This window comes from Tiliqua scincoides, chromosome 7 (genome assembly GCF_035046505.1).
Source record: "Tiliqua scincoides isolate rTilSci1 chromosome 7, rTilSci1.hap2, whole genome shotgun sequence".
Lineage (NCBI taxonomy): Eukaryota > Metazoa > Chordata > Lepidosauria > Squamata > Scincidae > Tiliqua > Tiliqua scincoides.
The window spans coordinates 32270064-32526852 of NC_089827.1; the positions used below are offsets into that span (position 1 = coordinate 32270064).

The 256789-nt window shown below is 43.9% G+C and overlaps 1 protein-coding gene across 3 annotated transcripts; it reads left to right on the forward strand.

Moving 5' to 3' along the window:
* The first annotated feature begins 13572 nt into the window (after window positions 1-13572).
* TAF3 (TATA-box binding protein associated factor 3) lies at window positions 13573-209627 on the forward strand. Of its 3 annotated transcripts, none has more exons than XM_066634193.1 (7): window positions 13573-13879; window positions 18080-18322; window positions 154739-156540; window positions 158934-159019; window positions 198267-198528; window positions 204287-204393; window positions 207438-209627. In XM_066634193.1, exons 1-7 carry the CDS (start codon window positions 13714-13716, stop codon window positions 207550-207552), a joined length of 2781 nt encoding a protein of 926 aa, XP_066490290.1. In that variant the 5' UTR covers window positions 13573-13713; the 3' UTR covers window positions 207553-209627. The 3 variants fall into 3 exon arrangements, with proteins under 3 accessions (XP_066490290.1, XP_066490291.1, XP_066490292.1); XM_066634194.1 differs by having other exon boundaries at window positions 158937-159019; XM_066634195.1 differs by lacking the exons at window positions 158934-159019; window positions 198267-198528; window positions 204287-204393; window positions 207438-209627 and adding an exon at window positions 156817-156916.
* The last annotated feature ends 47162 nt before the right edge of the window (window positions 209628-256789 follow it).

A 256789-nucleotide genomic window follows, 5' to 3' on the forward strand; every position in this document is an offset into this window, starting at 1 on the left:
TGAAGGGAAACAGAACTGGCTCCGAACTTCTCTGGAGGGCTTTCTGAAGGCTGCCAAAGCCCTGGCCCTCCTAATGCCTTTTAAAGGCATTAAAACGTTCCAGTTTTTTGGTGAAAACTAGAAGACCTTTTTGCACTACAGGAGCATTCTGCAGGCCATAGGTGAATGCGTGTGGCCTCTGCAGCCTTCAGAAAGCCCTCTGAAGGGAATGGGAGTGCAGCTCTGGTCCCCTTTGGTGAGCTTTTAAGTGGACAAAAATCATGGATTTCCTTATCCGCAATTTTTTGTATCTGTGGGGCATCCAAGAATGAATCCCCTGTGGATACAGAGGCCCTCCAGAGAAGTTTAACCAAGACTAACTTTATTGAGATGCAACTTTGGATGAAAAGGCTTGCATGAAAGAATAATAGATTCGAGCACCTGAGATGTAAGATCACATCATGGGGAAGTTATGTAGAACTTGTTCACACATATTCTACTTTGCCCTTCACACCCTTTTTAGGTAGGTTACCATTTCAGTTAACATGCCTAAGGCTGGATACGAAGTGATGGAAACATTTGAACCCATGACTTCCACTTTGAACATTCTGTCCTCTCCATCCTGTTGGCTCAGTGCATACATGTGTAATCACCTGCTAGTGACACAGCAGAAAGGTATCTTCAAAAAAGCAAAGAAAACATAAGCTGAAAATGCATTACATAGGGGAAATGGGCTGAATGTGTACTGCTTGGATTCAGAAAAACCATGAAGCCACTCAGCAAAGCTTGTTCAGAAAACAATGCTGCTGGGGCTCTTTAGGGCATTTGATGGATTTGCATCTCTCATTTCACTCTTAAACAATTTTCTTACTTGAGAATAAGTTGGAATTTTCTGACCCTAAAAGCAGGATGATAGAATTTCCAAGGACAGATTCTGAATGGGTTCAGTCACTTGGGAGTTTTAAATGAGTTGGTGTATGTGCATGCATGTGTACGTTTGGATTCTTTTTTGACTACCTCAACCCCCTAGAGTCAGCTGCAGGAAACCGAGCAAGATTCTCACTTTAGCAACAGTGCAGTAGGCAACTTTCTATAAGCCACCTTTCTATGCCAGCTTGGGTGTTTTTAAAGAATTGATAAACAAAACAACAACAGAAATTGAGAGATCAGCAGATGCAGATGTTATCCATCAACAGCCTTGCACAAGGACATAAAACCACCCAGTTCTGCTGGAGCTAACAATTAAGGGGCCCAGGCAGGCTTCCTAGGGAAGAAAGTCTGATGTCCTGGGTCCCCATTAGCTGTACCTCAGCTGGTAAAAGGAGCTACAATACGTTTTTAAATCCTGTAGTGATTGCTAGAACAATGCAGGTCAATAGGGTGGTGGTTCTTATTTTCTCAGGCTGCAAGGAATGCTGGAGTGTCTTTCATTTGGAGGCCTGCGGAGGATCATGTCACACATGTACAGGTTATCCCAGTTTGCGATCGACTACTGCGGTGGTACTCAAACTTTTCCGGCCCATGGCTCCCTTGACCGCCATGGCTGTTGGCTATTGGCTATGAGTCCCCATCATGTTCCTGAGGGCTGGAAGTGACATCATTAAACAGGAAGTGGCCAGAAATATTAATCATATCAAATATAATATATTTATTATAATATAATAATATATGTAAACTATATTAATATTAATTGTATTATGTAGCAGCGCAAGATGCTGCTTTGGGGAGCACCCAAGGCTTTTGGGGGCCTTGGTGCTTGGTGAGAGACACACAAGACTGTTTCTTGTTGCCTGAAGGAGAGTGTTAAAGCAGAAGCACTCTGAGGGTTTGAAAGTTAGAACTTGAGGCAGCAAAGAGTTATAGCAATGAATAAAACAACAGACTTGTATAGAAGTGAGATGCAGAAGGAAGGCCTGATGCAGAAGGAAAAGCTTCTGGGATTCAGCCTTCTCTGACTTTTATTCCCTCTCAAACAATACACAACAGGCTGGGGTTTTCCATTCTCTGATCTTGTTTACAATACTAAGCTATGAATCAGAAGTTTGTGTAATAGGGAAATTACAAAAGAATGCTGAGATTCACACTGGCTATAACTAGCCGGCTCTCTAGCTTAACTGCAATCCACATTCCTAGATATGATTCTCTATTACATCTTCTTGTTGACAGGCTACAGAGCTTCAGACTCAGCACGTCACCAAGGCCGCACAAGTTTGCTCTGCGCAAGTGCAAAGTGTGCTTTGCTTTATTGCCAACATACTAAGGCTAAGGCTAGTGCCTCTACATAAACACTACAGTATTAATCATATCATTAATTAAATGCAGATCTTAAAACTTATTAATACACAGCAATATACATGCTTTACAAATGATCAGCTGCTGATCACTGTTGGAGACAGGATGCTGGAGTAGGTAGATTTTGTCTGGTCCGGGAGGACTCATTTTTTTAAACTTTGTAAGCATACCAATAGAATTGTTTTATCAAATAATAATAATAATATAATAATATACAGTATTTATATACCGCCTTTCTTGGTCTTTATTCAAGACTTTATTCAAGGCGGTTTACACAGGCAGGCTTATTAAATCCACGCAGGGATTTTTACAAATTGAAAGAAGGTTCTCTCTTTCAAGAACCACCACATTCAAGCTGTTACGCTCCGATCTGGTTTAACATTCTGGCCTCCATCCTCCCACGCTCCGAGCAGATGGAACAGCTCAGCTGCAGCTTGCCAGCTGCTTCAAGGTCGCACGGTGCCGGTGGCCTCGAACTGGCGACCTTGTGGATGTTAATCTTCAGGCAAATGGAGGCTCTACCCTCTAGACCAGACCTCCTGCCCATGAACTTGAAAATGAACTTTGTGAACAACCAGTCTGACCAACATTACACACAAGCACCCCAATCCAACCCCAATCCACCTAGTTAGGACCCCAATCCAACTAGTCATTTCTCCCATTCTCCTTGGATAGGATCGAACCCTTTATTAATTTAATGAAATTAAATTTTTCCAGCAGCTGGTGGGGAAAACAAAAATAGACCATGAAAATAGATCTGATAAGGGTTTGGTTAGGAAGCTGATTTGTCTCCTATACTAGGAGATGCACAGCTCAAGCCTAGGTATGCCTACTCAGAAGTAAGTCCCATTAGAGTCAGTGGGGCTTACTCCCAGGAAAGTGTGGCTAGGATTGGGCTGGCAATCACTTCATCAATGGCTGATAAGTATTCCCTTCAAATAGCAAGATTCATCACTTTAAAAATACAGCCTTTCCTTTTCAGTCAAACAACAAGATTAATAGATTACTTTAAAAACAATACCCTTTTTCTGCTCCTGGCCAAGTAAAGTGTGTGCTTGTCTCTCCCCTCCCCCTTTGCCAACTGCATGGAAACAACTTTAAGGGGAGGGGGAGGAAAGTGGGAAGGTTTGGATATTGAAAGGGGGGAGTGGGAGGGGGTTGAAAAGAGAGATTTCACTTTGATGAGAAGAGATCCGAGGCTGGGAAGTAGGAACCTACCAGACAAGGATCAGCGAGGGTTAAGGACTGCAACAACATGCAGGGAACACAGAAGGGAGCAGCCTTGGAGTGGAGGGAGAAGAGGGCAGGGTGGCAGCAGCCACTCTTGCAGCTGAGCAACTCCCATTTCTTCTGCTTTAAAAAAAAGTGCAGAAGAAGGGCTGTATTCTGCCCAGGGTGTGACTGTATGGCTGCAAGAGGACATCCCTCCCCTTTGAGTTCCTGGTGCAGCCCTAAAGAGCTGAGCCTCACAGTTGGAATAACACTGAACTATTGTATTGCTAATGATGTTCCACCTGTATAGGACACATTTGTGACATGCTATGTATTTAGACTCCCACCCAACAAATGGAAGAAATGACCCAGGGCCTCTTGTGATCGAATAGGGGTTGTCTCTCTGAAGCATATATTTGACACTTTTTGAAGGCAGATTCCTATGTCATTATGTTCTGGCTAAATGCCTCTCCACTACAGCCAAGCTGTCATTGAGATGATAAAGCTATCCTGGAGGGGAGGCTTTATCGGTAGGAGTATTCTATAGGGGAGATTTCAAGTCTGCAAACTGAAGTGGTACAGGTCAGCACCTTGTGAATTTTTGTCCTCTGTTAGTCATAGGTAGAGGTGTTTGAAAATGCATTATTATTTGCAGATTTTGTGTTTTGAAAAAACACCACTTTCTGCCTTTGCAGCCACAGTATTATTTCTAACTGGGAAAGTAATCTATTTTAATTTCTTAGATGTCTTAAAACACCAAAATGTGGTATTTTGTGTTTTTACCAACAAAAATAAACACTTCTAGTCATAGGAGTGGCTGAAATCAGGCTAACCAAGAAGGGACTAGTGGCCTGTTCAACATAAGAACATAAGAACAGCCCCACTGGATCAGGCCATAGGCCCATCTAGTCCAGCTTCCTGTATCTCACAGCGGCCCACCAAATGCCCCAGGGAGCACACCAGATAACAGGAAACCTCATCCTGGTGCCCTCCCTTGCATCTGGCATTCTGACATGATATGTTGGCATCCTTCAGTCTCGGTAGACTATGGTGTCACGCTCTGAATGGTGGTTCTGGAACAGAGTGTCCTCTCCAGTGCGCGAAGCCTGGGTAAAGTAGGTATGGAGGATAGGCTGTTACCCATGCAGCAAGTCCCCCCTCTCCACGTCGCTGAAATGGTCCAATGGAAAGGCAGAGGCCAATACGGTTGGATCCAGCGGCGTCGCAGGAGTTGCCAGAACGTGACTGTGTTCAGCCATGAACTGCCTAAGGGACTCCGGCTCTGGATTTTGCCTTGAGGTTGACTCCTGAAGCCTTTTCCACAACTGGATGTAGCCACAAGGCAGTGGAGGTTTGGGATCAGAGTTTTCCTTCTCCCAGATGAGCTGCCTTCCCAGGCTGACGAGTCCCATCTACCCGGTGGCTGTTTAGTCGCCTCTTACGACAAGTACAACCAAACTGAGGGCCTATTCTTATCCCCCAGCCAATAATGGATTTTTCCTCCAGAAACTTGTCCAATCCCCTTTTAAAGGCGTCTAGGCTAGATGCCAGCACCACATCATGTGGCAAGGAGTTCCACAGACCGACCACACACTGAGTAAAGAAATATTTTCTTTTGTCTGTCCTAACCCGCCCAACACTCAATTTTAGTGGATGTCCCCTGGTTCTTAGTGGATTTCCCCTGTCCCCATATCTAGTTGCTTCCTCTGTCATCAATTAAAACCAATTACAAGAACTGACTTTTTCAGGTTTGCCTGAAACTTGGATTCAAAGCAAAATTCAGACTAAAATGGAATTGTTCCAGCTCAGGCATGCTCTGAACTGGGCCAAATGCCCAGCTTCTGAGTTGGCTGGGGGAGGGAGAGAATTGTTGGCAGATGCTGGTAGCTAATGCAAGGGTGGTTTTTTTTGGCTAACATCTGCCCCTTTTCAAATATTAGGAAAAAATATATAATCCTTCACGGAAAATTAAGACTGTGTCTTGAAGAGAAGGAATTGGATCCTTATAAAGCAAAAGCTGTCCAATATTTTTCTTGCTGCTGGTTCTGCATGAACATGAATGCTATAATTCTGTTCTTGTAATTAAAGTTTTCTTGAGCTAGGTTAATGTTTCTTTTAGCTCGAGGTTACAAAAAAAACTCCTTCATCTCTAGCATTTATTTGCATATTATGCAATCTGGACTAGTACAGAAAAGTGAAGGAACCAGTATGGAATAATGAACCTAGCATTAAAGTGAGGCAGTCCAGGTTTGACTCCCTGCTCCGTCAGGAAGCTCACTGGATCACCTTGGGTCAATCAGACCAATCGCATGTATTTGTAAGAATAAAACAGAGAGGAGTTCTGCATGCTAGCCAGGGCTCTTGGATGGAAGATGATAAAAATGTAATACTGTACTTTCATCTGCATTTCATAGATTAGGGTTTCTAAAATGATGTGGTTACAATTCTCCTTGCACTTTCAGTTCAATAAATGTAAGCACCAACTATGTATGTGATGTATTACAAAGTAACCAGTTCCTTCCCTAAAGATGTTACAATATAAATGTTAGTAAAGGAGAAACTAGCCTAAGACCAGATAAATGGGGATTGGACAAGTTTCTGGAGGAAAAATCCATTACTGGTTACAAGCCATGATGTGTATGTGCAACCTCCTGATTTTAGAAATGGCTATGTCAGAATGCCAGATGCAAGGGAGAGCACCAGAATGAGGTCTCTTGTTATCTGGTGTGCTCCATGGGGCATTTGGTGGGCTGGTTCTTATGTTCTTATAGTTGTGCTATAGTTACCCAGGCTTTGCGCACTGGAGAGGACACTCCAACTTCGCTATAGTTCTTATAGTTGTGCTATAACTATATAGTCGTATATATAACTATGGGCATGAGGACTGAAGGGTTAGGCACTGATGTCTTACGGTTCAAGAATGGTGCCTTAGCAATTTTGTGTGGGTCCAAGATACCAGTGTTGGAAGCATGTAATCTACTAAAAACTTATTAAATATAGCTGGGGCATCTGGAACAAGACCTTGTTTGTGCCATAAGGACTGGGACTTTATCACTTACTTGGGGCCTTCCACCCCATGGGGTTTTACAATTCGCAAGGAATAGACAAATCCTTTCTCCACCCCACAAGCTTTCAAACTACGTGTATGTTCAGTCTGTGGCCTTTAAAAAACATTTCAGATCAGATTTGTATCCTCCACTTTCTAACAGGGGACCTTTTGTTTAATCTGAACTTTGTGGATGTGAAAGAATAAGAACCCGGATAAACAGTGGAAACAATTCATGATGAGTCAATCTGTGACTCCAGTTGCGCATAATGCCAGAGAAAAATGAAACTTCACTGACTTTTGATACATTAAACCTTAAGGAAAAGTCTACTAGAGGTGAACTCTAGCATGCCCTCCCATGCATATACTGTTTCTGATCCTCTGTAGGGAAAGTACATCTAGAGTTTCATAACTCCATTAATCTTCAGGGCCTTTGTATTGGCAACCTTCAGTCTCGAAAGACTATGGCATCGCGCTCTGAAAGGTGGTTCTGGCACAGCGTCTAGTGTGGCTGAAAAGGCCAATCCGGGAGTGACAATCCCTTCCACACCGGGAGCAAGTTCAGTCTGTCCCTGGTCTGTCTCCCTGGCTATGGGCCTTCCTTCTTTGCCTCTTAGCCTCAGACTGTTGGCAAAGTGTCTCTTCAAACTGGGAAAGGCCATGCTGCACAGCCTACCTCCAAGCGGGCCGCTCAGAGGCCAGGGTTTCCCACTTGTTGAGGTCCATCCCTAAGGCCTTCAGATCCCTCTTGCAGATGTCCTTGTATCGCAGCTGTGGTCTACCTGTAGGGCACTTTCCTTGCACGAGTTCTCCATAGAGGAGATCCTTTGGGATCCGCCCATCATCCATTCTCACGACATGACCAAGCCAACGCAGGCGTCTCTGTTTCAGCAGTGCATACATGCTAGGGATTCCAGCACGTTCCAGGACTGTGTTGCTTGGAACTTTGTCCTGCCAGGTGATGCCGAGGATGCGTCGGAGGCAGCGCATGTGGAAAGCGCTCAGTTTCCTCTCCTGTTGTGAGCGAAGAGTCCATGACTCGCTGCAGTACAGAAGTGTACTCAGGACGCAAGCTCTGTAGACCTGGATCTTGGTATGTTCCGTCAGCTTCTTGTTGGACCAGACTCTCTTTGTGAGTCTGGAAAACGTGGTAGCTGCTTTACCGATGCGCTTGTTTAGCTCGGTATCGAGAGAAAGAGTGTCGGAGATCGTTGAGCCAAGGTACACAAAGTCATGGACAACCTCCAGTTCATGCTCAGAGATTGTAATGCAGGGAAGTGAGTCCACATCCTGAACCATGACCTGTGTTTTCTTCAGGCTGATTGTCAGTCCAAAATCTTGGCAGGCCTTGCTAAAACGATCCATGAGCTGCTGGAGATCTTTGGCAGAGTGGGTAGTGACAGCTGCATCGTCGGCAAAGAGGAAGTCACGCAGACATTTCAGCTGGACTTTGGATTTTGCTCTCAGTCTGGAGAGGTTGAAGAGCTTTCCGTCTGATCTGGTCCGGAGATAGATGCCTTCTGTTGCAGTTCCAAAGGCCTGCTTCAGCAGGACAGTGAAGAAAATCCCAAACAAGGTTGGTGCAAGAACACAGCCCTGCTTCACTCCGCTTCGGATGTCAAAAGGGTCTGATGTGGAGCCATCGAAGACAACAGTGCCCTTCATGTCCTTGTGGAAAGATCTGATGATGCTGAGGAGCCTGGGTGGACATCCAATCTTGGGGAGAATCTTGAAGAGGCCGTCTCTGCTGACCAGGTCGAAAGCCTTTGTGAGATCTATGAAGGCTATAAAGAGTGGCTGTCGTTGTTCCCTGCATTTCTCCTGCAGTTGTCTAAGGGAGAATACCATATCAGTGGTGGACCTGTTGGCTTGGAATCCATACTGCGATTCTGGATAGACGTTCTCTGCAAGTACCTGGAGCCTCTTTAGTATAACTCTGGCAAACAGCTTTCCTACAACGCTAAGGAGAGAGATGCCGCGGTAGTTGTTGCAGTCACCCCTGTCACCTTTGTTCTTGTACAGCGTGATGATGTTTGCATCCCTCATGTCTTGAGGTACTCCACCTTCTCTCCAGCAGAGACAGAGGATTTCATGCAGCTCAGTGACGATGATCTCTTTGCAGCATTTTAGGACTTCAGCAGGGATGCTGTCTTTTCCAGGTGCCTTGCCAAAGGCAAGGGAGTCCAGGGCCACGTGAAGTTCTTCTAGGGTTGGTTCACTGTCAAGCTCTTCCAGCACAGGCAGGCACTCAATGTTGTTCAGTGCTTCTTCGGTGACTACATTTTCTCTGGAATATAGCTCAGAGTAGTGCTGCACCCAGCGTTCCATCTGCTGCGCCCGATCCTGGATGACCTCGCCTGTGGCAGACTTCAGAGGGGCAATTTTCCTCTGTGTTGGACCTAGGGCCTGCTTGATACCGTCATACATCCCCTTGATGTTGTCCATGTCAGCTGCTATCTGTATCTCGGAACAGAGCTGGAGCCAGTAGTCGTTAGCACATCTCCTGGCAGTCTGTTGGACTTTGCTGCGAGCAGTTCGGAGGACCTGCAGGTTGCGCTCACTGGGACAGGCTTTGTATGCTGCTTGAGCTCTCCTCTTTTCCTCAATGACTGGTGTCAACTCCTCAAAGTGGGCTTCAAACCAGTCTGCCGCCTTGTTGGTCTTCTTGCTGAATATGGACAAGGCGGTGTTGTAAATGGTATTCTTGGAATGTTCCCATCTGTTGGATGCGTTTGCGTCGGCCGGGCCTGGAAGAGATTCCTCAAGCGCTTGTGCAAATTCCTCCACTTTTCTCTGATCCCGGGTCTTGCTGGTATCAATGCGAGGTCTTCCTTCCTTTTTCGTGTGATACAGTCGCTTTGTTTGCAGTTTCACTCTGCTGCACACCAGGGAGTGGTCAGTGTCGCAGGCAGCACCATGATAACTGCGTGTGATCTTGATGCTGGGAAGGCTGGAGCGTCTGGTGAGGATCAGGTCAAGCTGGTGCCAGTGCTTTGATCTTGGATGTCTCCAAGAGACTCTATGTTGGGGCTTTGTGTTGAAGAACGTGTTGCTGACACAGAGACCGTGATGACAGCAAAACTCTAGCAGGCGTTGGCCATTTTCGTTCATCCTCCCAGTGCCAAACTGACCTAAGCAAGTGGGCCATGAACTGTTATCAGCACCAACTCTAGCATTGAAATCGCCGAGGATGAACAATGGCTCTTTTACAGGGATTTTCTTGACAGTGGTGGCCAGGTCATCATAGAATTTGTCTTTGGCTTCTGCTGGAGACGACAGAGTCGGTGTATCAGCACTGATGAGAGTGACAGGTCCTGCTGATGACTGGAGCTGCAGGGACAAAATTCTTTCATTTCCCACAGTAGGTGGGATGATGGATTCCAGCAGGGTATTTTTGACCGCAAAGCCAACGCCATGTTCCCTGGTTTCGTTTGGTGGTTTTTCCTGCCAGAAAAATGAGAAATTTCTCTCCTTGACAGATCCGGAATCTGGCAGCCTAGTCTCTTGAAGGGCGACGATGTCCATCTGCAGTCTGCTCAGCTCCATGTCGATGACAGCTGTTTTGCGTGCGTCGTCTATTTCTTGCAGGTCATCAGAGAAGCCAGGTGTCATTGTCCTAACGTTCCAGGTGCCCAGCTTTAGTGCATTAGTTTTCTGTTGCATGGTGCAGAGTTGTCGATCCGCTTGTCGGTTTTCACCCTAAACCCCACGCACCCCATGAGGTTAACGGACCGTGGCGAGGCAACACCTTACTGGCTGGGGACTGCCCAGCTTAAGGCGGGCGGTAGCTGCCCAATGAGATGCAATGATCTCTCGCACCGTCGGAAGCAGCCCCTGGCGTCATGCTCTACGCCAATCGAGCAAAGACTTATAACCGGTAAACTGCTGCTTCCCGTGTTGTGCCGACGCCGTATGGCGAAGTTGGAGTGTCCTCTCCAGTGCGCGAAGCCTGGGTAAAGAAGGTATGGAGGATAGGCTGTTACCCATGCAGCAAATCCCCCCTCTCCATGTCGCTGGAATGGTCCAATGGAAAGGCAGAAGCCAATACGGTTGGTTCCAGCAGCGTTGCAGGAGTTGCCAGAATGTGACTGTGTTCAGCCATGAACTGCCTAAGGGACTCCGGCTCCTGATTTTGCCTCGAGGTTGACTCCTGAAGCCTTTTCCACAACTGGATGTAGCCACAAGGCAGTGGAGAATCTTCAGGGCCACAGTGACATTTATAGTATTGGTATGTGGGAGCCTCACATAAGGCTTCAATGTAGTCATTAAGTTTGCCACAAGACTCTTGCATGTGTGATTCTGCTGGTGTTACCACAATCTTCCTAGTTTTGCTGTGCTTGTTTAACACCTAGAATGAAAAAAAAATTGTGCCAGATTGTAATCCTGAGAACAGGGGCCTATGTCCTTTTATTTTAAAATATTTCTGTCTTGCTTTTGCTTCTCACACAAAGTGGTTCACAATCAATTAGAAACAACAGTCTACAAGCAATATTGTAAATAAAATTAACTATGGCAGAGAAAGAGAGATGGCAAAATTAAACATATAAAACAAAGCTGGCTTGGGGGTTTGTCAGATGCAGAAACATGGGTTATATGCCACTAAATAAATTTTAAAAACCCATAAAAGCTGGGAAATTACAGCAGAGTAAAAACTACTTTAAAAGTTTCCAGCCCCCATTCCAGTGTGAGCATAGTTGAGGCAAGACACATGTCTCAGGCCAAGGCCCCCTGTTATCTGCATACCTACAATACCTCTGAGGGTGCTGGGACATGCAAGAGGGTCCCAGCACAATGTCAGTAAGTGTAAAGTCATGCACAAAATCAAAACTTTAGATATAGGCTGATGGGTTCTGAGCTGTCTGTGACAGATCAGGAGAGAGATCTTGGGGTGGTGGTGGACAGGTCAATGAAAGTATCGACCCAATGTGCGGCGGCAGTGAAGAAGGCCAATTCTATGCTTGGGATCATTAGGAAGGGTATTGAGAACAAAATGGCTAGTATTATAATGCCGTTGTACAAATCTATGGTAAGGCCACACCTGGAGTATTGTGTCCAGTTCTGGTCGCCGCATCTCAAAAAAGACATAGTGGAAATGGAAAAGGTGCAAAAGAGAGCGACTAAGATGATTACGGGGCTGGGGCTCCTTCCTTATGAGGAAAGGCTACGGCGTTTGGGCCTCTTCAGCCTAGAAAAGAGACGCCTGAGGGGGGACATGATTGAGACATACAAAATTATGCAGGGGATGGACAGAGTGGATAGGGAGATGCTCTTTACACTCTCACATAATACCAGAACCAGGGGACATCCACTAAAGTTGAGTGTTGGGCGGGTTAGGACAGATAAAAGAAAATATTTCTTTACTCAGTGTGTGGTCAGTCTGTGGAACTCCTTGCCACAGGATGTGGTGTTTGCGTCTAGCCTAGACGCCTTTAAAAGGGGATTGGACAAGTTTCTGGAGAAAAAATCCATTATGGGGTACAAGCCATGATGTGTATGCGCAACCTCCTGATTTTAGGAATGGGTTATGTCAGAATGCCAGATGCAAGGGAGGGCACCAGGAAGAGGTCTCTTGTTATCTGGTGTGCTCCCTGGGGCATTTGGTGGGCCGCTGTGAGATACAGGAAGCTGGACTAGATGGGCCTATGGCCTGATCCAGTGGGGCTGTTCTTATGTCTCTCTAGATTAAGACCACAGAGGATGGGCAGGCTCATTTGGGGTGTGGGGGGGGGGGAAGGAGAGGGAGAGGGAGACAGTACAATGTACTCGACCTACCTTTATCACATTGAGGGCTGAATCCTAACCAACTTTCCAGCACCGAGGTAAGGGCAATGCAACTCTAAGGTACGGGAACAATCTTACCTTACTTTGTGGAGGCCTCCATGACTGCCACCCAACTGCAGGATGCAGCACATGCCCCATAGGCACAGCTATGTCAGTGCTGGAAAGTTGGTTAGGATTTTGGTCTAAGTTTAAAGGAAATAACTGGCACCAAGAATTGAGCTCAGAAACATATATGTACATATGGTTCAAAGGATCAATGTAGCATGGACTCCAGCAGTTGTCTTCAGGTGACTAGGGGATGTGTTATTACAGCCACATCTACCATCTCAACAAAGGGGCACAGGAGGCACACCATGCTAAGCCAGGCAAGGCATTTCTTGACAGAACAATCTCCAGGGCAACCAGCTACAACTCTGACTTGAGAAACAGCTTCAAGCTGCGCCTCTAGGTTTCTCAGAGGGAGGGCAGCAGGACAGGGACATGTGGTGGGTGGGGAGGCAGGTGAGGCAGAGCCTCCCCACCATAGTCCTTTGAAAAGCACCACCGCTGTGTGAGGTGTGCGAGCACACACAAACCAAGCATGTGATATCATGTGAGTGTGATACAGGGACAGGTGGTGGGTGGGGAGGCAGGTGAGCCAGAGCTTCCCCACTGGAGTCCTTCGAAAAGCGCTGCTGCCGTGTGAAGTGCCCAACCCATGTGCTGCCTGCAAGCGCGTGGGTTGAGTGTGCTTGAGCACCTCACGCGGCAGTGGCGCTGTTTTTCAAAGGACTCCAGTGGAGGAGTAGGTAGGAAGGCTCTGCCTCACCTGCCTCCCCACCCACTGCATGTCCCTGATTTGCACCCACTTTGTCCGTTTCAGGGCCTCCCAAAGAAACAGGCCTAGGCCTGCGCTGGTCTAGGCACAGAGCCTGGCTTAGACCCCAATCCTATGCATGTCTGCTCAGAAGTAAGTCCCTTGATAGTCAATGGGGCTTACTCCCAGGAAAGTGTGGCTAGGACTGCAGCCTCACAGGGCTGAGCAAGAGAGACGAAGAGCAAGAACACCAGTGTGGCAACAGTCATCATCTACCTTAAAGTAAGGTGAAGATGCAACAGGACTAGCACTAGCGTGACGTACTCAGTGACGTCACTCAAAACCGCGCCAGAAAACTTTTGCATCTGTCCCTGTTCTGCCTGGATAGCAGCTGCCAGAGCAATCGATTGGGGGCGGGCCCGCGATTGCCCATCGACGCGCTCTGGGCTCGGCGGCTGCCAGGGCGACCCCAAGATGGCGGCGGCGGCTGAGGGGTCTCCGGCGTGAACGGCCAGTGCCGGCTGGCTCCCCTCCCCCGCCTCGGCCATGGCCGCCCGGTGGGTCTCTCGGGGCGCGGCGCCGGTGCCGGCTCCGCAGTGAGGCGAGGATGTGCGAGAGCTACTCGCGGTGCCTGCTGCGCGTGTCGGTGGCGCAGGTGTGCCAGGCGCTGGGCTGGGACTCAGTGCAGCTCTCCGCCTGCGACCTCCTCACCGACGTGCTGCAGCGCTACCTGCACAGCCTGGGCCGCGGCTGCCGGCGCTACTGCGAGCTCTGTGAGTGCTGCCGGGGCTTGGCTACCTGCGGAGGGCAGGGCAGGGGGCTGTGGGGCAGCCACGGTGCCAGCCTGGTGGGCAGGGGAGTGGAGCCATGGGGTCGCTGCAGGGGTGGATAGGGGGAGAGCTGTGTGCTTGTCTTGATGACAGGGTGCTAAGGGGGAGGTGGAGCCCTGGGGTGATGGGGGGAGGTGGAGGAGAAGACAACAACAAACCTTGGTGTGTGTGATAGAAGCATGTGATATCATATGAGTGTGATACAGTGACATGCGGCAGCTGGGGAGGCAGATGGGGCAGAGCCTCCCCACTCGAGTCCTTTGAAAAGTGCTGCCACCGTGTGAGATCTGCCACTCTGCGTGTGGGTTGTGGGTGCTTGGGCACCTCACACAGCGGTGGTGCTTTTCGAAGGACTCCAGTGGGGAGGCTCTACCTCCCCACCCACCACACATCCCTGGAGTGTGATACCACACCTTGACAGTGTGATAGAAGCATGCATGGGAGCAGGCCCATCATGGAGGGAAACAAACTTCTGGGCTAAGGAAAGCTGATAAGTGGTTGGGAAGTGGATACGAGGGGGAAAAGATAGCAACAGGGGCAAGGAATATCGGGTTGAGAGACCAGCTGCGAGGAGGAGGTTGTCACAAAGTGAAGGATGTGGATTGGCCTGAGCACCAAATGTGCAGTGGTAATATTTTTTTATTATATGCAACAGATAGTGCTTTTGATAGAGCATGTAGTGTGCATCATATGTATTTTGTTATAGCATTTAGAGCAGATCTGTAGGGGAAGTATTATTATCCCAGTACTGTAGTTGGAGAGCTGAGGCTGGTAGGGAATGGTTTGCAGAAGACCACCTAGTGAGTTCACGGCAGACATGGGATTCAAACCAGGGTAGTTTGGATGTGCAGCTCATCTCTTAGCTGCTATGCTACATCAGGTCTCCTGTTATATAAATAGTAATGGTAATGGAAGAAAAGAGAGATTGTCAAGGAGATAAGGGAAAACTGTAGATGTGTGTTCTAATAATACTGTTTATATAAGACGAGGGGTCTCCAGACTTTTTGGCTCAATCAATCAATATATAAGAGGCAGAAGTGTGAATGGATTTTGAAAAATTCCTCCTCCTTCCAACTCTGCTCCTGAGCATAGTCTGAACCTCACTCAGCTTCCTCACCCCCCTTCTCTCTCACACACACACACACACACAGATGTGCTCTCAAAGTGCCTTCATTTACTTGCTTACCCCCCTCCCCATGCAAAGCAACTAAGCACCCAGCAGCTACTGCAACCTTTTTTTTCTCAGTCTAAGTCATCCAGCGCTCCATAAGCCAGTAAGCCTCCTCTCCAGCTGGCCCCTCCTACTTCCAGCTCCACACTGGAGCATAGTTTGAACCCCACTTGGCTTCCCCCCCCCCCATTCACACCAAGTTCCTTCAAACAGTGCTACTGTTTTGTTTTTTTCCCCCTTACCTGGAGCTAGAAGTCACTCAACAAATCTCCTCTCCAGCAGGCTGGCCGGCCCATTTGAGGCCTGCATGGGCCTGTGCTGGCTGCTGAAGCCTCACCCCCTCTTGCTGTCCTTATCACTCCTGCCTCCTGCGAGATTGAGGGCCAGTGCGAGCCTGGCAGCATGTTCTTCGCCACGTTGAATGTGGGGCAAAGGAGGCAAAGGTGTGTGTGAGACTTTGAAACCCCCCCCCCCAGCATTTTCGGTGAGATAAATCCACAAATAAAAAATCCGTGTATAAAAAGGTTGCACCTGTAGGGTTGGGGAAAGTAGGGTTGGGGAAAGAAAACCATCTTGACTGTGGGGAAGTTTAATTGACTTGCCATGACAAGGAGATGTAGCATTTGTGAATAAATATATGCATTATAGACATAAAGAACATAGAAACTTTGCTGAGTTGTTTCAGAGGATAAATATGAGGACAATCAGAGAACCCCTTCCAAGAAGTTTCTTCCCAGCATCTAGCAATTCTCACAGCAATTTTGAAAATGGTTTGTCTTTCTCCATGGTATCTGTGAAGTGCTGTTGGAATATTTCCCATATTAGTTACAGTGGATATTGTGTGGTTTGGTCTGGGAATGGGTAGCAAGGAGATTTATGCAGAAGGTTCTGAAATCTAGCAGTGCTTGTCTGATCTGTTAGCTTGGAGGGTTCCCCCAGGGTATCGCAACAAATGCACATGTATTGCAGGGCCCTTGCCACTCAGCAGTGAGACCACAGCATGACACTGAAGACTGTGGAGCAAAGGCTTGGTGGGTGGGCTCCATGTGCAAGGTTTTCATTGCTGGAAGGACCCACCCGCTGATCCTGAGACTCTTACTGCCATTTTCAGAGTTGCTCTGTGGTTTTCCACCCGGAGTAACTGAGCAATGGCATTATGCATCACCACCACTTATTTTTGGTTTTCGAGTACTGTGTCTGGAGCGTGGAGAGCCTTGCAACAGAGACAAGTTTGGGAAGCGCTGTGTTAGTTGATTCAGATCAGTGTGGAGCAGATAACCTGTCTTAATTAACAGAGGTAAACAGTTGATAGTTATACCATTTTATAATAGTCTTCAAACTATTGAATGCTGAAAAACAAGGGTATGGAAGCTATGTGTTTTTTTTTAAACAGTTGCCATTTTTGTGTGTTACCTTAACAGTGTTCCTATAGTTGAACTGGTTTTGAATTTCTGGAATGCGGGCTTTCTGTCTGGATTCAAGGTGACTGAAGGTTGGTGGTGATTCGCATAAGCCACCATACCACAGACACTCGCCTATAAGTCTACCTCACAGATAAGTTGGGCAGGTTTTTGAGCCAAAATCATGGAATTTTCTATGACCCTTGGATAAGTCGGAGGTTAAACTTAGGGGGGTGTCTGACTGTAGTTTTGTCTGATTTTACCTGAGGCCAGATCCTGAAAACTAACCTGCTAGTAATTGTTACCTAAGAACTGTAGTCTCTAATTTATTAAAAATATAGTAAAAGATCATAAGATACATTTTTATTCTTTAATTTTTTTAATTCTGCTCTTCACAAGCTTTTTGTCAACACCATCAGAGTAAGTGCACTGTAAACAGCATACCAGTAGAACAGTGGTTCCCAACCTGGGGTATATACACCCTCAGGGGCACTCGACAGACCTTTAGGAGTACTTGAAAAAGATAGCTCCACTTTCACTTTTTAACTGCGGGGAGCCTTGCAGACACTTGTGCAGGGCTCCCCACATCCCCAACAGGCTGCTGCAGGGACTGGTGAGTACATGCCAGTCTCTACAGCCCCCTTAGCAACGCAATCCTAGGGATCGCGTTGTTGCCTCCCCCCTGTCCCTGCCCCTTAAGGGGAAAGTGGCCAGGGCTCTCTGGCTGGGGTGTTGTGGCGCCCCAGTTTGAAAAGCCCTGGCTTATTAGTTTGTAGCATTTTGCGTCTCACCGTGTAGCCCAAATATCATGCATCTCACCATGTTGTAAGATATGTTACTATAACTAAAGTATGTCTTCCAGAGGGGATGTATTGGTGGAGAATTAGGGTGAAATTGGTTGGAAGTTGATGAGAAGGATAGAGAGTTTACTTTGTCTCTACATGGCCTCCTCTACTTACCACAAATTATTGTGGGTTTCCACTTATGATTAGATACAGATACAGGTATGCTGATCTGATTCTGGGTTTCTTAGTATGCCTGAGTTTGGCTTATGAGCACAGAAGTTCTGATTCTTTATGAGCCTTGTAAATACATATTGCATAGTCACTGCAATCCAATTTTTGGACACTCGGGCAACAAGATATGAGATTTTTCATTATAGTAATTTTTAAAATAGTGATTTCTTGATTTCCACATTGCCATTTTAGGGAAATGTTTAAGATGGTTTATGATAATGAACCAATAAGATAAAAATGAATTTGTAACCAATCTTAAAACAGATCTCATGAAAATAGTAGACTAAAAGCAGCTACAATAGCAGTAAATTCCAAAGTCTGAGAAACCTTACTGAAATAAAATGGCGTTTACTTCCCATCTTAAAGCAGGCAATGATGTGGCTATGTGTACTTCTTGGGAGGCCATTCCAAAGCATGTGTTGCTTTACTTTATTAAACCTGCTAAATGAACAGGTTGAAATAAATGATTTCTTGCATATTGGTTGAATTTGTGTTGGTCATCTAAAAAAAATCTTTTCTTACAATTGTTTCCTATTAAAACTTCCTTTTGTTACAGATGGCCGGACAGATCCAATTTTGGAGGATGTAAGTGAAGCTTTCAAGCTTATGGGGGTCAGCCTGCATGAACTGGAAGATTACATTCTCAATATTGAACCAGTCACTTTTGCACATCAAATCCCCTCGTTCCCCGTCAGCAAGAATAATGTCCTACAGTTTCCTCAGCCTGGGAGCAATGATGCTGAAGAGAAGAAAGAGTATATTCCTGATTACATGCCACCCATTGTCTCTTCTCAAGAAGGTGAGAAATTAATCATTCTTCTATTTTTGTTTGGTTTTGAGTAGTAATACCTGTTTGCATTTATTTCAGGCAGCCCAGACTCTGCAGCCTACAATGGCAGTTTCATTCATTGCTCAACAGGGTATAATTGACCAAGTATAATTGGCGTATAACTTCCTAGTAGCACACCAGAATGGAACTAAGTGTTGTATTTGTACTTTGAAGAGGCATATTCTGTTGCCCATGTCCTCTAAAGTAGCTCCACTGGCTTCAGTAGTACTGCATTGGTGTAAGTACTTGAAGGGACCAGCAGAATATCAGGGTCATTTGGCACCTGGGGTCCATAAATTTTTGGCTCTCCCCTCAACAAAATTATTTTCAGTAATAGTCATGATATGAAATGAATAATAATGACCAGAGAAGAAGTGCAGATGGTGAACATTTTTTATTGAACTTTGTGTTTGTACGCACACACATGCAAATTTTGTAAGTTTGTATATTTATATTTGTAAACTGGAAGTGGGGTGTAAAGGCCCTTCAAAGACCCCTGGGCTGCAGGGGGGTGTTGCTTGGCAGGCGGGGGTGGCACCCTGTGTTTCTGGCCCCTCGTGACGCAGGGACCAGAATCGCCAGTGAATCATATCAAATAGCTTGCTTCTCTTGCTGGCAGCTGCAGATAGCGCTAGCCAAATGGTAGCTGCAGCTAGGGTCACCCCTGCTGCTACTGCCATCTTAGGGTAGTCTCTTGGACATCCCCCTGCAGCCTGGCACCCAGTGTCGCCACCCCTGGCTATTCTCTTCATACTCCACTGCAAGGGACTAGCGTTTTAGAATAAGCCCTTGATTTGTATCCCTATTCAACCCTTGGTGTACCAGTTGACTGTGAGCACATCATTGTGGTATGTTCAATTTCCCCACTGCAAAATGGGTTGTTGTGAGGTTAAGCACGACAAGGATTGTGACAAATGTTTCTTAGATGCTATAGTGTTAAAATTGTCTCTGTGTTTCTGATAAAACTCAGCATGAGAGCATGTTAAAGCTGTGTTGTTTTTAGTGAACCAACCTGGTAAGCAGCCACTCACCTGGTGACCTGGTTACTGTGGCAAGTAAGAATATCGTCAAAGAAAAGCCTCAAAGGCAGGGAAGATTTTGTGCATTGCAAAAGTGTAGATCCAGGATATTGGTGTGCTAGAAATAACTACCATAGTTATTCACAGGCATGTGGGCTACTAATGTCTGTGGATTTGTCGGAAAGATTATGAATCCACTTCCATAGATGAATGGTGATAATATCAGCAAGGATAAATTGATACTAGGAAGCCTTGCATCAGGGAGTTATGAAGGTCATCAGACTTTGCATCTACTGCTTTAATCATAGGACTTTTTTTTTAAACCCCTTAGCTACTGTTGTGTAGGAAAACCATTTTCAACTAATCTCCGAAATTGAATTAGTTTTTCAGGTTGGACATTTGCTCTTCTTCCAAGTGTTGTAGATAGTGTCATTTTTAAAAGTGGGTCCCAGTGCTAAAAAGTTTGGGAACTGCTGTCATAGGGTTCCCTAGACTCTCCTATCCCCCATGTTTGTGATGTTATTAGCGAATAAAGCTTGTTTTCAGAAGTGTCATATGATTTTGGGTATCTTTATTCTCAAGGAGTTTTGAAAATATGTTGATCTTCATAAAGTTCCGAAATCCCACTTTGGAAAATCATTGCATGGGTGAGTGGCCAGTATGCAGTAGTAGAGCATCTTGCTTTGTGTGTTGAATGGAAGATTCAATTGTTGGCATTTCTATTTAAAAGGATCTTGAATAGCAGGGCTGGGAAGTACCTCTGCTATATGAACACCTCAGGAAGGTCAGTACCATACAGTACAAGGCTAGATAAGCCAGTGGTCTGACAGTATGAGCTCTCTGTGTCTAGCCATTTTAAAGTGTCTTTGATTTTTTTCTTTCCAAAGCCTAACTTCAGGAATGTTTTAGTCCAGACTAAGTGATGAAGCTTCAGATTAATTGGGACCACGGAAGACAGAATCCCCAAATATTCAGGCCATAAACAAGAGGAACCTTGTTTTTATTAATGTGGCATATATTTTTACTAGCGTGATACCCAGGCTTCGCTATGGTATTTAACGACTTTAAATCCATTTTTATTCCAATAAACTTTCTTTTGAGTGCAACGAACAATTGAAATTTAGCACAACTACCCCTGTAATTATTGAAAGTCATGGTTCCATCAATTTTTTTTGTTTATTAAATTGTTATTTTTGTATTTTGAATTGGTTTTGTGCTATAATAGTATAGTACCTGTGCTTCGCAAATGTATTTACAAAAGTAAAGGAAAACAAATTAAGAAAAAGTATATACAGGTGGAGCCTATTTATGTGCGTGAGTTCCGTTCCGTGACCCTCCACGATTAAGAAAAAACGTGTTGTGCTAAATTGCATAGAGTTACACAAATACGCTGCAGCCTGACACTTGGGGCTGGAAGGAAACTAAGGCAGAGGTTCTCAATTGCCTCCCCCGCTCCGTACTCAGTCCTCCCCACTTCTTTCACAGGTGGGTTGCTGAGCTTTTAAGAGTCCAGTCCTGTGCATTTCTACTCAGAGGTAAGCCCCACTGTAGTCAATAGGGCTTACTCCCAGGAAAGTGTGGATTGGATTGTAGCCTGAAAGCCCAGTCCTATGCCTACCTACTGAGAAGTAAGCCCCATTCTAGTCAATGGGGCTTACTCCCAGGAAAGCGTGGATGGGATTGTAGCCTAAATCTCATGCTTTGCTTTCTGGGAAGACTTGCTTACTGGGCTGTTTTGTTTGTGTAGGCTGGAGCATGGAGAGCCTGCACCATCTCAGTCTGAAGGGGGGGGGGATTCAGCAAACACTCCCTGGGTTTTTTAAAGCTATCCCCTCTTTTTCTACAGCACCTGTCTGTGTGTATGTGTGTGAGAGAGAGAGAGAGAGAGAGAGCGCGCACGCGAGAGCACCCCACCTTGCTGCACATGTTCTGGCTACAGAGGTTTTCTGCCCCCCTTCCCCTCTTCAGCCTCTTTGCTGGCTCAGGGGCTCCTGGAGTGTTACTGTTCCTTCGAAAGGGGAACCTCTTCCATGGCTCCAGGGCTATTTCCCTGCCTGGGCGAGGCAGAGCCTTTTTGCAGTGTTTTGGGCTGCCTCAGGAGAGAGACTCCAGTGCAGGGCAAAGGAGGCAAAGGTGTGTATTACTTTCAATTCCCCCCACCTGATTTTCACTGAGATAAATCAGCAGATAAAAAATTAATGGATAAATAGGTTGCACCTGTAAATGAATGAATGAAGCGAAGTGGATGCAGAAAAATGATGAAGTGAAATTTGAAATATAATATTTGATGAAAAATAACAAGGAGATAGCAAAGCAGACCTTGAAGGAGAACTGCAGTTTCTTGAAGGGGTACTCTGATGGTATGAGTGGTATGCATGGTATGAACACCAACTTCACCCCAGCACAGCCGGTGGCCTTGATGATGTTCCTGTGGAGGGCCTTCACTCGAAGCCTGGTGCTGTTCAAGTGGGTTGAGGTTCCAAAGCAGCATTACTGAAGCACTTTGAGGAGAAGCTTGTGGGATGGGAAGCCAGGAAGGTTGAGGACCTCCACAGGGTAATGGACTGCATCATCAGTTTATACTACCGAGTCCACAGACCTGTACTGCATTTCTGCCCCTTCGAACGACTTAAGTAGAATATCATTAATGATGGCAGCTTTATCATTTTTGGGGCTCAAAATGGCACGGTTGCACATCCATTCCATGGTCTTCTCTTCGATATCAGTGATATCAGGGTATATCCTAGTTGTGCTGTCTGCTAGTGTCATCACTACTAAGCCCAGGCTTGTAGGGATGGTAACCTTTCCCTCAGACTTGGGATATTCTCCATCCTCTCTTTTGAGTAGAAGTTCGGAGAATTGCCCAGTGGAGACATTGCCTCTCAGGTGGACCCTCATGTTCTTCCTGACAGAGTTTCCAGATGATGGGCCATAGATATGATCCCTTGATGCCTTAAGCTAATCAACTCAAGTTCCCCTTGACTCTACTGGCCGAGTCTAGTCATGGGGTGCTCTTCAGTGCTGAGACTCCCATAGAGCTCCCCATTGCATTAAAACTCGATGATGAACTTGAACAGTTGCCCAGTCACCATCAGCTTGCATAAACCACCATAAGTAAAGGATTGGGACATGTGATTAAGGTACTCAGCAGAGCTGGTGTAGTTATCCCCCTCGCTGTCATGGGACTAATGGAGAACTCTGCCCAGCTGTCCACCACGTGCCTCACGATGAACTTCCCTAGCCATTAGCTGAGTGTCATACATACAATAGGAGAAAGACCAGAAGAGGCAGGCTCAGTCTCCTGTGATGAGGAGAATAGTGTGAGGCACCATCTCCCCACTGGCATTTAAATACTCAATTGCCATACTGACTTAATTTGAGGGACCCTCCACTATTATTTACAGCAACTATAGTCAAGAGAAAATGCCTGCTGTAAGGCAAGCTAGACTGTACCACAGAACTCTTGAGCCAGTGCTGTTCCCTAACTCTCTTCTCACTGGAACATAGGGGAAAGCAGAGCAGTGCCTCCTGTGAGGCAATCTAGACTGTGCCACACAACTCTTGAGCCAGTGCTTCCCCTAACTCTCCTCTCACTGGTACACAGGAATAAACAGAGCGAGGGCTGGTGATAGCACAAGTTCTCAGAATAAAGGCTTGTCAAAATCTTGGGGTAGCAGAACTTTGCATTAAGAAATACACTTAATGCATAGAAATACACTTCATTTCACTGTTCAAAGTGAACACTAAAATGGCTGTTACTTTTCTGTTATCTTACTGTTACTATTCCTTGCCATACTGACTTAAAAAGGGTTAAGTTAAAAGGGCCAGCATGGCCTCAGTTGCCATGTATGCCACAGGCCTCTCTCAGGCAGTAGCACAGGGGAAAAAATCAGCCTGGCCTAAGTCATAATTCACCCTAGAATTTAGATTTGCCCCTTTAGGGGTTGATTAGGGTGAAATTCTGAATTATGTTTTTAAGCATTTGTAAAGCATTCCAAATTTGACTGAGTAGAGAATAGTTTTTCATGTACAAGCAGAAGTACAATTTAGTAGCAACTGCTCGTTCATAAATCCTACTGAAATGAAGAGGAGCTACTGAAATGGAGAGCCGCTTCTCTTCAGTGATGTCCATACTGGAATCATTGATATATTGTACCTCATCAAGATTGGAGCTTGATTAATTTCAGTAGAAAATGGTTGCTAGAGCAATTTCTGCATACAGAATGAAGTTTTACTGCCTCTTATACATTGCCCAGAAAGATGGAAAAGCATAAATGGAAAAGTACCTGCTTTGCATCCAGAACGTTCTAGATTCAACTCCCAGCATTTCCAGGAGGAACAAAGGAAAATTCTTATCTGAAACCTTGAAAAGGTCATTCAGTACTGTATGGTTAATCCTGTGCTGGATGGACCAATGGTCTGAGTTAGTATAAGACAGCTTTCTGTGTTTCAGAACAAACTCTTGTGCACAAGAACCATCTAAGACATTAAAGCAGTGGTTTCCAGATCCAAGATTGCGACCCAAATGAGGGTCATGTGGCTGTTCTGAGGGTCGTGGGAAGGTGTGGTGCCATTCAAGCTGTATACTGCAATGGTGAGCATGGACCTCCTGAGATTGGCTGGGCTGGTGCCAGCTGACCCACATGCCATGGTGATGAGCCAGGCAGGGCTGCTCTTACAAGACTGATCACGGAAGGGTGATATTAGCTCTCACAATTGGTCCTGGGAAGGAGTATGGCAAGAGAGGTTGAAGAAGAGAGAAGGGAGGGAAGGAAGCAGGTATAAAAGGTGGACCAGGGAACCAGGAGAAGAAGGAAGACAAGAAGACTGAGGGCTGACAGAGAGAGAGAGAGAGAGAGAGAGAGAGATGGGAGAACAAACTGTGGGAGAGGAGAAAGAGTGCAGGCACAGCAGAGGCAGAGAAAGGGGAAGATGGAGGAGAAACAAAAAGGCTCAGTCCTTGACACCCAGGTTAGGGTAGTGGGGAGAAAAAAAAAGCTCAGAGAGATTGGTCAGGGTCCAGAAGAGAGGGAAGGACAGATACAGGAAAAGGAAACCTGGGCAGTGGAAGAGGTGAGGAAGAGAACCTGGGAGAGTGGGCTGGTGGGAGCTGAGAGAGGAAAAAGAGAAGGAAGAATGAAGGGGTTGCCACGGGATGAAGATGGGGAACGGCAAAGAAAGCAAGAAGGGCCGTTGGAAGTGTGAGGACACTTTAGCGAAGGGTTAAGATCTTCTGGGAGGGGCAGACTACATGGGCGGTCAGTGGAGACCATAAGGAGGTTAGGGAGAGTCCTCCTGGCCAGAATAGGGTTTCAAGGAGAACCCCTAGTGACGATTGACCCCCGCAGACTGTTTAATTAGAAAATATGTTCAAGCGCAAGTTATAGCATAAATGCGAATTTTTGAAATATGGTTTCACTGAGCTGAGTTAACCTTCTGGTATGTCTGACCCCAGCCTGTTAACATTAACTAAAGTTATTGTTATTATTATATACCAACTCCATGGGTCGCTGAATTGAGAGAAAAAATGCATTTAGGGTTGTGGTCAGAAATGTTGGGAAGCACTGCATTAAGGGCTTGATAGAACCAAAGTAAAGTATGTTTAAACCAAGTTTGTTTCAGTAGGGAAGAATTAAGCGCATGAGGAACTCAAGGCCCTTTTATTTTAAAGTGGGAAGTGCTTAATTTTTTACTGTATTTATGATATAAGGGTTGTTCCGATGTTTTGTAATAATCTTTCTTCCTGAAACTGATATCCAGAGAAGTAAGATTATAGAAGTAAGAAATATTTCCAGCACCCAAAGCAAGACTTCCTGTTTTTGAAGCAGGACATGACCCAGGAAAGATGCTAATATGAGACTAAAATACAAGAGGAACCTAAACCCAAAATAACTTCTAAACAAATGAAGAACAACACAAATATAGACATATATTGCTCATTACAAATCTATTTTGTAACCTGCTTATGTACCGCCCCTAAAAACAGCTTAGGCATCTTCTTAATATAATGTGTTTTATTTTCCAAGTGCAGGACCTGTATTCTAAGAGAGAGCCTGAACTGGTGAGGTTTTGAAATAAATTCAGGGCTGGTGGAGAATTTTATTCACCTTAGGCCAATATGTCTGGCGGAGAGATAGGAAGAGATAGGTACTTCATCTTTCACTAGATATCCTCCTTTTGCATGACTAGGATTGGCACAGAAGACTTTTCAGTTGTGCCCCAAGTGTTTAAATTATCACTTATTTTCTAGAGAAGTATTCCAGGGTCCATTTCTAGGTACTATTTCTAGGCTTGAGATTCACTATCTACCTACTTTCCCTTGTCACCTAAGTTTATCTATTTTCAGAGGCAGCTTGGGAAATCTCATAGGTCATTTATTTGTTTCTATACAACGATGCTAGCAGATTAAAGCACTTTGTGCGTAGATTTGCAGAAAGTAGTGGTTTTGCCAGTTTGTTCCAGAAATCAAATAAACTTCACACAACAATAAAACACTTAAGGCAGTGTTTCCCAAACTGTGAGTCGTTGTTCCCTGGGGAGCCTCAGAAACCAGCCAGGGGAGCCATGGAATCCTCACAAAAAACCTGCCACCCTATACAATGTGGCAGTGTGGCAATGTGGCACCCTATACATTGGCTGTGGCTCTCCACTAGGGTGACAACCTATAGGGTTGTCACCCTAGTGGAGAGCCACAGCCAATGGCCCAATAGGTCAAGGGAAACACTGGTCAAAAAAGTTTCAGCCACTGAAAACAGGCTGCTGTATTAAAACCACCATCACTATTGGCTCTCAGAGCTTTAGTTTTTGTATACTAAAATGAAATACTTCTAACCACTGGCTCATCTGGTGAGATGTTATGGGATGTTTGTGTGAGTGGTGCATGGGGAGGATGGTTCAGATGTAATGTTTCAGGCATGAGCCCTGTACCTTGTTCCCCTTCTTCTCCTATATGCTTAATTAGTAACTTTCTGGTTTTTGGGATACTGTGATTTGTTGTTAACTTCAAACATGGAAACCCACCAGGTTTGAAAGACTTGTTTATCAGTTTGTTTCCATTGTTCACTAATTTGGAGTTGCGTGTGAATGGGGGTGCAAGTAGTATACAGTATGTATTTGAAACTAGTGAGAATGAAGAGTAGATTCAGAAAAAATCTTGCAAATAGAAACATGATCTGTGAACTTCTGCAGGTGTTCCTTTTTAGGTTCATAGCCAAACCTGAAGTTCTTTCTCTCAAATGGAGCTGACTTGATTTAAGGTTATGGTTCTGTGTGAGCAAGGCTTGAGAATGAAATAAGGCTTTTTTTTTGCCTTTTTGCTTGTATGGGGCTTGGGAGTCCATGATCACTTGAATCGTTACCTAGGAATATATTCTTAAAAGTTATTCAGAAATTGATGTTTTGCAAGTTTGCAAGCTTGCAGAATATTTTTTATATGGTCAGCAGGTGTCGCTGTTCTACCTTATAAGATTGGATTTTGAGCTCCTGACCTCTGTCTGCTAGTTATTATGAACTGAAATATGCATCCAAGTAACAAATTACTATGGTCAGGATACAGAACTAGTTTATTCTGCTTGCTGTTTCACATAGATGTAGAGATTATCAGCTCCATATCTAGAGAGAGGTGATTCTTTAGAGAGAACAGTATTTTGTGTAACTGTAGCAAATCAAGGGTATATGCACTCGAGGGTTCAGCACTCAGGGCCACGGTTAAACTGCTTAGATTGTACAATTAATATCAGTTGTATATAATTGCAGAGGTATTTATTTCTAAAATATAGTTGTTGGTTATATTTCTAATGGATTGTGTTTTAGGCTGCTAGGCCTGGTTGTAGGCATGAATGAGACATCATTCAAATCAAATGAAAGCACAGAACATCTAGACCTGTCAAAAATTTTATTTTAGCTACTTTGTGGAGAAGGGTCACAGAACCTTAAAACAAAACACACCACCATCACAACATCCTTAGATAAACATTAGCTAGCTGTTGCCTATCTTTCCCTCTTCAATCATTGGGTGACCTCCTGTGATGTCACAGAAACCTGGATTGGGTGAATGTGAAAGTGGCAGATGGAGAGAGGCGGTATCAAGCAGAAGGAAATAGAGTGTGGGTTTGAATGTGATAGATATGAGAATAAAAAGGGATATTCCTCGATGAAAGAGATGACAAGATTACCTACAACTCTTTAGAAGTTGCTACTTTGGTGAAATAATCCTGGTGAAGGCTGGGGAAATTCTACATTAGTCAGAGTGACAGAAGAGTATGCGGCATCTGGCTCAAGACTCCAGCGTTGTGAGAAAGTTCTCACCCGTCCCCCTTATTCATCACGTTTGGTTTTGGCAAGTGGTGGAGAAGTACTTTAAGATTTATAGAAGCTGTTTTGACATTCAAGATAAGATTACTACTTAAAGGAACTTGAAATAATCTGAAAGTTTTACGGAAAGGGATGGAATGCAGGGGAGTATGTGCAACAAGCATAGTGACGAAGAGATTTATTTCAAAAGTTTTTCACGGCCGAATGGTCTCCAAGTACTTTATTGTGATGCTTTTCTGTTGACACTTTGACTTTTTATTGACTAACAATTTCAGTTTCAATGTCTGGGATGTTTATATTTCATTCTTGTGGGATACGTCACAGTTCACAAATCATGAGAAACTGCACTTAGAAGGGAAGTACAACCCACTATAAGAACATAGATCTATGGAAGTCTAGACTCAAAACTCATTTTAAGAACATAGCTCTTTGGAAATCTAGAGTCAAATCGTTGCCTACAGTTTGACTGACAGTGACATCTGCTGGTGTAAACTGAAATTACATTATGTATTCTTTTTCTTTTGAGAGATATAGGGAATTTTACTGATATTTTAACAAGCCCTTATAAGTGTGAGAATAACAATATGACAATGTGGAGAAGAGTTAATACTATGGAGCAAGCAAAAGAACAACTAAAATTGCAGTCATGGACTTCAATGGTAGTTACACACAGGAACTTATTCCATACATTTCAAGTTAAAATAGAATCAAAAATAGACTCGGTTCAACAACAGCTTAAAAACCTGAAATTGAAATTGAGACAAGAATTGACTCAGGTAGAAAAAACTGTTAAGCACATCAAACAAGAAGCACAGGAGATGCAGAATAGAGTTAATGTGTTGAACAGTCAAATGGAAGTTTTGTGTTAGAACAAGAGATTGGATATGACAGGGGTCGGCAACCTGCGGCTCTAGAGCCGCATGCGGCTCTTTCAGCTGTCTGCTGCGGCTCCTCCTGGTGAAAGTGGCAAAGGGGGTAACAGGAGGCACCTGTGTTGCGAGGGCAGGCTGCTTCCCTCCGCCCCCTGAGCTCACTGCCCTCCTCCCTTCACCCCCACCTGCTCCACATTGGTTTCCCTTTTCAATTTTGCCTGCTCTGCAGGCTTAAGCTCCCTGTTTTTCCCTTCCTCAACTCTCCAGCAGGCTCAGCCAATCAGCATCCAGCAGGCTCCTGGCTTTTTCAGTTGGAATGGCTCAGGGCCCTTCACTGGCAGACAGACCAGCCAATCCTGAGCCTCCCTCCTTCTCAGCCATTGCGAGCCCTTGCAGCCTGCCTTTCCCTGAGCAGGTCCCCACTCAATGCAAGGAGAAGCTTTTCCTCCACAGCTGAGGAGACATCCTGTGTGTCTACTCAGTTGTAAGCCCCATTACAGCAGATGAAGCTTACTCCCAGGAAAGGGTGCCTGGGATGGCAGCCTTGGAGCCAGTGGGAGCCCGAGCAGGTCTGTTCGAGAGTAAGCCCTGATGTACTCCCTGGGCTACACCCAGGGAGGTGTGGAGGGCTGTAGCCTCAGCAGCCTCCTGTACAGGTCTACTCACAAGTAAGCTGTAGTCAGTGGGGCTTCCTCCCAGGAAGGTGTGGAGGGCTGCAGCCTCAGCCCCCTCCTATGCAGGTCTACTCACAAGTAGTCAGTGAGGCTTCCTCCCAGGAAAGTGTGGAGAGGACTGCAACCTGAGAGCTCCAACCAACTTGTCTGCTCAGAAGTCCCATTTTAGTCAATGGGGCTTACTCCCAGGATAGTGTGGAGAGGGTTGCAGCCTGAGTGAGGGAGGGCAGGCAGGCTGGCAGGGCAGAAGCTGGCCTGTGGCTGCCCCCCCTTCTTCTCTTCCCCACCTCTGGAGTCTGTGTCCTTTTTTCCTTCCAGCAGGGTGCCTCTGGAAGGTGGGGGGAGTTCTTTAGTATCCATGTAAGATAAGCAGATGTTATAACCGCCATATGTATTGGAATCCTGGAAGATCTGGTGAGGAGGTAGCATGTGGTGTCAGCAGTGGCCCCTTTAAGGGTAAGGCCTGGGCATCCAGCAGAGTGTGCTGCACAGCTGCAGCCACCTGAAGGCAATAGGGCCCTCAGGGATAAAAGGAGCACCTGAGGAAGGGGGTGTGGGTTGTAGAAGGAGTGCAGGTTGGAGAGGAGACTGACTGGGCTTATTGACTTTGACTTGGATACTCTGACTGATTTGACTGACTTACTTTGGAATCTGACCTTGGACTGTGACTAGGCTTATTGACTTTGGACTCTGCCCTGGATACTCTGACTTTGTGACTAAGGGACTGCTGGAGACACTGGAGTTTGAAGTGTGGCTGCTGTGCCCAAGACCTGCTGAGGACCAAGGGTCTGCTGTAGTGGCGGGAGGCTGCTGGCAGGAGAGAGGACCTCTGCAGTTTGAACAGGCGAGCTACCCTGGAGGTGGGGTCCAGCAGGAGTGCAGGGCAAGACCAGGGTCATTTGTTGGGGGAAAGAAGGGGAGCTAATTTGCTTAAAGTGGGCATAATTATCCAGGCAGAAAATGGCCTTGGAATCAGGCAAAACACCATAGAGGACAAGGCGTCTGAAAACACAGGACAATAATGTATGACAAAACTAACTAAAAGCTACAAGAGGGGGCTACATTATAAAAACGGGACCTATAAGAGCATAAAGGTAAAAAAAAAACCTATATATGCAGTATTATCTTCATTTTAGATGTCAAAAGGGTTTTGTGGCTCCTGAGGTTTTTTTTCCCTCCGGAAAACAGGTCCAAATGGCTCTTTGAGTGTTTAAGGTTGCCGACCCCTGGGATATGATGTCTCTGATGGAACAAGTAAATAAATAGAGAATCCTGAGATTTAGAGCTGTACCAGAGAATCCTGGAGAAGATCTGAGATAGCAAATGCTGCAAATTTTAGCTCGCCATCTGGGAATAAATGGACAACTCTTCGACTTGGAATTGGACCAGGAATTATTATTATCAACAGTATTTATATACTACTTTCCAATGAGAAGTTCACAAAGCGGTTTACAGAAAAGATAAAATAACTAATGGCCCCCTGTTCCAAAAGGCTCACAATCTAAAGAGATGCAGAAGAACACCAGCAGACAGCCGCTAGAAAAGACATTGCTGGGGTGAGGAGGGCCAGTTACTCTCCCCCTGCTGAATGAAAGGAGCACCCACTTGAAAAAGTGCCTCTTACCCAGTTAGCAGAGTATATAGAGTTAATACAAGATTTGCTATGTTACATAAGGCCTCCAGATATATTCTGATCCATTTTACCAGGAAGAAAACGAGATATATTGTTCTATAGCAAAACTCAAAAACAGGTCTCCAAATTGAAGAAATATGTATTATAATCTTCAAGGAAATTCCTCTCAGAATCCTATGGAAAAGGAAAGACTATGTAGTCCTGGTAGAAGAGTTGGAAAAGAGGAAGATTATGTGGGGAAGGCTGGAGGGTGTTATTTTCAGATTTCAACAAAGAACCTACAGACTTTTGGATACGGTTCCAAAAGCAAGAGATTTCATGCTGAAATTCCAAGAATAAGGGGAAGATGAAGGAGGACAAGAGGAAAAGCCAGAAGAAATACAACAGGTCCAATGTCTTCAGGATGAGGAGGTTTGATGGACAGTACTTCTACATCACAAGAACATTTATATGGATTATAAATTTTTATCACAGAATATTAATGGAGCAAATGCTCCAAAGACACAGAATTTTCCACTATTTCAAAAAACTAGAACTGGATATAATCTGTCTTCAAGAAACCCATACCAGAAGAGTGGATACAAAATATTTAATTCGTAAAGCCTTGGGAGAAGAATTTTTCTCAGCAAATGAGAGGAAGAAAAAAAGTGTTATATATTAAGGCCCATTTGAAACCTGAATTTTTACAGATGAAAATAGTAGGTGGATAATGGTGTAAGTGACTTTATTGGGAATCTAAACTTTAGTACTGGGAGTCCATGCACCACATGAGGGAGGGCCAAATTTTTCAAAAAATTGCTGGACAAAACATTGAATTACTCATATAGTTCTTACTGCTTGATGGGGTATTGGAACAGAGTAGTATCTCCATTGGAAGATAAAGCATCTGATAAAGGGATAAAAATTACTCAAGGAAAATCACCCAAAACCTTCTTTGATTTGGTTGAATCCTTAGTGGACATTTGGAGACAGTAAATGGGAATGCAAAGGAATTTACATATTTTTCTGAAAGGCACAAATCATTTTTGCAAATTGATAGGTACTGGATATCTAAGAACTTAGAGCCCAGTCCTGAACAATGCGCACCAGCTTACAGAACATTTTGATAAATTTACAGATAGACATTTGGCGTTAGATGCACAAAAAGCCTTTGATAATTGGAGTTGGAGTTTTTTATTTGAAATTTTGGAGAACGCGAAGTTTGGGGATAACTTTCTGAAATTGATAAAATCAATTTACACTCTACAATTGGCGCGTGTAGTAGAATATGGAGAGTTAACTACAACTTTTGAGATACGAAAAGGAACAAGATAAAGATTTCCACTATCACTACTTTTATTTATATTGGTATTGGAAGTGCTGAATAGAGATCTCAGACAAGATGAAAGGATCCAAGGGATGAAGATGAAAAATGAAGCCTTTGAATTGAGAGCTTTGCAGATGGTGTGGTAATTTCATTAGAAAATTCCATGAGAGAGATTGAATTATTGATGATTAACTGAAAGAGTTTGGAGCTCTAGCGGGTTTCAAAATTAATAAACAAATTTTTTAAACAAAAAATATGAGTATGCAAGATCAGCTAGAGTTGATAAATAAGACAGGTTTCAAGGTCGAGAAGAAGGTTAATTACTTAGGTCAGCAGTTTTCAAACTCTCAGGAAGAATTTGAGCGACTCTAAGTTCTTGCGGGGGTGGAGGGGGCAGTGGGGGCGGGGGAAGGCATTGGTGCGATCCCCAGGATCGCGCTGCTCGGGGGGCTGCAGGGACTTGAGTCCACTTACCCAAGAAGTGAAAGTGGAGTGATCTCGCTCCACTTCCGCTTTAGCAGAGGCGGGACACGATTGCTCCGCTTTTGTTTTCAAAGCTGCATGGAGTCCTGCAGAAGGTTGCGCAGGGCTCCCCTCCCCCGGGAGGCTGCAGGATTGTGTTGCTAAGTGGGAGGGGAGGGGGGGTGCTTTCCACTTTTAAGTAGATAGGGCTGCTAGAGTCTGCAGGAGGTGTGGGGAACCCTGCACAGCCCTCTTCAGGGCTCCCTGAGGTTTAGAATGTGCAAATGGAGCAATTGCAAAACACTCTCTATTTTTAGGAGCTGCATTGCAATCTCTGTTAGAATATTCCAAACCTTGGGGAGCCCTGCGGAGGGCTGTGCAGGGCTCCCCGCAACTCCTGCAGCCTCCAGCAGCCCTACCTACTTAAAAGTGGAAAGCACCCCCCCTTCCGCCCCACTTAGCAACACAATCCTGCAGCCTCCCGGGGGTGCAGGGAGCTCACCTTTCCACTTAAAAGTAAGTGGAAAGCCCCCCCTTGCCCCCACTTAGCAACGCGATCCTGGGGATTACGTTGCTGCCCTAGCCCCTGCCCTGCAAAGACTTACTGAGGCAGTAAAACTCCCTCAAAGTTTGAGAACCACTGGGTTATATTATTTGATGGCCCATGTAATCAATGTGAGAGAGACATTTCAAAATATATATGGTACGGGAAAAAACCAAAAGTCAAATTTAAGATTCTGCAGGATGCGAAAGAGAGAAGAGGATTAGGTGTACCAGACCTGAAACTATATTATTCAACATGTACCTTTATTTGGGTAAAAGAATGGTGGTTGTTACGAAATAAGAGACTTGGGTCTAGAACAGTGGTTCTCAACCTTTTGGATCCTGTACCACTAAGGCAAAAAATCGAATCTGCATGAGCCACATGTAACTAGGCCTCCAAGAAAATTTTTTATCAAGGGGTACAAAATTTCTTTTCAGCCCCTTCTCAAAGGGGGAGGGGATGAAACAAAGTGGGGGAAGGTGACAGGTGGGCAGAACAGAAGTGGGGAGGGGCAAAACAGGGCAGGGGGAGGATGGAAACTGCAAGAAGAGTCTTTGGAGCCCAGAGCTACCCACATTGTGTCAGCAGCTAGGTACAGTAATCTAGATAAACAAACACACTCCTAAGTTTCTCTAAAATATTGTAAATATAGAAAATCATTGCAGAAAATTAGCATCATCATATTTAGGCTCCCACTAGAATGGAAAGTGTCCTGTGTCTACCAAAAGATTTCTGCAGCTGTAGTCCCACAGCTGTGTCCCTGAGCACCTATACGCTCCTTCTAGGTAAGCGAATTCACAAACCAAAGAGCTACTGTAGCAGGCCAGGTTCCTCCTAGATTTGGCACTGTGTTGTGCAAATGCATTCCTCAGTCCAGCACATATGGCCTGTGGCAGCTACCACTACCCTGCACCCAGCATCCCACATGAGCAGTGAGTCCAGGTGAGATAGGAAAATAGAAGATCCTAGGGAGTTTCTGGCCCCCCTCCTTTGGCTCCTGGGTCCCGTTTTGACCCTGGGCCTAGGCACAAATTATTCCCTGTATCTCCTCTCATGGGCCTCATCCCTTCACACAAAAAATAAAATTGTAATAATTAGAGAAGATTTGTTAGAGATTTATTAGATTTATTATTTAAAAGAAGTGTGGTTGCTGCTTTTGTTGCTGGCTGCAGCTGTAGGTAGACCATTCTCCACCCTTTCTGGTGGTCTGTGGGGGAGCATGCTGGAAGTGAACAAAGGCAATCTTTTTCTTTTTTTTCCCTGAGAGTTTGTGGACCACTTCCCAGAGTTTTGCGGACTACTGGTGGACCACAGCTTGGGAGAAAGTTCAGGCATAAAGTTTGGATGGCATGTATTTCTATGGTATGATAAAGTAAATGCAAATTCAGAATTTAGAAATCATTGTGTTAGACATGTGTTGTAGTTTGGAATAAATATAAACATAGGTTTTATAGAAAAATACCATTATGGGTCTCTCCACAAGCAGCTTTTTTTTGGTTGACTTATAGGTTCCATAGAAACTTGGCTATTATACAGAAATTTAATAATTTTTATACAAACTGAATATAGGATGAAGAGAGGAGCTATTAGAGGAAGGATTTAGGGCCCTATCCTATCCAACTTTCCAGCACTGGTGCAGCTGCAATGCAGTCCTGAGGTAAGGAAACAAACATTCCCTTACCTTGAAGAGGCTTCTGTGACTGCCTCCCCACCATAAGATGCAGCACATGCCCCATTGGCATGGCTGCACCAGCATTGGAAAATTGGATAGGATTGGGCCTTCAGTTGTCAATGGTTTCAGGATATATAACTTTTGGAGAGATTCAAAATGGATAAGAAAATGTATGGTTTTGAAGACTGCATGTCTTTATTAGAGAGTCAACTCTGTCTAGAACAGGGGTCGGCAACCTTAAACATTCAAAGAGCCATTTGGACCCGTTTTCCGGAGAAAAGAAAACCTTGGGAGCCACAAAACCCTTTTGACATCTAAAATGAAGATAACACTGCATATATAGTTTTTTTTACCTTTATGCTATGTATAAAAAAACTATAGTGTGTTGCATTTTTGAAATGAATGAACAGCTACAGAGAAAACAATATGTAACATATTTTAATGTTACAAGATCACCATAATCTTAAATTTAGAATTACATATAAAAAATGAAAGAGCTAAAATAAAATACATTTAAATTAAATACTAATTTATTTTCCCAGGGCCTGTCCTAGCCAATTTGGTGCTATAGGCAAGACTTGGGCTGGTGCCCTCCCTAGCAGAAAATCCTGACCAACAGTAAATAGTCATCTTTGTGTCTTTTCCACAGTAATGTAAAAGAGGTACAATGAAATACAAAATCTAATGACTAGTATTTTTCAATACAATCAAGAGATTTATAGTTATTACTCCCCCTTGTATGTCCCAATTTATAATGCACTCCCCTCTTGTATATGCAACTTTTATAATGCGTTCCCCTCTTACAGGTCCCATTTTTATAATGTAGCCCCTTCTTGTAGGTCCCTTGTAGGTGCTGGGGCACCTTCCTGATGAGGAAAGGCTACAGCGTTTGGTCCTCTTCATCCTAGAAAAGAGATGCCTGAGGGGGGACATGATTGAGACATACAAAATTATGCAGGGGATGGACAGAGTGGATAGGGAGATGCTCTTTACACTCTCACATAACACCAGAACCAGGGGACATCCTCTCTCTGTCTACTCAGAAGTCAGCCCCAGTAGAGTCAACGGGGCTTCCTCCCAGGGAAGTGTGGACAGGAGTGCAGCTCACCTCACTCCTTCCTGCCCATTGCCTCAGCAGCACTGCGTCTCCCACGCTTCTCCGACCAGCCTCGCCTCTTCCGTTCAGCCCCCTGCCCGCTGCAGGGCAAAGGAAGGAAGAGCATAGGGAAGAGGTACCCGGCTGCCCCCCGCACCTGCTCGCAGTGGGGCGCCTGCGGGTGCCTGCTCACAGTGGGGCGCGGAGAGCAGGTCCAGGAGAGCAACAGGAGAAACAAGCAAAATGAAAATGGCAGCCCAACCTGAGAAGCAGACAGGGGATGCTGTTGGAGAAGAGCCAGTGAGAAATATAGATTTCCAGGATGGGAAAGAGATGTAGGAAAAAAGGGGTGGGTGACGTTTGCTCGGTGTTGGGCATTAATGTTTTTACTACAAAATGCAGTCCTTTTGAAAACACTGGCATGATTTATTGTTCATTCTTTTTAATGTGATTGAAGTAAAATGCTGCAAGGAAATTGATTAAATGTGTTCACCTTAAATACAACCTAAATTATGTGCTGTTACCTTAAATGTTGACTAAGTTCTTCCTTTTAAAGAAAATTCAGCCTGCCAGTCATTGTTTGGGACAGCCATTTTCAACCACTGTGCCGTGGCCATGGTGCCATGGATGGTCTGTAGTTGTGCCACGGGAGCTTGGGGGAGGGTCATTTGTTAGTAGGGCCACTGGGGAATGCAAGCCTTGTCAATTGTCAAAAGCCTGATGGTGTGCCTTGACAATTTTAGTGCCTTGTTAGTGTGCCGTGAGATGAGAAAGGTTGAAAATCACTGGTTTGGAATATGCCTGTAGCAAAGCATAGGTCAAGAATACATCTTGTTGAATGTGAGCTCAAAATTGTAATAGTATTATAAGGAAGCTAGTAAGTGAAGTAGGTGTTGTGTTGAAAATTGGATTGAAAGTGGGAATGGTAAATGGCGTTTGTATCTATATATTGTGTAAATAAACTTCAGGCAAGTTTTTTTCTTAATTTTAAGATGAAATCACCCTCTTTATGCTTCTAGTTGAGTTGCCTGCTGAAATAACATCTTTTTTTTTACCAGTCTTTACCAGGATGATATAGTGGTTTGGGTGTTGGACTTAAACTGGAAGATCCAGGTTCAAAATCCCTGCTCAGCTTATGAAACTTCTTGGGTGATCTTGGGCCAGTCACTATCTCTCAGCTTCACCTACCTCACAGGGTTGTTGTAAGGACAAAAGGAGTGGAGGAAGGGCAGTATTAAAACAAGAAAAATAAATTTTATGGTATATACTGCTATTAATTAAAATCCTAAATTTTTTACATTGAAAGGGAAATCACATTATTTAGGTAGGAAATGCAGTTTTCGTAATCAAGGGAGCAAGAGAGAAGGAGAGCAAACCAACCAAAAAAGAAAAGGAACCTGTGTATTTGGAAATAATGATTTTAATTTCCTAGCCTGATTATTTCAGGAGAACTACTTTTTGATACCTTTTCTTTTCATATTATTTTTTCACTCTTCTCTTGATAGTGTTTGGCTTTAATTGTTGGTCAGTTTGCTTCCTGCACTGTGTACAACTTGAGGATCTTATTACATCTATAGCATCAGGAGTTTTTCTGCCCCAAAAGGCATATGTTTCAAATTAGGCTAATGAACATAGTCCATGGGGAACTCCTTGTTCATTTCAGTGAAGATTGTATAGGAGAAGTTCTAGATGGATTGTGCCCATTGCATGGTGTCTGCATTTCTGGCTCACGCTCCTGACCTTGCAAACCAGAAGGCAGAAAGAGATGTATAGGGAAAGTGAGGACAAGGCCATGAGTACAGTCATGATAATCAGACTGTTAACTGCTGGGGAAACATAGTACAAATTCATATTGTTGGTAGTAAGCATGTCTGTTTTCTACTTTTTGCAAGTGGCAGATGGCATGTCTGCCACGGTATCCTTTTGGAAGATTGAAAGATTCCTTTCAAAATATTTTTAATGTACTAGTGAATGGCTTCTCCTCCTTTGCACAGCTATCTGTAGTTCACTGCTGTACATAGTTATTGTGGGGGATGATAGGTGTCATTTCTTTATGACTTATTTCTTACTTCTATGAATGAGGGAAGTGAAATTAGTGAAACCATTGTCACAGTTTGCCTCCCTCTTGGGTGCAGAGGGTGCAGTGCATTTCTTAGTGGAATTTGCATTCAAGGAAGGTGGGTAATTAAGGCACCTTCTGTGGTGATGTAACATTAGAATCCTGTATGTTGGTTGGACAAGTGCATCATATCTTCCGTTTAACTCATGTTGCTTTTTTCAATCCTTGGTTGTTTATCTAGGCCAGATACCATCATCACATCCTGTGGCAAGGAGTGCCACAGACTAACTACATGCTGAGTAAAGAAATATTTTCTTTTGCCTGTCCTAACTCACCCAACACTTAATTTAATTGGTACATATGATGGTATGTATGTAATTATGAGGCCAGGTGGGCTTCCAGAGCATCAGCACCATGATTGAAAAGGCCCTACATGGCTCTAAGCATCGTATCTCAGCAAGGGGAGCCAGGGCCAGACCTTTGATGCAGACCAGAGTGTGTGGTAGGGCATTCCATCACTTTTACCATTGTGATATTCTGTGGATGGTAACTCCCCCTGGACAGTCTGTGTGCACTAATATTGTAAATGGTGTCTAGTTATGTGGCTGAGGTCCTCAGCATAATGAATACTTGCAGTGGAAGGTTGGGAAGATGGGTGGCGACCCGAGATGTTTACTGATTATATTAGCGGTGCTTAGAAACTTTTCTGAGGTACCTCGGATGTAATGATACTTTCAATAAAATGCAGTTTTGGATGTGGGAATTAGACTACTTTCCTTCTTTAACACAGGGGCTCAGGACAGGTTTCAGCATGTTCTTCTCTCTTGTTCAGCTATGTGTGTATGTGAGAGTATACTGTCCAAGACCACCCAATGAGACTACTGAATAATAAGCAGGGATTTGTGCCTGACTGTTGCATGCTGCTTGGCTTCAGGGGATTGGATTGGAGGATCCTAGAGGCCCATTCCAACCTGTGTGACTTTCCCTTTTTTAGAATAAATAAATGACATTTTGGAAACCTGATGGCATCCTCCAAATATATGCCCCTGCCTTTTGGCTTACTGTTAGTGTCAAGCTAGCTTTGTGATTTTAAATATAGAAAAAAACTCATTTTAGGATAATGGTTTACAAGACTACTTGTTTTGTATTCTAAAATCCACATGTGCTTAGTCTTTGCATATTTACACATGAGCAGGTCTTTGTTTTTTCGTTGTATGTGTGCCACTCTAATTCTGTCTGACAGACCCATTTGGGAATAGGAGGAAATAGCTGGTTTTGACTAACCAGCTTTGCTCAGGAACTCTCAGTGCCATACGAGGAGAGAGAAACTCACCTTTCATTTCCTCTTGTGTCCGGCATGTTCAGATTAACTTTAAAGGAGAGTACAGTGCAGCTTGGAGGTTTTGGTCTCCAATAGAGTGTTACCGCTGCATGGAGCCCATCTCAGCAGGTGTCTAGTCCCCGGCCAAAAAAACTTTTAGCTAAGCTGCTGGGTATCCTATTGCAAATTAAATATGAAGTAAAGCAGTGCTTGGTTTTGTATGAGAAACTTGAAAGCATACATTAAAGAGGTTTTATTTCTGTGTCATGTATTTTAAAGCCACGGTACCACTGAAGGTGCAACTTTCCTGGTGTATTCTGTGGGGGGGGGGGGCGAAATGTGTCTAGCAAATGACAGCATTTGCATGAATAACAATTGATGATTTTGATACAGAGGTAAATGTGTTGCACATCGAAAGCACTACAGATAGCGAAGTGTTTCTTAAAATAAAATGAAATAGGTTTTATTTAGGATAGTGAGCCCGGCCACTTATCAGCATTTGGTGACATAGATCATACTACTAAGCTGTAATAATAAATTTTTACTCTACCTTTCAATTTATAAAATGTCCTCAAGGTAGTTTACCCATCCCACCCCACCTCCAATAAACAATACTATAATAAAAACAGTCTAAAACAATAATAAAGCAGAATAATATTACAATAGCCTCTCTATCATACTTCATAAACATTTTGTAAGTAATTTGCAGCACAGCCTTTTAAGTATGATTGAGTGAGACCTAAACCAAGGACTTCTGGCTCATGCTTCCAAGCACTGTCCTATCTCAGATCTCATAAATAATTGTTTTTTTAAACAACTGAAAAACAACATCTGAAAGGGAGAGCAATTATTACTGACTGTAAGTATGTTCATTGTTCTGATTCCAGCAGCAGCTAATCAGTTATGTGAGCGTTCTTACAAGCAGTGCATGAAGGTGATTTCTTTCCCTTGCCACCAACATCTGGAACACAGAGGTATCTTGCCTCTGTACATGGCAGCACCATTCAGTTAGCATGGCTAATCCTCATAGAGCCATCTGCCATGTACTTGTTTCATCTACTGAAGATTAAAAAAGTTTTAATTGTCAGAATATAGATTTAGGTTAAACGTAGTGAAGGATACCTGCAGTTCACTGATCAAGCAACTGTATGTTGGAAATTTCAGAACAGGGTTTCTCAAACTGTGGGTTGCAACCCACTTGGTGGTTGCAACCTGATTTTTTGGTGGGTCGTGAAACTTTAACTGATAAACTCATAGATGAGAAGGCAAATGCATGGAGCCCTATGGAAAGTGAAACTGAGCCACACTGTATGTTTACTTGTGCGTAGATGACTGTTCCTTGATCCATTGCAAAGGGCAGTCCGAGAGGAATCCAACAACACCAGAATGGTCCCGATCTGATGAATGCAACCCCTAAAAACACCTGAGAAGGAAGTCCCTCCCACCAAGCTGACGAATGTATTGAGTCCTATGGAAAGTGAAACTAAGCTACACATTTGTGTTTACAAATGCCTTGGCTTTTGGTCAGGTCAGGCAAAGACCTGGTGGCAATGGTCCCAATCTGATGAAAGTGGACATCAACAAATGCTCCAGAAGGCAGCCCCCCCCCCACTAGAAAGTATAGAAATAGAGGCTTCAGCTGGTAAGGTGAATTCTTTTTTCCTTTTTAGACTCGTAAAGCTAAGTGGGTCCCAATAGTGATATGGTTTTAACATAAGAACTCAGATTGAACTGGGAACTGGGTAAGGCTAAAAATCTTACTTTTTTGGGGCGGGGTGTTATTGCAGGCAAGCTACAGAGAAAATTTACTTGGTGGAACAGGGCTGGTTCCCCATATTTAATTATTTGTTTTAACTTAATTATTTTAATTTGCTTGATGGTGTCACTTCTGACCATGACATCACTTCCAGTGGGTCCCAGACAGATTGTCATTCTAAAAAGTGGGCCCTGGTGCTAAAAGTTTGAGAACCACTGTTCTAGAACATTTATTTATTTAATTAATGTATATCTCAGCTTTTTCCCAATTACATGGGTGCCCAAGGCGGTTAAGAAAAAAATTACTATCATCTAAACTGCAGTTTGTCTTTTAGTTTAGTTTATCATCTAAACTGTTTTTATAAAACAGTATAAAAAAAGACAAACTGCATTGTGCATAAAATCATAATAAGGCAGCACATTAAATCAGCAAATAAAACCCATCATCAAAGCACAGGCAATACATAAAAGCAGAGCAGCTATACACAGCAGACATCCACACAATAACAGTCCCTGGCATTAAAATAGCAAGTAATAGTAGCAATAATAATAGCAATAAGAATAAAGCAGACAAGCGAACACATTTAGACATTAAGCAGCAGCAAAACCAATATTCTACGTAATTACCCAAATCATAATGAAAACACCACATGAAATGAAATTTTAAAACCCCACCAACATGCTTTAAGGGAGGTAGCAGTTCTTGAATCATATGGGAGGATGTTCTGTAACTGCAGTGCCTTTGCAGAGAAGGCTCTATTTCTTGCTCCTAATCTTCATTGGGGTTGGCACACACGACAGGTCCTCTTGGAAGATCTTAGGGGATTGGCTTGTTTTTATGGGAGAAGACAGTACATGAGGTACCCTGACCATAAAGGATGTTGCATACACTTCTCATTGACACATACATGTGTCTTCCTACCTGGGTCATGCCACACACACAGAATAACTCAAATTGGTGATTAGCAATACTTGTAGAACAAGAGGTTATATGTAGTGGTATCTGACTGTTTTAGGATTATTGAACCTCAAAGGACCTCTATGTAGGTTACCAGTAACCATGAGCAGGAGGTCCAGTAACCAGGGGCAGGAGGTCTGGTCTAGAGGGTAGAGCCTCCTTTAGCCTGAAGATAACATCAGAAGGTCGCCAGTTCGAGGACACCTGCAGCTCCCTGAACAGCTGAGAATGGCAAGACCTTGAAGCAGCTGACAAGCCGAGCTGAGTGATTCCACCTGCTCTTTTTGTGAGCAAGAAGCGTCTTGGCTGCCCTCCATGTGAGAGATGGAGCTGCTTGCCAGCCTGCATGGGAGAACTGGAGGCCAGAAGTGAGACCAAACCAGGAAGTTCCATTCTGAAATGCTGTTGGTTCTTGAAAGAGAGAACCTTTATGATTGTAAAAATCCCCTTGAGGGATGCCTCTATGAGGATTAGCCATGATAACTGAATGGAGCTGCCATGTACAGAGGCAAGATACCTCTGTGTTCCAGATGTTGGTGGCAAGGGAAAGACATCACCTTCATGCTCTGCTTGTAAGAACGCTCACAGCAGTTTAGCTGCTGCTGAAATCAGAACAATGATGACCTTGGTTAAGCTGAGAAAAACCCCAAGCCTATGTAGGTCTACTCAGAAGTAAGTCCCATTTGAGTCAAAGGGCTTACTCCCAGGAAAGTGTGGATAGGATTGTAGCCACACCAAGCAAGATTACAACTCACCCCCAAAGTAGATGGGGGCATGATCACACATATACACCCCAACATGCAGATGCCACCCCTGTTCCTCCCAGGCAAGACAGAGGAATGCAGGCTGGGGCATTTGGATACACCCCCCCCCACTAAGAGCAGGCTGGCTCCCTCCTTCCCAAGTGGAAGAAAGTGCTGCGCTGCTCTCTCTAGGTCAGTCTCTCATCCCAGTTTGAAGCCTGCCAGGAGCACGCCCTGTGCTGTTGAGATGCAGCACCTCTGCAACTACCCAGCCAGCCTTCTCTCCCACCTCCCCCCACCATGTTTCACATGCTCTCCCCATCTCACACTGCCCCACCCACATTGTTCAAGACACAAAAAAGCAGGCAGCATGTGCAACTGAGCTGACCTGAGCAGCTACGGCCACCTCTCTCCCTGAGATGCCTCATGATGCTCCTGGAGGCCAACCATGCCTCCCTAGGAGGCACAGATTGAATACCTCAGGTATAGATGGTCATTGCAGCACCATGGATAGTTGTGAAGGATGCGTTTCTCTGACAAGGGTCAGCCCTTAAATAGCACCACATTCAGACTATCCCTTCTGGACTCTGCCTACCTGCCTGGAGAGTGGGGACCTTAAAGGAGCAACCTTCTGGCTTAGAGTCTGTTGGTGGTGCTGAGTGCAGGCATTGCCAAGCATAATGTCCCTGGCATGGGAGGGACCATTTCTTAGGGGGCTCTAGCTCCAAGTGAGCTGTTTCTATTTTGTTTTCTTTTTAGACTTGGGCCTGGTGTCAGAGTCTGGAATTGAGTCTGGTGCTGGTTCTGCCACCTCAGAATCAAGCTCTGAGTCACTTGTCAGAGTGAGGGTCATGAGTGGTAAGAATTCAGAAAAAGGAAGTTGAGTGTGTCACAAGTGCACACATTTTAAATAAGCAAGTGATATTTTATGAAGCTGCTTACGCTTTCTTGGTTCAGAAATTCTCATCATGATACCTGAAGGGTAGCTGGGAACATTTTAACAATGGTTAGCTAAGGAAGGTCATAGAGGCCCTAGGGCAGGGGTGTCAAACATAAGGCCCAGGGGGCCAGATGTGGCCTGTGGAAGCTTTTTATCTGGCCCTCAGGCTCTCCACTGCTGAGCAGTGCTGAGGTGTTACTGCTAAAAGGGCGGCCTGCATGATAATTGGGCTCTCCCATATCTTGAAATATGATCAAGATTTGTGTATTTTCTCTTCTGTCATTTGCAGCTGATGTGTCCCTAAGTAAGAAAAAGGTGCTTATTTCTTGTAACGACCTGTTTAATGGCATCACTTCCTACCTAATGACATAGAATCATAGAGTTGGAAGGGGCCTAATAGGTCATCTAGTCTAACCTCCTGCCTGTGGCAGGAAATCCTCTTAGAGCATCTCCAACAGGTACTTGTCAAGCCTCTGCTTGAATATAGTGAGGGAGAGTCCACTAGCTCTCTCAGCAATCTATTCCACTGCCAAACTGCCCTGACCATCAGAAATTTTTTCCTGATGTCTAATCGAAATCTCCTCTCTTGCATTTTGTACCCAGAAGTTCTAGTTCTGCTTTCAGAGACAGCTGAGAATAAATTATTCCCTTCTTCACTGAAATTATTCACTTCCAGCCCTCAGCAGACTTCATAAATGCTATTCGGCCCACTGTATGAAATGAGTTTGACACCCCTGCCCTAGTGGATCGAGTGATTCTGAGAGAATAGATAATGATTCTCTGTTGGAAGAGTGAGTGTGACGTTCTTTGATCCCATTTATCTCTAAGATTTGATTCTGTGAATGTTCTCTGTAAGGCTTTCCTCTGAGTGCACCTTGCTTAGGTTGGCCGCATCCCTGCCTAGCTATTTTATGGTCAGACTTCTCTTATCATTTTGCTGTGTACAGCTGTAGTTAGAATTGAAATAATTCTGATCCTAAAGACCTTGAGAGCAACATCAACAACACAGAAGTGCCTTTGTCTTGTAAAACTAACTAAAAAAGAAATGCAAACCCTGTTTCAAATTCGAATTGCCAAATTCCATCACTCTCTTAGGTCCCTGGGGTTTTCCGGGTTACTCATGTTTGAAGAAGCCCTCTATTCTGGTCACATTCCTCATCTTCTGTTCATTTCCTTCCTGTCTTTCAGTATCAGTAGGCAAGATGAAGCCTTGGATTTTTTTCTTGCACATTAATTTATTATTAGTGTTTACTTTGTATTCCTTTCTTCCTCCAAAGCACTCAGGATGGTGTTCTGGACCAGGATTGTAAAAAGCTATGTGTGGAATACTCAAGGGTTCAAGTGTCTTAATGGGATGGTTGGCATTCTGTTTGAAGAGCAGGCTCCTGTACTTTGTTGCTGAAATGTAAGACGTTTTTCACACGGAGTTTAGACAGAAGCTAAAGCCCCTTTAGGTGTGTTGGAACTAAATGTGCACATCTGTGGATCTTGCCATGGTTCTCCTAACCTTAGATCAGGTAGTGGTGATGGTGCAGAATAAGGACCACTTCTGGTCCTGGACATTCAACCTCTGCACGTTGGTTACCTACTACTGTCCAAAAATATGTCTGTTTGAAGCAAGGGAAAATATGAATCTCCACCAATTCAGTTGTCTCCTAAATGCTACAGAGCACCTTTTAGGAGAGGGATCCTTGCCTCAGTGGAAGGGCACATGCTCTGCACATAGAAGATCTCAAGTTCATGGTCTCGAGGATCCTGAAGAGCTGTTTTTCCAGGGCTCTGGAGAGTCAGAATAGGCAATACGAGTCTAGGTAGACTGATGCGGCAACTCTGTGGAAGGCCAGCTTCTTAGGTTCGGGAAGGGGCCATAGCAAAGGTTAGCATAGCAGAGCTGGTAAAAGACCTCTGCTTGAGACTTTGGCCTTGCCAGTGAGAGCGCTCCCTCGGAGATAGAGGTGGATCTCCCCCTCCCCCTGCTAAGAAGTCTAAGAAATTGGGGGACCTCAACAGCATGCATTGTCCCTTCTCCATCTCTTCCAAGTTAGCCATGGAGGAGGAGGAGGCCTCCCTAGACTCCTCTTCTGAGGAAGGGGCAATTTCTGATGACAAGGCCCTCATCCTGATCAACAGTACTCTAACCTGTTCTCCTCAGACCTTTTTCCTAAGCTGTTCCAGAGAATGCATCCTCAAACTCCAACCTTCACAGCCCAACCCCTTCCCAAGGCCCAGCCCTCCTCATCCCGCTGAGGTGCTGCCTCCGTTTTCCCTAGTCAGCGGGAGATCCTTCAAGGGTTCCTTATCCGATTGCTTTAAATGGATCATTGACAACGAATGGGCTACCCCAGCCAAGGCCAGGGACTCCAAACCCCCTTCCTGCAGATCTTACAAGATGGTCAAAGATGACCTCCCCAGGTTTAAGTTGCCCCTGTGGATGCGCCTGTGGCAGTGCTAGGTTCTCTGGCCTCGGATAGTGAGAGCCTCCCCAAGGATCCAGTAGATAAGAGGATCAAGATAGATTGCTTCCAGGCGGAGTTTTGAGGCCTCTGCCATTCCGTCAAAGCCTCTGTGGCTTCCTCCCTCAGCACCACAGCCCTCGTGCTCTGGATGCAGCAATTCAGGGAGCATAACCACATTTTGAACAAAGCGCAGATTGACCTTAGGAAGATGGCTGCCACCACCACTGCTTTCATGGCAGATGCTACTGCTGACTCGCTTCGGTTCTCAACTAGGGCCATGGCAGTCGGCGTGTTCATCCGCAGAAGCACCTGGCTCTGTAATTGGGACGTTGATTTGGCCTCCCACTCCAAAGTGGTTGCCCTCCTGTTCTGTGGGGGTAAGCTTTTTGGGGAGGATGTGGAGCACCTCCTAGTTGAAACCAAGGGGAAGCGCAGGGTCCTCCCATCCAGGTTCAGGTCCCTCCAAGCCACTTCTCAAGCAGCACCAGCGCTCCTTTTGTGGTTCCAGAGGCTCCCTGTCCCCATCCAGCTCTACTTCTGGAGGCTTCAACAGAGGGCAGCAACCCATTTGGCAGTCCAGGAAGACCTCTTTCAAGCCACACTCTCAACAGTCATCATCCTTCCCAACCAAGAACAACAACAAGCAGCAATGACTACCCACTGCCTGCAGCTCTCCCAATTGGGGGAAGACTGCAGTTCTTAACCTTAGGTGGGACACCATCCGTCAAGTGGGGCAAAGGACACCATCAGGCTTGGATACTCGCTAGAGTTTTGCACTACCCTGGATGATCTTTTCATCCAGATTTGCAGACCATCCTGTCACCTCAAGCACGCCAAGACTCTTGGAGTCCTCTTTCACCTGCTGCAGATCAGGGCCATTGAGCCTGTCCCAGGACCCGAGCAGGGATTGGGGGTTTACTCCCACCTATTCACGGTCCCCAAGAAGTCTGGGGACACCAGAGCCATCCTCGACCTCAAGTGTCTCAACAGATGGATGCGCCACTAAAAGTTCAAGATGGAGACACTAAGATCCATCCTGATGGCCGTCTGGAGGAACGACTGCCTAGCCTCACTGGACCTCCAGGAAGTTTATTTGTGTGCCCCTATCCTTCCATCTCACAGAAGATTTCTGTGCTTCTGCTAAGATAGTTCTCACTACCTTTTCTGGGTTCTTCCATTCGGCCTGGCCTCCATCCCGAGAGTGTTCTCCAAGGTTCTGGTCATCCTCATAGCCCAATTGAGCATCCAAGGTGAAGCAGCTTTCCCCTTAACAATATCTTCCTGAGAGCCAAGTCAGCTGCACAAGGAAAACAGCATGTCAACCAGACCATCCTCTGCCTGATGCAGCACAGCTTTGTCGTGAACCAGGACAAGGGCCATCTGGTCCTCCCCCAGTCCATTTTCTACCTGGGGGTGATCATAGATATCCTGCATCACAAAGTCTTCCTGTCACAGGAGTGATGGACCAAGATCGCACAGTTGGTCCTACAGCTCCATCAGCCAGGTGTTCTGACTCTTGCATACCTCCTTGGCATGCTGTCATCTTGCCAGAGCATCATCCCATGGGCCAGATTCTGAGCAAGGGCCGTTCAATACCATCTGCTCTCCTTCCAGGACCACATTGCTCTCCAGAAGCACAGGCGTGTTCTCCTGGACCCGCACAGACCTGCTGTGGTGGCTGCGGCCACCCAGACTGAGCCATGGCTTACCTATCCCTGTCTCCAGCCAGAGTGATTCAAACTGATGCCAGCCTCCTCAGATAGGGAGCCCACCTGGAGGAATTCACAGCCCAGAGAAGATGGTCTCCAAGCGAGGCAAATAGAAGCATCAACTACCTGCTCTTCTCTTCACATCTCAGGGCAAGAAAAGTCTTGGTGGACATGGACAACAGCCAGAGCCAGTGTCAATCACCGGGGGGGGGCAGGGCAGGGGGAAGATATAGTGGGGGCAAGGAGAACCATTCTCAGTGGATTCCATGGCAGGGCTAGTCAACCGTCCTTGCAGCCTGATGTGGGGGTTACTCACTCTCAAAAAGAAAAACGGATAGAGAAGAGACCCAACTCTGGAGGCAGGGCACGACAGTCGAGAGGGAGGTCAGGACTTACTAGCTCGGGATCCCACGTACCCCTAGTTGCCTGGAGGGGGTTCTCTTGTGTTCTGCCTTCTCACTCCCTTTCAGAGCGTCCAGCCTACAGCAGTTCTGTACGGTTTCATCGCATCCTGCAGTGTTGGAACAAGTATATTGGACCAGCGATCATTGATCCGGTTAGCAGGTTCTTTCTCTTTGTTTTCTCAGTCTAGGAAGGCAGGGGAAGCCTCTTCTCTCAGGAAGACTTTACCTGATCTGCCTACCTGAGAGGCGGAGCTACCCATCCAGCTAGACTGACCCTGCCTTGGGAGTCCACCGAGAAGGGGAATTCACAGGTAAGCTCAAATCTCCCCCTTTTCCTTCTCATATATAGGTAGAGCTGTGACTCTCTTTTGGTTCTGCAGACAGTTCTTCAGGGGAGCGTACATCTTTCTCTGGAAGTGCTCTTTCAAGTCCTCCGAAGAGTTTGTTTCAAAATGCACTGGGGCCACACATTTATTCTGTAGTAAACCTTTTAGGGCTCAATCCTAATCCCTTATGTCAGTGCTTTCCAGCACTGGCATAACAGTACCAATGGAACATGTGCTGCAGCCTGTAGTTGGGTGTCACTCACAGAGGCCTCCTCAAAGTAAGGGAATGTTGTTTCCTTACCTCAGAGCTGCATTGCCCTTATTGCCCTTATTGCATTGCTGGAAAGCACTGACATAAGGGGTTAGGATTGTGCCCTTAGTTGTTTGATTTTCTCTGTAAACCTCTTTGTGAACTTTTTGATAGAAAAGCAGAATATAAATATTAATAATAATAAACCTCTCTCCTGCACCCATTAGAGTTTTTGCCCTTTGCGATGTGCTGCTGCCTTCTTGGCTTTTACTGCTTTCTAACAGATTCTACTATTGTTTTTTGTCGGTGGGGGGACAAATAACAGAAGCTATAACTGCTTTGCAGTTTTGTATATAAGGTTGTGTAACAGGTGGTGATAATGCTGCATTCCCCAACAAATGAGTTGACCATGCAGAACCTGTGAAATACACAGCTTATTCTGAGGCAGGAGTTGCTGTGTCTTTTTGGCCAGGCTGGCAATTTCTGTTGAACTCTGAATGATTCATTCATTTCAACTGTGTATAGATCACCCTGTGGTCTTAACAGTAGATACGAATGTGATTATAGTCTTGGGAGTGAAAGCATTTGGTATTTTATTTTATTTGAGTGAAGAAACAGCACCAACAGTTGCTGAGACAGCCTGACATTACTATGCCCAGAGAGTGGTCTGTAGGTACATACTAAGCTGAGCTGGTCTGGCCCTATAAGCTGCTTGGATGAAAAGCTTATGGGATTTGACCAACCACTCTGAACACCCAGGAAGAGTCGCATATAAAAGTAATAAATAAAGATGAATTATTTTTCCTATTCTGTATGCTTTTCTGCAAGCTGATTAATTCATCTAAAAAATGAATTAATTTGTAAAGCGCAAACATGCTTTCAGTATGTATTGGATAAATGTTGCTGATTGGCCAGCAATCTGATCAGGGTATTAAATGTATCTGGAACTCCTTCCTCCTCCTTTTCAAAGGGTATGATATTATTTAAGTAGTTGAAAATCAGGCAGAAGTTATTCTTGATGTTTGCCTTTCTCTGTCTGCCTCTCTATCTCTCCCCCCCAACACACACACACCACAGGTGCAGAGCCTTCTGGGGTGACATTCAGGGGAAGCCTCTTCTGTGGAAGCATCTCTTTGCACAAGAATGTGTACCTGGCCCGTCAGCAACAGGTTGCTGTGGGCCAGAATGGTCTAGCTTCCCCACCACATGCAGCGGGTCAGATAAAATCCTATGGTGGGCCGGATGTGGCCCCCGGGTCAGGGTTTGAAGACCCCTGATATAAAGTGTTGAAACCTGGGTCTGTGTGCTCCAAACAAACCTGTTCTGCTACAAATTTTTAAACTTTAATCAACTAAGTAACCTGAGAAAAAGTACTATTTCCACCCTTTCAAGGCAATATGTTGTTGTGCCAGTAGAGGGCACTGTTGTAGCACTGATGGCTACTGGAATTTTCTTCTGTATTTTTTTCTTGTTTCTCTCCCCCCTTTTGGAAAGCTTTTAATGTTCTGTCTGTAATTAAATTCAGTTCCCTGAATAATTAGCAGTGGAGCCTTATTCTTTGTACCATTGCCGTGGATAGTGTTGTTTTTCAGCCTGTTTGTCTTCATGCAATGGAAAAGACTGCTGTTCATCTAAATGTAGAATTTTGGTTATGTACTTTTCTCAAGATATAAAACTTCAGGTTATATAATAATAATAATAACAACAACAACAACAACAGTATTTATATACCGCTTTTCAACTAAAAGTTCACAAAGCGGTTTACAGAGAAAAATCAAATAACTAAATGGTGCCTTGGGTAAAAAACTGATGTGTGAAATTCTTAACGTAGCTACATGAACTTAATATTATCTGTCCTTGCATTCAGAGCAATAATGCGCAGCATTTTTTTTTTTTTTGCATGAAGGTGTACAGTTGGTGTGTGTGTGTGTGACTTTTAACTAAATGAGAAAACAAGAAAGCCCTTTGCTCTTACCTGGCACACTTTCCCTTCTAATTTGCTTCATCTGCATTTTTGCAAAGCAGTTATACAATGTTGCTGGTGGTGCTAAGCATATTGAAATCTAAATTATGCTACACCCAAGCATAATTAACACTTGTTTAATGAACAGTATATACTAAGTAGTTATTATGACTGTAAACTAGTTCACTTTGAGGCAGCCAAATACCCGTAAACAGACTATTGCTGCTGTTAACTTTTTTAATATTGATGCTATTATCACCACTGTGTACTAGAAATAGCGCATATTGCCTCACAGGCATGAAGACTATTTCATTGAGGCAAGAACACACTTAGATGTTGAAATACATCATTGTCACCGTCATGAGGTTCATTTTGGTGGTAGCATTCTTTAAAAAATAGCAAGTCACAGGTTTGTAAATGCTAGTTTTTGCTACAAGTGAATATCTACAGTTTTGTAACCATTGCAGGATTAATGTTCAGAGAATTACCCCGATTGCTTCAAATATCTCCTTGTCTATTTTTTAGCTTTTTGACCTTCTAAAATAGCTGAACTCTGCCCCAGGGAAGTTTTAACACTACCAATTGGTTTCTATAGTGTCCCAATAGCAAACTCTCCTGCATTTCATCTGTGAGCTTTTAATAAATGAGGCCTTCAGGAAGCTGTTTAGATAATTTGAACAGTAAGTTAAGACTGAAACAGTTTCTTCAAAATTTTTGTACAAAAATGCTGATTCCAATACTTAAATAATGGAGACATTCATGTAAATGATAAAAGCTTGCAAGCAAAGGCAGGAGATTCTTCTATGGGAAATTCCCCAACAGAAACATGTTCCAATCAGAATAGTGTGTGTCCTCGGCTCCTGTCCCTTTTCTGAAAGTTAGCAACCATTCTTCTTAGACACCTTGCAAATTGGAACTTGCTTCGTTTGTGTTGTCACAACGCAATCTGAAACTGTGTGTGCAATCTTGTGTTTGAAGTTAAGGAAGGTCAGCAGCAGAAAACAAAGGCTTTTGTTCTTAATTGCTTTCTCTCAGAAAGTGCTGTTTCCTTGGAAAATGATAATGTGACCATTTTCCAATTTAATTAAGCAAACTAAGGGCACAATCCTAACCAGGTCTACTCCAGTCCTATTTTGTTCAATGGGGCTTGCTCTCAAGAAAGTGTGGTTAGGACTGCAGCCTAAGTAGTTTAAGATGCTCATGGTAGTTTTAACAGTCAGGTGGTTATGAAAAAACAGCTTGTATCTTGTTAGATAACCTCTGGTTGGGATTATGTGGGGTCTTTTTTTCTGGGAAGAGAAAAAAAAAATCTGATGTATGGAGTCCCTTGTCTTGAAACGTGAGGTTGGTGATCTTGATGACCTTCCGGTCTCTTGCCTCGCTATGAGTCTATAACTTTCCACATAGGTTCCTGCAGGCTGTTTGAGGGTGTTTAACAAACTTTGCATCGGGTTTTTTTGTCCTGTTCTCTGATTGAGTAATGGTAGCATATTTTACTTTGATGTGTGTGGGAGAGTGAATTCTAAGGTAAATTCCCATTACATCCAAAGCATTAATACTCATGCACTGTTTGGTATCATCTCCGTGTTATCTTTTTCTGTCTTCCCTCCACCATGAGAAGCTATCGTAGGGTTGGGTGCTTCTTTGTGTATAAAGTCCATACTGTTCGTATTTGACAAGGTCAAGATAAGGTTTCTGTCTCTAGATGAATCAAGTATTTTTTGATCAGTACTATTACAGTAAAATACAGTGGCCATGTTTTTTGATAAGACTTGAATGTTTAAGCTTTCAAGAATCTAACTTTGGTAGTTTAGTACCTAGTTTGCAAAAGAGGCTAATGTTGTTCCTGAATAAGTTTTAGCTTATTCTTATATACTTTCTAAAACTAGATTGGTTCCATCCTGTAACAAACCGATACCGGAATTCCTTACAAAGGCTGTCCTAGCCCATGAACTTGCTTTTTTGTTATTGTGAACATCACAATAGGTTTTGAAGAAAATTGTCGTAAGGGAAAACTGTGGGTGCTCCGATCGTTGTGATACTAAGTGGGAATGTCAGAAATGAACTTCTCTTTCCGTTAACAGGGTTTCCCCCCTCTGCTTGTTTGCCTCTCTTTGAAGGTTTATTTAGAAGTTCCCTTAACTATCTACTGCTGTAATCAAATCAATAAGCATTTCATAGTTTTCATTCATATAACTAATAGTACAGTTCTATGCATGTTCACTAACAGATAAATTCCATTGTGTTTAAAGGGGTTTACTCCCAGGAAAGAATTGCAGCCTTAATTCTGCATATATAACTTTGTTGGCAACCTTCAGTCTCGAAAGACTATGGCATCACGCTCTGAAAGGTGGTTCTGGAACAGCGTCTAGTGTGGCTGAAAAGGCCAATTCGGGAGTGACAATCCCTTCCACACTGGGAGCAAGTGTAGTCTGTCCCTGGTCTGTCTTCCTGGCTATGGGCCTTCCTTCTTTGCCTCTTAGCCTCAGACGGTTGGCCAAGTGTCTCTTCAAACTGGGAAAGGCCATGCTGCACAGCCTGCCTCCAAGTGGGCTGCTCAGAGGCCAGGGTTTCCCACTTGTTGAGGTCCACTCCTAATGCCTTCATAACTATATATAACTTAATATTTCAATATGAAATATATTAATATTTCAATATGTAAATAAATATGTGATTCTAAGCATTTCTGCCATGTTAACTGTATAGTGTTTTTCTCTGGAAGCCTTTCACTTTTAACTATTAAATTAATATGGACCATTATATAGGAAATTATAATTTCTGACTGAAACAATTTTCTCCGTAACTTGTGTTGTGTTTAGCCCGTGCTGACTTTTCAAACTCTGTTGCTCTCAAAAGAGCCTCCCACAAGGGCAGGCAGTGGCTTTCCACTCAGAGCTAACTGGTCTTTGTAGTTCAAATAAGGATTTGGTTGACTCTTCATTGTTGGTTGCATTCTCCCTTGTCTACTCCCCCTATCTGTTTTGTGGTTTAATGAACTCACAGCCAAGTAGTTGTTTTATTCCCAGAAATTAAAAATTAGCATTGTTAATATGTTCAAGGTGGAATGCAACTGTGTAGCTTCAGTTCATTTTTACCGCTGAGGTTGCTACCTGACACTTTTAATTTAATTAGAAAGGCAGAACCCCATCTTGGTTGTTCATTAAGGGGATTAATCCTCAAAGTTATTGCTTCCTTGATGGAGAATAACAATATCACTCAAAATGGCTGGTGTTGCTCTCTTAATTATATGATTTTTCTACTATTTTTCTCTCCAGAGCTTTGTACTTAGTCTATTTTTAAATAGCGGGAGACAAACTTCTGGTGTGGCTGATTCACGAGGATGGTGTTGTGTGTCATATGCAGTGAGCCTCCTCCTCTTCATTTTGCTCCTCTGAATGGTTCTTAAGTATTTGCTTTTCTTCTGAACTAAGTGTTACTTGGATTTGGGTCTCAGCTGCCTGTATGTGGTCAAAGTTCTCTGTGGGGTAGACTTGGGGGTAGATTGAATTCTGTTTTGCAGTTCACTTCTTAAAAATAGAATCCCTGAAATCTACCAGCATGTGTTAAATCTATAACATTAGAGTACCCTTAATGTTTAAGCGAAGATAAAACTGTTTTGAGTGATCTGGAGTGCTGTTGCTCCAGGTCATAAGGAGTGCCCTGCTGGGTCAGACCAGTACATTATTTGTTGCAAAAATCCTAGCAACCAATACATATTATGTTGTCCTCCAGCAATTGACCAGTGGTCCACTAGTGTCCCATGATCTATTCACCCACTCCCCAGAAAGACAGATGGAGTGGGTGGGTAGGTACACACACACCTGCATGACCTATTGTTCAAAGCCAAGTTTCTGCTGGGATGAAGTTGAAATTGAATGAGAAGAAGGAAAAACAAATACCACCAGCCTGTTTTGAAGAAGTTATCTTTTTTAAACAAAGCCTTAATCCAATATTCAGAAAACTTGGAGCTTTACAAATGGAACCAGTTGTCCTTTTCAGAATGTAATGAGTTTTCTTAATTTACCCCTAAGTATCTGGTGTCTTTGACTCAGGGAAAAAAAAGGCTGTTATCACTTAAAAGGGTGGGGTGTAGATAACATTGCAGAAAAGGTGACAAGTTTTTTCCCCCCACCTCTTTCCTTTGAGAACATTTTAATTCAACTTTAATCAGCCTGCAACTGAAAACAGGCTTGACTTTCAAGGAGGAAACAAATCAAAATGTACATTTATCACTCCAAAGGCAGAGCTCAGTCATTTCTAATTCATGAACTCTGAAAGGGACAAAAGTAACGTGAGCAAACTGTATTGCTTGTTGGCTTTGTATTATCAAAGAAACCTCCCCCCCCCGTGAGTGTGTGTGTGTGTTTTCGTGCTGTCTTTTCCCATCACACCCACAGTTTGTCTATTGTCCTTAATTATGGTGTGTGTTTAGATTTATATGCTGCTACTATGTTAATAATTGTGGCCTGACAATATCACTAGCTAAGACAAGGAACGCAATAGAGGTTGCTAAGAAACACAGTCGTTGTTACAATATGGAGCCTCTAAAAGGACAAGTCATGGTTCAGTCTTATTAAAATAAACTTTATTTTCCACCAGAATAGGAAGCACTTAGTGCAGTGTTGTCTTTCGCAGGCAGGAACATTTGTTCCTTGCAGATTTCTCTCTTTTGCTTTTGGCTGAGAAAAGAGAACCTAGGTGGGCAAAAGTTGCTTTTGAGGGTATTGTGCTTGAGTTTTCAGTCAAATTTTTACTTACTATTTTTTTTAAGTTTATGAACCTCTCTAAATCCAAAACAGAGTTTTATACTTGACAATTCATTGCCTACTTGATTTGCTATTTAAAAATGTGTTAGGGTACCTGTAGTGGAATATTTCTGATTATTAAAATTGCCTTCTCTTGTTAGGCGGATGTTTCTATGTAAATATTTTGAAGAATTTGGGGGGGGGAGGGTTTTAGCATGGTTTTAGCATGCTCTTCAAAACAAAGAATCCACCACCGTCATTTCTCTGCAAGATGCATAACTGTACTTGCATCTCAATGAGTTCACACCACTTCATTGCATTGTAATGAGGATACCAATTGACTTGTTTCCTGTAATTTCATTGTTGCCATCTTTTTAAGTTAAAAATATTGCATACTTTAATTCTTGTTTGAGTTCCTTAAGCAAGACTGTCTGGTGATGATTGAGACAAGTTCTTTCCCCCCACATTTCTCCACTTTTGGTCCCTCTTGCCCTTTTCAAACCAATTTTTGCCCTCCTGACTTTCTCTTCTTCTCCTATAATTGCTCTTACTTTCAAGCAATTAGTTCATAGGATAAATAAGATGCAAGCCCCTTATTGTCATCCTAAGGATTGAGCGGGTTCTGGTAACATTTGCCTTCTTGGGTTCTGCCACATCAGTTGGGATTTATGCTTTACAGAGAATTGGCATTCTGTGGTCATTTGACTCCGCTGTTTATATGTTTTCTCTCTATACCTGTGAAAAAATACACATGCATGCTTTGTCTATCTGTTGAAGTGGAGTCTAGTCCATGAAAATTGTTGGCATCCTTCAGTCTCGGAAGACTATGGTATCGCACTCTGAATGGTGGTTCTGGAACAGAGTGTCCTCTCCGGTGCTCGATGCCTGGGTAAAGTAGATATGGAGGATAGACTGTTTCCCATGCAGCAAATCCCCCCTCTCCACGTCGCTGAAATGGTCCAGTGGAAAGGCAGAGGCCAATACGGTTGGTTCCAGCGGTGTTGCAGGAGTTGTCAGAATGTGACTGTGTTCAGCCATGAACTGCCTCAGAGACCCCGGCTCTGGATTTTGCCTCGAGGTTGACTCCTGAAGCCTTTTCCATAACTGGATGTAGCCACAAGGCAGTGGAGGTTTGGGATCAGAGTTTTCCTTCTCTCAGATGAGCTACCTTCCCAGGCTAATGTCCCATCTACCCAGTGGCTGTTTAGTCGCCTCTTACGACAAGTACAGCCAAACTGAGGGCCTATTCTTATCCCCAGCCCCCAGGCATGAAAATTATGCCACAATAAATTTGTGGACCTTCAAGGTTGCCCAGGATTCTTTGCTGTACTTGCCTGATGTAATGCTTTGTGGGGGACTAAAATGGCTTTACTAGTGGCTGTCTTGCATCTCTGTTGATTTCTCAAGGATGCCCTTGCCCTGCTTGACTGGTACTTCCCACCAGCTTGTAGCTGCCTGCCACTCTCCAGGCCCCTGTCCCACTCTTTCAGTCTTTCCAGCCTGTTTCCTTGCACCAAAGCAGTGAAAGCCTTTACAGATTATCTGGAATGTAGCATAGTCTATAAACGTAGATTTCACTGTTTGTTTTTCCTTTGTGGTTGGTTTTATGTTTCGATACAAACTTGGCTAGAGTTCAGGCAGGTTGAAAGTGATAAAGTGACTCTATGAGTTTGTTTGTTTGTTTGGCAGTCTTTTCAGCCACAGATGAAGAACTTGTTGTTGCTCAACTGGTTAGAACAGTTTTGAATAATCTCAAAGCTGTTGCAATTAAAACTAAATTGAAAGTCACAGAGCAGAGGAAAACTTTTGTTTTTGGTGGTGATGGTGTGAGTTTAAGTAAGATTAGTATCTGGGCTTGCGCTTTAGTAAAAATGCTGCTCACAGTCTCTTAAAAGGTATCTTAGTAGCAATCCTGTCAGTTTCTGTGGGAGCAAAAATGGAAAAGGACTGTTACTTCGCATCCTTCTAGTGGATGCATCTAGTGGAGGCATCAGGTTGGCAGGATGCTGGATTAGATGGGTCTAATCTAACCCCCTTCAGATACTGTGCCATGATTCAGTGCCAATGTAATTCTAACCATGAATGGCAAGCAGGAGTGGGTTGTAGGGTTGCCTTCTCCTTTTCATCTTGTGCACAAAGTCCTTCCCCCTCCCTCACCTGTAGTCTGGCATCATACCTGACCACTCCTCACCTTGGTTCAGGAGATTCAGAAACCCAATCACTAGACCATGTTTCATGTTATCTCTCTACCAGTCCAGAGGCTTTTGCTCGTGCTGCAGGATTTTTGAAATCTGTGGGGAGCCGTGCCTAAATGTGTAGGAGTCAGCCCTGTACGTAGAGACCTGAAGAAAATGGTTTTTAAAATGTTGATGCTGGTATAAAATACATGGAGGCCATGGCAGCCAGTTCATTAGTAGTCCTGGTCAATAAGGCTACTAATGCCTTGCCTTTTATCTACGAATTCTGTGTCACCCACATGGGAGGTCCACAAAAGGCAAATTGATTTCCTGTAGAAATCAGGAAAGTGAGAGTTAATAAGGACATCTTCAAACCTTTTAAAATATAGAAGAGCACCTTGTTTGCATGTTAGCTTTTTCATACTCAGGATATCTATGAGCTATTGCCATGCTGGGGTACCAGTGTAAATGCTTGATAGGGCGAGAAGACTCTGTGTGTGTGTGTGTGTGTGTGTGTGTGTGTTTTCTTATTATATATGAGATGCTTTCTGCCAAATTCTTTTAAGCAAGTTTTTTGGTTCATTACAGAGCAAACCTGTTCATGCAAATTATGGCAGGTACTTGTGAAAGTCAATGGATAGTTGTGAAACAGTGATTTGTCTTAAAGAGGAAGCCATGCAGGTAGATACCTTCATGCATATTTGGGGGGGGGGGGTGAAAGAAGAAGCAGAGGCAGAAAGAAGTGCTCAACAGGTATACCCAGCCCCCCTTTTTTAAGTTGTCAAGGTTGTTTGAACGAATTTAGGATATTTTTGGAGTGCAGAATCCAAAAATGGCTCTATTTCTGGGGCCTATAGCATAACCATTTTATATGCTGATTCAAGCAACTTCCTTATGAGGCAGCTGATGCCAAGGGTTCCTCACGAAAAAGCTGCTTGAATCAGTATATAAGGTAGCTATGCCATATCCCCAAATCTAGAACAAATTGGGCAAAACCGATGCCATTTTTTGGATTCCACACCCAGATATTCTCAAGAATATGTCTAACTTTTAAGATAGCAAAATGTGTGTAGGCCTGACGATTCTTGTTGCTTATGTAGTTCTTTGGTGTAAAAGGGCTTCCAAGTTCTTAAAAACAATCAAACCCAGGACAGAACGGATCTGTCTAATCCAAAAACCCTCTACTTATGAACTTTATAGTTTAACTTTACAGTAAGAATAAGGGTTAGGCTTTGCTTTGTTGGTCTTTTAACATTAGTTCTGTAGATAGAACTCTGTGAATGAAATTAATCTGGGCTTCTGTTTTCTAAATTGAATGAGGTTTGGAAGGTTACTTACCCACCCACCCTGTTTTTGTCTTGGAAGCCTTGAATTTCAAAAAAGCAGACCACAGCCGTAGCCTGCAGTGTGGCAGTAACCTAGAGGTCAAACGAACTTGAACTTTAGCGTCAGGTCTGTCACTGTGTCTATCAAGCTTTCCTGTCAGATGCCTCTTGCAGTGCTGCTGGCTTGCTGTGAAACTTTAACCGGGCCTCTGCTCTTCCAGTAGCTTTTTTTTTATTGCTATCAACTTCAAACTAGTAAGTGGGCTTCTGTCTTAGAATCAGGAGGGATTGTGGTGGCCTAGCTTAACTTCAACGAATACTTAAATATTGATGCTAGCCACTGTAAAAAGAAATACAAAATGAACTTTGACAATAATATCTTTGGTGTGGCGCCCTGGCTGATGATATGATGGTATACCATTTGTGCTGTTGCATATGTTTTGAATTAATTATATTTACCCTAGCCTAGTCTTCCTCTGGGAAACGATAAGCAGCTCATGTGGAGTTCCCAGGAAGTCTCCCACTCAGCAGGAGACCTGCTTGTATCATTGTATCTGAGACCATTTTAAGGTTTCTGTTTTAATTGGTATATCTTTCACAGATACAATACTGAGCAATAAAGGCAATATTTAATTTGAAATATTTCTCAAGTCTTTAGGTTGCAGATTGTAGGATCTAGTCCCAACGTTTTGCTTTCAGCTGTGGAAAGCATCTTCAGGGGTTACTAATATTTATTATTAGTAATATTACAGTATTATTTATTACTGTACTTATATACTGTCTTTTAATATCCTATGCCTTAAATCTACCCAAAGCAGGGGAAGATTCTAAATTTTCTGAAAAACCAAACCCATTTAAGGGTGGGGTTTTTGTATGTGTGATGTCACATTTTCCTCTAAATATGGTGCCCCCATCATGTATAGAGGCTGCACAGTGACAAGAATAATAAAACCAATTGGGTTGTATTAGAACTTTACGTTGACTGGAAGAGTTTGGAAGCGCGGGATAGAATTAGATATGGTGCAATTAATATAGTCTTAAATTATTTTTTTTTTAAGAAATCTTAAAAGCATTGCATAAACCGAAGTTTTAACTACTGGTATTTTAACATTCTGGGCCAGTTCAGATAAAATGCAAATAGTTTGGGACTATGCAAAGGAACTTTCTGCTTTTACACTCGCCTGAATGTTCTGATTCTGTGTTGATTTAAGGGCAAATCATGGCTTGAAACATTGTTTGCAGTCTTGGTTTTCAGGAAAGCTATATTTTGCCTGGTTCTGATATAGTGGCAGACTACAATTAAATAGAAAGTGAGGGGGGGGGGGTATTAGATTGCTTGAAGAGAGGACAGACAATGCAAGCACAGGATTCGTTGATGCAGCATCAGACCATGACTTGACTTTATAACCAAAACAGCATCAAAACATGATTTGGCTTTACTGCAGTACAGTCACTCATGTACCTAATCCCAAACTAGTTGTATGTCACAACGGTTATTTTGCTTTCTCTTGAAGCAGCATAATAGACCTATGTACTCAGAGACTTGAACAACCTGTGGTAAGATACTTTAGCACAAAAATGCAACAAGTGAATAACGATCTCTAAGGAAGTGATGAAAAGTTGCAAAAGTATGCAAAAATTTGTTGTGATATTTCAGTTGGATTGTTCTCATGTTGTAAGAAGGCAGTAGAAGATGAGAGTGATCCCTTTCAGTTTATGGCCTAAGCTCATTTGAGATGAACTGAGGTTGAACTCCAGAGTTTTCAAGAAGAGTGACATCATGAGCTGCTTCTGGTTGTATGAACTGTTGTGCTGAGCACTTGATTGTGTAGTTGAGATGTATCAGTTATCAGGAGCCCACAAATTGCTCCTGGGCTTGATAACCAGCTGTGAAATTCAGTCCCATCACACTGTACTGTAAGGCAAGCAGGCTACCTCATTCCATTTTGCACTATCCTCTTAAAACAATTTTTTTAACATGTGCTCCTCTCTTCAGCCCTAGAACACTTCTCCTTTTTTCTTTTTCTTATTAAACATGGGAGCACATGGTCAGCAAGAAGCAATCTAGTATGGCTTAAAGAGGACTTCTCCTTCCTGCATGTATCCTGTAATGCCTCTTGCAGAGGTGCAGGAGTACTAGTATAGAGTTAATTTGATATGTGCCTCTGTTTAACTTGGGGAGTAACTAAGCTTAAAGAAAAAACTGCTGGGGTAGCAGTCTGGCCACTTTGGTTACCAGAACTAAATGTGTGCTTACTACTGGTGGCTCCATTTGTGGATCCTTTTCAGGTTACTAAAGGTTTTGATGTTTAATGTGAGTGTTTGGCTGTTAGTAACTAACAACTAGCAGAAGAACTTAGAGAAAGATGCGCCCAGAGAATTGTGGAGAATTTTTTTTTTTGAAGGGGCATTTGGTGTGCCTTTTCTTTTGAAAGAAAAGTTGATTCTTTCTGTTGATTCGTCAAAGGCAGGTGCAGCTGAGTATTTGTAGTCTTATGGTGTAGCTATAACTTTAACCCATTTCTGTCCAGCTTACAGGTGTACAGAAGTGTAAGTGTAAAGTCATGCACATTGGGGCAAAAAATCAAAACTTCACATATAGGCTAATGGATTCTGAGCTGTCTGTGACAGATCAGGAGAGAGATCTTGGGGTGGTGGTGGACAAGTCGATGAAAGTGTCAGCCCAATGTGCGGCGGCAGTAAAGAAGTCCAATTCTATGCTTGGGAACATTAGAAAAGGTATTGAGAACAAAGCAGCTAATATTATAATGCCATTGTACAAATCTATGGTAAGGCCACACCTGGAGTATTGTGTCCAGTTCTGGTCGCCACATCTCAAAAAAGACATAGCGGAAATGGAAAAGGTGCAAAAGAGAGCAACTAAGATGATTGCTGGGCTAGGACACCTTCCTTATGAGGAAAGGCTACAGCATTTGGGCCTCTTCAGCCTAGAAAGGAGGCTGGACAGAACTGGACAGAACTGAGGGGGGACATGATTGAGACATACAAAATTATGCATGGGAAGGATAAAGTGGATAGAGAGATGCTCTTTACACTCTCACATAACACCAGAACCAGGGGAGTGTTGAGAGAGTTAGGACAGACAAAAGATAATATTTCTTTACTCAGCGTGTGGTTGGTCTGTGGAACTCCTTGCCACAGGACGTGATGACGGCATCTGGCCTGGATGCCTTTAAAAGGGGATTGGACAAGTTTCTGGAGGAAAAATCCATTACGGGTTACAAGCCATGATGTGTATGTACAACCTCCTGATTTTAGAAATGGGCTATGTCAGAATGCCAGATGCAAGGGAGGGCACCAGGATGCAGGTCTCTTGTTATCTGGTGTGCTCCCTGGGGCATTTGGTGGGCCGCTGTGAGATACAGGAAGCTGGACTAGATGAGCCTATGGCCTGATCCAGTGGGGCTGTTCTTATGTACACATTTTATCCCTGTTGCATATATGCAACCTTGGAAATGGCTTAAACCAGTCTGAAGCTTGCTTAACTTGCAGGCTACTCCTCTCAAACAATTCTGGGAGCCGCAGTTTTGTGACAGTGCACAGAGGTTTGTTTTAGAAGCCGTAGTCTAGGGGTGTCAAACATAAGGCCCCTGAGCCAAATGCAGCCCATAGAAGCAATTTATCTGGCCCTCATTATAATTGGGTTCTCCCAGTGTGATAATTGGGCTCTCTCATATCTTGAAAATATGAACAAGATTTACACATTTCCTCTTCATTTGCAGCTAATGCATTTCTATGGGAAAACAAAGTACTTAATTCTGGCCATCATCTGCTTAATGATGTCACTTCCAGCTCTTAGCAGGCACCAGGAATGCTAACTTGGGCCCTCTGTATGAAACAAGTTTGACACCCCTGCCATAGTCCTTTCACCTTACTACTGTACAGTGCCCAGGTTTCCTTGACCTTGCAGTTATAGCAGTTAAGGTCTGAAATTGGTAGTATAAACATGACTTGTATACTTAGGCATAGTTACATTATTGTCACCTCTCTTCTGTAGTGGGCTGTAGTGGGCTGCAATCCTATCCACACTTTCCTGTGAGTAAGCCTCATTGAACACAATGGGATTTACTTATGAGTAAATGTGCATAGGATTGTGCTGAAAGTAATATCTGTATTGCAGGCATATGGGACTAGTTTTACATCACTTCAACAGTCATTGCTGCCCCAAGCTTCTTGGAAGTGAAACTTTGCTGAGGTTGCTGAAAACTCTCTGCTAGAAATCCCTCTTGCTTCCTAACAGAATTACGAATGTTAGGCCACTGAACAGTGCAACCAGAGCCTTGAATCAGGTAGTGTTGAATCATATTCCTTCCTTAGGTGTCTAACTGGTATCTTATTCCCCAACAAGAATGGATGAGGCAGAACCAGAAACATGGTGCTGTATGTACTGGTGTTCCTACTACCCTACTGCCTCAGGACCATGACATGAAATGCTGCCCCCCCCCCCCCCGGACCGGAAGTAATTGTGGTGACATCATCACATCAGTGCAATTACTTCCAGTGTTATTGTGCTGCTCTGATAGCCTTCCCCTTCTCCCCCCCCCCACCCTTTTTAAGGGAAGAAGGGGGAGGCCATCAGAGTGATGTCGCCGGGAAGCACATTGTGTCTGTTGTCTGGTGTGCTCCCTGGGGCATTTGGTGGGCCACTGTGAGATACAGGAAACTGGACTAGATGGGCCTTTGACCTTATCCAGCAGGGCTCTTCTTATGTTCTTATGATGTAATCTGGAACCGTGCCAATAGTGACTGCAAACACACAGCCACTATCGGCACAATTCCATGCCGTTCTGTGGGCTGCCCCCTTATTCCCCCTTCTGTTTTTTAAAGGGGAAGAAGGGGGTGGCCTTACATAAAGAAGATAAGAACATAAGAAGGCCTTCAGATTGGCTGCGGTTTTTACTCCCCCCTTTTTAAATGAGAGAGGCAGGTGGCACTCAAAGCAGCAGCCTGCCTCTATCTCTTTTTTAAAAAAGGTGAAAAAGCGGGTGCTGCTCTGTGGGGGGGGGCACTACGATGAGGAAGTGCCATGGTGCCACCTCTCAGCGTGCCGCCTGGGGCATTTGCAACCCTTTGCCCCGCTGAGGTATGCCAGTGGCTGTACATGTGCTGCACACATGTGTCTAAGACTGGTCTCTAGCCTGTGCGGAGCCATTTTAAGGTGTCCTGCCTCCACCACTGTGCTTTAACTGATAAGTTTGTTTCCCAGATTTTGCCCTACCCCTTAAATTATGTCCAAATTTATCTCTGGGAGTCTGCTTTGTTATGGAACTGAATGTACCTCTGAATGTTAAAGATAATACAGGTATTTAATACAGGTATTATTAGGTCCTAATACAGGTACAGATCATGCAGGCAAACTCTTAGTTGGCTTTGTATGTCTTTTCTGAAACAGTTAGAAGCTTATTGGGTGGGGAGCTTCTCAATCAACAAAATTTGGGGCAGGAGGACGTCCCCTACAGCAGGAGGATGCTGTTGGAAATGAGTTTCTAACAGCGTTTCCTCTCCAATTTATGTGAAAATATGCTGAATTTGAAATTTGCTCTTCCCAAATATTGCTTCTTTATCAAATAAATCTATGTTAGTGAAGTGCCAGATGGGCCTGTGTATTCTCCATGTTAATAGAGGTTTCTGTGTCTCAAGAAGTCTTAACTGTGGTTGATTGATTACAGAGGTATGAAAAACATTCCTTCTAAAAATACCATGAAGCAGCCCCCCCTTCCTGCAGGCTTATACCCCTTTGTGGTGTTGATTGAAAAACAAAACTTTTCCCCCCTTCTTAAGATGTTTGATTATGGCGTAATGCAGCTAATTTAAGCATCTGTTTATCACTGCCTGGCTACTCTGAATGTGAAATTTCAATTGAATTACCTCCCAAGAGAGCTTTTGAGCTCGGAGGGTAAAACAAATCATTTTCTCTCTCTTCCCTTGGGAATGGCAGTCAAAAGAATTCATCTAAATAGTTTACATGTGATTTGAAAACATTGCATCAACTGGTCTGGGTCTTTGTTGTTAGTGGAAAATTGCCAGTGTAAATGGCATATCTTGCGCTAACTTGACCGCAACAGTGTTACATGCTTCTACCGTGTGTAAGTAGCATTAGAGTCTTGGAAACCTTTTGCGGTGAAATAATTTGTGTTTGATTAGCTTTTTTCTAATTGCCTGTAGTATTGTAGAACAGAAGGTAGGCTCTAAGACTCTGACCTTGGGACTTTGGCTTGTACTGGGAGGGGCTACATCTCCACTTCCATGGTGATAAGTAGCATTGCAAATTATTGTATGGTGGGGAGCATTGTCTCAGTTTCATGGGTATCCTCTTCTATTTCCCCACTTTCTAATTTTCTGCTTCTGTTGTAACTTTACTAGACTGTATTGAAGCATTGACTCTTTTGAAGCATTTACTGTACACCTGTAGATCTGTATATGCCCGAGAATGAGACAGCAGAATCCTCAGGTGACACAGTGGGCTGCACCTCTTCAATCTACAGATGGAGGATATTATTTTTCAATATTGTCCTGTATGTAAAAGAAACACATTTCGCAACCTCCTAATGCTGTACATCAAGCCAGAGTCTTTAGTTTTATGTTTTTAATCTGGACAGATAAAACAGATAAAACAATAGATATCTAAAACAGCAGATATGCAGAGCATCTAGAGGTATTGCAGCTCATCTGCATACTCCTCCCAGCAAGCTATACAGTGGAAGGGGACGACTGAGTGAAGCCCAAACTGTGAACTGCAAGGACCCTGGCAGCAAGCAAGTCGTCATCGCTTCACCAGCAGTAGGAAGGCACAGTGTCTGGAGAAGGAGCAGCTCATCTGAATACTCTTCCCAGCAAGCTTTGCAGTGGAAGGGGACAACTGAGCAAGGTGCTGACTGGGAGGACCCCGGCAGCAAGCAAACCAGCAGCTCTTCACTGGCGGGAGGAAAGCAGAGCAGCTCATCTGCATACTTCTTCCAGCAAGCTTTGTGACTAAAGGGGATGTCTTAGTGAGGTGCTAGCTGTGAGGACCTTGGCAGCAAGCAGGCACTTAGCTCTTCACCTGATAAAGAGGTCTAAGAAGATAGAAGGTGAGACTATAGTAGTGGTGACATGTAACGTATGTGCTATGTTTCCCTTCTTGCCTGCAGACCCTGTTGGCTTCACATGCAGCAAGTGCAAACTAGTTGCATTGTTGGAAGAGAAGGTGAGAGAACTAGAGGAAGAAGTATCAATGCTTTACCAGATCAAAATATCTGAGGAGTTCCTGGACACAACACACACAGAACTTCTCCAAGGGCAACAACCGAGGATACCACTGTAAACAAATAATATAATAATATAATAATATACAGTATTTATATACCGCCTTTCTTGGTCTTTATTCAAGACTTTATTCAAGGCGGTTTACATAGGCAGGCTTATTAAATCCACGCAGGGATTTTTACAAATTGAAAGAAGGTTCTTTCTTTCAAGAACCACTACATTCAAGGTGTTACACTCCGATCTGGTTTAACATTCTGGCCTCCATCCTCCCACGCTCCGAGCAGATGGAACAGCTCAGCTGCAGCTTGCCAGCTGCTTCAAGGTCGCACGGTGCCGGTGGCCTCGAACTGGTGACCTTGTGGATGTTAATCTTCAGGCAAATGGAGGCTCTACCCTCTAGACCAGACCTCCTGCCCAAAGAGACCTTCACAGTGGAAGACTCTGCATGGAAGCGAGTGACTGTCAGGAGAAGGAAAGACAGAAGGCATGCTGAACTGCTTGACCTACACAACCGATTCCAGTGTCTCTCAGATGCTAGGCTTCTGAAGACCCCGTCCCCTTGCAGACCAATAGCTGGAAGAACCAGGAAGCTTGAGGGAATCTCGACCTGAGGAGGAGGAAGGTGGTGGTTGTTGGGATTTCCTGCTAAGGGGTATTGAACCTGCTGTGTGCCAACCTGACCTACTTGCTCGTGAGGTGCACTGTCTCCCTGGTCCCAGGATCTGGGATGTGACAGAGAGATTACCAAGGCTGGTCAAACTCACAGATTGCTATCCGTTCTTCTTTATCCATGTAGGAATGAATGATACTGCTGGACGCAGCTATGAGCAGATCATTTCAGACTACGAGGTTCTGGGCAGGAGGGTGAATGACCTGGGGGCCTTGGTGGTATTCTCATCTGTTCTCTTGGTAACAGGCAGAGGACTTCAGAGGGAGAGAAGAATACTCCAGGTGAACAACTGGCTATGACAGTGATGTCATTGGCTTCTGGGACCACACACTGGGCTTCCTGGATGAAGGAGTGCTGGCTCAAGATGAACTGCACCTCATGGGGGGAGGGGAAGATAGTTTCAGCAGAAGCATGGCGCACCGGATCAGGAGGGCTTTAACCTGAAGGAGGAATGGATTGGAGACATCTGCCAGAAGCTTATTTAACAGGTAAGTGCTCCAGATGGGAACCCTCGAAACACCGCTGTAACTAGAGAATATTTGGAGAGGCCCAGCCTAACCAAAAATGGGGAAGGGACCTTGGATCATATTTTCTAGGCCTTATGTTGAGTATATACGAATGCACAGAGTATGGGAAATAAACAAGATGAACTTGAACTTCTAGCAAGTGAAGGTAAATTTGACTTGATAGGAATAACTGAAACCTGCTGGAATGACTCTCATGATTTGAATGCACAAATAGAAGGCTATCAGTTGTTTCAGAAGAACAGATGTGGTAAATGGGGAGGGGATGTCAAAAATTTATACACCTGCTCAAAAAAAGGGGCTCTAGCCTAGTTCTCTTCCTGACATGCTCGTTTTATATATGCAGGAAATTTATTTTGTATGGAGGAGCATTCAGTCATCTGTGTCTCCAATTTGAGGTGGAATAGCCATGGTGGGTGCCAGGCTATTTTGCACCCTAGGCAAGGCTAACGTGTCTCCCCCCAAAATTGCCAACTTCAGTTTTCAGAATACTAAAAAATCTAATCTGTATAAAACTGTGCCTCTCAAAGGCCAGTACTGCACCCCCTGAGGTCTATGCCCTAGGTAGCTGCCTAGTTGGCCTAATAATAGCACTGGCTCTGGGTATAGCCCAGGCACAGGTATATCATTTCAGTAGGGACTAGGCCTCTGAAGAGGCCAGCCAGTACAATTTGGTGGGAAACTCCTAGCAATTCACTTCAATCAGTGTAATTGACTTCATAGAAAGTAGGATCTTCAGAGACTTGGCTTCAAGTGGCTACTGAGCAGTTTTTGAGCTCGTAATTTGTATATTGAAGACCTGAATACCCTACTCAGCAAAGCCAAGAACACTAAAATAATAGTTTCCCTCTATTTGCGTGTGAAGGTGCAGAGCTGTAGGTGCTAGCATGTGAGAGTATAGATGGCAATTTTGATGATAAACAGTATATAGCTTAATTCATTCAAAAGTGACAGGAGAGGAGTGGGGCATGGTTTTAAGGTGAATATAAGAAAACAAACAGGGTAGTAGGGTTCGTTTTAGTGTGCATGCAAAGTCAAGGGAGGCCCGTGCTACCTAAAGTCAGGAGTTTCGATTCAGTGAAGCTAATTACCCTCGAGGTGCATATTGGCCACTCTTTAAAATTCTTATGAAAACAAAGAAATTAATTATCCAGTATAAAAATGAGTCGTATGTCTCCTGGCCAACATTCAATTAACTTTTTAGTGCTTGCTACTTCATGTTGTGTTTGACCATCCAGCCGTTGAGAACGACTTTCCTTTGAAACAGGCCTGAGTGGAACACTGTATTGTATTGCAACTGAGTTTTGATGGCCTGTTACTACTGGTCATCAACATTTTTTCCCAGGATCTTTGAGTCAAGTAGTTATATTTTACTCACATTTGTGATTTGTATTGGCAACCTTCAGTCTCGAAAGACTATGGTATCGCGCTCTGAAAGGTGGTTCTGGAACAGCGTCTAGTGTGGCTGAAAAGGCCGATTCGGGAGTGACAGTCCCTTCCACACTGGGAGCAAGTGCAGTCTGTCCCTGGTCTGTCTCCCTGGCTATGGGCCTTCCTTCTTTGCCTCTTAGCCTCAGACTGTTGGCCAAGTGTCTCTTCAAACTGAGAAAGGCCATGCTGCACAGCCTGCCTCCAAGTGGGCCGCTCAGAGGCCAGGGTTTCCCACTTGTTGAGGTCCATCCCTAAGGCCTTCAGATCCCTCTTGCAGATGTCCTTGTATCGCAGCTGTGGTCTACCTGTAGGGCGCTTTCCTTGCACGAGTTCTCCATAGAGGAGATCCTTTGGGATCCGGCCATCATCCATTCTCACGACATGACCGAGCCAACGCAGGCGTCTCTGTTTCAGCAGTGAATACATGCTAGGGATTCCAGCACGTTCCAGGACTGTGTTGTTTGGAACTTTGTCCTGCCAGGTGATGCCGAGGATGCGTCGGAGGCAGCGCATGTGGAAAGCGCTCAGTTTCCTCTCCTGTTGTGAGCAAAGAGTCCATGACTCGCTGCAGTACAGAAGTGTACTCAGGACGCAAGCTCTGTAGACCTGGATCTTGGTATGTTTCGTCAGCTTCTTGTTGGACCAGACTCTCTTTGTGAGTCTGGAAAACGTGGTAGCTGCTTTACCGATGCGCTTGTTTAGCTCGGTATCGAGAGAAAGAGTGTCGGAGATCGTTGAGCCAAGGTACACAAAGTCATGGACAACCTCCAGTTCATGTGCAGAGATTGTAATGCAGGGAGTTGAGTCCACATCCTGAACCATGACCTGTGTTTTCTTCAGGCTGTTTGTCAGTCCAAAATCTTGGCAGGCCTTGCTAAAACGATCCATGAGCTGCTGGAGATCTTTGACAGAGTGGGTAGTGACAGCTGCATCGTCGACAAAGAGGAAGTCACGCAGACATTTCAGCTGGACTTTGGATTTTGCTCTCAGTCTGGAGAGGTTGAAGAGCTTTCCGTCTGATCTGGTCCGGAGATAGATGCCTTCTGTTGCAGTTCCAAAGGCCTGCTTCAGCAGGACAGCGAAGAAAATCCCAAACAAGGTTGGCGCAAGAACACAACCCTGCTTCACTCCGCTTCGGATGTCAAAAGGGTCTGATGTGGAGCCATCGAAGACAACAGTACCCTTCATGTCCTTGTGGAAAGATCTGATGATGCTGAGGAGCCTGGGTGGACATCCAATCTTGGGGAGAATCTTGAAGAGGCCGTCTCTGCTGACCAGGTCGAAAGCCTTTGTGAGATCTATGAAGGCTATAAAGAGTGGCTGTCGTTGTTCCCTGCATTTCTCCTGCAGTTGTCTAAGGGAGAATACCATATCAGTGGTGGACCTGTTGGCTTGGAATCCACACTGCGATTCTGGATAGACGCTCTCTGCAAGTACCTGGAGCCTCTTTAGTGCAACTCGGGCAAACAGCTTTCCTACAATGCTAAGGAGAGAGATGCCACGGTAGTTGTTGCAGTCGCCCCTGTCACCTTTGTTCTTGTACAGTGTGATGATGTTTGCATCCCTCATGTCTTGAGGTACTCCACCTTCTCTCCAGCAGAGACAGAGGATTTCATGCAGATAGTGCTGTTTATTTCTAGAAGTGTTCTGCGGGAGAATGGCACCTTGTTTAGAGGTGGGGTTTTTTGTATGTATCAGCTAGATTTGGTTATCAACTGCTGAAGCTCAAACATTACTAGAACTTAATACTTTAATTCCCATCTTTGTCAGACTGAAAATACGGAGACCACTTTGAGCTGATCTGAATCTGTTCTGAAAAGCTTTGTCTTCACCTTTTAATTTGTATTGTGGAATATATGCAGATTGATTTCTTGCTGTCTTACTGCAGCACTGATTATGGTCCAAGTGGTGCCTTATCGAAAGAATAAACTTAGCCATAAATCCTTACGTTTGGCATCAATATGTGGTGCTTGATATTGTTTAGCGAGTACAGGCAGTACTTAGATGGGGGATTGCCCAGCAATTTCTTGTGCTCTGCTCTGAGTTCCTTGGAGCAGCAGAGGACTGTGAATGAGAGCAGTAGTGGGTTAAGGGTTGGATTTAGGTGTGCAAGACCAAGTCTAGTGGTAGAGCACATAGTATTAGTTTTACTCCTTGGCATCTCCAAATTGGATCAAGTAGGAGGTTCTGGGAAAAGAACTATAGAAGTGCTTTGCACATGAATAGTGCTGATGTAATCATGAATGCAAATAAGATTCATAATTTAATTTGTATAATGTCTTCTGCCTCTTGGCAGTTGACGTTTATATAAAAGTAATAAACTTACCATGAAACACCATTTGAAAAATCAATCAGAAAAATCATTATGAACCAGTCTATTAATGCTCATATGTGCAGAATCTTTAATTGCCTCTAAATGGAGAAGCAAAAAGATGCCATCAGTGTATTAATGACTTTTTAAAACCAGGTTTATAATACAAATAGTTTAATAAACATATTGTGCAGGGTTTATGGGAGGAGAGAGCATCCACCACCAGAAATTGATTCTCTTGAATGTTGTTGGCATTTCTTCTATTTGGGAGTTATTTTCTGTTGGCAACCTTCAGTTTTGGAAGACTATGGTATTGCGCTCTGAATTGTGGTTCTCGTACAGCATCTAGTGTGGCTGTAAAGGCCAATTCAGGAGTGACAATCCCTTCCACACTGGGAGCAAGTGTAGTCTGTCCCTGGTCTGTCTCCCTGGCTATGGGCCTTCTTTGCCTCTTTGCCTCAGTCTGTTGGCCATGTGTCTCTTCAAACTGGGAGAGGCCATGCTGCACAGCCTGGCTCCAAGCAGAAGCCAAGGTTTCCCATCTGTTGAGGTCCATACCTAAGGCCTTCAGATCCCTCTTGCAGATATCCTTGTAACGCAACTGTGGTCTACCTGTAGGGCGCTTTCCCTGCACTAGTTCTCCATAGAGGAGATCCTTTAGGAAATACAAAAAGGGTATGGGAACCTTTGCCCTTTCACAAAACTTGGTTCTTCATTTTTAGTCATTCCTGTCTTCTGTAATGTCTTAGTCCAGCAGTTCCCAAACTGTGGGTTGTGATTTATGGTGGGTTGTGAAGCTGATAGTTGACAAGGAAAACGTAATGAGCCCTATGGAAACTGAAATTGAGCAGCATGTGCCAGTTTATTCATGAGCAGGCAAACACACTTTGACCCACTTTGAAGGACAGGCTGAGGGGAATGCAAAACCGCCAAAATGGCCCCAATCTGATGAATGTGGAGCTCAACAAACACTCCAGAAGATAGTCTCCAGCCACAAATAGAAGCTTGAATGCCTGGTAAAGTGATTTTTCTTTTGGTCTTATAAAGCTAGGTGGATCATGACAGCTTTTAAAAAGTGGGTCCTGGTAAAAAGTATGAGAACCACTATCTTTGTAAGTTCTGTAGCTGCTTATAAACAGAATAAGAAGAAGAATTTTGAGTATGGATAGAATAATAATTTGTTCGCATTTCTATTTAAATGACTTTCAGCCTATTTCCAGCTCCTCTTTTTTAGGGAAGTTGATGAGTGGGTGGTGGCGTCTCAGCTGCAGGGGATCCTGGAGGAAGCTGATCATTTATTCCCTATTCAGTCTAGCTTCAGACCTGACTTTGGGATGGAGAAAGTTTTGGTTGCCCTTTCATCTGTGCCAGTAACTTAGCAGGGGGAGTGAATCCCTGTCGGTCCTTCTGGAAGGCTTCTAAAGGCTTTGACACCTTTGACCATGGTGTCCTCCTGGGCTAATTAACTGAATTGGGCCTTTGAGGCATTGCTTTGTGGTTTTTCTGCTCCTTCTTGGCCAATAAGTCCTAGAAGGTAGTTCTGGGGAACTCTTGTTCAACGCACTGGCCCCGAAGGTGCCTCAGGGTTCTATCTTGCCCCCATGCCTTTCCACATCTAAACAAAACTACTGGGAGAGGTTACCTGGGTGTTTGGAGTGAAGTGGAGTGAAGTACACTGATGACACCCAACCCTATCTCTCCTTATCTGTTTCCAAGGAAGCTGTCATGGACCTAGAACAATGGTACTCAAACTTCTAGGAAGTAAATCTCCTGAGATAAATCTTTGCCAGGGAGGGGGAATCCCCAGGATCATGCCACTGTGGGAAAAGGGGGGCTATTTTTACACTTATGTGCTGCCAGGATCTGGGGAGCCCCATAGAGCACTCTGCGGGGCTCCCTGCTGCTTGTAACAAGTGAAAGTTGTGATTGCAACGAAACTGGAAGTGGGTTGCGATAGCAACTTTCACTTTTTACAAGCTGCAGGGAGCCCTTTGGAGCATTCCACAGAAAACCACATACCCCTCCAGACCCTGGCAGCACATAATTTAAAAATAGGCCCTTTCCCCCATAACTTCGCGATCCTGGGGATTGTATCATTGCTTTCCCCCTGCCACCCACCCCTTAAAGGAAAAGGGGCAGTGTTACATGGGCTGGTGGGTCGCAACCCACTAGTTTGAGTACCACGGACCTAGAGTGCTGCCCTGGAGGCGGTTTCGATCTGGATGAGGGACAGCAATCTGAAATTAAATCCAGGCGCAGCTGAAACCCTCTTGGTTTGGAGACCTTTGACTTGGGTGTTGGTTCATCCGCCTTTCCTGAATAGGTTAGCACTCCCTCAGCATAAATAGGTGTGCAGCTTGGGAGTACTCATGGATAGACAGCTTCACCTGGATAGTCAGTTGGCATATGTGGCTAGAGGTGCTGCATCCTGTGGTTGTGGGGCAGTCATGGAGAACTCAAGGACTGCATTGTGGCTGCATCAGTGCTGGAAAGTTGGGTAGAATTGAACTGTAATGCACTCTGCCCCTGAAAAGCACTTGGAAGTTTCAAGTTTGGTGCAAAATGTGAGCACACTTTGTAGTGAGATTGGTCCATTGCAGAGCTGGGCAAATCCAGCATTGTTTGACTCAAGTCAAGTCACAAGTCTCCACTCCTTTTAACTTGACTAAAGAATGAGTCCTAATGGGTGAACTTTCTAAGTCCCCCAGAGTGTTTTGGGGACTCTGAAAGACTCAAGTTCTGAGTTTGGTAAAAATGTCAACTGCGACTCTGTGCAAACAAAAAAATGGAGCTGCTGCTGGGATATGTGTATGTGTGTGTTGGAGTTCTCATTTAATACTTCCCTGATGTTCCCATCCCATCTGTAAGCAAGGCGGGAGGGGATGGGATGAACTGTGTGAGAGTCGGGACAGAAGCAGTAAGAGGGAGGAGGGTCATGTGCAGAAGCTGGGAGGCTTACCAGTATGACGCAATCCTTTGCAGCTCTATTCTGAAGTTGTCCCATTGTGTCCAGTCATTCAGTGAGTCTGCTGGAGCCATGCCATTCCTCTGGGATGGCTAGAAACCACCTCCCTCCGCCTTCTCCCCTCACTCATCCAGGGGGAAAAACCTTCATCCAATGTTCATCCGTTCCTTCAGAGATGGACAGGAGAGCCCGCTCCCACCTCCTCCTGCGCAATGCAAAACCAAAACATTAACACTTCCCTGCCTTCTGGCTAGAATTTCCCTGCTTCTCCTTCAATCTGAATGATGGCCCCATGAGGTCTTTCATGCTGCAAAGAAAGTAACCAAGCACAGACAGATTCTAGTCTGCATATGTGGGGGCTCATTTCTGAGTCAGTGGCCTCAGGCTCGAGTTAATATTGGAGTCATTGACATGCCTCAAGTGTACACAAGTCAGCAAGAAACACATGTTTTTGCGACTCTGACTCAAGTCACCTGTCTCAGGTTCCCATCCCTGGTCCTTTGAACCATATTGCATCAATCTTGTGTCAGTCGCATCAGCTGCCTGTATGGTTTGGGGCTCAATCCTAGGTGCTTGTTATGACTTTTCAAGCTCTAAGTGATTTAGGCCCAGAGTACTAACTAAAGAACTTCTTCTCCCCATATGAAATTGCCAGTGTCCTGAAGTAATCAGGAAAAGGTCTTGTATGTGTCCTGCAACTTACTGTGATGCAGATAGCAGGCAAGAGAGAATCTTCTTGATGGCTACTCTGACAATGTGGAACTACTTGCCCCAGGAAATTCCTATGGTTCCCTCATCGCCATGTTTTCACCGCTTTTTAAGGACACATGTTGAGGCTGGTTTTTAATTTGAACTGATGGCTCTTGTTTATGTAGCTGTATTCTTCTGTGTTGTAATGGTTTTAATATTTGCTGTAAGCCTCTTTGAACTTAGAAAAGCATGGCAGTTTTTTAAAATAATATAAATACTGTAAAATAAACTAGGACGATGGGCTTTTTCTTAGTAACCCAAGGCTTTATTCTTTTACACTTTGTGAAAACATAACATGTGAAGTGACCCAATGAGATATCTTAGTACATTACCGTGATATCAAAATGCCACAGGACAGTAAGGTCTTCATTGCCTCAGGCATGTTAACATTCTCAAGTCATGAAGGGACAACTTCATTCATACTTTGAGATGTTAAAAAAAATCCACTGCTGAGTCAAATAGTTTGGAGCCACTTTTGTGACTTTAAAATACATAAACTTTAGAATTTAAAATTCTCCATAGTGGCACCAGCTCTGTGGAATTCCTGCTTCATAGTTTATGAACTGCTTTTTCCTCAGAGGCTTTCCAGTGGGGCTGATAAACAATTATTTTTACCCCAGCTTTTTGAAGTTTTTTTTCATGTACTCATGGTTTCTTATCCTTATTTGTCTTAGGAACATTTTAAAATTGTCTGCTACTAATTCTTTCTGATTTTTATTACTGTTGGCTGTTAATCAGATTCTTAAATTTACTAGATTTTAGGAGTTTTTAATGTTTACCTTAAAAACATTATAATATATTTTTATTGTGTTAGGAAGCCTCTTCAAATACCCTGCAGGGAGATAAAGTAGAGTATAAATTTAACAAAAAAAGTTACTCTCAGACTTCCTTGTCGTCAGCACCTGAGGAATTGTCTTTGACAGCCTCTTTTGCATTGAGTATTGACTGTGTTGAGTGTCAAATACTTAGGCAGTTAATAATAATAGTAAGAATAATAGTAGCAATAATCATAATAGAAAGATCTTGTGCTTCCACAATGCAAAGCTGTTGTGTCTGTTCATGTGTTGGAGTGATTACATTGCAAAGAGTAGGAGTCCTCCTGGAAACAGGGCAGGCCATCAGAGTAACAGTTTAGAATGCAAAGGTTGGTCTGTGGAATACAAATAAAGTATTGAGTATGAGGTTCTGCCTCATGGAGCTGGCGCTTTTGGAAATGTGGTGATAAATGCACTGATAAATCCAAGGGAATGAATGCTGTCGCAAGAGCCCTGATGGAGGCCTGAAAGTGTCCAGTAAGGAGGAATCGCACCGCTTGGCCAGGCACAATGAAATTAAATAGAATTTGCTTTAGTGAAATTACATCAAGGTTGATTAAAGGGGCTCCTGGGGAAAGGTGGTGATCACTTTTCTCTGAAGCCACTTAAGTGAATCCCCAGCTTAGTATGCCTCTCTCTCCCTACTCATTTCCTATGTCTTTTTATGCACTCTCCCCTGCCCCCCCTGTCACTCTTCTTCCTTTGTGTCTGTCCTTGCTAGAGGCTCACCTAATTCCCTTTTGGCCTGCTTAGCTTCCTTTAGCATTTTAGTTTAGTTTTGTTCAGCAAACACTGTAAAGCAGTAGAATGAACCCAACTTCGTTTAACTAGTGCAAATTTTACAGCCTCCCCCCCCCCCCCCACCGGTAAATCCTTCAATGAGCATCTGCTATTACCTGCGCCTTAGGAATAAAATACATTGTAGCTTGATAGGTTTCGTTGAGTACTCACTCAGACATATTTTCAGGAGCCTAATCTGATAAAGCATGGCACAAATAGTAATAAGCAAAGTCAAGCAGCCTGTCTGGAAGTAGCCAATCACTGAATATTTTTCTTAAAAGTTGTGTCATGTGGAGCTATTGGGGTGTGTGGGGTGACAGGGTGAGGGGTATTTTGCTGAATCATTAGGGAAAATAATTTTGAACTTGGAAGAGATAAGTAAAATGAAAATTCCATCATTTCTGGCCACCCAAACTTCAGCCAATTGATTCTTCTTCAATATAATTGGGGGTTTTCTTTGTTGGGGATGGAAGAAGGAGAATTAAACCCTGACTTAAATCATTTGCAAACAGGCTTGATGTTCCTGCTAAGAGACTATACTCAAAACAACTTTCCCTGTGTGTGTATCAGTTGTCAAGCTCTCTTGCACTAAATAGTAAAGCCCTACCATTTTCTATTTCATATTTATGTCCCCTAGGCTGCAAACAGTATGCATGGTACCTCTGATATCTTTGTTTACATTGCATGTAATATTGCCTTCCTAGCTTTGCTCTTTCACCTTTTTCTATCCAGAATTGGGTATGTATGATATTGTTGACAACAATTTTAAAAATAATAAAAACAGGTGGTTGGGATAGACACCATCCCACAAGCACCAACAGTTTTCATAATTCAGGGAAATAATAGTAAGGGCTCCCAATGATTTGTATTAGGACTGATACTATTTTACTTGTTTGTAAATGCTGTGGAGTGGGGGATAAAAAGGAGGTAGCAAAGTAACATTCTTTGGGAGGAACAAACTCATAGTATGAGGGTTCTTCTGGATTCAGGCCTCTGGATTTGACTAGGAGTGCTTTTTTTACCAGTTCTGGCATAATCGTGGCCTACTGTGCCACTTCCTGGAGAGTAAGAGTTCAGCTGTTTTGCATGCTCCTTCTGATGCATATAGGTATACACATGCTGATGGACTCCAAATCAAGTGAAGCAACCCAGAAATTTTAAGGGATCATGAAGGAAAACTCACATAAAATGCTAGCTCAGTGTGCTACAGTAGTGAAAAAGACAAATTCTTTGTTTGAAATCAGTAGGAAAGGGATTGACCATGAAGCCCTAATATCATAATGCTGCTGCATAAATCTGTGGTGTCCTGTGCTGCATAAATCTGTGGTGTCCTTACCATACTGTGTATGGTTCTGACCTTCCGATCTGTAGTCAAGTGGTAGGAGCAACTGCCGTATGAAGATTGGTTAAGGTTTTTAGTTTCAAAAAAGCACCATACAGTGCCAACAGTATGTAGATGGAGCAGTAGTTCCCAATCTGTTCTTGAGCTGTGGCTACTGAAGATGCATGGTGTTTATTGGTGCAATCATAACACAATAATTAATGAAAGTCACACTTGTGCCCTGGCAGAATCAACTGTCCTTGGTAGCCTCTCTGACTGCAATTGGTAAACAATGTGTTCCTTAAAGTTTAGAGTAGAGATGGGTGAATGTATTTGGAAATGAAAGGTACCACTCTTTACCTCTGAGAATAAAGGGAAATTCACAGTGCCCCTTGGGGTTTGTATTCTTTCCAAGGAACACTGAGTACCTTGGAAAACCTACAAGTCTCAAGAAACTTTGCAGTTTCCCTCTCTTCCTGAGACCGAGCAGCAACACCAAGATGGCAATGAAGAAGAGGACTCCTCCTAACCACTGCTACACTGCTGTAACTTTCAGAAGAAGAAAAACCTCCACACTCTGCTGCTGTTGCTTTTGCTGCCGCTTTCACCCCTTCCCCAAGGGCCAGGTAAGCAACGGGGGAGGGGGAGAAATATCCATCAAATTTTTCTGGACAGAGGAGAATTTAGGAGGGTTGAAGAGCTTGTTTCTCTCTTTGTGCTAACTTTTCGAACCTCTGAAATTCTACTCGGAACCTACACTTAACACATTGCATTAGCATTTCTACTTTGAAAAGAACCTGCCTTTTATGCTTTCAGCTAGAATTTGGGTTTAGTATAGGATAAACAGAAAGGGACTTAGTGCATAACTAGCTTGCGAAATTCTTTGCTCCAAGAGGAGATAAGAGCAGCTCTTTTGGATGGATTTAAAAGGGTTTCAACAAATGAAGGACCAGACCTGTTAGTGACTGTCAGCCATAACAGTTAAAAATTGAAACTCAAGTTCAGAGGCAGTATCATTGATGACACAACACTGGGAGATGACTAGCTGACCCCCAATGGAAACTGAGTGATGTACTGGATGGCCCTTTGGTCTGATGAATCAAGGTAATTCATATGCACCAATTTCGAAAAGATAACCAAGCAACTAAAATTTTGGTTAAGAGCCAATTGTCAGCACACTTGATCAAAGAGAATCGTTTTTATGTCCCCTGTTCTGTTCGCAGTTGGACATACTTTGTCCTTTCCTGTGATGTATAAGATCCTAGTTTGAAGTGCATAAACAGCACCATTTTTGTCCTACTTTAGCGGGAGCACCATTTTCCACATATCCCTTTAGCCCTTTACCCTTACTGTTGCCTGTTAGCAGTTGTTGAATGAACTAATTATTTTCACAGCTTGAAATGTATTAGAGCTCTCCTTGAAAACTGTTTATTTTATGGGTACCCTTTGATGTCATGACCTAAACTTCAGCTCAGTCCTCCTCTGCTCCCCTCCAATTAAGACACAGAAGGGAAACATAATAAAGAGGGCAAATGGGATGTAGAAGCAGATGAAAGTGGGTGGAGCAGAGTGGATGCTGCTGCTATGGTCTCTGCAGCTCCTGATTTTTCTCTGTGGCAGCATCATGCTGTGAATCTCCTTGAGTTTCTAAGGGCAGTAGAAACCAGGCCAAGGAATAGTTGGTCTCTGCAGTAGCCTGCCTTTCTGTATATGTTGAATAGAAGTTCAACAGGTAGAATTTCTATAGGTAGAATTTATTGCACCTCCTAACAAGATTATCTTCCACTGAGTGCTTGGGCACTCACATTTGTTTGCATTACAAATGTGAAGTTGGGGGAAAGACTCTGTAGGAATGAGGAGACTCACCAGAAAAGCCAGTACACATGCTCCAGATTTCTAGAACTGTTTTTCTTTTTCATATCCCAAGAGTTACTGCAATGCGTTTCTTGAAGAGGTACCTTTTCCTTTTAGCCTTGTCATGCCTGTTAGACTGGCATGAATATTGTCATTAAATTGTGCCCTGTAAGTCTGTGGTGTTTGCTTGCACTCTACAGACCTTGCAGCACATCAGACAGATGCACGCTTTTTGCCCAGAATCAGAATCTTCTGTGAAGGTGGAAGGGAGGCAACCTGAAGGCTTGAACCAGAGCTGAATGGCAGAGTACATGCTTTGTATGTAGAAGGCCTTGAGTTGAACCTTCCCATTTCCAGCCAACAGAATTCAGCAGGTCTGGAAAGACTCCCTCCTGAAATCCTGGGAAGCTTCAGAATTAAATGGATGTGTAGTCTGGCTTGGTGAGGTGAAGGCCAAGATTCTCTCTCCCAAGGGGGCACAGTAGCAGAATCCCCTGGATTGGCTCTCTGATGGTAGCTCCTTCCTTTGGCTGGAACTCTGACCCACTGTCACTGGTTCAGAACCTGTTGCAGGTATACATCCTGTCATCCAGTTTTATCCAAAGGTAAGATAAAGCTGCTCACAGTGTTTTAGAAACTAAAAAATTGTGTCTGGCATTAGAAACTAAAAGTGTGTCATCACTTATTCAGAGGGTTTCCTTTTCTTTGAATCTTTTTAGAAGAATAGCTAAATATGATACTAGAACTTGGGGACATCCAATTAAATGAATTGGTGGTAGATTCAGGACAATAGAAAGTACTTCACACAGCATACATTTGTTTTATGGAATTCACTGGCACACGAGGGCCAGTGACTTTGATGACTTTGAAAAGAAACATACCTCATTCATGGAGGAGATGTGGTCTTTGCATGATGCTTTTGCAGAATCCTGTTTTATTTTGGTGCTACCTTTTGGCTGAAGGTTGCAACTGATATCACTGGTGCAAGTCCTCATTGACCCATGTAGTGGATCAGGCCTGGGAAGGGGGTTTTGATTTGACAGGCACCACCGCTGAACCCGCACCCTCCTGGGCCTGATCCTTTCATTCCCCCATATCCTCCCCATTCTGTGGGCAAGCGCAGGAAGGCCCCTCTGGTGTACTGGCAGCTTGTGCTGCCACAAAGCTCTTTATGGCCACTTTGCGGCATCCTGCGCCTGCAGAACTCACATTATTATTATTAACAGTATTTATATACCGCTTTTCAACTAAAAGTTCACAAAGCGGTTTACAAAGAAAAATCAACTAAATGGCTCCCTGTCCCAAAAGGGCTCACAATCTAAAAAGATGCAAAAGAATACCAGCAGACAGCCACTAGAACAGACAGTGCTGGGGTGAGGTGGGCCAGTTACTCTCCCCCTGCTAAAAAAAGGAGCACCCACGTGAAAACGTGCCTCTTACCCAATTAGCAGGGGTTCCACATTACACCAACCCTAGTCTTATATAGGATTGGGCTTTCAGATGAGGGATAGACATTACCTTAATAATAGTAGCAGCTCTTTGTCATGATGGCTCTGTAGAAGCCCGTGTTCAGGGGCATTGTTCCACTGAATATTGGCTATGGGGAACAGTTGCAGTTGCTATTGCCTTTCTCTCTCCTTGTGGGCTTCCTGGAGGCATCTGGTTGACTACTGATGGAAGCAGGATGCCAGACTAGATGGATCTTTGGGATGTAATCCAGCAGGGCTCTTCTTTTCCATCTTTTTCACTGTATTAAAAAATTAAGTTATCTCAATGATGTGCTTACAAATTTCACCTTTCTCTTTGCCCCAAACAATACTTTTTCATGTATCCAAGTGTATAATTCTAGATCCCTGCCCAGAGGCATCCTAGTGAATACAGCTAGCCCTCAATCTACTGAAATCAGTACCAGCTGTGTTTCAGTGCATGGTCTTATATATATGAGAACACTGAGACCCCGATCAATGCCTTCATTTTACTCTCACTCTGTATGTTCAAACAAACTATGCAGCTTTAAGAATAGGTAATCGTCACAGTTTGTTCTCTTTCTTAAATCTGAGGAAATCCTAAGGAAAAACTGATACTAATATAGCTTTTTGGTTGGGAATTAAACACACACACAGAGAACAGGAAATTAAGTTTCGTAGCTGCTGTTCTTTTGACTACATGGCACATAAAAATGCCTTAGAGGGAAATTCTGTTCTGTGATCATACTATGGCTTCTGACCCTGGTAGTTTGTTCCAGGTATATATTAGAGGGTCATTGATGTCAGTGGAATGAACTGCTCATGAAAAGAAACCAGGATGCCATAGAGTTAATGGGGAAGTGTTTCCCTTGTTAGACATGATTTCTTTCAGAAGGACAGAGTACCCACAAAATGTATTGCAAGCTCACATGTGCTAAGAAATTTAGTCAATGAAGAGAATGTACTGTACATGCACCAGCACGAAGCACTAAGAGGTTTCTGCTGCTGATTTACTTATTTCCATAAACCACATCCATGAATCCATGTAAAGCGGTATATAAATACTGTTAATAATAATAATAATAATAATTAATGAATATAAACTAAATTTGGGTCCCTTCCATGTCTATGATTCTATGAACAGTTTAGACCAAGGGTCTTAATCTTTCTTTCTTCATTTCTTCATTCTTCATTTCAGCCCTTGAAGGTGTTGAAATTCCCATTGCAGGTAGCCATGAGAGATACTAGATGGTGCAACTGAAGACTGTTGTTTTTAAGGCTTCAAGTGAGGCCTTCTGTTGGATCAAAGTAAAGTCTATTAACTATAGTGTGCATATAGGGAGAGGCAACCCCTGCCCCAACATTGCTTGATACTTCCTTTTGGATGACCACTGTCAGTCTGCTCCAATCATATAGCTGCTGTCAAGAGCCCATCTTCATTTTCAGCAAACTGTTCATTTTGACGTTAAGCTCTGCAGTTGCAGTTTTGCAGTGTTGCCGTCCTATTCAGAAAGGGTAGATGGAACATGACAACAAAAAGAGCAAAACTTTTCATGCAGACCAGTGGAACTCTATTTCAGGGTTCTCAAACTGATTGTGGGTGGGTCATGAAACTGCAATTGCAACTGACAAGCTGATAGCAGACAAGCAAAATGCATTGAACCCTGTGGAAAGTGAAACTGAGCGATAGCACGCATTTACCCGCTAACATGGAACATGCCTTGATCCATTACAAAGAGCAGGCTGAGAGGAATTCAATGACACCAGAATAGTCCCAATCCGATGAACACAGCCCCCCAAAAACATTAGAGAAGGAAGTTCCTCTGTCCAAGCTGACAAATGTATTGAGTTCTATGGAAAGCAAAACTAAGCCACATATTTGCATTTACTTATGAGTAAGCAAATGTGCATGTGGAAGATCAGGTGAACGGGAGTGCAATGCTACCAGAATGTTCCTGATCCTATGCATGTAAAACTCAACAAGTGCTCTACAAGGCAGTCGTCGTCCCCCCCCCCCACTATAGTACAGTAAAAAGAGGGTTGTGCTGAGAAGACTTTTTTTTCTTTTTAGTCTTGTATAACGAGGTGGGTCCTGATGGTGTATAATTTTAAAAAGTGGGTTCCGGTGCTAATAGGTTTGGAACCACTGCTTGATTGGAAAGGATTGTTGCCTTTTACAGATTCCCTCCTCCCCCCTCCACACACAGTGGAGTCTCATTTCCTCTCCTTATCATTCTGCTTTGAATCTCAACCCAGCCCCCCCCCCCCCAAAAAAAAACATGTTGGATTTAAAATTTTGTCCCAAATCACACTGAACTGGCCTAAATATAAGAACCTAAATTGAATTGGGCATTGGGTAGAGCTGAAAATCATATGGTGTTTTTTTTTTGGGGGGGGGGGGGGAGGTTTGAGGTTTTTGCAGGCAAGTAACAGAGAATTCACTTGGTGGAGCAGGTGAATTTCCCCATCTCATCTCCCCTTATTTAATTCTTTGTTTTACTTCAATTGCTTCTAATTATTCATTTTAATTAATTAATTATAGCCTGCCTATCTAGAGAAAATGGCACAATTCCAGTGCTTGATGAATTCTCAGAAAGCACTTTCTGCTTGATGATCACTTCTGGCCATGACATCACTTCCAGGTTAATGACATCACTTCTGGTGGGTCCTGGACAGATTGTCATTCTAAAAAGTGGGTCTCAGTGCTAAAAGTTTGAGAAGCACTGCTCTGTTTGATTTGGCTATGTAGAAGCAAGAGAAAAAGGGCCTCATCTCCAGCCAGAGTTGTTCATTCTGGAGACCTGACTTCAAGTTTACCATCCTATCTAGCCAGACTAGGTGAGAAGCCCTTCCCCATTTGGACATTGATGTCTTGGTGTTGGCTGGTGAGACAACAGCAGCAACAAGGGAAATTGAGGAAAAAACATTTTTCCCCATCACTCTTCCTCCAGAACCTTCACTGACTCCACTGAGGGTTCCGAAAGCCAGGAGCTTCTGATTCAATGCCAGATCATTTATTTTTGTATTCTACTCTTCTACTTTTAGAGAAATTCCACATAAAAGTACAACAAAATAATTTCTAAAATAACCTATTAAAACAATGCAATCAGTCTAAAATCAATTTAAAACAGCAGTAGTTTTGCATATTAAAAGCCCACTGAGTAGAAGAATGTACAGTTTTTGTCTAAAAGACAATAATAAAGAAACCAGCTGAATCTTCAGCAAAAGCATATTCCACAGCTGCAGAGCAACCATGGTAAAGGTCCGTCATTTTCACTACCTGTTCAGTGAAGAGTACAGAAGAAATAAGAGTGAAAACTGTTCAGAAAATGATGATTTGTGATGTGTTTATTGTCCAATTTTTTACTATGAAAACCATTTTGAAAACTTATTGAAAAGCACATTCATATAATTCATAAATAAAATATTTCCATAGTCGCATAGGGTATAGGTGAGGCCTGTTCACCTACTTGTGAGTAAACATGCATGTGCAGCTCAGTTATGCTTTCCATAGGACTCTACATTTTTCTTGACAGCTCTCAGCTTGTCAGTTTTGTGACCCACCAAAAATTGGGTTGCAACCCACTGGTGGATCCTGATCCAGCTTGGAAACCACTGTTACTTGTTTGGAAACACCAAGCATTAATTTTTAGCATGTGCAAAGGGTGTTTCAGACTGCATCTTCTTCCTGTTTAAAGATAGGGCACAAATCTAAGCCCAGCTTGCAGTGCTCTCAGACCAATTCCTCAGGCATTGTGCATTTCAGAGCACAATCCTATCATGAACTTGGGCCGACACAAGTCCCTTACACTGGCTTAGGAGTGTCGTACAAGTGCCATAAAGCACTTTAGCGCCACTCTTCTGGGAGATAGGCTAGCACACACATGTGTGCAGGCTTCTCCGTGCCACTGCAGGCCCCAGGAAGAGGTTGTGTTGGCCAACGCAGGGATCGGGGGGGGGGCATAGAGGAGGTGAGAGGGAGGTCTTTTGGTGCAGGGGGTGGGCAGGCAGTGGGTGTTCCGGGGGTGGGCAGACGGGGAGCAAGAGGCAGGGCCAGGACCCAGTGGTTATGCTGGATCCTTACACCATTCCTGTTCCAAAGGTGGTGCAGATCTGAGTAGCCCCATTGTGACTGCAGTGGATCTCCCTGGGGTAAGGGGAAAAATTTCCTGAGCCTCTAGCTGCCTGAAACATGCACTGGGTACAGCGCAGGCACACTGGCCTGCCTGTTTCCAGTGCAAGTTAGGTTTGCGCTCTCAGACTCTAATTTCACCTTTCTAGCAGCACAATCTTAGTAATGTCTACTCAGAAGTAAGATCCACTGAATCTGGTGGACTTTCTCCCAGGAAAGTGTATATAGGATTGCAACCTAAGGAAGGGAAAACTCTTGCTAATTTTTACTCTGTTCTGTACCTGTGGTTTAAGAATGCAATTTCTTTAAAATAACACTAGACTGACTTGGCTGATAGGCCCAGTTATGACAGTTGGGTTCTAACTGAAATACCTTCAAGTACTATATTGGTTTTCATGGTAGGGCAGGAACTGTCTTAACTGCCTTATACTGTCCTGAGCCTACAGCAGCAGTTCTTGTGATTCGCTGTCCGTATTCCAGTAATGGTGGCATGAAAGGTGCACCATGGTTGGATGCTCCAGAGCCACCAGTTCAAACAGCTGGATCCTATCCCCCTTGCCCAGACCTGCCCCCTTCCTTCCTTGGATTTACACCAGTAAGGTAGCTGGCATATGTCCAAGGAGACCTGTTTGCAACCAAGTGGCCTTGGTTAATAATATAAGATAAGTAAGTAAGTAAAGATAAGTAAAAATATTTTTATTTCTCGCTAGCTGTGTGATCACCCCCTCTCCCCACTATATACAGCAGGCACTCCTTCAGTGGTGCTAAATGCTGTGAACTGGCAGGGGATAGGATTGGACTGTAAATGAATGATTAAAAAATTATGTGGAAGCATAACTGCCATGCTACGTAGGTCAGAATCTTTCAGAAGTGTAACCATTTCTGAAAAAGATATTCCTAATGCTTTTACCCAGCAATAGTTTAGCTTAATATATAAATATTTGTTTAATTGATATATTAGTGACTTTGTAAGTTGTAAAATATATATAATATTTTCTATAGCTGTAAAACTTTCCTGTTTGGATTAGTAATCAGTTAGTAGGACAAAGCAGGCATGGGATACTTTTAATTGGGTATTTTGTATTTAGTGTTTGATTTTAAATTCAAACTGCTGCTATCGTCATTGAGCTGCTGGGAATAGGTGAGATAGAATTGAACTAGTAACTACATATTACAAAGAAAAATTGGGTTTTTTCTGTATAATGTTTCCTTTAAATGGAGGATCTTTGTCTAAAGTGGGCCATAGCACAAATTAAATGGTGACAGTAGACAGTGATGGTTTGCATTACAGCCCTAGCTTTGCAGGTTCATTTCCGTTGTATATCTTACTTGAGTTATGCAAACGTGCAGCGGGAGTTCTGCAGGTTTTTTTGTATACTTTTCCAAAGGCTTTTGTTTCTAAAGATGTAGAGCAAAAAGAACGACATTTCCACACAAAGGGAAGAAATGTTTATTTTAAGAACACCCAAGAACCCGGCTACAATATAGCTTGTTGTATTCCAGATTGCCACAGTTTTTTCACTCAGAAGATGAATTGGAATTTTAAAAGGATCCATTCTGTAGAGAGTCATCCAGCCTAAAACTCAGTTTCCCTTAAAGGTTGTAACTTATAGCCCCTTCAGTTCTTCTGGTGGTGTTACTTTTTCTTTTTCAGCTTATGTTACAAATTAATTTTTTTAACTAGTTTTGTGTGCCTGTTTGCATTCTTATGCTTGATGTGCTAAATCATATCTTCATTATTTTATGCATCAGTACTAATCAGAGATCTTGTGGAGCTCTGGCAGGCAGGAGCACATGGAAGTTTGGAAGAGAAAACGATAACTGGAGTCTTGCCTGGGTCTTGTCATGGAGGTACTTGATTGTATTTCAATTTGGGATCCAACTAGAAACCCAGTGGTGGTGGGGGGCACTTATTGCCCATAAGAATAGCTTCCACAGACTCACATTAATGTTTTTCAAGCCAATGTGCCTGAAGTTCTTGCATCACACTAATTAATTGGTGTTAACAGCATCTACCTGACAGCTTGCAAAGAAAGGCACTAAAACAGATCCAAATGTTATGGCCCCTGTATGTTTCAGGTTTGTGCGGGAAACAGGACTGAGTTAACTTGCAGACTTCATATTTCCGGAAATGGGGACTTCAACCATTATTTTGCTTCTTTTGTCTAAACAACCCCAGGTGTGTATTCAAACCACTTCACACTTTCAGAAGCTGATTCAAGTCTGCAAGAAAATCTCTAAACACCATTTTTAGATTTTATAAGCTGCAGGTTGTTGGGTCTTCTACCATTGACTACCCTGGGGGGGCAATGGGGACAAATACCCCAGGCGCTAGACTTGGGGAAGTGATGCCATGACTCTCTCCCTCCCCCGCCAGCAGTTTTGTCAACGTAAACTGCTTCAACAGTGGCTGTTCTCTCGCAGCCACTGTCGGTGCTGTTCTGAACCGATCTGACGACCACCCTCTTCTCCTCCCCTTTCCTTAAAGAGGAGAAGAGGAGGGAGGCCCTTGGATAAGCATGGAACCTGCTTTGGTTTTCTGTAGCTGTTGTTTTGGAAGCCCAGATTATAGTTTTGTTTGTAGTGTGTAGCAAACTCTCATTTAGAGCTGCTTGTCTGCTTTCATTTTCCATCTTCTCAGCATTCTTGTTTCTCTGGTGTAGTGACCTTGAAGTGATGGAGCACCAACTTACTGTTCAATTCAGACCACAACAAACCAAGGTTAGCAAACCATGCATTGCGTTTCTTTGCATTTTAAAAGTGAGGAGTCTTCTTGCAAAGCATGGCCTATCATGTCAGGCATCACTCCAAACCAGCAATTTTCAACCACTGGGCCATGGCACACTGGTGTTCTGCAGATGGTCTGCTGGTGTGCCGCAAGACTTTGGGGAGGGTCATTTATTAATAGAGCAATTGGGGGATTTTAGCTCCTTACCAGCAGCATGGTGTGCCTTGTCAATGGTCAAAAAATGGATGGTGTGCCTTGACAATTAAAGTGCCTTTTCAGTGTGCCATGAGATGAAAAAGGTTGAAAATCGCTGTTTTCTTAACCATGGTTTGATGCAATAAGTTGCCTGTGATGAAGTAAGGCAATATCTCTCTGTTGTACATGGTGGTCCCATATCTGTGGATCCCATATCAGCTGATTCTGTTATCTGCAGATCAGCTCTGGGCCCCCTAGAGTGTGTGCACTCACCTCAAGAGGGGCCTCTGAGCTTAGCAGAGGCTGAGGACCTCCATTCTCTAAAGCTTTTTAAAAAATGCAACTTCTAGTTTCTCTGTGATAGTGGAAGTTGAGTTTTTTGTTTTTTTAAAAGCTTTGGAGCTCAGTTTGAGCTTGGCAGAGGCTAGGAATGCATGTCCAGGACTGTGGAGACGGGTGTTCACCTGTATCTGTGATTTCAGGTGTCTGTGGGGGGGGGGGCTTCCAGAATGTTCTCCTCTACTCACATTGTCGTGTTCTAAATGTGTCAAAGAAATGAAAGGCAGTTTATCTTCATGGTAAACTGTTTGGACAGAGAGAGATACCAGTCCAACTATGGTATCTATGCAACTATGATGGTGAAGAACAACAGCCTCTTTAACACATTTTTGCCTGGCCCACAGGTGTACACATTTGGTCCTTGTTGTGTATATGCAGTGTTGGGCAGAAATGGTTTAAAATTACACATACTTTACTTTTCGCTCTGTTGGATGTTAAGTGGGGCATGGGGATCTAGGCAACCTGCCTTAGGAAATAAAAGTACAACCCTTCACACCACTTATTGATAATTCCCACTCTTCAGGAGTTTTCCCCCTCACATTTTAAATAGTCTTTGTTGCCTAATCTGTCCAAGCTTATCATACCTGTCTCCCCAGTTTCAGTACTTTTCTTAAAAAAAAAATAAAAAAAAATTCCGAACACCCTCAAATGGATGCATTCTTAAAAAAAAAAAAAAAGTGCTAGACAAAGATGGTCTGTATTTTTCCCCACCACCTTCCAAATGCTGAACTCTCTTCCTAGAAGGAACACTCAAATTACATTAACTCGAGACCTATGGGTTTTGGGGGGGTGCATGGAGGGATATTCTCTTTTTCACTAATAAAAAAAACTTCAATGTGTCAATGAAACATTGAGGAAAGTTGAGCCTTCACTTCTGTGAAAAAGGACTTTTGATTTCCCACCCACCCCCCAAAAAACACAGGAGTATCTTCTGTGGGTCCTAAAATCCTAATTTTAGATAATTTGTTGAGGTTTTTAAAACAAGTTTTCAGAAGATTTTGCATCAAATGCTTAGCTTTATACCCAGAGGCACTTGTTGGATGCTCCTTGATCATGTAAAACCACCATTTCACTAAGCTGGTTCCATCTTTTGTAGGACTGCACTATGTGTATTTTCTGTATATACAAAACATGCAGTCTGGAAATAGTGTGTGTGTGTGTGTGTGTGTGTGTGAAGAAATTCCTTGGCATGGTACCTGTTCCAACCTAGCAACTTGTTGGAATGGTGAGATTCCCAGTTTAAATCTCACCTCTGCATTTCCATTCCTTGAATGTCTTTAGACAAGCTAGTATTTATCAACCTTATTTCCAACATGGTGATAAAATGCTAGTCTAACTTGCAAAGTACTTTTAAGGTTTCTGAGCCATAGCTCAGCACTGTATTGGTGAGAGTGATTATTTTTGCCCTTGGTACCACAGCATTGTGAAGTAAACTGCCTGCTGTAGCATGTAGCAGCAGTGGCGTTGCTAGGGAGGTGTGGAGGGTGTGAGCCACACCAGGTGACGCGCACTGGGGGGGTGATGCGCTAAAATCGTGGTGGTTAGGAATACTACTGTTATATACCGTTGGAAGTGGAATTTCCAGCAGAATGTAATGAAAAAAACCGGAGTGAAATATTTCCTTTCTATCAAAAGTTATGGGCAAAAAACCAGAAAACAAAAAAGGCATGGAAAGTGAAACTCAGCCTTATTGCGCGTTTACTTGTGAGTAGGTGAATTTGCCTTAGTCCATTGGAAAGGGAAGGCTGAGAGGAATCCAGTGACACCAGAGTGGTCCTGATCCAATGAACACAGCCCCCCAAAAACACCCGAGAAGGAGGTCCCTCCCTCCAAGCTGGCGAATGTATTGAGCCCTAAGAAAGCTAAACTAAGCCACATGGTTGCTTTTACTTGCGAGTAAGCAACTGTGTCTTGGCTCATGGTCAGGTCAGGTGAAGGGGAAAGTGAGACCACCAGTATGGTCCTGATCTGATGAAAGTGGAACTCAACAAATGCTCCAGAAGGCAGCTCCTCCACTACTAAAAAGGATAAAAACAGAGGCTTCAGCTGATAAGGTGAACTTTTTTTTTTAGACCTGCAAAACCAGGTGGATCCTGACAGTGAAATGGTTTAAGCATAAGAACTTAAACTGAACTGGGCACTGGGTAGGGATGAAAACCTTACTGATTATTTTGGGGCAGTGGAGGTATTGCAAGCAGTCTACAGAGAACATTCAGTTAGTGGAACAGGGCTGGCTTCTCCTTATTTGTTTTACTTTAATTATTTTTAATTATTTTAATTTGCTTGATGGTGTCACTTTCGGCCATGATATCACATCTGGTGGGTCGTGGACATATTGTCATTCTAAAAAGTGGGTCCCAGTGCTAAAAGTTTGAGAACTGCTGCAATAAGGTGTTAGTAAGTTGACACCTTGGGGGCGGTGACACCACTAGTGACCAAAATCACAGTTTGGAGGAATAATACCATCATGTGGTATATCAATCAATGCGTAGATTCTTGCAGAGCAATGAAACAAACCGTGCTGAAATATACGTTTTGAAAGAAACAAATGTACGAAATGTACGTTTTGATAGATCAAAAGGTACAGCCAGAAAACCAGTGGGGTGGGGCAATGGTACATCTTCACGCCCACCACTCGGGTTGTTGCCCCACCCACTGCATGAGGGTGATGCACTGGCCTCCCTTACTGGGTGATGCAAACCCTAGTGATGCCACTGTGCAGCAGTTAAGTTCTCTGTAGGCCAGCTATTGTCATCTCATGGCACACTGACAAGGTACTAAAATTGTCAATGCACACCATCAGTTTTTTTTTTTTTTTTTGTCAAGGCACACCACACTGACAGCAGGGGCTCACATACCCTAGTGGTCCTACTAACAAGTGATCCTCCCCTAAACTCTTTCAGAAAGAATTCCTTATATTGAGGATTGAGGGATTTTGCCTTCATACCTTTCTTGTAAGCTTCATACAAGCATTTGGCTGGCCACGGTTGGAATTGAAACACTGGACTAGGTAGACCATTTCATGTTCCTCTTGTGAGTTTTAACATTCTGACTAAAAAGTAAATTTGAAACTTTTGGTCTTTGTTGTCTGCTGGAGCCTTTGGACAGCCGGCAGGATTGCCCATTAGACAGAAATCTACTGTTGGCCACAACTTGACATGTGGGAATAAGTGGGGACAGGCAGTGCTGAAAGGGACAAGAGAGTCTCTAGTTCTTGCCTAGGAGTCTGTCTGCTTGAGACCCTGAAACATCGCTGCCAGTTAGACAGTGCTGGGCTAGATGGAGCCTAATGATAGTGTGGCCTCCTGTGTGGAGGAGGCATTATCCTGGATGTAAAGTCTGCTCTTTGGACACCTCTACCCTTTCCTAACCAGAACTGTCCAATTATTCCTATGCTAATCTGCAGCTTCCAAAATGACATACCAGCCCCACCTGTATTTTAAGAGTTGCTGTGAATCAACTCAGATTGTTTCCAATGTCCTTGATGGTGAAGGAGCAATTGTATTTCTAAACTACAGCTGCTGCAACTGAGTTTCAAAATGTAGCATCCTGTTTTCATTTAGTTTAACTGATGCTCTGAGGGACACAAGCAGTTCAGTTATATACATATTTTTGTGCCAAAACCAATTTCAGCATTTTCCAGGCACTTTCTATTTGCAACATTTAATGCCGCATCACTTTCACATTTGGATGGAAATAGAAATGTATGTAATGCTTTTTGTGTGGTGAGGAAAAATACATACCATAGATACTTTCACGTATAGTACATGAAATTTTTGCCAAGTAATCAAGCTCCAATTATCACTCGCCTTATCTCCGGGTCAATCAGAGGGCAGAGCCTTTCAACTCTGAAAAGTTTCTTTCTCAGTTCCGAAAAGTTTAGTTTCTCTGCTGAACTCAGGCAGGCACCTAGTTAGTTGCTATAGTAATTTTCCTGGGACATTCCAGCCAAAGTTTTTTATTCTCTTTTATTCTTTTATTCTCCTCCCTTCTGCTGCAGCCTGGTTCTGCTTTCAAATGCTTGCAAAGCAGGTCTGTTTTTTGAAACACCAGGATGGGATCCTCCTTCCCAGGCTACAATTCAGTGCACCATGACTTAAGAATAACACCCATGGAAAGCAGTGGGTCTACTTCTGAGTAAAAAGGGTTGCAAATATTACAAGCCTTCATCTCCTCTCAGACTTCATGTATTCATCACATACTTTCTCTTTTCATCTGTTTGCAGAACAGAAGACTCTACCTTTGCACTGTTTTGCACCAGAAGTGTGCTGAGAAATTCTGGATGATTGATCACTTTCCATATTATGTTCCAGCTTTTTTACTGTGCTGGTTTTCAATCACTGGTTCATACATGAATTGATGACCAAAAACTAGCTATTGGTGAGGCTTTCACAGTCAGTGAGGCTACCCCCCTTCCTTCCTTGCTTATCCTTGCAAGGCATTCTGGAGCACAACCTGCCTTTTTTTGCCATTACACAGGTGGAGCCTATTTATCCATGTTAATTCCATGACCTGACTTAATTAAGAAAAAACTCGTTGTACTGAATTCCATAGAGTTGCGCAAATATGCTGCAGCCTGATACTTCCAGATGGAAGCAGCTGTTATCAATCCCCTCGCCTCCGCTCCGTACTCAGCCCTCCCTGTTGCCAGCTGCCTGGCTTCTTTCACAGTTGGGATGCTGATCTTTTAAAAGTTCAGCCCTATGCGTTTCTACTCAGAAGTAGTCAATGGGGCTTACTCCCAGGAAAGTTTGGAGTGGATTGTAGGCTATATCTCATGCTTTGCTTGGTGGGAAGGCTTGCTTGTGTCGGTGATAGCCTGCACCATGGGGGGAGGGGGCTGCTTGTGTTGGTGATTGCCTGCACCATCTCAATGGGGGCAAACACTGCTTGGGTTTTTTAAAGCAATCCCCTCTGTTGCTACCACACCTGCCCGAGTGTGAGTGAGTGAGAGAGCTCCACCTTGCTGCACATATTCTGGCTACAGAGATTTTTGGCCCCCCTTCCCCTCTTCAGCCTCTTTGTTGGCCCAGGGGCTCCAGGAGTGTTACTGTTCCTTTGCAAGGGGAACCTCTTCCAGGGCTCCAGGGCTATTTCCCTGCCTGTGCCAGGCAGAGCCTTTTTGCAGTGTTTTGGGCTGCCTAGAAATGGACGGAGACACCAGCACAGGGCAAAGGAGGCGAAGGTGTGTGTGACTTTCTGTTCCCCCACCCCATTCGCATTGAGACAAATCCGCAAATAAAAAATCCATGGATAAATAGGCTGTACCTGTATTCCATTCTTTTTCAAGTACCCCTAAAGGTCCTGTTGAGTGTCCCCAGGAGTACATGAATACCAGGTTGGGAACTATTGTTTTACTGGTATGTAGTTTACAGTGCACTTACTCTGATAGTGTTTACAAAAAGGTGGTGAAGACCAGAATTTTAAAAAGAATAAAAATGTATCTTATGATCTTTACTATGTTTTTAATAAATTAGAGACTACAGTTCTTAGGTAACAATTAGTGGTAGGTTATTTTTCAGGATCTGGCCTCAGGTAAAATCAGACAAAACTATAGACAGACACCCCCCTAAGTTTAATCTCCGACTTATCCAAGGGTCATAGAAAATTCCATGATTGTTGTCTCAAAACCTACCCTTGACTTATTTGTGGGGTTGACTTATAGGCGTCTGTGGTATGTCATTAGGTTTTTAAATCTAGACTTTCAACCGTATATTGGACTAATAACTTTACAGTATAGTTGTTTTAGCTAACTTGGAGGCAGATATGCATCCAGCTCGCTTTCTATTTTTAACAAACCTCTTAAAAGAATCTTGAGAGGACCAGTGCTGGATTCAAATTCTTTTTGGAGCAAGTTTATTGTGATAAAGTGACATCATATTTACTATAATTAAATTGGGTTTCATGAAGTTTGTTTTCAGCTGCAAGTCTGCATAATGTGAATCATACAGGAGAAATGTTTTAATTACGAGTTCTACTCTTATTCTTGGTTTGAAGCTAGCACAGAGATCTGGTTTTAGATTACTGTTAACTTCATAAGAGATACTTGAGTGTGGTCCCATGTTGTTCTTAACTTGCAAATTATATTTTTGCAACCATATTAAAATAAGTTTGTTTCTACTTTTAATCTTTTAACAAAGTTTGCTTTCTAATATTTATTGTCTTCGATGTATTCTTTTGTTTTTGGCCACCACATACCCTTTAATTCCAGGAAGGTAGCAAATGTATAGGCTGCTAAAGTTGCACCTGGGTATGAAAAAGCAGATGGCAGTCAGCTGGTTGCTGAAACCAATGCCAGGCTTCCACTTACGGCGAAATGTAGTAAAGAAACATTGGCACTCTAGAATGATCTGAAACTGCTCGATGTGCAAGCATCCCCCCCTTTCTTCCTCTCTGGTATAGCTTTCCTACATGAGGGCACATGCTGATGATTTTCATCTCCAAGGAATTGTTTTCTTGACTGCCGCAATCCTCACTTGAATAGCATGTTAGGTTCTTGTTGTTTTAAAGGTTCTTATTAGTAGTCTAAATGCTCTCCTGGTATCTGAGTAAAAAATGAGCTAAAGGTTTAGAAATGGTTTTTGTGCCAGGCACTCCCTTAACAGAGAGATTCTTAAGAAATGACTGAGATGCTTCATAATGGACATTTTTTTCTCATTTCAGTTTGGGTTTACTGCTGCCTCTAAGTCATCTTAATCAAGGGCTGCTGCAATCTGTTCAGAGATCAGACCTTAACTGTTTAAGACCTGCAGGCAACCAAACTTACATGTTTACTGTTCTGAATATCTTTAATAGCCAAAGTTTCACATTTCCTCTAACGAAGGAGCTGCAATAAAAGAGCCAGAATATTGTTATTCAGAGGCTGCTATTAATAATAATAATAATAATAATAATAATAATAATATTATTATTATTATTATTACAGCAGAGTATTATCATAAAGTTTTTAATATTTTTAACTAAAAATAGTTTCTTAGTGACTTTGGATTGGCAAAATTCTAAGGAACATATTTTAAAGTAGCAGTTTTTACTGTGAGCTTGTGAACAGTGTGCCACTTGATGACCATTCTGAATACCTTTATTTAATTTTTGCTTTAATGTTTCAGTTTATGCTATTCCTTTGCAGTTCCTTTGCTTGGTGCTCTCTTGCTTTATAGTTGTTGACATATTTATAGACCACCACGAATTATTTTTGCATTCATGACAGCCAGTTGCAAATTAACAAATTTTTCCATCTAAGAACATAACATAAGAAGAGTCCCGCTGGATCAGGCCAAATGCCCATCTAGTTTAGCTTCCTGTATCTCATAGTGGTCCACCAAATACTTCAGGGAGCACAAAAAACAGCAAGACACAACTATTTTTTCCATGCCTTTCTAGTCACTTGGAATATTGTGTGCTTACCACAAAGCCCCTTACTCCCGATCTTCTCTCTTTTCAAACGTGCTGATTTCATTGTATTATAATTACTAAACCCTCTGCAAAACTTTGTGAGTTCCTGCTGACGTTATGGCTTGCAATCTGCGTACAAGTCCACTGACAAATTTCAGACAAGTTCTGTTTTTTCACTTGGGTTTAGGTACTTTCAACAATTAGATGAACTGTGGCTTGCTTTCCTCCAGCAGGCCTCACTTTTATTGCTCTCGTTTATCAGTTGCAAGATGTAAAGTTGTCAGCTCTGCTACCTGACTCAAATAACACCAGCTTGTATTGATCCTTGCACGGGACATAATGAACTGGCAAATCATCTCTGGCCATCTCCTTAGTGTTCATCGAAGCCATTTTTAAGGAATAAAGTCTGAATATGTACAATCTAAAAGCCTTATCTTGTTTACGTGATATACACATGCAGTTTCAAAACCAGGACCTAGATAAAAATCTTAGCTAATTGTGTGAGATAGTACCTTTTTATTTTCTTTATGGCTTCAAAATGGCAAGATGCAGTGGTTAAATCTTAAAAGCTTTCTAGACGTATTGAATGAAACTTTCTGGATAAGGAGCTTGTGGTTTTGGGGGTTGTGCGGTTCTTTTTTCTTTTCTTACTAACCTGACTTTAAAAAAAACAAAAACTTAATGGTAGCAATTGAAATAGAACAAAATTAGTTTTCATTCCTGTATCAGGTTAATGATTTTCCTTTTAATTCTTCCCCTCTCCCCTTTTAGAGGAAAGGAGACGAGATTGCTCCTGATTTTTTTTTTTAAAGCCTTAAAAGTGAACTGACCTCAGAGCTGAACTCTATTTTAATGTAAACAATTTCTCGACATGGTTCGAAGCCGGGCCAGCAAATCTGGAGGATATTAGTGCTGCTGTGTTTGAGGGAAGTTGGAATCCCTTGGTAATTCTCAGGAGCTCTTTTCCAGGGCCAGGCAGTCATAGACATTGCTTTCTTGTCCTTTTTTTTAAAAAAGGGGCTCATTGGTAATGCTCTTTGTGTCTTTTGGAAATGTAATTAGTAAAATACATAATTAGTTTTACTTTAAAATAAACCTTTGATTTCCCTCATCCACCCTTTGGTATAGCTCTCTTAGGCTCCCCCCAACCAAGTTTTAGGCCAACAGCTAAATGTTGTTGACAAATGATGATGATGATGACAGTATTTATAACAGTATTAATAGTATTTATATACCGCTTTTCAACAAAAAGTTCACAAAGCGGTTTTCAAAGAAAATCAAACTTTACAGGTCAAGAATTCAGACACTGCAGTCCTGTGCATAACGTATGAAGCAGTAAGTCTTGCTGGCTTATCCAGGTAAGTGTGCACAGGACTGCAGCCATAGTCATTTGGTCAAAGTTGAACTAGAATTTGAGATCTTTATCTAAGGCTGCAATCCTAACCACATTTTCCTGACAGTAAGCCCCATTGAACAAAACAGGACTTACTTCTGAGTAGATCTGGTTAGGATTGTGCCCTAAATCTACCATGTCTCTTGACCAGGGGTGTCCAAAGTTTTTGGCAGGAGGGCCACATCGTCTCTCTGTGTCAAGGGTCAGGGAAAAAAGAATTAATTTACATTTAAAATTTAAATAAATTTACATAAGTTTACATAAATGAATATATTAAAGATGAACTTATACAAATGAATGAAGGTCTTGCAATAGCTCAAGGCCTATAAAAGGCCTTGCACAAAGCAAGGCTGGCCTTTCCTTTGCTGCTGCTACTGCATCACAGATGTGAAACAACAAGCAGTGGAGGGAGTCCTCATCCCACAGCTCTTGTGAGAGGTCAAACAGTCGCCCTCACACTGAGAGCGGTTGCGTCGGGCCAGTGTGGGCTCCAACAAATCTCTGGAGGGCCAGAGGCTCATTGGAGACTGGGGGCTCCCTGAGGACCGCATTGAGAGACCTCGAGGGCTGCAAGTGGCCCCAGGGCCGGGGTTTGGGCACCCTTGCTCTTGACCATCAGGCTGCTCTGGAGTTTTTTTTCCTGGTGATAAAGAACTGGAGAATTTCTCTTATAAGATGTCCAATGCTGCAGTGTGACTCTGTATAACCAGAAAGTGCAGTAACTATCCCAAGTGCTTATCCCAAGAGCTTATTTCTTGCTCTTTACAGCTGATTTTGTGGAGAAACTTTAGGAATAATCTTTGACTTTAGGAATAGTCTTTGAGGAGACTTTACGAATAAACAGCATATTTGTTTGAGTCACTGTTGTGATGTTCCATCAAAGATAAATTGCATTTGAAAGACTAAACTTGTCAAGCAATTAATATATGCAGCATGATCATTTTAGATATTCCAGAGCCGTAGGGAAGTTTTTAACATACTGCTTAGTTGGCACAGTTTTTGCAAGGATAATTTCATGAGCATTTTCTCGCAAAAGCCATACTCAGCAGTTACTCTGACATGATTAACCAGGACATGATATTTAGGACTCATTTAACTCTAACTGTGCCCCTGAAATACCCCAATGTGGTCAGGGCTTGTTACTGTGCAGGATAACAGGCTTCTGGCTGATAAATTTTTAGGCAGGTGGTCTTGATGGCCAGCAAATGTCAATCACTTTGAGGGGGTGGTGTGTGTTGATTATCCAGAAATGCACACTCTGGTTTGCATTACAGGGAACTGTGAGAAATTAATTTTGTTTTGCCCACCAGAAAGAGGTGCGCTGGAGGGGAGCCTTAACTGGTTGCTTGCTGCGCCATTATAGGGTTAGAGCATTCCTTGTACTGCTCAACTGCCAGTCAATATGAAAGAGTATAGCAAGCATTAGCAGTACCTCTGCTGGTGGGTTTGTAGAAATGCCTCTTGTTCATTTGCTTCTGTCCATTTTACCTTAAAAACATGAAATAAATTGTGGCAGGGCCAAGGCCTCTCCTCCAATATATCCTTATAAAGGATGGCCCATCCATTACGCAAGGTGGTGTGGGTTGCATTAGCAGCAGATTGCAGGGGAAGAGAAGGTGGTGAATTCACAGTGCCCTTCATCCTGAGCCTGCCACTGTGTTCCTGAGCCCACTGCAGATGCATATCGCATTGATCTGCAATCAATCAAAGATTGCAATCAATCAGAGATTGCAGATAAGTGGAGGACATGATCTAAGCTTGAACTGGCAGAAATTTCTTGCCTTACAGATGAGAATCTACAGTAAGTTTAAGTTGTGTTCTTAATGTTACTCCAAGATTGCAGTCCTGGGCAGACGCACTTGGCAGTAAGTTTCACAGAACTGAGAGAGTCTTACTCCTGAATAAACATGCATATGATCAAGCTCACAGTGATCTTTCATTATTCACTTTGAGAGCAATTGCAACACTAAGTCATCCAAGTTTCCAATTTGTTATTTTTTAGTGTATTCAAGAAAGTTGAAATTTCATTTCCAGTGGCTGCTTTCCTCTCAATTCCAAACCAATTTAATTGAAAGTAATCAAACTATTTGTCAGTGGCAAATACTTTCAAGTATATGGTTTTTAGGATTCTTGTTCCAGTGGCTTGGTTCAGATGTAATCTCAAAACCATCTTTTGGCCATCTTGAACTAACTTCAGGTTTGTATGCTCTCCCTTTTATTTTCTTCTTGTCATGTGAAAACCAGAATGGAAAACCACATTTTTAGCTGAGTTTCCTATTTTGGTTTGGACACAAATGGTGATTTAATCAAAACAGGAAAGGGGGGAATTAGAACATGTGAAAAGAAGGTGGAGTGTGTGAGCTCCTTGCCTGTTCACAATATTTAACCATGATGTCTAAATTGAACCACTACCTGCTCTTCAGTTTTGTTGCATATCACCAGTTACATTCGTCTTCCTCTTTTCAAATACTTTTAAGTGTTAAAAGTGTTGTCATTCATGACTTGTGACTTCAGTCTTCCAGTTTTAGTCATAATTATTTTAGAGGCCCTACTTAAAGTATACTAACATCCCATATGTTGGGCATGTTTGCCCCCTTTTTACAGCATGTCTCTTTTGGTATGTTACTCATGGCTCATTCAGTTTATGTTAACAAATGTTCCATATTTTCCTACTTAGAAGATAGTTTTGATTTAGTTAATATATATATATAGCTAAAGTGTTTGTTTTCTTACCTTAAATGTTAACTTTAGAAATAATGTATTACCCGTTTATCAGCAAAGTAGGTTTTTAAAATTCTTCTTTCATGACCTGATTTTGAGATGGGACCCCTCTTTTGCCAGTACATCCATTGTGCAGGTGTTCTCTTTTGTGCTAAATATAATGGGCCTTGAGTGATGATAAAATTGTTGTTTAACCAAAATATTCCCGACTTCAACTCAAATATGCCAAATGAATTGGGCAGGCAGAGAAGAGAATAGTTTTGAATCGATATACAAACATTGCTGTCTGTAAGGTATGCCATTGTATTGTCATAAATGAGAAGAATATATTGAATTTATGCACACATGATTGACTTTTTATACAGTGGGCTTAGGTTAAACATCTCAAATGTGAAATATGAATAGAGCTAACATTTTCATAAGAAGCAGTAATGAAAATGAACAGAATTCCGTTTCGACTGATAGTAAAGAACATTTGATACTCCAAGGCATGAAATGTGTTTAGTACTTGGGTTTTGTTCGCCTTGACAGAAGCCAGGAAGTGAGACTGTATGACTGCTCTATAAAAGCTTGTTCTGCAGCCGATGACAGACTCGAGGATGTAACTTGCTCACAACAGTCATGCTACCCAACCTCTCTTCATTCCAAACAGTAAACAGCAAATGCATTCCATAGCTGCATGTTGTCAACGGGCACTTCTCTGTACATGTCAGTCGTTGGGACATGCTTTTTTGTTTATTCTTCTGAGACTGGCGCCAGGCTATGTAGACCTGCAGGAAAGAAAGTAGGAGACTTTGCTCTATAGCACATTCAAATGCTCTGGTTAATTGTTCTGGCTGCAGGTGGAATTTTGGTACAGAACCTTGGAAGGAGATTTGAGATGGACTGTTCCTGACCTGTTGGTTCCAGACCATAAAGCAGGGGTGTCAAACATAAGATCCAAAGGCTGAATTTAGTCCCCAGAAGTGCTTTATCCATCCTGCGTGATTGTTGGTCTCTTCCAGTGTTGTTCTTTCAGCAGCACCACTTCTGCTGGGGCTCTGGGAGAGACAAAAGGAGGCCTCAGAAGGCAGGGAACACTATGGGGAAGGGACCAAACCAAGAGGGATGAGAGAAAGAGACACTACCAAAGTGTTATGAGAGCCCAAACTTTACGGAGGCCACCCTTTCAGCAGTGCTGCTTCTGCTGAGGCTTCACTTCTTGGACCACTTCTCAGCAGCTGAACTGTGAAGTGACACTGCAAGAAGTGGTGCTCCTGAAAGGGTGGCCTGTGTGATAATTTGACTCTCCCATGTCTAGAAAATAATGATCAAGACTTGCACATTTTCTCTTCTGTCATTTGCAGTTAATGAGTTTCTGTGTGAGAACAAAGTACGGTAGATACTCACGTATAGTACATGAACTTTTTGCCAAGTAATCAAGCTCCAATTATCACTCGCCTTATCTCCGGGTCAGTCAGAGGGCAGAGCCTTTCAACTCTGAAAAGTTTCTTTCTCAGTTCCGAAAAGTTTAGTTTCTCTGCTGAGCTCAGGCAGGCACCTAGTTAGTTGCTATAGTAATTTTCCTGGGACATTCCAGCCAAAGTTTTTTATTCTCTTTTATTCTTTTATTCTCCTTCCTTCTGCTGCAGCCTGGTTCTGCTTTCAAATGCTTGCAAAGCAGGTCTGTTTTTTGAAACACCAGGATGGGATCCTCCTTCCCAGGCTACAATTCAGTGCACCATGACTTAAGAATAACACCCATGGAAAGCAGTGGGTCTACTTCTGAGTAAAAAAGGGTTGCAAATATTTCATCTCTCTGCTGTGAATTGAATTGCACACTCTCGGTTATGTGTTATGGGTTGTATGTTGTATGTAGAGCTTCTGGCTTAACACGCCAGACATCTTAAAGGTGGATTTGATTCATGGTTCTCCTGCAGTGGTTCCCAACCTTTTCCACTTGCATATCCCTTGGCAGTCTATTTCCATAAATTGTACCCTTCATATTAGCAAAATGTTTGTAATTAATAATATAAGCCTTCATCTCCTCTCAGACTTCATGTATTCATCACATACTTTCTCTTTTCATCTGTTTGAAGAACAGAAGACTCTACCTTTGCACTGTTTTGCACCAGAAGTGTGCTGAGAAATTCTGGGTGATTGGTCACTTTCCATATTATGTTTCAGCTTTTTTACTGTGCTGGTTTTCAATCACTGGTTCATACATGAACTGATGACCAAAAACTAGCTATTGGTGGGGCTTTCACAGCCAACAAGCTACCTCCCTTCCTGCCTTGCTGGTCCTTGCAAGGCATTCCTGTCTTGCAAGGCATTCTGGAGCAAGACCTGCCTTTTTCTGCCATTCTTTTTCAAGTACCCCTAAAGGTCCTGTTGAGTGTCCCTGGGAGTACATGAATCCCAGGTTGGGAATCACTGTTTTACTGGTTTACAGTGTACTTACTCTGATAGTGTTTACAAAAAGGTGGTGAAGACCAGAATTTAAAAAAGAATAAAAATGTATCTTATGACCTTTTACTATGTTTTTAATAAATTAGAGACTACAGTTCTTAGGTAACAATTAGTGATAAGTTATTTTTCAAGATCTGGCCTCAGGTAAAATCAGACAAAACTATAGTCAGACTATAGTTAAATTAAGTTTAACCCCCGACTTATCCGAGGGTCATAGAAAATTCTGTGATTTTGGCTCAAAACCTGCCCTCGACTTATCTGTGGGGTCAACTTATGCGTGGGCGTCTGCGGTGCTTATTTTGGCCGTCTACTACTTAATGACATCACCTCCTGCTTAATGTTGTCACTTCTGACCCTAACCAGGCACTATACAAGCTATTTGGTCTACTAGATGAAATGACACCCCTGCTGGTAAGGGATGTGAAATAGTGAAGGGGGATTTCTTTTTACTGTACTAACTATGGTGGTTTACATGTGTGCAGTTGGTTTTTTCCCCATTTTTCAGAATTCTTTGTGAGAGAGAATGGAAAGTTAGCTCTGTTTCTGACACATGGAAAGGACAAGGTTAGAGGTGACTAGAACAACCACGTTTTTTGCTGTCCCATTCATTTATAAAGACGCAGAGGTATCTAATTTATCAACAAAAACTGTATCCAGATAAAAAGGACCTAAGCCCTCTAGCTAGGCTCCCCTCCAGTATGAACGGGAAGAAAAATGCCTGACCTCAGGGAGGTAAGAGCTTAGTGTCCCTCACCCATGCACACCTTTTGTTGTAAAAAATTAGTCCCCTCCTCCTCTCCCTTTAAGGCAAATACATAACAATCAGATGTGACTGTCCTGTTGCATCTGGTTTGGCCTTTATTTACAGATGTTTTATATTTTGTCAGCCTTGCTTTCTCTTCATGAGACCAAATGTTGAAAAGAACCTGGGACTTAAGCTGAAAATTTTAACCCCACGTCCTCTTCACCTTTCTCTAATGTCTACACTGTCATTATGCTGTATGTTTCTTCATTCCTGCTCCATGCCATTGACTAGGGGGGCTGGGAAAATGTGCATTGTTATGTTGTCAGGACATGAAGACTGGGGGCTTTGGAACTTCAGTCCAATTTGGGACTTTAGACATTGGACCGGGAGAACTCTACATAGGATGGCCAATATGGGTGATAGCCCTATCTATGTTCCTTGTAATGTATAATTCTGTCCTCTGTATACCTGAGATTGAGCCACTTTTCCATTTTGTCTGATTCTGAGTTCTCTAACTCAAACACACACAGTCCAGCACACTGGGAACTTTATCACCATGAAAACATGTTGGTATTTTTAGGCCTGATTCCTGTACATGCTTTCCTAGGAGCAAGTCTCATTGAACTCGTAATGACTTACTTCTGAGTAGTCATGCTGAGGATTGGGTACACTCACTCACTCATGTTTAGACCCAGACACAGTCACACTCTTCAAGGCAATTGTACTCCAGTATAACTGAAATTTATTGACATCTTAGTTGCCCACAAGCCACAAGTGTGTTTAATTTATTTACTTACCACATTTCTATCCCACTTTTTCCCCCCTTAGGGGACCCAAAGAGGCTGTGACAGTTTTACAGTGAGTTGGATCCTGGGAAGCTTTTGAGTATAAAGTCAGTTGCGCTGGTCATTGTGAAACCTGACACTGGAAACTCTTCCTTTCCATCTCTCCCCCCCCCCCTTTTGCTGGCAATGATGCCCATGCTAAATGATGTGACTTGTGAATGATTGTTCCGAAAGGCACGTTTGGAAAGACTTGATCTCCTGTTTTAAGAACTCTTTAAATTTAATAAAAGGTGCAGGAGAGTGGGGGAGGGGGCTAGAGGAAAATAAAAAGAAAGCCAAAGGATGATTGAGTCATCCAGATCCTGTGCAGACACAGAGAAATTTCCCCTAAATAAATACCCACTGGAGGTATTCTTCTGATCTCTGCCTACAAGTCCTTTATAACACAGTGCTGCATACAGAATGGCTCCAATTTCAGCTGAAAATACATTCTTGATACTAACCTTGTTCCGTTCCAATTTGGGACTTCACACATTCACTTCTTGGAGGAGAAAGCTTTCTATTCATGAAAGCACCACCAGTCATGAAGCAAGGGGCTTGTTGGCCTTCCAGCACCATTTTACCCTGGACACTTTTTGTTTCTGGTGGGAGAAATCAGGCTATAGTTTCCAAATAGATTCTGTAGGTAGGGTCCCAAGTGGTTTAGAATTGATATCAAATCTTCTTTTTCAGTTGGTTTAGATAAATGGGTAATGAGCATGTTTTAAGATTGAACCGTCTTCTTTAATTAAAGGTTCCTATTCAAACAGAATAGTGATCCATGTGATTTTTTTTTAAAGATGCCCAATATTATCCTGTTCTTATAACTTTCCTGTGGTACCCTGTAGTAAGTAACAGTAGTCTCCAGGCAACCAGTGCCCATGTAAAGTGCACATCATTTTTTTTTTCCACTCAGAAGACAGAGTGTGTGTGTGCAGCAGCTGTGCTGTACTGTTTTATCACAGTGAAAGCCCAGTAGGGCACCATGGCTATTATGTGCTCTTTCTCACAAACTTTGTGGGGAACAGGTGTTGAGAGGGAGTACTGCCATTTGAATTAGTTGCACAAATGTGTTATCTAACCCAGTAATGGGCAGTGGATGATTGGCTCTGACCCTGGAGCCTCCATTTTGTCTCCACTGCCCTCCCATTATTTTGCACCTACTGCAGACACCCCACCATAAGCCGACCTCACAGATAAGTCGAGGGTAGGCTTTGAGCAAAAAAAAAATATCACGGAATTTTTATGACCCTTGGATAAGTCGGGGGTCTTGTTTTGCCTGATTTTACCTGAGGCCAGATCCTGAAAAATAACCTCCCAGTAATTGTCACCTAAGAACTATACTGTCTCCAATTTATTAAAAACATAGTATTAAAAACACAGTATACATACATAGTATATATACTTAGCATAGCAAAAACTGTTTTTAACACAGACTCTAATTTATTAAAAACTATGATCTATCTCATAGGTCAGGTGTCTCCAAACTTTTTGGGTGAAGGGCCACATCGTTACAGATATTCTTCTTTGATAAAAACACATGGGAGTGAAAGAACTGGAAAGAACACCTCTTGCCCAGGGAAGACACTGCATAGTGGGGAGATTTAGATGCACATGGGGTTTCACTTCATCAAGCAGGGAGTCAGATCTAGAGGGGGGGGGGTGAAGGGGAGTGAAAGAAACTGGAAAGCAGCACCCGATTTACTCAGATGCAGCCCCTCTTCAGGAGGAGATGCAGCAGCACCTCCTGGTGTCTTGTGTGGGGTTTTGGGATTCCTGGCAGCCTCGCTTCCCGCTCAGCCGGTCCCCCCATTGTGCAAGGACCTGGAGGAGCCCTGGAGGAGGCAGGGTGGTGGAGGGACAACCTGCTGGTCCAGCGCTGTCCCGCACCCACTCAGAGCTGCTGCACGTTCTCACTTAAGTCTTGCTGCCCGCGGAGGCAGGAAGCGGAGCGGGGGCGTCCTGGCTGCTGCCGCCGTCACCAGACTGATGGAGGGCAGGGAGTGACCTGCGCTGCCTACTCCAAAGCGCATGGCTGCGTCTGTGGCGGGCACTGAGGGAGGCATGCTGCCCCCGCCCAGGGAGCATCTGGTGGGAAGCAGGCAGAGCAGGACGCTCCCTGCCCTCTCCCTGCCCTCCATTGGTCTGGTGACGATGGCGGCAGCCAGGACGCCTCCAGGGCTCCTCCGGGTCCTTGTGCAGTGGGGGGACCTGACGGGAGTCGAGGCTGCCAGGAATCCCACAACCCCATGCAAGACCTCAAGAGGCGCCGCTGCCCCTCCTTCCACAGAGTCCCTCCCTGACCGAGGCAGGGTGCAGATGGCCGCCTCACCCCCTCAGTCTGCCTGCGTGACTGTGCAGATAAGACGGGGGGGGCAATTCTCCCATCATTTCCGGGCACAAATTTATCACCTTATAGGTGAGTATCTACGGTGATTTGTGAATTTTAGAGTTATAGTTTTTAAAAAAGGAACCATCCCACAGCTCTGTGATCTGCCCATGTCTGCTCTAACTAACCAAGTGGTGCTGAAAGTCTGGGTACACATCACTAGTTTGTTCACAAAATCAGTGGTTCTCAAGCTTTTTAGCACTGGAATCCACTTTTTAGAATGACAGTCTGTTGGAACCAACTGGAAGTGATGTCATTAACCTGGAAATGATGTTAATTTTTAACACTTCCATACAACAAAATCAAATTAAGTAAGTAAACTGAAAGTTAAAAGTTTACATTTTTTTTTTAAATAAAGAACAACCTTCCTAACTCTCCCAAGCAGTTGCTCAGTTTAAACAGTTTAAACAGTTTAAAAACTGTTCCCCAAACATCCCAAAGGCTGCAATCCTATCCACAGTTACCCTGAAGTAAGTCTCATAGACTATCATTATAAAAGCATATACATAATAGCCTGTTAAAAATATAATCTGTAGCATGTAGCATCTGTAGCATACCATGGTAGCATCAAGTCTAATATATTAGAAATAAAATACATATTGAAATGAATGGGGGACCCACCTGAAACTGGCTCGCAAACCACAAGGTGGGTTCCAACTCATAGTTTGAGAAACACTGCACTAAATGATTAGCGGACTGTTCTAATTAGCACCTGAAATCTTTGAATATAACAAGCATTGGGGTGGACGGGAGGCTGTACTTTGATTGTTGTATTTTGGTGTTAGAAGAGATGACTCAGGGCCAAATCCTATCCAGTTTTCCAGTGCCAGTGCAGCTGTGCCAATGGGGCGTGCCTGGGAGGAGGCACAGAGGGGAGGCAGTCACAGAGGCCTCCTCAAGGTATGGAAGCATTTGTTCCCCTACCCTGGGCCTGGGGCTGCATTATGGCTGCACCGGAGCTGGAAAGTTGGATAGGATTGGGCCCTCAAACTCAGTTTGAAATATTTGCTGAAATATATCCTGAAAATCGCTGTTCTGATCACATGCTGTCATGTATTTACCAACATTTTTAAAACAGCACCTATGGAGGTTTTCAAATGTCTCATTACTTAGCCAAATTGAAGGGAGTATCCCGAAACACATTCAGAGGCCCCTCTGAATGGAGTCCATTGATTGCACAGATTTCCATCTTTGGAGCTATTTTGGAACTCAATATAAGGGTTTCAATGATTTCTTATAGTGGGAAGTCCTAGATTATATTTTGCTCGTTTCTCACTTGAAAATGAGAAGGTTGTGTTTGTGCAAACTTCAATTAAAAAAAAAACAACTTCTGTCAGGCTAGATCTGATAAATTTCCTTCTGAGAGTTGTAAGCTTTTAAAGAAACAGAAAAATTCTTAACTTCAGTGTTGAGTAAAATGTTGTGTTTCAACTGTAGTAATAGCAATAGGACATTCATCTAAGTTTTAAATTTTAAATTGTTCTTGAAGCTTGGCAAATTTCCAAGTTTTTGTTTCCAAATTGTAAATACCTATTTTAGAAGGGGGGGAGGCATACAGTTCAAACCTGCCCACAAAACTTCCTCTTTTGGCTAAGAACTTCACGTTGCTATAAATCAGTTCCAGAGAAACACAGCCGCCTTTTATTATCTGATAAGGCATCAGGGATTTCTCATAACACTTCTGACTTTCAGACTTACTTGATTATTTAAAGAGAAATGCTGTTGGTTAGCTGTTGTGCAGATGTAAGTCACATCTTCAAGTTTCATGTGGCATACTTGCTTTATACCATTTGGACATAATGAAGACCCTAGGCTTGGGCCTTTTTTCAACTCCCTGCCCTTCTTGCCTTATAAAGATAATGTAAAATAACAGTGTTGCTGGATCAGACCAAGGTGCATACTGGCCAGGGCAGTATTATATCTTCACCATCACATATGGTCATGCAATTGGAAGCTGTCCATATGCTTTTCCTCTTTCCCCCCTTATTTCTCTAATATAGAACATTAGAGTTGGACGGGACCTTGGAAACCACCTAGTTCTCTGGGAAGGAAGGCTGGCATTCCTACTACTGGGATGCCCCTCCTCCTGGAAGGTAGGATCGGAACCTCTATGAATGAATACTCCTCCCACATTGGGGGCATCCCATGGTATTCCCCAGTTCCGGTTCTACCTTCTAGGAACAAGGACGGGCCTGTGTTGTGCTCTGGCACGACATCAGTATTTTTTTCCTTTTTTCTTTTATTCTTTTAATTTTTTCTTCTGCCTTCTTCCTTGGAACAGGGGGGTTGAACTCCCCCCCCCCCCCGTTTCCCAGGCTCTGAACAGCAGCCAGAGCCTGTCTGCTGGTGGGACTCAGCGCTGCCTCCCCCCTCACTGCGAGCAGGCAGGAATGGCGGGTTGAGGCAGCTTGGGAGGCTTCCGACCCCCTCCCCAGCACGGAGCCGGCGGCGGACCCATGCCAGCAGCAGCAAGGAGCACTGGAGCCATGTGGCAGGTGCCATCTTGGGCCCTCCCCCCTTCCCCGTGAGAGGGACTCAGGCCGGTGGCAGCCCAGCAGTGGTGTGCTCCGCAGAGGCTCACAGGGGCTGCGAAGCAGCCAGCGGGAGCGGCGGCGGCAAGGAGGCGGCAGGTAGTGGGGTCCCGCTCAACCGGCACGGCCACCCGCAGGCCTCCACTAACAGCAGCAGCAGTGGACCCGGTAAGCCCCCAGACAGCACGGCCACCCCTTCTCTGCAGCGGTGGGCGAGCGTGGGGGGAGCAAGAACACCAATGGGTAGCGTGCTAGGCAGGCGGTGCTACTGTACTCCTCACAGCGTGACTACCGCAGGGCAGGCATCCCTCTCAGGTGCAACAGCTCCCACATGGGCTACTTGCCCTACCCCGCAGGACAGGCCTGCTAGGCAAAGGGGGAAATTACGCCAGGGGGAAGGGTGAGCACCCAGGCAGGCTGAGCTGACCCCCCCACCTTTTTCAGTTTTACAGTTTTGCAGGCCCCCCCATGGAGGACGGGAACCTGCAGCACCTGGGGCCACAGCCTCAAGGTGGACAGGAGGAGTTCCAGGACCCACCTGGCACCGCAGTTACCCCAGGAGGACATGGATCTACCATAAGCCAGTATGGGCCAGTCCAAGGGGGGGATGTCTGTGCTGCCCCAGGTCCAAATTGAGGCCATGGTGCGATGGATCCTGGGGAAGCCAGCAGCCCCGGGCCCACAGGGGGCAAGAGGAAGCATAAATGCCCCCCTTCATCATCCACCTCCAATTCCAGCAGCCCCAAGAGGGAGCCCCCCCCCACGCAAGCGGCATAAGGCCAAGGGTGCAAAAGGCAAGTCAGACAAGCCCAACCGCCGCAAGTGAACCAAGGAACCCAGCAGGGCAGCCTCAGACCCCTGGGAGTTGGTCACCCCCAGCCCGTCTGAGGACTACAGGGAGGAGGGGGAGCTCACTGGTGATGACGAAGGGCCTCCAGAGGAAAGTGGGAGCAAGCTTTTCCCTTCGGACTTGTGCCCACGCCTACTGGCCAAGGCAGCAGGCATCCTGGACTTAGGTAATGAAGGGGAAACAGAGGCAATTGAAGCTTCAGAGCCTCACAGTCCCAGCTCCAAGTTCCTCCGTCCCCAGAAAGCCACCACCAAGGCTGTGTTTCCCTTCCCAGACCCCTTCAGGCAGGCCCTAGAGGCTGAATGGGGGCCACCCACCAGGTCCTGGCCTACCCCACACTCTGCGATAAACTCTATTGTCTACCAGCTGACGTTGTGGAGCAGCTGAAGGTCCCGGGCGTGGACTCCCCAGTTGCAGCACTATCTTCCTCAGCCGTGCTGCCCTCAGAGGGGGAGGGAGGCCCCAGGGACCCTTGCGACCGACAGGTGGAGAGTGCCCTCAAGAGGGACTTTGAGGACTCTGCTTTAGCCATTAGGGCATCAGCGGCCACCTCCATTATGACAAGGGCTCTTATGGTCTGGGTTATTTTTATTATTGTTATTATTATAGTCTGGGTGGAGGGCCTGATGGCCTCAGACAAGTTCCTATCTAGGCCCATACTAAACACCCTCAAGAAGTTGTCGCTAGCAGCAGCCTTCTCAGCAGATGCATCCCTGGAGGCCATGCAGTTCAGCGCTAGAGCGGTGACTGCAAATGTAGTGGCTAGGAGGAACATCTGGCTCTGACACTGGGATGCAGACCAGGCCTCCCAGGCACGTCTGGTAGCTTTCCCCTGCACGGGGTCCAAACTCTTTGATCAGGCCCTTGACCCCTTGCTGGTAGAAAGCAGGGACAAGCGTGAGGTGCTGACCTCGGCACACAAGGAGGCAGGCAAGTCAACAAGGCCAGACTGGCCCTTTCGTTCCCAACACCCCACATTCAGACCTAGAGGCTCATTCAGGGACTCTGCCCCCCCCCCCCGCAAATCCTGATGGGCCAAGTCTAAATTCTTCCCTAAGTCTTGCCCCCCCCCCCCCGCAGGAGGAGATTCTTCTTCCTCTTCCCACAGGGCCGCCAAGCCCGCCCACTCCGCACGACGCCAGACCATGGACGGAGGGCCCCCAGATCGGAGGACACCTCCTGCACTTTGCGGCGTATTGAAGCAAGGTCACCACAAATGCCTGGGTGCTGAAGATAGTGACCAGAGATAAGAACATAAGAACAGCCCCACTGGATCAGGCCATAGGCCCATCTAGTCCAGCTTCCTGTATCTCACAGCGGCCCACCAAATGCCCCAGGGAGCACACCAGATAACAAGAGACCTCATCCTGGTGCCCTCCCCTGCATCTGGCATTCTGACATAACCCATTTCTAAAATCAGGAGGTTGCGCATACACTTCATGGCTTGTACCCCATAATGGATTTTTCCTCCAGAAACTTGTCCAATCCCCTTTTAAAGACGTCTAGGGTAGACGCCAGCACCACATCCTGTGGCAAGGAGTTCCACAGACCGACCACACGCTGAGTAAAGAAATATTTTCTTTTGTCTGTCCTAACCCGCCCAACAGTCAATTTTAGTGGATGTCCCCTGGTTCTGGTATTATGTGAGAGTGTAAAGAGCATCTCCCTATCAACTCTGTCCATTCCCTGCATAATTTTGTATGTCTCAATCATGTCCCCCCTCAAGCGTCTCTTTTCTAGGCTGAAGAGGCCCAAACGCCGTAGCCTTTCCTCATAAGGAAGGTGCCCCAGCCCCGTAATCATCTTAGTCGCTCTCTTTTGCACCTTTTCCATTTCCACTATGTCTTTTTTGAGATGCGGCGACCAGAACTGGACACAATACACCAGGTGTGGCCTTACCATAGATTTGTACAACGGCATTATAATACTAGCCGTTTTGTTCTCAATACCCTTCCTAATGATCCCAAGCATAGAATTGGCCTTCTTCACTGCCGCCGCACATTGGGTCGACACTTTCATCGACCTGTCCACCACTGCCACAAGATCTCTCTCCTGATCTGTCACAGACAGCTCAGAACCCATCAGCCTATATGTGAAGTTTTGATTTTTTGCCCCAATGTGCATGACTTTACACTTACCGACATTGAAGCGCATCTGCCATTTTGCTGCCCATTCTGCCAGTCTGGAGAGATCCTTCTGGAGCTCCTCACAATCACTTCTGGTCTTTAACCACTCGGAAAAGTTTGGTGTCGTCTGCAAACTTAGCCACTTCACTGCTCAACCCTGTCTCCAGGTCATTTATGAAGAGGTTGAAAAGCACCGGTCCCAGAACAGATCCTTGGGGCACACCACTTTTCACCTCTCTCCATTGTGAAAATTGCCCATTGACACCCACTCTCTGCTTCCTGGCCTCCAACCAGTTCTCAATCCATGAGAGGACCTGTCCTCTAATTCCCTGACTGTGGAGTTTTTTCAGTAGCCTTTGGTGAGGGACCGTGTCAAACGCCTTCTGAAAGTCCAGATATATAATGTCTACGGGTTCTCCCGCATCCACATGCCTGTTGATCTTTTCAAAGAATTCTATAAGGTTCGTGAGGCAAGACTTACCCTTACAGAAGCCATGCTGACTCTCCCTCAGCAAGGCCTGTTCGTCTATGTGTTTTGAGATCCTATCTTTGATGAGGCATTCCACCATCTTACCCGGTATGGATGTTAGGCTGACCGGCCTATAGTTTCCCGGGTCCCCCCTCTTTCCCTTTTTAAAAATAGGCGTGACATTTGCTATCCTCCAATCTTCTGGCACCATGGCCATTTTGAGGGACAAGTTGCATACCTTAGTCAGGAGATCTGCAACTTCATTCTTCAATTCCTTAATAACCCTTGGGTGGATGCCATCAGGGCCCGGTGACTTATTGATCTTTAATTTATCAATGAGGTCTGAAACATCTTCTCTCAAAGATTACTCTTTGGAGTCCAAGACCAAGCCCTGGAACCGCTTCTGGAGGGTGCCATGGTACAAGGTGCAGGAGAAGCACCAGCGCATGCGAGCGACGATTCGCCACCTGCTGGACATCGGAGCAGTCAAGCCAGTCCCGCTGGCACAGAAGGGCAAGGGAGTCTACTCCACCTTCTTCCTGGTCCCAAAGAAGAACGGCAGCACGAGATCGATCCTCAACCTCAAGTAGCTGAACCAGTTCCTCTGGAAGCGCTGTTTCAAGAGGGCACGTGGGCCTGCTCCTGGACAGTATCGAGTACAGGGTCTCTCTGTTCCCGGAGAGGCGCGAGAAGATGTGGCAACTTCTGGAGACACTGCTCACGACACAGCAACAGGATGTGTTGATGCTAGCCAGGCTGTTGGGCATGATGGTGTCTTGCCAGGACGTTATACCATGCCTGGCACACTTCCTTGCCAGGGCGCTTTAGAGATTCCTCCTGCGCTTTCAGCAAGAGATAGAGAAAAACGTCCACTACAAGACCTCCATTCCTCCCAAGGTCAGGAAGCAGCTGGCTTGGTGGAGGAGCTGCTCCAAACTGACAGAGAGTTCCCCACTCTGCAACCCGGAGTGGACAGTGATCACCATGGATGCCAGCCTTCTGGGGTGGGGAACCCACACAAGGGGGGCAGTCGCCCAGGGAGCCTGGTCCGGGGAGGAGTCCCGCATGCACATCAGAACTCATGCATGGAACTCAGAACCATCCGTCTGGCGCTGGACAAATTTGCCCACCTGATCCAAGGCCAGCAAGTTCTAGTGAGGGTGGACAACATAACCACCAAGGCTTGCGTGAACAAACAAGGAGACCTATGATCCACGGCCCTCCACAAAGAGGCGGCAGCCATCATCACTTGGGCTGAAGCCCATCTCGTAGCCATACGGGTGGAGCACGTGGCCGGAGTGGACAATGCCACAGCGGATTGGCTAAGCAGGTGGCAGATCCTGGAGACAGAGTGGCAGCTAAACCTGCGGGTCTTCAACCTGGTGAGAGAGAGGTACGGGACCCCATTCTTTGCCACAAGAGAGAACGCGCAAATCCAAAGATTCTTCGCAAGGGTCCCACAAGAGGAGGCGGAGGCCATAGATGCTCTAAGCAACCCCTGGTCTCAGGGTCTTCTGTACGCCTTTCCACCAGTTCTGCTACTCCAGCGTCTCCTCAACAGAATCAAACAGCTCTGGGCCAAAGTCATTCTGATTGCTCCCAAGTGGTCCAGACGTCCGTGGTTCCCAGAGCTCCTACGCCTGTCAACACAGAACCATTGGACATTCCCACTATAGCAGGACCTCCTGTTCCAGGGCCCGATGGCACATCCTCAGCCACACCTCTTCAATCTGACAGCATGGAGGTTGAGCGAAGCATGTTAGTCAGGCTGGGGTATTTTGACAGGGTCATGGCCACCTTGCTGGCCTCACGTAAGTCCTCCACTAGGAAGGTGCCAGTCCACCTGACGCATCTTTATTAGGTGGGCGGAGGCTAGGGGGGTCAGGGCGGTCATGGTAAAGCACATCTTGGCCTTCCTGCAGGAGGGCCTGGACAAGGTTCTGTCCACCAACACACTCAAGAGGCAGGTGGCGGCCCTCGGCAGCATGCTGGGAGCAGGCTCAGGGGAATCCCTGTCATCCCATCTTCACGTCCGCAGGTTCCTGAGGTGGGTGGCACTGCTGAACCCTCCAACGGTACACAGGTTCCCTAGCTGGGACCTGAACAAGGTTTTGGAGGCACTCACTCAGGCACCCTTCGAGCTTCTGGCCTCACGTTCAAGGTTCTCTTCCTGGTGGCGATTACCTCAGCCAGGAGGATCTCGGAGCTTGGGGCCATGTCCCTCAACCCCAAGCGGCGCATTTTCCATAAGGACCAGGTGGTACTCCGCCTGGATCCAACCTTTGTCCCAAAGGTCAACTTTCTATTTCACAGGACCCAGGAACTGATTCTCCCATCCTTCTGCCCCAAGCCGGTGCACCCCAGGGAGAAGGCATGGCACACTCTGGACGTGTGTAGGGCCTTATGTTATTACACCAGGCGCACTAGAGACTTTAGGAAGTCGGAGTCCCTGTTTGTAACCTACAAGGGCTCCAACCAAGGCCACAAGGGCTTAGCCAGCTCCCTAGTGCGCTGGTTAAAGGCGTGCATACGGCTGGAGGCCAGAGGGGAAGTTCCCCCAGAAGGGATCACGGTCCACTCCCTCAGGAGCGCTGCCACCTCGGTGGTGTTCGATGGGTATGCATCCCTCATTGAAATCTGTAGGGCGGCAACGTGGTCTTCGGTCCACACCTTCACCAAGCACTACCAAATAACCACAGCTGCTTCATCGGACGCCGCTATAGGACATAAGGTGTTGCAACAGGTGGTGAGGCCGTGAGTGACCCCTCACTGGCCCACCCTTCTGGTTGGCTCTGTTATATCCCAGTAGTAGGAATGCCATCCTTCCTTTCCCAGAACTGGAATTCTCAGGTAAGAAATTCCTACTTTCCCAACCCCCTGAACAGAGCAGGCAACTGCTTCAGCATCCCTGAGAAGTGGCCGTCCCTGGGCTTGCATGTTTGTCTCCTCCTTTCCCCCTCCCACAGGCATTCCCTTTTTCTCTTGGAAGCTAACTGCTTAGTTTTACATGTGCACCAGTCTTAACACGAACCAAAGCACAATTTGCAACTATGGTTAGAAAGAGGTTTGCAAATTGTGGTTTAGGATAACCATGGTTATCATGAAATTTGGCACACTTATACCATTAACCACAGTTAGTTCCAAAAACTGATGGAGAATGTCTGTGTGAGAATGTAAGGGATGAGTGCAAGTACACACTCGGTGCTTGTAATCATTTAATCAGTTAAGGGATCAGGCCTGCACTGGACACTGGCCTTACATTCTCTTTCTAAAATGCAGCTAGTTGTATGCCTCCCAAGAAGCTTACTAACAGCTTATGAAGGTAGTATCTATCCCAACAATTTTCAACATTTTTCATCTCATGGCTCACTGACAAGGAACTAAAACTGCCAAGGCACACCATCAGGTTTTTGACAACTAACAAGGCACGCCCTGCTGCCAGTAGAAGGCTCACATATCCCATGGCCCTACTAATAAATGACCTTCGCCCAAATTCCTGTGGCACACCTGTGAACCACACACAGCACACCAATGTGCCACGGCACAGTGGTTGAAAATGGCCTTTCCCTTCTTCTTTGTCCCCAGCACCAGGTATTCAGAAGTGTATTCCTTCTGAAAATTGGGATTCTGTTTTGCTATGATGACTTTGATAAATCTATTCTTCACAAGTCTGTCGGATTGTTTTGTCCCCCAGCTCTAGCCGTTACCAGAAGCTGTGAAAGTCTAAATTAATCATGCATTATTTGAAATATAATAAAAGTTGTGTTATCTGGCACACGTGGAGAAGTTACCCAAATATGCCATTCAGCATAGATTTTACCACCACCACCCCAACCCGGACAGGGCTGCCTCTGCTCTACCAGGTCATAGTTCTCTCTCTGCGGTGCCACACTGTCTTCCTTCCAAGGGTCCTTCTACGCTGCCAAGGAGTCTTTTGAGGTCCTTGTGACAAAATAAGGGAAATGTCCCCTTTCCTAAAAGGCAGAGTGGCACTTTTGCTGAAAGGGGACGTGGCATCACAGAGGAAGCCCTGTCAGGTAAGTGAGGGAAGGTTTTGGGGGCTTGCTTAACCAGTGCTTCAGTAAACAATATGCTTGTTTAACTGGCATTTCCACTTGCTTGAGGTGGTCGATGAAGATTCTGGTTAACCAAGTTTGCTGCTTAAACAGGTGCTAAGTCAGCTTTTACTGCACTTCACATGTGGAGAAAAACTGCCTGTCTGGGAAGGGGCCATAGCTCAGTAGTACAGAGTATGTTTTCCATGCATAAAGTCATAGGAACAACTATGCCACATGCTCTTCTGGGCCTTGCAAGTATAAATAAACTGAAAACAAACCCTTGTGGGTTTGCAGTGAAATTTGTACAGGTCTCTCTGCAAAAAGAGGACAGTACCTCTAATAGAAAGTGATATGCAGAGCATAATGAGTCCTTGTAATTTCCATTTCATGCTACTTTCTAGTATCGTCATAGGTGTTAAAAGAGCTGTCCTTATTTTGTTTTATTGATTTGTAAAACTATTGTCAAGGCATTTTATCTGAAGCCAACAGTATGCTTTGTTTTGCATGGTTGCTAGTAAACTTGTATATATTAGTTAGGGTTTGGGCCAGTCAAGAACCTTCTGACTTGACTTTAGTACAAATGTAGTCAGGATAGAGTGCAATGTATTTATTTATTTGGGTGGGAGGGGGGAGTAAATGAAACAATTAAAGAGACCTGTAAGTATAAATAGTGTGGGGGTTTTTCATGCCAAGAGTGTAACAAATTGGTAGGCTGCTGTAATTTGGTTTTTAAGTTTGTTGAATAAAGGCCAATTTGTATAGATAATATATTGTGTGTTAAATTGAATGCTCTGCTTTTGTACATTCTATTCCATTACGAAGATGAGACTTCGGATAACTGCCTAGTTTGAGATAATGTGGAATCAAATCCTTTAGCAAGCCGTACTGTAGCAAATCAGCACAATGACTATTTTATGTTTTAAGTGGAGATTATGTGTTGAGTGCCTGTAAATGCCTCGTTAGAAAAATCAATTCCGAGCATCCTCTTTCTCCCTCTCCTCTTTTTTGTTCACTTTATTTGAATTGCATTCTGACACCTTAATTCAGCCTCCCATATATAAGTTTCAGCTCTCCTGACCAGAGAAACTATTTCAGATTGGGCTGTTTTAACTTATTGGCTGAACCTTCTAGATGACAGTGAGTGGTTTTAAAAAAGAAAGAAAAATAATCAAAAACCCTTTGTCAGTATGTAAGAAAAGCTTCCTTGAAAACAAGTTCACAAAAGTTATTAGCCTATATAATTTTTGCTAACCTAATCACCAGCTCTCTTTCCTTTCTTGTTGCTTGAAGCAATTCTTACTCACCACAGGTGACCAGATAGGTGACTTTTTTACAAGCCCAGTTTAATATATCTGTTTTCTGGTGCCTCTTCTGTGCCCCCCCCCCAAATCTGGGTGTCTTTCTACCATGTGCGATATGTGTACCACCAGCAGCATTTCAGAGAAATGTGTACCATAAGGAACTTTTGTGCTACAATGGTTTTTTGCATTGTAAGATCCATTAGAAATGTACCTTTCATTTGTTTGGTTGTCAATTTTCTCATAATTATAACCAAGTGATGTAAGAGCTTGAGATGTTTTACTGCACTTGCTTATATTTTTTATTTATAGCATGTACAATAAAAAATATAAATTTTATATTAGATATAAAAATGTAACTTATTCAATATAGTTTATATTTACATATCAGTCCAATTAAAATAAGACCAACACAAAATAAATATCAATAAAATGGCAAGTCAGAAACAAAGCAGAAAGGATACAGATGTAAATGTTGGGGGGGAGTCAAACCACATGAAACACCTGGTAAAATTTTTAAAGAGTCTTTTAGAGGTGACCAAAAGCTGTAAGTATAACCAACAAACAGCAATACTTGTCTTTGCCTCATGGAGTTTACAATCTAGGCAAGGGTGACAAGGCACCTGCACTTAAACTTGTTTTGTTTGGAGTTAAGTTGAAGAAGTTAGATTCAAGCAACGATTCCATGGAAAAGTCTGAGGGAGAGTTTGAAATGGGGCTGGAGAGAGAAGCTTGCACCTTGGAGATGGATGTTTCAGGCTTAAGGGGAAAGCAGAGGAGGATAGTTTCTCCTCTAAACAGTTTTTAAAAAGTATTTAGCTGTTGAGACTTCTCTCCTTTATAAGGAAGGTGGAAAAAATGGTGTGTGTGCATGCATACACACACCAGGAAAAAATGGAATGCAGATGTTGTGTCAGTGGCTACAGAAGAAATCAGACTCAGGACTAGGATTGGGAGCCTAATAATGATGAAAATGTAAGAAGTTGGAAGGGAGACCTGATCCACAGCTCATCAGCAGGCAAGAAGGGGTTTTTTAGAGTGTCACTTTTTCGTTTTATTTTCTTTCCTGAGGAAGGTGGTGAGCCTTCAAATGCTGCATTGGAATCCCAGATCACTTTCACCAGAGTAGCTTCACTGGCTCTGTTGGCATTGTTCCAGGGTAAGCAGTTTGAGGTTCACAGTCCCCAAATCTGTGTTGGCCTGTGTCCTCTAAATGTTTACATTTCTGGGAAAGGACATATTAGTGATATCAGGAAAAATAACTGTACCATATTGATACTGGCCAGTATAGGGTGAAAATCTCTGTAGTGGAAAGAAGTATCACTTTTCAAGCTGACCAGAAAATCATATTTTTCCTTTTAAGCACAGCACAAGAGCTCATTGAGTACCAAAATGGACCATCTAAGCTGTGAGTCAGCCCACCAGGGTAATGAAGTCTTAGTTTAAGTATTCCATCAGATATTGAAAATTCTGGAAGTCCAATGGATAGAAGTATTTTCCCCCTGCAGATGAACAAAAAGTTCCTTTTTTCTCCCTCAGGAGAGTCTGCTAGGCAGCAGCTGTTGGATTTTTTAAAGTGAGGATCTGCAAGGCTCACCCCCTCAGCTATATTCCCTCTGCTAGTTGCCAAGGTAATCCCGAAAATAAAAAGGAAGCTGTTATTCATATGCATAACCCGAGCCTGGCAAGAAGACAATGGCTTTCAGATGCCGATACACATTTCAATGGATGTGCTGTACAAGCAAGACCTTTCAAACCAGGGCATTGCATTCCACCAAAAATGAAACATTTTTTACATTTGGGAATTTAGCTGAATAGAAACATTTCTTTGAGTAATTATTTCTATACAGCTGTTGCATTCTCTTCAAGAAATTGTTGGGCATCTATAAGATGTTGTAGATAAATAAGACTTTTAAAATTTTATCTTATCACATTTATTCCTTGTCTTTCCTACAAACCAGCTCAAGACAGCATACATGAGGAGACCCTGTTTTAATCCTTATAGTATTTGCTAGATTGCTGACTGGGAAAGGACATGTGGCTATATCTTGTCATTCTTAAAGTGGCCACACTGGCTTCAGGTCTGTTGCCAAGCACAATTCAAAATACTGTTGTTAACCTTTAAAGCTCTCAGTGTTTGGACCAGGGTGTTATAAGGGTCACCTTTTTGCTTACAAATTTTCCTGGAATTAAAATTCTCCTCAGAGGCCCATCTGCAGGTTCTTCCACCTTCCCCCATTGGAGGTGAGACATTTGGTAACTTGAGGTAGGGCCTTTTCTGTTGTAACACCCTAACCAGAACACATTCTTCCCAAGGAAGTGTGCCTGGTGTCTTTTTCACATCAGGCAAAGACAGTCATAGTTACCTTATGATTTTTAGCTGTGTGTGTGTATGTATGGTGTTTTTTTTTCAGTTTTCACTATAAATAGTCTTGTAGCATTAAAAAATTTATTTCAGCATATACTTTCATGGTTGTAGTTCGCTTCATCAAATGCATGAAATAAAATCCAAAGGTTTGTTTGCTGTTCCAACCTGGTCTAATACTGGAGCTGGAGCTGGAGCTGCTCTTCTCATTGTTTTTCTTGCGACTTGGACTTAGGTCTCCTCAGTTAAAGCTTGACATACCATCATTCTATTCACACAGGCTCTCATATAGTACTTGTCTTGTACAATGATTCATCGTTGCCTTGTATAACAGTCAGTACTGGTTAAATTTTATCATACACCAAAGTTTATAGTCAAAGCCTTCTGATGCATTTCCGCAGCAACAAAATTGTTGAATCTGCTGAACTCACAGGGAACCTGCCCGATGTAGAAGTCGGCATTACATGTTCGGACAAAGCCATATTTGAGCCAATGAGGAACTTAATGTTATTTCCTATCCTCAAAAGCTACTTTTCTGATAGATGACATTGGCAAGGATAGTTCCAAAGATAGGGGCTTAGTCAGTGGAAGAGTAAAGATAAGGTAGTATTAAGAACTTCTACAGACTTCTTACCAAAAATCAATTCTATCTTTTATAGTTCTGGAGATAATTCTTCCTTCTTTCCACCCTAATCTTCAGAAAGGGGGGAGCAGACAGTTGCAACTGCTGTGGCTATTAAACTTCCAGCAAAGAAGTGCCAAAGTCTGTAGAATACTGTTCTGTGTAAACTCTTCATCCTGTGCCTCAGACCTAGGATAGTGAGCATTACTGAATTGACTTCATCACAAAGGCTAGCATGTTGCTAATGGAGCAAATCAAGTGAGAATTATTAATTTGTTCTTTCAAGAAAAGTAGAGTAGAAAATGTTCTCTTTTGAGAGAGAGAGAGAGAGAGAGATTTGAATATATATCGTAAAAAAGTTTCTCTGTTTTTAAATAATGTCTTTGATTTTAAGATTTTATTCAGGCTGCAGAAGTTTGATTGTTTTCAGGGTGTGAATGATAAAAAGATGAAGACTTTCCTTCCTAAGCCACTTAGAGTGATATGTGAGTAGGAAGCAAAAGGGATAGAGATCATTCATGTATTCACTCAATAGTTCTTTACTGCACTATAAAAAAAATCAACATACAGTGTGTCAAGTATCAAAAATACATTGGTATAGTCAGTGGCGTAGTTTGGTCATTTGACTTTTGGGACACATCAATTTTTGTCTTGCCCCATAAAAGTCAGTCTGTCTATCCACCCATCCATCTGTTTTTCACATTTTTATACCACCCCTGCTCTAAGGACCTCAGGTGGTGTGCATGGTTCCTTCCCTTTTTTGTCCTCACAACAACCCTGTGAGGTAGGTGAGGCTGAGAGTTGGTAATAGTCGTGACATGAAATGAATAATACTAATGGCCAGAAAATAAATGCAATGAATATTTTCCCACAGCAATGGATGAATGTCAGTGCCCTCCCCTGCTATGACTCCCATAGTAGCTGCACATAGTAGCCAGTGACATACTGTCCCTGCATCTGGAGGTTCAATGTAGCCATCATGGTTAATTACCACTGATAGACTATAATCTACCATGAATGTTTAGAACCAACTTTAAATGTCATCTAAGCCAGTGTCCAACACCTAACCTTCCCACCAATGGCATCACTAGGGTTGGTGTCATCCAGTCTAGTAACTCATGGTTTCACCCCCATTAGCTTTATTTTAGAGCGGTATAGGTTACCCATCCAATCTGTAACCAGCAAAAAAATGGTGGCCAACTTGATGACACTCACACAACTGAATAGGAGTTTGAGTATTAGCTCTGATACATGGAAAAGGGAGCTGACTCATAACACCTTATTGTTTCCCTGCTGTGTCATAATAACACCTTGTTAGTTCTCAGAACACTCAGTCTCATTGATCCGTTTTGAGTTAAGAAAAGCCACTTTTTGTGACATAAGGCAGTTATGTTTTCTTTTCTGCTTATTTGGCTATTGTTTTTGATAGAACACAGATATTTCAGTGTGGTTTGTTTCATTGCATTCTGCTGTAAATTGCGCATTGAATGGTATTAATAATAATAATAATAATACAGGTATTTATATACCGCCTTCCATGGCCATCAGATTTCTCCTCAGACTTTATTTCAAGGCGGTTTACACAGGCAGGCTATAGTAAATCCCTATAGGGATTTTTACAGTTGAAGAAAGTTCTGTCTTTCAGTAACTACAACATTTAAGATGTATCCTTTTATGATCTGGTATCACATTCTGGCTTCCAGTTTCCTCCCACGCAAGCTGACAATCCTTCATATCTCACTTTAAGGGCGGCCAAAGAGCAGATGGAAAATCTCGGCTTAGCTTGTCAGCTGCTTCAAGGTCTCGCTGTTCACGGTGCTGGTGGCCTCGAACTGGCGACCTTCAGCTGTTATCTTCAGGCAAACAGAGGCTCTACCCTCTAGACCAGACCTCCTGCCCAGGTCTGGAGGTATTATATTTATATAATTATAAATAATTTTTAATAATAATAATAATAATAATAATAATAATAATAATAATAATAATAATAACAACTTGAACCAGAATGGAACCAGACTGCTGGCACATAACATTAAAAAGGTGGCAGAGCAGCTTTTCCAAACTTTTCCAACTTTTCCAAGACCAGACATGATTGTAAGGAACTCCAGAAGGATCTCTCCAGACTGGCAGAATGGGCAGCAAAATGGCAGATGGGTTTCAATGTAAGTAAGTGTAAAGTCATGCACATTGGGGCAAAAAATCAAAACTTCACATATAGGCTGATGGGTTCTGAGCTGACTGTGACAGATCAGGAGAGAGATCTTGGGGTGGTGGTGGACAGGTCGATGAAAGTGTCGACCCAGTGTGCGGTGGCAGTAAGGAAGGCCAATTCTATACTTGGGATCATTAGAAAAGGTATTGAGAACAAAACGGCTAATATTATAATGCTGCTGTACAAATCGATGGTAAGGCCACACCTGGAGCATTGTGTCCAGTTCTGGTCGCCACATCTCAGAAAGGACATAGTGGAAATGGAAAAGGTGCAAAAGAGAGCGCCAAAGATGATTACGGGGCTGGGGCACCTTCCTTATGAGGAAAGGCTACGGTGTTTGGGCCACTTCAGCCTAGAAAAGAGACGCCTGAGGGGGGGACATGATTGAGACATACAAAATTATGCATGGGAAGGATAAAGTGGATAGAGAGATGCTCTTTACACTCTCACATAACACCAGAATCAGGGGACATCCACTAAAATTGAGTGTTGGGAAAGTTAGAACAGACAAAAGAAAATATTTCTTTACTCAGTGTGTGGTCAGTCTGTGGAACTCCTTGCCGCAGGATGTAGTGATGGCATCTGGCCTGGATGCCTTTAAAAGGGAATTTGACAAGTTTCTGTAGGAAAAATCCATTATGGGTTACATTATGGGAGCACCCACTTTAAAAAGTGCCTCTTAACCAGTTAGCAGGGTAATGATGGTATCATGGTATGATGATGATATTCCTAAAAACCACAATTTCTGCAATTTTGGTCACTATTGGTGTGACCCCTCCCAAATGTCACCTTACTAAGACCTTATTGGTTTAATGATGTGTCATAATAGCTTCCATTGGCTGTTCAAACACTCGGTCTCATGATCTTATTTGAGTTAAGGAAATGTACTTTTTGTGACATAAGACTGCATTTTTGTTTTCTAGCTTTTTGGTCATAACTTCTGATAGATAAAGTACCATTTTTTCTGGGTTGTTTTTTTTTTGCTTAACAACACTCACTCTGTGAAATATGTATAGCAAAAATGACACAAAAACAAAGTCATACCAGTCAGGCAATCTTACAGGACTGGAATATGAAGGGGCAATTGGAGACAATATGCTACCTTGGTATTTTGGCACCAAGGGATCTGATAGACCTTGTTAAAATAAACAAGGATACAATCATAAATGAGATTTCTATGGACACCAACAAATGGTGCTTCCTGATAATTTGGTAATTAATTTGATAATAATCTGTGTTATTTTTCACCCAATCAAAATGTGTATCTGCCCCCCTCTTATGTACTGTGCATACCACCTTGCTGGGAGCTCAGTGACCTTTCCAGTTTCCACCTCACTTGTAAATTTTGCCTGTGTGTTGAAATAAATTTCAGTATCTACAAAGGTTAAGAGCTTTCTTTGTAGTGGAAATTTTTTTCTGGGTTCCTGGGTTATCCTGTTCTCCTTTAGAAGCCCTAATCTGTGTTTTGTGGTGCAACTTCAAATCACTATGCAAACTTCATCCTTACTTGCCATTCTTCATCCTTACTGGCCATGTGCATCTCTTTGCTGACTTACTTTTTTTCCCCTCTCATATTTTGCCTTTGGTATTCTCAGTTTTCTGGACCATTCAGCTCTTCCCAGTCTCTCATCATAGCCTACCCCTGCACACCACATTGCATAGTTTGCTGTGTTCTCAGGCTCTCACCTGCTCCTTTGCTAGGCCCCATGTCTATTCTATTCTTAAGTCTTTTTACCTTCTCCTCCCTGCATAATTATCATCTTTATTATTAAAAATATAATCATAAACAAACCAAGAATTGAAACTAATCATATTTAAAAACTAAAGACATGTTACCCAGTCACCAGTTATAATGTTGCTTTGTCACAATCCACTACTTCCCATAAGGACAACACTGTACACGTTGAGCCTAATTATCAGCGAATTTTTCATCCGAGGATTTGAGTCATCGAGGCTGGCCAGGTGGAGCTGCTAAAAAAAAGTCCCTTTAACTGTTTCTCAACCAGAAGTAAGCGTGTGTGTGGGCTTCCGTTATCTCATGTGGCAAGCGGGTGGGCAGTCTTTGGGCACTTGGGAAAGCTATTTCCAGATTGTGTGGCCCCCCCATTCACCCTCCATTGTGAGAGCTGCCCCATGGAAGGAGCAGCCGCACCTCTTGGTTCCTGCTGGTCTCTCTCTCTCTCATTCACTCACTTTCACACACACACGCACGCACACATGAGGCTGCGCTTGCCTAAAGTCCTGCGGTCCCCCTCCCTCCTGCTGCTGCTCCTCCTGCCACCGCCATGGCTCTGCGTCCCTCACGGCCCGCCGTCTCCTCACAAGCCGGTCTCTGCTGCTGGAAGCAAAGTTTAGAGACATCCCGGGCGCCTCTGCAAGTGACTGGCTGGGACCTCCAGTCTCCTCCTGCCTGCCTGCCTGGGGGCTCGCTCCGTCCCTTCAGAACACTGAAGCGAGGAGTCTTCGCCCAGCTCTGGTTCTTCCTCACCCACAAGATGAAGGGCCAGCCAGCTGCCTGCAAAGCTTCCCTTGACCCCCAGCACACAAGGAGGCAGAAGCCCAAACTTCCTCCCTTGCCTCAGTGTTCTGAAGGGATGGAGCGAGCCCTTCATCTCCACCATCATAATAAATTCCCTGAATGCATTATAATATAGATCAGCCATTTTCAACCACTGTGCTGTGGCACACTGGTATACCATGAATGGTCTGCAAGTGTGCCGAGGGAGTTTGGGGAAGGGCATTTGTTAGTAGGGCCATTGGAGGATGTGAGCCCCCACCAACAGGGTACCTTATCAATAGTCAAAAAACAGATGGTGTGCCTTGACAATTTTAGTACCTTGTCAGTGTGCCATGAGATGAAAAAGGTTGAAAATCACTGATATAGATCTTGGTCAGCAGTTGGATTTGTTAAATTTAGAACAGAGTATATTTATGTTAAAACCTTTACCCAAATAAAACATATGCAGTAAAATAATTGTTAACAGCATCCACAGGGAATGAGGTTTGCTGTTTAATTGAAAATGCCATTTGACAGAACTTTCACTCAAGTTTCACTCCACTACTGGGTTGGACCCGTTGGCCAGCAGTAGCATTGTATAGATAGTGACCATGCCTGAGCTCCATGAGTGCATGTGGACCTACATCCTCCTGCTGCCACCTGCCTGTCTATCATGCAGAGATGCCTGTTAACCCAGTCAGTCAGTACCTTTATTGGCTTATATAAAATGAACAATTTCAGTTACAAATAGAAATCATAATAATATATTGTTAACTATCCCCCTGTGCTCCATATCTTGATCTGCTCCTCTTCACCACAAGCTCCAGGAAGGCAGCTATCTTTTCTAATGAGCCCAGGGCACTAACTGAGAGGATATATCTTAGAATCTCACTCTCATGGCAATCATCATTCTTCTTTAGATGCAGCAGTGGGTCTAGAAACTTCAAATGGGCATCAATATAAAGTGGGCAGTTCAGGATCGTGTGGGCAAGTGATGCGACTTCTTCCAACTCACACACACAATGCCTGTCATAAGGAATTCCCTTGTATCTGCCATCCGTCACAGCTGAGGGCATAACATTACATCTCGCTAACAAAAAGGCCCTTCGACTCGGTGGTGATTCTAGCAGATAGAGATACCTTACAGGTCGGCCAACCGTGAATTAAATCTGGATATTCAATGGCGAACAAGTCTTACTTGCCGCACTTAACGATACCTGCCAATGGATATTTATGAGCCTTCTTTTGATGACCCGATAGATTTCTATTTGGGGCAGGGGGCTCACTTTTCTGGTTAGTAAAGTGCTGAGTTAATGCAATTTATACTACATATAGTCATATATGTAAATATGTCAGCATGGGAGGCAACTGCAGCCAGAATGTTCACCAGACAGTGATAAGATCCATCTGGAATGTTGCTCGTTCTTGAAAGATAGAACTTATTTGTTATTGTAAAAACCCCCTTGGGGTTTAAGAGTGAGCCTGCCTACGTGAACCACCTTGAATTAAAGTGAAATGAGTAGTCCGATGATCAGAAAGGTGGTATATAAATACTGGTTGTTGCTGCTGTTGTTACTTAAATTCGGTGTAGAGATCAAATGTATGCCCTAGTCATAAAGATAATAACCTAGATGAGCAAGGGAGTTCCTTGAGCAGGAGACCAGTTGTAGAGGAAAAAAAAATTAACCCTTCATTGTTTCCTTTGGACAGTACAGGAAAAGAACAACAAGGACAATAGGGTAGTGCTTTAAAAAATGTGCAAAAAAGAGTTTTTATACTTACCAGTGCTAGCTGTTCAGCATTCCTTTTGTACGTTTTTTCCCATTTAGCGCAGTTGGTGTTGGGGTGGTTTTGCACACCATCAGAATATACTGCAGTTTACAAAATATTATAGTGGGGAAGAGTAGTGAAACACCACAGGGTAATTATTAATTTTGAGGAATATGGGCAATATGGAGCTATAGAGAACCAAATTCAACGTTTTAGCACTTTTCCCACTTCACAGCAAATTAACCCCGCTATCCAGCTTTAATACTACATGTTTAAAAAAGATAACATAAATTCTCTTGATTTTAGCCAGTAGATGAGAATACAGTATAGGTGGAGCCTATTTATTCGCGCGAGTTCCATTCCGTGACCCGACTTGAATAAGAAAAAACGTGTTGTGCTAAATTCCATAGAGTTAAGCAAATATGCTGCAGCCTGACACTTGGGGCTGGAAGGAAACTAAGGCAGCTGTCATCAATCTCCTCCACTCCTTCACCTCCCCCTCCTCAGCTCCGTACTCAGCCCTCCCATTGCCAGCTGTCCCGCTTCTTTCACAGGTGGGATGCTGAGTTTTAAGAGTCCAATCCTAGGCGTTTCTACTCAGAAGTAAACCCCATTGTAGTCAATGGGGCTTACTCCTAGGAAAGTGTGGATCGGATTGTAGCCTGAGAGCCCAGTCCTATGCTTGCCTACTCAGAAGTAAGTCCCATTCTAGTCCATGGGGCTTACTCCCAGGAAAGTGTGGAGAAGATTGTAGCCTAAATCTTCTGCTTTGGCTTGTGGGGAAGACTTGCTTGCTGGGCTGTTTTGTTTGTGTAGGCTGGAGCACGGAGAGCCTGCACCATCTCAGTCTGAAGGGCGGGAGGAATTGGGAAACACTCCCTGGGTTTTTTTAAAGCAATCCCCTCTGTTGCTACCTCGCCTGTCCCTGTGTGTGTGTGTGTGTGTGAGAGAGAGAGAGAGAGAGCGCTCCACCTTGCTGCTTGTGCTGTGGCTACAGAGGTTTTCTGCCCCCTCTTCCCCTCATCAGCCTTGGCTGGCTCAGAGGCTCCAGGAGTATTACTGTTCCTTAGCAAGGGGAACCTCTTCCATGGCTCCAGGGCTATTTCCCTGCCTGTGCGAGTTAGGTCTTGGACTTGCGGCCTTTTTGCAGTGTTTTGGGCTGTCTTGAAATGGAGAGGGCAAAGGTGTGTGCAACTTTCAGTTCCCCCACCCAATTCAAATCAGCAGATAAAAAATCCGTGGATAAATAGGTTGCACCTGTACTCCAAACGGTTATAGGATTTTGGAAGTGGATTTTATTCTGACATTGTTGCCTCACTATATGCTCCTAGTTAAAGCCGTTTTTCTTCTGTTTTTAAACAATTTTATTTTAAAACACCAAAATTTAACAAGGACAAACTCAAAAAGTTAGAAAGAGAAATTAAAATAAAAAGAGAAATGAAAACAGGTATTGAAAGTTGTATGGCAAGTGTGGAGTTCTGAATGGACGTTTCTTTGTTTTTCTACAAAATATATAACATATTAGGTATTGTATCTTAAAACAGTCTAGTGGTTATGTCTAAAATACATTTTCAACCACAGCAAAAAAAGTATATATTTATATATCAATTATCTGCTCATCAAATCCACAGTTCATTAGACCCATTTTCCTCTTCCCACGCAGGAAGTCCATGAATGATTTCTTTTAGAAAAATCATTTGTTTGTCCACCTCTGCTAAGTCCAATATCTTTACCCACCATTCTTCAACTGAAGATATTTCTGGAACCTTCCAATACTTAGCATACAATATTCTTGCCACCATTGTCATATATAGAAATATAATTTCAAAATCTTTCTGAATCCAATCATCGAGCATTCACAACAAAAAACTTCTGATTTCATTTGCCAATTTACCTTAAGTATCAATTGCGTTTGCTAGTGTATCAAAGTCCAATTTTTTCACTTTGGTACAAGTCTACCACATATGATAAATGATCCTTCTTTTTGTTTACACTTCCAATATCTTTAGGTACATTTTTGTACATTTTTGTGAATCTAGCTGGTGTCATATACCCAGTGGTGTAGCTAATGAATGTGTAGCCCTGTGCAGAGCTCAAAATGATGCCCCGGAAGTGATGTCACAACCGAACCGTCTTCAAGGGCAGCCCCACATAGAGCGTGGTCACTAACCTCGATGTCACCGTGGAATGGATCACCGTGGCTAGGTCTGCATGATCCAAGTACAGCCACAGCTGGCGCACCAGCCAAAGCTGAGCAAAGGCCCCCCTAGCCACAGCCGCCACCTGGGAATCCAGGAGCAGCTGTGAGTCCAGGTGGACCCCCAAGTTGCGGACCCGCTCCTTCAGGGGTAGTGCAACCACCTTCAGAGCAAGCCGATACTCCAGCACCTGCATCGAGAATTTCCGAGCCAGGAGAGCCCGGATGACCTCTCCCAGCGGTTTCATGTAGATGTTAAATAGCATGGGGGACCGAATTGAACCCTGTGGCACCTCGCACCTCAAGGGCCAGGGTGTCGAACAGGCATCCCCCAGTACCAACATCTGGGACTGATCCTCCAATTAGGAGTGGAACCACCACAAAGCAGTGCCTCCAACTCCCAGCTCAGCCAATCGACCCAGAAGGATACCATGGTCTTTGGTATCAAAAGCTGCAGAGAGGTCCAGCAGGACCAACAGGGACGCACTCTCCCTGTCCAGTCCCTGGTGTAGGTTATCCACCAAGGCGGTTTCCATCCCAAAGCCTGGCTTGAAACCAGATTGAAAAGGATCCAGATAATCTGCTTCATCCAAGACCCTCTGGAGTTGAGATGCTACCACTCGCTCAATTACCTTGCCCAGAAATGGGATTTTGGAGACTGGCCGGTAGTTATCTAACACAGTGGAATCCAGGGAAGGCTTCTTCAGGAGGGGGCAAGCCACTGCCCGTTTCAAAGCTGTGGTTACATGCTGTGTAACCACATCTCATTGGCTCTCAGAACATCTCATTGGCTCTCAGAACTGTCAGTTTTGAGTTAAAGAAATCCACTTCTTGTTTCATAAGGCAGTTGTGTTTTCATTTTCCGGTTAATTGGCCATGACTTTTGACAGAATACAGATATTCCAGTGAGGTTTGTTTCATTGCATTCTGCATTAAATTACCTTTCCAATGATTTATAACATGATAGTATTATTAGTACATACCAATTTTTTCACCATTTTGATCACTAGTGTCAAGCTCAGCTTGTTGCCCCCCTAAAGCTTGTTGCCTGGTGCAACTGCTACCCCCTGCACCCCTTTAGCTACACCACTGCATATACCATCTATGCAAGTTGTTTTGCTTCCTTGAATCATCTGCAATTAGTGTACTTGAAGGTCAGACTAGACAGGAGCGTGAGCGCAAGCTTTTGACCCTTGATGTTTCATTTTCGTTTTTATGAATAGCACAGAGCACAGACTGTGTGAAATGGCCCAAAACCACAGCAGAAGAACAAGGGGGTTTTAGCATCCCCCACTGTGTTTAGTGTGGGAGAAGGGTGGTACACAATTAAGTTTTTTCAAAAGCTCCAGTTGACTTCAGGAGAATCCTTTCTCGAAGTCAGAGACAACTGCCTTCTTCTCAACCAGACCATTCGTCTGAGCTGACCTGAAGCAGAAAGCTAAACCCTGTTCACTGTTTTGGGATGCCTAAGCACATCTGATGGGTGCAAAAAGAACTTCCCTTGAATGGGTCAGGAGTTTGTGAGGGGAATATCAGTGCAATGGGCAGAGTCTCATTCAGTCTTTCAGCAAAGCTATCCACCAAAACACAGTCTGATTTATAAACTTGCTGAGATTCCAATTCATTCTTTGTATCTGTGTTTTCTTCACCGAGGCATCCCAGACTGAAGCATTTGGAGGCGAGGGGGGAGTGGGCATTGGCATATTGTTGCTAATAGGATTTGATCAGACTGCTGCTTACTGTTTGGCATGTAACTAGATTAATAGGTTGGGTGTTCCTCAACACGGCAAGCTGCTACAGGAGGATAATCCCCCCTTACCCACCCAATTTTGAGCCCTGCTCATCAGCAAATTGTGGAGCATTGGCGGAAGTTGGCCAAGCATCCTCTGCAGCACTTGCTTATCCATTAAAAGGGAAGCTTCCCAAGCAGTGGCTTTAATCCTAACTTGGAAGAAGTTGCCCAGCTATGGTTGAGAAGATTCACACTTCATTCTAACCGAATCATGAGAATATCCACAGTTCATGCTCCAGGCCATAAATCTCTTCCTCTCCACCTACCCCCAACAACCCTTCAATACTTTCAAGAAGTATGCATAAATAAATAAAAATGTGAATGTGTAGAACACATGGATGAAATCTTGTATTTCTAACAAGAATGCTTAGTAGTCTCTTTGCAGCTTTGAGAATGGTTTGTTTTTTTATTGCTCTGTTTGGTGGCAGTGGGATATATACATAACATTTAATTGCATGTTATAATAGTAGCTTATAATTACCATCATAAATTGCTTTTTTGTTGCACAATAGACATGTAGGCTATAGCCTGAAGGGTTGTGTGAGATCTACCCTGCGTAGGGGAACTTCTCAAACTCTCCTTTCCAGTGGTAGTCTGCCAATCGCTACCTTCAATGGTTGAGGCACTCTCTGCAGTGGTATTCTATGGGAAATGAGGGCCTGCTGCCAGAGGGACAACCAGAAACACTTCTCCTTGTGGGCACATGGCAGAACTGAATAGATGTGTTTGGAATCCTGTCCAGCGGTATTTCAGGGGTTTGTAATCTACTTATATGTATCCAACATGTTCATATCCTGTCCTTCCTGAATGGAGGTCAGAGTGGCCATAGGATTCTGCCAGTTTTGATCTTCACATAATTCTGTGAAGTTTGTCTGAGAGAGAGTAACCGACCTGGAATCAGCCCCTAGTTGAGCTTCATAGCTCAGCAGAGATTCAAGGCTAGGTTTCCTGGTTCAAGTCTAACCAGTACTACAGCACACTCACAGTTGAGTGCTGATAGCCTCTCTTTCCCTTGGTCTTAGGAACATTTGTTATGCACCTTACAGAATTATTGTTGAGATGATTGAGGTCTGACATAAGGCTTTGAAATAGAGAAGCATGAACAGACTTATGCCATGGAGACAGCACCAACAAGATGTGTCCCAAGGGCCCAGCTGTGGCACCCCAATGAAAGAAGAAATTATGAGTCTTCTGAGGCCGAGCATCTCTGCCCTTGTAGAAAGAGCCAGCAACCAAGGGAGGAGGACCCTCAGAATGAGCACAAGCTAGGCAGATGGGGGGAAGTCTGGGCAGCCTAAAGGAGAAAGGACTGATTGTCTAGAACAGGGGTGTCCAAACTTTTTGGCAGGAGGGCCACATTATCTCTCTGACACTGTGCCCAGGGCCAGAGAAAAAAAGAATTAATGTACATTTCAGATTTGAATAAATTTACATGAATGAATATATTAGAGACAGAACTTATATGAATGAATGGATTTTATTGAACTTATTAATAATACACATGAGATCCAGAAAAGGGGGAGGCATTTAAAATAACTCCTGACCACACACCTCTTGCCCAGGAGAAGTACAATACAAACATACAGCAGTGTGAACTCTCTCCCCTTCCATGGAGGAGCATTATTTTATTCTCTCTCTCTCCCCCCTCCAGTGCAAAGGCAGCATGTTTCTTCCCATTAAAACACAACAGTGATCTTTCCCCCCCTCTGCTAGGCTACCCACCCCTCAAAGTGAAAGCAACCCACCCCAGTGATCTTTCCCTTCCTCTGCCAGGCTTGCCCACCCCTCAAAGTGAAAGCAACCCACCCTAGTGATCTTTCCCTTCCTCTGCCAGGCTTGCCCACCCCACAGAGTGAAAGCAACCCACCCCAGTGATCTTTCCCACCCTCTGCCAGGCTCCCCCCCATTCCCATTCAGACGGACCTGCAGGAGGCTGGAGAGGCAAGATGCGGAGGTGAGAAGACTTAGACTGCGGCTGTAGTGGTGGTTGAGAAGGAGGCAGCCACGTTGGAGAGCTTGCCCAGCTGCTTGTGATCCCGCTTGCCCCCATCTTCACGGAACGCGAGGCAGCGATGGGCGCTCTCCAAGGCTTTCCCCAGCTGCCGTGAGCACAGACTTCAAGCTCCACCTGCAGGCAGCAAGGAAAAGCCACCCTTGCACTTGCGCAAGACCTTTTAGAAGCCTGAACGAATGCAACATTTGCAAGTGTCGCATTAGTTCAAGGCTATAAAAGGGCTTGTGCAGGGGCAAGGCTGGTCTCTTCTCTGCTGCCTGTGAAGCTTTGCAGATGCAAAGCTCAAGGCAGTGGAGAGAGAGCAGTGCTGGGAGCTTGCATGTCAGGCCAATGCGGGCACCAGCGAGTCTCCAGTGGGCCAAGTGCCCATTGGAGAGGGGGTGCTCTCTGGGGGCCGGACTGGGGGTCCCAGCGGGCGACAAATGGCCCATGGGCCGGAGTTTGGGCAGCCCTGGTCTAGAAGATGTGTTGTTGCTCCTGGAAAGGGAGCTTTCGCTAAGTACTCCTCCAAGCCATAGCAGGGATTTGCCCATCCTGATCCTGTTGTAAACATAATGCAAGAATATTAAGCAGAAGCAGAGCAGAGTCAGAGGTAAGACTGTGCTCAAAGTCCTGCAGTGTCCGAAAAGAAAGAAAATAAACTATAGGTACTTAGCCTGTGGTGCTGTTGTCTGCTTGTTCAGTTTCTTTTAGGAGGGGGCATTACTTTGAGGCCTAGTATAGAACTCAATGTACCAGGCCCACCTACGAATTGCCAGTGGCCATTAAATAATGAAAGTTGTAAATAGGTCTGAGAAAATATTTCAGATTCCTAGACCCCCCCCCCCCTTTTTTAAGGACATTAGGTCTGTGCAGGGTGTGAAAATATTTTCTTTCTTGGAACCCTCTATACATGTGTTTCTGTACCTACTGTGCTTTTTAAAAATTAAACTAAACTCTGACTGTCAGCTATTTGTATACTGTACCTCTGGAGTGAGGCAATAAATTTAAGGTATTTTCTCAGCTGGTAAGTGAGTGATTTGTCTCTATTGTTTAATCAAATAAAGGTGATGTTTTTCCATTGAACACCTTCAAAAATACCACCTCTGCTGAGATCTGATAATATATTTCAGTCAGTTAATTCAATCTCAGCCATCTACTCACTGGGTGGCTTTACGCAAGACCCTTATCACAGTCTTCAGTTCCCCATCTGTACAGTGGGGGAAAATCGTAACTTACCTTGCAGGGATGTTTTGAGGATATATTAAATAAGGAAATCTTGCCCACCCAGAGGCTTATGACATTGGTTGGGTTGTAAATCTAAATTTTAAAAAGGAATTAATTAAATAAGTCAAAGCCAGACAGTTATTAAAATAATAAATGTACTTGACAGCCAGATAATATCTTGGACTGATGATCCAAGATATAACAAGCAAACAATAAAGTGCTATGGTTGTTCTGGAGGCAATTGAAGGCATAAACCTGCTTAAGGTATCTTGGGACAACAAACAGGATTTTTCTGATGGGAAAGGAAGATCAAATAAGCTGACTTCTTGTAAAGAGCTTAAGAGAGTAAACTTATGTGAGTAAGGGTAACCAAATATAAATCTAGTTTTGTCCCACTACAAGGCCAGTTGAGTAAGTGATGGTTTGGATAAACTTTGCAGTTCATGAAGGCTATATTGAGTGGAGAGAAATATTATGGCCATAACACTCTGCCCACTAGGCATACCTGCATTACCTCAAAACCCATCAGACATCCATATATTGGTGTACTGTTTGCATAGACTCTACTTGTGTTGGTCCAGTCCTTAGGACCTGTACAAATGTTATGCCTGCACCTCGATATCCAGTGATTGGATAGACCTGCCTGGTGAACAGAGCAAGAAACTTTGATCTTGTTTCTACATGTGACTCCTATGCACTGTGAAATTTTCCAGATCAACTATATGTACGTCATAGCTCAATGCTCCCAGGCACTGAAGAGTGCAGGCTCTGGCCCCAGTAAAACTTTAGCTTGTATGTACAGTATGTGTTAATACAACCAAAGTCCTGGATGAACATGTGCCTTTCCGTTTACATGACACTCAGTAGAGCTCAGGTAAACAATGTAATTTGGATGTGTGTCGGTATCAACTGCATCTCCCTGAACTGTGTGGGAAGGGCTGCCTTCCACATATCAAAATAATGTCATATATTGCAGATTGGTTGGTTTAGAGCTGTATTTCTCAAACTGTGGATCAGGACCCACTATGTGGATCGCAAACCAATTTCAGGTGGGTCCCCATTAATTTCAATATTTTATTTTTAATATATTAGACTAGACGCTACCATCATATGTGACTGCATTTGGGGAAATGTTATACATCTGGACTTTTAACAGGCTACTATGTATATGCTTTAAACAATTATAGTAATTGTTTACTATAATAACTTACTACTGGGTAAGTGTGGGTAGGATTGCAGCCTAGGATGGTTTAAAATTTTCCTGCTTGGTGATGTCACTTCTATTCATGACATCACTACCAGTGGGTCCTGACAGGTTCTCATTCTAAAAAGTGGGTCTCAGTGCTAGAAGTTTGAGAACCACTGGTTTAGAGGTTAGATTGTGCAGCTGTTCAAGCACCCAGTGCTTAAGTATTGGACATGGACAATAGTTCAGAGAAGTATACATCCCAATCCATCAGGGGACTATCTGCCAGCTGTCTCTGCCCCCCCCCCAGTTAGTGACTATCAACTACATGAGCGACTTGTACTGCCTGACTCTTGAGTCTCTCTTCCTGTTACCTAGCTGATAGCTGACCACTTTTCTTGTTAGTGGTCAGGGTTTCAGTAGCATCAGTGTCCCTGTCTCTTAGTCAACAAATTCCTAGAAGCTGTATGCAATAAAATTGTGACTTTTTTCACAACAGCTTTGTTTGTGTCCCCTATCTTTCCCTTCACTACTTCTCTATGCTGTAATCCCATAAGTGGGATATTCCCTTGGGGTGGTGGAATGCTCAGATGGAGAATGTGTGTCTTTGATATGGTAAGCCAACTAACAGCTCAGTCCTAAGCCAGGTCAGCGCTAGCAGCCCGCATGCTGTCATGGCACTGCTGTCATACAAGTGCTGTAAGGCACGTCTCCGGCTATGGGGAGCATGCTCTGCTAGAGGAGAGGTTGGGGCCAAGTATCTATGCTGGCAGGACACCACAGCTGAGAGCTGGGCAGTACGTATCCCCATCAGCCAGTGGGGAGTCTTCTTGGGGTGGGGGAAGGCAGGGAGGAGGTGGAACGGGCCAGAGGGAGAGCCAGAGGGTTGATTGGGCCCGGGAGCGGGGCTGAGATGGCGGCAGAGGCTGCTGCCAGATCCTATCCTCCCTCTAGAGCTGTTGAGCTCTAGATGGGCCTCCTCAATTCTACACCAGCTCAAGAGCTGGCACAGACTCGAGTAGACCCATCAGGGCCACCAGGGCTCTACATAGGTTAAGAAAACAGATGTTCCCTTATCCTGAGGAGACCTCAGGTAGCTTCCCTGGCCCCACAGTATACAGTGCCACCCATTTTAGTGCCGCTGTATTGTGTGGTGGTGGTGGCAGCCCAAAGGATTGTGCTCTGTTTCTACTCTACTGTGAGGCACCCAATCAGAGCTGGCAGAAAAAAATTGCATTTCTAGGTACATGCATCAAAGTTTATAGCACTCAGTATCACATATACCTATCAGCAAACTTCTTCACACTTTGCTACTCAAGAACTTGGATTTCTGTGATGGTCTTTGTATGTGATGGACATTCTGTGATTGTATGTTAGATCTTCCCTTGTTTCACCTTAAGACCTTGCATTTTTCAGTGTATTTAAGCAAAAGTAAATCCTATTGATTTCTATGATTTTCTTCCAAATATACTGCTACCCCAAGCATGCTCTTCTCAAATCCCATGGATCGGGGACATTTGTTCCCCCCCTTCTCCATGCCATTTGATTCAGATTTTGGGTTTAGATAATAAGCCTTCTCTCTCCTGCAACAAATGTGTTGATCCAGTGCCAGAAATCTAATGACCAAATACCAGTTTTGTGTTGTGTTGATGGAAAAACTGTGTCTATAAATTTTTCTATTTGAATTCTGCATGTCTTGGATGATTTGGGGCATAAACCTGATCAGACTAGATTCTTAACTCTGTATTTTATGTTACTGGTTCATAATAAAAGTTGAGTGCTTTTCTTTTAATTTCTCCTTGGCAGTCTGAATGTAATTTTGTGTTGTGAACAGGCGCAACTTGACTTAGTTGGATACACAGCTTGATCAAGCCTTGGAAAACAATTAGGGTATCTTTCAAACTGGTTCAATTTGATTGCATAATTACTCAAATAATGGTCAGTAATGGAATACGTAGGGTTATCTTTTGGCTAATCCTCAAGTAATGGAATTGTGTGTCTCATTTTTTCCCCCTCTCTCTCTCTCAGCCATTCCCAATGTGCAGAAAAATGAGACACAAGTGTTTATGGGAAGTAGGGGGAGCCACTGGAGGCCAGCAAGGAAAAGGAGACCTTATCTTAAGCAATTAATCAGGAAACTCATATTGTAGAACAATTATTCAAAGCTCATTCTAAAATAGTTTTAGAGCCCCAGGTCCTGAGATACTCCCCCCCCCCCCATTTTGTCAAGGTCATTTGTAGCACCAAAGCCAGGCCTTGTTGCAGATTGAAGAGAGCCGTGAAAATGTATGTTTCATTCTGTGTGCTGCCTTTGGACATTGTTGTTATTATTGAGTTTACTTTTGTTGGTGTTAAATCAGGGAAAACTTTGGAATCACAAAATTATCATTTTTTTCAAGCAAAATGGGAACACGGAAATTGATTAATTGTGGTGTGAATTTCATATTTCCTTCCATCCCCAGCCCAACCTCTACTTAAAGTGCCTGAACTATGCAAATCTGGTTCTCCTGGAGAGGAGAATACAGGCGAAATGTGCTTGCATGTGTACCTTCTCAAACATTATAAAGGAAGCACAAACAAAGGAGACTTCTGTATAACATCCAAATAGGCTTTCAGTTCCTAAGCATTGGGCAGGAGAAGGATGGTTGTGAAGGTTGCCAGTTTTTGTTAATTTTGAGAAGGTACGTTGCAGGGATGGGCAAGTCAGGTGCAGCTTGAGTCAAGTCTAGAATCACTGCCCCTCTGCAACTCAACTCGAAAACGAGTCCTAATGGGAACACTTTACAAGTTGCCAAGTTACCCTTTCGTGACTTGAAAAGTTGCCCCCTTTAAAAACCCAGCTGTGGGAAAAAACGGGGCTACTGCTAGGGTGTGTGTGTATCAGAGTTCTCTTTAAACACTCCCCTGCTGTCCCCACCCATCTGTAAATAGGGTGGGAGGGGATGGGAGGTACTGCATGAGAGCGAGGACAGAAGCTGCAAGAGAAAGGGGGGTCACATGCAGCAGCTGCGAGGCTTACCAGGTTGACCCAATCTTTGGCGGCTCTATTCAGAAGTAGTCCCATTGCAGTCGGTCGTTCATTGAGCCTTCTGGGCCCATGCCATGAATTTCTCTGGGATGGCTAGGAACCGTCTTCCCCCCTCCTTCTCTCCTCATTCATCCACGGAAAAAACTTCCTCCCTGGGCTTCTGCAGCCAATCTTAAGGCAAGAATCCTTTGGCTCCTCCTTCTGCCAAAGAAAATATCAGATGCCCACCCTTTGTCCAATGATCATCAGTTCCTTCCTTCCTATCAGAGATGGGCAAAAGAGCTCGCTCCTACCTCCCCCCTCCTACTCAGATGCATTAACCCTTTCCTGCCTCGAGGCTGAAACTTCCCTGCTACTCGCCTGGTCTGAATGATGGTCCCACAAGGTTTTTCACGCTGCAAAAACAGTAAGCATGCACACCCAGACACAGACAGACTTGAGTCTGTATACATGAGGTCAAGTGCTGGGTCGGGGCCCTTGACTTGTGTGTTTTTCCAAGTCTTCCATGTTTTTCCGTGTCTTCCACATCTTCCAAGTTTTCATGAGTCAGTGAAAAATGCACGTTTTCATGATTGGAGTTTGAGGCATCTGCCTCGAGTTCCCATCCCTGATGCCTTGACATTACAAGGTTCACTAGGATATGTTTTGTGAAGCTCTGTCCTATTGTTGCATGATTCCATCCAACTCAGGAAGCAGAGTGTGAAAGTTGCAGGGCTACAGCACTTAAAATTTATTAGTTAGGTTCAGAGACTGAAAAATTTTTGATGAAGAAAATTCTTGAATAATCGAACGGCTCATTTTTTAAAAGAAAATATTGCAGTATTTTTAATACAAATACACAAAGGTGCAGATGGCAAGCACCCTCTTCAGAAACAATTCCCTCCCTTCTCTGGAACACAGGAGGGAATGCCTTTTCCCAAGTAGGGCCTGCTAAGACACTGGTGTGTGCCATGAATTTTGTGCAACTTTAATCACTTAATTCACATCAGGTTAGAGCCCTAGCAATTGGTCCTTATTAGTGTTCTTGACAGTTCAGCCATTCCTGCAGCAGCCTCCAACTCCAACCCATGGCCTTGTGTTCAGACTTCAGAAGCAAGGCTTATTTGAAGGCATTGCATGGATGCATGAGACTCTGAAAGAGTAACGCAGATTTTGGCGGCCCTTCTCTACGAAGGTCATCATAATCAGCGAGAGGCCCTCAAGTGGAGGTGGTTTTAATTTTTCTCGTACCCTATCAATTTCACTGCTTGCTTGAGTGAGAAAGGACCCACAGAATTATTACTCCACATGATTGCCTGGTGCTCGTGTAGCACTTTTCAAGGGGTGTTGACAGCTGTGTTTGAAGCTGACAGAGAGTAGGACTCTCCTCTCCAGTTTCAAATGACTGTTGAGTGCTGCCTGAGAGGTCCTACTGTGTAGCTGCAGAAAATATCACGCTACCTGATAAAAACTCTCTCCCCCCACACACACTGTCGGCGCACTTGCTGGGGAATGGTTAGAAGGGGAAAACAGTGAATAAGACAACAGCCAGAGACAAGCATGAAGAGAGAAAAGCAGAATTTCTTGTTGAATGATAAAATCCAGGGGGGAGGGAAGCAGCCTTTTTTAAAAACTGTGGTCTACCCCCTTAAAGCTTATTTTTGAAAAATTAGGCATGGGGGTCTAACTACTGCAGCTCTGACAGTTGCAAACTAATTTCTGTTATGTTTAATGTGTATGTCTGCTATCTTTCTCTGTTAGGTAAAGGTTTGCAAATGCAGAGGGACGTGTGATCAAGGCTAGAGAAATGTTTCAGATTTCCAAGTGCCAGAATTAAACTCTTAATGTGTTTTATTTTCCCCACCTGTCTTCAGAATGTGGTTCAGGACTGTTCATATTATTAGCCATTTTGAACTGCTGTTCTGTCAGTTGTGGTAGAAATTTGTATTAACCACAGGGGACCATAAATACTATCTCCAGGTCACCAGTGACAACCATAAATCCCTGTGCATCTCACTTACTCCATGCTGGCTGGGATAGACAGAATCCACCTCCTTCTTTAGTCTTACATCTTCTTTGGTCTTACATCATAGTCTTGTTTTTACAAGGGGAGAGGCGGGATATAAATATTTTAGATAAATAAAATAAATTCAAGGCATATGGATATGCACGGAGAATCTCAGCAAATCAGAACTGTGAACAGTCATTTCACAAAATGGAAAACAGAAAGATTTTCACTTGTTCTGAGTGTTGCCAAAGCTTGGCATGAATTAAGAGGTTGGTTCTGTCTTCTCCTGTACTTTGGAACCAGGTTAGTTTTTCACTTCATGCTAGACTTCACAGACACCCAGAAACAATGGGAGGAAATGCAGCCAGTATGTATGAGAAACAAAAACACACACCCTGAATCCTCTGCACATGTCAGGGTCTTAAAAAAGCCCCCTCCCTCGTTGATCTTAATATTCAAATGCATGTCAGATGCAACAGAAATCTCTGTTCTCTGTCCCCTCCCCTTGCCATTTGGAATTACAGCGAGTGGGTACCTAGACAATGGCTGTTTTCATTGTGACCCCTCAGTTGTGAATGTGCCACATATTACTTAGTCTGAAGGGTTCCAAAGCTACACCAAGTCTTCTTCCTGCTACTTAGGGGATGGAAACCCACCAGTAGCTTCTGCATTATCTTTTTTCAGACAATATCTTTTGGTTTCCTTTCTAGTATCTCACTTTTGCACCACTTGCCCCATTTGCCTAGTTTTTGCAAGGTTTGTGGTGCTGCAAGGAGGCAAAATCTGTGGTTTTCCCAAACATGTCTCCTTTGTTGCATTCCATGAAGAATTGATGCTGTTCTTTGGGGAATGTGAGAAGAGTGGGTGTGGAGGAATGGTGGCAAAAACAGTATGTTGGGCTTTGATGCTTTCAATTTCTTGCAGTGGACAAGATGTTCTAATTGTAGAGATCCATTAAGTTTTGAGCACCAAGAACTTGAGATCTGCAGGGGCCTTTTATAAGTCACTTCATTGTCTGTCTAGCCCAGCCTAGATCTGGTTTACCCTGTGCCAAAAGATACTTGGCTAATTGAGCTATGAATACCTTCCTGTGCTGCAATGTGTCAGAAGTGAAGCATCTGTATTGATAGTTTTTAAAAAAAAACACCTTCATTTTAGTGAGAGCAGAACAACTTGTATGTGCTCAAAAGAAATTTGTCTTGTACTGCCAATTTGTAGACGCACCTGGCAGAGGTGTGCTGTGCAAATTTCAGTATCTTTCAATCTAGGCTTTCATGCTGCTTCTTACCATGCTCTCTGAAGTTGGCTTTGAGTAAGAAAAAGCAAGCAAGAGTGGGGGATATTATCTATCTAGCAAGAGTGGGGGATATTAATGGCCTACTATGGAAGTAGGCAGGAATTTATATCTTTTAAGCAAGGATTTCCTACAAAAGTTATTCTGAAATGGGAAGTATGCAAGAAGCCTCCTGAGCATGTAAATAGATGAGAGAGGGAGGATATGGCAGCTACCTTGCCTTCTTTCTTACATCCCTGACAGTGGAAACACATAGATGGGACAGTGAGGATCATACTGTGCATTCTGCTTAGGTATGTGCCAAAGAGGTTTCGTGTGTACCCAAAATGTAAGTGCCTGAATTTCAACTTAAGCAATATTGGGGTATTACTCATGTCAGCCTTCAGTTAAGCCATTCCTGCCCAACGTTGCATATACGCAACATGGATCAAATTGGTACACCTGTGGGCTGGGCAGAAATGGGTTAATAGGTTTTAAGAGGGCTGCCAATGGACTTGCATTATTTTTCCTAGTAGTGTTTTTAGTTCAGGGATGGCCAACATGCTACACATGTGCTACTAGTGGCACATGGACACTTTCTAAGTGGCACACACAAAGTTGTCAAATATTTTTGGAAAACATTTGAATAATAACAAAGAAAGCACCCCCGCAGTTTACAGTTTGCTTGATTGCTACTCTTGAAACAGCACACCCGCAAGTTTCTTTCACTGCGCTGGGCATACTCAGGGCAGCCACACCTATTCTGCTTGATTTACTCTGGTTGGAAAATGGGGAGAAAAGTGGAAAAAGAATGATGGACTGGAGAGAAAGACTGTAGGGCAGGTGCTGGAGAGCTGCATTCTGCTAACTGGTGGGTTACTCACCCAAGAAGGCCTTCCACAGCCCTTACCCAAGGGCTGAGGAAGGCAGGGGGGCTGAGTGGGGCAGTGCAGAGATGACCAATGAGATCAGCAAAGCCCAGGGGGAAAAATCGTCCATGAAGAGATCCTGGGTGAGATCAACTTTGAAGGTGTGCAAGCAGAGGGGGCTGGGTAGTTCACAAGGGCAATGAACACAATTTATATGGACTTTGGAATGGGTCCTGCAGGATCGGACTAAAGTTCAATTTAGAACACCTTTCTGGCCTCATCAGCAGTCAGCCAGGTGTCTTTGGAAAGTCCCAAATAGGCAATAGCTCTCCCGTTTTTCTTGCTCTGCACTTTCTGGCAATTGGAGATATGCTGCCCTTGAATTTGGAGGTTCTATTTTAGCTATCATGGTAATTGCTAAAAGCGATGTTAAGTTGGAGTGGCACATTCAAGATTTTTTTACATAAAAAGTGGCACATGACATGCTGCAGGTTGGCCACCACTGTTTAGCTGTTGATCCACTTTCTTGGATCCAAATGACACATTCCATAGCTCCATGGTCTACAGACCTCCTTGCTATGAGTTCAGTAACAGGGAACCCAAGTCTATTCCCCGCCAGCCCATAGCACGCAGCACCACTGATGGAGCACTCACTCAGTGCTATGGTCGGGGGGGGGCTGATGTCCAGCCCAGGCCTCTGATGGGTCTCATCAGATCCAAACCAGCTATTCAGCTGCCCTAAGTCTGAGGAGAGTTGGGGGCATGTTGGGTTGGGAAAGGGGAGATAGGAACTTAGTATGTGCCACCACCAAGATCTTGCCCCAAAACACCCTCCACCTGGCTGATCACTGCCCTCAAACCGCTCACGATCCTTCCCCACATCACCTCCACTGCCTCCTTGCTTGCTCCAGCAGGTGATCTGCAGCCCACTGCTGGCAGTACAAAGCTTCCTGGCTACTATGCCATTGCTAGCAGGCTGCAGAATGGTGGCAAGTCCAAAGCGATGTCACATTACACCCATAGGATTGGGCCATTAGACTGTGATCCTATACACATTTACCTGGGAATAAATCCCATTGATGGGGATTTACTTCAATGGGGCTTACTTCTGAAGAGCCATACTTTGGATTGCGCTGTCATTGACTGATTCAACCCACCATTTTGAATAAACTGTGTAAGGTTAAATCTGATAGAAAACATGAATATGACAATACATGTTCCAAAGTAGGATTGACCAGCATCACTATTTTGCATATAAAGTATGAATTTGAACCATTCAAGATCTTTCTGCTGTGGTAACTTAAACTTGGAACATGTTTTGATTTTCAGATTTGTTATAGTTATTGTATATTGTTGAGAATGGTTATATTTCTCTCTCTCTTCTCCTCACCCATCAAGGAGGCCGTTTGGCCCACAAAAACTATGTCGGTCAATCAGCTCAGAAAACATCTGGTGCCATTTATCGTTTTTATTCATCCAAAGGTGCCAAATTTCTCCCTGCAGCTTTAAGGCTGCACACTGCTAAAACTAGGGTTCAATTGCTCTATGGCTCTGAGTTCGCCCCATATTTAAATACCAGGTCTTTGGAGGTGATCCAGACCAAATTTTTGTGCCAATTGATGTATGTTCCCCGATGTGTGCCAAACACTGTGGTCAGGTTGGAATCCGGTACCCCAAGTATGGAGATGTCGATGTGGCTAAATGCCTTACATTATTTTTTGAAGATTCTCTCGCGACAGGATAACTTTACTTATTTGATCTTTTCGGATCCTTTTGTAGGCACCTGGGAAAAAAGGTGCTTGGATCATTTCAAACTCTGCAATCTCTCCCCTGAGTCTTTAATGATGATGAGCCCGGGAGACGCAAAAGAAATTTTGCATCAGAGGTTGGTAGACCTTGAATTGAGATCTGCGAGAGCCAGACTTTCTGTGTATGTTTTTCTTGGGGATCAAGCTCTTGCATTTTCTGCTGCTAGATATTTTTATAATATTGTTATACCTAAATTTAGGATTGCTTTTACTAAAGCTAGGTGTAATGCACTTTTATCAGCAGTTTTTTTGGGGCGTTATGCAAGGCGTCCCTATTCAGAGAGACTGTGCCCCTGCCCTCAAAATGTGGTGGAGACAACTGCCCACATTGTTTTGCAATGTCCATACTATGACGATTTGAGATCTAAATTTATCTCCCCAATCTTCGGTATTGAAACGGGGATGCAGGTGGAGGAGCAGCTTGCTTTTCTGCTTTCTGATGTTTACTCGGATATATCACTCAGGGTTGCCCGCTTCTGTTATGCTGCACAGTTGGTAAGGAAGAAAATTGAGAGTGTAGACCTCTGATTTTATGATTTTACATATGTGTAACGGGGTGTTGGTTTTAATTCTGTGTATTTTGTTTTGTTGTTTGTGACGAGCTGGTCGGATGACCGTAAATAAAGTATCTATCTATCTCCTCACCCATTTCTTTCACTTCTCTTAGTTTGAAGTGCCCTCTTTTACTTTGAAGTTATCACACCTGGCTATGTTTCTTATCAGAATCATGCAATATGCGCAGTAGCAATGCTTGGTTTTGTGTGGAGGAACATTCCATCACATGGAGAACCTCACCTGCAATCAAAAGGAGAACAGCCAAGACTTGGTTGTTGGCATCCTTCAGTCTTGGAAGACTATGGTATCGCGCTCTGAACGGTGGTTCTGGAACAGAGTGTCCTCTCCAGTGCGCGAAGCCTGGGTAAAGTAGATATGGAGGATTGTTTCCCATGCAGCAAATCCCCCCTCTCCACGTCGCTGAAATGGTCCAATGGAAAGGCAGAGGCCAATACGGTTGGTTCCAGCAGCATTGCAGGAGTTGCCAGAACATGACTGTCTTCAGCCATGAACTGCCTCAGGGACTCCAGCTCCGGATTTTGCCTCGAGGTTGACTCCTGAAGCCTTTTCCATAACTGGATGTAGCCACAAGGCAGTGGAGGTTTGGGATCAGAGTTTTCCTTCTTTCAGATGAGCTGCCTTCCCAGGCTAACAAGTCCCATCTGCCCGGTGAAGACTTGGAGATCTCAGTGAAAACTAGACCTCAGTGTGGGCCTAATATAAGGTGATAATGGGCTTGCATAATACGGCATTTCTGCATCTAGGTCCTACCTATGTGTATCTGCTTTCCACCCAGAATGGGATTTGGCCACTTTTGAGAGGGCGTAGTTTGTTCCAACATTTCTTCTTCTACCCATCTTGTTTGGCTGCAAAAGAAGACTGCAGAACATTAGGGGCCACTGCTATATTGTAGGGAAGGGGACAGTCCAGGCCCATGTGCATTGTTCTATTTCGTAATGGTGCATTTGTTTTTGAATGATTGAATTTTGTGTTTGTTTTTTCAATAGGATATCATTCTTTTTTAGTTCAAATATCCTTCCCTGCAAGATTAAATAGGTAAGCACAAAGTAGAAAAACTGACCATCTGCTTCACTTCAAGAAAAAAAATCTATCTTAAATATTCTCATACACCCCCCTCCATGGGCAGTACACTTGAAGTGAAGAGTACAAATATTGGATGGATTTCCAATCTTTAGATAATAGAACATGACCTTCTTGTCAGAGAATCAGTGGAAAATCTTAGATGGCTCAGAAATTCCAACCCAGAAGCACTCGAAAGGAAGATTATTGAAATACTCCAGATACTGACATTGTCTCGGATGATCTCCGGATTCATATTTCTTTTATCAGGAACAAGCGGGTGTGAGAAATCTCACCTTAATACACACTATTACCATAGCTGTGCCCTTATTATACTATTGTAATCGGGCCCAAACCAAGAGCGGTGATTAACGATGGCAATTTATTGTATCTGAGGAAGGGAGAAAATGGGAGATGTTGTCGTTATCATAAATCATATCATAAATAACCAAAGAGAAGCCCTCAAAAAGCTTGTGTAGTGTCAGCAGTGAGGCACTTCCCAGTGCGTTCGCCCAGGATGGTAGCCATAGAAACCCCAAAGTCATATTGTTATCTTAGTCTTGCTGCAGTTATGTGATACAACCATATTAACATATAGATTAGGCCATTTATAATACTAGGTGTCATTTCAGGTTAGCTTGCTTATATAGCATTTTAGGGCTTGCTCTCTTTTTTTATTGTGCAGAATGTTAGAAAATGCTGCGTTTTCACAGGGCAGTCCTGAGCCATTTATAACCCATCAGTGTCATACGACTGTCAGCCTGCCTAATATACTCCTGTTATTGATTGATTGCAGCATGCAAGTTGTCACTGCCTAATTACCTTGTCTTTGCTAATAATTTCATTTTTAACAGGAAAAAAATGAAATATGTTTAAACAAAGAATACAGTGCATATACTTTACTGAGTCATTTGGTCCAAGGATCCTGATTTATGGCTGAGGTGCTGGCAAGCCAGGCTAGTGGAGAGAGGAGCCTGTTGCAAACCTGCTCAGCTTTGCATTTAGTTTCTGAGGCCTTTTGATTCTAAGTGCCCACTTTTTTTTGTCTTTGTTCCTACGAGGAGACTTTTCAATTTGCAAGTTGCAGACAACCTTGCAGAGTAAAATTTTATGAAGCTCTGTGGTGTCAATTGTCTCCCTCTGACACTTCACCTGCATCTCCACCACAGGCAGTGGCTTCCTCAAAGCAGGTGATCATGACACATATATATTCCATTCAGAGAGTCACCAGAATGAAAGTGATGCCTGCAAGGGGCACACCAAGCACTAATAGTCATAAGAACATAAGAACAGCCCCACTGGATCAGGCCATAGGCCCATCTAGTCCAGCTTCCTGTATCTCACAGCGGCCCACCAAATGCCCCAGGGAGCACACCAGATAACAAGAGACCTCATCCTGGTGCCCTCCCCTGCATCTGGCATTCTGACATAACCCATTTCTAAAATCAGGATTTCTAAAATCCCACTACAAGGGAGTCTGATGGCATCAATTATCTTTCTAAGAAGAAAGCAAAACATGTCAGACTCTGCTGAAAGGTCTTCGCCTGCTTGCTCTATCATCAACTATTATAGCAGTTCTGATTCTGATGGTGTCTCAGGCTTCAGTTTCTGCTAGGGCTCCCATTTTATGAGCCTATCTTGGAGCAATTTCAGTCAATTAACATGTCTGTGCCAGAGACACCATCCTGGACTCTACTCCTGGATCAAACACAGTCATGGTCCATTTCATTTTGAAGGAGAAATTATTGAGATATCTTGATCATTGTTCTTTCCAAGTATAGCTAGGCCTATGTCATCTATACCAAGAACTCAAATGGTCTCGGAGTCAAAGTCTGTTTTTCATTCTGGCAGCAGGATGCCATGTTGTAAACATGTTGTATTTGGAGGAAATTGAAGAATCTAAACATTTTTGTAGAGCTTTGGGATTCTGTCACATCAGATCACTGGAGGATCGCTGTAGTCAAGATTTAACTATGCCATAGAGCAGTGCTTCTTAAAGTATCGGCCACAGACCGGTGCCAGTCCACGTGCCATTGGCTGCCAGTCTGCAGAAAATCTAAGGCACTTGTGAGGGTGGCTGCTTCTCGCATTCTCTTGCCCGGTTCCAACATATCAGTGTCACTAGTTGCACTTGAACTGCAAGAGCAGAGGAGAAAAAGAAGACAGCCCTCTGTGTGAGGAGGAGGAAGTGGTAGCGACTGAGGAAGAGGTGCTGGCTTGAGCTCCATCTTTCAACCCAATGCCTTAGAAATAAGGGAGGATGTCTGAGTGCGGGATGTGGCTTTAACTGAGCAAGGAATCTGCAGCATGAGTCTAGTTTCCTGGGTAAAGAAAAGAAGCCAAAGCTGCTCGAAAGGATATCTTACTTCTTTCTCTTCCCCCACCCATTTACATTGGAGTCCTGTTGGTTGGTTGGTCCTTAGTCACAATCCGAAGCTTATTGTATGGATTAAAAAAGCAAAAAACCTGCATTCTTCTGAGCTTGATTGCACTTTTTATTACAGGCAGTAGCAGTTTTATCTCCAATTACTTGAAATCTTTGGACTGTATAGGTGTTCGTAAGATGGGCTACAGAGCTTAGTTTTTGTGTGCTGTGATTACTACACAGTATAGAGACACCAAGCTTTGCGCTGAAAGGACCTTACGACTTGCTTTAGCAGTGATATATATAACCGCACTTTTTAGTTTTGGTTTTGATGCTGATGGTGTCATATGTTGCAGTTGGAAGTATCTGGGACTCTATGCACCTGTAGGTGAGCCTCTGGGGCTCAAATTCTAACTTGCAGCACAAGCCTCTGCATGTCTACTCAGAAGTAAGTTGCATTACATTCAGTGGGGCTTACTCCCAGAAAAATGCATAGAGGATTTTAGCTTTTGAGCCCAATTCTGTCATTTCTATCTCCCATCAATGCAGCTGCTCCAAAATGGTGACCACTGCATCCTATGGTGAAGGGGCAGTTAACAGAGTTCTCCTCTAGTAAAGAGAACAATCATTCCTGTTACCCAGGGTAAGCCTCTACAGTGCAGACAGGTTTACTCAGACCTGCGACAACTGTTTTGCAGTTGCAAGTCCACATTGACCCAGGAAGGTGGTTAGGATATAGGTGGCAGTTAGGTTAGGTGGTGGTTAGGATATAGGATATATCACTCCTCCCTTCCCCCTGAGGATGTGAAAGAAGGCTAAATGGCAGTGATTATCACCTTCTCCATTCTTTTCCCCTCACTGCGCTCCTGGTGAAGGGAGAGATGGTTGCCTCCTAGTGAAGCCTAAGTGCCTGGAGAGAGACTGATTGCCTCTGTGCATTACAAAAAGTCAGCAAGGCTGTTTTTAAATCACCTGAGCAAAGGGACTTTTTTTTTTACATTGATTTGCTTTAGTGCCTTTTTGGCCATCCATGTGAGTTCTGGGAACGGAACCCTTGCAAGTAATGAGACTTAACCTGTAAATGGAATTGGATAAAGTTGACAATGTTAAATACATTTTCAGAAGCACATTTTATAATATTGATAATTATGCCATATCACTTAAGTACATACATACCTATGTACAAACATACTGTTATGTGTGTGCCTGATCATTTGAATCAAAACATTGCTTGTTGGCTATATGAGGTATAGATTCGAGAGGCTAGATAGCATGTTTCACATGAAATGCACAAGCCCATACTCACTCCACTTCTTTGCATATAAGACCCCACCCTAGCAGCCTGCTGTGAGTTACAGTCAAGAAGTTGAATAAAGAGCATCATATGGGTCTCTGCACATTTGTAATTTGGGACCCTTTCTGATCTCACTGATTTGAGAATGTAAGAAATACAGTGGGCCCTTCCTTATACTTGAGTTTAGCATCCATGGGTTTGACTCAACTCAGGTGCCAACCCATGCTGGAGGGCCTCCCAAACGTGACCAGAAGGTGCTTTTGGTCATGTCTGGGAGGTCCTTGAAGTCCTCCCTGTGGATTCAATTATCTGTGGATTTTGGTATTACCGGGGGGGGGGGAACGGAACCTAGTATCCAGGGAGGCCCCCATGGATACTGAGGGCCAACTGTAATACTATAAATTTTAATAATTATTTTCTGTCCTACCCTACTGTATCCCTTATGAGTTAGATAGAGATGATTGAGCAATATACACCTATGCCCAAACAGGCAATCGTTTCCTGCTTCATATGGCACCAATACAGTACTGGTCCTTCACACATTGGAGAAAAAAAATGCCATTCCCCTGAATCAGATAATTGTGAGAAGTTCTGTCATAGAGTTTACATACTTTCCTCCATTAAGCATCTTCTGCATCACTCACCACTCTCAAGTGCTGAAAGAAATATTAGCAGATGCTGCCATTGAGCCAGTGCCCCTCAGTCAGCATCATCGGAACTTCTACTCCAGTGGTTCTTGGATGTTTTAGACAGGAACCCACTTTTCATGATGACAATCTGGCCGGGACCCGCCAGAAGTGATGTCATTAACCTGAAAGTGATGTCATGCCCTGAAGTGACATCATCAAGCAGGAAGTGACATCACTGTGATACCAATGCCGGAAGTAATGTCATTAAGCAGGAAGCGACATCACTTCCAGGTTCTCACCTAGGAATTCATAAACTTCAAAAGACAAAAGAAAACTTTCCAGCACAGAAACTTTTCCGAATTCTCTGTCCCATGCTACCATTGTTACCAAGCATTCCACCTGTGAAATTCAATATACTTCTTGTAATGAGGTGTGTGTGAAGGGTGTGCTTGCTTCCGGCTAGTGTTGAGCATGGCATTGACATAGTTTGAATATGTCCATCAGTGTTCAAGGCACCTTGCAAACTAACTAACCTGAAGCCTCCCACAGACCCAGCAAAACCAGACTTGTCTGCACACCTATTAAGACGGGAGTCTTCCATTTCACCTAGCCCTCAGATCACCCACATGCTCAGTCCACTCACCCCACTTCTCCCACCCCTCCCTGTCCTGGGTGTCTCAGTGCTTTAGTTTTTTATTTGCTGCACATCAAAACTTTCACCAAGTGAATCCTTCTTTATGGGAGGGAAGATCCTTTTCTGAGCCCTGAATCCTCCCTTCCCAAACTTTGTTGCAAGTATCTTTTCAAAGGAGCCCATCTGAGGCAAGGGGGGGAAGGGGCAGCTTCAAACTCCCACCTGAAATTCAATTGGCAGGCTCTGCCCTACTCTGCCAATACAGCCATGCTCAGTCTCCTCAGGGAGACTTATTTAGCACCACACTGTTGGCTTTCTGAAGACACAGAATGTTTTGCTTCTTCTGGGCCTTTTAAATTGCTCTTTAAATTTAATTGCTGGTTTGATTGTTTTGATTATATTATGTATTGTGATTTTCTTGCTATTATGTCTTTTTTTAAATCACCCTGAAAATATGTATTAATGAATAGAATAGAAATCCATTGAATAAAATACATATTAATACTGATCCCTTCACACTAGAACACCTATGGCTTTTACCAGCCCCATCAATGTTTGAACTGCCTCTTGGAAAACTTCTTAATAAATAGCACTTGATGTGCAACTATCACATAGGAGTGGGAAGGAATAACTGTGGCACAATGCTTTGTGGATATGATCATAACCAATTTCTGGGGCTGGGGAAAAAGATTGTCCAGGCCCTTTGAAATTTGATGAGGGAATTTAAGGCATGTTAAGGTATTTTCCCAACCTGCCTCATGTCTATACTTTGAGGCTGATGCCTATGAATTTTTAAACATTTTTTCCCACTACCATCATTAATTTCTCTTGTAATTCATGTAATTATAGAACATGAGAGCATAATTCATACCCATAATAAATCAGAGAGTGATTGAACCAGATTTGTGGGACCTGCAGCAGCAAACTGGTGGCTCACTCTGTTACTATCAGGTGCCAACTTAGTCAATAGTGATTAGCTTTTGCCAACTTCTTCTTTTTTTCTTTTTCCCTAAGAGACAGAAATGTGCATGTCCATCCAAGCAAAACTGAACGTCCAAACACTTTTCTGTTTTTCACAGAAGGCTAAGACTTTATCCTCGAGCAAAGTCTCCACTCTGAACTGGCTGCTCTAAATCCTCTGGGCCTTGGCAAAACCTCAATTTGTTAGCTCATTTTACTTAATTTGTGATGCTGGCACAAATTCACACTTCGGCCCAGGGCTCTTGACAGTTCTAAATCAGGGCATTGACGTTTTTCAAGGAAGGGAAAGAGACATCTCCTCCCAAGACCTGAAAGAAACTCTTCAGAATGAAATTCTTTAAGTTGTATCAAAAGAAGAAGATTTTGCTGTTTCAGAATTTAACTCTTTTTAAGTTAAAATAACAAAGTTTCATGCTCACAGAAAAAAAATTCAAATATTTCTGGAGGTTTTGGAATAGCACTGGTAGCATCTGCATGTTGCTTTTAAAAACATCTTAAAACATTTAAAATGTTTTAAAAGACTTTTAAAAACATTTCACAGGTACCAAACTTCAAACGCAGCTGCATAAAAGAAGGCAGTGTCTCTTATGACATTACCTTTAGTAGTGTGGGAAGTCATTGCACCATATGTGCCTCCCAAATCACTCTTCTAACGTCAGAAAATCTAGGCCACGTGGGAGGAGCTCATAGTGCAGCTTCTTCCCTTGCCAGCATTCTTCCCACACTTCTCAGGAACTGGAGCAGTGCTGACATTGAGGAGGAGCCATATCATTTGTTCTTTTCACATGCCTTAGATCTTCTGGCATTGGGGAAGGAGTCTATGAAAGGGGTCTATGCTGCAGCAGCTCCCGTGTTGCTACAAAAAAATGAAGCAGTTGTTATATAGATAGGTAGATGAAGATGCAGAGATTATTTATTTACAAATTTATATCCCACTTTAATCTCCCAAGTGGGCATTCAAAGCTGCTTACAAAAAGTCAATTAAAACAGCAAATATAATATAAAAAATATAAATATTTACAGTCCCTAGAAAAAAGTATATAATCTAATTAAAAACCAGGACCAAAGAGCAGAAAAACCAGCAAACACTAAAAAGAATGCAAAACCATAAAATGAACGCTTAAAAACTTTAAACATTCATTTAAAAAAAGCTAGAACCTCAGAAGGTGAGAGTATAAAGAAATTTCTAAGCCTCACTGGAAAGCCTCTAAGGAGGGAGCAGTTCATAAACTGAGAGGAAGGGAATTCCATAGAATTGGTGCCACTATGAAGAAGGCCGTACTCCTTTCTACCATCCCACCCACCTCCATAGGTAGCAGTACCTTTAAAAGGGCCCTCTCAGATAACCAGAGAGGATAAGCTGGATTATATGGAAGATGGTAGTCTCAAATATCCTTGCCCCAAGCCATTTAGAGCTTTAAAGGCCAAAACTAGCACCTTGATTTAGACCTGGAAACGAATGGGCAGCCAGTGCAGCCGCAGGAGCAGCGACCCAACAGAGTCAAACCCTCCCTCCAGCAAGCATGTAGGCTGCCACATTCTGCACTAGTTATAGTTTCTGAACCATCTTCAAACGCAGTCCCATGTAGTGCCCCACATAGAGATTGTGCAACAGTCGCAGAACCAGAAATGGTTCTAGTATTGAAGCATGTTGTTAGCCACACATCTGGACATAAACAAAAAGTACCAACTTTAGGAGACATTTGGATGTCAAATGGCCACTAAACCATTTGGATGACTAAACCATATCACTTTCAGAGGAGTTCGTCTGCAGCCATTTCCTTGGTCCTTTAGCTCACATCCCTCATGACTAGCATCCTTTCTCCAATTATGTTCGATCCCCGTAAGGAATAAGTAGGGGAGCCAGCTCATCACTGGCACGCACTGTCGCAAACATGCCATAAGGCATTTTTGCTAGTCCGTACCGCAGGCCCAGTGCAGGAGCAAGCCAGTGCTGGGCCCGCATTCCATTACCAGGCAGTCACCCAGACAGCCTGGTGCCAGAGAGGTGAGTGGAGGTGTGGGGGGAGGCAGGGAGGAGGCATTCTGAGGTGGATGAAGGCAGGCTAAGAGCAGGAGGAGGCATGGTGGGGGAGGGAGCAGGGAGGGAGGGGAAGGGACTGGTGGAACTCTGCTCCACTCCACCAGATCCTGAGCCCTGTGTGGGACTGCACAGTCCAACATGGGACTCTCCAATTCTGCGGCAGCTCCAGAAGAATCCAGTAGCCCCATTGCAGAGCTGCTTCCCTTACCTGGGAGAAGGGAACGAAAATCCCCTTCCCCTGAGGAGCTGCTGCCAGCTGCCTGGTTGCACTCAGGATGTTGCGGTAGCCCTCAGGATTGGACTGCCCATTTCTATAATCTTTATTTAATTAAATATTGTGTTAATTATTGAATGCATTTGTTAAAATCAGTTAATCAGTCTCTGTAGGTTTTTCTGGCGACCTCTTTATAGAAAGTTGGTTTTAAGTATACTAATGATTTTTCAATTTCTTATGTCTCATAACAGAAGAGGAGGAGGAACAAGTACCAACTGATGGAGGAACATCAGCAGAAGCCATGCAAGTTCCATTGGAGGAGGAAGGAGAAATGGAAGAAGATGAGACAATTAATGATGAAAATTACCTAAACAAGAGACCATTAGAAAGTCCCGAATCTGAGGAAATGCTATCTGTGAAGCGGCCAAAACTCTCTAGCATGAAAGGCGATGCTCTGGATGGGGTTTTGGAACCACGTGAACCTCTTAGTTCAATAAATGCCCAGAAGGTACCCCCAATGCTCTCTCCAGTTTGTATTCAAGATAATGCAGATCTAGTTCCTCTCTCTCCAGAACCACCCATACTGGCTCCCATTGCAAAATCACAGTTGCCAATTCCCAAACCATTGGAATCGAAAGCATTTGCAGCTAAAGCAAAGGTGAAAACAAGCTCTCCAGGGCAAAAAACTAAAATGCTGAAAGTGTCGCCAACCCCAGCAACTACTGGAAGCCCCATTCGTTCTCCAAAAACTGGACAGAAAGAGAAGAAATCTCCAGGTCGGGCCAAGAGCCCCAGAAGTCCTAAGAGTCCAAAGATTCCAGTTCATGTTCCTCAGGTAGTAATTAAGCAGGAGATTCCAAGTAGAATCCCAGTAGCGGCATCTAGTGAAAAAGTGGGAAAAGAGATTATTCAAGTAAAACCAGGGCCAACCCCACCTGAGCCAGGGAAACCAAGCACTGAGAATTCAACAAAGAAAGTGGCTGTGATTGACAAGACAATTGATGATTCAATTGATGCTGTAATTGCTCGTGCATGTGCTGAACGGGATCCTGACCCCTTTGAGTTTTCCTCAGGCTCAGAATCAGAGGGAGATGTTTTTACCAGCCCTAAAAGACTCTCTGTATCAGAGACGACAACACCTAAAGCTTCTATTTCAGCCAACAGTAATTTAAATAAATCAGGAGGCACCCCAGTTCCTCCCTCTGGTGGAACGTCGAGTTCAGACATTTCATGGACAATGGACGACTCTATTGATGAGGTCATTCGGAAAGCCAAGATGGGTACTCCTGCAAATCTACCTGCAAACTTCCCTTACTTCTCATCTCCTTCTGCTTCTCCTCCAACTCCAGAGCCTTTGCTCAAAGTTTACGAAGAGAAAACTAAACTGGCCTCATCAGTAGAGGTGAAAAAGAAGTTGAAAAAAGAGCTGAAAACAAAAATGAAGAAGAAAGAGAGGCAGAAGGATAAGGAGAAGAACAAAGAGAAGAGCAAAGACAAGGAGAAAAAGGAGAAGGATAAAGACAAGGAGGGTGGGAAAGAAGCAAAATTTCCATGGAAAGATCTAATCAGAGATGATGATTTGGATTCCTACAAGTTCAAAATGAAAGACTTTGATGATGACACAAAAATGAAATTAAAGGATGGCAGTACCAAAAAGGAGCGGGAGAAGCATAAAGACAAGAAGAAAGATAAAGAAAAAGGGAAGAAGGACAAAGAAAAGAAAGACAAAGATAAAGTTAAAAACAAAGAAAAGATTAAAGCCTCATCAGCACCTCTTGTTCTGCCTTCCAAAGATTTACCTTTGCCCTTATTTAGCACCCCAGCTTCCATGAAGCTCCCACCAATGCTGCCACCCCTCTCAGCAACACTGCCTGACAAACTGTTTGAGGAAAAAGAGAAACCAAAAGAGAAGAAGAAAGACAAAAAAGAGAAGAAAAAGAAGAAAGAGAGGGAGAAGGACAAGGAGAAGGAAAAAGAAAAGAAGGAGAAGGAAAAAGAAAAAAAGGAGAGGGAGAAAAAAGAGAAAGAAAAAGAGAAACACAAGCATGAGAAGGTAAGACATTGATGGGGAGGGAGGCCTTAGTTCTCAACTTTCTTCACAAGTCCAAGGCCCAAGTTGCTTACAGTCTGAATTTAGACAGCGGGATGAGATGGGGTGAGCAGAGATGCACCAGTTACATAGTTGGGCTTCCCAGAATGTATTGGGAAGGGTTCATATCTTAGTGATGACCCCCAGCTATCTGCATTGCTGAGGGGCATCTGTATTGCCTTGGTGTCCTTTCTTTTAACCTTTTCCCCACTTTCAGTGAGATATTTCTTCTCTCTGTAGAATGGAGTAATTTATGCAAAGTCAAGGGAATTCTGAGAAAGAGGACCAGGGAGAAAACATGATTATGAAGGAAAAGTGTTCCCCAACTGAACATTAGCCACGCTATTGAAGAGGTGAAATCTTTAATGAGAAGAGTATCTCCTGCACCACCCATTTACTCCTAAACTCTCTCTCTCTCTCTCTCTCTCTCTCTCTCTCTCTCTCTCTCTTCCCGTTTAAAAACAAAACTGCGAGCATTGAGAATAAGAAATCATTCTTTACATCTGTATAATACTCCAGCCACACAGGGAACTATATTTACTAGTGGGAAGCTAGCATATATCAAATATTTTTAGATGGCTGTACCTTTAGGCTGATGAATATCATAACTAACCAGGCATTCTACAGTATTCACATGTTAAGATTTTGCAGTACAGTACCCAGAATTGTACTGCATATAACGTGAACAACTTTCACATGATGAAAATTAATCTAGACAAAATTAAGTTATTGCTGTCTTCCCTTTCCATTCCATAACTAGTTCTTATCTAGTTTTTTTTCCTGGTTCTTTTAGAACTTGGTATAACACTAGGACTATAACAGAACATAACATATTAAAAGTCTATTATTTATAGTCCTAAACTATATTGTTATACGGGGAAAGCAATATAAGCTTGGACAGATTACATTGACAAAGCTTCCTGTTACCTTGGTGAAAAGTCCCTGTCAAAAGATAAACTTTAAAGCTAGACTGCATGAAAGAGTTCCTAGATAGAATTAAAATTTAAACTGATCACAACAGATAAGCATTTTTTTTAAGGCGGGGGAAAGAAGTCTACCTCTTTGCTGCAAGTCAGGATTTTGAAAATAAATTTCCCCCCTTTAAATCTCTTGAGTGATTTTCATTTTTTGCAAGGCTGCTCTGCTGGTGTCCTGGAAAAATGGAGAGTTAGAGCTTTATCAGTTGGTGCCCTGAGGTATGTGGCAAAGAAGCTAAATCCTTGAAGATTAGCAAAAAGAAAAAAAAAATGCAGCACATGGCAATAAGGGGCTTATATGACTACTAGTATTAGTTCAGGTAAAAGAAGTATTGCTTATACATAAAACTGGACAAATCCACTGACAATGTATTTTTAGTTAGCTACAAAGGAGTCTTGTATTTGCTGGACTTTACCTCTTTGATGGTTTTGGAAGCTTCGTAATCCACTGTAAATGCTCTTCTGCTGGCCTGAATTCTCAGTATTACTCAAGAATTGCAACTCTTTAATTTTAACATGACTTCATGTTCCCTTAACTTCTTTTTTTATCACACATGCACATAAATCTTCATCTAGCCTCCAGTTGTTCTTGAAATGTAAAAAAAATCAAGTGACTGTTTGGATCCTTAACATTTCAGGTTGTGACAGTTATCTAGTACGTAATTAGGGTATCCCAAAAGCAGTGCTCTAATTTTTTTTGGGGGGGGGATAGCTTAATGAAACCCACTTTAACCACATCATGGCCTCCTGTATCTTTCTTTTAAAGTTTAAAGAAGATAAAGTTGACATGTTAAATTTATTTCTTAAAAAGGAATTTTGCTTCATGTTCTTCATACAGTAGCATCTTATGTGACTGAAGAGCATCTTGGAACAAGAGACAGTGTACTGCATTTCAGGGGCTAACTACACCTCAGCAGACTGATGCACAATTTTTCTCCCTATGTTAGTTTGACTTGAACTTCACCTTGTAAAACTGATTGGCAGTAAGTTCATGACTGACAAAAGAAATGGTACTTCTTCACATAGTAACTATGCAGCCATGATTTGTGCTAGCCATTATTATGAACCCACACTGTGGTTCAGAGCAGCAAAACTAACTGTATCGTATTATTGACCTGTGAATTCAGAATGTATTAACTCTGAGAAACTTGCAACCAGTGTGGTTTAACAGCACTAAGATAGGAAATAGGATTCTGGTTTTTCCCCCCTTTGTTACAAGGTATTTAAAGGTGGACCCTGGTATTACTGGTGATTCAAATCAGTGGATGCCGAATCATTGGATATCAAGGCCCACCTGTATAGTTTCACACAGTGAAATTAGTGTTAAGTATCTGTCTTGGGGGATTCAGCCTATAAAACAGTGAAATGTGTTCCTTTTAGCAGATCAAAGTTGAACCTGTTGTTCCTGCACCATCTCCTGTGATTCCCAGGCTGACCCTGAGAGTGGGGGCTGGTCAGGACAAGATGTAAGTACAAAGAATTTTTTTGATTGTTGGTTGGGGGACAGCGTCATCCAGATTCTTTACTTCCTGCTTGTGCAAATCCCATTCGGTAAATGGTTTGCTGTTTTATTAACGTTACGAGCTATTAAATCTAGTTGTCTATGGACCTTCAGTTCCTCCATTGTACATCCTCTTGTCAAATCACCGTGTTCTAGAAACTTAGGACCAACCTGCACTTGATGGACAACAAGTTTTTTTTTCTTTTACTCTAATGCAGGGGTCTCTAAACTTTTCGGCTGAAGGGCTGCATCAAATATCTGGCATGGTGTCGAGGGCCAGGGAAAAAAATTAGATATACAATTTAAATAAATACATTAGAGATGGAACTTAGATGAATGACTGAAATGAATGAATGAATGAATGAATAGGCTCAAATGTCCAGGATTTCTCCAAGCACCAACACAGCCCAAGAAATAAAGCACACACACTTAAATGAACCCCCATTCCCCCACCCCACAAGCACAGCTCTGGTTGTGTTTGGTCAGCTGGGCCAGAGGCTCTCAGGGGATCAGAGGCTGACCGTGGGCCGGATGGAGGCACTCCATGGGCTGCTTCTGGTCCCCGGGCCAGGGTTTGGAGACCCCTGCTCTATTGCAGTAGCAGTGGGCTGCCAGTTTGCTCAGGCAGCAGTAGAAGTTGTCTTTAATGCTTTTCCCCAGTCAATCTAATGCTGCTATTAGACTTGTGGAGTGGAGAGAATACAGAGATGGAGCAGTATCAGGGTGGATTAATTTAAATCAATTTCCAGTTAGCTAATTTGTATAGTAGCGTTCCAGTTCCAGAAGGTCTTGGATGAAGCTGATTATCTGGATCCTTTTCAGTCTGGCTTCAGGCTTGGGTTTGGGACAGAGACTGCCTTGGTTGTCTTGGTGGATAACCTGCGCCGGGAAATGGACAGGGGGAGTGAGTTCCTGTTAGTTCTGCTGGACCTCTCAGCAGCCTTCGACACCATCAACCATGGTGTCCTTCTGGGTCGGTTGGCTGAGTTGGGGCTTGGAGGCACTGTCCTGCAGTGGTTCCGCTCCTTCCTGGCTGAAAGATCCCAGAGTGGTGCTGGGGGATGCTTGTTCGGTATCCTTGCCTCTTAGGTGTGGGGTGTCACAAGGCTCCATTCTGTCTCCCATGCTGTTTGAAGCCACTGGGAAGCCACATGAAGCCACTGGGAGAGGTCATCTGGAGGTTTTGGGTAGGGTGCCATCAATATGCTGATGACACCCAGCTCTTTCTCTCCTTTCCTCCTGATTCCAAGGAGGCAGTCAAAGTTCTGGACCGCTGTCTGGAGGCTGTTGGGAGCTGGATGTGGGCGAACAAGCTGAAATTGAATCCTGATAAGACAGAGTTTCTCCTGGTCCAGAAGTCCAAGACTTGGGTATTGAACTACCGTCCTGCTCTGAATGGGGTTGCGCTGAAGGAGCAGGTCTGCACCTTGGGGGTGATCCTGGATCCACAACTGCTTCTGGATTTCCAGGTGGTGGCTGTTGCCAGGGAAGCCTTTGCTCAGCTGTGGCTGCTTTGGCTGCCAGCTGCGACCATACCTGAGTCGTTCAGACCTGGCCATGGTGACCAGTGACATTCTAGTGACATCCAGATTAGACTACTGCAACACACATCTGAAGATGGTCTGGAAACTACGGTCTTAGTGCAGAACACGGCCACCCATGTTGGGGCTTGTTGGTTTGATTGAGTCGGGCCACTGCTTCGGCCACTACACTGGCTGCCAGTTCGTTTCTGGGCTAAATTCATAGTGCTAGTTTTAACTTTTAAAGCCCTGTACGGTTCCAGTCCAGGGTATTTGAGGGACCGCCTCCTTCCATACAATCCGACCCATCCTCTCAAATCATCAGAGGGCCATTCTGACTGTACCACCACCAGTGGAGGTGAGGGGGATGGTGGCAAGAAAGAGGGCCTTCTTGGTGGGGGCTCCCTGTCTGTGGACCCCCCCCCCCCCGGAACTGAGAACAGCTCCCTCTTTAGAGTCCTTTCAGCAGGGGCTTAAGACCTTTTTATTTAAAGAAGACTTTTATTTAAAGAATGCCCACAAGGGGGCATGGCTTTTTATTATTATTTTTTATTATTTATTATTTTAATTTTGGGTTCCAAGTTTTATTGATTTTATGTTTTTATATTATTTCTTTTGTAAGCCGCCTTGAGTGCCCTTTACTGGGACAGAAAGGCAGGATATAAATTCTATAAATAAATAAATAAGTATTTCTTGAACAAGTGTGCCTACTAATTGGCTACTAAAATAACTACATATAATAACTAAATTTTATAACTAGTTTATAATGACTAAAAGTTTGTTTGCAAACAAACAATAAAGACTTTATAAACTAGGAGCATAATCCAAAACCTTTGGCAATACCACTTATATGCCTTTTGCAGTATAGAATTAATTGCTTATGGACAGTGGAAGCTTTATAAAATTAAGAATATCTGTTTAGGCTAGGATTTCTCTCAAGGATTTCGTATCTCTCTGTACACATACAAGGACACACAAGCAGGTACCTGAAGACCATTTGCTCAGAACATCCCAGGGACAAAAATGTCTAGTAGTTCATTTTTTTTTCTCCATGATGTGGAAGGCTCATGCCATTGAGTTTACAGTTTTAATATTCGTATTTGCCCAGTAATAAATATAATATACATGACCTATTGCAGTGGCGTTCAACCTTTTTCGTGCTATGACTCCAATAAATAAATACAGGCTGAGACTGAGGATCCACCATGGATCCGTCCCCCCTCCCAGGACCCTATCCTACCATCCCTGCCCCTGTTGCTACCCACTTCTCCTCTCAGCACTGTTCACTGTAACCAAATATTCTTATGAGAGAGAGCAGAAGAAGTGACCATGAAACCTGGTGCTTGTGAAAGCTGTTTTAGCACAATTTCTAAGAACTCAAGCAGGACTAGGAAACAATCTCCAGGTACCTGAAGTGGTATACCAGATGCCTCCACTTTTACCTGGTGGTACTCTAGTCCTGTGGTCTTCAACCTTTTTCATTCCTGTAAGTTGCTGCGACTCACAACTGAGGCTTCTCAGCCCCATTGGGGTCCCAAGAACAATGACCTATTGGCTTCATAATGCTTGACTTTAAATAGAAAAGGGGCTCCTGACTTCAGTTTTTAGCCCACTTGTTTGATCCCTCACACAGCAGATTAATCTATATTTCTCCTGCCCCAGCCAAGTATTTCAGGACATATATGATTATTTCATTGCGATTTCATTCCTCTGCTTTAGATTTTGTTGTGGTTTATTGGTTAAATTGGTTTCTATAACTTCTGTATTGTAAGCTGCTTTTGTGTCCCATTTAGTGGGATTGAAAGTTGACAAATAAATATTTCCCAGGAGTACGCGTATCTCCAGTTATAAGGTACAAAAAAGTAACCACAACAAATGTCTTAAATGGTTTGGGACTGAATACCTTCTCCTATATGAACCTGTTCATATATTAACATTATCCTCAAAGGCTGTTCTTTCCTGTACCCTGCCACACTTGGAAGTGAGACAAGTAATGACCAAAGATGTGGCTTTCTCAGCTGTAGTGTTTTGACTCTGGAACTCTTTCCAGAAAGGCTATTGTGGGGCTTTGTGAGGTGAAACCAAAGGAACAGGACCATGGGAATCCCCAAGTGAGCACCTTACTCTGATCAGATGCAGAGCTCAAATCCCCCAGGATCTTGGCTCCACTTTTCTTGGCTCTGCCCCTACTGTATGGAAAAGGAAGCTGGTTAGAGGGGCAGCCGCCTGACTTGGAGCTTTGTGCCCCTACTCTTCTCCAGCAACTCCCTACTGACTCACTGCCAGTACAGATGAACAGATTGGGAGAGTTCAAGGTTTGGGGAAGGATTCTTCAGGGGTGCAGGCTCTGGGGACTCTTGTTCCTGGAGCTTTTGACTGATAGGCTCCATCTTCAGCCTAGTATCAGCATTTGGGTCTGAGTCTGTCCAAAGACTGTTCAGACAGTCTTTTCCTCCTTAAATTCCGAATCTGAACTGTGCTGGGTACAGTATAGTTGGCAACCTTCAGTCTCGAAAGACTATGGTATCGCGCTCTGAAAGGTGGTTCTGGAACAGCGTCTAGTGTGGCTGAAAAGGCCGATTCGGGAGTGACAATCCCTTCCACACTGGGAGCAAGTGCAGTCTGTCCCTGGCCTGTCTCCCTGGCTATGGGCCTTCCTTCTTTGCCTCTTAGCCTCAGACTGTTGGCCAAGTGTCTCTTCAAACTGGGAAAGGCCATGTTGCACAGCCTGCCTCCAAGCGGGCCGCTCAGAGGCCAGGGTTTCCCACTTGTTGAGATCCACTCCTAAGGCCTTCAGATCCCTCTTGCAGATGTCCTTGTATCGCAGTTGTGGTCTACCTGTAGGGCGCTTTCCTTGCACGAGTTCTCCATAGAGGAGATCCTTTGGGATCCGGCCATCATCCATTCTCACGACATGACCGAGCCAACGCAGGCGTCTCTGTTTCAGTAGTGCATACATGCTAGGGATTCCAGCACGTTCCAGGACTGTGTTGTTTGGAACTTTGTCCTGCCAGGTGATGCCGAGAATACGTCGGAGGCAGCGCATGTGGAAAGCATTCAGTTTCCTCTCCTGTTGTGAGTGAAGAGTCCATGACTCGCTGCAGTACAGAAGTGTACTCAGGACGCAAGCTCTGTAGACCTGGATCTTGGTATGTTCCGTCAGCTTCTTGTTGGACCAGACTCTCTTTGTGAGTCTGGAAAACGTGGTAGCTGCTTTACCGATGCGTTTGTTTAGCTCGGTATCGAGAGAAAGAGTGTCGGAGATCGTTGAGCCAAGGTACACAAAGTCATGGACAACCTCCAGTTCGTGCGCAGAGATTGTAATGCAGGGAGGTGAGTCCACATCCTGAACCATGACCTGTGTTTTCTTCAGGCTGTTTGTCAGTCCAAAATCTTGGCAGGCCTTGCTAAAACGATCCATGAGCTGCTGGAGATCTTTGGCAGAGTGGGTAGTGATAGCTGCATCGTCGGCAAAGAGGAAGTCACGCAGACATTTCAGCTGGACTTTGGACTTTGCTCTCAGTCTGGAGAGGTTGAAGAGCTTTCCATCTGATCTGGTCCGGAGATAGATGCCTTCTGTTGTAGTTCCAAAGGCCTGCTTCAGCAGGACAGCGAAGAAGATCCCAAACAAGGTTGGCGCAAGAACACAGCCCTGCTTCACGCCGCTTCGGATGTCAAAGGGGTCTGATGTGGAGCCATCAAAGACAACAGTGCCCTTCATGTCCTTGTGGAAGGATCTGATGATGCTGAGGAGCCTGGGTGGACATCCAATCTTGGGGAGAATCTTGAAGAGGCCATCCCTGCTGACCAGGTCGAAAGCCTTCGTGAGATCTATGAAGGCTAGATCTGGGTATCTGGGTATCTGTATGCTGGGTACAGGGGTCATGTCAATCACCTACACTGAACCTGATACTTTTCTGGCATCAGATGAAGACTCTTTTATTTTTAAGATCTTTTAAATCTGTTAACTTTTTATTATTTTTATGCTGGGTTTTTTTCTGCTGAGCTGCTAAATTATACTGGTAACTGTTTAAAATTTTAGTATTGGTGGGTTTTTTAAAAAACATTTTTCTCTTAAGCTGCCCTGAGAATTCTTTTTGGATTGAAGAGTCTTCAGTGCTTTAAAATAAAATAGACTGCTCTCTGGCAATTTAATTTTGATTGTATCCAAGAGCTGCCTTTTAACCTTGCATGAATCCAGCTGTCCTGAAATTTCTTTGTCCCATCTGAAATCTTCAATGGCTTCCTGATACCCTTATATTGTAGGTCAATGGTTCTCAAACTTTTTGTACCGGCACCCACTTTTTAGAATGAGAGTCTGTCAGGACCCACCAGAAGAGATGTCATGACCGGAAGTGACGTCATCAAGCAGGAAAACTTTTTAACCATCCTAGGCTGCAATCCTGCCCACACTAACCCAGAAGTACTGTAGATACTCGCCTATAGTACGTGAAATTTTTGCCAAGTAATCAAGCTCAAATTATCACTTTGCCTTATTACTGGTTCATACATGAATTGATGATCAAAAACTAGTTATTGGTGGAACTTTCACAGCCAACTAGCTACCTCCCTTCCTGCCTTGCTGGTCCTTGCAAGGCATTCCTGTCTTGCAAGGCATTCTGGAGCATGACCTGCCTTTTTCTACCATTATGCCATTCTTTTTCAAGTACCCCTAAAGGTCCTGTTGAGTGTCCCTGGGAGTACATGAATCCCAGGTTGGGAACTACTGTTTTACTGGTATGTAGTTTACAGTGCACTTACTCTGATAGTGCTTACAAAAAGGTGATGAAAACCAGAATTTAAAAAGAATAAAAATGTATCTTATGATCTTTTACTATGTTTTTAATAAATTAGAGACTACAGTTCTTAGGTAACAATTAGTGGTGGGTTATTTTTCAGGATCTGGCCTCAAGTAAAATCAGACAAAATTATAGTCAGACATCCCCCTAAGTTTAACCCCCAACTTATCCAGGGGTCATAGAAAATTCCATGACTATTGGCTCAAAGCCTGCCCTCGACTTATCTGTGGGATCAGCCTATAGGCGGGTGTCTGCAGTAAGTCCCATTTGCTGTCATTGTTAAAAGCGTGTACATAGTAGCCTCTTAAGAGTACAGATGCGTAACATTTCCCCAGATGCAGTCACATACCATGGTAACATCAAGTCTAATATATTAAAAATGAAATACAGTTTGAGAAACCCTGTTGTAGGTGCTAATTGCCACCCTGGGTGCCCTGTTATTGAAGGAGGAAGGGTGGGGTATAAATCTTAAAAATAGAGTCACCACCACCACCACATCAGAAAAACAGCCAGGATGGAAAGCAGATATGTTAAGAAGTGGACATCTGTTACTCCTTCCAGTTTCAGATCCCAAGGCAAGTACCTGCCTGTTAGTGTTGCAGTTGTTGATTGATTGGACGTACCTTTTTAACAGATCAAGAGCAGCAAATGGATTATAGTTTATTTTTAATAAATTTACATAAACTACAACTGGCAGCAGGTGCCATTTTAAAAAAGAGATTCTTTCTTCTCCTTCTCTTGTGAGGGAATGCCTCTTCCCAAATGGCATGTGCTCTGGCCTAATTACTATTCAGCTAAAAACAATGTTTTTTTTTCCTCTTCAAAATTGTGGTTTTATTCACATGTGAATTAATGGGAGAGTTTGTCAGTTAAAATTCATACAGTTAGGTTTTGTTAATTGGCTGGGTGATAGTCTGCATTCTTCTCCATGTGGTTGGACAAAACTGCCTAAATGTACATTAACAGTGCAAAAAAATTTTGTGATCATTTAAATCTATGCTCAGGTCAATGGACAATTCGTGTCTCTCTTCTAAATAAGCAGAATAAGGTCGAAAGGAAGTTTTACATTTCAAGGGGTTGTTGCAAGTGCTTTGACTGTGCAGTAAAACCAAGTGGAAAACAGATTATAATCAAAGCATTTCTATCTTTGTAGCAAACAATTACAGCAACACTTGCATAAATGCCACATTAGAAGAAATTTACTGGATTCCATTCTAATCCAATTAGAGCTAATTTTGTTCTTTAAATGAATAAAAGGTCAACCAGTAAATCTAGTTTATCTCAAACTCAAGTCTCCATAAATTGTTTTATTTAATTTGTTGTGAGAGATCTTATCCTTAATGGATTGTGGACTTATTAGTTTTCAGGTTTATAAAGAAATCTGTGACTGCTTCTATATATGATTTGAATGATCTATTGGTGCATGTGCATTTTCTTCTGTGTTATCACAGTCACAAGATCACTAATTCATTCTCTGTAGGGAGGCATTTAAGATTGGTTATCTGGAAAAGGCTAGCATGGAGCTCCAGCACTTCAATTACCAGTAGGGTTGGAGCACCTAACCTTTATCTTTGTCACAAACTAGCTTTTTTGAACTATTGACTGGTCAACCTTTTACCAAATACATGCCACCGGCATGCCTGCTCCAGTGCAAGTTAGGATTGGTCTGTTAGATGGCTTGTTTAAGAGATTTAGATATGGGCTTTCCTGTGTGACATGATCTGTCCCAAATGACAAGCCTCTGAGTTTTATTTTCTTCTGGAATTTACTATGCATGGACAAGAGGAGTCAACAGTGTATGGCACCTGACTTGCATCAGGAGGGGGAGACAAGCACCATAATTATTGACACTGAAGTCCTAGGGCAGAGGGAGGCAGTGTTGCTCATAGCATTTATGGGCAGGACAGATTTGAACAAACAAGTTAGGCCTCTGGAGTACATAGAACTGACACTAGAACCTAAGAATAGGGAATAATGTCTAAAGGTCATTTGTTAATGAACTCTTATATAATTACATGCCATCCGGCCATGTCGGGCTGTTCATGTTTAGAGACCATCTTTGGAATCCTTTCTCTTAAGAGCTTTTCCCAGTGTTTATCCCTTGCAATTGGTTTCGGAGGCATACTGCCACTGAACATGGAGGTATTGTACAGTCATCCCAACTAGCAGAGGCATCACTGGAGGCAATGGTGCCTGGGGCATTGACATTGTAATGTCCAGAGGAGGAGGCAGTGGCGGCTGCAGAGTCTTTGTGATCTCTCTACCACCTCCAGAAGGAATGGGGGCAGTAGCAAGATCGCAAAGTCTCTAAAACATGAGGAAGAGGCCTCTGCATACTTGAGACGATGGCTGGTGCTGCTGGTGCTTCTTCTGCCATTGCCATCTTGGCTGGGCCTCATGTGGCACCCTCATCTGGTCTGGTACCCAGGAAGGACCACTCCCCCCGCTTGGTACGCTACTGGTGACTAGTAAAGCAGTGGTAGATACCCTCCATGAATGGGTATGATTCCTTTTTAAAACTACCTAAACTTGGGGTAGTGAATTCCATAGATTAATTATATACTGTGTGAAGAAGTCCTTCTTTTTGTCTGCCATAAATCTCCTCACATTTGTTTCATTGGACGACCCAGCTTCGTTCTAGTGTTGCTAGAGAAGGAAAAATGTTTCTGTCTTCATACAGTGTAAAAATATAGGTCTTAATCATGCTCCCCTTAATCACAATTTTTCCAAGCTTTGGAGCCCCAAATGTTGTATTCTTTCCTCATAAGTAAGGTGCTCCAACTCACTGATCATTTTGGTATGTAAATTAAATAAATACACATCAGACACCTAGAAATATACCAACATGAAACAACAGGAACTTAAAAAGTTGTTACCAACTCTCCTCTTAAGTTTTTTAGGCAGACATTATCTTTTTTGTCTCTCAATGTTTGGAAACAGGCAAGGAGTCATGAGATGGAGGCGGGTGCATGTTAACGTAGTTGTCCAAGCCCTAAAGCAATGATGCTAGGGCATTGCCTCTGGCCTTTACAGAACATGACTCATATCAGCATGAATAAGAAAATGATGTTAATACTTGGCATTTATATAGCCATGAAGGATGTTCAAAATGTTTCACATTCTTTATGTCTGTAATCAACAACTTAGGGCACAATCCAGAGGCACCCATGGGCCGGTGCAAGTGTCGGGAGGAAAGCAGGCTGGCGCTCAGAGATGTGCCTTCCTGCGGAGGCTGGCTTCTTCTGTGAGTCTTGCATCAGCCTGGCCAGGCTGACGCAAAGCTCAGGGGTGGGTGGGTGGGAGGGAGATGTTCCTGGGCAGGGGGAGGGTGGGCAGTGGGCTGTCCCAGGGACATGGGATGGGGAGCAGGAGGCGGGGGCTGGGATCTGGCAGTAATGGCTGGAAGCCGGTCCGCTCTCCTCGGCCTTGTGCCACCTCAGGAGGAGACCCATTGGGGCAAGGGCGCCTTTCCCAGGGGTAAGGGGAAAAGTTTCCTCTTGCTTCTGGCTGAGCTGCCTTGGACACCTATCCTGTGCTGGATACAGCACAAGCCTCTTGGCTTGCCTGTTCCAGTGCAGGATAGGATTGCGCCCTTGGTAAGGTAGGTCAGATTTATTATCCCCATATAAAGACAAGTGGGACTGAAACTGAGAGTTACTTACCCAGTACCACCTATTGCATTGTGACGGGGGGGGGGGGGGTTTAACTGGGAACATTTAGCTACTTCACCAGATGTTGATACTCACACCATGTCTGTCTCCAGAAGTTTAGAGAGCTGGTGCTGGTCTACATGTACTTAAGTTGCAAAGGTTATTATCAAGAATATTTATATACCACTTTTTAACAGGAGTAGTTCATAGTAACTACTGCTGCATAGTACTGTAACATCTATGCAGTTTACCATTTTTGTATAATTTTTATTTTGAAGTTAGACAGTATTTTAAATCCAGAGCCCAGTATGAAGGTTGCCTAGGCATACTGTTTGCTTTCATCTTTATGGTAGTTGTTTTTTCATGTAACTTTACGTTCTGCCATGTGGTGTGCACACAGAGAGTAGGAAGATTCACAGGAGCAGAGTCTGAAGCTATTGTGTACTTTCTTCAGCAATTGAATTTGCCCCCGCTCCTTGATTTTAGAAGGAATAGTAAACTGTAAATGTGTTCCCCAAACCCATCCCAGTCACAGCTCCCTGGTATGTGGCCCCAAGAGTTTAGAAGCATACTTTTCTCTCTAACACTAGCAAACATCAGCATAATGCTGCTTGAAGTGTGGAGCAGCCCTCAAACAGCTCCTGTGAGATTTTGAATCCCACCCAGAATCTTCAAGACTGGGCACTATAAAAATCAGTAGTTTGACAGGAAGAAGAGACTACACGCAACAAGTAGACTTCCTTTCAGTACTTCCTTTCTGCTAACATAGTGTTCTGTTTATAGAATTTATGATTATAACATAAATTATGTGCCCCAAAAGCCCATAAAACACAAGAATATGCTCAGACACTGCAGAAAGGTATAGTTTTTATTTTGGTAATGTTCATATCTAAAGCAGACATAATTTGTCTCCTAGTCTCTTATTATAGGCTTCAGGTGGGACAATTCATCCTCCTCTTAAAGGGTAAATAAGTAAGCCATTGTAAGGATTCTTTTGAACTCAGTGTGCCATTTAGCAGCAAGTTATTCAGTCTTTGGTAATTTAGATTACTGGCTTCTTAGTGTTTGCCCACAAAAGCCAAATAATGGGGCTCATTAAGCTCCCTGTGTAGGCCTATCCAAATTGTGTTTGCCTCTAACCTTGGCTCTCTATGTGTGGCTGGGGAGGGAAGGGTTGGCTCTTTATTGACTTGTCAGGTAGTGGGATAGTGTTACAGGCCAAGCCGCTCACGACCCATTCCATTTAGTCCCCTGTTTTGTGGTAGGGAAAACAGGTAAAGGGATCCTACTGGAAAGCCCCTCCTCCTGCACGTTTTTATGAATTGGACCAGTGTTTGCCACAGTTAGGGCACCGTGACCAAATCTTCCACAAGCTGTAATGCAAGCAGGAGGGAGCTATTGTGGGATGCAGCTGTGGGCGGTGTTGGTTACCTTATGAGACACTGCCCATTCAGCAGAAAGCTCTGAAGGAGAACTTGACTGTGGAATTAAATAAGGGAGAGTGATACTTGGGGGAGAAAAATGTAGAAGACTTAAACCATAGCTGGTTGGGGGGGAGTGAGATGGCAGCACTGACAATGGAGACTTGGCAGTGAGTGTCTTCCATAGTTTATAGCCCTAAAGGTTAGCCCAATTATTGCACAAAGGAGCACTTAGCAGTGAATGGCTAAATGTTAGCAGTCGGGTAACAGAAATGAACCTTTTATGTATCCATTTTTCAATGTTTTCCTGAATTCTAGATAAAGAATAGACCTGTTAAAGGAAATAATTGATGGAATTTTGTGTAGAATGGGGATTTTGGAGAAGGAAGGTTTTGTGCTGATGGGCTGCATGTTTCCAGGCATTTAGCATTTGCATGGATTTAATTCATTTTAACTTGTCTACTTTCTTATTCTAATATATTATCCTGTCCAGAGACACTGAAATTGGGTTGGTCCTAAAATCATGTTTCCTTATTTATAAGTAGAAATAAGAAGGAAATGAAGTGAAAAGTATGTGGTGTACGTAGATTTATCTAACAGAGGTCACTGTCAGTGGAGGACTTAGGAGTGACAACATCTCAGGCTGCAATTCTAACCTCACTTGCCTGGGAGTAAGTCCCATTGAACACAATAGGTCTTACTTCTGAGTAGACCTGCTTAGGATTCTGCTCTCAGTATTTCCTAGGTTAGACTTTTCTTTCTTTCTTACAATTGTCAGGTTAATTATTAGAAGCACACATTCTTTTCTTTTGCTTGTTCTTTTTGGCTTTTGGTACATTTTTAAAGTTTCTTCAACTAGGAGTTGAAGATGCTGTGCTGAGGACATTAACAAACTTTTGCTAATATATTTGGCACTTCAGATAAATCTCCCTGACCTACAGCTAATAACACAGGCCTACAAAATTGAAGGTCGGAAAAGTTTTTCCCAAACTTTATGGTGGTTTGATATGAATTTGGGGTGCCGATTCCAAAAATGGCATCTGTTTTGCCCTATCACGTCTAGTTCTGGAGATATAATATAGCCTCATTAGTGAATGGTTCAAGCAGCTTCCTCATGAGGAAGCCATGGTGTAGGCTTCCTCATGAGGAAGCTGCTTGAACCATTCACTAAAGAGGCGATGCCGTGTCTCCAAAACTAGATGTGATAGGGCAAAACAGATGCCATTTTTGGAATCGGCACCCCAAATATACCCAGGAATTGGTGTAACGTTTAAGGAAGCAAAATGTGTGCTGGCCTGTGTAACTGGTGTAAGATTTTTAAAGAGCTTGTTTTTGCATTCACAGTGTTACCCTTCAGGAGCATTTAAAGATTGCATTAGTAAGGGTAAAAGTAAGGGAATAGAATCAATTCTATATTATATACAAAGAGCAAATATAGTGGTTTGCTCACCTAGAGAGAATGTTTTGGGATTCTATACTGTATAAGACATATATGAGGAGAAGGGCAAAGAGTGCGAGGCAGACCCAGAGGATGGTGGAGAGACAACATCAAAGATACATTGCAACATCAAATAACACTGGAAGGCCACTACAAGTGCAAGAACCAGAACTTTGTATCTCCCTCAACATCTGAAGTAGAAGAAGAAGATGATGATGATGACAATGATTAGTAAGGGTTTGTGCAGATGGTGGCAGTTTTTAGCCCTTGAGCAAGGCAGATGCTTTTCCTCAAAGGCCTCCCATTAGTCAAGCAGGACAGGGTAGTCCCTGTCAGTTGTCAACAAGGGGATCGGCACCCAGTGCTCCAAATTAGAGTAATTTGGACATGCCTTTAAGAGAGGAGGGAAATGCCATTATGTTTAGCTTCAGCATAAACCAGTGGTTCCCAAACTTTTCCAACTGGCAGCTCCCTTGACCTACTGGGCCATTACCTGTGTCAGTCTTAATTTTAAGTTATCAAACTGTTCCCCAAATAGAAGATCCCAAGCAGCTGTACTTAGCCCTTGATCCCAGAATATAGCATCTGAAATAATAAAACATACCATAGTTTCCTGTGAAATAGATAGAGTGATGGAACAAGTTGCCCTTCAGCATTTTCCCCTCCAGATTAATTATAGAATAAAAATATTTGGGGATTTGTATGTTCAGCAGTAACAGCTAAATACATATACAGGTGGAGCCTGTTTATCCATGGATTTTATATCTGTGCATCTGGCTCAACATGGGTCCCCTAGACTTGCATTAAGCCAGACTTGCCCAAACCTGAACCCTCCAAAGGTGACCAGAGGGCTTCCTCAGTGCTCCTGAATCCACAGCTGCTCCTGGATTCCCAGGAGGTGGCTGTGGTCAGGGGAGCCCTTTGCTCAGCTTTGGCTGATTCACCAGCTGCGATCATACCTGGGTTACTCAGACCTGGCCACGGTGACCCATGCCCTAGTGACATCTAGATTAGACTACTGCAATGTACTCTGCGTGGGGCTGCCTCTGAAGAAGATTTGGAAACTGCAACTAGTGCAGAACACGGCTGCCTGTGTGTTGCCGGGGCTTGCCAGTTCGACTCAGTTGGGCTGCTGCTTCAGCTGCTACCTTGGCTTCTGGTTCGTTTCCGTACTGAATTAGAATTGCTAGTTTTGACTTTTAAAGCCCTTTACTGCTCAGTTCCAGGATATTTGAGAGACCACCTCCTTCCATATAATCCTTGCAGATACCAAGGCCCCACCTGTATGTCCAAGGAAGGAGAAGTTCTGTTTATGTAGCCTGGGGATCAGGGTTCTCTTACAAAACACATTTGCATGAATTGTAAAAGAGGAAAAGGGAAAGATACACTCAAGGTGAACCAGCACCTGGAATGAGCAGCCCAGAGCTTGGTTTCAGTACCAGAACCGATCTCACAGACCTTTTTGTGCCAGATTCCAGCCCTGGTTTTCTCTTATTATAATTTCAGTAGGCTGATTTGAGGGGAGGGGCACATATTGTTTACAGAAGACACCTGCCTATAAGTCGATCTCACAGATAAGTCAAGGGCAGGTTTTGAGCCAAAAATCATGGAATTTTCTATGATCCTTGGGGTCAGGGGTCAGACTTAGGAGGGTGTCTGACTAATTTTGTCTGTTTTTACCTGAGGCCAGATCCTAAAAAATAACCTACCGGTAATTGTTGCCTAAGAACTGTACAGTCTCTAATTTATTAAAAACATAGTAGGCAGGTATTAAAAACACAGTATAAACACATAGTCTACTCAGAAGTAAAGTCTGTTTTTGCTATGCTATGTATACATATACATAGCATAGCAAAAACAGACTTTATTTCTGAGTAGACAAGCCTAGGATTGGGCTCTAAGTGCACTGTAAACAGCATACCAGTAGAACCATTAATCAAATCCTCCTTTAAGGTGCCTGGTGTGTTAAGCCAAGAGGTTCTACATAGCTTATAAAACATAACTGGGAGTGCAATTTGATTCACAGTGGAGAGACAAGCCACAAGGGATGACTGAGCAAGTGCAGCTGCCCATAATTCCACCCGATTTACTCAGAAGTTGACCCTCTGCAGGAGGACAGGCAGCAGAGCCTCCTCCGGGTCTTGTGTGGGGTACCTGGCAGTCTCACTTTCCATCCACCTGCACCCAGCCAGTCCCCCCCCCCCCAATTGCGTGGGGAGCTAGAGGAGGCAGAGCGGTGGGGGGCAACCTGCTGGCCTGGTGCTCCCCACGCCCTCTCTGAGCCCACCACGTGCACTCACTGCAGTCTGCCGCCCGCAGGGGCAGGAAGCGGATTGGGGGTGTCCTGGCTGCCCCACCACCACCCTGCCTCCTCCAGGGCTCCTCTGGCTCCCCGTGCAATGAGGGAACCGTCCAGGCACAGGTGGGCAGGAGGTGAGGTTCCAGGAACCCCACACAAGACCCAGAGGCGGCATCACTGTCCATCCTCCTTCAGAGTCCCTCCCTGACCTTGGCATGGTGCAGATGGCCCCCTCCGTCTGCCTGCGTGACTACACAGATAAGGCGAGCGAGCAATTCATCCATCACTTTTGGGCACAAATGTCTCGACTTATAGGCGAGTATCTATGGTGAATGTGATCCGTTGGTTTATATGTGATCATCTTCTCTCAATTTGGACCTATATATTTAGTCTTTTGATTGATCCTGCAGAAGCTCTTTGTTCTTACCTTCAAAGCATTCAGTAGGTTTGCCCTCACCCCCATCCCTCCACTCTCCTATGCCAGTACATTCTTCCTATGGCGTTTGATTGGATTCTTCCAGCTCCATCACCCTCAGCTCCCTTAGCTGTCTGAAAGTGTCCCACTCCCTCAGATGATTCTGCTCTTTCTCTCTTGCTATCCTTTATGTTTGGCACAACCTCCCAGAACACCTGCTTGATGTCACCTCTCAATTCCTTTCAATTCCTCCTCAAAACCCACCTATTCTTTCTTTGGTGGCACAACCCCCTGCTCTCTTTGTCTTTCTGTATCTAAACCTAAGTACATGTAACTAAAGTAAGTGCATCTTCTCCTGTTTGCTGTAATCTCCACCTCTCTAATTTATAAAGCATCATGACAGAGATTTTCACATACATATTGACGTTCAGTTCCTGTTTTGCAGAAATTCATAAAAGTGAACTTGTGGGCAGGACTACTGGGCTGTACTTTTTCACTTCTTTTTTCAGATAACTTTGGCAGTCAAGCTATGTTCTTCTGCATCAAATTGCCATTTTCAGAATGGTTTAGTAATCACCCGCCCCGTTTTCTCCTAAAGGCAACCTAGAATGCAAGCGTGAGAACCTGTCCCAAAGTTGATTTAGGTCCTCTCACCTTCTTTTAATTACAGAAGCCACCACACCAATTATTCCACTGAATTGTGTTAGGTGGGGAGCAGAAGCAAAATTATTTTCATTTGCTTTTGGGCCACACTCAAGCAATGACTCCCAAGGTGAATCCATAAAGAGGTTTGAGTCATTGGGAAGAAATGACCAATTACTAAATGCAAGATTCTTTTGATTCTGCTTTCTGTTGCACAAGAGTGGAAGCGCATGTGTGCTGTACATCTCAATTAAAAAATAAGGAGAGAGAACTTCAGGCAGGTTCAGGCACATAGCTACCTGAGTAGAGTTCCATGCACAAACTAGTAGGAGCAAAACAGCGATACCCATTCTGCCAAAGCCACAGAGCCAAAGTACATGCCTATAGGATTGTTTTCATTAACACAACTTGGTGGCACAGAAAAATAACTATTCTGTAGTTAATTGTAAAGTTAAATGTAGTCATTTTACCAGCATTTGTCAATATGGCTGACAGTAATTGGGGCAGTTTGAAACATGTTTGCTGCCTGTACATCAGTGTTTCCTGCAACAAACCTACAGAGTGGAGACTTCGTTATATGGGAGAGGGGGATACAGTATTCATGGATACGCATCCATGGATCCTGTATCTGACCGTACCCCCCCCCATGCTCACCTCCAGAGGGTCCTCTGAGCATCCGTCTGTGGCCTCTGCTGGGCTCAGATTGAGCTCTAGAGCCAAAAAAAAGGTCACTTCCTTGGGCCTCCCAGTGCTTTATAAGGCATTAAAAATGTCACTTCCGGTTTCACAGAGAAACTGGAAGTGACTTTTTTTAAGCTTTAGGGCTCACTCTGAGCCCTGCTCGAGGACCCTCTGGAAATGAGGTGTTCGCCCATGTGTGCTGTTTCAACGGGCTGACAACGGGCACACAAGGCGGCTAACAAACAATTTAAAAATACAACATGAAAAACAGTTAAAAACAATTTACAATGATTAAAAAGCTAAAAACAAAACAAACCCCGTGGATTTTCATATAACAAGCAAGAATGCCAGCTAGCCTGTCAACAATTAAAAGCTTTTTGAAATAAAAAGGTCTTCAGTCCACACCGAAACATTAGCAACGAGGGAGCAGTTCTCAGTTCTAAGGGGAGGGTATTCCACAGTTCGGGGGCCACCACTGAGAAGGCCCTCTTCCTGGCCGCCACCCCTCTCACATCTCTTAGTGGCGGCACAGTCAAAAGGGCCCCCCCAGAAGATCTAAGAGCACGGGCCGGATTGTAGGGAAGGAGGCGGTCCCTCAAATACCCCAGACCCGAGCCGTAAAGGGCTTTAAAAGTCAAAACTAGCACCTTGAATTGGGCCCGGAACAGAACCGGCACCCAGTGTAGCCGCCGGAGCAACGGCTCGACAGAGTCAAACTGATGTGCCCCGGCAACCACACGAGCAGCCACGTTCTGTACTAGTTGTAATTTCCGGATCGTCTTCAAAGGCAGCCCCACGTAAAGCGCATTGCAATAATCTAATCTAGATGTCACTAGGGCATGGGTTACTGTGGCCAGGTCCGCGCAGCTCAGGTACGGTCGTAGCTGGCGAATCAGCCGAAGCTGAGCAAAGGCTCCCCTGGCCACTGCCGCCACCTGGGACTCCAGGAGCAGCTGTGCATCCAGGAGAACCCCCAAGCTGCGGACCTGCTCCTTCAGAGGGAGTGCAACCCCATTCAGAGCAGGACGATATCTCACAGCGGCCCACCAAATGCCCCAGGGAGCACACCAGATAACAAGAGACCTCATCCTGGTGCCCTCCCTTGCATCTGGCATTCTGACATAGCCCATTTCTAAAATCAGGAGGTTGCACATGCACATCATGGCTTGTAACCCGTAATGGATTTTTCCTCCAGAAACGTGTCCAATCCCCTTTTAAAGGCGTCCAGGCCAGACGCCATCACCACATCCTGTGGCAAGGAGTTCCACAGACCAACCACACACTGAGTAAAGAAATATTATCTTTTGTCTGTTCTAACTTTCCCAACACTCAATTTTAGTGGATGTCCCCTGGTTCTGGTGTTATGTGAGAGTGTAAAGAGCATCTCTCTATCCACTCTGTCCTTCCCGTGCATAATTTTGTATGTCTCAATCATGTCCCCCCTCAGGCGCCTCTTTTCTAGGCTGAAGAGGCCCAAACGCCGTAGCCTTTCCTCATAAGGAAGGTGCCTAAGCCCAGTAATCATCTTAGTCGCTCTCTTTTGCACCTTTTCCATTTCCACTATGTCTTTTTTGAGATGCGGCAACCAGAACTGGACGCAATACTCCAGGTGTGGCCTTACCATCGATTTGTACAACAGCATTATAATATTAGCCGTTTTGTTCTCAATACCTTTTCTAATGATCCCAAGCATAGAGTTGGCCTTCTTCACTGCCGCCGCACATTGGGTCGACACTTTCATCGACTTGTCCACCACTGCCACAAGATCTCTCTCCTGATCTGTCACAGACAGCTCAGAACCCATCAGCCTATATGTGAAGTTTTGATTTTTTGCCCCAATGTGCATGACTTTACACTTACTGACATTGAAGTGCATCTGCCATTTTGCTGCCCATTCCGCCAGTCTGGAGAGATCCTTCTGGAGCTCCTCACAATCACTTCTGGTCTTCACCACTCGGAAAAGTTTGGTGTCGTCTGCAAACTTAGCCACTTCACTGCTCAACCCTGTCTCCAGGTCATTTATGAAGAAGTTGAAAAGCACCGGTCCCAGGACAGATCCTTGGGGCACACCGCTTTTCACCTCTCTCCATTGTGAAAATTGCCCATTGACACCCACTCTCTGCTTCCTGGCCTCCAACCAGTTCTCAATCCATGAGAGGACCTGTCCTCTAATTCCCTGACTGTGGAGATTTTTCAGTAGCCTTTGGTGAGGGACCGTGTCAAACATCTTCTGAAAGATATATAATGTCTACAGGTTCTCCCGCATCCACATGCCTGTTGACCTTTCCAAATAATTCCAAATAATTCTATAAGGTTCTTGAGGCAAGGCTTACCCTTACAGAAGCCATGCTGATTCTCCCTCAGCAAGGCCTGTTCGTCTATGTGTTTTGAGATTCTATCTTTGATGAGACATTCCACCATCTTACCCAGTATAGATGTTAGGCTGACCGGCCTATAGTTTCCCGGGTTCCCCCTCTTTCCCTTTTTAAAGATAGGCGTGACATTTGCTATCCTCCAATCTTCTGGCACCATGGCTGTTTTGAGGGACAAGTTGCGTATCTTAGTCAAGAGATCAGCAACTTCATTCTTCAATTCCTTAATAACTCTTGGGTGGATGCCATCAGGGCCCGGTGACTTATTGATCTTTAATTTATCAATGAGGTCTGAAACACCTTCTCTTTTAACCTCTATCTGACTTAATTCCTCGGTCAGGAGGCGCCGTTCGGGCAGCGGTATCTGCCCGAGGTCTTCTGCTGTGAAGACAGATGCAAAGAACTCATTCAATTTCTCTGCCATCTCTAAGTCTCCTTTTATCTCCCCTTTTCCCTCCCTCACCATCCCATCACATCTCACCACCATCCCACCTAACCATTGGTTCACATGCTGAGATATTAGGGAACAGCTATGAATGTTCCAGCTGCTCCAAATTTGAAAATGGCAAGAGCAACATGTTAGAATAAGGGAACAGATGAGGCTGTGGGTGGAAAGGGAATCAGCATGGAATGGAGTATGCAGACTAAGCTGGTGTTATTATTAAGAATATATATGACGCTTTTCATCAAAAAAGTTCATAAAGCAGTTTACAGACAAAATCAAATACTGTAGATACTCACCTATAGTAGTAAAATTTTTGCCAAGTAATCAAGCTCCAATCATCACATCTCTGGGTCAATCAGAGGGCAGAGCTTTTCAACTCTGAAAAGTTTCTTTTCTTGGGGGTCATTAGAAGCAATGCAGAGATCATTTGTTTCTATAGTAACTTTCCAGTCAAAGTTAACCTTTTATTCTCCCCCCTTCCCTTTTGCAAATGCTGTTGCAGCCTGGTTTTGTTTTGCATTTAGTAGAGATCTGTTTTTTCAACACCAGAATGGGATCTTCCTTTCCATTTGAAGCAAAGTCCCAGGCTACAATTCAATGCACCATTACTTAAGAATAACACCCATGGAAAGCAGTGGGTCTGCTTCTGAGTAAAAAGGGTTGCAAATATATGCAGCTGCATCTCTCTGCTGTGAATTGAATTGCACACTCCCAGTTATGTGTTATGGGTTGTATGTTGTATGTAGAGCTTCTGGCTTAACACACCAAACACCTTAAAAGTGGATTTGATTCATGGTTCTCCTGCAGTGGTTCCCAACCCTTTTCACTTGCATATCCCTTGGCAGCCCATTTCCATAAATTGTACCCTTCATATTTGCAAAATGTTTGTAATTAATAATACAAGCCTTCATCTCCTCCATATGAAAGCCCAGACTTCATGTATTTATCACAGTGTTTTCTCTTTTCATCTCTTTGAAGAAGACTCTGCCTTTGCACTGTTTGGCACCAGAAGTGTGCTGAGAAATTCTGGGTGATTGATCACTTTCCATATTATGTTTCAGCTTCTTTACTGTACTGGTTTTCAATCACTGGTTCATACATAAATTGATGACCAAAAACTAGCTATTGGTGGGGCTTTCACAGCTGACTAGCTACCTCCCTTCCTGCCTTGCTGGTCCTTGCAAGGCATTCTGGAGCACGACCTGCCTTTTTCTGCCATTATGCCATTCTTTTTCAAGTACTCTTAAAGGTCCTGTTGAGTGTCCCTGGGAGTACGTGGATACCAGGTTGGGAACCACTGTTTACTGGTATGTTGTTCACAGTGCACTTACTCTGATAGTGTTTACAAAAAGGTGGTGAAGACCAGAATTTGAAAAGAATAAAAATGTATCTTTTACTATGTTTTTAATAAATTAGAGACTACAGTTCTTAGTAACAATTAGCGGTAGGTTATTTTTCAGGCCTCAGGTAAAATAAGACAATACTATGGTCAGACACCACCTAAGTTTAACTCCCAACTTATCTGAGGGTCATAGAAAATCCCATGATTTTTTTTTGGCTCAAACCTGCCCTTGACTTATCTGTGGGTTCGGCTTGTGGGCGGGTGCCTGCGGTGATTAATTGGCTCCCTGTTCCAAAAGGGGCCACAATCTAAAAAGATTCAGAAGAAACACCTGTTCACAGCCACTATAAAAAACACTATGCTGGGGTGTAAGGGACAGTTATTCTCCCCTGCTAAATATAAGAGGAGCGCCACTTGAAAAAGCACCTCTTCACCCAGTTAAGTGAACCCAGTTGTGGAAGCACCAATTACAAAGATAGTGCTTTAGCTGTGATAATAGTTTGATTAATTGTATTGAATTTCTGATTGTATTGTTTTTTTAATTGTGTGTTGTCCTGGACAACTCACAATAGAGAATAGAGACAGGATACAAAACTTTTAAAATAAATAATGAAGTGTTGATCCAGAGAGGAGTGTGTCCCCATATGTCCCCAGACTCTGCTGGGCTCAGACTGAGCTGTATAGCTCAAAACACATGACTTCAGTTTCACAGAGAAACCAGGGAGCACACCAGTATGTGAAATGAGGACCCAGTAAAGGTATTTCACACAGAGCACATGACTTCAAAGTTAGATGGGTCTCCAGTTCTTAATAATAACTATACAACAAAACCCAGTATAGTAGTATGTGAATTTGCAGAACTGCCAGAATTTTTATGTTTCAAAAAAAGCATTTTCTAGTTGCAGAACTAGAATATTTCTTAAATGCTGAATCCTATATTGCTTATGCCTTCAGAGGAACCACACACTTGGTACAGCAATCTGTACCCTGGGAATCCAATCTGACTTTTAAACAGCTATTTCTTCTTCAGGGCTTGTGGAGTGTCCTTCCTCTCAACACCATTTTTATTTTAATCAGTTCATGATGCTTTTGCCTGTAAGAATGAGATTGAAATCAAATAAATGGCTACCAAAGATGTGAAACAATTTCCTATCTTGCCATGCTTCAGATTCAGCATGTTGCAGCTTGTGTCTGTACAAGCCAATTACAGCCCAAGCAACCCACCTACCTACCTGTGGTGTTATAGTGACTGGCAGAACTTGCTCTGCTCTTGCAGGATTAAGACTTTGCCTTTCCTGGGAGTGTCTGCTTTGTGGAGGTTGGTTTGGTAGATCTGCATAAAAGCTTCAGGTCCAGTGATAAAAGATTTACCATTGACTGCTTTGGGGGTAAAAACTATTGTACTAGGGTTTGTTGTACTGTTGAGGGGTGGCATGCTTTGCATGCAGAAGGTCCCAAATTCAGTCCCTGGTATCTTAAAAAAGATCAGGAAGGTGGTAGAAAAGATCTCTGCCTGAGATCTTGGTGAGCCTCAGATAGTACTGGGCTAAACAGATCAATGGTCTGACTCTGTATAAGGTCCCTTCATACTTCCATATATGTTCACAGTTTTGGATTTGGAGCCAGGTAGCCTGAATCCAGTTTCAGCCATGGACTCACTGGGGTGGTTGGTTGGTTGGCAACCTTCAGTCTCGAAAGACTATGGTATAAGCCTATAGCACCCGGTATCATTGGATTTCCCCATTGGTAGAATGGAAATAATAGCAAACTTCTCAACTTCTTGAGAGGATAAATGAGAGAGTACCTAACAGCCCCATTCTATACATGTCTACTCAGTCCAATTTTGTTTTGTAGGGCTTACTCCCAGATAAGTGTGCATAGAATTGCAGCCTTAATCTAGTAAGTGCTGTGCACAAAGAGCACTATGTGTGCAAGGCTGCTCTTCTCTCTTGTGACTATGGGAAGGCCAGGGCTGGTCCCACTGGGTCCATGGCCCAACACCTTCCTTTATTCCTCGCTACCACCATTACTGGGAGGCATGTGTGCTCACCCCACTCCAAAAAAAAAAAAAGTCCTTACCTCCTTGCTGTACTCCATCCTTACAGATAGTTTCATAGGAACACTTCCCTTGAAACTTTAAATACAAGAGTATGAAGTGAGAGGAAGGTGTAGTGAAATGCTCCTTTCTGGTTTGGGGTTTAAAATTTAAAGGACCCTGTTCCCTTTAAACCCCATGCAAGGACAGTGCTCAGGAAGCGAAGCAGATGATCTAGAACTAGAGCCAGTGAGTACAAACTGCAAGACAGGAGATTTCAGTTAGACATCAGGAAAAAATTCCTGATGGTCAGGCCGGTTCGGCAGTGGAACAGATTGCCAAGAGAGGTGGTGGTCTCTCCCTCACTGGAGATATTTGAGCAGAGGCTTGACAAGCAGCTGTTGGAGATGCTCTAAGACAGGGGTGCTCACACTTTTTTGGCTCGAGAGCTACTTTGAAACCCAGCAAGGCCCAGAGATCTACCAGAGTTTTTTTTACAATGTTCGCGCCATCATAACATATAACATTTATGTGTACAATGTATGTTGGTGTACCTTGAGCCCCACTGAGTATAACAGGACTTACTCCTGAGTAGACATGCCTAGGATTAGGCTGCGAGGCTGCAATCCTAGCCACACTTACCTGGGAGTAAGCCCCATTGAGTACAATGGGCCTTACTCCTGGCATTTCCTCCCAGAGGCACCTGAAGGGGGGGGTCGCACTCCGCGATATACTCATTTTGCCTCGCGATCTACCGGTAGATCGCGATCCACCTATTGAGCACCCCTGCTCTAAGAGGATTTCCTGCCTAGGCAGGGGGTTGGACTAGATGACCTATTAGGCCCCTTCCAACTCTATAATTCTGTGATCTGCTTCTAACAATTTAGAAGCAGATAAATGAAGCTTACATCTGCAGTGAACTGGAAGGGAGGTGGCAGCAGACTTGGTGTGAAAGGCACCCTGAACCTGCCACACCCATGCTCCCACCACTGAAGCAAGCTGTGTCAGGTCCCTTTGTTGCTGGGCCAGTCCAGGGGATGGCTCTACTCATGCTAAGAAGAATCTCTATGCATATGCAGCACGTTTTACCTTCCTAGGAGACTTTGGAAAGTCTCTATGTACATATAGCTTTGGATGATGTCAGGCCATTATAATGTGTTTTGTTTTATATTGCAGTGGAAATGAGAAGAGAAATATCTGAGTTATATTGCAGCGTTTGGAATTATGTGCCTAGTTTTCCAATAATCTATTTTCAAGAATTATACTTATTGGATGAAAGAAAAGAATGAAAAGGGTACTTGAGACAGGACCAAATTGCTCTCCAGAGCCTCCTGCCATTCTCACATCTTTAGGGAAGGGAGTGGCATGTGGTACCTTTTTAACTTCTAAGTTGTTGTGGTTGCTTGGAGACTCATTCCAACACAGCTTCAAGGTGTTTCTCACACACTCCTTCATTCTGGGATGGCGATTTTTCTTGGGAGAAAAAAAAATTGGTTTATTAATTTATTTTTTATCTCTTAATGAAGGGTATTATTGTAGTAATAACACTGCTAGGCAAGCAACCCGCAGAGATGTTAATCTGTGATCTAAATGCTTTGAGCAGATTTCTGTGTGGGCCTGATTATGTGTTTAAGAAGTTGTCACTATCCATGTATTGAAGAATTCCCATGGTCACTCCTTCCAGTTTAGAAGGAATGTGGTTAGATTGCCTGATGGGGAAGGCTGCAGCTCCTGGCTTTTTTTGGATGGGTAGGAGGAGGGGAAGGGTCTGTGCATGTTGTGCACTGTGGCATTTGGCACACATTTTTGCTTTTTAAGAGCCGTGGCCTACTTCTTAAATGAAAACGTTCCTGGCCCTCATGATTGCAAATTAATTATGCAGACATTATCTTCTGAAGTCTTTGAAACCATAGATAGTTCTAGACAAGAGTTTCATGGTTCTGGTGTGGGATGTGCAGAGTTGTAACTTTTGCCTGATTCCCAGTACTTTAGTTAGAGTTCTCTACCTCTGGCCTAGCTTTTCATTTCCAGTTATTACCTTGGTCTTTGCAAAACTGTGGTATATTAAATAAGTAGTGAGAATTAGAATAAATTGGGCATACATTTACAGAGTAATACCATTCTGTATCTTTGGAGTGCATGTTGGAGAATTCTGCAGAACAAACACCAATGCCTGATTTTGTGTGATATGCCTGGTTGGAGTTTCTTTCCATCTGAAAACAATCCCTTGTCTTGAATCTCTTACAAGCTCTATAACTGCATTTTTTGAAAAATGTGGGGGTGGCAGCAAGAGCAGTATTTACGAACATAAAAAGTGAGCAAGCACATAAAATGATCTTTTTGTTGGGATTATTTCCCCTCCCCATCACGTCTATGTAACACCAGTATTTGTATTAACTGCAATACTGATGTTATACTACTATGTGCAACTTTTACCATGCATTAACAGCATGGGGCTGACTTTCAGCATGCCCTACTGTACCTGGTTGCTGAAAAGTCTGACTATCATGAAGCCAAATGAAAACTTTGAATGGCTCCCTTCCTCTGTTTTCCCCCCTGGAGTAATGGTGGGAGCATAATGGAGATAAATCTCTGCCAGGCAGTTATTCCCAGGTTAGACCTTAATCTACCTAGCCTTCTGATAGATAGTGGTCCTCTAGGTCTCAGACAGAGCATTTTTCCAGCCCTCCTACCTGAGGTCCTTAGAGACTTCAGAACTTGAACCTGAGACCTACTGCATACAAAACAGGTGCACTTTTAATATAAATCAGATGTAGGTTGATGCGATCAGAGTTTGAAGACCACTATTCTATGATCTGATAATCAAGGGAAAAAAGTCCCTGCTGCAATTTGTACTGTGAGCTTGCACTGAGGTGTTGCACAGGCCTTTGCACTTCAGTTTCCTAATCTCTACCAGTTGCAGGAAACTAGAATGTTTTGCCCATGTTTATAAATTGCTGTTTAAGTTCTTAGCATTAAAGCAAGTCTGAAGTAACACACTGTATTATTTGGCCTCATTTGATTTGGTTTATTTGCTCCTGCATGTTGCTGCTTACATATCCTCTCTCTTCAGATAGGATGACAAGGGTATCCTCCCCCTCCACGATTACCCCATTACATGTCAAATGGCGCAAGCCAAAACAATTTCTGTGTCTACTACTTCATTGCTTTATTAGCTGAAGGGAGTGGTGGCCGGCCTGGAGTGTGTGCTCTGTAAAGCACAGATCTTTGATACGATAGCCAGGCATCTTTGCCAAGATAAACAGGCCAGACCTGTTGTACACATGTTCAAACAAAGCCAATCAATCACTCCCCCGTTAGTAAAATGGAGAGTTGGACATGCTGGTCTGCAGACTCAAAAATAGGCCCAGGGAGAGAGCAAAAGTGAGTCCTTGCACTTCTTGCATTTATCCTTGGAATGGATAAATCCCCCACCTGGATCCACAGGAAAATCCTGAGTTTTTCAAAGGAACACTTGACTTCTGCACCCTGCAAACAGGTGCAGGTGCAGGTTTGCTGAGCTCATGCTGTCATGAAACCTGGCTACCAGAGGATTGGGACTGAGAAAGTGCAAACTCTCAACCAGTTTGGGCAGGGATTTGACATGGTCGAGAGAAAGAGACAGTATGCTGTTGGCTTCCATTGGAGCGTAATGCAGGGTGGGAATTGGGCTGAGAGGATGTGTTCCACCATATGCTAATCTGCCCAGTACAATCCTCCCTCCCATAGGATCTTTTAAACTGCAATGAACAAAGCCCCCTCACAGTTTTAAGGGCCAAACTTGGGGACAAATTTAATTCTGAGAATGTATACCCTCTTGGAGTTATTTATACTGCAAAGGGGACATCCCTTTCACCTTGCAAAGGCCTACAGATAAACTGAGTCAGTGTAGATTTCATTAAAAACATTTCGGTGCCAATATACAGAATCTGTGCTTGAGTTTCTGGGCACAAATGGATGTACAACTGAATATAGATGTGTGTTCCCACAGCTTTGCTTTCTGATGAATCTGTATGCTTAGATGTGTATTAGAGTGCATGTCCCTTTGGAAGTAATGCAGCGCATATAGCTAGCAACCACACTCAGGTGCACATCCATATCCACACATGTTTTTATGCAGGCACAGGTAGCCATTTCTTTATGCAAGTTGATGCTCATTTGTTAATATTTGTCAATCACCACTTAGCATTATCAGTTTTGTAAGACATCATTGTAAACATATACAGCATGTCTTTTACATTTCTGTGATGTCTTCCTTCAAGTAGGATGTAATTAAGCTTAGGTTGGACTTCTACCTTTTTGCATTCTTCTTTAGATCTCTTTGTGACTATATCCCAGTAGCTCAGGGCAGATGAAATTAATTCTTCCCTCAGTTTATTCTTCCCTAACAGTAGTCATGTAGGTTATTTTAGAATAAGAGATTGTTACTTCCCTGACTCCTGTACCCAGTTTTCTTCACAGATGAGCACTGAACTTGGGTCTCTCACTTTCAGATGCTGCCCTCTGTCCAGTGTCTGATCCTCTAATCCAGGGGTGCTCAAACCTCGGCCCGGGGGCCACATGCGGCCCTCAAGGCTTTTCAATGCGGCCCTCGGGGAGCCCCCAGTCTCCAATGAGTCTTTGGCTCTCTGGAGATTTGCTGGAGCCTGCACTGGCCCGATGCAACTGCTCTCAGTTTGAGGGTGACTGTTTGACCTCTCCTGTGAGCTGTGGGATGGGGGCTCCCTCCACTGCTTGCTGTTTCATGTCTGTGATGCAGCAGAGGCAGCAAAGGAAAGGCCAGCCTTGCTTTGTGGAAGGCCCTTTATAGGCCTTGAGCTATTGAAAGACCTTCAATCATTCATATAAGTTCATCTTTAATATATTCATTTATGTAAACGTATGCAAATTTATTCAAATTTTAAATGTAAATTAATTCTTTTTCCCCCCCCGGCCCCTGACACAGTGTCAGAGAGATGATGTGGCCCTCCAGCCAAAAACTTTGGACACCCCTGCTCTAATCTGTTGTCTGAAAACCATGCTATTAAGGCTTAAAATGTCCATAGTCATCAGTTGCATTCATAGTATGCTGATGTTGTGAATACATTATCATGCCCTCTTCAGCACCACCAACTTGAAAGCCAATTTCTGCACTTGAATAGTAATTACATACCACTGTTCAGAAATTTTTCTCATCTTTGCCTGGAAAAGAACCTGTGCAGTTCTATTGCATAACTTGTTTTTTTAATCTAAAATTCATTAACATGAATTTGGTGGGCGAGCAGGCACCTTTGGACAATTGTGTAGACCGGGGTGGGCAAACCCTGGCCTGGGAGCCATTTACGGCCCTCAGGAACCCCCAATCCAACCCACAGGGAGCCCCCAGTCTCCAGTGATCCTCTGGCCCATCGGCGTCTGTTATAGCCCGCACTGGCCCACAATTGTTTGTGTCTCCATGTGTTTCTGGCTTGTTCTGTATGTTTTCACTGTGTAAGAGGTGTGTGGCAAACATGTGGTTCTGCATGCCTGTATTATAGTTCTCATGTGTATTATAATTAAGCTTAGTAAAATTCATTCTTATAAGTTCCATCTCTAATGTATTCCTTTATGTAAATGTATTCAAATTTGAAATGTAAATTAATTCTTTTTTTTTTCCTGGCCCCCGACACAGTGTCAGAGAGATGATGTGGCCCTCCTACCAAAATGTTTGCCATCCCTGGTGCAGACCAGCTGTGTGTCAGTGATACATACCATCTTTGAGCATATTGCTAGCCACATTCCTTTTGGATACGATTTACTCAGTATTGTACATTGTGAGGCTTTGAACATTAAAAGTGCATAACTTCATGTATAACTTGCCCTCGTAGTTGATATTGTTTGCGTAATTTGAGGTCAGAAGTGAAAGTTTTGCTTATTTAGGCGTATGTTTCCCCTTTTTCTCATCTTTACCCTATCAATACCAGAGGCAGGCTTAGCTTTCACTGAGGTGGGAAATCTTTCTCAGGTTGAACTGCTTCTGTCTACAAGTGGTACCTTGTGTTACGGAATGTTCCACTATACAAAGAAGATTCCTGCATGTTGAAAACTAGCACAGTATGGTTCTAGTCTAGCTTTCTCCCTAACATACTACTTTTCTATGTGCATCTTTTTGTATGGAGAATCTTTGAATAAGGCGAGCCTAATCCGTTGGTTTACTAACTCGGTGTGAACTAGGTCTCTATCATATTACATATTTTTTCCTTGTGATTCTCAGCTTTAGTAGATCCAATAAGAGGTCTAATCTTCCCTGTGTTGAAAGGAGTATAAAAGTTAACTATGATAGAGAGGAGAATTATGCGAGAAATAGTTGCTGAGATGAGAATTGACTTGGGAACGTCTCTGTACACACTCTTGGGTTCCATTCAGATAGTCTTCTAAACTATGTTTAGCTGATTGCAGACATGCTGTCTCCGGCTCATGCATTCTCCCTCCCTTCTCCCTTCTCCAGGCACACCATCAGTTTTTTGACAATTGACAAGGCACACTGCTGTCACATCCCCCAACAGCCCTGCTAATAAATGACCCTCTCCCAAATTCCAGTGGCACACCTGGGGACCATTCACGGCACACCAGTGTGCCATGGCACAGTGGTTGAAAAATGGCTGGAATAGGAGAATGAAAGCTTATAGTACCATTTTAAGAACAAACGTCCATTCCATAAAACATCAGCTCCATTAAAAATAGAGATGTGCTCGATTATCTAACTAGCATTTGAACAAACCAGCATATCAAACCAAAGTTTGATCCTGATTTTGAGATCCTAGCTTGTTTAGTTAGTTAACAAACTGCAGTACTCTAAGTACATTAATGATACAAAACTACAGATAATAATAAACATGAAAGGTTTCACACTCTTCTTCAGCAATGAGGGTGGAGCGTGTGAACCCAAAGTTCACCATGAGTACTTTGTGATTACCTGAAAATGTACAGGTCCAACCTTGTTCTTCACGGATTTGACTCCAGGAATGGCCACTGCAAATGAGAAGAAATATGCTGATTCCTGGAGAAGAGGAAAAAATGCATCCCTTTAAAAATCACAGTTTAAAAAACTGCTTTTTACTGTTGTAGAGAGACAGCCATGCAAGTGATTACATGTATAACCTAATTATCCATGAATTTTTTCACGGGGGAAGGGGGGAGAGATTCCACAGATTTTTCTATCTCAACACTGATGAGAAGTACCCTTTAAATTAAAGAAAAACAGTAATAATGCGAGAGAGGGCAGCTGGCTGACAATCCATCTCCAGGCTTCACTCCTTCCTTCCCCCCCAGCACCTGAAAGAAGACTAAATGGCAGTGATTATCACCTTCTCCATTCTCTCCCCCTTGCTGGGGCTCTTGGTGAAGGGAGGGGTTGCAGCCTCCTAGTGAAGCCTAGGTGCCTGGAGAAAGTCTGATTGCCTCTGTGTGCATTACAAAAGGTCAGCAAGGCTGTTTTTAAATCACTGGAGCAAAGGGACTTTGTTTTTTAAATTGATTTGCTGTAGTGTGTTATTTTTGCCATTAATGAGACTCAATTTGTATGTCTGAATTGCTCATTCTAATAACTGCACTAAAACAATTTCCCCAAGACTTCTGACAGAGTAGTGATTTTTTGGAATATCCAAATTTGCATCTCCTCTGAGTTTGCTTTTATGTTTCTCAATGTAATTTATAATTTATGTATCTGCCTCATAACTTACATCCCACTTTCCCTGTCCAAATAGGCACATCAAAGCAGCTAACACTAAAGAGACAAACATGCAGAACACAGTTCTGCTAAAAAACTAAAAAACAGTTGGATTGCCTTTCAAAAGTGCTGTTTAGACAAAACTGTGCTACCTTGCCTATGAAAGATGAACAGTGATGGTGTCTGTCAAGACTGCTTTGGGGAGGTCATTCCACAAATTGGGTGTCACTGTTGACCCCCCCCACCGCCATTGTGATTTCCCACACACAACTTACTAATTCTTCCTTGCCCTAAAATGGTCAACTCTTGTGTTTTTCTTGCAAAATAATAAAATATTCTTGTTTTAGCATGAGAGGAGGGAAGCACCAAATAATTTCTGTTTTCAAAGCTTTGTTGTGGCGAGGCTTCAGTTTGTTTACAAGGTACAGGTCAGGGGCTGAAGCTTTTAGCTCTCTGTACATGTACCAGCACAGGAGAATAGCTGCAGCATGCTGTTTAGGGCAGCCTTGTCACCAGGAGTTACTTGTGGCATTAAAGGATTCCTTATCTCTTAATGAAAATGTTTCATGTGTGTTACTAAGTGCTGTTCTATTTCCTCTGTCTTACAATTTGGGGATGGGGGGTGATCACTGTGCATGTCCTTGCGTATGTTGGTAATAAGCGTAATAATAATAATTTGAAAACTTCTGTATAAACCACAGTCAGCCCACATCTTATACATGGTGGACTTTCGCAAATTCAAATGTACATACTTCCCCTTCCCCAGAAAAAAGAAAAGCAGTGTGTAGGCAATTCCACCCACCATTCAACTTAGTTTGTTTATGCCCCAGAGTGAGCCTGAAATGAGAGAATGAAGCTGCTGTTCCTTCAATCATTGCAGTTCACACATGTGATTTTTTGTTCTTAAAGAGACAGTATATATTTGAGGCTTTAAGAGAATTTCAGCTATACGTGATTTTGGCTTTACATGCTGACCTTGGAACATAATGGTCGCATAAGATGAAGGCTAACTATACTTCTTGTTGAAAAGCAATATATAATAATAATAATTAATAATAGTGTGGATGTCTCCAGTATATTTCTGCATTTGGCGCGGGAGGGGGGGGTTCTCTTGGGAATCCAGGCTTGAAAGGAAAATCTGTTTTTTTAATCTACAATGGCCACCCTGATCTTCTTTCTGCATCGGTTCAGTTCCTCCTTAGAACATCATCTTCCCACTTTCAGCTTCATGGTGCAAGATTCAGATGAATCAGAACAGCCATCTAATTAAATAATCGGGAAATAAAAACCAAAAGTCAATTAATCTGTAATAAGCTTCCCTCACCACCCCATATAGTGGCAATTTTAAAACTTCACCAGTTAGCATTGTCACTTAGTAAGCTTGCAGAGGTCAGACTGGTCTTTGTGCTTGGCTTTAGACCTCCTGGGTCTGCTAAATTTGCATATTGAGCATAGCTGTGTAAACATTCAGTTGTGATTTTTTGATAGGGCTCTTGCTCTTCTTATTGCACTATGGCCTGCCAAGACTCTAAGCCCTTCTGTGGGCTCCCCCTGCCCCCCCAACACCTCTCCATTACATTTTTCTCTCTATTATGGCATGTCTATTTCTCTCTATTATACTCTGCCATGTTGCAGACTCAGAGTGGCTCCCTGGGAGCTGAGGAGCTGCAGATGATGAAATGTCAGGGTAGATATCAAGAGCGATGCTGGCGGAAAACTCAGGCTGAGCCTGACCGATCACAGAATAGAGTTCATTACAGAGCCTATTCCATGGCGGTGATAGAAGCAAAGAGATCTTTCTTTTCTTCTACCATTACATCTGCAGTGAGCAGTCCCACAGAATTTTTCCATGTTGTATGAGGCCTGTATTGTTGTATGGTGTCATCAGGCCCCTCCAATAAAGCAGGAGGAACACATGGTCAGCCGTTGTGACGTTTGCAAAGCACTTTGCAGATAAAATGGCTCGCATTTGCCATGACTTGGATGCCAAAGTAATAACACCTGATTATGTCCCCTTGGTGTCTGCTTGTCCAGTTTTATGAGATTATTTTCAGCTTGTACAGCTTGAGGATGTGGACAGACTCCTTTGGAGTGTGAGCCATCTGCTTGCCTGCTTGACCCGTGCCCAGCTTGTCTTATCAGATCTGTCCAGAATGGGCTGGCTGAGTTGACAAGGAAGGTGTTTAATTCATCTTTGATGGAGGGGGTACTGTCCTTGGCTTTGAAACAGGCAGTGGTGCACCCTCTCCTGAAGAAGCCCTCCCTGAATTCAACTGTGCTGGAAAACTACTGGCCAGTCTTGAACATCCCGTTTATGGGCAAAGTAGTGGAGTAAGTGGTGGTGTCTGAACTCCAGAGTGCCTTGGATGAAGCTGATTATCTGGATCCATTTCAATCGAACTTTAGGCCGGCTTTGGGATGGAGACAACTATGGTCACCTTAGTGGATGACCTATGCCGGGAACTGGACTGGGGGAGTACATCCCAGTTGGTCCTACTGGACCTCTCAGTGACTTTCAACACTATTGATCATGGTGTACTTCTGGGCCGATTGGTCGAGTTGGTAGTTGGGGGCACCATCTTGTGACGGTTCTGCTCCTACTTGGCTGATAGATCCCAGATGGTGGTGCTGGGGGGGCGCCTATTCGGTGCCCTGGCCCTTTAGATGTGGGGTGCCACAGGGTTCCATTCTGACCTCCATACTATTTAACATTTACATGAAACCACTGGAGAGATCATCTGGGGATTTGGAGTGGGGTGCCATCAGTATGCTGATGACACCCAGCTGTATCTCACCTTTCCACCAGATTCCAAGGGGGCTGTTGAGGCCCTATACCGCTGACCACTGCCTGGAGGCGCTTGGGAGCTGGATGAGGATCAACAAGCTGAAATTAAATCCAGACAACACAGAGGATCTCCTGGTTCGAAAATCCATGGTGCATATGCTAGAGTCTCTCTGAAGGAGCAGGTCCACAGTTTGGGGGTCCATCTGGATTTGCTACTGCTCCTGAATTCCCATGTGGTGGCTGTGGCCAGGGGGGTCTTTGTCCAGCTTCGGCTGGTGCGCCAGCTGCGACTGTACTTGGATCGTGCTGACCTGGCCAAGGTGATCCATGCTACAGTAACATAAAGCTTAGATAGAATACTGTAATGCACTCTACATGGGGCTGCCCTTGAAGATGGTTCAGAAACTGCTATTAGTGCAGAATGCGGCAGCCCTTGTGCTTGCTGGAGGTAGCCAGTTTGACTCTGTTGAGCCACTACTCTGGCGGCTGCCCTGGCTGCTCATTCGTTTCTGGGTCCAATTCAAGGTGCTGGTTTTGACCTTAAAAGCCCTATATGGCTTGGGGCCAGAGTATCTGCGAGACTACCTACTTCTGTCCAGTTCGGCTCATCCCCTCAAGTCATCGGAGAAGGCCCTCTTACAAGTGCCACTACCTATGGAGTTGGGAGGGGCAGCAGCAAAGAATAGTACCTTCTCAGTTGTAACACCAGTGTTATGGGACTCTCTCCCTCTCAGCTTACGAACTGCTCTATACTTAGAGGCTTTCCAATCGTGCCTAATGTCATGGTTATTTAAATCAGCCTTCTGAGTCTGGGTCTTTTTAAATTTTTTATATTTTGTGTTTTTAATGTGGGATAGATGCTGTGGGTCTTCCCCTTTGTTTACTGTTGCTGCTAGCTTATGAGTTTTATCTTGGTCTAATGCGATACTTTTAATGCTACCTTGTTTAGTAGTTTTTATGTTCATAGATTTCACTTTGATTCTATGGTTCTTTGTTTTTACTGTGGTTTTTTTTTTTTTGTTCTAAGCAGCTTTGAATGCCTTTTGGGGAGCTAAAGCAGGTAGCAATTTAGTAAATAAATACCGTATTTTTTGCTCCATAAGACGCACCTGACCATAAGACGCACCTCATTTTTAGAGGAGGAAAACAAGGAAAAAAAATTCTGAACCAAATAGTGTAATAAAATATTTAATAAACTATAACAGAATAACATTTGAACCATGTAAAGTGAACAACAGTCAACAGTGGCATTAAGAACCATTATCACTGTCATTAACAAATGGAGAGACTTAAAGGTTTGAGTACTCTAGTTTTCTGGAAACCCCAAGAACTCATCATCGCTAGAGTCAAAATTTATGAAGCTCACAAAAGCAGGTGCACACAAATAGGGGATCACATTATCTTTCTGCTACAATGATGTTCTGCTAAATTCCAATCCACTGGGCCTCGTGCCCGCTTAAGGCTGATCAGTCCCCCTTGTGCAACTCACCAGTGCAGCAAGCAAAAGTGAGTCCAGTTCCAGTCCACAGATGCCAAGTAAATCAGTCCCATCAATCAGAGTTACCAAATCAGAGTCCAGAGCCAATAAGCCAAATTACAGTCCAAGGTCAGGTTCCAGGTAGGTCAGTCAAATCCATCAGGGTATCCAAGTCCAGTCACAATCCACAGTCAGATTCTAAATTCAATAAACCCAGTCAGTCTCCTCTCCTACCTCCAACCTGCACTCCTTCAAAACCCACAAACCCTTTCTGCCTCTGGTACTCCTTATATCCCTGAGGACCCTATTGCCTTCCAGTGGCTGCAGCTGTGCAGCACACTCTGCTGGATGCCCAGTCCTTACCCTTAAAGGGACCACTGCTGACATCACATCTACCTCCTCGCCAGTTCTTCCGTGATTCCAATACAAATGAACAAGTGAAAAGTCCAACCACAACTTGAATTCTCAAGACACAACAAACCTCTGGATTTATGGTGAGAACCGAGCCTTACCTGGGGCTTGTGCAATAAGCAAACACTGGCATTCTGACCAAGGAGACAGTTTTTTCTTTGTGATGGGGGGGGGGGCTTACATTCAGATGCTGGATGAGGTGAGTGAAAGTGCCCCTCCCCTGCTGTGTGAGGGGGGGGCAGAGCATCTGTGTGTGTAAGTGAAGGGGGCAGCCTGTGTGTGTGAGAGAGGGGGAAAGTGTTTGTGTTGCAGAGAAGTTGTGATGCTCCAGGCTTGGGGGGAGGGAAGAGTCTGTGATGCTCTAGGCTTGGGGGGGGGAAGAGAGAAGCTGTGATGCTCCAGGCTTGGGGGGAGAGCAAGAGTCTGTGATGCTCCAGGCTTGGGGGGGGGGGAAGAGAGAAGCTGTGATGCTCCAGGCTTGGGGGGTGGAGAGAGGCTTTCCTGGGAGTAAGCCCCCCTGACTCTAATGGGACTTACTTCAGAGTAGGCATGCACAGGATTGGACAGCGAGACTGCCACCCCACCCACGCTTTCCTGGGAGTGAGCCCCAGTGATGCTGAGACTTACTTCTGAGTAGACACGCAGGCTTGCTCAGCAAGACTGCCACCCCACCCACACTTTCCTGGGAAGCGGAGCGGAGCAGAGCGGGTGGGGGGCGGGGCCAGGGGCGGAGTTTTTTTTGTTTTTTTGTTTTTTGTTTTTTATTTTGCAGTATTCGCTCCATAAGACGCACGCACTTCCCCCCCACTTTTTGGGGGGAAAAAAGTGCACCTTATGGAGCAAAAAATACGGTAAATAAATAAAATATTACATTTCTTGCTTACCTGTAGAAAAGCATTGCTGCCGCTACCACCATCTTCGTCATAATCATATTATCTCCTTCCTCATCAGATAATTCAGAAAACTGAAAGATTACAAACAGTTATAAAATTAAATAAAAGCAGTTAGAGCTGTATGAAGCAGACTAATGACTGAGTGCCAATCTGAATATAGTGGTCTTCAAAGCCTGGAAACAGGAAGGGGGGAAGCCTGCCTGATCTCCCTTGAGTGGAGGGGAGTACTCTGCAACTACAGTGCTACCATAGATAAATTCTTGACTCTGGTACCAGCCAGATGGATCTTCAGCCAAGGTGGGCCAGAGAGCAGAACTCCCAACACTGATCTCCCTACACTGTATTATTCTGTCCCTCCCCACCTTTCACCAACACAGTGTGTGGCTCCTAGTGTGTATTTACCATGCTGTGACATCCTGCTTCAGATTCCAAACAAGGTAGCAATTAATATTTGAATGCTGAGGATATTGTAAGACTTATTCATTGTAATTGACAATGCCTACTTCCATAGTCATCTGATGAAAGCAGTTATGCTGATTTTGTAGGTTCAAAGCAGAGTATTGCCCACTCATAAGTTTGCCATAGGATGCCATCAACAATTGCCCTGGTCTGTTTCCTCGCACGTGTTTGTGTAAATAAAATTTATAAGCTGCCTTTCCTCCCAAAGGGGCCCTCAGAATGGTAGACAGAAAGGATACAAATTCAGCAAAATAAAAATAAACAGTCCTTAAAAAGAGGGGATGGGACAAAATCAGGCATAAGCCTGAATACTGTCAGTTGGGTGGATAATGAAGAGCTATTGAAATAAGCTGGTCTTCATTAAATATCTGAGGGTAAATAAGGAAGGAACCAGATGGTTCTCCAGAGGGTAGGGAGTTTCAAAAGCTGGGTGCCACAGCCAACAAGTCCCTTCCCCATGTTTCTACTCTTCCCATGGTAGAGGAATGCGGAGCAGGGCCATTTACAAAGACCTCTGCCATCATACATTCCATCATTCTCTGTGTGTGTGTGTTTTTTTCCCCACTAACTAGATCTTCTAAGCTGACTATTAGCAACACAGAGAAGAGAATGCTTGTAAACAGGAAACAATAGTTTGGCTATGCACTTGAGACAGTACTGTGAAAAAGACTTCTTTGTCCAAGGCTGGGTCAAAGCATGTGAGCCAGTGAACAATTTCTTGATGAGCCAGATGCACAAGGACTGCCATGTCTAGAGTTTAGTCAGAGCCAGGGTGGCTTGTCTGAATACAACCATGCATAAATACTTTCAAAATCCTTGTTGGTAACTAAATTCAAGGTAGAGAAGCACACACCTGATGTCAGATGAGTCTTGGATTGCAGTTGGACACACCTGGGTTTAGACTATGCAGGGGTATCCAAACTTTTTGGCAGGAGGGCCACAAAATCTCTCTGACACTGTGTCGGGAGCTGGGGAAAATTTGAATAAATTTACATAAATGAATATATTAGAAATGGAACTTACATGAATGAATGAAGGTAATAGTTCAAGGTCTATAAAAGGCCTTGCAAGACCAGCCTTACCTTTGCTGCTGCTTCACAGACATGAAACAGCAAGCAATGGAGGGAGCCCTCATCTCACAGCTCACGTAAGAGACAGAACCCTCACTCTGAGAGCAGTTGCGTCAGGCCAGACTCCAGCAAGTCTCTGGAGGGCCAGAGGCTCATTGGAGACTGGAGACTCCCCATGGGCCAGATTTTGAGTCTCCAAGGGCCGCTAATGGCCAGGGTTTGGGCACCCCTGGACTATGGGGATAAGGATTTACACAATATGGAAAACTTTCTAACTACAGGCGCAGGTTAGCAATAAAAGAAACTGTCTAGGAAGGCTGTGGAAGCCCCTTACTTTTGGGATTTTCAAGGAAAGATAGGATAGTCTTCCATCAGTGGTAACTTGGGTATGAGGGGTTGGACTCAGGTGACTCATACTATGTCTGCAACCGTGAGCACTCACCCTACAAAGGAGCAGTGTTGCCTCTGTGTCTTGCCTTTAAGCTTCCCTGGGGCATTTGGCTATAGGATTCTGATGGTCTGATTCACAGAAGAGCTTCTCTTATGAAGGGTCTGGTGTGTGCTATAGGAAATCTGACTAAAGGTAAAGGGAGCCAGTATCGCAGAAGTTCATGGCTATTTCTGCTTTTCAGCTTGCCTGGTGTTGCAGTCCAAGGTCACTGCTGCTGTTTTCCAAAACACCACCATCCCCCAACATGATGCATTTCTTATAATAAATGAAAATGGTACCCCTATGTCATTTTTACCTCAAGTTAAGCAAGAACATATCTACGACTTCTTCATAGGGTCTGTCTGTCAGGAGGTTTTTATTTTTTTACATTAAATTTTAATTCATATTTAAGTTCATTATTTCAGAGACTCCAGTCTTTCCTAGAGGGTAGCTTCCAGAAGGTGATGCTGGGGGACATAAAACTCCTGTTTTATGTCATGGCGTTTGGCTTGTGGTATCCCATGGTTCCATTCTGCTCTTTTTTTAATTGTGTGTTTAAACCTCTAATCAGCTGCCTTGAATCTTTTGAAGATAAGGGGTGATGTGAATTTTTAAAATAAATGAATGAAATGTTTTATATACGTTGTATGCATAACTTATGTCCAAGTTTTGTTATTTGTCCTAAACTCATGGGGTAATGTTGGGGCATAAGTTTTTGTAAGTTAACAGTTGTCCTTGCAATCATGGATGTTTGGTTTGACCACTGGATGGTGGGGGTGGGGGTGGGGGTGGGGGGAGGCAAAACATTCTAGTGATGCCATGAGAAGTCAAGAAGTCAAGTTCCATTTTTCCCTTAATGGAAACATCTATTTGTGTTTTTCCTGTGTTTTACTGAGTTTCATTTTACTACAGTGCTTTACCAGCTCTTCTTTTTTTGACAGTGTCATCAGCAAAGTGGTGTCAGCCCCGGAAACTAAGCCATCCACTCTTCTGGCTCGCCCCAAAACTCCACCACCTCTGCCATCCCCAGCACCACCAGCTCCAGTCCACATCACCCCTCCTGCTCCTCCAGGAGTTCCTGCTCTGCCTCCAGCCACCATTTCCCCAAGTCTGATTCCACCACTGTCTCCTGCCATATCTGCCACAGGAGGTTCCAAAGCTCCAGTTAGAAGTGTGGTGACTGAGACTGTCAGTAATTATGTGGTACGTAGAATAATGTATTTGAATCTGAATGTGTGTTGGTGCCAGTTTTAAGGTCTGGCTCCTATTCTGTATTTTAGGGTGTGTTCTATATTTTAGGATGTGTTTAGTACTGTATTTTAGTATTTTAGGATATGTTCTGTCTCTGTTCTGTATTTTAGGATTACATGCACATCCCTTTCCAACCAGTCAGTATCTTATATAAAACTACCTTGACATAAAACTTTGAGTGCTTTTAATTTGGTTGGTGATTTTATAGCTTGAGTGCCCTGTGCTGAACTAAGCAGTTCATGTTAGCCCACACTAAGTTTAACCCCTTTCTTATGAAATGTGTGTTTTCAGGGTTTGGTCTCAAAATGATTTATGCCTGATCTTTTCAGTCAAAAAGTTTGGAAGCAATAAGCGTTTGTGATAGAAAAAATGGCCAAAAGAAGAGAAGGAGAGTGGGGTGCCAGGGAATGAATTGCTAACAAATGATAGAAACTAAGGGGAGGAATATGTGGTGATCTAGTGCGGGGGTTGGTTCCACAGTGGCAAGGCCTGTTCATTTTATTTCATTTCACTTTATTTGCTTTTAAGCACTTCGTAACTACTTAGGACTGAGCCATTCTCTGTTAAAAACCAAATAGCTTCGCTGTTAAGTGTTGCCCATTACCCCACATAGCTATTTAAAGACAAAACATCTTTTGAACATTGGATGTGCAAGGTTATTTTTGACAATGATTATTTTGTTGTTGTTTTTTACTATGTTTTCTAATATACAAAGTTTCCAGCCACTGTTGTTGCTACTTAAACATAATAATTTTATCCTAACTTACTTCCTTCAGGGATGCAAGTTGGCCTACAGCATGATAAAAATAAGCAATAAGCAATGTTTCACAATAAAATAAAATATCCCCTCATTTGTTGTACTCATGCACACTGTTAAGTTTCACATCAGATTTTTCATTTTTCAAAGATAACTCAAAATATTTAACAAATGTTAGATATCGCGGTTTGATATTAATTAAAGGGGCAAAAGAATTTTCTGCCAGCTGTCAACAAAAAACAGGTGCAGCAAGAATGAGTTTTGATCATTTGCCAGTAAAAGAGCAAATTTACCAAGACTTGTGGGTAGATGTCCCAAACAAGCAAGAAGTACTCTTCAGATAGTCAGTTATAAAACTAACCAAATGCCTTCAGCTGATGACCAGATTTTATCACCATTTTAGCTGTACAGGTTGAATCTCATTATTTGGGAGGGTTCCTTTCCCAGAACTCATGTGGGAAAATCACTATAGAAAATCAATTTAAAAAACAAAGTTTCTTTGCTCTGGTGATTTAAAAACAGCCTTGCTGACCTTTGTGATGTTAAGATATAGTCATTAAGACTCTATCAACTCTACCAACTGACAGTTCAACAATCAGTCACTCTCAAGGTGTTTAGAAAGGCTACACTCTGATCCCTCCCTTCACCAGTGCAAAAGATCTTTCTTTCATGTGGTCAGGGGGAAGGGAGGGGTCTTGGGCTGAAGCTGCCTGAAGAGAGAATGATGGATAGATTGTCAGCCTGCTGGCTCCCCTCTCTCATTGTTAAATGACTGTTTTCCTTTAATTTAAAGGGTGCTTCTCATTGCATTGAGAGAGAAAAATCTTTGGATGATTAGGTTATACCTGTAATGGCTTGCATGACTCTTTCTCTCTCTACAACAGTAAGAAAAGCGGTTTTTTAAAATTGTGATTTTAAAAGGATGCATTTTTCCCCTTCTCCAGGGATCAGCACATTCTTTCTTATTTGCAGTGGCCATTCGTGTTGAGTCAAATCCATGTATAAAAAATTCATGTATAACAAGGCTGGACCTGTATACTGATAAAGGCCATCATTCACCACTGACAGTTGATAGCCCTCCTACATAACTTTCATGATCCAAATGTCTAAGGGCCCAGTCCTATCTAACCTTCCAGCACCGATGCAACAGCAATATAGCCCCAAGATAATGTTTGTTCTCTTACCTCGAGGAGGCCTCCGCGACTGCTCTGCAGCATGCAGCGCGCAACCTGTTGGCACAGCTGCACCAGCACTAGAGTTGGATAGGATTGGGCCCTAAATTGCCAAAAGAATTGTGTCATAAATTATAGCACCTCTGCCTGGGCCTTTGTAAATGACATTCTTCACACAGTGCAATATTAATGGAATTCAGTACCACAAGATGTGGAGGCCGCTACCTGCTAACATGGCTTTCAAGGGGGATTAGACATATTCACTGAGGGCAGGTCTATCACTGGCTACTAGTGATGACAGCTGAATGTTACCTCCAGGATCAGTGGTAGTGCACTTCCGAGTATTGGTCGCAGGAGAGCAACTGTGGAGAGGAGGTATGCTTTCATCTCCTCTTTGTGGAATACCTAGAGGCAACTGATCGGCCACAATAGGAAACAGGATGTTGGATTAGGTGGCCCTTAGGTGGTCTGATCTTACGCCATGATGATTACTTAGTTATTTGGTGGTGGTAGTGGTGGTGATCAGAATGTTAAGAAATCCTGACCATGTACTATAAGAAATGGAAGAGGCAGATTGTCAGATTTTGTTGCTTGGAACTGTAAACATTCTACTTCTCCCTCTGTCTCTGTCTTCCATTTACCCTTCAGTAAATGGAACTGTAGCATAAATGTCAAAGGAATGGAAAGTTACTCAGTAACAATTTTTATACCCTTGATCTTATCAGTTAGTTGAGTTGAAAGCATTTGGCTAATAAGTAATTACACCACAATGCATGCGCCCTGTACTGTATATATGAGATGCATGTCATCAAGATTGTCTTATGTGGGGAAGGGCTGTTCCCTCTATGCCTTGGCAGAGGTGGCACAAAATTAAAGAATCTTCGTGCGCTCATGGGCGTCTGTCCCTTTCTGAGCAGCACTTGACCCTTGAAGTGACAGAAGGTATGTTTCTTCCTGAACAAAAAGTCTCAAGGAAAAGGCTTTTCTGATTTGCATGTTCAAACTCCTTTACCATCTAGGCCTTAAACACAGGGCTGGTCTTGCAGTGAGGCCCACTGAATCGCTCTCTATGAGCACAGTTAGTTGTGGGGGAGTGGTGAACTGATGAGTGCACTGCATCCCACACCTGCCCACTGCCCACCTCTTCAGTCCGCTTTCCGATCCTTTCCCCACTCACTAAGAATGAGCAGTGACAGGAACCTTTTCTTTCAGTGCTTCTGGAGGAGGCAGAAGAAACTGCCACAGCCTCACTTTCCTCACCTAAGCAACTGGGTGGGCAAGGAGAGGCAGAACATCTTGATTCGGAGCCAGACTCCTTACCCTGAGCTCAAGTGCTGCCTCATTGCTCTTACACTGTATGATCCTGTTTAAAATAAATAGGATAAGTAGAGTAGTGTTTCTCAAACTGTGGGTAGGGACCCACTAGGTGGGTCCCATTCATTTCAATATTTTATTTTTAATATAATAGACCTGATGCTACCAAGGTATGTGACTGCATTTGGGGAAATGTTACAGACCTGTACTTTTAACAAGCTACTATGTATATTCTTTCAACAATGATAGTCAATAGGACTTACTCCTGGGTAAATGTGGGTAGGATTGCAGTCTAGGATTGTTAAAAATGTTCCTGCTTGATGATGTCACTTCTAGTCATGACATCACTTCCAGTGGGTCCTGACAGATTTTCATTCTAAAAAATGGGTCTCGGTGCTAAATGTGTGAGAACCACTGAAGTAGAGCACGTGGTGCTTTGCCTGTTCTTGCCCACCTGGCTGCTTTTTAAGCAGCTGGGAGGGTAAGGTGGTAGCAGGAGTGATGGTGAGGTGCATGCATACAAGGGTGTGTGCAAGGTTTTTAATTTAATGTTTTTCTGTGGGAGGAGGTACATACTAACAGGAGCGGCATCTCTGTTCAGGCTGCTCCTGCTAATCTTTCAGTGATATGAATATAAGAGTTGTCTTTCTGAATTCAACCAAGGTCCACTTACTCCCACTTTCTATGTCCAATAATGACCACCAGATGCCTCTCGGAAGACCACAAAGAAGGTGTGTTGATGATGAGAAAGTAGACCACATGCTTTCCCTTAATAAGATCCCAGGTTCTGTACCTCCTAAAGGACTTCCAGTAGCAGAGCTGGGGCGAACAAGACCTCGGCCTGAAACCATGGAAGGCCTCTGCCATTCAGATAGCTCATACTGGCCCACATGGAGCAGTGGCCTGACTTCGAAGGCAACTGCATGTGTTCTTTATACTTGATGGATGTGATGAAGGACTCAGTACTGCACTTAGCAAATTTCCCAGTTCACTGACTCTGATTTTAGGCTGTTTTAGGACACTCAGAAATTTGACTGCAGAGATAAAAGCAGTAGCAATTATGTATGAGTAAAATACCACTGATCCCTGGCTAAAATAAATTCCACCCACTCAGACTTTCTCTTTCTTCTACATACTACAATGAAACTATCTATACACTTTCAGTCTTACATTTAAAAACCAAAAAGACTGAGAGCCAGAAATGTCAAGAAAGCCGTGTCCCACAACTGACCATCAGGCCTTAGAGGCCTTGCTCCCTTGGATTGCTGTGTAATTGTCACCATGCAGATCTAAAAAATGGAAACTATAAATAGCAGGTAATGGCCCCATTTAGTTGCCCCAGTGGCACCTCCTCCTTTTTGGTGCACAAAGAGGAATCCACATGCACATTTTGAGCATTTTCATAAAAGCTCCTGAGTATGTGGAACTTTGGTGTATAAGCCACATGATTGCTTATCCTTGTCCAATAATTGAAGTCCAAAGAAGATGCAACAGCTGTAATTCCATATGTTTAAACATGGGACAGTCCTAGTCCTGTTGAAAAACGGGGTTTGGAAGTTTTGATTCTCCAGTGGGATCTCCATGTCCGGGTAGTCCTCCAGACAGGTTAGTCCTCCAGATGGGTAGGCTCCTCCCTGTCAGGATAGGCAGGCCAGAGTTCAGAACTTCTTGGGGGGGGGGGGCTGCCTGGACTTCCCCACTCTGGTCTAGCCTTTTGGCCAAGCAGGACCAAACTCTTTGGGGAGGCCCTGGACCCACTCCTGGTGGAATCCAGGGTCAAGAAGAAGGTTCTGCCCACCAGGGACAAGAACACAAGACCCCACCCCCCGCCGAGAGGCCCCAGCACTGGTCTTTCATCCCCCAAGGCAGCCCCCCTCCAACTCTCCCTCCTCCACAACCACCTACCGAGGACAGAGACCTGTCTGGCACCCCCAAAAGCCAGCCTACAGCCTACCAGCAGTCCCAGCTATTTGGCCCCAAGAGGCCCATGTCACAATGACACCCATCCATCCTTGTACAGAGCCTTACCCACAGCTTACATCTCCAGGTACTTTTTCTCAGCTGAGCTGCAATACTGGAAATTATCTCAGCTCAGGAAAAAGTGCTTAGTGAGGGAGGCTATGGGGAGATAAGCAGTGGGTTCGGGGAAGGGGGATTCAGTACACCTTGAAAATACTTGTTTTCTGTTATTTGGGATGTATACACTTATACCAAATTTCAGTATTCAGCATTCTCAGTCATGTGGAAACAAATAACAATGTTATTTAGAAAACATTTACAGAATGTGTCTCTCATATCCTGTACTCATATATCATGTCTATGTAAATAAACAGTAGTTGTACGTACACTATACCAGAAATATTTGGACCATTAAATAGCCTTGGGCGGAATCAGGAAGTAATTGGCTACACTGAGTGCTTCTTTTGACTGTCCAGGCCATCAACCTCACCCTATTTCTTTACCCCAGATCAGAGATGAATGGGGGAACAAGATCTGGATCTGCCCTGGCTGTGAGAAGCCTGATGATGGCAGCCCAATGATCGGCTGTGATGACTGTGATGATTGGTATCACTGGTAAGTGGTTCAGACCTCTGTTGTTGCTTTCACTGAGTTGCAGAGTAACCTTATTTCTCTTTAGCTATTCTCTCTCTCTCTCTCTCTCTCTCTCTCTCTCTCTCTCTGAGGTGGCAGTTCACATTTACAATTTTTACTACATTTGTGAAGCGTTTACTTTCTTAAGGTTATGACTTTGGTAGTTTGAGGCCATTGAGGCTGGCAATGATGCAGTGGCTCCATGCTCCCAGTCAGCTGATGGTGCTCAGCCATTATTAAACTCACCGGGTTATTAATACTGGCCAAGTCAAGAGATGTGTGTGCCTTATTCACCTTTTCTGTGCACTGCAGTGCCTTGCACTTTTGTCTGGTTTGGAGCCAAAGCATGGATGAAGGATAAATGGATGAATATAAAAGCATAACCTTATTTAGCTTGCAAATTAATTTAGGCTGGCAAAAAACATAAGTAACTATAGAGCACGTGCTATATAAAACCCAAATGAACAGAAATAAAGCAAAATAAACACATGAACATCATGGAATGTTGGATGAAATCAAACCAAAAAGGAAAGCACATGGTTGAAATTCGAAATGTTAAAATTGAAAACAGCTGAAAGAGCAAAGTGATGGAAGTCAAGTGGATGAAAGTCAAGGTATTGCTATAATGAAATCTCCCTCTTGTAAGACCCTGTGGGTTATGGAACAGTCTGAATGCTGAACAGTTCCTTTGCTCAAGCAAATCTTCAGAATATTTTTGAATCCCTCAACAATTCTACAAGTTGAGTAACATGCTCAATTAATTGGAATGCTGTTCAAATATCCCATACATCTGGGATCATAACTGCTTCCCAATGTGTGGCAGCCTCTGCTCCTTTGCCTTTTCCCAAGTGGGTAAGTTACCATTGAAGGGTGTGAGATATGACAGCTTCAAGGAGTAGCTGGGGAAAACTGGGTGCTAGGATGGTTCCCCCCCCCCCCCCAGGAATATTTGTTGTGAAGTCCACATGTTAAATCTCCAACATTTGCAATGTATGTGTAAAAAGCTGTTAAGATTTTGTTGAAATAACTGATGTTGTAACTGTGGACAGGGATTTGAGCTTAATCTCTTCCAACTCGGATCCTGAGTTATATTAAACTGAACTTAAAAAAAAAAAAGTTATCCATTATAATATAGTGTTCAGGCTGCTGCTGTACAGCAGAAACATAGCAACATCCCTGTTTGTCCCAAGATCCAAGTCAAGGAATATTTCTATAAAACATAACTACCTGATAATCTATATTTAGCCACGTTGGGTGCCCTTCGGGGAGAAAAGTGGGGTAAAAATCAAACAAACAAACCTTTCCCCTCACCAGACAAAAGTCTAAGGAATGACATTACAAATGTTTTATTCTGAAGTACAGTCATGTCTTTGTCAGTCCCAAGTCTCTCTATAAGGTATGCCATTTCCTCAAGTTTCTTCAGTGAGGACTGGAGAGGATGTGGGTCAGATGGAGCCTCAGCAACTTCTCAAATCCAAGAGCATCTCTTCTTGTCTCTGGGAATTTTTGCCCTTTCCTTCTCCTTTCCACTCTTCCTTTCTCCCTCTTTCCCAGTTTCTTCCCTGATGTTTCTTTTTCTTCTGCACCCTCATCTCCCTCTTCTCAATCTGTTCCATGTTCCTTTCTTTTGCCTTTTCCTTGTCTCCCTCCACATTCTCTTTCACCACTTTCTATCATTCCTTTCTTCCATCTCTTGTTCTCTTACTTCTCTCTCCTCCTCCCCCTGCTGCCCATCTTTTCTCCATTTAAAGGGCACCCCTGCTCATCTTTGGTCCCTCCCCTTTGAGATCACTGTCAGCTATGATACTGATAGTGTCTTGGACTTTCCTGGCGCTCAGCAATGACATCACCACCAAGTCTAGGAAAACAGTGCAGCTGGTCTTAGCTGAGCCATGCAACCCTTGCAATGCCATGGGGAAATGCTGCAGCCTTCACAAAGGGATACCAAAACATCTAAAAAAATGTTGACTAGGTGGTACACTTTGCATATTCTCCCATGGAAAGGAAATGATAGTATTTCAAACCTTTTCTGTGTATGTGTGTGTGTGTGTGTGAGAGAGAGAGAGAGAGAATTTCTGGATTTCATGAAAAGGTATCGGGGTGAATTGGACCCAAGTGAAAGTAAAGGGAAAGAAATGCAGTGCTGTACATCGGGGGGGGGGGGAGTAGGCGTCTGTGTAATAACAAAACAAAATCGCAAAAGTGAACCACAAGTGCTAAAAGATATTTTACTGTTTGCAAACAAATGCCCATTTCTCACAACAAATTATTTCAAATAATTTGAAAAATTAGTTTTTCAAATCTAACATAGTCAGAAGTCAAATCATAGTCAAATCTTCTTTGTCAGAAGAAGCTAAATAACAGTTCAGAAAGTATAATTCAAAGTAATTGTTTGATTTTCTTCATAAACCATTTTGTGAACTTTTCTGTCAAAAAGTGGTATATAAATATACCACTTTTATTGTGGTATATACATTATTTAATTAATACCATTACAGATTTTAACACATTTCAGTCATCATGCCATTTAAAGCATGCTTTTGTAACTGTGCCAGTGGTTCATCCATTTAGTGGGTCATCCATTTATTTTTATTCATATATCCAAAAGATTTTGAAATGAGGGACTGAGTGTATCAGTAAGTTGTCAGGTTACTATGAAACCCCATAGAAATCAACAATTGAAGTTATTACAGACCCCAGATACTATCCCAATGTAATTATCCCTGTATTATAAAAATAATGGGGTGTCCTGGAATTGAGTCATTTCAGTGATGTGAAATGGAATAATTGTCATATAGTGGTTCATTTTTACCTGCAATTTAGTTGGGATGTACCCGAGCCCAGTATCAGATCAGCCAATTTTTCCCCCAAGTATTGGAGAGTTAAATCTGCAGTGAAAGCTTCTGTTGACTAATCACACAGAGAAAAACTTGCAGCACTAGATAAAATAACAGCAGGTGCTTCACTTGTTAAAATCCTCATCCATTTTCTTGCATTTATTTGTTTGTGTTCCGTCAAACGCATAGGCCTTGCGTTGGAATTACAGCTGCTCCCCCGGAAGAAATGCAGTGGTTCTGCTCCAGGTGCGCCAGCAAAAAGAAAGATAAAAAACACAAGAAGTGGAAACATAAAGCACATTGAAGTCATGGTGGTGGAGACTTGTCGGACTGTCGCTTCAGCACTTCTGCCCTGACTTCTTTTGTGGAGAGACTCAGCCAGGCTTCCACTGCCTCACCCACTGCCTCACCCATCGCCATCAGGTTTCAAGGATTAGGATTCTAGGAAAATTGAGAACAAACACATACTGCCCTCTCTGTACTGGCTTTCTTATTTTTCTCTTCACCAAACAGTATAGGCCTTGATTCAGAATCGTTGGCCACAGACTCACCGGCCAGGGAGCAGCAAACAGAGAAATGTATCACTGAAGGAGAAAGCTGCTGTGTGTGTTGGTGATGGCAGTGACGCTTGTAAATATTGCTGTCTTCTCCCAGTTGCTTTTTCCTCTTCCGAGCTTCTACCTTGAGAAACAGGAGAGACTCTCAAATGCAAGAGGCTTTACTCTGGGAGCCACTCAGAATGATTTCTGTAGCTCTCAGGCACCTATCCTGTCTGGCCAGATAATCATAAATGACATTGCAGGGGGGAGGGGAGAGTGACTAGTAAATATTTTTCTGATAAGAATATTTGAAGCTTTTCTTCTCTCTTTCTCTCTCTCTCCCCCCACAATCTTGATTTTTAAGACCTAACATAAATAAACATGCTTGAGCTTTTTGTGAAATTACTTCTATTTTTTTTTTTTTTAAAGTTTCTGCTGTGGCTGTTCTCCCCCTGTGGGTCATATGTTTTGTTCAGCATGCCAATAATACATGAGTTCTGCCCTCCACTACACCCTAATTTGAATGGAGTCTAGCATCTTCTCTCTTTGTTGCTTGTACAACACTGTTGTGTCCAAGCACTTAAAATATAGTTTTAGTCAACTAGGCAGTTGGTGTCTATGGGGTACTGTTGGTTTTTTTCAGGCATAGGAATGGGATGATTTTTTTAAAGGGCTCTCTCCACCCTGGCTGACAGTTCTTAGAGCCACGTAAGATTGTATGGATTTCTAAAGAAATTGGGAAATGCATATCCTCACACACTTTGTCCTTTTCTCAACTTTTCAAGTTACATTTTCAAGTCCCAGGTTCACTCTATTAAGTCATTTCTGTATCTAGAGATAATTGCAGATGTGAAAATGATTCAGGTTTTGTTATTTGGATTCAGGTACAAAAAAGTGCTGGAGTTTAAATGGCAGAATGCACGCAGTTGTGAATAGCACATGTGCTTTTTAAATGACTAGGCTTATACTCAGTATACACGGGAGTGGTGCTCATGAAAGAATTGGGGTCTCACTTGCCATTGTGGGGAAACATGATCGTGTAAACACAAGTAGGCCATTTACAATAGGTGATTGTAAGGCATGAGCCTTACTATTCATGGTTCAAAAGGGAAAGTGTGAAAGACCTACAAATGAGAAGGTGTCAGGCACCTGCAGTTGACAGGAGAAGGGTTTTATTGGGGGGGCGGGCGTAGAGAAGGTTAAAGTTATAAAGAATGGTCTGTGTAAAAGGTAATATTGAATGAAGAAAAAAATGGTTCACCTGGAGGCCCTAGGGTGTCCTTTCTTCCTGTCACCTGGGCACAGCTCAAGCATCATGGGCCTCCTCCGGAGCAAGGGTCTCCATAAGAGTAGGGGAGCCAAATAAGTATGGCCAGGATCCAGCCCCCTTGCCAGGGGCCTACCTGGGAATAGGGCCAAGGATCACATGGCTGGAAGGGGTGGAGTCAGGGAAACCAGCTGCTGGGCTCATAAGGAGCTCAGCAGCCATGGGAGTGGGAGGTTCCCTCCTGGGATCTGGCTTTGGAAGGAGGACCAGGGGAAGCCACCCTGGTACTTACGCTAGCCCTGTGCCTGTCCTGGCTGGGGTCGGAAAGGCCCCAAGCCAGGTTAACCCCTGGGGGAGAGCTGGCCCCAAGGAGGAAGAAAGACCCCAGGCGTTGGGCTTGCAAGTGTCTGGCTCCCGACAACCTGAGGGAAGCCTGGGGAACACAAGGGAAATGGCAACTCGCATCTTGGGCTAGCAAGGTGGGCTAAAGACTAATACTGGGGTCTTGTGAAGCAACAAGACCCTGATGAGTGTAAAATCGATAACGAGAATAAACAGTGTGTGTAGACCGTCTTCACCGGCTCCTCGCCTCCTTACATGTTGGGGTAAGTCAGTTGCCACCGGTTCCAGTTTGGCAGAAGCTCCACCCTTTGGCCCCACCCAGGGGATGGACGCGACACTTCCCTTTCATGAGCCTCAGGAAGGCCAGTCTTTAGGCCCTCATTGTTCCAGGATAGATTAGGGGTGACCTTCCCATCCTGCCTGAATGATGTCCCTGGAAGTTGGTCAGCATTTGCCAGTGCTTTGCCAAACCTTCCCTGCCTCCTGACTGTCAGCTCTACAGTTGTTCACAAGAAGATAACTCAGTAGTGCAGCTGCTGCCAGCCAACTTCCTTCACCCTACAATGCAAGGAGTTCTTCCAGCATCTTTCCAGCTTTCTTTTCAACTTGGAAGGTAGATGCTACATTTTGAGCAGCATCCACTGGCAGGTCCAGGCCGAGGGATGGGAGGCAGGTCTTTTCTTTCTGAATAGCATGTGCTGCACATGTTTTGAGATACTGGAGTGACTCACACAAATGCACCTATCTCTTTAAAACAGTGACAAAGACAGTTTCAAATAGTCGACCAGTATTCTGTATATAAAACCTGAATGCCAGGAAGTACATTAGCTGTACAAAACCAGGAATGGTTAACCAATATAAGGGGGATTTTAAGCTGGAATCGTCCTCTTATTTCCAAATTGGTGAGTCATCAGGCAGATTGTGCTCATGTTTGTTTTCACTCTGCATAAGACCTGCACTTCCTGCATCTGGATTGTAATTTTTGTTTTACCTTTTCCATAAATATTGCATTTTTAAGGACAAATAACATTTTCATGCATTGTATATTCTCCATATTCCTTGTCAAACCTTAAGTTGCCATAAGGCTATGAGCATTACTGGATCTTACTGCATTTCTTGAAGAGGTAAATAAATGATTGTGTAAATGTGAACCCAATATCCTGCATTACATTTCAGGAAGCATAAGACTAAGTATATCACTTTGCATTTCTATGTTAAAAAAACAAACTTCTCCCACGATTGGTCATCTTGATACAGCGAGACCAATTTCTGTTGACTTTGGTATTTCTGCCATAAAAACAATTAAATTCTTCCCATGCTTAATGGCAAATGCCACTCTTTTGTTGAAGGGTATGACAGGGTATTATTGCATGGTGTCTTTGTGTGCTGTCACAAGTAGTTGCTAATTCTTGAGCTGGTCCACACTCTCCCAGTGTAGAGCATGGGCTCTCCCAGTGCCACCCTTTTAGCAGCACTGCTTCTGAGACTCTGGAAGGAACAAAAAGAGGCATTGGAAGACAAAGAATGCTATAGGAGAAGATGCAGACCAAGAAAGGTGAGAGTGGGAAAGTCCACTTATCACTTGGGCCACCCTTTCATCAGCACTGTTTCTGCCAAGGCGTCACTTCGCAGAGCACCTGAGCTGCAAAGTGATGCCTTAGCAGAAGTGGCACAGCTGAAAGCATGGCCCAAGTGATAATTGGTCTCTCCCAGCATGGTAATAGGGTAATCTTTCCCATATCTTGAAAATATGATCAAGATTTGCATATTTTCTCTTCTGTTTGTATCTAATAAGTTCCTGTAAGTGATTATTTTTGACCATCATCTGTTTAACGACATCACTTTCTACTTAACGTTGTCACTTCTGACCCCCAGCAGGCACCATGAATGCTATTCAGCCCATTGTGTGAAATGAGAATGACATCCCTGTTCTAGAGGACTTGTAGAGGGAGCTGATGAACCTTAAAGAACGACAGCATTAGTAAGTTACACAAACACAATTTTAACACAATTTTAAGTTCTCACTGAGGAGGCCATCTTGAGTGATATCATGGCAGGAGCAGACTTGACTGACAAAATTTCCTTGTACATAAAAAGCTAGCATGTGGGGAAGAACCCCTCTCTCTGGTGTTAGTTTTCTGTGTGCTGGAACATTGAACCCCCTCTTGACACAGGATGACCACCTCAATGAGCACTAGATCATTGCCTATTCTGGCAGTCATGGCTAATGCCACTATTAGTAAGTTTCAGCCTGAAGGCCAGTACCAGAATTGACCTTTCAAGTCAACTGTGCTTGCATATATGCATAAAATGCATATAGCTTATTTAGAGAAGACCCTGTGTATTCTGGACTTCTGGTAATCCATATATGCAGATTTCAATATTGGGTGTAGAACTTTGCAAACCACCCTCCGCACTTATCTGTAAACAGAACATGTTTGCATCCATTTTTTGTTCCAAAGATAAGCTTCAAAAGATCCACACAATGCCTGACAGTCTAAAAGCAGTGCAGTGCAGGTCAAATCCTAACCTGCACTTGTGAAAATTGTGGCAGTGCAGGTCAAATCCTAACCCCCATCCCTAGCTTGAGCAGTCTTACATAAATAACTGGCATGGATTCAAGTAGCCCCATAGAGTAGGCGGCGACTTGACAAAAGGTAAAGGGAAAAATATCCTCTTACCATGAGGGGACCTCCAGTCTGCACCTAACCTGTGCTGGCCAGTTGGCCTGCCTGTTGCAGCACAGATTAGGATTGGGCTGTTAGTCTGGTATCCTCCTTCCTATAGTGGCCAAAAGTAGGACATGAAGGCAGCAGCTCTCTCCTGCTGGGGCTTCCCACACCTTCTGCAGCTTGCAGCAGCCGTCTGTGAGTATAAGCACCCCCATTAGCGATGCAGTCCTGTGGATCACTTCACTGCCTCGCCCCCGCCCCTTAAAGGGATAGGGGAACCTTTGCACAAGCTGGTGGGTCACAACCCACCAGTTTGCGTACCACTGCACTAAGGCTTTTGTGGCTGGATGAGTCTAAAACATAATTTAAGATGTTGCTCGAGTCTTCATGCCATGGATTAAAACACATTGTAGGATCTAGTCCCAACGTTTCACTTTCAACTGTGGAAAGCATCTTCAGGGGCTTACATAGAATAGCCCAAGTAAGTATCTAAATGGTCTCATCTGCTAGCTGGCCACAAGCTTAATTGCCAGCTCCTGTTTGTATTTTTAAAGGCATACTTTAATTATGTTTTTGTATTTCCTTTGTCTGTCTTGAGTCTCCTGCCAATCAATGTTATGGGAAAATCCCTGGTACAAGCGTTATGAAGGAGAAGGACTTCTTGCTAGTACTTCCTCCATGCCATGCATAAGCTTAAATATGTTCCCTCTTTCTAACTTTCTGACTTGGCTATATATACAGAAGAGCACTCTGTGTGCTTCACCATCCCAACAGCCTACACAGGCAGAGAGGCTCATAAGTTGAGTTTGGTAGCAAATAGGCCTAGGAGTCATGTGCAGCCCCTGAGAACTGCAAGCCCAAAGCTCTGGTGTTAACTGCTTAAAACTACCACCAGACGAAACTACCACTTCTTATTCAGAGATTGGCTAAGGGAAACGGCTCATAACTAAAAGAAATGACACAATCCTTTCATAGAAATTTGCTTCATCCTGACTTGGATTATAGCTACATCAAGCCCAGTCCTTTTATGTATTTGGAAGAGTGATCCTCTCCCCATCTCTCGGTCACATGATTCTCAGAGCACTTTGCAATGTGTCATGTGAGCAAGGGAAGGAAGCTGCCCTCCGCTGCATCTGCCCCATGGTCCATCTCACTCAGTTTTGTCTGCTCTAACTTGGCAGCTGCTCTCTGGGTTTTTTCAGAGAGAGTCTTTCCCAGCCTTCTCTGGCAGTGCCAGGGGTTGAACCAAAGACTTCCTACCATGCGAAGTATGTCTTTCACCACCTAACCACAGCTTAACCCTGATGGGAATTATAAATAAATTATTGCAGCTTCTTTCATTCTTTCGCTTTCCACAAATGTACAGTACATGCAACCCAGCAGCCCACAGTGGTCTGGCAGAGGCTGGAATGTGCTTCTCTCAGTTTTGCAGTCCCCGGACAACCACTTAGTTGAGCAGAGCTCTTTCCAGCAGATAGCCCAGAGGTGAACTCCTGTGGAGCTTTTTTTCTGCACCTCTTCTTTGTGTGATTCCTGGGAGGCAAGGGATGAGGCCTTCCAGTGGTATCTAGATCTATCCCATCTCTGCTACGTGAGAACAACATTGTCAGTATGCAAAGCTTGTGCTCTACCACAGTTCCACAGGCCTGCTCCTCTTCAAAGTACATCCTTTTTTTATGGTCGCTACAGACTGCACACAATTGCCCACCACACATAAGGAAAGCCATCTCTTTAAGTACATAGGGTGCTCCTTGAGAAGGTCCATAGTTGAGCAGACACCTTGAATGCCTACCCAGCTAAAGGATAACGTGTAGCAAGGCTAATGACCTTGGAGAACCATGTGCAGGCAGCAGAGGTGACTGTGGGATCAAGAGGCCAATAGTCTGAGGCAACTTCATATAGTGTGTTCTTATAGGCAAGTTCATACAAGTGAACACACCCTCAGTCTTCTCTGAGTTAAACTAACCTTTCTTAATGCACCCTAGGGTGGGGTGGGGTGGGGAGGGGAGAATGAGGTCATATGAGCTATCCATATTTCATGGCATTTATATCCCACCTTTCAGGTGGCATACATGGTGCTTCCCCCTCTGTATTTTATCCTGCCCATCAGCCTAGTGAGGTAAGTTGGGTTGAGAGTGTGACTGGTCAAGATACATCCTGGGAGCTTCATAGTTTGAACCCTTCAAAGTTACAGTTTGAACCCTGCTCTCCACAGTCCTTTCTCCACTACAGTATACTGGCTTTAGCAAGATCTTTGGGAGAGGATCACATGAGCAAAATAACTTTCATATTAAAACTTTCTAGAGAGGTGGTTGCAGGAATGTGTGTGATGCCTTTGACTCCCAGGAGTAACAGAGACATTCTTTTGCAGAGATAATCTGCCTTTGGAACAGTCTGTAGAGCTGTGAATATAATTTCTGTGGGTGACAAGGTGTTCTTTTTTCTCTGGAAGGTGTCTGCCACTAAGTACAGTGGGGGTCTTTATCCTCCCTCATCTGATTAGTGATTCCAAATGTCCTGGAAAGAAAAGAAAATTGGAGAGTATCAGAACCTTCTGACTTCGACTGAGCTTTCCAGAGATAAAATACAGTGCATTACCCTTCTGTATCACCTAAACCTTCTTTGTTCCTCTTTGAATAGGACGATTAAACAAAGGCTGAGTAACCAAATTAAAGTATAAAATGAACACTGAGATATGGAGCCCTTGCCAGCAAGAATGTTGATGAATGAAGTTCACTGAAGCCCTGCTAGCTAAGTTTTCAATACTAATAGTTTTATGCCCAATCTTTAGATCACGGCAGGGTATTTTTCTCCTTCTCTCTCTCTCGGTCTTTAGAAGTTTTTAAAAGCCTAAAAGTGGATGCATTTCCTTTGCAGGGTGAATGAAGAAGCAGATAATGTTTTGAATAACAAATGGTGTCAGTCACTCTCTCTTCAGGAAATGATCTTTATTTCTGGGGATTGGTGGACTTTGGATCTGCTGTTGTCTCCAAAGGACACCATGAGCTCAGAGAATCAGATGTCAGTGTGGAAGGGCAGATTGTTCTTCAGAGGGCTGTAAGATGGGCAATTTAATAGACCACCACAATTCTGCATTTGGCTATTAGCATCTCTCATTTGTTAGCAGCAGGAATGTGTCTAGTGTTAGTACTGGATGGGTAGCAATTTGGAGGGTGGCAGTTCGATCAGGATCCAGGGTCCGTGACCTTAAGGGGGCAGGATCTTACAGTGGTGGTACCAAACTTGTGGAATGGCTACCCTAAGGGTTTCCCTCCATCTACTGGCCTTTAGGCAGGCACTCAAGCCATGCCTTAGGGTGCAATCCTGTAAACACTTTCCTGGGAGTACATCCTATGCAACACATAAGGACTTATGTTTGAGTAGACATGCATAGGATTGTGTCCTTAGACTCCCAATAGCTGCTACTGTTGGCCTGTTTTCATGCCTCAGTTCTGTTGCTGCTTTTAAAGGATTTTAATTGGCTGATTCTGATGCTATTATGACCTTTTAAAGTTCTGTTTGTGATTTTAATGCTTGGATTTATTTTTAATCTATGATATCATAGAAAAAATAGAAAATAAACAACTGCTTTTAATGCCATCTGTTACTGGCAAGTGCATGAGGAGAGTGTGCTTTTCAGTCACAGTCCATGAACCATTGTCACTTGCATGACTGGTGCTCACACAGACTTCAGGCTCAGCTTTTCCTGCCACTTGCTCATCTTTAGTCTTTCATTTTTGAACTTAAAATGAATCTGAATAAAGTTGCACCATTGCACCGGTGCCTATTAATATAGAACATTAACACTATTTAACATTGGCATTTTGTGCATACATCATTGTGATAATATGCATTCACAGGTATACATCCAGTAAATAGTCAATTTTGCAGTCTATAGTTCCAATTAACTGTGGAACACCCTCCCCCAGGAAGCCCGCCTGACCCCCACACCAAATTTCAGAGGTTTGTAAAGAGAGGTGTAGGGCTTGACATGAGATTTCTGTAGATTTCTTCATTGTGGTTGTCAATTTTGGTTTGATCTGGGGAGGGGGTCTGTGTGTGTGTGTGTGTGTGTGTGTGTGTGTGTGTGTGTGTGTGTGTTTACTGATTTTAAAGTGTGTTCATTTTCAATTATATATCATACATTGCTTTGGGTGCTTCTTTGTGGAAAGGCAGTTTAGATATCTTACAAGCAAATACAATAAATACTTGCCTATAAGACAAGAGATTAAGAAATCAAGTGTGAATCATTTCCTCGCCTTATCTGCACGTCACTCGGGTCAGGGCTGTTCAGGCACATCATGGTAGCCAGGAGAAGCTCAGAGCAAGTGGGCAATGCACAGATAATTAAGGGAAATTGATCTCCAGGGCAATGAAACTACAAGCTGCAACCAAAGTTAACCTTTTCACTCCGCCTGAGGAAAAAATAAACCAGGGCTCAACACTTCCATTTAAATCAAGCAAACTTCATTCTCTTTGGCAGGATCACACCCGACCCTTCTGCACCCTCATTCCATTTTGGAAATGTTTGCCAGAGGTCTGATTTTTTTAAACACCAGGATGTAATTCTCATTTCCATCTGAAACAATGTCCGAGGCTACAATTCAGTGCACCATTGCTTAAGAATAACATCCATGGAAAGCAATGGGTCTGCTTATAGGGCAGCAACTATGTATAGCTGTGCTTGCTCATGCTCAGACCTTGCTGCTTGTCTCTCTGCTGTGAATTGAATTGCACACTCCCAGTTATGTGTTATATGTAGAGCCTCTGGCCTCACCAGAAGGATTTAATTAATGGTATTAAATTAACTGGTATTAATTAATTGGGATCATTAGGAAGGGTATTGAGAACAAAATGGTTAGTATTATAATGCCGTTGTACAAATCTATGGTAAGGCCACACCTGGAGTATTGTGTCCAGTTCTGGTCGCCGCATCTCAAAAAAGACATAGTGGAAATGGAAAAGGTGCAAAAGAGAGCGACTAAGATGATTATGGGGCTGGGGCACCTTCCTTATGAGGAAAGGCTACGGCGTTTGGGCCTCTTCAGCCTAGAAAAGAGACGCTTGAGGGGGGACATGATTGAGACATACAAAATTATGCAGGGGATGGACAGAGTGGATAGGGAGATGCTCTTTACACTCTCACATAATACCAGAACCAGGGGACATCCACTAAAATTGAGTGTTGGGCGGGTTAGGACAGACAAAAGAAAATATTTCTTTACTCAGCGCGTGGTCGGTCTGTGGAACTCCTTGCCGCAGGATGTGGTGCTGGCGTCTAGCCTAGACGCCTTTAAAAGGGGATTAGACGAGTTTCTGGAGGAAAAATCCATTATGGGGTACAAGCCATGATGTGTATGCGCAACCTCCTGATTTTAGGAATGGGTTAAGTCAGAATGCCAGATGTAGGGGAGAGCACCAGGATGAGGTCTCTTGTTATCTGGTGTGCTCCCTGGGGCATTTGGTGGGCCGCTGTGAGATACAGGAAGCTGGACTAGATGGGCCTATGGCCTGATCCAGTGGGGCTGTTCTTATGTTCTTATGTTCTTATAACTGGTATTAATTTAATTAACTGGTATTAAGGATTTAATAAACTGGTATTAAGCAAATACCAGTATGTTGCTTACAGTGCACTTACTATGATACTGTTTACTGCAACCTTTTTGGTTGCGAAAACAGAATTTAAAAAGTTAAAGATCATAAGATACATTTTTATTCATTTTCTATATTTTTAATCAGTTAGAAACTGTACAGTTCTTAGATGACAATTACTGGTAGGTTATTTTTCAGTATCTGACCTAGGGTAAAATCAGACAAAATTATAGTCAGACACCCTGTTGCAAACTTAAGGGGGTTTGGGGTGCTCAGAGTTCTTGATTCTCAAACCCTAAAGCCCTCAAGGCCCCCTGTTCAGTAGTACTGCCACCACCCTGTATGTGCCAGTGCCTCAGTCCAGGGACACTGAGACCCTCTAGGCTTAAGGTTACATAAGTTACATAAGGCAGCAAATGCTAGAGGTATAAACATCTAGGAAACATATCAGCAATAACATAATAAAGCTAGCTGGCTATCTCTATTACTCCCTAAATCTCACCTGGGTCAGTTACTCTTGTAGATCTTTTAGCTCCAGGCTACCTGTGAGGTCAGATGCCCATGGTTGACAATGGAGCTCACTGTGTGTAGGATGTTGCACCCAAAACCTCTGTCCAAGAAGGGACTTGGATAAATATAGATTCAAGAAAAATTTCCCTCCATTTTACGTTTAGTTAAAATCTCATATAAAAAGTCCGCCACTGGTTTTACCATTTTCTCATTTGTAAGTAAAATCTGTAATTTCAATTCATTATGACAGTCAAAGTGATTGACAAAAAAACGGGTCCAAATACCTAGATCTAGACTCCTTGTAAAGCGGGCAGTAGAACACTATATGGATCAGAGACTCCCTGGATCCCAACTCACAGGAACATGTCAATTGCTGTTGCGTAGTTTTATTTAATTTCAGATCCAGTTCCCGGGAAGGGAACACATTATATCTGGCAAGTGTAAAGGCATGACGAGATAAAGGATTATCTAAAATGTATGAAAATCTAGAACACTGGCCAGAAGAAGGAAAAATCTGAAAATGCAAGGGTGAGTGGGTTTTGTTTGCCTCAGCAAGGAGTCCCTGGTATTCAATATCTTTCAATCTAGAGATTATGATCTTTCTGGCCCACATCAAAGAGTCATTAGCCACCAGGTCTTCCAGTACACCAATCAATCATAGTTTACTAAAAAGGTGAGTATAGCCAGAATCAGAGTAAGTCCAAGAATCAGAAGGCAAATCCTGAATCAGTGAGTTATTCCACCTATTAAAACAAATACTTAACCAAAAACTAATGAATCTGCACCAATCTGTACATTCAAGTCTTTGTTGTCCTGCTTCTAAACAAATTGGGGTGTAAGGGACACAATGGGGTAAGCCAAAAATCTTATAAAGAAAAATTGAAAGTACTCTTTCCATTTCCTTATTGAAAACAGCAATCCAAATTGGTATCCCATATAATAATTGGGCCACAACTTTGGTTTTAAAGATACGCAGGGCTGCAGGAATGTAGGAATTTCCCCTTGCGTAGAAAAAGCGTAAGATGCCCTGTAAAGATAGTCTAGCAGATTTGAGAGCAGCTCTCTGCTGCAGAACCCAGGACAGACTATGATGAAAGGTCAAACCCAAAATATTTAAAGGTTTTGACCTGTTGAATAGTTTTGCCATTAAAGACCCAGGAACACTGTTTCCATCACCTTTCAAAGACTAAAATTTTAGACTTCGAGTAATTTAGCTGTAGAGCATTGTCTGAAAAATATTGGATACACCTAGAAATCAAGCGCCTTAGCCCAACTCGCGTTCCAAGATGAATCCAAGATGGCCACCAGAGTGATTACCTGTGGTTGTTGAGCTCCCAATACAAATCTTAATATATTTTCCCCTCTGGGATTTCTGGATTTATTTCTTCAACGGATCTTCTGAGTCTTTGGGGAGTATAGTAATACTTTAGCTTTACCTATTTTGTACTCCTGATTGTGGATTAAGAAGGATTCTACAGCAGCTGCATAGGGAAGAAGAGAAGGCATAGACAACCCCCTGGTCCAGGCAACTTGCCTACCAAGGCTGCAAAAAAACTACGTCTTGAGGACCTACCAGCCTGGTTAGACTCTGTAGGTGAGCTTATAAATCTTGCCTCCCCTAACAGCCCTGTAGCTCCTCATGTTTCTGATATCCATGACCCTGAACAAGGAAGAGCACAGCTGGTCGGTTTCAGTCTTAAGGACGTGGCTTCAGTACACCGTTCTTCATCTCTTTCCTCCCCATAAGCTGTTGCTTTCCTCTGAGAAAGACAATTGCCAGTTCGAAACAACCGGAAGTACCCAAGAACTGACGACATGCTGATATTCTGATGAGCTGACCCTCGGTGGCAGAGAGGAGTTGCCGTCAAGTGGAGCGTGGGAGACGAAGGGCCAGAGAGAAGCCAGACTGGGAAGAAATCCAGCTGGAATGAGGAGTTCTATGAAAGACTAGAACTATTCAATTGTAAAAATCCCTACGGGGGTTTAGAACAGCCTGCCTATGTAAACCACCTTGGATTAAAGACTGAGGAGAAATCTGACGACCAAAGAAAGGCAGTATATAAATACCTGTATAAATAAATAAATTTCTTATCTATCATGGGAGACCATAACATCATTATGGGACATAAAATCCTCTGCTTTCTTTTAAGAGCTGTGGTGTTCAGAAATTCTTCCTTATCACCAAAAAGCCAGCATTGTACTCCCTTGAAAATGCATGAATATGATACAGAGAAGCAGTAGGCTGAGTTGCTAGCTGTGTTAAATAAGAAAGGTATGTGTAGGTCTATGTCCATTTTGCTTCTGACTTTGGTTGGAATTCCAGCCCCTGTGTTAAAAAGAGAGCAATGGGGTGGCAACTGGGATACATATTAAATGCACCACTTCATGCTGCATGTGATGGGTGGGGGGGGGGAATCACATATTTGAAGGCTCCTTTTGGTTTAAACACCTTGCATATAGAAAAGCTCAGCAAGCCTCAACCTGGCAAGAACTTTTTCCACAATGCAATAGTTTTCCATAAAGAGGGCAGCGGTTTATGGTTTTAATACAGGAGAACATTCAAAGTAGGATTCCCTACCTGCAGTTTGGAGTGGTACAATCCTACCACATCATGTGTTGCAGGTGTAGATCCAGGCTGAAAGTGACAAGTGTGAGGTCAATCAGAGCTTTAGGAAGCCAGCTTTTGGTATGTCTGCTTGCTTTCCTGGGCCAATACAATTAGGACAAAAGAAAGGAACAACCCAAGATGTCCTGGCACCTGAAATGGCAAATCAAATGCTGCCACTTCCTCACCTGGCAGCAGGCCAGCTTCCACCAGTCTTCCTTCACATACGCGGATTTGAAAAGGAAGAGAAGAATGGAACAGAAGAGGAAATGTGGAGGTCATGTGGCCCACAACGCAACATGCTGCCTGAGATTGAGCCTTATGGATGGGCCAGCACCAAGCTAAAAGCAGAGATGTCCCAGTGAAACTTAGTAAGTTCTCCTCAGCAGGACATCTACCCATTTCAGGTCCAAGATGTTCTTCACACTTAGCCACTTCTACAGCCCAGATATTTCTCATTACCTCTTTTTGTTGAACTGGCATCTCTGCATTCCCAACCCTGGAGACTGGAAACCTAGAAAAAGAAAGGAGGAGGCTCATTTTCTCCCAACAGGCGTATCATCAGTGGCATCGCTAGGGGGGTGCAGACCACACCGGGTGACACACAAAGGGGGGTTGACGCGCACTGGGAGGGTGATGCGCTAAAATCACAGTGGTTAGGAGTAACACCATCATGTTATATACCGTTGGATGCAGAATTTCCAGCAGAATGCAATGCAAAAAACATTAGTGAAATATCTTCTTTCTATCAAACGTTATTGGCAAACACCCAAAAATAAAAAATGCATGGAGCCCAATGGAAAGTGAAATCGATCCATATTGTGCATTTACTGGTGAGTAGGCGAACATGCCTTAGTCCGTCTGAAAGGGCAGGCTGAGAGGAATCCAACAACACCAGAATGGTCCTGATCCAATGAATGTAGCCCCCAAAAAACACCTGAGAAGGAGGTCCCTCCCTCCAAGCTGGTGAATGTATTGAGCCCTATGGAAAGCAAAACTAAGCCATATGGTTGCGTTTACTCACAAGTAAGCAAACGTGCCTTGGCTCCTGGGCAGTTCAGGCAAAGGGAAATGTGAGGCCACCAGAATGGTCCTGATTTGATGCAAATGGAGCTCAACAAATGCTCCAGAAGGCAGCCCCCCCATAAAAAGAATGAAACAGAGGCTTGACAGGATAAGGTGAATCTTTTTGTTTTAAGCTGCAATCCTACCCACACTTTCCTGGGAGTAAGCCCCACTGACTATAATGGGACTTACTTCTGAGTAGACAGGCATAGGATTGGGCTCTCAGACTTGTAAAGCCAGGTGGGTCCTGATAGTGATATGCTTGAAATATAAGAACTTAAATTGAACTGGGTACTGGGTAGAGATACAAATCATACTGATTCTTTGGGGGGGGGGGGTTACTGCAGGCAGGCTACAGAGAAAATTCACTTGGTGGAACAGGGCTGGCTTTCCCTTATTTATTTATTTTACTTTCATTTATTTATAATTATTTATTTTAATTTGCTTTATTATGGATCCTGGGCAGATTGTCATTCTAAAAAGTGGGTCCCAGTGCTAAAAGTTTGAGAACTGCTCCAATAAGGTGTTAGTAAGTTGACACCCTGGGGGGAGGTGACACCACTAGTGACCAAAATCACAGTTTGCAAAAATAATACAATCATGTTATATATCAATCAATGTGTAATTTCATGCAGAATGCGATGAAACAAACTGTGTTGAAATATCTTTATTCTATCAAAAGGTACAGCCAAAATAACCAGTGGGGGCAGGGCAATGGTAGATCACCACGCCCACCACCTGGGGCATTGTCCCACCCACTGCATGGGGTGATGCGCTGGCCTCCCGCACCAGGTGACGCGAACCCTAGTGACACCACTGTGTATCATGTTGATCTCCATTGCTCAGAAGATGTTTATCACCCAATGTTTAGTAGTGGCAACTTGTGGGCATCAGGGAAATGAAAAGAACACATTCACAATTGTCGGCCTCATCAAAGATCCTTTAATTATTAGTTCCATCAGTGACTAATCTAGATTAACCAGAGCTAGCCAGATCACTGAGTAGTTAGAGTTCTGTAAGGAAATGGCATGTAGGCAGTCTTGGTCGGATCAAGAGCGGTCTGAAGCAGACACAGAAGATGGACCCACAGGTGGAAGCCATCATACTGGTTCCTCCAGTCCAGTCAGACCACTGCTCCATCTAACGTAAGACAGGCCTAGTTACATGTCAACTGCAGAGCACAAATCTTCAGGCACAGCCTTCTAGCAGGAACATACAGTACTTTAATAATTAACCCTGCCCCCAACAGCTTACCCACATCACCTACAATGTTCCTTACAAGTGGTGATTTGAGGATGGGACTCAGAAGCCCTGGTGCCAGTGCATTCCTTCTTCCCCAGATCTGCCCTAGGTCAGGTCGAAATTCTGGGAGACTCTGCTCCTGGCCCAGGACAAACCAAGCTGAGAGAGAGAGAGCACATCCTTGAAAGCCTCTCTCTCAGGGCCCAATCCTATCCAGTTTTCCAGTGCTGCTGCAGTTGTGCCAGTAGGGTATGCGCTGCATCCTGTGGTGGAGGGGCAGTCACTGGGGCCTTCTCAAGGTATGGGAACATGTGTTTCCTTACCTCTGGCCTGTATTGTGGCTACACCGGAGCTGGAAATTTGGATAGGATTTTACCCACAGTTATGTGAAGAATTTTCTCACATTCTTATCTCACAGTGTCTAGCTAAGGGTCTAGAGGACTGGGTCAACACTAACCAAATTCAAGCAACTACAGGCAGACAATGAGTTGAAAAATAAAAAGAATGTATTGAAAATACCAGGGGGTTTAAATAAAAGGAGGAAAGAATAAAACAAGTATGTTTGGAAAATGGCTTGGGTGAGGCTCTTGGCAAAAATACAAGCAGGTTACTACAAGCACAGTTAAAAGCAAAACAATTCCCTACCATATCTAAATTTCTTTCCTAACTGTACTTGCTCCAGTATCAGCTTGAGGAGTCCATTACACTTCTCTGATCCCCAGGGGTGGGTATGAATCTGATCACCCACAGATGCTTTCTCTGGGCATCCCTGCCTGCACTCTAATCTGGCTAGGCAGGGGTGGATGCTCAAATGGCTAGTGCATGCCAGACTCAGCAGGTGGGCTGGCTAGGAGCTATTGTTCTTGGTAGACTCACATGACAAAGCCAATCAAGCCACAAACTATCTGCTTGCTTGGCCATACAGTCTTTCTGCCACAGCACCAAAGTGTCTATGGGAAGGCTCTTTCCCCTTGAACCTTGTGTTGGGACTTTCTTTAAGGAAAATATACAGATATGCCTTCTTCTTAGAAGGCAGCAAGGAGAGTTCAATCATTGCAACAAGTAGCAAGTGGACAGGATGCAAAATAAATGAGCCTCTCCTTGTTGTCTGACATGAAATGTGATTATATAGCCCCAAGACTAGGTGAGGCTTCATGGGTGACAGGTAGAGGCTTTGAGGCATCATAGATTACTATTAATTGTGCAAATTTCAGTAAAGCTTTGGACTGCTGGAATGAGCTTCTTTGAGACTAACAGTTGGAGCACCACAAACAAAACAACCCACAAAGCAGCAGTTGAAGCCACAACATCATAAATCGAAGGCTAAAAAGAATAACAAAATCTTAAGACAGTGCTGGGACAATAAAGATGATGCTGAATTTATGTTCAAGGGGAAGGAGTTCCACATCTTGTGGGCCGCCACAAAGAAGGCTCTCTGTTTTATTGCCAACAGCTACACTTCCATCAGCAGTGGAATGCACGGTCTAGCCCATGTTTTGTTGGATTTGTTCAGAGCCTTCCTCCACCACCACTCCAGGCATTTACCCAGTAGTTTCATTGCCAGTAACTCCCTCGAAAAGCAGGGTGCTAACTTGGCTCTATGACTGTGGAGAGGATGTTCAGGTGCCAACCTATCAGTGCCACTGCAGAGATCAACCAAGACCATGCAGTGTTCAACCAAGACCATGGTGGATGCACGGGCCCAAGTGGCAGGAAAATTCCCCAGAGCAGTGTTTCCCAAACTGTGGGTCACAGCCCAATTTTTGGTGGGTTGCAAAAAGTTGGGCAGATCCTCCAATGAAAACATGGGTGATGAAAAGATCAGATAATTAATTGCCTCAAGCCCTGATGCTATTAAAAAATCAAATAGCTGCTAATTGCCCTGCAAAGAGATCAGCTTTTGGGGTTTGTAAGGAGCTGGGATTCTGCAGTTTGCAAGCTTGTGTAAATATAAAGAGATAAGTGTCTTAGGGCCCAATCCTATCCAATTTTCCAGTGCTGGTGCAGCCATGCCAGTGGGGTGTGCACAGCATCCTGTGGTGGGCAGGCATTCACAGATACCTCCTCAAGGTAGGGGAACGTTTGTTCCCCTACCTTTGGGTTGCATTGCAGTTGCGCCGGTGCTGAAAAGTGGGATAGGATTGGGCCCTTAGTTGATTCTCCCTAATAAAGAATTCAAAAAAAATCAGAAGATTGTATTTTTTTTATTTTTCTAGGGAGAAATGTGGGAAAGGAAGGAGAGCATTCGTTAAAGTTCATTAGAACTGCTTCATTATAAGAAATGGAACAAGTTTTTTTTGTTAATAAACAAGTTAAAATATTATTTGTAAGTAAATAATTATTTCTTTCTAGATCTCCTTTTTAAAATTTTCATTAAACCTAGGTAGGTCCCATGTCATTTTAAAAAGTGGGTCCCAATGCTAAAAGGTTTGGGAACCACTGCCCCAGAGTCATAAGGAATCTATCCAGATTCATAAATGTCTGAAGGCGGGCCTTTCTAATAGCACACCCCACCCCTACAAAGGTAATTTTAGCATGTTTATGGCACTACAAAAATGGTGATGATAATAGTAATCAATGTGATAATTGCATTAGTCACACAACAAATGCAATCACATAATGTGACTCACAGCAAGATAGTTTTTCATCAAGAGCAGTAGCTCTGTGGGAAGCAAACCTCCTACATGAACAAGTTCTCAACAGGTCATCTCCAGTAGGGTTGCCAGACTTCAGGACTTGTGGGAGTGGCCTTGTTTTGGGCTAACACACATACATCTATCAAGGTACACCTATCAAGGTACACCAGTTGGAGCCAGGTGCAAAATCATGGATCAGTGAAGCAGAGCCAGGCACAAAATGGGGACAAAATCACCTTTTCTATCCTTATGCAAGTACAGAACTATAGACATATCTCAGCAATGCAGGATTCTCACACAAATCTCTAAAACTGTTCAGCAAAATACTGGTCTAAGGTTTTACACTCATACACTACAGGTGAGGATCACTGAATTGGAGACAAGTGATCAACATAAGAACAATCATGGCAAACAATTTTTCTTATCTTGCAATTTAAAGAAACAGGAAGTTGTTTCATCAGTAGAGGTGGGAGAAAATGGTGACAATGAGATAAAACACATAACACTGCTTGCTACACTTTCATTTTTGTAAAAAAAAGAACCCCACAAAATATCTAAAATCTGAGAAAAAATAAAAACATTTTATTTTGTTTTTATTCCTTAGGTAATGGGGGTTACATGGGTAATGACTGTGGCTTCATTTGCTGACACCATACCACCTATATCACCTACCTAGTACACTTTTAAAGCGATTATAGTTTATGACTATAATGTAAATTTTTTGAATAAAAACACATAACGCTGCTTTCTGCACTTCTACCTTTGGAAAACACCAAAATCCACGAAAAAATAAAACTGTTTTTCCCCACCTCTATTCATCAGTCTTAAGCATAAAATCCTATTTTGCCGCTGGGGAACACTGAGGCATATGCGCCTGTTGATCAGGCCACAAAGTCTGCAGAGGAATGTATCCTTTTTGTAGTGGCTATTATTTAACAGTGAGAATCATTTGCTGATCTATTGGAAATCATCCGGAACTGCCAACCTACCTCCTCCCTACCCCCAGTCTAAACCCACCATGGGAATATGTGGTGCCTCAGAGGGCTAGTGCTCAGAGACAAGGGCTCAGAGCCAATGGCAAAAACTCTCAAGCATTGCTCTCAGAGAGATGATTTGGATGATACACCTGCAACATCACGTGGGTAGAATTGACAGTGAGCTTATTCCAATCACTTCTCACTGTACAATTTAAATATGACTTTAAAGTAATATGGTTTACTACTTGAATACCTGAAGGACTGCCTTCTCCCATATGAGCCTGCTTGTCTATTGAGATCTTTCAGGGAGACCACATCATTGACCTTGCCCTGGTTATGGAACAAGTCCATCTCGCCCCCCTCTCTCATGGCCAGCAAGTGAAGACCTTCCTTTTAAGCAGGGTTTCAGACTGTAGAATATTTAAATCTCTTTGCCAACTGGGTCTTCAGCTGAGTTTTCTCTACTGCCTCCACATTCTGTTCTGTAATGTCTGCATGTGTTTTTAACACTGGTTTGTTTTTCTTGGTTTGTGCATTTTTAATGGTGAGAGCCACTTTAGACTGGTGAATGATATCAGTCTTGAAAAACATTAAGGCAGCCAAGCAGCCAGTGGGCTCCATCCTACACGGAATTTCCCAAGAGGGGGTGCTCATTCCAGATTCCTGCCAAAGGCAGTGACAAGCCTCCGCCTTAATGAGTACCTCAGCTTGCCAATACTTGGGTGCTACCAGCAGACCCAGCTCAGCAAGGCTCTTGGTACACAGGTTCCACAGATGAGCACAGAAACACCTCGGGAATGGGGTGTTTGCGTCTCCCAATTGTATACAGTATGGCAGGCAACTTTGCCTTTGCAAGGGAGAAATCTCCATATTTTCACAGTGATTCTCCTGCATCTCAACACAGTTATTGAAACCAGACCCTTTTCATTTCCACATTTCAATCTCTCTTTCTAGAGAGCTGAAACAAGTGTTTGCAAAAATGTGAGATTTGCCAGATTGCCCCATGTTAGCCCTTCTGCTTTGAATGTGATATTTTGAATTAAATATTAATAGCTGCATTTTGAATGTGAATTAATCTGGAGATACAAATCATACATTTTACATTTTTACTTTGAAGGGCTTCACATTTCCTGACTTCCCTTGATTGCTTTAGCACAGTGGTTCTCTAACTTTTTATTTATATTTATTTATACAGGTATTTATATACTGCCTTTCTTTGTTGTCAGATTTCTCCTCAGACTTTAATCCATAGGCAGGCTGTTCTAAACCCCCGTAGGGATTTTTACAATTGAATAGTTCTAGTCTTTCATAGAACTCCTGCTTCCAGCTGGATTCCTTTCCGGTCTGGCCTCTCTCTGGCCCTTCGCCTCCCACGCTCCACTTGACGGCAACTCCTCTCTGCCACCGAAGGTCAGCTCATCAGTATATCAGCGTGTCGTCAGTTCTCGGGTACTTCCGGTTGTTTCAGACTGGCAGCCTCAGATCTTCAAACATACAAGGCCTGAAGCTCTACCAACTGAGCCAGACCTCCTGCCTTTTGGAGGCCTTAGAGCACTGGTTCCCAACCTTTAGGAGCCCATGAACCACTGAGGCAAAAATGGGAATTGTTTAAACCACATGCAACCCCCAACCCCCTGCACACACACAAAAATGCAATTAGATTTGTAATAGAGAAGATTTATTAGATTTATTATTTATAGAGAAGATTTTGTTTCCAACCTCAGCTGTGGGCAGTCTGTTCTCCCTCTGTGGTGATCTGTGGTGAAGCATATGCCAAGCAAGTGCTTCCTCATGGACTACTAAAGAGGGCAGAGAATGGACTGACCACAGCTGGAACCACTTCAACTCTCTCTGGTGGTCCATTGGGGAGCACTTGGCAAAATACTAGAAGAGATCAAAGATATTTTTTCTTTTTTTCTGAGACCTTGCGGTCCACTTCTCAGAGTCTCACGGACCACAGATTGGGAACCAGTACTCTAGAGGCTGCTGCCTGATTTATAAATGCCAATGGATGTGGCTATAATGGTGATTGGGTAGCAGTGCCCCCCCCCCCCGTAGCAGCTTGTTTAACCCTTTATGCACATAGCCTAATCTGCTCTGTCAGTTTCGTGACCCAACAAAAAGTGGGTGATGACCCATTGGTAGGTCCTAGACCCATAGTTTGGAAACAGTTGCTTCATCAGATCTTATGAACTGACAGATACTAACAGTACAAGCCTATACATGCCTACTCAGAAATAAGTTTATTTCAGTGCAACTTACTCCCAGGTAAGTATGTATAAGATTGCAGTCTGTACCATTGCACAACATTTATCAAATGCACCAGATACTAAACATCATTAGATGTTACCTATAAAATATTATTAAATATCATTGCATGTCTCCTATTACATATGGTCAAATACTATTGGTAACTGCTAAACACTATCAGATATGGAAATCAAGTATTGCAGGATGTGAAATAGATATCAAATATTTGTTTATTCAGAGAATAGGCCCACCTCCTCCCATGTAATCCTACTCCGTTCTAAATGTCATCAGGAGAGCCCCTCTTATGTGCGCCACCTCCATCTGAGGGAGATGAATTTGGTTTTAGAGTGGACATTTCTTCTCAAATTTTGGTCAAAGTCTCATAAGATGTGGGTTGGTGAGGACTTCTGAAATGAAATTTACTCAATCCTGGAATTCCACATGAAGAAACTATTCTTGATTTGGATCTCAGAGCATTGATTCAAGCCTTGCATGTGTTGTGCTAATATTGTGTAGGCTGAGAGTGGTGCCACATGTCCACCCCCTATTTTAATTATTTGGGCAAAAAGTGTTTAGTCTGTTTATATCTGCCAAGATGTCTGTTTCAACAATCCAACCATTGTTGCTTTGCTTCTGATCAAATATCTTTTTCACACACTATTAGTTATCAAGCAAGGCAACAAAAGTATATAATGCAATCCTATGTGTTGTTACTTGGAGTAACTCCCACTACAGCCAATGAAGCTTATGTCCAGGAAAGCGTGCATAAGATTGCAGCCTTCTTGCCCAATCCTGAAGGCCACTGGAACTAGCGTTCTGGAGCTGTAATGTACTTTATGGCTGGCACAAAGGGTGACATGCTGGAGTGTGTGGACTGGCTGCTGCCAGTGGCAAATGGTCAGCTCCATACAGCAGTAGTCACTGGGCACCTGCCATCCCACATAGGGTGGCAGAGTGGGTGGGAGGGATGAAGGAAGGGGGGGTAGAACAGGCCAGTGTACTGGTGCACCTGGGGAACCAGGTCGGGAGCCATCTGGCAGGGGGCCTGCTGCAACCCCCTCCCCCCACCTTCCTTCTTTCTTTCTTTCTTTCTTTCTTTCTTTCTTTCTTTCTTTCTTTCTTTCTTTCTTTCTTTCTTTCTTTCTTTCTTTTCCTTGAGGCCCCTTTATGGCCACACACCTCCCTGGTGAAAACTGGAAGTGATGTCTTTAGGCCGGGGGGGGGGCAGCATTTTGCAGTCTGATGTGCCTTCATGGGTCCATGATATTGCTGACACAGGTCCAAGCTGACCCACCAGACTGGCAAATGTTCCTTTCCGCTGAGGACATCTGTGGAGGCAGAGATACCACATTGGTGTCACTGCATTGCTGAGAGGGCAGTTAGATCAAATTGGGTTACCCATCACCTTCCAAGAAGCATCCTAGCTAGGAGTGTTGACATGAGGGAATCTGCCTCATACAGCTGAGCCTTTCAGCCCAGTGCTACGTCCTCTGACTGGCCATGGCTAAGAAGATCTTTCCCATGCAACTATCTGCTGCCTTTAGCCAAAGATACCAGATACTGAACCAGTCACATTCTTGATCCTTAACATATGTCTTACCTTAGAACATAAGAAGGATCACTGCTGGATGAGACCAAATATCCTTCTAATTCAGCCAAGGTTGGCACCAGGTAGTGAGGGGTCCCCAGGGCAAAACTCCATGGCATGCTCTGAACCCCTCCAGTGTGTGCATACACTGCTCCCCAGCAGCACCAGAAGTGAGAAAGGGCTCATAGGGAATCCTTCCTTCACTGTCCAGAATTATAAAAGGGAGCCATTGGGCCCTCCCTTCCTTCAATGACCCTGAAGGCAGGGTCTGCCTGACATTTCACCATCCTTGACTGCCAAGAACAGTGACTGAGGCCAGTCGAGCTCTCCCTTCTGTCCACCCCACCAAGGGAAGAGAGCATCAAGTTGCCCCTTAGAGAGGATGACACTCCTTTCTGTCCCAGTGGCAATGGTCATGCTGTTGTCATCTCTCCCTACCCTTTGCAGCTCTGAATGGGCTTTCTTAGAAGCCCTTGCAGGTTTTTTTGCAGTTGTCAAGAGCAGGAGATGGCTGTGACAAAGTACCAAGCTCTATTGAGCACATCACTCTGTGACTGCCCCACATAAATATGGGCACTGGGGTGCTTCAAAAGTTGGCCAGGTGGACCCTCAAGTGCTTGTGGGCCTTGGCCACTGCCCAGTGTGGCTGATGTCTGACACCACCAGCATTCAACTTCCCACAGTGACCAACCAGATGTTTCTAGGGAGCTCACAAGCAGGGGACATTGTTCCCTCCAGCAAATTGTATTCAGTGGCACAACCTGCTCTGAGGACAGAGGTTCCATTTAGCTATCAAGGCAAGTAGGCTCTCCTCCACATATGTATCCACTAATCTCCCTTCCAAGTCATCTAAGCTAGTGGCCATTGCCACCACTCATGGCAGCCAATTCTGGACATTAATTCTGTATCCTGTGAAATAGTACCTTTGCTTAGCTGTCCAGAATCTATTTCTAATCTGTTTTTCAGTGCTATAGTGTCTCCTTCCCCTGAGACCCTCCTCAGGAGACTTGCATGTATAATGAGCTGATTCACACATACCTTATTCATTGTTTCCTCTCATCACCAAAAACACTACCAAGTATCGGACTATATTCCTGTTCTTAACTTCATTTTGAGCCCATCTTTGTAACTCAGATTTAAGATAGATACACAAGAAATAGGCTTGTGTAATGAGCAGTGCTTATGCCTACAACTGGTTTTTTCTGACTTGGCTAATCATGGCTAATCAGAATAGGAAACTTTTTCCCAATTATGTTTGTCCTCGTCATTTTATTTTGTGACAAGTTTGTGTTGCATCACACAGAAGGGTAACAGTGGTCCCAAGCCTGGTGGGAGGACATTTAGCTCCCTGTTCACCATTTCAGTTGCTTCCACAACCATCCTAGCACAGACATGAGCAATCTTGAAGTTTAACAGTGGATGCCACCAAGGCTTTCTGGGAGTGGGTTGACAGTGAGGTACTTGAATTGCTTTGCTACACCATTCAGATGGCTTGTCCTGAGAATTCCACCTTATGCCAAGCTCCTTGGGTGTGTATATGGAGCAGGGCTTACATAGCGAGTTCCTGGATCAACCAAAGGCCCATATGATCCCATGGACTGTTTCCAAGGGTGCCCAGCCTCTGGGAAGCTCACATGCAAAATATGAAGGCATCTGGTACTGTGAGGTATATTACCTTCCACTGTGATGAGTCTATTTAACCATGATGGCTGATGGCTACTAACTGTACTCCCTCAATATGTCTAATTCTTTTCCAAAAGCCATGTAAGCTACTAGCCATTATCATACTTGTGGTAAAGAATTCCATAAGTTTTTTTTTTTTTTTTGTAAACTGCTATATATGTTTTGTTTAATTCTGTATCTGCCTTGTTAATATTGTATGCTGCCTTGATTTGTTTTTTAAAGAAAGGTGGGATATAAGTATTTTAATTAAATAAATATTCAAAGCTTTGGTTTTGACCACTAAACCCTCAACAGGCCTGGGCCCTTAAGAGAGGCTATTCAAAGTGCAATTAATAGGCTATTCACCTGTCAGGGCTGATAAGGAAGCAATAAGGTTGGCTGAATCTGCAAACGCAAAGTGTTGAATTAAAAAAGTAAAGGAGCCCTTAAAAGCCTCAGCAGCACTTTGTCTGTCCATACTAGACAGGCTGGTGCTGCAACTGAGTTTTGTTATTAAAAAATCTCAACCAACCACAGATCATGTCTGAAAAAACACAAAGACAACACAAAAGAATGCACAAATTGCAACAGGTTGACATCAAAATCATTGGGATATACTGTAAAAAATGAGCAGTGGAAGGAAGGCAAGTACAGAGAAGTGGAAAGTGGAAACTGAGTGTGGAAATAACTGTTTTCTGTTGCCAGACTGTACCGTTCCATGCTGCAGGGAACAAATGGAATGTTTGAGTGCTTTTTCAAATACAATGGTCCCTTCTCCACACACAAAGCTAGCATGTCAGGAGCAAAGCTAACCTGTAACTTTCTCCTTGCCATGCATTCAACCTTCAATCTAATTGCTGTACAAAATGACACAGCACAGCCACATCTACATCATATGGAACTCCCATTTGCCTACTTTAACCACAGAGATAGAAAAAGGCTAAAGTTACATGCCATCACAGTCCTTCTTGGCACTTCCAAGAAGTGACACTCTGAAATCCTATCTACACTTACCTGGAGGTAAGTCCCATTGACTACAGTGGGGCTTACTTCTGAGTAGACATGCATAAGATTGAACTCTCAGTCTAAAAAGTGTATTCGTTTGTCACTTTCTTTTCTGATACAAAGAATATAAGATTACTCATCTTACTAATGCCAAGTAACAGTTGCTACTCCATGCCATATGGAATCATGGAAAGGATATATGCCCTTCTGTAGATCTTCCCCCCCTTCTCTATGTTCTCTAAAAGCCTAGAATGCTCACCCTATGGAAAGTTTCAGCATTGATTTTTAAAGAATTACCCAGATTATTGCAATGAAAAGGAACATGATTTGTTGGATTAATCATCAATGGCTGGGAAAGGATGCTTCTCAGCTAGAATTCCCATTCCATTCTATATTATACAGTTGGGCGGTCAATCAAGGGGTGGGAGTATTATTTATTGCATTTAGGTCTTGCCATAAGTCATGGGGGAAAAATCTAACAAAGACACTCTTTGGTTTATCTATAGGCAGCGAAACAAACATGTCTTGCTCCTCCGTTATCTTCTTGTTAACAAAATGCTATCAGGAGGCTTTAAACATCAGCATTTACTGCACTAGGGGTTCTTTATCTAGAATGATGTATAGTGAGGCCATCAATTAGTGCAAGGGACCAGTGGATACCAGCTGTACATTCTCTTCCCCGAAGGTCCCAGCTTATATTGTTTTGCAAAGAATATTCTGATCTACCTCATTCTCTGGGTGGCTAGATTTATTTGGTGATATACATGATGAATATTCTCTCTCTCTCTCTCTCTCACACACACACACACACACACACACACACACACACACACACACACACACAGAGGCGTGCATGCACATGCCCGAATCAGAATTAACAAGATACATCCACCTAGGCTAGGAAAGCGAGCGACAGTTGGTATTCACATAGTTCACAAGACCCTAGTTGCTTACAGGAGATTTACATGTTTCTCCCTCAAAATGGAGAGGGGAGATCTTTTGTTGTATTTATTTAATTAAACATGTATATGCCATGCTTTCAACAAAGCATTTTCCACTTTTCAGTGTGCGTGTGTGATTACAAAGCAAAATCAAACACATAGGATTCAGAAACCTCTCAGGCACGGAAGGAAGTAGGATTCTGTGACCTTGGCGTTTATGATTGGCAAGCAACAGGAGTCCTCCACATTGGACAGGCCTTGGATAAGTAACAGGAACCAAGCTGGCCTTCTGTCCTTGCCTGATCTACAGACCAGGCCTTTCTAGGCTCAGCTCAGGTCTTCAGCATCAGCCTTCGTTCCTGTCCAAGACCTGCCCTGACAGTAAGCAAGCTGCAGCATTTTTAAAAAATACAGCTAAAAATAAGCAAACTAAACAATCTGTGTTGTAGCAGAATAAAGGGGTGAGTTAGCATGTGGATATTGTGGTGACTGAGCAGGGAAAGACAGATAAAAGGATATGTTTACATTAGTTAATAAGGACCAGGAACTTGTTCTGTCTTTAAAACAATAGCTGAGATTCTGGGCCAATGTTTGATTTTGCATCCAAAACAGATGCACCTAATTCTCAGCAGAAACTGAATAGATGCTCTCCCCTTTCTTCCAGAAGTCACCAGTGATTGATTCCAATTGGCAAACAGTGTTCCACTGTGTGTCCCAATAGCTTCATTTCTGAACAGTTGATCCATCATGAGGAAATCATTAGGAGGGCACCTAATGGTTTCTGGGCCTCAGGCTAATGACCAGTGGGCACATCCCTCAAATTGCCACTTGATGATATGGCCATGGCTGGATCCTGTTTATGCATGCCAATGTATAGCACAAAAGAAATGATTACACCAGGCACATAAAACCCTCACCTGTCCCAAGCTGCTCCAACAGCTGAGCGAAACCAGAAAACAAGTTGGCTGGTAATAATTTATATGCATATAATTTGTTTTCCAAGGATTCTTCAGTATAGACAGACTTGCTGCAGTGGCCTACCTGTGAGATCACGCCATCCATGGCCAATCTTCTTCTTGCTTCCATATCTGATCAGGGTGCCTGCACCCAGACCCAGTTGTTTCTCAGCATCTAAAGGATACTGATGCTCACCAAGTCTTTTCCCTTGCCTGGCAAGTGCAGAATCACAAGAGCCACACTGAAACTACTCAAAACCTTACTGTGTGTCACCTGTAGCCACACTTTTCGTAGCTCTTCATTGTGATTTCCAATGTTTTGCTAAAATAATTCTGGCAGCAGCTAATGCCTAAATACAAGGCTCTTATAGACTTGCAAGCATATGTTTTATTGCCATAATTAAGAAGACATGGTAGAGGATCTAGGTTTAGTTGCAAATGGATAATTTCATTAATTTTTCACCATGTTCATGTTGTTTATATGGTGCCATCCCTGGCATCTCCATGTCAGACTGGGAGATGTTTGCAGTCTGGAATGCTTCTGCAGGGCCAATAGCTTTCAGCATTATTGGGCCCGCTGCTGTTCCCTCAGATCCCCTCTGTAGCCTCCATTGGTGGTGAGACAACAAGGAGGGCTGAGTGACGTTTTTGAGCAGCTTCATAGTGCTGCTTATCCTGTTCTTGGACCACTCTAAGTTTCTGTGGGAGGTGACTTCCCACACCAGAATGAATCCTGACATGGTTGGTGGACTGCACTACCAGGTGAAGTGGAAAATCAGAAATATCATGAAGCTGGAACCCAAGTATTTTGGATAAGTACAGGCATCCTTCCATATCTGCAGGGAGTATGTTCCTGGCTCCACTGCAGATACAGGGAACCACTATGTTGTGCCCCCCTCACTTGCAAGATAAGCAGGCAGCTTGCAGCTAGAGGGGATGACTCAGCAAACATACTTCCTGTTTCCTGCTAATGTTCACTGAATCATCCCCTCTAGCTACAGGCTGCATGCCTGCCTGTCTTGCTATAAGTTTTCTGCTTATAGCATCTGGTGAAAGCAAGTATACAATTCCTTCACATAACTATAAATGACATAAACAGAGGTAATGGCACAAGGGGGCACTGGGAGGAGGGTGCAGGGGACAGTGGATAACTGGATTCGCAGATACTGGATCCACAGATGTACAAGAGGTTTCTCTCATTCACAGAAACCTCAGGAGCTAGTGAAATTTTTACTTTCAAAGAGTTTGTGATAAGGTCCCTCACAAAAAGTAACCGTATAGCCAAATCTTACACATTCACTCAAAAGTAAGTCTGATTGCGTTCAATGGGGTTTACTCCCAGGAAAGAGTGCATAGGATTGCAGGCTTAATGGTCTCAGGATAAGAGGACAGGTTCTATTATAGGCTAGTATAACTAGTTAAAGAACAATCAGTCAGGGTAGGAATAAATGGACAGTTATCTCATTGGAGGGCAGTGCCAAGGATCTGTATGGAGATATTTGCTATTTAATTTATTCATAAATTATGTGTAGTGATCAGTGAACCAACCAAACTGGTGATGACATGAAATTGATTCAGAAAAATGAAACATTGAAGTAGATAGACTGTAAAGCGTTTCAAAAGAATCTCTCCCGATGGCACAAATGAACAACAAAATGCCAAGTGGGATGCAATGGCTCCTAGTCTCTGACCACTGCAGCATACCATCTTTCCACATGGACTGTGCTTTCCTTTTTTCCCCTCAGGGACGAATGATTGCCATTCATTTAAGAAAGTAAAAGCAATACTGTCTAATGCAGCATTTCTCAAACTGTGGGTGACAAGTAGTGTGGGCAGGTGGAGGTTGGGTCACATAACGAAGCCCCTCAAGCCTTGAGGCTATTCATTAGGGCTACCTCATTATGAGAAATGGATCAAGTTTTTTTGTGAATAAATAAATAAAATATTACTTATAAATAAATAATTTCTTTCTACATCACAGTTTTTCAAGGTCTTGTAAAGCTAAGTGGGTTCTGATAGAGTGTCATTTTAACAAGTGGGTCCTGGTACTAAAAAGTTTGAGAATCGCTGGTATAGTGTACTCAGACACACAATTGTGGTTGGAACAAAATCTGCTCCCTCCCCTAGATGGCCATCCCTTTTCAGGGGGAGGACAGCAAATTTTGCCCCTGCTCCCATAGTATGCTGTTTTCAATTTATTTATTGTGCAGTCCTAGGCTTATCTAGGGGTAAGTAAGTGTGTATACAATTACAACCATTTAACTTACTGGGAGGTCCTGAGAACTGAGAACTCCTCCCCTCCCCCCAGCAATTTGGCATCCTAGTTCATCTGTACAAAACCAATGTGATGCTCATTGCACCTTTTCTTGCCTGTGTCTTTTGGGCACTCACAGGATCAGGTCTTAAAGTGATATAAATTTGGGGTGAAAGAGGTGACTTTGCTTTTTTTAATCAAAAGCATTTATCACCTCTTGTTCCAAACCAATTGTTTTTTTTCACATTTTAATTTTCCTATTTTTATTTTTTTGAAGTTCTTGACTGGATAGGACAACAAAAAAACAACTTGAAATCATTGATGGAAGACCTGGCCCTGTAATCATGATCTCTCCAGTGTCCAGGATCTTGATTCCCCCACCCCCCTTTTGGGTGGGAATGTGCATACAGTACAGGAACAATCTTATTGTGGCCTATTTTGCAAAGCTCTCCTTCTACCAGAATACAAGTGCCAACTAGCATCTCAGTTAGGGAATTGGGGGGGGGGGGAGAAGAAGGACAGGGGAAAACAAAGAATAAAAGTTTAATAAACGTGTGCTGTGTTGGGGATGACTTTGTGGCGACCTTTGTTGCAAATGGCCTATGCACGCGGAATAATGGTCTCCTTGCAGAGAGGGAAATGGCTTAGTGCTATCATGGTTGCCTCGGTAACCATCAGAGTCTCCATCTAGCAGAGAGAAATGAGTTATGAAAAGGCTTGAGTGAAGAAGGGATTAACACATGATCCCAGGGACAGCATGTCAATCAAAATCAGCAGAGAAATTACACTGCTCTATTTGAGAAATTTCCCCAGAAAGGCAGTCTTAGTGGGATATGGAATATATGTATATATTACACACATCCACATATAGTTAGAAACATTCATATGTCTGGGCAACCATTTCCGATTGCATCTCTCTCTCTCTCTCTCTCTCTCTCTCTCTCTCACACACACACACACACACACACACAATAGGTGTGTATGATTTCTTAGTCTTGAGATATGTAAAAGTCTATATCTTTTATTTTATCCTATTAAATTGCCCATTATCATGATGTATTTGTATTTAAAGAGCATAAGAATGAATGGGAGTCATATAGGAGAAAATCAAAGGGTGGGCTTGAGGACATCATTGGGGGGGAAGCATCTGCTGCCTCCCCTGATGGTCTTAAGTCTGCACTGACATCTGGGTAGGCCCATTCTGATTTTGGTGCTGGGTTGCATTAAGGTGTGGTGGGTTGTATATATGGGTGTGAAAGAGAATATGTATCCCGCTTTCAGCCCCATGCCTGCAACATTAGGGTCATCTAAGTTTTATCTTATTTTCTTGGTCCCTGCTCTGGTTAACTTCAGTAGGCTGACCACTGGGCCTAATTCATAAGGTCGTCTAATGCTCAAACCCTGTGGCCATCCATATGTCATCATACCTTTTCTTACTAAGATTACTAACAGATTTTGCATGCAAAATTTCCAATGCAATGAGAATTTGGGAAAGTATATTGTTAACGCACAAGGAAGAGAGAGAAAGAGCTGCATGTAAACTATATATTCACACTGTTGATGCACCACACAGTGGCGTCACCAGGGTTCGTGTCACCCAGTGCGGGATGCCAGCGCATCACCCCCCATGCAGTGGTCGGGGCAACACCCAGGCAGTGGCAGCGCTAAGAGGGTGTGGGGGGTGCAAGCTGCACTGGGTGACACGCACTGGGGAGGGTGATGCGCTATAAACACGATGATTAGGAGTAACCCCATCATATTATACACCGTTGGATGCAGAATTTCGAGGAGAATGCAATGCAAGAAGCCAGAGTGAAATATCTCCTTTCTATCAAAGGCTATGGCCAAAAAACTGGAGAACAAAAAATGCATTGATCCCTATAGAAGATGAAAGTGAGCCGTATCGCGCGTGTACTCGCAATTAGGCAAACGTGCCTTAGTCCGTCGGAAAGGGCAGGTTGAGAGGAATCCAACGACACCAGAATGGTCCTGATCCAATGAATGCAGCCCCCAAAAACACCTGAGAAGGAGGACTTCCAAGTCCAAGGTACAGCCAAGGTATCAAAAGGTACAGCCAAAAAACCAGTGGGGGCGGAGTGATGGTTCATCACCACGCCCACCACCTGGGATGTTGCCCCGCCCACTGCATGGGGGGTGACGTGCTGGCATCCCGCACCAGGTGATGCAAACCCTAGTGAAGCCACTGACCCCAGGTGATGAACCATCACTCCGTCCCCACTTTTTTTTGGCTGTACCTTTTGATAGAACAAAGATAGAACACATTCTGCATGAAATTACGCATTGATTGATATATAACATGCTGGTATTATTCCTCCAAACTGTGATTTTAGTGATTTTGGTCACTAGTAGTGTCACACACACCCCTCCAGGGTGTCAACTTACTAACACCTTATTGCAGCAGTTCTTAAACTTTTTGCACTGGGACCCACTTTTTAGAATGTCAATCTGTCCAAGACCTACCAGAGTGATGTCATGGTGGAAGTGACATCATCAGGCAAATTAAAATAAATAAGTATAAATAATTAAAGTAAAACAAATAATTAAATAAGCAGAAGTCAGCCCTGTTCCAACAAGTGAATTTCCTTTGTGGCCTGCCTGCAATAACACCCCCTCTCCAAAATCAGTAAGGTTTTCAGCTCTACCCAGTGCCCACTTCAATTTAAGAACTTCTGTTTAAACCAGATCACTGTCAGGATCCACCTGGCTTTGCAAGTCTCAAAAAAGTTCACATCAGCTGAAGCCTCTGTTTTGATCCTTTTTAGTGGGGGGAGGGGAGGCTGCCTTCTGGAGTATTTGTTGTGCTCCAGTTCCATCAGATCAGGACCATTCTGGTGGCTTCACATTCCCCTTTGCCTGGCCTGACCACCAGCCAAGGCATGTTTGCTTACTTGCAAGTAAACGCGACCATGAGGCTTATTTTCGCTTTCCGAAGGGCTTAATACATTTGTCTGCTTAGAGGGAGGGACTTCCTTCTCAGGTGTTTCTGGGGGCTGCATTGATTGGATCAGCACCATTCCAGTGTCATTGGATTCCTCTTAAGGCAAGTTTGCCTACTCATGAGTAAATGCGCTATACGGTTCAGTTTCACTTTTCATAGGGCTTCATGCATTTTTTGTTCTCCAATTTTATGGTCATACCTTTTGATAGAAAAGAGATATTTCACTCTAGTTTTTTGCATTGCATTCTGCTGGACATTCCACATCCAACGGTATGTAACATGATGGTATTACTACTAACCACCATGATTTTAGCGTGTCACCCTCCTGGTGCTCGTCACCTGGTGCAGCCCGCACCCCCCGCACTCCCCTAGCCACTGGCACCACATGTTTACCAACATCAACAAAGACCTATAAATGATGCTTTTGAATACAGTAGAGTTTAAGGGTAGAATCCAAACCTCTGGTTAGGCTGGCGCAAGTCCCTTGTGCCAGCCCACCAGTGTCACGAAAGTACCATAAAGCACTGTTGTGTCACCAGGAGAGGAGGAAGGCTGGCGCATGGATGTGTGCTGGCTTCCAGAGGCTGACACAGGATCTGCTTGTCCAGCCTAGCAGCTGAGCCCATGCTGACTGAGCTAGGCTGGTGTGGGGTTTTGGGGGGGCATGGGGAGTGTGGGAGGGAGATGTTTCTGGGCGGGGAGGGCTGGTGGTGGGTAGGTGGGCGGCGATGGCCAGAATCTGGCATTAATGCTATCGCCATTCCCGGGCAGCCTGGGGCAGCTCCAGACTGCTCAGATCCGTACCACCCAGTGGCGTCACTAGGGTTCATGTCACCCAGTGCGAGATACCAGCACGTCACCCCCCCATGCAGTGGGCGGGGCAACATCCCAGGTGGTGGGCGTGGTGATGAACCATCACTCCGCCCCCACTGGTTTTTTGGCTGTACCTTTTGATAGACAAAGATAGAACACATTCTGCATGAAATTACGCATTGATTGATATATAACATGCTGGTATTATTCTTCCAAATTATGATATTAGTGATTTTGATTACTAGTGGTGTCACACACACACACACACACACACACACACACACACACCCAGCTGTCAACTTACTAACACCTTATTGCAGCAGTTCTCAAACTTTTAGCACTGGGACCCACTTTTTAGAATGACAATCTGTCCAAGACCCACCAGAAGTGATGTCATGGTGGAAGTGACATCATCAGGCAAATTAAAATAAGTCAGTATAAATAATTAAAGTAAAACAAATAATTAAATAAGCAGAAGCCAGCCCTGTTCCACCAAGTGAATTTCCTCTGCAGCCTGCCTGCAATAACACCCCCCCTCCAAAACCAGTAAGGTTTTCAGCTCTACCCAGTACCCAGTTCAATTTATGAACTTTTGTTTAAACCAGATCTGTCAGGATTCACCTGGCTTTGCAAGTCTCAAAAAGGTTCACCTTTTCAGCTGAAGCCTCCGTTCTGATCCTTTTTAATTGGGGGAGGGCTGCCTTCTGGAGTATTTGTTGAGCTCCAGTTGCATCAGATCAGGACCATTCTGGTAGACTTACACTCTCGTTCACCTGATCTTCCATATCAGCCAAGGCACATTTACTTACTTGTGAGTAAACGCGGCCATGAGGCTTGGTTTTGCTTTCCATAGGACTCAATACATTCATCTGCTTGGAGGGAGGGACTTCCTTCTCAGGTGTTTTTGGGGGCTGCAATCTTTGGACCAGGACCATTCTGGTGTCGTTGGAATCCTCTCAGCCTGCCCTTTCCGGCGGACTAAGGCATGTTTGCCTAATTGCGAGTTCTCCAGTTTTTTGGCCATAGCTTTTGATAGAAAGGAGATATTTCACTCTGGATTTTTGCATTGAATTCTCCTTGAAATTCCGCATCCAACAGCATATAATATGAGGGGGTTATTCCTAACCACTGTGTTTATAGCGCATCACCCTCCCCAGTGCGCGTTACCCCCCAGTGTGCCACCCGGGCCACCCGGTGTGGCCCGCACCCCCCTAGCATGCCCCCCGCACCTGCACTGGTACCACCTCTTTAGGTGGCAGGGATTCAAGTAGTTCCATTGGGGCTATTGCAGTGTTGCGGGGAAGCAATTCCTCTTGCCCTGGGCTGAGCCACATTTGGCCCCAATCCTGCCTTGGATGCAGGGCAGGCCCACTGGCCTTCCTGCTTCAGGGCAAGTTAGGATTGGGCTGTTAGTGGAACAATTTAGTATTTCTCCCTGAAGCAGTGTTTCTCAAACTGTGGGTTGGGACTCACTAGGTGGGTCACAAGCCAATTTCAGGTGGGTCCCCATTCATTTCAACATTTTATTTTTAATATTTTAGACTTGATGCTACCATGGTATGTGACTGCATTCGGGGAAATCTGTACTTTTAACAAGCTACTATGCATATCCTTTTAAATGGGACTTACTCCTGGGTACGTGTGGGTAGGATTGCAGCCTAGGATGGTTTAAAATTTTCCTGCTTGATGATGTCACTTCCAGTCATGACATCACTTCCGGTGGGTCCTGACCAAAAGCGAAAACACTTTTTCTCATTCTAAAAAGTGGGTCCCGGTGCTAAATGTGTGAGAACCACTGCCCTGAAAGTTAAGAGGTAGGGTTCTAACAGGCCTCCACATGCAACAGGCTTTCACATTCACACAACATAACATCAAGGGTTTCATTTTCTTTACTCCATTACATTCAGATGGAAGTGCAAACATACATGATTCTGGAGAAATAGCATGTTATATATCTGCAAAATGTGTGTGTGTGTGTGTGTGTGTGTGTGTGTGTGTGTGTGTGTGTGTGTGTTTAATGTAGGCACCGTTCAACATAAACCTCCAACATGACTCAAAAATAAAAGTATTAATTTTAAGGTACACAAAAACACAGTATTTAACATTCAAATGCAGTTACAAACAGCATACAATGGGTTGAATCCAAAGGTGCCCTTTGCTATCCTTAGGTGGAAGACTCCTTCTGTCAGGAAAAAATGCACCCTCCAGTCCAACCACAATAACAAGAGCTGGTAAGAACAGCAGTAAAAACAGCAATAAACCCAGAAATAGTTAAATAAATGTTGGTATTTGAATATCTCCTTCCTTCCTGGAAGACAAAATCTGCACCAGGCACTGAAAAGATAAAGTCAGCTCCAGGCAAGTGTTCTTGGAAACAGCATTCTACAACAGGGAATCACCACTGAAAAGGCCCTTTCTGGAGTTACCATCAATTTCACCCCCTGGAGGTGATGGCATCCAGAGCAAGACCTCTGGTGCAGAGCTTAATGAAAGGACAGGTTCACATGGAACTAGGTAGTCCTTTGGAAATCAAGACCTTTGCCCCGTTTTCCAGTAATTTTAAGCTATTTTCCAATGCTACATGTGTTTGTAGGAAATGGGGAGAGGAGAGTTATCAATTTTGGGTGCTGGCTGGCATGATGGATCTTGGATGACAACAGGAACACTGGGGTGTGTGTGTTAATATTCCACAGACCAGAAATGCAGAGTATTGGGCAAGGAAAGAAGAACAAAAAATGTTCTAGTGCTCAAGGTCTAGTGCTCGAGGTTTTAAAAAGATTTTTGTCCCATATAATTCTATGGAGTCCCAGATGGAACAGACTAATCAAGGAATCCTCTTTCAGTAGCTGAGGATTTCTGCTCTGTTCTACCTTTGTCTTTCACACAGAGCTGAGGTGCAGTGGCTAGTTAGGTGGTCATTAGCATGACTTATTAGCATGGCTCCTTGCAGGGACATGAAGGTGTTGTCCTACTCTCAGTACGACAGCTCCTCAGCTGCCATGGAAGGAAGTCTCTGGGAAGGAGGACATCATTCTGGAGAAAGAGGGGACCACTTTCTTGAGGAGATGAGGTGGGTTCTAGGGTTCCTTGTTGTGGGTGTTAAGAACATAGACCGGGGAGGGGACCACATTTGTGACGTATGGACCACTTGATGACCCGCCTCCCTGGTGCAAAGTTTGCAGACATGGAGAGAGGTGAAAAGCTGTATGTCTCAGGGATCAGTCTTGAGAATGACACTTTTCAACTTGCTCATAAATGACCTGGAGATGGGGCAAGGTGGCCAGGTTTGCAGATGACACCAAAATATCTGGGTTGTGAAGACTAGAATGGAGTGTGAGAAGCTATAGAACAATCTCTCCAACCTGGGGGAATGGATGGCAAAATGGTACTTATGCTTCAGGGTAAGTAAGTGGAAAGTGATACACATTGGGGTAAGAAATCAAATTTCACATATATGTTGATAGATTCTGAGCTATCTGTGATGGATCAGGAGAGAGATCTTGGAGTGCTCATGTGGAAATTTTGACCCAGTGTGCAGCAACTGTAAAGAAGGCCAATTCCATGCTTAGGATTGAGAATAACTTGGCCATTATTATTATTATTATTATTAGGTAGATGTTTTTGACTGGTTTGTTTTATCCAGACATCGAGTCCTTCCCAAGGACCAGGGATGCCTGTTTTTTATCCTATAAATACCATCACAAAATGTAAGCTGTTCCCAATAATGCTGCTTTTTGTAGTTGGTGGATGGTAATTTCTGTGGCCCCAATGCTGTTCAGGTGCTCTTCAAGGTGTTTTGGAATAATGTTGAGGGTGCCAGTCACCACTGGGATTACTTTGGTCTTATTTTTTCCACCTCTATTCTTATTCTTATTCTTGTTGTTGTTGTTGTTGTAAGGCCACATATAGAGTATTGTGTCCAGTTCTGGTTGCTGCATCTCAAAAAGGATATAGTGGGCCTGGAAAAGATGCAGAGTGATCAAAATGATTAGTGGGCTGGGACATGTCCCTTCCAAGGAAAGGCTACTGCATTTGGGACTCTTCAGTCTAGAAAGAAGGTACCTGAGGGGGGACATGATTGAGATAAAAATTATGCATGAGTATATGCAGAGTAGATAGAAGGTATTTCTTTTCCATCCAACACAACACCAGAACCAGGTAACATTCGCTAAAATTGACCAGCAGGAGAGTTGGAACAGGCAAAGGGAAATATTTCTTTTCCAAATGCATAATGAATATGTAGAACTCCTTGCCACATGATGTTGTGATGGCACCTAGATACCCTTAAAAGAGGATTAGACAGATTTACAGATGAACATTCCACTACAGGCTACAAGCGATGATGACTATATGCGACCTCTGGGTTTTCAAGGGTTTTGTCTCTGAATGTTAGATGCAAGAGGGTGACAACAGAATTCAGGGATCTTGTTGCCGTTATGCTCCCAGAGGCATGTGATAGGCCACTATGAGATACAAGAAGTTGGACTAGATGGGCTCTTGGCCTAATCCAACAAGGTTATTCTTGTGTCCCTGATTATATTCCATCATGGCATTGACAAGGACTGAGAATGGTTGTAGATGGGAAACCTTTTCCTTTGTTGTGTTAAACTTGTTTTTCCAAACTGAGGAAAGGTGGTTGTGGTCTTGCCATCACTTCAACAGGTTGCCACAACACAGTGGCCCATGTTCTTCAGGCAAGCACTAGTAATAAGAACATATACATGCAGGATGGTATGATGTGTCGGGAATTGGACATAGTCCATCCTGCCTACTGGGGGACTCGTGAGTAGACTATATATGGAACTATGGCAGGATGGAACTATGTATGGATGACTCTACTGGGGCTGACTCGTGAGTAGACCTGGAGAGGAGCCGCTGGCAGGCACCTCGAGACACAGAACTGGGTAGGGAAAACACCTAGGTAAACCCAAAATATTTTGCAAAAAGACGCTTGAATGTGTTCTGATGATTGATTAATAGTCTTATCATTCCCAGCTTCAATCCTTGGCATGCCCAGGTAAGACTGGAATTTTTGGTAACAGACCCTGATTTAGAATCTAAGGGCCCAACCCTATCCATCTGTCCAGCGCCAATGCAGACGTGCCAACAGGGTGTGTTCTGAATTCTGTGGTGGTGGTGGGGAGAGTCACAGGGGCCTCCTTACCTTGGGGCTGCATTGTAGCTGCATTTGTGATGGAAAGCTGGATTGGTCTCTAAGGCTGCAATCCTATACACCAGGGGTGCTCACACTTTTTTGGCTCGAGAGCTACTTTGAAGCCCAGTAAGGCCCAGAGATCTACCAGAGTTTTTTTACAATGTTCACGCCATCATAACATATAACATTTATGTGTACAATGTATGTTGGTGTACCTTGCATAACCACATGAACCAATATTGCACAACACAATTAACTATAAACATTTTTTGTAATTACTTGAGTTTACTTTGATGACTTGCACTGAAGTGAATCAGCCAAGGATGCATAGTCCGGACAGTAGCTGCTGACAGCCAGCCTCAAGCACACTTCCAAATGTTCATCTGTCATGGTGGAATGGTACTTGGACTTAATGATCTTCATGTAGGAAAAGGCTGACTCACATAAATAAGTGGAGCCCTTCCTGCCTCAGGTGCTCTTATATCCCCGAGGGCCCTATTGCCTTCAAGTGGCTGCAGCTGTGCAGCACACTCTGCTGGATGCCCAGGCCTTACCCTTAAAGGGGCCACTGCTGACACCACATCTACCTCCTCACCAGATCTTCCTCGATTCCAATACAAGTGTGTGTGTGTGTGGGGGGGGGGGGGAAGCAGATCTCTATACAGACCAGTGCAAAAACAGGGGAAAGATGTGGGGGAGGGAAGATCTCTATATAGACATCACAGCAAGACCAGTGCAAAACCCCTTGCACACAGAACCAACAGATGGAAGTGGGGGGGGGGGGAGATCTCCATACATACCAGTGCAAAAACAGGGGAAAGGTAAGTCAGCCCCAGTAGAGTCAACGGGGCTCACTCCCAGGGATGCGTGGACAGGAGAGAAGCCTGCCAGCAGCTCCTCTCCAGGTCTACTCACAAGTCAGCCCCAGTAGAGTCAACGGGCTCACTCCCAGGGATGCGTGGACAGGAGCTCACTCCCAGGGATGTGTCACTCCCAGGGAGCATCACTCCCAGGACAGGGCTCTCTCCCAGGGATGCGTGGACAGGAGCTCACTCCCAGGGATGCGTGGATGGGAGAGAAGCCTGCCAGCGGCTCCTCTCCAGGTCTACTCGCGAGTCAGCCCCAGTAGAGTCAACGGAGCTCACTCCCAGGGATGCATTTTGCCTCGTGATCGACCGGTAGATCGCGATCGACGTATTGAGCACCCCTGCTATACACACTGGGAGTAACTTTTGACTAGACATGCATAGGCATGTACTGTAAATTCTGTATTTTCAGAGGGTCTGTTACCATTTTAGCAAAATACCTAGTATTCAGTTGATGGAGGATATTTTTGACCGTTTGGAATAGTAAGCCAAATGGTCATGAACTGTGGTATATTGTGTATGACAATTTTATGTAAACATGCCATCTGACTGCTGTAGTTGTGATGCACGAGCAGTACCTCACTTATTGCCTAGTGATCAGATTGGCCATTGCCCATAGGAAGCACTGCTCTGCAGAAGCAGTTCTGCTGAAAGGGTGGCCTGTGTGATAATTGGGTTCTCTTGAAAATATGAACAAGGTTTGCACATTTCTCTTCTGTCATTTGCAGCTGAGTTCCTAGGTAAGAAGAAAGTGCTTATTTCTGGTCATCACCTGCTTAATGACATCACTTCCTGTTTAATGACATCACTTCAGGCCCTTAGCAGGTCCTATGAATGCTAACTTTGGCCTGCTGTATGAAATGAGTTTGACACCCCTGAACAAAAGCAAAACCACTTTACTGTCAAGTAGAAAGAATCTTCTGCAAACACTGTTCTTGTAGCTCTCCTCCTTTAAACATGGCCATTTAACATTATTCCCTCCTATCTTTGCCCATGTCTGCTTTAAAAAAGAAAACAGATATAAAGTAATACAGAATTTGTAATGCATCTGAGCATATGCAACTGCAACTGTCTACACACAAATAAGTCTGGCTCACAATCATGCTCATTGCTTCAGAACTGCACAGTGGCATACTTAGGGAGTCCACAGGTGCAAGAGCTCCCAGCCAGCACGGCTGACTGGGCTCCTGCCCTCCAGCCGTGCTACCCTGTGGGCCAGCCATGTCCACTGTCAGGAAGTGTTCTGAGGGCTGGAGAGATCATACACAGCCTCCCCAAACCTCAGATGGCCTTGCAAGGTCTTTGGAGGGCCTTAAAACATCTCTTCTGGTTTCTCAGGCAAACCAGAAGTAATGTTTTCAGGCCCTTAGAAGGCCTTGTAATGCCTCCAGAGGACCTTAAAACATCACTTCCAGTTTTCTGAAAAACTGGAAATGATGTTTTAAGAGCTTCCAGAGGTTCTCAGAAGGCCTCTGGATGTGACCTGTGGGGAAGCATTTTCCTTGGTGGGGTGGTGGCATTTTCTGGTCCTGGCCCTGGGGCCAGAATCACCACTGGGACTAGTAGCATCTGTGATTATTTGCATGTGTGAACAGAGCCATCACAGATCTAATTCCACAGAGATCATTTTCATATAACTTCAGACATAAGAACACAAGAAAGACTCTGATGAATCAGATCAAGTGTCTACCTACTCCAACACCTGTGTTTCCAACAGTGGTCTACCAGATACCCTCCCCTGTTGTTTGTCCCCTGCATTTGGTATTCAGAGGTAGACTGCTTCTGAATATGGAGATTGCATTGAGCTGTCATGACTAATAGCTCTATCTGCTATTAATTGTTGCAAGCCCCCTTTTTAATGCATAGTCATCCAGGGCTAGTCATGCATCTTAGTTGATGGCTGCAGTATCCATTGATTGCTTGTATGTGTGAATGGGCTATCACCTAAAATCACCTACAGTTTTTCTGTAGAATACACTTGTTCAGTTGCCCTTTATCAAGTATAATCAACAGCAAGGAAAAGTATTTCCTTGTGATATTGTAGTCATATTGTATCACTGTATTATAAGACAGGAGTCCAAAAGATAGATGACTGTCCACCAGTGGGCTTCTGGCCAGTTTCTGGTGGCTCACCTAGAATGGCAGACTTTGGCCTCATCCAGCAGGGCTCTTCTCATGTTCTTAAGCAAGACTGCAGACTGAATCACTGAATGCAGGCTAGTTATGCCTTCACTGTTAAGAGATCATGAGTATGCAGACTTGCTTTCTCATTATTGCTGGTGGTTGTCTTTAGTGCCATCCAGGGCTGGTACCAGGTCACTGGGGGCACTGTGAAAAGCCTTGTGCGGAGTCATTCATGGCATTCCATTCCCACCCTGTTAGTACTGAGTGCACTGAGTTTGTACTGAGTACTGAGTGCACTGAGATGCACTGAGTGCTAACAGTCACCAATAACCACAGTTAAATGGTTGGCTCAGCTCAGTGGGTCCTCAACCAGTGCCCCCCCGCCTATGATTTCCGGATGCCATCACATCAAACTTTTCATTGCTTTACATTGCAACAACAACCTCTGCATCAACAGTTAAGGTCCCTGCCTTGAGGAACTTACAGTTGAAAATCTGAACCAGGGCAAACCAATACTTGAAGAAACAAGGAACCTAACATGGCTCCCTGTCCCTTTTTTGATTGCCCTGTTAGCAACTGCCTTAGGGCACAATCCTAACCAGGTTCACTCAGAAGTAAGTCCTATTTTTTCAATGGGGCTTACTCTCAGGAAAGTGTGGTTAGGATTGCAGCCTTAGAAACTGAAGGGGTAGGATTCCACTTAAAATTGTGAGCATATGGAAGATGGGCCTTGTGATTTCAAGTCCCATCCCAGGCAGGTCTCCCATCATTTGAATGTTGTAACAGGCTCAGAGTCTGTCTCTGATGCAGCTGAGAGTGGGAAAGAGGCCTGCAGTTTGGTGGTGAGGATGGGGGGGAGGCGTGGCAGAGGGAATCTGTGCAGAACATCCAGAGCCTAAATACAGGTTGCCCAATACTTTGGAAGTTATACAATATTAATAAAATACAATGGGATGTTGTTGCCTTTAAAAAAGACCGTGGGCCTGGTGGCTCCCTTTACTTCATGATGGCTGCAATCCTATCCACACTCCTGGGAGTAAGCGCTATTGACTCTGATGGGACTTACTTCTGAGCAGACATGCATAGGATAGGTGAGCAAGTGGGCAGAGAGCCGCCTGTCTCTCTTGCCTGCCCCCAAAGGGCGAGGAACTCGTGGCCTCCTTGAGAACGCAGCCTGAGCACCCCGAGGAGGGCTTGGCCTGGACTGCGGCTGGCGCGGGCGGGAGGGCTCCCCACCAGGCCGCGCTGCCCCGCCCTTGGCAGTGGCCCGCGGCCTGGGCGCTCCGGGGCCTGGCGGCGCGGCAGACGGCGAGGCAGCGCGCCCTTCGACCTGGGCCTCCGCAGGCGGAGGCGCACAGCGTGCGGCAGGCACCGGACGAGTCCGGCCTGAAACCGAAGCCCTCTGCGGAGGGCGGGGGCGCGATCGCCAGGAGCTGATAGCTGAAACCCAAGCGCGCCCGGCCTCCCTGGGCGGCTCCAGCCCGGATCAGGAGTCCGGCGCGCGCCAGCGAGTCGCCAGGCCGGGGTGAGCGTTCAGCGCCGCCACTGGCTCCGAGGCGGGCCTGAAAGCCGAGTCTTTCTTCACTGCCAGCTCAGCCCCGCCTCCCCCGTCTCCAGGCTCCGCCGAGGCCAGGCCAGGCCGGGCAGGAGGGGAGGGGATCCTCCCGCCCGCTCCCCCCCTCCGGCTCGCAGGCTTATCGGAACCGCTCTGCGGGCACTTTGCTTGCAGGGCCGGCCTCAACGACCCCCTGCCCTAGCCTGGGTGGCAGAGGAAGGCCGAGCTCAAGGCCCTGCCCAACCCACAGCAAGGCCACGCAGCCTGCAGGGACCTGCGGTGGGTGGGAAGGCAGGTGAGGCAGAGCCTCCCCACTGGAGCCCTTCGGAAAGCGCTGCCCCCCACAACCCACGTGCAGTGAGGCAGGTGAGGCAGAACCTTCCCACCAGAGTCCTTTGAAAAGCGCCACCGCCATAGGAGGCACCCAAGCACCCACACGCACAGCAAGGAGGGAAGGAGACCTGAGCATGTAGGTTGTGGCTGCTTGGGTGCCTCCCACAGGGGCAGCGCTTTTCAAAGGACTCCAGTGGGGAGGCTCTGCCTCACCTGCCTCCCCACCCACCCCATGCTTCCCTGGACCTGGGTTATGGGAGGGGGAGAATGGAGGCAGATTCCTGGGGTGGAACTGGGACAGGATCCCAAGATCCCAAAAGTGGTTGTTGAGTCCGGCTCTAAGATCTAAAGCAGTGTTTCTCAAACTGTGGGTCAGGAACCACTAGATGGGTCGCAAGCCCATTTTAGGTGGGTCACCATTTCAATATTTTATTTTTACTATATTATACTTAATGCTACCATGGCATGTGACTGCATTTGGGGAAATGTCACAGATCTGTACTTTTAACTGGCTACTGTGAAGATGCTTTTAATAATGATAGTAAATGGAACTTACTCCTGGGTAAGTATGAGTAGGATTGCAGCCTAGGATGGTTAAAAATTTTCCTGCTTGATGTCGCTTCTGGTCATGACATCACTTCCAGTGGGTCCTGACAGATGCTCATTCTAAAAAGTGGGTCCTGGTGCTAAAATGAGTGAGAACCACTGATCTAAAGGATTTAGGCCCAGCCTAAGAGACCCTCTCACCCCATGGTCAGGTGATTCGACACATCCTGAATTGGGCTTCCTGTGCGTTACTCCATTATAGCACGACAGAGATTCCACCTCTGCTCCCAGGTGATCCAGTTCCCTGTTAAAATCATTGCCTGACCTTCTGATCTGTTAAACAGAGCCTAAAGAATTCAGGCTTCCTTTTGAGTGGAGAAGTACTAGGCTCTCTCTCTCTCTCTCTCTCTCTCTCTCTCTCTCTCTCTCTCTCTCTCTCTCTGTGTGTGTGTGTGTGTGTGTGTGTGTGTGTGTGTGTGTGTGTGTGTGTATTCTTTTTCAATGTCCAAAGAACAGTTAAGCACACACCGAGTGCCCCGATCCTCAACATATTTACTCCAAAAGTTAGTCCTCTGTTTTCTTGGGACTTATTTCGGAGTTTCCTTCATGTTTTGTTTTGCAGCCAATCGCACAATCCCCTCTGCACCCTGTCCAGCGTGTAGCACGTGAACGAAAAAACAATTCAACCCTTGTGGTTGCAACCGGACAAAGAACGCATCGTTACAATTGGCCGGAGCTACGTCCGTCCGCTCAGTGACACGCGTTCCCCCCGCCCGGAAAGGGGATTGCTCCTTTCAAACAACACTTGCACACGACCCCACCCCTTCAGCCCCCTGAAACCAATGAGGGAATTCCGCAAGTGATTGCTTGCACCCCCCAGTTGAAATTAACAGACCAGGATTCTCTAGAAAGGCTGGACTGCGCTGAGGATCGGGGCCAGTTGGCTTTGAAACGCAGGTGAAACACACGTTAGTAGAAGAGGGAAGGGTGCAGTGTTCCCTTTGGTCTCCTTGGGATGAAGATTAGTAGCCAAGGGACCAGTGGGACAAGAACCAGTTCTACGTTCCACAGTCTACTTGCTTCAGTTTACTCTCTTTTTCTCAATGGGACTACTCAAGAGTAAGCGCTTGCGGCGGGCAATGCTACAGCACCGGCTTCTCAGTAAGCTCCACTGAGCTCAGGGAATCCATTTAGTTCCTCTTAAGTTTGTGCCGGTTCCAACGTGGGAAGATATTGCAATTCGAAGGAGATTATCCAGGTGATCCGCAAGCTGCTTGAGCTCATGCCCGGTCCATCCCAACTCTGCTGTGGCTGTGTGTTGCTGTCTCTGTTTTACCACCGTCAATGCACTTGGCGCTTATAGAATTGCACAACAAGAAAGACAAGTCCCTGCCGCGAGAAGCTTACACTTGCTTAGTAACGAAGTGATTTGTTCTTGCGTCAGTTCTGTGAACATCAATGGGGCTTTTGACTTCTTAAATCCTTCTTTCCTCCTCCCTGTGGGTATCGATTAAAAGGGTGTGGGGAAAGGGGACGGATTATGTTGCAGTGCTGGCCCTTCTCTGTCCATATAGAGGAGCGAATTCGAATCCTCTTTGGTGACAATTGGCACCGAACCAGGTAATGCCATGAGTAAAAGAGCATCGTGGGGGGGGGGGTGTGAACCGACTTAGAACCGTTGTCTTCAACCGGGTCTAGAATTAAACCAGTTTGATTTAAATACAAGCGCTTTCGGGTGAAGTAGATTCGTATGGCTTTCCAATAAAAGGCACGATCTTCCGCGGAAACCACTCAAATGCACTGTCCGCTGGTCAAATGCTGGTGTACCTGATTTCCTGTGTGGGTATCCAAAACCACTTCCAATCCCCCTCCAGACATGACTCCCTACCCAAGCGCACAATGGCACAGGAGCACACTTGGGTATAGCAGCAGGGAGTGGCAGCCTTGTGAAGAGCCCTCTTTAGAACATAAGAACAGCCCCACTGGATCAGGCCATAGGCCCATCTAGTCCAGCTTCCTGTATCTCACAGCGGCCCACCAAATGCCCCAGGGAGCACACCAGATAACAAGAGACCTCATCCTGGTGCCCTCCCTTGCATCTGGCATTCTGACATAGCCCATTTCTAAAATCAGGAGGTTGCACATACACCTCATGGCTTGTACCCCGTAATGGATTTTTCCTCTAGAAACTTGTCCAATCCCCTTTTAAAGGCGTCCAGGCCAGTCGCCATCACCACATCCTGTGGCAAAGAGTTCCACAGACCAACCACACGCTGAGTAAAGAAATATTTTCTCTTGTCTGTTCTAACTCTCCCAACACTCAATTTTAGTGGATGTCCCCTGGGTCTGGTGTTGTGTGAGAGTGTAAAGAGCATCTCCCTATCCACTCTGTCCATCCCGTGCATAATTTTGTATGTCTCAATCATGTCCCCCCTCAGGCGTCTCTTTTCTAGGCTGAAGAGGCCCAAACGCCGTAGCCTTTCCTCGTAAGGAAGGTGCCCCAGCCCCGTAATGATCTTAGTCGCTCTTTTTCGGCTCAGACCTTGGAAAGCCCCTGCTAGGTAGAGTAGTCATTGTGGACTCGATGGGCCAATCGCTTGACTGATAAGGCCGCTTCATAGCCATATGTTCAGCGTATTCTGGGATGCTTCTCTATGCTGGGATAGTTCTGTACGCTGGGATGGTTCACGAGAGTGCAATAATGGTGATGACACGTGTGAAAGGGGCGCCACCGTTGGAACATCACAGATAGAGCGTTCGTGGCCCCTTCAATTCGACGTGTTTCAATGTTAAGCGTAATCGAGTGAGCCAACCAACTCACATGCCAGGCATTAATATCACTCACGTCTCTATTTACTGGAGGGAAATCTGCTCACCAGGATCCGCTCAGGAACACGCTCCTAGGTCAGTGCACATCCTTGTAAGGAAAACGTGTGAAGCGGGCATCGTGAATTTAGAGGCACTAGACCTCCACCAAGTCCACGCCGAACTGGACTAACCTGACTGAATGGATTGAAGGCACCCCTCTTTGCATTCAAATCCGGATTCTAAAAACATTTGCTTGCGCATAAAAACTGGTTCACACGTTCGTGTGTATCACTGGGCTACTGAACACGCGACTAGTAGTTGAATGTTGGAAGTGGCTTCATTCTCAAGCGCTGGTTTTGAGGCGCTGTGAACGTTCCCTTGGTGACGTTTGCTCTGTGCTGGCCCATTCACACGTGCACTTGCCTTTGGGGTAAACGTGTGAATGAGCTGCTCCCAAGGCAACTGATTTCCGCGCGTTCTTTAGAGTCCCCAAATGTTTCGGCTTGGAGCCTCCCTGGGAGAGAACTCCGCATCCAAAGCCCTGATCTCCTTGAGGGAAATCGAATCCTTTGACTTCTCTAGAGTTCCCTTCCAAATAAGCAGACCCTCAGGCGAGGGGCGTGGGGGACGACACACTTTTAATTCTCTGGTGCTGGAGTCTTTCTGTGCTGTGTGGGCTGTGTTGCGTGGGTCCTCTTTCGCAAGCGTCTTGGTTTTCTCTGCCCCCCCTTTTTACCCCACCTTGTCTGTCTCCCCCCCCCCCAAATTGAGGAATGGCAGACGTGTGATGTTTAATATCCTATCGGGGACAGGCGCAATATTGAAGATCAAAACCTGCCAGCCAGCCGCTGCAAACTGCAGGCAAAACAAAAGCGGGGGGGGGGGAGGCTGGGAGATGCTCATCAGCTAATTACAGCTGCAAATATTATGCAAAGAGCGCTTGGCAGCGCCACTGAGAAGGCGAGAAGATGGAACATCCATCCAGGTGCGGGAAGGGGTCCAGCAGGGCGCGGCGAGATGCGGCGGAAGATTGCTGTCTCCCTGCCATCTACCGAACCAGAAGTCACCCGTGAGGCGTCATGTCTGTATTCGCACACAGGGACGCGCATCAACACTAAAATACATAGGAAGCATCCCGAGACACGCGCAGCCAATTCTAGCTCGGGGGCTGCAGCCTTCAGCGCGGAGCAGCCAAAGGAGCCCAGGAGGACTGGATGAAGGGCGAGCATCAGCTCCCGCCACTGTGCGCGTCCTGGAGCCTGAGCCCCCATGAATCAAGCACATTGTCCAGTTAAAGCACCTCTCTCTTGCTCTCTCCCCCCTCCCCCAGATGCAACCACGAACAGAGACTACGTGCAGATACAACTCTTCCTTTCTTGAAAGCAGATTTCGCAAGTCCCAGGCATTGCAGAGGAGCAGAAGTTTCTTTGCTTGCAGCAAGTTACTTAGGATGGCGAGGGAGACACGGAAACTGTAAACCAGTGTCTGTAAAACGTGTCTGAAACACGCAAAAAATACGCCTCCCTTAAGCCCGAGTGCGTCGATGCAGGCAGACCTCCCGAATTCTGGACTCTGGTCTCTTCCAGCTCAGGCGTACCGGTCCTGCGGATCAGGCCCCGAAGCTTGGCTTGCACGTGCAAGTATCTCAAATGCTTTTGATGAATTGTTTCTGCGGAATTCCGTGTATCTGTAAGAAACCCAGAGGAGTGCCCACTTGAGTCTTTGTTTTTTGGCTACAAAACAAAACAAAATAACACATAATTTCTGCAGCACATTAATGACCAGCAATCCTGTGATGGCGTCTGGCACATTCCATTGGATGCCTGGTTGGCACACTTGGCTCAGGGGATAAAGCCCTTTTGCCACCATCAAATGGTTAGACTTCAAGATTCCACAGAACGCCTCGCCTTTTAGTCATATGCGCTTCTGTGTGGGGACGTTGAGGAATTCATACATTCCTATTAAGTAAAGGCTGGATCCTGTCTCTACCCTGCACATTATTTACCTGACTGTATGTGCGTGAATAACAAAAACGTATTTTTAATGTAAAACCCGAAGGTTTCATTTAAAAAAATCATTGTATAGTTTCAATTTTAAATTGGTTGAAAGAGGGAACATTTCTTCTGCAGAAAGTCATAAGGAGAAAATGATCTCCTTACACACACACACATGCACATTTTGTGTGTAATAAATACAGATATTACACACACGTGTGTGTAAGGAGGTCATTTTCTCCATATGACTTTCTACTGAAGAAATTTCCCCCTTGTGTTAAATTT

Excerpts from the sequence above, each read along its gene's own strand:
- TAF3 (XM_066634193.1), top strand. The coding sequence starts at position 13,714 with ATGTGCGAGAGCTACTCGCGGTGCCTGCTGCGCGTGTCGGTGGCGCAG. Across the intron at positions 156,541-158,933 it reads AGAAACACAAGCATGAGAAG|CAGATCAAAGTTGAACCTGT; the intron begins GTAAGACATTGA and ends TGTTCCTTTTAG. Across the intron at positions 198,529-204,286 it reads AGACTGTCAGTAATTATGTG|ATCAGAGATGAATGGGGGAA; the intron begins GTACGTAGAATA and ends TCTTTACCCCAG.